At 41.3% G+C, this 288,358-nt stretch overlaps 2 protein-coding genes across 4 annotated transcripts; one reads left to right on the top strand and one right to left on the bottom strand.

Annotated features, from left to right (window-relative positions):
* Nucleotides 1–135,177: 135,177 nt before the first annotated feature.
* dock4b (dedicator of cytokinesis 4b) lies at nt 135,178–232,497 on the bottom strand. 3 transcript variants are annotated; one of them, XM_028433130.1, is made up of 52 exons: nt 232,255–232,497; nt 203,334–203,417; nt 200,881–200,921; nt 199,773–199,828; nt 199,592–199,688; nt 198,933–199,081; nt 197,170–197,254; nt 191,825–191,976; nt 187,438–187,519; nt 187,220–187,280; nt 186,969–187,101; nt 186,288–186,376; nt 181,801–181,926; nt 178,904–179,028; nt 178,379–178,541; nt 176,880–176,986; nt 175,039–175,192; nt 174,038–174,135; nt 173,872–173,955; nt 173,179–173,279; nt 172,313–172,394; nt 171,248–171,418; nt 169,428–169,620; nt 168,868–169,004; nt 167,123–167,257; nt 166,559–166,657; nt 165,253–165,347; nt 164,653–164,728; nt 164,086–164,186; nt 163,909–163,967; nt 163,150–163,298; nt 162,896–162,981; nt 161,419–161,514; nt 161,273–161,333; nt 160,053–160,146; nt 159,790–159,938; nt 158,707–158,793; nt 158,518–158,622; nt 158,111–158,252; nt 156,989–157,155; nt 154,997–155,083; nt 153,727–153,903; nt 151,332–151,415; nt 151,024–151,143; nt 150,670–150,791; nt 149,728–149,839; nt 148,506–148,587; nt 147,227–147,336; nt 145,075–145,147; nt 139,947–140,063; nt 139,173–139,237; nt 135,178–136,982 (listed from the first exon to the last, which is right to left on the bottom strand). In XM_028433130.1, the coding sequence occupies exons 1-52, from the start codon at nt 232,289–232,291 to the stop codon at nt 136,524–136,526; spliced, it is 5,916 nt and encodes a 1,971-aa protein (XP_028288931.1). In that variant the 5' UTR covers nt 232,292–232,497; the 3' UTR covers nt 135,178–136,523. The 3 variants fall into 3 exon arrangements, with proteins under 3 accessions (XP_028288931.1, XP_028288938.1, XP_028288946.1); XM_028433137.1 differs by having other exon boundaries at nt 139,173–139,234; nt 232,255–232,496; XM_028433145.1 differs by lacking the exon at nt 139,947–140,063.
* A 22,906-nt stretch (nt 232,498–255,403) lies between these two features.
* ifrd1 (interferon-related developmental regulator 1) lies at nt 255,404–260,727 on the top strand. Its single transcript, XM_028400446.1, has 12 exons — nt 255,404–255,630; nt 257,128–257,232; nt 257,347–257,428; nt 258,001–258,125; nt 258,228–258,385; nt 258,545–258,595; nt 258,782–258,960; nt 259,052–259,160; nt 259,270–259,404; nt 259,615–259,743; nt 259,922–260,017; nt 260,128–260,727. Exons 1-12 carry the CDS (start codon nt 255,600–255,602, stop codon nt 260,212–260,214), a joined length of 1,287 nt encoding a protein of 428 aa, XP_028256247.1. The 5' UTR covers nt 255,404–255,599; the 3' UTR covers nt 260,215–260,727.
* Nucleotides 260,728–288,358: the final 27,631 nt, after the last annotated feature.

The raw sequence follows: 288,358 nt of genomic DNA, 5'->3' as shown, positions 1-288,358 counted from the left end.
GTGCTCCTCAGGTAATGCTCAGGTCAGACCGAGGCTTAGCAAGCACAGACACAAACATCCTTGCAGAGCCCTAAAAAACACATATTTTTATATTGAAAAAAAATTGAAGGTCATTTACTGAGAATAAGAAACAGGAGAAAATAAACACACACACACACACACAAGCAACAAACCTGTCATACCCAGAGGTGTCGCAGCATTCTTAGAGAAATGCAACATGACAGCCAAAGAAGCCACTAAATGAGTTCACCAAACCAAACATGCTCTTTGAGATTAAAGCAGCTCATGGATATTAGCCATATTGTTCTTGTATTTTTTTTTCACGACTCATGATTTGATTACATACTCGAGTGAATAAGCTGAATGTTATCTGGGAACTCATCTCTCCTGCTGTCTGTCTCGATCTTGTGCATTTCCAGGATCTCTTTGTTATCTCTCCTCTAGCTGCTGACGCTCACTCCCCTCCACTGACAGGCATATGAGTTCTATTTTTTTTTTACTCTTTTTGTCTGAATTTGTACATTCAAAGCAACCTATATTGGAGGAAAGAGAAAAAGGAACAAAAAAAGAAAAACCCCTTCTGGATTTAACTTAAATCCCACATGAAAAGAACCAGTGAGCTGTCACCATTTAATCCGCAGCGAGGAAGGAAAAATTATGTTTCTCGCTGAATCTTTAAATATTTCAAATATTAAAACCACCTTGTTCCATTCAAAAAGGGGAAAAAAGCTATCTGTGCTGAGGCAGATATTACAGCATTCTCTGTGAAGGCTTATAGGTGGCTGTTTCTCCTGGTTATATATTCATATTGGTAGTGGGAGATGCAAAAAGTTCCATATTTATTTATTTATTTCATTTTTAACACAAAGAGATCATTATGTCAGGGGGCTGGCAGGTAATTTTCCCATTTTTTTATGTTATACGATGAAATAAATGCAGCATGTGGAAAAGCCTGTTTAAACTATACAGAACGATTCAAGGAAACTCTTCACTGGAGGGTACTTTGCATTTAATAGCTTGTATTTGTAATACTTATATACAGACAACAGCCAGAATAAATGTTTTTTCATCCATTTTCAAAGCTGCAAATGTTTAATTTCCCCTTTTGTTGGAGATAAGATGAAAAATAAATAAAATAAAATAAAAGTATAAGGCTGCAAGGCACAGCAGTAAGCAAACAACGTTCAAGCTGCTACAGGCACTTTTATACGTTTGAATTATCAGCTTATTAAAGTTACAAACTTCCACGGTAGGTCAGCCAGTGTAGCTAAAGGCAGCAGCGTTGCAATGAAAAGTGAAATGTCAACATGCATTTACAATCCTGCTGCTAAGGCCATATTTTAATGTCATTGCTGGCGTTTAAAGGGCCTTTATAAGCAGCAAACAAATGAATGACCTATGGATTGCAATAACAAAGCACTGATTGCAAATACTCTTGGGAAGTAGTCATGTATCGTGAGGGTGACACTTTATAAAATTATTTTTTTTTTGTCTTGCAGCCTTTATGATGTGTTTACACTGAAGCTGATTTTTTATTTATTTATTGTTATTTATTTATGTATCTTAACGTGATCTAACATTTTGCTGTTCTAACCACGTATTGCTGTGTATTTCCTGAAAAGTACATTGCAGCAGATTTGTCAAAGAGCATGCAGTCCGAAGCTGTGTGTGTTTGTGTGTTGTGTCTGGCCTCTTCCCAGTCTTCACCTCAATTACCTTCACACCCACACACTATTTTTTTTCCAGCCTCTGCATTGCTATTTTAATTACACGTCTACATACATAGATAATTAACATGCAGGCAAAGTCTTCTATAAAAAAACCTCACTTTCACATTTTACATGTTTCTCACTGTGTTTTCAGATACAATCCAAGCAAACTGAAGGTTTTTCACTTTGTTTCGCAAGCCGTCATATTGATAAATAAGCAGCCATAAGTCTTTCCGAGGCCACTGTGAAAACCTGGATTGAATGTTGGAGTGATATGACTCCACAGAGAGCTTTTTCACTAATTGGACAACCCATTCTCAAGCAGATGATTGGTTTCTTGGTCTGCTGATTGATCGCTGCCTCCTTTTTGTCTCACTGCCGTTTCCTCAATGAAGTAGGCATGAAGCCTGTGCCTGAACTGAATCAATGCAGGGACTAATGAGCTATTCCCATACATGTGCACACATTAATGATGGATTGAATAAGGGAGGGGTGCTGGTGGGTGGTGAGGAAGGGATACATGTCCCTAACAAGCAAACATGTGAGGATGCCCTTTTTTTTTAAATCATTGTACAAATCATTGTCAGCCTCGTGGCACAGGTGCACCATGACTTCCGTCAGATTCATTAGCACTGCGGAGGCCATGTCGATATTCATGCTAGCCAACATTCATTATCACTGAGCGCATTGTGTAATGGCGGAAGAGCCACCTACATAGTTATAGTCCCTGTGTTAGTAGAGCCTTTTTACAGCAGGAGTGTTTGCTGCAGAGGAAGGTTTGAAGAGTGAGGTAATAGTTTAACGGAGAAAATTAAGGTAGAGCCAGACCCATGACTTCTTCTAATTTAGGGATACAGAACTAATATTTGCAAAAGCATGCACGCACTCTCTGGTAATTATACACTGGCCAAATTGATGGAGTGCCAGCTGACATAGTTTTTCATCTAACCGGGGCAGTGTTTGAGAGAGAAGCAGATGGAAATGAAATGATGGGAAATCTATACGTGTGTATGTGCAGTTTCTGTGTTTGAATTTAGTGAAGTGACTGTCATCAAAGTACTCAGAGTTCAACGCAAAAACACATCATACATGAAATCTATTTTTTCCACACACAGTACAAAACTAAATGAAGCAAATTTTGTCACAAAGGCAATGAAACATGACAAGTGAAAGAGTCAAAGGAGGTAAAAAAAAAACTGGAATAAAAGTACAGTTTTGTTTGTAGATTGCTGGTTCTGTGCTTTTGTTGACTAGCAAGTGAGGTGTCAACACAAACTGGCAGCTCTGAATACACAAATAATTACAGACATCCAGTTAAAATCCCTACTGTGCCAAAGCATCGTCTTGATGTTGTTTTCTTTTTTTTTTCAGCCTCTCAGCTGGAATGGCTTCAGACATGGTTTGACTAATCCAAGCGAGCATGATGTTATTTGGCTAAATGTTTCTGGTAATTGTCTTCCATCTGATTTTGTTGTTTTTGGTGCAGGTAAAGCTTTGATTTGTTAATCTTGCATAGATTGTTATTATACATAGGAGCTCTTATTTTGAAAGGATATAAAAACAAACTTCTGATTGGCTGCCATTAAAACAGTGCATATATGTGGCTGTAGCCCAGTTTTAAAGTTGAGCAATTGCCTTAAATCAGCTATAATTGATCCATGACAAACTTAAAAAAAAACCCTAACCCATGAAATTTCAACTGTATTAAAATTATTTGTGTGACAAGTTAGTTTAAAATGAGATAGTTCCAACACAAATTATATTTCAATATAAATGCAATAATATGTCACATTATCTGGTACCATTTTGTCTCTTTTAATATGGAATTTTTAAATAGTCTAGACAGTTATAATATTTTAATATGTATATTTTCTGAAATATGAAAAAAAAATCAGATTTTTGATGTTTTGTCAGCAGCATGCATAGTTTCATTACTTCATTTCCTGTGGTGCAGATGAGCTGAACGGTACACTGTGATAAATTTACAAATTCATAATTATATCTTGGATGTCAATAGAATACATTTACATATTTTAACGCTTAAAAACCCATACTCCACTTTTCACTTGCTCCTGTCTCTTTAAAACCTGCCCATCCTGCTGTGATGGACCAAACATTTGGAGAATGTGTTCAGAAAACTGTGTAATAGCTACTTTGGTCTAGAGGCCCAACTGTGATCCAAAAGCTCATGAAATGTAAGACAGCTTGGTTTTTTTGTACATAGCAATTACACATTTTGATGAGAGACTAGGATGGTTGTGCCAATCTACTTCCAGCCACTTGGTGGATATTATGCAAATGTGTTAGCAAAATATCAGAGGAAATGGTTGGACTGCAAACAAACAGCTTCCTGTTAATCTGATCTGCTGAGTCTACACTACCTTTCATTCCCACCAGTAGCTTATGGCCTAAATTAAATGGCTCCTTTCATTGTAACGTGTGACCTTATTCTTTTGAAGTAATGATGTCAGTGTTGGGTGGAGATATTTAGTTTTAGATGAGGGTCAGGGCTCACAAGGACAATTCATCCAGGAACACCTGCAGAGTCTGCAACAGTGTCCAGCTGTACCAGTACTGTTCATACCTGCATGCTAAGCATCTTTATACATACTCATCAGTTTTATTCCACGTTCGGGTTTAATCAAACGAGAGGAAGGATTCGGCAGCATGTCTTCCTCGCTGTCTGTCAGGATTGTTTACACCAGTGTTTTAAGCTTGCTCCTAAAATGAACACACAAATGGCTGCAGTCTGCCATCAATCATCCTCCCAGCCCCCCCAGGTATGTGTGGATGGCAGCTCGGTGTGATTCCATACACTGCAGAGTCGCATGTGGCTCGCAGTAAGGTTATACAAAACAACCATATTCCTTCAGTTCATTACACGCTTCCCTGGAAAGTGGAATAACAATAACCAAGGCGGCGTGTTTGATCTTCATTATCTTTTTTGATAAATTCCCTTTTCTCCCTCTGTCCCGTTGTTATTTGTGTTTTTTTTATCTCTCTCTCCAGCATAGTTTCTTCTCATCTGCAGATAAGACAAATCCACCAGTTTAGATGAGATCACGGCAAAAATGAATGACCGTTTTATATTGATGATAATTGTGTTTTACATAAATTATCTATCCAGATTATTTGCAATTGAAATGAAGGGAGCAGGGTAGTTAACAGTCTGGCAATCTGCTTTCCTCCATAATGTACGCATCTACAATGATGTTTCTACTGAGTGAAAGCTGTTCATCTATGAAATAAAAGAAACGGAGTGACCTATTAAACTGTATTATGTTAATCGTGGAATTAGCAACAGACTGTAGAATAGCATAACATTCATTATTGTCCCAATAACAAATTATTCTCTCTGGAGGGCATGTTAAAACATTTTCTCTCACTGGGGAATGAAAAGCTCTCACATAGTTTTGTACCCAACAGTAAAGAGAAACTTGTCAAGAAAAAAGGCTGAAAAATAAATGAAAATGACTAAAAGCCCTCTATTTATGTACGCTCTGTGCGACGAGCGGTAGAGATGTGTGCCATTTGTAAGCCCTGTCTCAATTCTGTCAAAAGAGAAAGCTTTCCTCGGTTCTCTGAAGTGCATCCAAAAGAACATGGGTGATAACGAGGGCCTGGCTCTTCTCTCTCTGTCCTGCAGGCCATTAGCGGGAAAGGCTCTTCTTTGGATCTCGATTCTAAAAAATGACTATTTCTGTCTCTATTGGCTTTTTCGTTTGGAGCCGGGAGGCGCCACGTTTGCCGAGTCCACCCCGCTGGCTTCAAACGGAGGTTGTAAAGATTGAGCAAGTGCCATCGTTTGTGACTCCGCCGAAGGATTAGCAAGGTGAGAAAAAGTGAGATTGGTTGTTGAGCCTGATCAGAATCAAAGGGGAGCTGAGGTAATGAGGGGGATTCAATCAAAAGAATGGGGACGCTCTTAGAACAAAGAGGTCTTAAGCCCGAAGCAGTCAGATACAGATACTCTGATATAACTCAACCAAAGCCACATTAGTGTGGGATCTAGGTAGGCAGCCACTGGGTACCTTTGTTACACTAAAGACATGCATCTATAAAACAGGTGATATTTTCTTATTGGCAGCAGAGACTCGACCTATTAGCTTGTTTTTCATCATCATTACATAAATCCCAGACTCCTTATTAACTTACTCTTAATTTTACATAGGCCTATACAGGTTATTAAGAGCCTTAATTCTTAGCTACTCTAAACTATAGCTACATTTTCTGCATTGGATTGTAAGACAAAAAGTTTACAATAAAAACAATTTTTTGTATATCTATCAGACATTATCTGCTGAGTCTGATATAATCATCCGTAGCCGGAAATCCTACGCCTGTGCAGTACTCAAATGTTTGTGGTACCAGTATGTAAGCAGTAGACTTAAGTCAATGCTCCATGAACTACATGTAGGTGCTGCCTGAATGGAGAGGGATGGTTATTTTCTGCCTATTGAATAAACCAACAGTAGTGTGCTAGAAAAGGGCCAAAAGTTTCAATGCATAAACAACTGAAAAGGTCAATGGCTGATATGGAAGAAAAAAAAAAAAAACATGAACTTCACTCTTATTTTCACATGGTTAGGTTTAGGAAAAGGTCGTGGTTTAGGTTAAAGTCATTCACAACACAACACGAGGCAACCCAAGGCAATTTACTTCATGAACCTTCTTTCCAGGAAATAGGTCTGAAATCCCTATGTGTTTGTGAGGTTAGACTCAGGCCCTGTTCACACTGGAGAAAGTCAATCCAGCTAGAGTAGGGTTGAATCTGGATAGCTTTTAAGCTGGATACATTCAGACCTATTTTCAAATCTGGCTATCACGCACACATTTCCACGCTCAATTAAGCTTAACTCAGCTTGTTTATTGGCCTTCAAACTGCTAGGTGGCTCCTCATAATATACAGAGTCCGTTCAGGCTGCAGTGCATGCGTTGTGTGTTTTTTTTTTTGTCCCATGTCACTCGTTTTTTTTTTCCGGTTCAAAAAGCAGTTTATTCCTTTGTAGGCCTGTCGAAAATAAACTCGGGGCAAAGCTGTTGTAGTTCAACGGTTGTTTACATACGGCTTTTGTACACGACCCGGACACTGTCCCCGTGAACCTGTAAGTATCATGTCGCTAGCCACATTTGCGTTCAGACCTGAGCCAGATTTAATCTGGATTTGCGTTGTTCAGACTATATATATATATATATATATATATATATCTCCAGATCCCGCCCGAATCCTGCTCTAGCCGGATTTAATTCCCCAGTGTGAAGGGGTCTTAAAGATCAAGGTCATTGGACAAATGACAATTGTTAATTTTTTCATTACACAAATACTGTTGTGTGTGCTTTTGTCCAGTGTTAAAGTTGCTATCCAAACACATGACTCACTGATTTTTTTCCTGATTTATGAGAAGAACATCACAGTCCGACATACATCTGAATTGTTTTACCCCGAACCAGTGCTTTTAGTCATCACTCATACATCTGGTTGATTTCTTGTCATCTCCCGCCCCAGCTCGCACAGTGTATTTTCATAGTTCAATAGTCCAAATTGGATATTGTTTATCATGCATGATATTGAAAACAGACAGACTCCGGAGGGACCGGTGATGGTCTCGTCAACTCACTGAACAAGCTAACAAACAGATCCAAGTGATTTTTGTTGATGCTTAGAGACGTGCGGCTCCCCGAGCACAACAAAGGGACGTTCATTCTATATTTATGCCACCGCTGAAGTGTCAGAAATATTGATGACCCTGGGCAGAAATTAGTCGGCTTGTCAAAACAGCAAGAGAGCAAATGCAAGGTTTTTCTTTTCATCCCATGCAGTGCTTGCAGCCCCTCGTCGTGTAACCAGAAATTGTGACTGAACAAGCACAAAGCCCTGACACGCTGGATCATTGTCAGTCTAAATATAAACTGAGCACATCTGTCACTTTGTCTCATTGAGGCACAGAAATGCTCCAAGGTTATGGAAGTTACTTGCTTAATTGAAGTGAGACAAGTTGTTGTCTGTTATTGCCATTAGGGAATTTCAATATCAGCATGAATCTGTCAGTAAATGCAAATGTGGGAATAAGCACGACTAAATTGATGTTTTTAACCGTGATCCAGGCGCCAAACAGTTCAGGGGGCTGACACGCCCTTTTTTTGTTTATGTTTACTTTGCTAACTGTGTCAGAAAACTCTAATCCAAACTCACTTTTCACAGGCCCAGGCTTGTAAGTTACAGATGAAAGCATTGATTCTCGTCTTAGATCGATTCCTTTATTTCCTTTGACTCAAAGTTCACCATCAAACTCTTAACCACAAGCAGCCAGGCCGGGCGGAGAAAACAATCAAAAAATAACAACAAAAAACATCAGTGCACAGAAAAGACAATGGCAATTGATCAGGCATTCGGCGAGAGAGGTGGCATCTCTCCTATCAGATTCATTAGTTTTCCGGCTGCTCTGACATTTCCATTTGCACACTCCAATTGACAAAATAAAATACCCGTTCGGCTCTCATCCCTCAGCTCCTCACCGGGTAATCACTCCTTCGCTCTCTCTCTCACCCTCCTCTCCTGTTCGCTCCATCCTTCCAGTATAGGAGAATAAAACATAAACACGCCTTTTTGCAGAGCAGCCAGCGCCCCACTGAGCCTCCCCTTCAATCTGGGGTCACTCCTACAAATCTCCTCAAGCAAGGGCACACTTCAGCATTTTGTTTTCTTCCCATCACCACCTCTCTCTCTCTTCCTCCACCAGCCTTCTCCTGCTCTCCCTGCATACCTAAACAACTCCTCCGAAATGCAGCCGTCTTCTAGAATCACCGTCAGCCTCCCCCTGCCAGGTTATTGACTGGCCACACACTCACAGGGAGTCTCTCAACCATCTATTTCATTTAGACGCAACTTTTTGACTCCTCCACATTAGGGGTCAAACAGGCGCTTTTCAAAAGAGACTCGGAACAGAGGTAAATTATACAAATTGAGTGACAGGAGGAAAGGGTGCATGGCTGAGCCTCGGCAGCTCCGTGAACCCAGACGACCTCGGGTTCCCTTAATGATGTCTTTGCCAAGCCAGACAGAGACGCATTGGATGATTATGCTGCAGATCGGGCAGACATCTTTCAGTCTTATTTTCTCCACCCGATCCTTTACGCAATACATCACCCTGCTGCTCCTACCTCCTCCTCCTCCTCCTCCTCCTCTCCATCTTCTTCCATTCCCCATACATTCATCCACCTCCTCTCCATCTCTGTACATTCATCTTCCCACTCCCTTAGACTTTCTCAGAACTCCACCCATTTGGAGCAGTGGCAACATGCTGAGAGATTTTGGTCAAATCTGATGAAGCTCCCCTTCCAACAGTGGCATTTAATCAATCCAAATCTTATTTTGTGGATGAGCAGAGAGGAAGTTGTTTTTTCATGAGCTGCTCTATAATAGAATAACACAGCCAGAAGGCCAGCTCCCTCATCGCTGGGGACTCCATAGATTGAGGTGATGGAGTTGTCTGAGGATGAATTTTGAACAGTGTCTATGCCAGCTGGCAGACTCCCACTGGAACCCAACGGAAATTCAGTAATGACATATAAAAATGTCAATTAAAAATGCAGAATGGGACAAATAAAGGGCTTATATACCATTGAAGGTTCATTTGCATCAAATATATTTTGGCAAATTTGAGGGTTTGTTGATAAATAGAGGTGATCCTTCTTCTGAATTCTTGGATGGTTTTGTACATCTTGTCACAGAGCACAGCCTATTCTAAACAATTACCCAGTAAAGGACAATAAAACAGATCAGATTAAAAAAAAAAAACTACACAAGTTGCAAGACAAATTTATCTCATCTGCAACAAGCTTCTCCACCATTTTTACAGCTGCCATGGTGATGATCAATTATACCTGCATGCAGTCACACAACTACAGGTGGCTGCATGGCATTTCACGGAAAAACATGGGTTATTCAAAATAAAAGTAACAAATTGGGAAAAACAACCAAAATGAAATCTGACAGGAGATGGATTTAAAATATAAGAGAAACCTGGGAAATATGGGAGTGTTGGCAGGTGTGAATTATTTATTAGTGCATTGCAACAGTGGCTGTCTGATACGACCACTTTCTGACCTCCCTTGTTCAGGTTTGGTGCAGATTAGACTGAATTTAGTAGCAACTGTGCAAGATTATAGTTAAGAACTAATAACTATTGTCACTTCATGATTGTGATATTTTCATATGAGTAAGGAACTGCTTGCAGCACTGATTACCTATTGATATAACACAATATTGATTCAGCTTACATGCAGCTCATTAAAGCTCTGGCATTTGCTATGTTCAACATGCTGATATGGCTTGGTAGAAGATGAATAAATAATGAAAGCTGGATTAATGCTATTGTCTTCTTATACATATAGAATGAATTAATATCATTTTTATTTTATTTATTTATTCAAAATAAATCTGCTGTAGATCAGACATATCCTTTAGGATTATGTATGAATCGCTTTCTTCTGTATGTAACATTCAACATTCTTTTCATACAGCAGACAAGAAGAGGAGCTTCCAGTTTTCATTTTCACAGACTCCACTCAGACCTAAGAGAGGAGAGCAGACTGGAGCTGTAAGACTGCAGGATATGAGCTCAGCATCAGATCCGCCATCTGACAGAAGGAGCAGCCCGAGCCTGTGAAAACCCCCACAACAGATGGACCGATGAGCGGTGGTCAGGTGTCATGCACACGCGAACACAAGCCTTCCTCTCACAAGCATAGACAAGCAGGTGATGTGCTTTCACTACGCACACATGAACGGACTAATCTGTACTCTGTATACACAAACATGCACATGTACACCTGTCAAGCTAAAAAAAAAAGTTAATATGAAGGCTGCAATAAAGAATAATAGCTTAACCACAACATTTTTCACTCAAATATGTTGAGTCCTTGGATCCAGCCTAGCTTCTTTGATGCTGTGTAACCAGATAAAGAGAAATTGTGCTAAAGCTAATTCTGTGCTGTTAATGCAGATTACCCACATATATAAATGTTATGGCTATCATCACTGCATTTACATCACAACCAAGTGCTAATGTGGGCTGCCTTTTTTATTTCTAGACTAACAGCAGCTAGGATGCTACCACTGTTAGCTTAGAGTCTGCAAGTCCCAATGTTCCCAAGACAACTCAGATAACATAGATACACACACACACACAAAGGCTACCAGCTAGTTACTTACAGCTTCTTCTCTTTCTTTACTTATTTTACACTAGGTGGCATCCTGTGATACGGTGCTTTAACACCACCTACTCTGACAAAGCAAGAATCTAATACCTGTGTAGCATAGATATTCACATACATGCTAGTCCCAAAGAGGATAAAAAACAATGTTTTTTTTATATAGAAGTCAGTTCAGCTTACCATATGGCTGGTGCATTATCCTGTGTGTACTTCACAACATATCAATACTATCATTTTACAACATCAGTGCTATTCCCAGAATATTTTATTTCACAGTGAACAACAGCAAGAAGATGGAAGCAGCAGTGCAAATGCATGTAAAATACTGAGCATTAGCATTGCAGCTCAAAGCACCCAGGTGAGGGAAACACATCTCCACACTGTACTGTACTTACATCCTTCTCTATCCTTAACTAAAGGTTTTAATGGCCACATTTGGGACACACACAATGTTAGATGTAACATTTAATAACTAACACTTCTGCCATTGCCCTTGACCAAAGCACTGATCTCACAAAGAGTTGGTCCCACTGCTGCTAAACTGCAAAAAAAGGCTCCAAAAGCTGAGGGCTAGTTCTCTCACAGGAATTAACAAAGAATAACTTGACGCACACACAGTGCTATCATGCCCATGATCCATGCACAGGAAGCTTGGCCCTGCTATCAGGCACACAAACACAGAACAGATTCACAGAGAAGCCGATGCGGGTTTGACTGATGGTGATGATGATGACATGGCATTTGGCAGGTCACACACACAGATGGTGGACACCTAGCGATTTCGCTGGCTCACTGCAGTGTGTTAGATTTGGATCTGAAGCCTGACATCCGTGCTGCGTCCTCAGGAACCAAAAGTTTGGAGGGAAAGGGAGAAAAAAAATTCACAGACCCCACAGATTAACAGAACAGATGTTCTCACCTCCTCCATCACTGGCATGATGACCAAAACTGACAGCAAGGAAAAGTTTGGACTTGACTGACAGGAGCACAATAACTACAGCTAGTCTGCGATTGTGTGAATCAGACAGACCCTTTATCTAGTTCCTTTGAATTCTGGGTCTCAATTTAGCAGCACTCAGTCTCAGCAGGGGTCTTTCAGACTGCCAGAGCCCCAGCTAATAAAACACCAAGCCATTATACTGCTCTCACTGTCTCTGCATCTTTTAATGGATTAAAATAAGATCAGTAAATAGGTGTACAATATGCGACTGTGCACTCTAGTGACATGTTCTCACAGAAAAAGTGTGGGCATTTTCTTGAGACCAAGCGCATACAGTAAAAAAAGACAGAACAGAGTTGGCTATGATTGGAATAGCAATGACCTTTGTTGTATTGATTTCGGTTAGGGTTGCTCTAGGACACAGGCACAGTCTTTGTATGTGTGTCTCTGTGCGGCAGTGAAATTTGTGCTTTGGCCTTTTCTTGGAATACAAACATTCCGTCAACAGAAATAGCCATCATGCCCCAATTAGAGTGCACGCCGACACACAACAACAAGGGCCTCTCATGGAGAAAGCGTCATGTAGCAGGCAACTGTGGAGAATAACAGATGGAGACACAATGTACCCACTCAGGACTGTATATACAGCATCATCTTTAAGGACCACTTCTCCATATCCCTGTGAATTGTGTTTAGTTAACAGAATCATACAGCATTCATTCATGACGCACACGCTGCATATGTCCTTTAGTTCTTCATCCATGCAGTAAGGATTCTACCTGTCTAACCAGATTAAATAGAAAGGCAGAGTGTACTTGTCATAGAGGTCTGTAATTTAAATTAAAATGAACGTTTTTTTACATTCACTTTTGTAGGTTGTACCTTTTATGCTGACCAGAGAAAAGCATTGCCAATCAACAATCAGTATTTGGATGAATCATAGTGTTCATTGTGATGTGCGTCCAATTTGCAAGCCAGTGATTAGATATAAATAAACGAAACTAGCTTGTTAAAGAGACAGTACACCATTACACATTACACATATTTTTTGTGTTTTGGAGGTTGGGTTTATGACCTATACAGCAGACAGACAGCAGGGGGGCAATAGTCTGCCCTCTCTTTTGGTGAGCTGACATGTTGTCAATCGTTCTGAGCTACGTGTGCATAATATAAAAATTAAAAGAAATGCTACCTATTGAGCCTTATTTTGTAAGTAGTAATTAATACGAAAGGCTGCAGCCTGACTTTTAACGGGTGCCAAAAAAAGCAAGCACATCACTCCGGTTTTAGCTTCCATTCATTGGCTCCTAGTGCATTTTAGGATTGATTTTAAAATTATTTTATTTGTTTTTAAATGTCTTAATGGCCTTGCCCCACAGTATCTGTCCGACCTGCTTCAGCCATACACTGCCTCACGCTCCCTCAGGTCGGCAGATCTGTCTCTTTTGGTTATTTCAAAGACAAAGAAGAAGTCGAGAGGTGATCGTTCTTTTTCAGTCACTGCCCCTAAACTATGGAACAATCTGCCTCTGCATAATAGGCAGGCTGACTCTCTTGCAGCTTTTAAATCCACTTTGAAAACACACCTTTTTTCTTTGGCTTGTAACTCAGTCTGAGATGGTGGCTTTTATATGTTTTATATGCTTTTATATAGGTGTACAGCACTTTAGCCAACAAGGTTGATTTTGAGATTTGAAGTGCTTTATAATCAAAGTTGAGTTTAGTTGAGAGTAAGGAAGTTAAGAATATTTTAACTAATAGGAGGATAAGCACGAGTCTTTCAAATGTCATACTGGCTAAAAACCACAGAAAAGACAGACCAAATGTGGCTTGCAGACCGCATATTTAAGAGCTGTGGTCTAAACTGTTTGGGTGCAAGTTGCTACGTTTTCAAACTTAGAATAAAATAGAATATAGTGCAGTAAAAAAATAAAAGATAAAAATAAAAGATAAGAGGAATTATGTACAAACATTGCACACCAGCATAGATGGTCATGTGATATAGTGCAGTAAATGTAAAGGAATTATGCACAAGATTTGCACAGCAGCATAAATGGTAATGTGATATAGTGCAGTAAATGTAAACAAACATTGCACAGCAGCATAGATGGTACAGATGTATTATTGCACATATAAATTATTGCACGTGTGTTGTATCAGGCAGGCTGTACTCCTCCCTCATTCTCCCCCTCCTGCCAAAAGCAGTTGTAAAGTTTGATGGATCGGGGGACAAAGGAGTCTCTGAGTCTGTTGGTCCTGCTCTTGGGGAGGAGCAGCCTGTGACCCCCCCCCCCCCAGCAGACAACAGGATAAAAAAGTGTACTGGCCATCACAGACTGGTAGAACATCCACAGGAGTTTCCTGCAGATGTTGAAGGCTCCCAGTCTTCGCAGGAAGTACAGACGGCTCCTGCGAAGACTGGGAGCCTTCTGCGTTCTCTCCAGTACAATGGAACAAGATGGCACTTGGCAATGTTTTGTTTGAGCTATTTGTCCTTACCATCCTGTAATTGGTCAGCTGTCAAAAAGCTGTTTGATGTTGTGTATTTTTCTTTCTTGAGAACCACTTTTGACTGGAAGTACAAAACGTGTTGCTCGTCTCCTCCTCCCATCTGTCCATCTACACTTCTTTCTATCTTACCCATCTGTCTGTATATTCATCCTGCACATCAAAGACAACTCACTGCTGGCCATAATGACAATTTAAGGAAAATGAAAGAGCCCCACGAGGAAACCAAGAAACATTTCAGTGCAAATTAAGAGTCAATAAAGCCCATTACACTGCTGCTTCATTGTTCCATGATTGCGCTGTTAGTTTTCACGGTCAGCGATGGTGCTAAAGAACACATTACTGCTATTAGCTGGGACACTCTGTACAACATCAGTAAAGATAGAGAAGGCAGAAGTGAGGTTAAATTGGAGAATATAATGTTCAAAAGTGGAGTGTCTCATGAAATGAATTTTCTGTGAGCATGAAAGCAAGAGAGTAGAGGGAGAAGAGGAGAAGCAGGTCTTTAATGGGCTTCTCAGATGAATAACTAAAGATCCCAGGCGCTTGGCTGCTAATTAGTTTGATTCAGCAGCCATGCTTTAAGCACTGCGGTTTGTTGTTTTGCTATTATTATTTCCTGTCTTGTGTTGGCGTCCACTCTTTTAAGGCTTCGTTTAGTGTGGCATCCGAGGCCCTATGGAGAGGAAAACTACAGAGAGGTCCGCCCTCTGGTCACAAGAAAACATTGTTGTTTTCCTGTTCCTCCATGGTTTTAAAAAGGTTTCAGAAAGCAGGGTAGCTTGAAATTAACTTTACTGTAACACAAGAGAAAAAGTTAACTGTGATAAAGGGGGTAAACACAGTGCAGGATTTGCCAGCGGAGCCTTCAGAGGAACAGGATGTTGCAGTACAATCTCATCATGAGGGATACTTTCTAAGCAGAAGGCCTCAAGGTGCAGTGTGGCCACAAAAACTATTCAAAAAGTGAGAAAGAATAAAAGCTGGAAGTTTTGACATACCTGTTGTATTCATGAATTAATCTGCAGTGAGAAATAGCGGTCATTTGGCCTACAATATTGCAGCTGGTGATATATGGCACATCTATGTTACTTGACATTCAACCGTCCGACATGTTTTTTTGGTCCTGTGTCGCTCGTTCTTTGTTTTTTTTTCGGTTCAAAAAGCAGTTTATTCCTTTGTAGACCTGTGGAAAATAAACTCGGGGCAAAGCTGTCATAGTTCAATGGTTCGATGTTTACATACGGCCTTTGTACGTGACCCGGACATTGTCCCTGTGAACCCGGAAGTATGACGTCACTATGGGGATTCGGTAGCCGCATTTGTGTTCAGACCTGTGCCACATTTGAGCCAATAGATCCTAGATCCCGCTCCGAGAAATGGATTGAAATCAATCCGGATATATCCGGATTCATGTTGTTCAGACTCAGATATATCCAGATACGACCCGAATCCCGCTCTAGCCAGATTGATTTCCCCAGTGTGAATGGGGTCTAAGATGCAATAGGGGGTGGATTGATGATTAATGTAAAACTCTTTTAGCTGTTTTAGGGTTAGGGGTATATTAAAGGTCCTCTTATTCAACTCACTAATGGCCGTTCTACACTGTGCGATTTTTAGCAAACTTATAAGACCATTGCATGACGCGACATGAATCTAATAAACTTTGGTACGATCGCTAAGTGTGATGCGTGCACATTGTACGATTATCATTTACTGAATCGCAGGCGATCACAGGTTACATCATACGTCAACATGCGAGGAGGAAGACGTGGATGCGGAGTGACAGGTCATAGCAGCTGTCACACTGTGAGACAGTCATCCTAAATTCCTGACACCGCTAGAATTTTATCTCAGCTTATCTTTGGTCGCAAGATGCTGACAACGGTCGGCGGTGCGACGTATGACCACCGATTTAGAGCCACGACCAAAGACATCTCCACGATTCTCCTACGATGCTTGTCTTTCGTCTGTGACAGCCCAAAATCGCACAGTGTAAACCGGGCATAAGTTGAGGCTCTACACTGACATGTGTAGGTCTACAGCTGCCTATAAATAAACTATAACAGAACTTTCAGTTTAATTTAGTGGTTTAGGTCACTTTCTCAACTTTTACATATTTTACAAAAATGCAGTGTGTTTTGAATCAAAGCAGATGTCAGCTTTGAGCAGTGTTAATGCTGTTACACTCCACAAACCATTTTCTAAACATTTTCCTCTTCTGCTGACTTTGAAATTTCACTCCCAATAGCAACTCACTCGCAGAGAGAACTAAAAAAATGCTGGGTTAGCTTCTCAGCACCATAACAACACCCTCACCGATGTCAGCGCCTGTGTCAGACCCGAGCCCATTTTAACCAGCTGAAAAACTAAGTGGAATTCTGATGAGTTGACAATCAGATAAAAAACATGTGTAAGGGCAATGATGATGAGTGCCTGTAAAAAAGTGTATAGAACCTCGCAGGTGGTGTGGTGCATTAAGCGGCACATTCAGGGAAGAGCTGCTGCCTCTGCATATGTTTTTAGTATTCTGTATGAGTTGAGTGCGGCTAAAAAACAGATGTGCCACCTGCCTGAGAAGAGGAAGTCATAGTCTGCCAGAGAGGACCTGTGGTCCTGAGTGCACAATTGCTTGCTCCCACATGGACTCGGTGAAGCCAGCAGAGCAGCTCCATCACTTACGTAGACCCAGAATGTGGTCTAGGAGAAGTGTCAAGGATGACGAATTGTGGATGAAGAAACCGTGTTTTTCAGAGTTTTCTAGCTTGTTGTGTATGACACCAGAGCAATGCAATGCTGCAATACACAGCACAGTCATGGCAGATGCTTGCACAGATCGGCAGGTGACAGCAAACGGATGGACAGTTTTATCGTGTGATGTGACATGCAGAGCTCACAGAGAAATCTGAATGATTACAACATTTTTTTAATGTTTGAATTTGCAGCGAGGGAATTATGATTAGAAGCAAACATTTTTTACAAGTTCTAATTTAGAGGAAGATGTGCACAAGATAACAAATAAATTAGCTGTGAGGGAACGACACAACCTTTCTTTCAAGTCTCCCACCTATCCAACCTTCCCAGGCAGCCATTAATAAATTATTTTTCTCCCTTTTTTCCCTTTGCTCCCTGCCGTTTTACCTTCTCCCCTCCCCAAGACCCCTGCTCATCACTCGGCTGGAAGAGTTAAGACTCGTCTGTCTCTTGCTTATCTTCCCTTACCACTCTGCAGTCATATCCCCCTGACCTGACCATTCATCTTCTGCCATCTCTCCCACTATTGTGTGTGTGGGTGTTTGTCTTTGTGTTTGTGTTGGACCTTGAGCTGCCTGACTCTGTTGTAACTGTTTCCCCTCTAACAGGCCCTAAAAAACTCGTCTGAGATTTCTCGCTTCAAAAATGTCTGTGGTCTTGTGTAATGGAGAAACAGAGCGTCAAGTGGTCTGTCTCGCTTTCTGCTCAGTTTATTGCGGGCGATGTATCTGAAGACAACCGCTGACAGCTTTGCAGCTCTTTGAACCTTACATCAAAGGATGACAAAATGGTGGGCACTGTGTGGCAATTTCATCGGACGAAATGAGTCGCAGCCATCAGATGTGGACTATCATTGATCTGAAATCCAAAAAAAAAAAAAAAAAAAAGCGGAAAGCCTGTTTACTCATCACTATTTAGAATAAACTGTTGGCACTCAAAGTGATTGTTTAAGTCCGGTGACCTGTCCTGGTTCAAAGTTTAGGATTTTTAATACAAACTCTGGAACACATTTGCATGACGCTAAGCCGTCCCACTTATCAGTTGCTGCAGAAATTGCTGGATGTTAACTTTTAATGGTTTTAAACATGCCGCACACATGTGATAAAAATCCATTTGGGTCCCCGCTGTGAAAATGTCTGCCTAAATACTGCTGGGTAAATGAACAGGTGCCAGAGATAGGACTTTCTGGCATCTGTTAGTCGCACAGCAATCTATTTTTTGACATTTAAAAGCAGCATAGTGGAGGTTCTGCTAAGCTGTGGCTAAGCAATCATTAGTTTTAACACAGCCAGAAGTAAAAGTGATGATGGAAAAAAACACACAGTAGGTATATTATGTGGGTGCTTCACATCAAATCAAGCCAGTAGTGCTCACTTAGATGTGGACTGTAATTGGTAAATGCACTATCAGGTTTAAATTGTACACTAGCGTCGTGTTTTAAACCCCATGATGCTGTTTGTTAGAAGACTGGTACTAGTAGAGGGAATAGTAACCATGGCGGGAAAGTTGCTTTAGGTGTACAATGCAAGTACAATGCAATAGGAAGCTGTGTAAGACAGAAATAATTGAACAATTTTTGCAACCTGCTCTATCTTTGTTGTGCAAGTAGAGTAAATATGGTCCATCCTGAGTTAGGAAAACTGCTTCTTGAACCAAATACTGGATACCGGGCTCCCAGCCCATCATATAAAAACATAAGAAGCAGTCAGTTACAGATTATTCCCCATAAACACTTTTCCACCAGTGTCCTAACTACTAGTATTTCTGATTCTGCTTTCCAAATCTTCATTTGTCAAATGAGACTTTTGGGGGACTGGCGTGAAAGAATGTTTCGTTGTGCAGTTACTGTCTACGCCACCCCAAAGCACTCACAGGCGGTCAGTCTCACAGGAAGCTTCGTGCAGCTGCAGTCAGAGCAGAGAGGAGACCCACACCACTCTGCGTCCAATCGTGCGCAAAGCTGCTGCTGGTCCATTACAGGGCGGAATGTAAGTAGCATATTTTAATAGCAAATTTGAAAAAATATACGCTGTCATCAGTACCATTAGCTTAGCTTAGCGTAGTCAATGAAGTTCAGTCTATCCAACTAACATGTCATGAGCAGGAAAAAAATCATGCTAGAAATCATCCTAATGACAAAAACTGCACATCTTCGAACAGCCACTTGATTCCTCCAGAAGCAAGTCTATTGTAGCGATCTGAAGCAGCAGCTGCTTTTGTTATTAATACTAATAAACAGTGTGACTGTTCATGTCTCAATTTACAGGCTTATTGTTTACTGTTATGACTTTTGATTTCTGTGTTTTTGGATTCGTTTTAATTGTAAACAAGCTTAGCAGTTCACCATCATAAAGATTTATGTTGTTGTTAATGGCACCCACCCACTCAATAGAACCGCGTTCTCATAGTTCTGATGCTATATGGAGCACAAGAAGTGCAACCATATTTTTTCCCCTCCATTGACGAATTTTTCACACTATAACCATAGACCACAATGTTTTTTTTCTTTTTCTCTTTTTTTTTTTATACCATACAAACAATCATAAAGAAAGAAAAAAAAACGGGGGGGGGGGGGGGGTGAAAAACAAATAAACAAAAACAAATACAGAGCTGTACATGTGTATTAGTATGACAATACAGTTATGCATCCTAACCACAAGTCCCTGCCTAGATGTATACAACCAAGGTGGTAGGCACATTTAGGCTTGACTGCTGATCAGTCTCCATCATTCTGGGCAAGATGATCTAGAAAAGGCTGCCAAATCTTATAAAATGCCTTCAGCCTATTCAGCAAGCCATACCTAGGTGTAGCACACCTGTCAATTCTGACAGCCAGTCCTTAAAAGTGGGTACAGTTTCTGATTTCCACATCCTTAAGATCAATCTCTTGGCAATTATCACTTCATACATGAGAGTATTTTGTACAGAGGGGCTTTGATTCAATAAGGACAGAGAATATCCAAACAGTGCAATGTTGGGATCGGGCTTAAGTTCACTATTATATATTTCAGAAAACCATTTGAATATTTCACTTCAGAAGTTATACAGGTTTGGGCAAGTCCAAAACAGGTGGGCAAGAGAACCTTCAGCAGACTTACATCGATCACATAAGGGAGAGATGGAGGGATAAATTCTATGTTACTTAGTTTGTGAGTAGTGAAGCCTGTGTAGTACCTTGAATTGAATTAACTGGTGTCTAACATTAACAGAGCATGATCTGTTTCAGTCAGGTCGGCCCAGCAAAAGTGTATAGCACTTGTTTTCTACAGGGATGTGCTCAAAGTCAGATATATTCTGACGGACATAGTTCCTAATTTGCAGATACCTAAACAAATGTGTTGAAGGAACCGAAAACTTTGCTTTTAACTGGGGAAAAGTAGCAAACTGTTTATCAATATATAGATCCTTTATAGTGATAATGCCTTTTTGCCTCCAGATGTCAAAAGCTGCATCAAAGAGGGATGGAGGGAAGGCATGGTTACGGTGAACTGGGGCGTGTACAACAGTGTCTGGAAATGTACAGCTCTTCTTAATTTGCTGCCAGATTTTCAGGCTGTTCAGGACAATTTTGTTATGCAGCTTTGTGTTTGCAGGTAGATTAGGTGAGACCACCATGTTTAAATGACCACAGCAGAAATAGCCTGATTGAATCATTTTAAATCCATTGATCAGCAGACTCTGGGCAGCATCACAGAGTCTTCACCCATCTCTATTTACACTCCATGATGCACACATAACCATCTTCACCCTGGTAATAGAGCATGTTGCTCTATAGGTGCGAGGCTGCCATGTTAATTTCATTTTCTGGAAGTCTTTTTTTAACTGGGCAATACCTACAACTGAACACAACCTTACTGCAAAAGTAAAATGGTGACCAAAACAAAGCAACCACAGAATGTCAGGGGTTCAAAAAGACTATGAAAATGGCAGACAAAACAGTCAGACAAAATTGTGCCTTTATCTTCCAAGAGCCTGACAAAGAGAGAGAGAGAGAGAGAGAGACTGCACCTTTCCAAAACCTGCTGTATACACGAATCTAGTACATGATCACTTATATATTCATCTTGTCTTTTGTTATCTCAGAGCTCATTAATTGCATACCTTACTGTGAAAACAGCTTTAAAAGCCATTTGGTATTAAATTAATGCAAATTGTGATCTAATATTCTGCCCCACACAGCGTCTATGGAGCAAGTGAACATACTTCAACACCAGCATGCTACGTCATCTATCATTTTGTTGACGACAGATCTGATGAGCATAACAATCAGTGGTAACGCCTGCAGTGGGACAGCTGCCAGCTGCATGAATCTGTGTTTTCTTACAGTACATAGAGGTAATTAAGAGGATACAGTGTCTGAGTCTTCATAGACTCTTTGTTATTTTGTCCTGATGCTTTAAATGTGTGTGTGTGTGTGTGGTGTGTGTGTCCCAGGAGAAATGGGCTGTCTCTATCTTGTGGGTAATTATGGGTAATGTAGGATGACAGAGGAACACAGTCACATCAGCAGCAGAGAGGTTACCACACTGACTTACAGCCTCCTGTTAAAAACATACATGCTTTCACAGAGGCGAGTGCTCACAGACAAATGCAGCTTTGCAGAAGTCTCAGCAGGTAGCAGCTCACTCTGCTATAGTGTTCTATAGCATAAAGTCCCATCAGCTGTGATCAATGAGACTATTAGCTTGTGTTAGTCAACAAAAATTAGCAGGGAAGTGTGAAATTAGATACTGCACAGCATGTACATTCACCTCTGTATGTCTCTTGTGTGTGTGTGTGTGTGGGTGTGTGTGTGTGCGTGTGTTGTGTTTCTCTGCATGGTGTATCAATGCCATCTCAGTGTGACCATGTGTTTGTATTTCTATCCAGAAAAGTGAGGCAATTTAGAGCGATGCATTTATGCAACAGCAAACACACGGCGAACACAATTATGGAACAACAGAGGATGTCTTTACTCGGCTAGAAATGGATCACCAGGGCAGATTTTTTTATTCTAACAAGGTAAACAGACTGCAGTCTATCAGATGGCAGATATAACAAGCATTATATAGGATCTTTGGCTGCTTAAAGTATCACAGTGTGTCATGTTCTGACATCGAATTTTAGCTTAATGTAGCGGAGTAGTCTTTTATTACCACTTGGATGCACCAGTGCAATTAGCTCAGCTTCCCAACAAGAATAAACCAGAAGGTCAAAGCTTAAAATTAATAGTTCCAGTATGTAACTCTTGAAAAGAACACCATGTGTGTTCTGTTATAGTCCCTGTTTCCAGTTAAGCTAAACAGCTACTAGCTGTAGATTCCTACAGAAAGTCTCGATAGGCCCTGTTCACACTGGAGAAAGTCAGTCCAGCTAGAGTGGGATTTAAACCATATAGCCTTTAAACTAGATACAATCAGACCTTTTATCAAACCTGGCTATCATACACGCATGTCCACGCTCAATCCGGCTTAATCCGGCTTGTTTGTTGTCCTCCAAACCGCTAGGTGGCGCCTCGTAATATACAGAGTCCATTCAGGTAGAGTGTTGGTCTGATTGTGTGTTTGATTTTAATGGAATTGCAGCAAAATGAAACCACATGCTAACTCCAACAAGTGCTGTGGCAAGATGCAGGGCTAGCTTTGGTAATGCTACACTAGCTTGGGTGTATGATGTTTATTACCTGAGATGCATGTAGGAAAAATATATAAATGTGTTAAGCTAATAACTGGCAGAGAGGAAATCCAATTATTGTTTTCAGCTAAGCATAATGAAAAAAGAACATTTCTCAAAATATTAAACATGCATATTTAGTGCAAAAGAAACAATATTATTAATAATAATATTAATAAAGGCAGTGGTGTATAAGAAATACAAATCAGCTGAGAGGTAAAACAGAAAAAGTAATTTTACAAGAATAAATAAAAGGAAATTAAAAAAAGACCATGTTGTTTCCCAGGTGTTCATCATTCAGACTTTCAGACACAAAACAGTACATCAGACAGCAGACAGTAGCTGTGTTTCATCCTGCCACCCTATTGATATCACAGCAGTACAGCGGGGAGCCTTCCTAATAAATGATGTTTCAGATATTTGCTGTCTGACAAATCAGGTTTTTATCTGTCTGAAGAAAGACATGATTTTATTTTTTTCCTTTTTATGGACGCTTCTAAAGCTGTCCAACGTGTGGATTTTCACATGTAAAAATGTGGGGAAATGTGTCTCTAAGCTCCGTATAGGTACCACCATACAGGATGATGATAATCCTTTCACTCCCCCAGCACCTCCACACCCCCCCTTCTGCCTCTCAGGTTAAGGAATCAGCAGGCAGCCTCACTGGGAGACACAGAGCTCCCCAGGCATAAATCAAACACCCACACTACTTTCCATCCTGTTTTTTTCTCCATTCTCCTTGTTTTCCTCTCACTGTCTGTCGCCCCCACCCCCCCTTCTCTCTCTCTCTCCTTTGCTTCTCTATTCCTGTTTTCATCATGCTGCCACAACCACACTGTTATTGCTCATTCTGCCTCTACTTAAATTTCTCTATTTTTCTCAGTTTCCTTCTCCTACTGTCTCTCTCTCTCTCTCTGCCTCTCTCTCTCCCGCCTCCACTTCCAAATTTACATTACACCATTTTTGTCTCAAACTGCGAGTGGATGAGTAGCCACCTGCCGCGGACAGCATGGGTGTTAAAATTATACTGAAATTATTATTCACTGTTAATAAGGCTGGGAGGCGAAGAGGTCAAAGGGTGAGACAGAATGAAGAGAGAAAGAGGAGGGGGGAGGGGTGAATGGATAGAATGGACTATTGATTGCTCTTCATCATAAGGAAAATTGGCCACAAAGTGTGCACTTACTGTGTATTTAGAAACTGTGTGTGTGTAGGGGTGGGATGGGGGTACTTTTGTGTGCACATGTGGGCCCTTAATTCCAGCCTCCACCATCTAATTACTTAAATTGTGCTTACAGGTCTTATTGTACTGTATACTTTCCCTCGGAGAGCTATATCCTGTCTTCCTTCATGCCTGCTGCATTAGCAATAGAAATAAGCACATTAGGCAATTTTGTGCTCCATAATAAGTTCTGCACCTCAGGGATGCTTTTGAGTAAAAATGTCTGGACAGAAAGAAAAACAGCTTTCCAGCCCAACTGTGCTCTGTCCTGTTTTTACTTTCCCTCCATTTGTTCCATACTTCCCTTCTTCTTCTGTTTTTTTTCTTCTCTGGCTCGCAGCAGAGACAAAATCTCTCGCCGCTGCTTTCTCTGTGATTTTACAATTATTAGTTGAGAGGATGGTTTACCACTGTGGGAAATCGCTCCAGTCAGTGTTCTTGCCAATCAACAGGTCAGATTGTTTCATGTCACCTAAAAGTACAGCAGTCAGAAGGAATACCATGGAATTTTGGAAACCAATCCCTGTCTTTTTACCCACCTCTAGTGTGTGTGTGTGTGTGTAAACACAGACTTTAGTGTTCAAACTCAAACATCCAGTATAGAATCCACTGGAGGTGTGTTACATACTGATGTTTCTTTGGCCTTGCAGGAGCAGTTGTGCTGCACCTGAGCTCCTCCTCAACTGATCACAAGAAAGAAAAACACATGCACAAAGACACATTTGTCTCAAGCTAATAAGCCAATAAGCACATGGGGACTGTATTGCTGATTAGCAGTATCTGAAGTCATTCAGAGGAGAAATTCCTTTTGCTGATTACCTATACATTAACAAGACTTTTTTTACCCATAGATCGTAGTGTTTTAAATTACACTGTCAATAGGTATGATACACTGCTAGGCTAAATAGCAGCACAGTGAGCCTAAAAAAGCTCATATATTTTAGTATTTAGGTTACTGCTATGTTTGATTTGAAGCCAGGAATGACCATATTTGAACAACATTGGTGGAACTGAGTACACGCATGGACACATGCGACACTATTACGAGGCGCCACCTAGCGGTTTGGAGGACAACAAACAAGTCGGATTAAGCCGGATTGAGCGCCGACACGTGTGTGATAGCCAGATTTGAAAATAGGTCTGAACGTATCGAGCTTAAAGGCTATCCAGATTCAATCCCACTCTAGCTGGATTGCTAGAGTGGGGGTAAATTGGGCATATAGGTTTAGGTGTGAGTTCGACTTGTTTCTCTTTTACCCCGTTCAACCTGGGGAATTCTAGCTTAAGCTAGATCCACCTCTCGTGGGTGGATCCAGCCGGATTGGCTCAAATGTGGCTCAGGTGTGAACGCAAATGTGGCGAGCGAATCCGGCTAGCGACATGCTACTTCCGGTTAGCGACATGCTACTTCCGGTTCACGGGGCGCGACGACGCATGAGCACACGCGGTCCTACCACGGCGTGAACGGACTCTGTATATTACGAGGTGCCACCTAGTGGTTTGGAGGACAGCAAACATGCTGGATGAAGCCGGATTGAGTGCGGACACAAGTGTGTGCTAGCCAAATTTGAAAATAGGTCTGAACGCATCCAGCTTAAAGGCTGTCTGGGCTCAATCCTACTCTAGCTGGAATGACTTTCTCCAGTGTGAACGGGGCCTTAGTGTTAGCCCTGAGAGGCCTCTGCTCCTATTGACACCTCGGATACGTTCCAGCCACCCATGACCCTACTGTTACACAGGACAAAGCTGATGCTAAAAAATGTTTTAGCAACCAGTGAAGTCACCCCCTGCTGGCTACTATAAAGAAAGCAGGGGGAAGTGTTTGGCTCACATTACAGAGATAACATGCTATACATTATATGCAGAACCATTTTCAAGGGCCACATATTACTGGGGGGACTTCCACATCATTAACTCCAGTAAGGGTTGTTTGGGTGGGTTGCAGGAAAAACGATGTGCTCCACATGTGCACATCTAATGAGGTGAGACAGCAAGAGAGTGCAAGTGTGAAGAGTGTCTGTTTGCAGCATAATCACTGGTCTCTGCATAGAGGAAGAGACAAGAGGAAGCGATGAGTCGGTGCATGTGCGTTACATTTGTTTTGTGCGTTTTAAGTGGCTCACGTCCGCTCTCTCGGCGTAAGTATAGCTTCAGTGCTTGAATAGGAAAACAGAGAATATATAAGTGATTTTTGTCAAGTGTTTTATCTATCTTCAAAGCTGTTTAAAAGGAAATTTAGGGAACAATGGGAACATTAGGGCTCAAGTGGTTCAACTAACCTTCAGCTTTCATTTTCAAAGTTACAGTCTTTTAGAATAATATCATCCTACTGAATATGAAAATGTGTGCAGCAAGAGTGAAATATAGGACAAGAGGCCTCTTTCATAAAAACTGCAGTTTGTATGTGTGCTTCTGTGTGTGTGAGCGGAGTACAAAATTTGGCGTCGCCTGAATAAAATATTTCCCAGGGGCCTCTCTACTTGGCGCTTTGCTGGGGGAAAGCCTGGAGCATCTTTTCAATATCACCCCGAGAGAGAAGAAGAGCATTCATGAAGGGATTAAACGAATTGTCACCCTTCTTCCTCCCCGTCTTTGCCACCAATAAGAAGGGGCTCACGGGGACTCTCAGAGTGCGATGTGGTTGTAGAGGCTGGGGCGAAGGTTTGGATGGGATCATGTGATGTGCTCATGTGTGTGATTTGTGGTAATGCTGGTTTAGCTGAATTGGAATTCTAGCCAGAAGGCAAGATTTTACCAAACCTCTGCAGTATGAAGCCTTACACACACATCTCATTTGGAATAATAATGATAGGCACATTCTCTTGTTGTTTAAACAGTAAAACACACAGTAAATCTAATGCACATAAAAAGATTCTTCTGTTATGAATGTCATAGTTATATCTTGATTTGGATTTTACATACTTTCATAAAGAAACATCATAAAATCATACTGCATACTGCATACTCTTTTTTCCAGCACTTGAACCTTGCAATACATCAATAACAAGAGTCTAAGCAACGTACAAACATGACCATGCTATAAGCTAAATGCTAATGATAGCATGGCATGTAGTGGCCACAGAATGATAATGAGAACATGCTGACATTTACCTCTGAGTTAGCATGTTAACATAAAACCTTAATAACATACATGCAAGCACATATGCCAATGCACATATACACGCAGATGTTAGGTGACCATTATCCACATCTTCACAACAATAACTGTAACTCTGTTCATTTATGCAAACACATTCATACATTTCCATTAAAAAAAGACAATACAGTGTGTTAAAAGTAGAATAAATGAAAACAGCTGCTTCCTCATATAAGCACAGAAAATCTGCACTTAAAGTGTAAAGTATTATAAACACCATAGTTGTGATTCTAGGTTTAATGTTGCATACAGGACAACGGACTGAGCAATATGTCAACAACAAGAGTCTCAGCAATACTAGCAGCTCTGTGAAGGACATGTGCAAATATTAAGAGGTTATCAGCTAAATGCTAACGATAGCATGGCATGCAGTGCCCTCAGAATGGTAATAAGAACATGCTGACATGTAGCCCTGAGTTAGCATGTTAGTACCCTAACATCCATATTTATATTATCTGAACCCACTTTGTCCTGCAGTGCAGGGTCACGGGGGCTGGAGCCCATCCCAGCTGTCTATGGGTGAGAGGCGGGGTACACCCTGGACAGGTCACCAGTCCAGGGTGTCAGTTAGGGGGCCCTAACAATACATACCAAAGCAGGTTTTGTCACTGTGCAGTGGAAACATGTAGGGCCATACATCTAATTTACACTCAACCAGTCCACAAAGTGTTTTCCCCTGATTAAATAAGTTACACAAAACTAATTAAACTAATTGCAAGTTAGAAAGTGTGTGGAATAGAACAACAAAGTAGTTTCCCCCTCAAATTACATGTAGCTTCTGCTAAATTAAAAACAAGGGCCAGATGGTTTTGGCTCGAAGCTGGAGGCCCGCTCTTTCTAATCAGTGCTGAAAGTTGGATGCTGGGTCACTCCCTGTTGCGTGGTTAATTACCATGATACAAAAGACTGAGACCTGCTGATGACACTAGGAAAGGGAGAAGGAGGAGGGCGAGGAGGAGGGAGAGGAAGGGAGGCAGTAATAACACTAGCTGTAAAGCCATCAAAGCTCCTGTAAATGTTGACTGAGTGTCCTTGAGATCACAGTGGAAGAGAAAGGAGTGTGCCTCTGTGTGTGTGCGCTCACGACAAACTGTATGAGGTCACGTGGACATATGAAGACAACGTGAGCCGGTTTGACTTTATGCAGGGATTACGGATGGACGTGTAGGAGTAGAAGATGAGCGTGAAACGACAGACCGAAGTGGGCAAAGACACGAGCAGACAAGTTTGATTTTGCTAATGAGGCTTTTCTTCTACAAACGCACGATACTGCCACCGTGAATCAAAGGGTCGTGTACACATGAGCGGCCCAGTTATTAATGTTTTCATTGTCTTCAATTATTAAACATAAGCAGATAAATTGGAAAAATATATGCATATTTTTATATTAAATGTCATTTCTCACTTCCAGTTCAACATATTCAATTAACCCTGTGAATGAAAGACAATATCTGCAGTAAGGCTCAATACTTAGTGTTTGTATAGAAGACAATAAATTCAAATGTGAAAAAGCAGCAATTATATACGAGCATCCTTGTGCCTGCTCTTATATACACACACACTCAACCACAACAAGGGGGGGTAAATACTGTAAGCTACTAACTAATCAGGCAGATGTGCAAATGCAGATAAATGAGCATCAGTGTGGCTGATCACCACCTTGCATCCGTCCCATAGTACCCAGCAGCAGGAGTACCTACACTCTGTGTGTGTGTGTGTGTGTGTGTGTGTGTGTGTGTGTGTGTGTGCGCGCGTGTGTGGCGAAAGGAGCCTGCCACTCTGTTTATCCCATAATCCGCCCTCTAAGGATGAGTGTGCTAAACACAGATTGCTCTCTGCATGTAATCTACAAGGGCATCGTCGCCAGCATACGTGCAGGCATATGTGCAAAAACACACGCACGCACGCACGCACGCACGCGCACGCACGCACACACACACACACACACACACACACACACACACACACACACACACACACACACACACACACACACACACACACACACACACGCACACACACACACACACACAGATGTTGGGTGGCCCTTTAGCAACATCTCCACAATAATAAGTGTAACTCTCTGTTCATTTGTTCAAACAGATTCATAAATTTTGGGGGTAAAAAAGACACATAAAGTGCATTAAAGGTAGAATAAATAATAAAAAAGGAAATAGCTCACACACACACACACACACACACACACACACACACAGGGAGGCCTCAGCAGCACCTGAGTCAATCAATGCTCATCAGCCCACCGTGAACGTTCACATGTGCTCCTGACAAGAAGCGCGCACGTACACACACACTCTCTCTCTCCTTCATCCACACACACACACACACACACACACACACACACTCTCTCTCCTTCATCAACACATACACTTCACTGTGCATGCATGTGGCAAACATGGCATCCTGTGAAATAAATGAAAGGACTTAAGTCCCCCCACCGCTCACGGCATGAGCTGCATTCTCACACACAACTGAAGCTATGGTAATAAGGAAGTCTTCTTCTTGCTCATTAGAGCGTCTCTATCCTCAGGTTGTAAGGCCATAGGACAAACAAGCTCAGGGTGAAAAGAAGTCCCTTTCCATCTCTCTGCATCTTTTTAGCGTCATCTTTGCTCACTCAGTGTCTTAAAAGCAAAGCCTCACTTTTCCCATCCTTTCCTACTTCTTTCTCTCTTCGTCCGTCCTTCTGCCTCATCGCACTTCCTTGACCGCCCCTCCTCCTGTCTTGATACATTAACCCCCAGCTATGAAAACACACATACCACTACAGAAGCCCATCTTTTTGTTTCTTTGTCTGAGAGCCCTTCATCTTCCGTCTTCACCCTCGGGCCTCCGTGATCGCACAATGGCTGCAACAGTTACAGACCCCAGTGGTCCTAATTAAAATAAACAGAATGCTGAAAGAACACAAAAGGGAGTGCTTTTGCATCTACTGTCCAAAAAAGGATGCTCTACGAGCTCTTCGAATGTCACGGGCAATTTGCCCGAGGACTCTTCCCCAAAAAAGCTCCTTTCCTTTCACAGAGTGCATCATCCTGTGCTGCCAGTGAAAGGCTAATGTCGTCTATCCCTTTGAGTTTGTGTCATTAAATTCATGCAGACTTTGAAACAAGTGTCTAAGAATTGTAAAAGCATGATAACAAGTAGTTTTAATGGCTAAAAATTACACTAATAGGAACAGAATACTGAGATAAAACAGTGGTTAGACAGCTAGCAGGATTTTTTGAAAAGCAGGATGCACCACATAGGTCAATACTACATTAAACACAGACCCAAACAAACAGGATGCTTTTCCATGCTTTTGATTGGCCAGCATTGCGTTAGGATCAGCTCGGTTTGGGATGTTTTTGCTCGGGTGCTTTTGGGGTTACAGTACTTTGGCCTATAGCAACACTACAAGATATTTTCTGAAAACTTCCCTATTCTATTGTTTATGTGTAATGACAGGTTGTTTTGAAAAGAAAATCAGAAACCTTGAGCGTTCAACAACATAAATCTATCGACTTTGTTGCCCTTCCGTCGCTTTGCAAAAGAAGATTCCAAGGTCAGAGATAAAGCTCTCTGAAACATAATTTACTCTGACTGCCCGCTTACGAGCACCTGCCTCTGCATGTTGCAGATGTTTAATTGATAATGAGTCAAGCTTAGGCTGACACATGCATAACAAAGTCACTTATTTGGCACGTGTAATCACCTCATGACAACAAGTACGGCTTCACTGATCACATTAGGCTGACGACACCTGCATGGCTGCAAACTGCACCTGCTTCTTTTGTGTCAACTGCTTGTGCAATTGTTGTAGGTATGAGGTGCTGACACATAAACAAAAAGACAGGGATGAACTTTAGATAGATTTGACACAAACTCTGCCTTGCGTCTGTCCGTCGGTCTGTTTATACCGAGTCATTTACCATTAACGAGTGCGAACGCCAGCATCTAAAAGGCAGGCAAGGCAAAGTGAACTCAGTTACACCTCTATGTGGGAGGTTATACAAGAACCTTATCGCACTTCCATTTCTATTATCCGGTGGAGAATGCAAGCAAGCTGGCAGCAGCTCCCACTCTTGTTTATTTGCCTTTATAGATTTTTTTCTCCCTCTCTCCTTTTTTTTTTTCCTAATGGAACCCGGCACTGTGCCACCTGCCAAAATGTAGCAGTAGAGAATAAATACCGCCTCTGTGTGTGTGTGCGCGCGCGCGCGCAGGTGTGCTTGGGTTTGTGGCATACCGAAAGACAATGTGTGTGTGTGTGTGCGTGTGTGCATGCGTAAAAGAGGGAGAACATTGTGGACTTTCACAGCCTGTTATTTGTACGCTGCTGTCAAATGAGCTCACTGTACAAAAAAAAGGAGAGAACGAGCAATCAGCAGCAGGCCTGTGGCATCAAAAGGGCCGTCTGTCCAATCAAAACACAAACCAGAGCCGCATTGAATTGTCTTGTTGTGTCGTATCGTCCTGGCTTTGTGTCTTAAAAAGCAGCCTTTTTTAGTTAAAACGAGGCCAGGAGGGGCCATCAACAATCAATTAAGTGCTTTGGGGTCTGTTTGCTTATTTGTGAAACCAAATTGGGACCACCATGTCCTCCTCCATGATCAATAGAGGGGGGGGGGGGGGTATTTGCAGAAGAAAGAGGTGCTCAACACACCTGACATGCAGAAAATCACCAGCCTGCAAAACAAATCTCTTCAGTTTGCCTCTCCATACTGCTCTCATGGTCTGCTATTATAATGAGTGCTTCTATGGCCATCACCTTTCATAAGTGACTCACATCCTGATGACCACTGCAGGCTGGATTGCCACTTTACTGGAGTGTGGTAAATAGAGGGATGAGCTGCTTTATTTATTTATTCTTTTAACTTCAGCAGCTGCAGAATAAAAAAATAAACATAAAAAACATTGTTTTGTTGTTTTTAACCAATTTTTTATCTATTAGATGACAAATTATTGTCACTAGTTTATCACAGTTTAAAATGTTTCGATGATGCATTCAGTCATGCCTGGTGCTTTTTTTTCAAGGCCACAAAGTAATCGTATTCTTCTTAGGAATAAAATTGTTTTAACCAGAGCATTGTTAATATCAAATTACTATGAGGTTCCTCATTTCGCTGATTAACTTTTCATGTCGGCGTGGAAAGTGAGCCGTCTATTCAGAGGCATTTGCAGGAGAAAACAGTGATTGCTTTGACTGCTGAACGCTCGAATGTTGTTGAAATAATGCAGGCTCATTATAGTGCACCTGTGACAAAAGGAGATGGGAATACATAGTCATTTACATACATACATACATAGTCTCATCCATGGTCGGCTGCTAGTTATGGCTAATTAGGGCTAGCAGCTAAATTCTGTTTAGCTGTTAGCTATCCAGATAACTATTAGCTATTAGAGCATCAAGTTTTATTATTTACATTTGCTCTGTTACATTATGTTATTGTCAGTGATAAAATTAGCAAGTAAACAAGCTAAACGTAGCCAGCTAGCTGCACCAGTTTAGCCAGAGGTGTTAAAAAATAAAATAAAATAAAATAAAATAAAATAAAATAAAATAAAATAAAATAAAATAAAATAAAATAAAATAAAATAAAATAAAATAAACAGTTATAGCTAACATGCTAGTGGTTAACAAAGAGCATTACTGTCACTTCCTTTGGATTTCGGAGAAATAGCTGACCCATTGTAATGTTAAGGGAATAGCAGCTAAATTTCTTCAAAGATTTTTGCATGTCAATTTTAAGGCCTTAAGGGTTCGGGCTAAAGACAGGGGTAGGTAGTCACAAGGTGAAATAATCCAAATTCTTTAAAAACCTTAAGCTTTGCATACAGAGAAACTAAAAGCTTCAATATGCTTCAATATGTTAAACCCAGGAAGGGTTTATCTCTTTAAAGAGATTTTCTGTAATGTGTTAATTAGTGAGCTTTCAAGCTGTTTTTCAACCAGGTGTTTTCCTTAGCTTCAAGTCTTCTTGAGGCTTCTGCTCAGCTAAGCCGTGACAGACAAGAAAATAGCATCAATCCCCTCATCTAACCCTCGGCAAGAAAGACAATCAGCTTATTTCCCAAAGTTTGGAGATATGCCTCTGTACGTGATCCTGTTTGCTGTTGTCAGATACATATGGACCCGACAACCCACATGTTCGAAATGATGATCCAGCCAAGAGAAGTAGGGTGGGGGTGTTGTAAAGGGGTGGGGCATCTTCTTTACCAGCCAGACAGATGGTATCAGATTGTTTGCTTGCTTCTGGCCCTGCAGTGCTATCAGATAGCATTTGATAAGAGTGTGACAAGCTAAGGCAGCGAAGGTCAGGACGCGATGGCAGCCAGGGCAGCAGCAGTCACATTGCTGGGGAGGGAGATGGTTGGGGGGCTGGGGTCAAAGATGATCAACTCAAGGCGAATAAAAAAAAACAGTAGTATTAAATGGAAAAGATGAAAAGAATGGAAAAAAATAATTGTGCATCTGAGAGACAAAGGATTTCTGTAGCACTGGGCAGCAAGTTCTTATAATTCTTGGCTGCATTTGGCTCCTCTCCAATTGCCCTTTTCACAGAATCTTGATGTCCCATGTTGCTGCAAGGTCAAGGGAGTTGCACTTTTAAGCCAATCCAAACAGACCTCCTGTCTCTGCCAAGCCGATTCTAGCAATCCCCATTACGCACACATTGTCATGCGTCGCCGCTCAGCTCAAATGAGTTACAAAGGAAAGCAGGCAGAGGAAACATTAGCAGCAGCTGGATGGACTGGATGCATAAAAATATTAGAAAGTGATTTATGGCCCGTGTCGATCGCCTGGTTCCAGGCAAACAGCGCTGTGTAAGCAAAGGGCCCTTCTGGCATCTCCATCGACCAATCTGGTACAATGGGTGACAGGAAACGACTATGAAGCCGTAATCTTTCAGCATCAATCAACAAGAAAATGTACCTGTACGACTGCAATTGCAAACTTGGAGAGAATCCGGTTGGCTTCCTAACTCTGAGCAGGCAAAACAGATAAGCATAAGAAAATGTCCATATATATTGCGTTGCTTAGGACAAATATTTACTTCTTTTTTGTCAGATCACTGCAGTGACCCAAAGCTATTCTTCATATGTCTACGTCTATAGTATACAGCCACACATTTAAACCTCCTGTTTACATTTAAATGTGTTAAAACCGCAAGGTTTCTTTGACCTGTGATAAGAAGACAAGAACAACAGGTTTCAATTGCAACTAGAAGCCTGAGCCTCATTTATATATTTTATAATTTGAAATAGGAGCAACCTACACATTGTTCAGAAATAGCAATCAATGTATTGTTGTCAGAGGAGCTTATATACCATCTATTGGTATATAAGAAAAGAGTTTCTAGGTGTCTAGGAACTGCACTCTGCATGTACATTCTATATGTACAGTAATGCACTTTAAAATGGACTTCTTAAGAGAACTACTTTGCATCCTTTCCACCTGGGTTACACAGAACTGAGAAGTGGCAGCTGAAGCTGACTTTTCAGTACTGCCTGTGTTCAGTGTATAAATTATATATTTTGATGAGTGACATTTACTGTGCTACCACAGCACTCCGGTAGCCAGAGGTGGACTTTTTAATGTCAGCACAACTTTATTTGCACAGATTTAACATCATCTGCTGAGCCCTTAGCACTATGATAACACATGGGCAAATGACTGTATATGTATAACGACCAGGAAAAGAATCATGTTTTTTGATTTTTTCAGTGTGTGTTGACACCGTGCAACCCACCATTCTCAAGAGGAAGCTCCTGGACATGCAGGTAGAGACCCCACTGGTCACCTGGATCACTAACTATCTCACAGGTCAACCATAATTTGTGAGGCTAAGGAACACCGTCTCAGACACGAATGAAGACAGTAGTGTGCCCACACTACTGTCTTCATTCTCATTCACAATCTATACATCGGACTTCAGACACTGCTCACAGTCCTGCCACCTGCCATTGTGGGCTGTACCAGCAGAGGTCAGGAGGCGGAGTACGTGAGTGTGGTGGACAGCTTCATGGAGTGGTGTGGACAAAACCACCTGCAGCTGAATGTCACTAAGATAAAAGAGCTGGTGGTGGACGTCAGGAAGCACCAGACACTACCACACTAGGTCAGCATCAAAGGTACCAATGTGGACATCGTGGACAGCTACAAATACCTGGGTGTCCACATTGACCTTAAACTGGACTGATCCACAAATGCAGAGGCAACATACGAGAAGGGACAGAGTCGCCTGTATCTCCTAAGGAGACTCAGGTCCTTTAATGTCTGCCAGACCATGCTGCAGATGTTTACCACTCGGTGGTCTCCAGCGTCATCTTCTACGCTGTAGTGTGCTGGGGCAGCAGGATGAAGATGGCCGACACCAACAGACTCAACAAGCTCATTAGGAAGGCTGGCTCGGTACTGGGAGTGGAGCTGGAGTCTGTGGTGGAGGTGACGGAGAGGAGGATACTGAGGAAACTCCCCATTATTCTACACTCTGAGCAGTGTCTGTCCTGTGATTAGATGGCGATGGCCAGTGTATTATCATACGGTCCAGCCTACATGTAACACCATGCTGTTTCTGTGTGGATGTATTGTTGTCATGTTGGGCTGTAGCAGCATGAGTATATCAGAGGAGGTATTGTATGTGTGATGTGAACTAACAACAAACTGTAAAAATGCTTAGTTAGGGGATTTCATGTATCTACCAGTGAGTCAAAATGCTAATTTTGGGCCCTGCTGACAGGGTATGACTTCACAAAAACTATGAAGCTGCCAATGCCTCATCCCATGCAGAAATTCATAAAGATCTATATGTAAAGATATCTGTTTATAATGAATGGGAGTATAGTGGTATATTTCAACAGACAGAAAATTACAGCATCAGAAATGATATCTTTACCATAAAAAGCTGTATAAAGAGCTTTCCAGCCAATGCAAAAATGATGCATTTCATACAGTAGGTAGAAATAGCTTCCCTCTGTGAATGGGGCTATCCACACAACAGGTATTGTCTGATGGCTGTTGGCACAACACATTCCCTGAAGCACTTTGTGTTGCACCTTGGGGGTAAAAGCCAGAGGCTGGAGAAGCTCTGTCAGCGACATCAGCTTATCATAGAGGGGGTGAATGGTTTTCTGTAGGACAAATTTCAGTTTAGTTCGAGTCCTCTGCCCTGTGACTGCCTTCAGGCTGTAGCAGCCTGCCTCTATGCTTTTTTTTTTTTTTTTTTTTTTTTTTTTAAAAAGAAGTTTTATTCTGCTTTCTTCCTATATTACAGCCATGCCTATTCTGCACACCACAGCCAGGAACTGCCACTGGCTAACACTGACTCAATAGCAGAAGATGAGTTTTTTTGCTCTACTTTGGATACGTTGCTGGTATGTATGAATGGGTACTCAAGAGGCTGCACCATGTCTACCTCTTCACCTCGATGTTTTATTCTTTTTGAAGGCACAGCACCAGTGCCTTCACCTTGCTGACACTGACTTCACACGGCCCCCATCAAATGTGCATTAAGGTGCTGTTTGACAAAGTTCCCAACCAATATATCAGTATGTCCTCATTACTGGAGCTCTAAATATCTTATAACTCCTGCAAAGGTGAAGCTTCTTCATACACTTGTTAAGAGCATCCACAACATTGTACATTAGCTGTTATTTGATTCTACAGAAAACACAAACTATATATGGCTTATCACATCTTGTCATCACCTCTGCATCACTATGGCAACGCTCTGTAGTTATCCCTTACATGTAGTACTGTATTTTTTCTGTCCCTGTCTCCTGGCAGCTCCGGCGATGTAATTGTCCGTCCCCCAGCAGCCCCGGATGAATCTTGGAGAGGATTTGCTGCAGGATCACCAGCCACAGAGAACAACTGTCATTCATTTCACTCTAAAAGCCTCAGGCCTCAGAAATCACATGGCTGAACCTACATACAACGTCTAAACAAGAATAGAACTTCGATGTTCCGGGAAAGCAGCGAGTGTAGAGGAGACATTTCAGTCTCACCACAAGGTCACAGCCTGCAGGCAGCAGCAGCAGCAGTAGCAGCAATAACGGCTCTCCATCTCCCAGCCCCATTTAACTGACTGATGCTTTTTGACATGGCGGAGCAATCGAGCCAGTTAGCCTCTGGGAGGCTTCAATTAGGACCAAGACTTAATGCAGCAGAGAACTTTGGAAAGCCCTGATCTGAGGTTACAGCCACACTCAAATCAATAAGGAGAACACAGTTAGCTGGGCCACACAGCTCAGAGATGAGTGAATGTAGATTTGGAAAGGGACAGGGAGTTTTCTGCTGGTAGCAGATGCATACTTTGATTAGACTAGAATAATTCCTGGGTTGTCTTCTGAGAAAGAGTTTAAACTCTCACAGGGAAGTGTTAGTTTGAGGCAAACAGGTGTGTGCTTACTGTATATGAAACACGTGTTTAAATCTTAAAGATTCAACATGGAAATTGTTTCAGCTGCACCTGTTACCTATGAGACACACACACACATTTTGTTCCGTATGATAATGAAATAAAGAAGTGGGGTTGTGAATGACACGGCTGCTGCACTATTTCACAGCCCCTCCGACAGATCCATTTCCTTGCAGTAGGCGTGTGATTCAGCTGAGGCTCCTATATAACTGCCACTGCCACCCTGCATTGGCCCCTACGCACCTGATTTATGGGTAAGATGTGTATGGATATACACTCCCACAGGGACCAAGCCCATTTGATTTTGTCAGGGCCAATTAACCACTCAGCTATGGGCCCCACAAACCGGAATATGATGAACTATGACAACGATTTTTTATCATTTTACAGGAATCTAAATGTTGCACTTATGCTACATATTTGCATCAGCTTCTTGAATTCAAAGCAAAATATCAAATGCCGCCGTTTTCATCAAAGCAGCGGTACTCTGTGCCAGCTAAACACTGTTTGATGGAGCAGTGGAAAAACAACTTTGAGTCAGGCAGACCTTGAGGTTGGCTGTACATCATTTTTTCCCTCCCTCACAGTACGAGTGCATCATTGTCTGGGCTGTAGCAGTCAGAAATGACAACAGAGGGTGACACTGAAAGGTCCCCGAGTTCAGCTGCCTGAAAAGTCACTGAGCTAGCGCTGACAGAATGCCACAAACTGAGAAGGGGGGGAGGGGATTTGACAAATCAACAACCTTAAAGCACTACAGAGCTCTCAGACACACACACACACACATATATATATGGAAATGTACACATTCTCCTGCTCCTCCATCACACACACACACACACGCACACAGTTACTCTTTTGGTGTCATTTAATCTAAAGCACACAGACAGGAGGCTTCTGTATAATGCATACACAATTTATTGGTTATGAGAGAATGACATGCCAAAACCTTGGATAATTTATTACTGCTTTAAGTTTTTCATTCAAGCCCAGTTTTTGAAAAGGGACATTTTCTGTTCTGTATGTGAATATAATTTTTGGACATTGGCCGGTTTTGGCTAAAGTCACCTTGAGGGGGGAAATTAGGAACATTTGTCTGTGTTTCCTGGGATTTTATTGAATAAGGAGTTACCTGATTAATAAGAAGTGTATCTGAGAAATGAATCAATGTTAATACAATTTTCTACCAGGGCTGAAAAAAAATACTCCAATAACCACTTGAGGCTAAAAAATGAGTCAATGCACATAGACGCCTAAATGGCAGAAATAATCATGACTACAGTCTGGTACAAAAAGATTTGGTCTGAAATAGTCTTCTATGTTATACATTAGACATTAGAGTCCAAAGGGGATGACATCATAAGGGGCTGCAAACTTACATTTCCACCTCTGATGATGTATGCATGACATCACAGAGCTTTGTCCATCTACAGTATATACCATATATGATTGCAGCCCTAGTGCCGCCTGCCTGTTTTTTTTGTTGTCTAGATAAAGATAAGGACTTATTGTCTTAATTCAACAGTTACTTGTTGATATAATAGTTTTTTATGGTTAAGGACAGAATCTTCCAGTCCCACTGGAACCAAGGTCACTCATGTAGAAAATGAAGCGTGAATGAAATCAATCTTCACTGTCTGCATTTCACTGATAACAGTCTGCCTTTTTTACTGTTTCAAATAACAACACTTCCTGCTGTCGGTCTTTCACATTAAGAGCAGCAAAACAGAGGGTGGCTTAGGCAGTATGAATGTTGGTTTTGGAGGAGCCGTTTAGAGCCTCAGATTGTCGACATATTGGCAGTGTCACAGTCTGCCTAAACTACAAATACAGAAAAGAGGTAGAGGCCTGGAGACCCAAAGAAGTCACACCCATAATTATATGTCATTTAAGTCCTAAAAAACTCACCCCTCATTCAGGTGTTAAACAATTTTCCAGCCCCTAGAGGCTGCGGGGTGAACTACAGTTTTTAACAGTTCTACATGGGCTTTATTTCTCAGCCCCAGAGGTTGTTGCTTGCTCAGCACAGTTAGCGTAGACTGCTAATGGGTGTTTCCGTCACACACAGCACTCTGACAGGGTTTTAAACCACCCTTGCTGTTACCTTGGTAACAAGAGTGTCCCCAAATCAACCAGGATTGACACGTTATGTATTAAAACTGTAATCTGGCTGACATGACAGTCACGTATTCACACAGCCTAAATCCATACTGAAAACATCAGGATGCCAAAAAATACAAACACACTGAGGATGTCACACATTCTCTGAGTGAGAGAGCCACACATGAAGGAGAGCGTCTACAGGAAGTGTGTAAGGTGTGTATTCATCGGGGCTTTCAGTCCTTTGATATGTGACTGAGGGGAGGAGAGGGTAAAGCAGAAATGTCTCTCCTCATTAGGCCTGACTCCCCCCCCTCTCCTCTGCCACTGACAGAAACACTCATATCCTACCTCCACCAGTCAGCTTTCGCAGTATGGCATCACTCCATCCGTATAAGCAAGTCTAGCTCTTCCCTCAAGTCAAAATCAGTGCATCCACTTGATCCGATTGGCCACGCACGTCAGCATCACCTCGTGTGAACAGAGGAGATAAAAAAAGAAAGGTTCGCTGTTTGATGTCTGGCCAAGTGCTGCGCCTTCATGCTTAATGTAAAGTACATTTCCTCTGGGTGTCAACTTATTGTCTCAGCTCCTAATCTTTCCATGTTGTCACCCTTGTTTGTCTTGTCCTTGTGGTTCTTTCGCCACACAACTATGACTGCAAAAAAGCATGACGGAGATTTACCTGTAGAAGACGTATAAAATCCTATAAGGTGCTGGAAAATTCCCAAGAGATTATAGGAAAATAATAATAACAATTTTGGCCTTATTAAGTCTTTTGTTCATCATTTTAAAGCTAGTGTCTTCATCAAATGACTGCTAGGGTGTGTTTCAAAAACATGCTTTGAAGGTCTTAGACATCAGTAATTAGCTGTAGGTGATTTACCTTCACTTGTATAGGATTCATAAAGTTTCCTACAGAACAACATTTGTTTTTCTCTCAAGAAATTCATTGAAATCTTTGTCAAATTCTTCAAAAACAAACTACAATCAATAGGTTCTTTGATAGCAACACAGAGGTTTAGACACAAAAAACAACATTAAAGAGAAGCAATTTCTCTTTGAAGGCAGTGAGACATCTGCTTACATAGAAAAAAGCAAAAAAGTGAAATAGAACAATATGAGAAAAGTAAAATTGCAGGAAGGAAAAACAGAAAGCAAGTCTTGGCTTTTAAACTACAGTACAGGACTTTTCCCTATAAATGAACATCCAATACATTTAAGCTCTTGCCAAACGAGTTCACCCAATGCTAATTATCGGCTCTCTGTCAGAGTTGGAAAGGCAAGCAAAGCAGGTTCCAACTAGAACTAAAAAAGAAACTTCAGAAGATTCTAATTTAAACAAAGAAAGTAATTAGTGTTAAATATAACATAATGCTACAAGCATAAACACAAAGAAATGGTCACATTTTAAAGATACTGATCCATTAACTTCTGAAAGCTTAGTACAAATGTTTTACCAGCCAGTCCAAGAGCAGTGAGGTAACAGCTGTTGTTCTGTCACTTTTTCCACAACCATGGGATGTGGATTGGCACGTTATCAAAGTGAGGCTGACGATGCATTTTTGATGGTTGCTCATTTAGGTCTAAGCTAGGTTAGCTTTCGTTTAGCTTAGCTCCTGTGCTACGCCCTAATGAGTTGTTTACCTGTAGCCTTATATCACATAAACAAGACACTAAAACTGACTCAAGTAAAGTGAATACAGTCATCACTGTTTTTTTAATTTACTCTCACTGTACATATCGCAGTGTCTTCTTTAACAACTGTCTTTAAAAAAAGAAATGTTTTTCAATATCCATTAATGGTATATTAATTAATAAGTTTGTGTTTACAAGCATACAGGACTGATCAGATGAAACTTGTTTTACGTTTCCCTGCCTCACATTGCTCTAAAAAATTGGGTAGCAGGTGTATCAATACAGCAGTCACAGCCAAACAAACACGGTAATAGGAAAAAAAAAAAAAAAACTCTCTCTCTGATGCTGCCAGCTGCATGTGCGTAATTACATCCAAGCACATACATGTGAAAGGTTTCCCTGGTAACCAGATGCCAGAGACAGACTTGTGGTGAATGTTGGGGAGAATGTGACACTCTGATCACATACACCTCTTCTCTTTCTCTCTCTCTCTAGATAGAAATCAGCTTTTTATTTAAACTACATTCATTTGACTGCTTTAAAACACTAAATCACCAAATACTGTGAAGGGATGGCATACAAATCCAAAATATAACTCTTAAATGGCTGCTCGTTCCTAACAGCTTGGGGTAGTTTCTTTTATGGATTGCTGAGCCTGTGACGCCTGCACAGATGTTATCTTCACACTGCACGGCTAAGCAGAGGACTTTAACTGCGGCGTTTTCAGGTATCCATTTTCATAAAGATACATTATGGAGAAGTGATGAACAATCATTTGCACCCAGAAGCACTGCAGTGTTAATTGGAAGAGTCATTGTCATCCTGCAGTCATAACTCTGCAGACAGGCAAAAAAAAACAGAATGTGCCAGTTCTATTGCCTTTCAGGAACAGTATGTGATTGTGTGATAGTTGCTAAATTATTCGCTACAAGGTAGAGCATGTGTCAAAGCGAGTGAGAGTGTGTATGTGTGTGTGTGAGAGAGAGTGAGAGAGAGAGAGAGAGCAAGGTTACAGGGACTGGAAATAAGCATAGCTTGGATCCAGCTCTAGCTAATTTAAGACTATCAAGTTGGCTAATTGGTTTTAAATGAATCCCTCTCTCTCATGCATGCACGTCCCAATTAGTGGAGCGTTAACTTCAGGATAGAATCTCTTCCTGTCACTGTTTTCCAAATGCAGCAGGCGAGGAGGAGCTGTCAAATCATAAACTCTGTCAGTCTGTCTCGCTCCCGTGGTAAGGAAGAGAAAACGGCTTCCCCCTGGGACCTCATACCTTATGGTGGCTGGTAGTTTTAGAAAGCTTGGTAAAGACTAAAGGCATTTAAGTTGTAAGATCATATCCAGTTAGCGTGAACACATAAAGGCAGTTCTACCCCAGAGGTTTGCAAACTCTTTCAGAAAAATAAGTTATAAGCCTCCGCCAAACAAGTCAAGTTGCAGTTTAGATCCACATCTGTCCAGACGTTTAATTTTTGTGGTAAAAAATGTAAACAGGTACAACAAGGCCACATGAAGCTGGCATCATTATCAAGGAAGATCATGTTTAAATCCAACTGTAGAGCCAGAAACAAACATAGTTGTAGCTAAAATATGTTTTTGTTTCATTACATCCTTCCTAAAACTACAGAAGACTGTCATTAAGGTTTGGTTCATTACTTGTTGGCTGAGACCTTCAAAAGACATCATCACATAGTGCAACAACTACCACAAGCCAAATATCAGCAATGACTACCAGAGGACCGGAATTAAGACGTCTACACAAAAACATATGATCAGCAGATACAACAAATGACGTTTACTGTAACTGTTTACATTAACAGAACAGCTGCAAAAGTCCAAGTGTAACCTGTGGATCTCTGCGTTGTGTTTATGATTATGACGTGACACGGACAGTCGTGGGGAGACTCATTTAATCTCACAGCACAAAGGATAACAATACATTAGTTAGGGGCCCACTCCAGCTCCTAAACACACAGAAGCGGGAAGACAGAGATTAGCTCAACTCGCCGCGACATTGGAGCTAGCAGCTAACGTCACCCAAAACATTATGTCAAAGTCCCGATTTGTAACAGTTGTGTGATTGCATAGATATGAAGAACTTAATCAATAACTAAACATTGGTAAATTAAGAGTAGCATTTATAACACTGTATATATATGTATATATATATATATATATATATACATATATATACATTATATATATATATATATATATATATATATATATATATACATGTATATACAGTATATATATATATATATATATACAGTATATATATATATACAGTATATATATATATATATATATACAGTATATATATATATACAGTATATATATATATATATATATATATATATATATATATATATATATATATATATACCAGGAAATAAGGCACCCACCTCTCCCACATTGAAACTGTACAAAAGAGGAGAGGCGGAAGGATCGACATTATTTTATAGGGCGCACCACATAAGAAGAAAGGTGGGGTGGAGTCCCCAAACTTAAAGCGGAGCACAGGAAACTATACATTTGCAACGAAACAGATTTTGTGTAATTATAACAGTTGGACCTGGTTACACAGCTGCAAAGGTCCAAGTATGGAGGTAGGATGGGTGTGGAACACAGCAGACTTTCACTTAGGAGTCAGAGATTCAGGTCCTTCTGAGAGCTGATTTGTTCTCACAGAGGAATTGTGTAAAATGTCTAAACATATATTTGTGAGATGTTAAGTTCAAAGAATGTTTACATGTTTTGTACATCATTGTGGAATCCCTCACATGCCACAAAAAGCATAGAAAAAAATCTCTGAGCTACAAAGCACAGTTTGAATTAGCATCACAAATCTCATGAAAAAGCATGCTTGTGCATGCAAGATTTCCCCTGTGCCTTCTCATACTGTAGCTCATAACCGATGCTCTTTTATGTGGATAACCTTCACATAAAAAATGGGACATTCTATCACTTTCTAAACAGCGGTTTTCACATCATCAAACAACACGGCTTCATGTTGGCATTTACATGCTTTCATCAAAGGGCACATAAACAACTACTGAGGATGTGTTTCTTTTTTCCACCATGAAAATGTGATTGCATCATTTCTTTTGAAGTTATTTTGATGCTGACAGTAAAAAAAAAAAAAAATACAGCCGATCCTGTAGGAGAATCATGGACAGATTATTTTCCCATAACCCCCCAGACCAGAGCAGGATAAACATTATGTATATATGTTGCACCCTTTGAGGTTGGACTGATAATGTCATGCTACAGTATGAAGATGTTGAAGAAGAGGTGAGCTTATCTGCTGTATCTTAAAGATTAGAGGACCATGTAAGGCGGGGGAAAACAGGCACTTCTTCACTGAAAAAAAAGCGTTGAGGAGGAGCTTTTGACAGTGCCATGCTAAGAGATGCAGCCTACCTCTCTTTGGGATGAATGTCTTGATCAGAGAGAGGGGAGGAACAGGAGGCTGGGAAAACAGCTTGTACAAGCCGGTATAATCAGCCACACGCTTTGGCAGAGACTGGCAGCACTTTATTACGTGTCTAAGTAAATGTATAATTGAGCGAGTCACTTCATCCGTTGGCGCACACAACTGTATGTGCTGTTTATTTCAAACAGAGCTGACTGACGTGTGTCAGGAAGCCTCGGGATCCTTAAAGACAAGCTGTGTTTGTCTGGGGGTTGGGGGGGTGTGCAAAGCATTTTCCTGACAGATTTAAGATGTATTTAAAAAAAAAACTTGGAAATGGTGGAAAAATATCGCACTTGGCTTCCCTGAGGATGGTATTAAATGAAAACACTGAGATCAAACATCCTCTGCACTTTCAATTAGATGCCATTCCACTTGAGCCCACTTGATCTCTTATGTAAAAAGCCATGTGTTGCAATTAGTTCTGATTTAGTTTGTTTTTTTTATTAAAACATAGCCCGGAGGTTGTAAAGAAAATTCAGCACATTGATGTTCATCCTGGCATTCTGTCTGAAAGTCAAATGTTAAAATCGTTACACTGAAAGCCTGAGTTTCAATTTGACATTTGAGAAACCACATCCACCTCATTACTGCTCAATATAAAAATTAAAATGTGGACAGTATTTACACTGGAGTAACAAGAAACCAGAGCCTATACAAGAAGATATCTTCCCCTTGACAGAGACGTAATCTTCATTATACCTCAATATTATGGAAACAGGAACAGAAGGGGTTTAATTTCCACAGCGCTTTCCACATCATTAACAATGGCTTTGATTAATGGTTTACATCCACCCATAGCCCCACCTGTGAGAATTGTAATAAAGATGATCGTTTGATCCACAATTCGATTCCTACACCCACAAAAAAACTGGTGAGTAAAGGTGTAGGGGGTTCATTTTTACCCTCACACCTGGACTAAAGACGGCAGCGGTGTAAATATTGTGACTTTCTAATCAGCAATTCTGTTGCCAGTTGCAGGAAAGGGCACACAGTGGGTGTGTTCGATAGGGGAAAATAGCCTTGCATCAATTCTCCTGTTTTTTTCCTGCCGACCTCTTTGTAGTTTGCAACCCACCCATGTAATCCATCATGGAGACATTAATTATGTACTAAGCTCTTCCAGGACAAAGACTCTAATGAAGGGCCTGTCAACACAGGCCTTCCCTGAAAACAGTACAGTCACCAAGGAGGAAGGGATGGTCATGCTGAGCCCACCGCTTGGATCTTATCTTGAGGAGGAAAGAAAAAAAAACAGTTGGAGTGCATTTTCAGCACCTGCATTGTGATTGTGCTTGCTCAGTGCACACCTGGAAATTGAAGCTCTAATAGATGTACATTGGCCACTGGGGTAAAGCTAACTTGCTAGCAATGCTACAAGACATGATTCATGATTAGAAGCAAGGGGGTGGTTGTCTTTGTGGTTTTGTAACAAATTAGTCACAGCATTATGTTTAACAATAAGGGTTTAGTAAATGCTCTTCTGTCCTCATTTGTAATTTTTAGCATTAGTAGCAGTTTGCATTTTTCATTCTGACAATGTAAACTGTTGATTTAATAGTTCCTACTTTTATAGAGCCACCATTATTGCTACCTTCCATGACTGATGGACACAAAATTTTGTGTATCAGCAACTGCAGTTCCCCCCGCTACCTCTAGCTTAAAAACCACCTTAAAAAGGGAGTCTGTTCACATAGTCATCATTGTTAGCAGAAATAAGTGTTAACGGTCTAGTCTTTATTAATAAATTGCCTCTTTTTGACAACTGTAGGGGGCGATCATAATTATAGATGAACCTCCCACAGGGCTCCTTAGAAAACTATGGGTACCATCAATGGATACCTTGTCCAAAAACAAATTAAATGTGCTTCTAAAGGCCTAGTGTGTTTTTAGAATCTTTTATCGGCACATTTATTATTATAGTCAAATAACAGAAGCAGGATACACACACTCTAACACTGTCTTGGCAAGAGTTAGATGAGAAGATCAATACTATTTCACATATGTAAAGATTAGGCTCAAGCCAACAGACAATTACCTTAGCTTTGCAGAAAGATTGTAAGCAACCAGATAACCAGTCTGGCTCTGCCTCAAGTTAATTAAAAAAAAACATCTGCACAGGTCACTAATTATTAATACTTAGTTTTCTCAGTATAGGAGGTGAAAATAGCAACTTATTTCTTAAGACACAAGAATTTCCAGCTTTTGAAACGATGGCATTTGTTTAGTTGTTTCACCTGTGAAGGGGTTCCCTGGTGGGATCTGTGACCATGTGCCCCCAGACAGACATGACAAGTCAGCCAGACAAAGTACCTCCCTGCCAGCAAGCCAGACTGATATAAAAGTGTGTAGGCGGTGTGATGAATCTGAGGCAGAGCCAGGTTGGGGCTGCTGCTGCTACTCTCTCACTCACATTTCAGCTGGACACCTCGCAGCGGCAACAGCCCTCGCTGAGCTCTGTGCCTCGGAGGCACGTAGAGATGGCTCAAGGTGTGAAACCAAAGCCATAACTGAGCCGAGTGGGCTTTTGTTTCATGGCTAATTACCGCTGACTCCTGGCTTTAAGCCCCCCCCCCTCCTCACACCCTCCCCTGCTCCTTACCCACACACCCACCTCCACCCCCTTTACTTTCTCTTCCCTCCATCACCCCTTCTGCTCTGCACTGTCTTGCTGTTCACCAGTGGAAAAGGTATTACTAATGACAGAAGAAGGTTACCCAATTTATCTTCGGGCAAAACCTTTCAGAGCTCGCTCTCCTCGTGTCCCTGCAGAGCACACATTGCCAAAGGAAAAATAAAGAAACACACACACACACAAACAAAACAGTAATAGCATCATTCAGAGACTTGATCCTGATCTGACTTTAGTTGCAAATTATTCAGGTTTGAGTATTTCAAATCGTGCAGTTTTCTGTATATAGTAGATAGTAAAAGAAGTTAGTGAACACATAGACGGATGCTGTTTTGCTTGGTGCAGATGGAGTGAATGGATGAGAAGAAAGTCTTGAGGCTTAATAAGAGATTTGATTGAATTGCCACTGTGACGCAGTTTGATTAGAGAAAGGCCTTTTGGCATTGTGACTCATCAGCAGATGGACAGCCAGAAAAATCCTTGGTCTGACTTTAACAGACCAAAGGTTAAGCTTGGTTGAAGAAAAGCTTGACTGGTCACTGACACAGATGACTAGTTGGCACATTATCAGTGGTGGAGAAGAAAGAAACTATAAGGAAAGAAAGCACTTTCAGAACTGCAAATATTCAAAGTGCAGACTTCACATGCCTGAGTTCAGATCGGTGTGACATTATGACTTGAAAAATCAGTTCTCCACTCATCCAGTGCCATCTTTTTGGATATATACTTGAGTTTCAGTGATTGCTTGGAGAAAAATAATTCCCCTTAGATATCCACTGAGGAAATATGAGACCAAAGAAGAAGACGACTTGGTAAATCTGTCAGATATCAGGCTTATAAAATACAAAAAAAAGAGATCATGGATGTGGAAAAAGTATGAAAAACAAAGGGGTTGTAAAGTGACGCACAAGAAGAGGGTGACCGAGATGCCAATGCTGAATAAATTAGGATCTGGATGTCCGCAGCTGTTAACAACTAGACCCTGATTAAACAGTTATTAATCAGCGAGGGCCACAGGAGTCACTCCGAGACTCATCAGCCTTTATCTGTTTTGCAAAGGCCAAATATGAGCAGAACACAGAAATGGTTAGCAGAGATCATTGTAGCAGACATGTCAAAGGTCTTAAAGGTGAAGTCAAGCCAGTATTTTCATTACACGGGCGATATCAGGTATGTCAGCTGAGGGAGATTTTCCAGGCTGATGTCTTCCTCTGCCGTCATCATCTCCTCCATCATCCCCGAGGTGTCCTGCTTCATGTCTGTCACCTCAAAGTCCTGATTATAGAGATGCCAAACTATTCAGTAACGCAATTCATCATGACACTCTCTGCATTGTGCAAGACGACGGCGGCTCCTCTGTCACCGCAGCGGGGCGAGCTGTCACAGTAAAAACCCACCTCATGATATTCATTCCATTAATATTTATTTTCAGCTTTTTGGCATCTGAAAGGACACTAAAGCTGCATGGATGCATGAAGAGTTAAATACCTATATGGATCTGAAATTAATGTATGTAAATAACGGGTAAGGATTAGGGTCCCTTGTGACATGCCATTTCCTCATTATTATTATTATTTATTTATTTTTCTTACGTAATTGGTAGCTCTAAATCTATGAATATAATCAAATAAAAAGTGCTTGACATTTGTGGAAGTCCACTTCCTGTGCAATGGTGAGAGGATAAAGGTGAAAAAAATTAAATCTAATTTTAATCTGTTGGGGATGGGGTGGGGAAAGCAGGCAAAGACTAGCCCAAGTGCAGGAAATGTACAGAAAATTACAGGTTGAAGTGTATGAGCATATGAAACTGAAGGAGCGGTTAATTAGAGGCTTTTCTATTGATTAAGCTGGGCAGAGGTGGGTTTTTCATGAGCTGCCTGGGCTTTTGTGGAGCAATTTATTTTCCAGACGGAGGCAGAGAAAGAGTCATTCCTGCAGAGAAATGAAGCTGCTGGATGAAGAAATTTAAGATAAGACAGAAGGAGACGGGGAGGAGACAGATGGAGTGGAGACAGATGGATACAGTGGATGGATTTTCATTGGAATTGGAGTTCATTCTAATTTCGACACCTCATTGAAGGGTTAAAACATGAACGAAAACACTGTGGTGTTAAGGAGTAGAGCAAGAAGAAGCTTTAGAAGAACGCATGTTGTAAGAGATCATTGCAGCAGACTGTGGTGCTGGTGTTGGTGGTGCTGGTGGTGGGGGCAGTATGATCATCATGGCAGTGCTGTCTCAACAGCTGTAGCAGCAGAAACAGCAGGAGCGGTGGCGGCTGCAACATCTGTCTCTGCTGCTGTGCACGTTGGTGAGCTGAAGATTCGCAAACCCTCCACCTCAAGTGTCCCTCTGATAAGCTGGAATCTGAGCTGTGGTCTAGAGATGTTTCCAGAGATGGGGCATCACTCCGGGGTATTCATTGTCCCTCCTGTAGACACTGGCCAAAAAAGTGGATAATTTCTCACCTCGTTGTGTCCTCAGGAGGTCTAAAAAGTGGCATTTGAGCTAAATTCTCCTTGATTCTTTTCAGAATGTACAATGCACATGTACAATCTTTGTGTCAGTTGACATTTGACTGAGCTATTTCAGGAGGTTCCAGTAAAATCCCCACATCGATCACAGATCTTGCATTAGTGACAAAAGCATTCAATCCTCCCATTAGCTACTCAAGTATAGAAACCAGTGATCAGGACAACATGAACCAGTAGAAGTGAATCTTGGTATTATAAACATCTTTGCAGCAGCCAAGTACAGCAGTTATTACATGACTAATTACATATATGCACCTTCAATCTCAATGATAGCTACAGCCATGTTCACAGGTCAAGATTCATACAGTTATGTAATGATTCGATCAACAACACACTGCCTTAGCTGTGCAAACACTTTCTGTCTGAACACGCCAGGCCATTAGGAAACTATGGAAACACTATAGAATGAGTAAGTTTAGTGGCTCTTATTGGAAGTCAAGAAGTAGGCAGTGCACATCTGACCAAGCAGATGGAGCCAGTAAGTGTCTGGAAAGCTGTGGGAGGGTTTTATCAGGTAGCCTCCAAAGCTCGGAAGCAGTACACTGATCTTAGCAATACAAGAAGAAGCCACCAAGCCTTCGTTTACAAGCCGCTCAAACATCTGAGAAACAACTGCCGACAGAGGTAAAGAAGGTGGATCAGAGAACATCTGAAGACACAAATGTACACTGATGAAATAAAATCCAACAGTGAATGCAATGTGACAGTGTTAAGCAGACAGATTTTGTGTGAAAGCAGAGCAAGGAAAATGTATAACCCTTTGCATAGATGGATATCACAATATAACAAAGGATGAGTGAAAATTAATGCGCACACACTGCCAGGCTGATGTAACACATTACACATTGCTGTCACATTACCAACGCAGCTCTTGACAAGGTCACACCTGCTTGTCAATCTCCTGGATTATTAACCGTCTCACATATTACATTAATAAAATGTGTGTGTGTGTTTTAACATTTCATCAAAAAGAATAAGGAACCAGTCATTGTGTTCGATGTCTTCTCACTGGTCCTTATTGGCCTTGGCCCTGCTTCATCAATTTGCATAAATATGAGGAGTTTAAAATGCCAGTGTGAAATGAAGCCACCTGATGAACTCATCCCAGGTTAGCAACGAGTCCATTAAGTTTATTAGGCTGGCAGCGAGCACGAGGCTGAACACATACAGCTCACACAGATGCTATTTGGATCAGCCTGCACACACCACACACAGAGGTTCGCAATTTAACAAATGCGTAAGCTGGTTTGCAACACAAATACTTGCACAAATATTAATGAACAAACTGGTTTGTCTAATTAGTAAATAGTAAATAGAAGTGAATGTTTGTTAAAGACCCTCAATTAGCACATCTGGCAAAATGGTTTATCTGTGTACTTATGGGTGCTCACAGCTAACAACTGTGTTTGTTTGAGAAGAGAACATGGCACATGAAAGTAAGATGCAACTAACAGACAAAGACTATATCCACTCAGTAGAAGAATATTCCTTTCTTTGTCCTTTTTTTTGCCCTGTCTCTATTGTCTCTATAAGTGGAGGTGTAAATGGGTCAGGCCTCACCCCAAAGGGGTTCAGGCTGGGAAAATTTGTGCAGGAACAGAGCACAGTTAAGGGACTAGCTCAGTAAAGGGATTTGAACCTCTCAGACAGTGCTTACCCACAGGTTAGGATTATGGCCATTGTTGGGGCTTTTGGGTCCAGCAGTCTTAGTGGGAGGCCATGAGGAAATGCTGCCTGCAAGGCTGAGCTGTTGTCTGATAAAAAAGTGTCCTTTACAGAAGTTTCACCTTCAGTAATAGAAAGGCTGTGTTAGCACCCTTGGAAAGAAGTGTGACTTAATTTATGCTATCTAGGAAAAAAAAAAACGTGTGTGTGTCAAGCGGCAACATTCGGGGCTCAGACTTGAAGCCCATCCGGAAGTGTCAAAACTTGTAGTTCACGCCGCAACCACTGGGGGCGAGTAATTTCCTATAGACTCCCATGTTAAAATGCCCAACTTCACAGCAGAAATGAACATGTTTACAGCCTGGTGCAAAAAAACACTGGTCTGAAATGATAGGTTCTCTTCTAGTGTCAATTGTAGGGGGGGGGTGATTTTCTTTTTACAACTGACTTGTTTTAATTATATTTGGACTTTATATTATTTTTTTTTTTTTAGATACTGTATTAATCCCAGAGGGAAATTCGTTATGGCTGCTGCACAAGCAGTGTCATACAATGACTAGCAAGGCATTACACATAATTATGGGCGTTGTCGCTTGAGCGACAGACCGTTGCCATATCAAAGCGTGAGTTTCCCACTTCCACGATCGCTAAACTCTGCTTGTGCTACCCCTCTTTGTCCGTATTTGGAGTTTTGGCCGACGTGACGCTGCCAACATGGCGGCGATCAGAGCTTCCCGGAGCCTCCCATTAAGCCTCAAAACGGCTCTTCAGAAACAAACGGGTGACTTCATGGAAGCTCTGTCCATAGATTTTACTGTCAATGGTGTGTGTGTGTGTCTACTTTTCAGCTATAGCTTCCTGGATGTGAGTCACATGGGTTCTATCATTGCCCTACCCCTTTAGGAGACTAAAGACAGGTCTTGAATCTGCATATTTATAACACAAAAAAAATGCTTTTCTAACATATAGCTAATGCTCAAGCTGTTTGATTTACTCTCTAAATAGACTATTAAAGTATACATAATGTGTCTGAAGCAATTTTTGCAGCCGGCACAGATTTAAAGCCTTTCTCTGCCAAAACATACTGTTTTATCTTAACACAAAAAACAGACACATTCACTGACATTTCTAACTTTCAAACCTACTCCACAAAAAAATGCCTCAGTGACTCCAGCTGGAACCAGGTCCATGGTGCGATCAGGATCACAAGATCAGTGTGACACTTCTCATACAGACAGGCTACCGGCAAGTGTAACTTCCCTTACAGCAGTTCCAGTTTCGGCAGTGAACTCACCACCATGACAGACAGCTGTGCTTCAGACACAATCAAATCGAAACTCTTGACATGGATGAAGGGTAGTATTTCTTCAAGAGTGAGTAAAACATATTTCAAAACTTGCTCTATGTGCTTCACACAGGAGGCTTCCAACCACCCACTGATCCACAGGCACAGACACCGACACCATCAGTAGGGTTTGATGTGTGTGATGCAGCGCTCGAGGTAGTGTTGGAGTGAGTAAACATCATTGCTATGAAGCCTCAAAACACATCAAGAGGGATGCAGCAGTCTGGTCATCGAAGCCGAGGCACTGAGGAGACAGTGGAAGCTTTTGTGACACAGTGAGAGTGCGGAGTGTTCGGGGAGGCTTGTTGTAGCAACCAAAAGCAAAACGTAGTCAAAAAGAAAAAAAACATCAAGAGAAGCAGAAAGAAAGAGCAGAAAAGCAGGAAAAGAAAGTTAGAAATGCTTGGCTGGTTTACGGCACCAGCTACCCGCTCCAAGGGACGGCCGAGGTGTTTGATCTCACAAGGAACATCACACAGGAAAGATAACTCCACAACACATCTCAGTAGGGCTCTTCACTCCTCAACCTCCTTCTCCCCTCTTAGATGAGAGCAGGAGAGACACTGATACCAACAAGGAGGAGGGAGACGAAGAAATGGTGAAGTATGATTTATGGATGCTTTCTTTGCTGCTGTTTTTCCGACCGCCCCACCTCCCTGTTGGGGGGGTAAACAATGCTGACTCCGCTGAGAGAATGCATGTATAGTCTTTCTTTTATTCAGCCTATCTCTCTCATGCACAAAAACACTGTGGGAGAAGGGGGCCCTCTTCCTCTCGCTGTCTTTTAACCCAGAGATCTATTTGTGCTGACTTCTAACAAGGCGTACAGAGTGTCACTGGGACTGACTCAGTGGGTTTAATTGTGTTTAACATAGTAGAAGCAGATCTGTGAATAGAAACTGAGTTTTTTCAAATTTGATTAAATTACTCATTGCAACACACCTTCCTTTATTTCTTCTCTTTAAGTTTATTGTGTTTTTTTCTTTGTGGTTTTCCTTAACAAATGCTACGGTAACTCAGATCCGTCTTTGCTGATTTCACAGCAAGGAGTAAATTATTCTTCAAGTGCAGAGTGCGATTGTATGCAGAGCAGCAGACGCCCCCTCACAGGAGTCTTGTTTAGTGCTTTTCAAAATGGAAATCAATGTGCTTGATGGTTATTAACTGTATTTGATGATCATATAATTTGGTCTCTATAGCTACTCAAATCTAATCAAGTCTCCAACAGAGGCTCTTTGCTTTAATAGTTCCAATATCAAACATACAGCTTATGGCAGTGGTCCCGGATGGCCCGGTTTATCTATCAGCTATTTACACCGTATTGAAAGGTTGTGGGTCGAATGTATTTCTCTGCTACACTCTTCCTGACGTGGCATAAGCTGCTCCATTACCTTTACCACCTTCTACTGACTGTTGTTGATGACTTTGTAGCAGAAATGTATAACTCTCAATTTCTAAAATAACTTTGGATTTATACCAACAATTGGGGACGATCTTTATTGAAAGAAGATCTAATGTTGTACGTGGTTAAATGCCATGCCAAAAATAAATAAATTAATACATTTTATATATATACATACTGTTCATTTGTCTCTGTAAGTTGTTTACATCACATGTTATGCCACTTTCTATATCATTTTTACATTTTTCCAGTTTGGGTTTGGTGCAGTAAAGGGTTAAATGAAGTGATTGGGACATTATTTCAGCTTGGTACTTAGCAGATTCTGAAAATAGACACTTTAAGGTTTAAAAAAAGCCGGGGGGTGCGCGTGAATCCTTATTTCCATGTAGACTATAATATCTACTCTGCCCACTAGCTGTCACCACTGAGTCTCCTAGCTCAGCTCATCCCCGCCCTCCCCAGCCCTCATGAGCCATTTACCCTCAGTTGAAATAGAGGACAGATGTTTTGATGACCACCTGCCTCCCCCACAGGTCCCCCTCCTCGTCTGGCTACTTTCTCATTTGCAACTGCAATAACGTTTTCTGACCTACAGACACAGTTTTCACCTCACCTGCTTGACCTTTTGCTTTTGGGTACTGCACTTCCTCATCCTGTCTGCCTCCCCCCCTCTTGTGTGACCTTTCAAGCAGTGAGCTTTGGCAGTCTCCACCTTGGTGGGTGCTATGCTTCCTCGTGAGGATGATAATGACTGTTATCATGAATGTGTAGAGGCAGAGGCAGATGGCGGGGCATGTATTATAAAGTGACACGAATGAGGGGAAGGAAGGGGAGACGATAACAGCACAAATGCAGGTAAACAGAAAAAGGAGTGTGGGCTAAATATAACTGTCAACATGTGGTATTTTAAAAGCCTCCAAGCGCAGAGTCCTGCTTTACCGGTTATTGACAGAGAGAGTTCTTCATACAATGGCTAACAGTGTGTGACAGGAAAAGGTTTTACCCAATATCCAGGATTAAATGGAACTGTCCTCTGTGCTTTCAAAGTATGACAAGAGCTATAAAAAAGTTTTCATTCACACCATCAAGATAAAAAGCAGAAGAAAAGTACATGTGTAAACGAGGCTGTATGTCACACAGCCCATTATTTCATTTAGTGTATTCTGAACATTCTCCTATAGTTTGAATGTCCAATCAATTCATTACTCTTAGATCATTTAGGTGTACCCGCAAGCTCATGTGACTGACAGTGTTCTAAGCATAATTATAACAGCGAATTACAGCTCACTCAACCTTGAATCAATACCCTTCCCATTCGAAACACATTCATCTCTGTAAAAAGCAATTAAACACTGACAAATCAAGGAGTACATTCTATGATACACCCTGCCTGCGTAGCCTGCAGTGAGAGGGTCAAACACTGAGCGACATGAAAGATTAAATGTATCAATAATACATTTAGGCAGAATGATTCAGTAGGGGCGCCTAAATGAGGCGTCACTGCCTTGTCACATTGGGGAACAGGTGTGCCGCCGCAGAAGCTCCTGCTACCGCTGCACAAGGTGTGTATATTTGGCATGTCAAATGAACAGGTGTTGTGTATAATTCATCTTTGTTACATATTTCATGTACAGGAGAGAGAGAGAGAGAAGTGATGTTGGAGTCTGCTGGAGTAGGAGGCCTGAGGAGGTCTCTCAGTGAAACCAGGTCTAGTGGAAGCAGGAAGTGTGTGTGTGTGTGTGTGTGTGTGTGTGTGTGTGTGTACAAGCTATGTGAATACCTGTTGTATGTGTATTTTGTATAACATATACAAATCATTCACCGACGGTCAAGCAATAATCTGAACATGTTTTTTTTTGCCTCTATGATCTGCACCTCAAGAATAAAAGGTACTTATTATTAATCAAATCTTGAATGTATTTTTCATCCTTTCGCAAAGGACTTGCAAAAGCCAAAAACATGAACATGAAGCAGAATACCAGATTAACCCACAGAGACAAATTACGTGAGCTTACTGTACGTGAGTTTACTGTCAAACCAAGTTTCCAATTTGCTCTTGAAAACATTTTGCACTCTCAAAAAAAAGAATAATGTGAGATAAAAGCTTCTGTACATTTGAATTATCCTACATTCTATCACAACTTCAGCAAAAAGTGATTCTACAGCACCACTTTAGGGGAAAACGTTCAGAATCCCCCCCTTCTTGTAATGGGCAATGTCTCCTTTTAGCTGAAGTGAAGTGACTCGATCTGTCACTCTGATGCCTTGAAGGAATTCGGCACCATAAGTTTCGACTTAGGCTGTAATTCTTGAAGTGTACAGTTAACACTGGGTTCTAGGTTGCAGTCTGGCTTTGCAGCAGACAGAATTCAGTAATGAAACAGCGGTCAAATGTATTTTTCATTCGGGTGTCAGAGGAGAGCTAAAGCAGGGCTTTGATCTTAAGTATAGTGTGCTGGAATGGAACAGGACAGTGGATGACATAAAAATTTGAGGGGATTAAAATGAAAAGAGTCATTTTGTAACTTAAGTAAGTTTGAGGAGCATGACTTTTCTAAGCATTGGCTTGGTTTGTATTGACTATACTGGAGTTAGCATAATAGGCTTGCAAAGTAACATGAACGTTGGGTTTGTTCAGAGCACCATCATGTGGGATTGGGTATAGCCGCTTGACTTACTTACCAGCTCTCTGAGACCAGGTCTTCTGAAGATGTTTAGCAGGACAGGGATGATCTAGGAGCCATGGGAAGGATTATATCTTCTAGGTCACCCCAGAGCAGTTGGAGGTCATCCAGGAGGAGTAGAAGAATAGAAGAAGAAGACTGGGGAGGCCATGTGTGTCTGTCTCTCCCTATGTTGCCATGACAACCCTGAAAGACAAAGTGGTTTGGAAAATGAAAACATGAACAGACACATGTAAAAAAACAAGCTACCAACACCAATCATATTTGATCATTACAACTCTAAATGTAGGCTTTTAATGTGAAAAACCAGCAGAAAGTGTTCACATAATAACATAATAATCACATAAATAATACTTTTGTGTTGTTACAACATACAAAATTAACATATCATAACAATAAACATTCCCGTAAATGTAATGGTGTAGATAAACAATAAAGTGGAGCTGAGGCTGGCAGGTATTCTCAGGTTAGCCCGCCCCTAGAGGCTGCAGGATGAACTGCAGTTTTAAACACTCACCCACATAGGCTTTATTTCTGAGCTCTGGAGGTTGCCACTTTATGATATAAATGTACATTTTCATGTTATAACATGATAAACACAATTTTGTTATAACAACTTGTAACAATAAGTTTATATGTAGTAGCAACAGGAAAATATCTTATTACAACATAAAACCATCTTGTTATGACAAGACACTTCACTTTATTATGTGATACTGATTCATGTGTTTTTGCTGATTCAGCTCTGTTTTAGGATCTTTCAGCTCGCTGTTTTGGTTTTACTTCCAACAACTCTACAACAACAACTGTTTCAAGCTGCAGGCAATAAGCTCTGATGAGACCAGCCTGCAGACAGACACACACAGAGCTGGCACATGAATGCACCAGTGAAGCATTTTGGAGCTAACGAGCTGCAGTTGGTAGAAATATTGGATTTACATTGCTCAGGTGGTGAGAAACGTCCTCGATCTGACAGATTTTAGTATAATTCTGTCATTTACACACAAAAAACAGATAACGGTGATCTCTCAATATGAGATTTTTGTAATGAGATGATTTTATAATAAATTGGTTGCAGAAGGGCCGAGGATATATATATATATATAAAAATGGCCATTGGCTGCAGTAATTGGCTGAAATACTTAAATTTCATATTTCATGCATATGTGTATATTTCGACAATAACCCATCATCTAGTTGGTAATGGGGTACGGTGGAACAAACTGATCATTTATTAAATACTTGACAGGGGTAACCAGCATAATCTTGAAAATGGAATTGCACTGGTAGAGTTCTGCTGATTGGCATCATTATCCACATTACATTGTCTAAAAACCGCTCACCATTATGGGCTGCAGGAGTTCACGCAAGCTGCACAAGGGTTTTGTGGTGATAGTTTCTGAGGGTGTGTATTTGCTCTGTTGAACTTTCTGCCAGCTCTGAGTTTATAATGATTATGTCTTAATTGCTTTGTTAACTCTATTCTTACAGAAACTTCCAATTCCATTTTAGAGAGGATAAACTGTAAGATCCTTTATTATGCCACTTGTACGCCTTTATGTTGTGCAGATCCCCGCAGTGTGATTTAAATGGGATCAGACAGTTACACAAACAACAATTAAAAGCTTGGTTAAGTTTGTTCTTCCTGATTACCAGTGATGTTGTATCCTGCATACAAAGCAGCACCTCCACAACAAATGTCTGTTCAATTGTATTTGTGATGATCAAGGCCTCATACTAAAAATCTGCCTCTGTCCTCCTCCCACAACACAACACATTCTCTTCCAAGGCCTTTATGAATAAGGCCAGTCGCTTTACAAAGACAGATGATAATAGTCGAGTCAGTCCTGGACTCAGAGAGCTGTGTGTTTGTTGCTCAGCCATAACAATATAAGATGAGATGCATTTTGATTGGAAAACATAAGGAACATCAAAGGCCTGCCAGAGATGCAAAACACCATCTGTGCAGGAAGGCAAACAAGGAGCAAAGCTATCCTTCATGCTTTTGGCTGAGATGGGGCACTCTGATTGCCCTGCAAGGCGGTGCTGATGAAGACAAATGGAAAGCCACTATATATTGAGCGTTAGCATGAAGCGACAGTAGCAATGGCCACTGTTGAGGGTTACTTCTAAATTGTGTTTCAATACAAAGTAAGTTTTATTGGTTACAGATTTGTAAAAATTGTTAGCTTAGCAAGCTAGCTGCAATACCCAGAAATGTTGACTGGCTGATCTGCAGCCAGCTAACTGCCTGCAAATGTTCAATTTATCTCCAGATATCTGCTAAGTAGAATTTGAGACATAAGCTTATTTGCTAAGACTTAGATGAGAAGATCAACTCATTATACCTTCGGGTGTGCATTAGGAATTAGCATGATGCATTCTGTTAGCTTAATCAGAACACAAACATGCTGCTCCCTATAACTCCCTCTAAGTCTAAATATACATTTACGGTCTGTACATGTGTGCATGGGTGTAAATAAACAAGGTGCAGGATGTTAATTAGGAAGATTTACAGGTGTTGGCAGGTGTATTTGCAGGACTAAGCTAGGCTAATCATCTTCCAGCAACCAAGAAGATTATTATTTCTTAAATAGTACATTAAATTCATTATATTAACATCCAGAATGTATGAAGATTCGGACAATTTTAACCTTAAAATATTCCTTATTCCTTATACCCTCATCCCGATCTATCCACTTCCAGGAAAGTTGCAGTTTTTTATGATGTAGGTGTATGTCTGTAAGTGATTTTTTACTCTGGCTCCTGTTAACGTTTCCTGGAACTCCTACCTGCTCACTGGTTTTAGCCAAGAAAGGATAAAAATGTCAGCTTAATGTCTAAAATGTAAATACATAGTAGGAGGGAAAATGGTGCAATAATCTCATAAGGAAGGAGAAGGAGAAGAAATGGTTGTCATATCAACCTACACGCTACTTTTGTAAGATCAAATTTTAGCTGTGAAGAGGTTTGTCATTTTATTTAAGTATGAGCACTAAAATTTGTTCCAAACAGGGAGGTGTAGCCTGATGGTGTTTCCTGTAAACTGTTCATTAGCTCAGGCAGTGACCTTGTTTGTGTGTGTGAGTCATCTGTCTGAAATTCCCACGCTGCACCACAGGAAAGAAAATTACAAAAACTTGTGAATCTGCTAATAAATGCTTAATTTCCAAGATTTACGGCCTTTTCAGATATTGCTCCGAATGTGCATTATTCTGCTGTTATGTGGAAATATTGCTGACATATCAATGGAAGGCTTAGAATGCTATATTAAACAAACAATGCTATTCAATTTCTCAAAAATGGTACACTTGTGCGTAGCCAGAATTGAATTTTTTTCTGAAATGTGATATTTGAACTGACTAAACCTCAGCGTAGGGAGAGTGAAGGAAGGAGAAACGCTCATAAATCATTCCTTGACATTGCTGCTTCATTACCCCAAACTCACTTTCTCCTAGCCTCTCTCTGTCTCTCATCAAAAGTCCATAATCCTTGTCAAAGCTGTTTGGATAGCAGGTTAAAAAGTGAGTCACAAACATGGAAACAGAGAATGAGAGAGGATGGAGGTAGGATAGAGGGAGGGATGGAGAAGGGTATAATCTCCTCTGCATGGTGCTCTGTTCCATACACTCTTATGATAATTACCTCGTGGTAGCTTTCACTGGCTCTATATCTTTTTTATAGGTTCTGGGAGGTTGCAAATGGAACTGGCTTGTAATTATAATGTTCCAAGTGCAGAGAATCATCCCCCCTCTGTGAGCACATGATCATTCGATTTTAGAGGCTGCCATCAGCCCCTGTTTTCACCAGCCATGTCAGCTTGATGGATTTAAGTCAAGGTCAGATTTGAAAGCTCTGATTAAAAACTGAGTGGTGTTATGGATCAAACGTTGGAAGAGCAAAAGCAAAACAGAGGGCACACAGCAGAGGAGAGTTATAGTTTCAGTGCCAATAAAACCACGTTTGGAAAAAAAAATGGCTTTTGGTCAGCAGTAAATGGTGTCAAGCACAGGATTTTGGATCATTTGGGAGGAGGACAGAAGCAGATATCATCGAAAAAATGATCAATCCGCAGTTTACTACAAAAATATCAAGCTAAGCAGGAGAGAACTGTAATTCAGCACCACATACTCAAACACAGCTTTTTCAGTGGCTCCCCTCTGAGCAGAGTTTACACTGTCCAGTACTGATAGCAGGAGGTCAACCTTTCTCCCAGTGGCTTTCTCCCAGTACATGCCTTTAACATGTAGTATGTTTATTTTATTGTTGCAAGATTTAACCTCCTAATATGCTTATTATTAATGCTTACAAAAAAGTATGACAAAAAAAATAAGAAAAAACTATATTTTACATGGTACCAAAGAGCTTGGCTGGTATTGTAATGGAAGGACTAGTCGGCAATTAACAATCTGAGTAGGTTCAAATTTTAGTATGTGTTAACCACAGATTTAACATTTTGACTGGAAAGACACAATGGTATATGTGACCTGACATAATTTCACCGGGAGACATCATATATAAATAAGTGAAATGGTATTAAACCTGTGAAAGACTTCTACCCAAGAGTCAGGGGTTCATGTCCCCATGGCTTTATTTTTAGTGTTTCATGAACACCATGAACTTCATTCAGCCTATCCTCACCAGGAACACATACCATGAGGTTAGCAATGGTAGCTAAAAAGTGTGTTTAATGTTATGAATTTATGAGTTTTAGGGTGAACAACCTAACCTTAACCCGTTTTTTAAATCTCTAACCTTGGGTTTAAACAAAATTGAACAGTGAGTAAAAACACAACAGCTTGTGGTGTCAGGGGGACCTGAACTTGACTCCTTGAGTTAAATTGTGGCTTTACTGGTCCCATTATCGGACAGTGTCAGGCAATGCAATCATATGTTCTGTTAGCATAAACGTAACACACCATTGTATGTTGGGTAATATGTCCTTATGATCCTTTAGAGTAAACATGACCAACAGGTGGATTTTTATCAAACAATTTTTCCTACCATGGTGACACAATGCCCACAACCACACATGCAATTTCCAAGGACTGTTTTTATCACGCTGCATACGCTGTTAAGTTTAATGATTCGAAGTGACAGGGAGTTTGGAGTTAGCTCTAAAGCACTATATTCAGTGAAAGTGCTGAGTATGTTATATAAATTCAAATCTATTAACAGAACTAAAAAATAAATCACACAAAAGTGCTTTCGGTTCATTTTGCACATCAATAGTTTTAAGGCTCATTAACTGAAAATGTAAGTAAAAAACAGCAAAAAAAAAAGGAATGCACCAGCCTGGAACAGGGTTACTTGTGCAGCCATTCTTATTACAGCGCCATTTCAAACCAGCTTTAAGTGATTCATCATGAAGACACAAGCAAACAAATGCTGCCTGGAGAGACGTCTGATGGAAGCTGTCCATGGTGCTGAATTTACCCTTGGCTGCTTTCTCTCTCTCTCTGTCAGCCTGTGTCCATCTGCCCTCAGCCTGTGTGTAAGCACACATTGCCAATGTCACTCATGTCTGTCAAGCGAGGCTGCCGCAACCAAATCTGCCACGCAGCGACTATAACGTCTCAGTCAGGTGAAATATTGGCAATCGCTGTGTGCACTGTGTCAGCGGCTGCAGTCAATATGTCCTTTTTACTGTTTCAATACAAGCATTTAAAGTCTGCTGGCAGAAGACATACAACAACACAGCCATGACCCGTTCAGATAGGTGTCAACTCCTTTCACGCCAACACTAGGCCGTGCCTATAAAAGATATACATTAAGACTTCAACAGAAGCTGATGTGATGAGATGTGTGGGAAGTGGGATTTAGTGCAAGTTATTCAGAAACGCACACAAATTCACACACACACAAAAACACAGTTGTATAACCGCTGAACTGAACATAAACAGTTTGATCCTGTTTTCTCTGTGGAATGAAGGCATAAAGACAAAGATATGTTGAAAACCTCCACCCTGCTATGTTTGTGTTTTTTTTTCTCTATAACTAAAATTGAATTTTACTTACTGTGCGAGTACACATGCACTGCTGATTTTATCCATTCTAATTCATTAACTCGTCAAAGGCTTTACTCTTTTATCTGAGGCAAAAGAGGTCCTTTGTTATTTCCCAGGAAATAATCCTTTTGTATTCATAGCATGGATGAACAATCAGAACTAATGAACTATTACTTCACACCAAAGAAAAGAGAGATGATTTTAATTTAGAATGTGTCAACAGTTTTTGAGAAGCATGTCAAAATGCTGCGGCAGTTTAACGAATTAACAGCAAGATGGCTTCTTATGGAAAGCTAACTTCTTTTTTTTTATTTTAACTCTAGCCGTCATGTTACTATTAAAGACCTCTGCTCTGTGTTCTGCTGCATATTCACACATGTCATGAATAACATGGATCTCTGGTGTCTCTTCAAATCTATTACTGTTTCAACTCTTCAATTTCATATTGCTCTAATAGGGATATTTTATGCCTTTATATAATATTCATTTCACACATTTAAGAGAGGCCCAAGGCTCACAACTGTGTGGCTGATTCTTACAGTGGGTTTCACAGTTTGGAGTAGTTTCAGCAGTTTCAGTAGACTCATTTAGTCTAAATGCCCCTCTGGTATATTGACATCAATTAAAGATGGCTGAAATTCAAGCACTGTGCACCAGATTCTATGTAACCTATGCAGTTTTCAGCCAGTTCAAATGGGGTAAACAAACCGAGTAGTGTGGTGGGTTTGGTCCACTGGCTATATAGGAAGCTCATCAATGTAATGCATTTGTTTGTGTGTCCCTTAAACTCATCCTCATGACTCCGCCAGACACAGTCCAAAAACAACAAATTAAAAAAAAACAAGGCATCCAAACCACCGTTAGGCCTTATCACCAGGTATATGGTGCATTGCAAGTTGGGGTGGGCAAACTGGTTCCATGGACTGGAAAGTACCAGTTGTTTCAAGTCAGGTCTAAATTCCAACCCTGCGTAGAGACCTAAGAATGCACATCAGGATGCCTCCTGGGTGCCTTGCCGTGAAGGTTTCACCAGGTGTTCCTAACAGAACAGATTCCCGGGCAGACCCATAATTCATTTCACAGATTTGCAATTTCAACCAAGCCTCAGAGGGGACTTGGAGAATGTAGCAAGGGAGAGAAACATCTGGAAAACCCTATTTAGCCCGCTGCAACCGCAACCCATCATCGGATAAGTGAACAAAAATAGATGGATGTTTTGATGCTTTGGTATCTATAGGAACAGACTCCAAAAGCTAAGAAGATCAGATGATCTCTTCAGGACATTTTCTCCTCCGGGATAGTGAGGAAATGGGCAGGAGAAAAATCATCCTCCCAGCTCCTCCACTCTGAAAGGGCTCTGCAGGTCACTGAGCACCAAAACAACCAGACTTAGGAACAGTTTTTCCTCCAGGCTGCCAGCATTATGAACAAATAAAAGAAATATATTGTTACAAAAAATAGAAATGGTGATAAAATCCACAGGCAGTAAATCCAATACTTTACTGTGACCAGAAAAACATCAATGGTCATTTGCAGAATAGGGTTGAGAAAGGGTTGTAAGACACAAATGACAACCTACCAATACCTGTAAACAATTTCGTTTTCAGCAGCTTTGATTTTAAAGACATAGTAAGGAGCTCACATAAAAACAACACCTACAGACTGAAGCTTTAATTTGAGTGTTGTAATATTGCCTATTTTCTTACACATTCTCTCCAGATAAATTAGTACACCTAAATACTTGCATTGTGACAGGAATTCATAGCGGGAGCCTGAAATTCATGAACCTGTTCCAAGCAACAGATCTCTCACAAACAATAAGCTCCAAGTGCCATTCTCTGCCTCTCACTGCTTTTCTCTCCTACCTCTCTATGCTTTGCATATGACTTTCATATTCCCTTTCATGAATAGCCTTTGCAATAAATTGAAAAAAAAAGGTCTTAGTCTGAGAATGCTTTTCCTCCCCAAGTCCCTTTAGGTAACATGAGGAATCAGCACAAAGAATGAGCTCAATTCAATTATCTTCCCATGTACTCAGGGGTGCCAAAGAGCCTTTAACAAATTGAAGATGGCTAGAGTTGATTCAGGTAAATGGCCTGAATCCCACTCAAGTATTTAGAGGGGGCGGGTGGGGGTAGTTGTAGTGGGAACATCGTATCTTGCTGTTGAGAAGATGAAGATATTATTTACCATTGAACAGGATAAATCTTGAGAGGCCTCAACAGAACAACAGCCCTCCTATCAGGTAAAGAGGACTGAACCTAGTGTTGCATTTGTTCCACTCACAGGGATTTATCTGCTTTGTTCTCAATGCAAGATGACAGCTTTAATATCTTCTTCCAGTATACTACCTCTGTAGAACCAATGTCTTTGTCATAGTGAACCACAAACATTTTGTAAAGGGTTGGCTTCCATGCCCAAAAGTGTTTCCTCTGAAGCGAAAGCAAAGGAGCAAGTGATTTTTCATGCAAAACCCAGAAGAGTAACCCCCCACCTCCCCAACTGCACATACTGGATAGGCTTTATCATTTAGCATGTGTCTGGGACTCCGTTTGTTCTAGTCAGCATAGTGACCTCATTAAAATGAGTGGGCGCTGTGAGCTGCAGGATGTTTTGAGGGTGACGATATATCTTTTTGTTTAGCATGCCAGTTTTTGCATCTATTTTCGCTTTAAGGTTGCATGCAGGTGGACTTTGTATAGACCAGTGCATGGATGAATGGACGGACATGTATGGAAAGAAAAGAAACAGATCAATAGATGTAATTAATGTGTTATATAGAGATAGAATAGATACATACAAAGAACAGAGAGGCAGCAGTGCAGAAAACACTCTATATCATGTCGGAACCAGTTTGTTGTCAGTGCCCTGTTCCTGTGGGGAGCAATTTGGTTGTTTTCCTCCAGGCTCCAGCAGCAGTGGCAACACGGACGTCTTCTCCACCCCCAAAATGAAGAGGACTCTGCTGGGAAAATCACCTCTCAGTTTGGCCTCTCTACTCCTAGATTCCTCATCTCCTGTGCCGTAACCTCTGAAAGCACCTGCCGTGCGGCCATTACCCAGGCACTAGGGCTCTAAGCAGGGGAAGATGGATCTAGGCACTGTCCCCAGCCAAAGCTACACACATTCCTCCTCTGAATTCTACACCATTGCTTGCCTTCCCTTTCTTGCTTGCTGCATTTTTTTTGTTATCCACTACAGTACACGGCTGCAAAAAGATATAAATATCTGGAGGCGTGAGCCACATCCAATAAAGAAAACTGATGTGAAGAGCTGTGACAGGCGATCACACTGTTTGAGGAGTGTGACGGCGATTTATTCGCTCGGTTAAGATTGGTAAGGCCTTAAAGCAGTCCACTGCAACCAGAAGACAAATGGACAAGAGCTTGGTAAACCACTAGAGCTAAAGGTTACAATGGTTCCACATTTATTGTAGCATTTATAGAGCACCCCTTTAATGGACCCTTAAATTCAGAAAAAAAAGAAAAACCAATAACAATCAAATGGTTTATGGTTTATGGTAAAAAATGTAATTTTACCCATTTCTATCTATCTGACCATATTACCAGTTTTATGATGATGTCACTCTGTTTCTAAATACATGATTTGACCACCAAACTAATTTGTAAAATTATCTTTTAAATAGTCAGACATCCAAAGACCTTCATTCATATTCTGTCATAATTCAGATTTCACAAAAGGAGCCTGACCGGCACTCTAGACAGACTGTCTCTTGACCATTCACTCTTATATTTCTGAACACTCACCGAGAGTTTCCAAAAGTTAGTCTTCCAAAAGTCTAGGCTGCTCATTCTGCCGAATTCTGATTTATAGGGAATAAGTACAGTTTTGGGCTCCATGGGAACCCATTAATTCGGGATAATACTAGAAATAATGTCTTGCTTGGCCTCTCAAGAACACGACCGTCCTACCAAGTACACAAGTGTAAAACAAATACACAACTGCCTCGTACAAAATGACTTCTTCTAATGCCTAAAGTCAGTTAGCTGCTAATACATCAGATGGAATCCTTGTGCATAAATAAACCACTAATTGTATGAAACCTCAGCAAAACAAAGCATTTGTGATGCGGTTTGATCTGCCATGTGGGGCTTTGTTTGGAGAACCCAGCAGGTGGCTGCAAAACAAGCCTGAAAGGGAATCGCTGCCCTGCCTCCCTATCACACATTCAAAACTCTGTCTTTTATCTCCTGGCCCCCACAAAACAGCCACTCTCTGTTTGTGCTCAAAGTGCGACACATCAAAACATGCGTTTAAAGGCGGACTCTGCTGCACGCTGTGATGGTGTTTTTTCCTATTTTATTTGAGTCAGTACACACACTAAAAAGCTGCAAGTCAGGGATAACAATACAGAGGATGCTGATAACATAGTTTGACAACATTAAGAGTTATTTGTTTAAAGGTGAATACATAGTTTTACGAACTAGAAAAATTGATTTTGGAAGAAATTAATGATGTGTAAATGTGTGTGTATGTGCATAAATGTACACACTCGCAAGTGAAATAATCTGACAAAACAAACAGTAGGTATCCTTTTGAATGAGTAAGGGGGTCTACATGGCATATGGAAGTGTATACTATCATTTATCGTGGTCTAGCAGAAGACATTTGTTGCACTGTATGCTTCAAACTCCCAGTCTTATTAAATAGGGAGAAAGCCGCATAAAATGAAATTTAGGATATACACATGTCTATAGATAGACTTCAAACAGCTGATTGTAGGTGTGTGGACATTTACAGAACCCACATGGACAATACATGCTGTCATGCAGACCAACCTGGACCCTTAAAGAGACACTTAATACTAATCAAAATTCTAAGGAAGGCCAAGAGAATCTCTCCAGCATGTCCTGGGTATGCCCCAGGGCCTCCTTGCAGATGAATTTTTGGACATCTGGGGGACTACTGAACCTGGTGCCTAAACTACCGCAACTAGCTCACCTTAATGCAGAAGAGCAGTGGCTACTCTAGCCGCTCCCAGATGACCAGTCTCCTAACTGTGTCTCCTGTAAGGGAGAGTCCAGCCACCCTGCAGAGGAAACTCATTTCTCCAGTGGGAGCTGGAGGTCACGGCTCGATAACAGGATCACATCATCTGCAAAAAAGCAGAGATGGCATCCTGAGGCCACCAAAACAAACCCCCTCTGCTCATTGGTACAGTTCACATAGTTTAGACATAGAATATTGACAAAGGGCAGTCCAGACAGAGTCCAACTTGTACTGGGACTTAATGGTTAAAGCCAGGGGACACGGTCAAATGCCTTCTCCAAGTCCACAAAGCACATGCCCAATTGACAACCCAGACAAGGATAAAGAGCTGGTCCAGTTTTCCATTGCTCATTTGGAGAAAATGACATGTATTAATCATATTTAAAACTTGATTAGCTAGTGGGTTTCTTACCACCAGTAACCTTGTATCCTTGCAGAGTGGACTTGTAATGAAAGGAAATTTTAAATGAAGTTTGTGTAGGTCATGGTAGTCACAGACAAGGAAAGATAAATACCTGCACCAATTTATAGGAAAAAGTCAAAGGTAAACCTGCTGGTGATGCTCACCCATTTTTTTAGGATTCATTAACACAATCCAATTCACATTCAGAGTGAAATTTTCACCAAAGGATTATGAAAGTCCAAGAACAGACCATGAATGTGTGACATTCAATGTAATGATTCTCAGTAAAGTTCATAAAAAGCCTAAACCTCGCTTAGACTCCAATGTCAGTCAAAAGGGATTCATTTTCTGGGTTCCCTGAATGGCACATAAATTTAAGAAAGCTGTGACCTCCTCTCAGCTGGGTGACTAATCCACAGTACTTTCATAAGCCGTGGTTCCCACTCTCAAAGTAAAGGTGAACGGGTTCGGTTATAACTGTAAACGCAGAAGAACTGAACAGCCTCAGACAAAAACACTAATGAAGGAAGTCAGGTGGAAAATGTAAGCACAGTGGCGCTAATTGACCTGACAGACACCTCTAGTGTGTCTCACTGGAGGAAACTGGTAGCATGGCAGCAAGCTGAACAGTGTGTGCATGTAGCAGTCCTCTTTGTCATTTTGCTTTTTGACTGTCTGAAGTCACACACCTCTTCCTCTCTTTTCATCCCTTCTCTTTGTTTCTAAATATTTCTTCCCCCTTTGTGTCCTTTACTTGTCCATTCATCTGTCATTCAGTGCAGCCCCACTTTCTTTTTTAAACATACTCTCAGCAATGTGCAGACACACACACACACACACACACACACACACACACACACATATATATATATATATATATATACAGCACAGAGACTGATACATTGTTCCATTTCAGAGGTTACCACTCCCAGTAGTGCTGTCCCCAAAAAGCCTCCTCCATCAGTGTAACATGTAAGTGCTGCAGCGGATATCAGTATGTTGCTTGACCCTCTAAAGTGACAAAAAGTGCAGCAGCAGCAGCACTCGGGGCCACACTGGTGTGACTCCTGGTAAAAAACATTAAACAAGTCCAGCTATAAGAAAAAATAGAAAACAACTGATTTTGGGGTAACAGTGCAATGCAGTAACACTGAGGAATTGTGCCTTTGCATCACACGCCACTCAGGGCATGTGTGTTGGGGTGGGGGTGATGAGCATGCAGTAATTGGGTTTGATTTAAAGCAGTAATGTACCCAACACAGCTGTCGTGCTAAACAAGCTTGTGCATACAAGTGCCATCTATTTACCTCTGGCATGAATGTGTTATAAATGTGCAGCCCCCTATTTTTTAATTAAAAGCTGCAGAGTGAGTTGTTAATTTGATTTAATTCCACATTATTAACTCCCAATATATTCACAACTCTATGATATGATAAGTGCATGAAAGCGGTGGATGAACAGGATGTCCAAGAGTTTAAATCGATGCAACTGGACTCAAGGATTTTTTTAAAAGACGTTTCGCCACTCCCCCAAATGGCTTATTCAGTTCTGCTGAAGCATATCACTGGGTATGACGGGGGGGAAATAGAACCTCTCATTTTTTATTAAAGCTTTCAAAATGTACTCATACACTGTTTTGTTCAAGTCTCTACTAAGTTTCATAGGGAAACACATTTGGGATTTCTGCACACTTTCTCTCTTTAAAATCTAGGCCAACCCTATGTTAATTGTTTAATTAATCATCAACATGAAAATTCAAATTTTTATGAAAAGGAGCACACAGGAGGTGTTTGGTCACAGCAGATATGGAGAAGCTTGTCTACTAGAATAACATCATCCCTGGTCATCCAGAGCCATTAGGAAGTCAAAAGCCATCTGCGGTACTCCCGAGTGAGCTGCCATGTTAAAGAATACATGTCTCTAACACAGAGCATGCATGTCAAGACAGATGCTAGCATCAGATGGAGAAATGGAGTTAAGCGTAAGTACACAGCTGCACTAATGCACAAACTTGGTATCTTTAGCTAGCTGTGAACACACACGCATGAAAAAAAAATAATAATGCATAGTGTGTGTTTGTATGATGACAGGACCCTAACAGGAAAGGCCCAGCACAAGTAGAAAACACACACAAACATACTACATTTATCAAGCTACCTTTCAGCCAGGTAAGCTTAATGCCTACTCAACCTTGTAAATCAATTCATGAACAGACTTTCATTTTCATATTTCACAGTTCGATCGGTCAGGTGCCCCAAAGCACAAACAGTTCCCATCTAACTCACAAAACAGGTGCATAAATCATGTGGTGACCTTTTTGGTTTGGAACAAGCAAAGGACATGGAGTAGCTTTAGTTGTCCCAAGGCGTAACTTCTCACTGCATGTGTGTGTGTGTGTTTGCCTCCTGTGTGTTAACAGGTCAATAGACTATAATTTCAACCTTTACATTTGACTATATATATATATATATATATATATATATATATATATATATATATTTTACATTTCAGGTCCTAATATCTAAATGAAAACAATGCGCATGCAACTCAAGTGCAGCTATGCCTCAACAACAATTTTTTTGAATGTAGTTAATGTTTGCATGTTTTCCCACTCCAGATCAGTTTCCCACTGACGCACATTCACAACTCTCTTCATCATCTATCCAATCACTTCATTAAAGCCTTTGAAAAATCAAGGGTTGAACCCAATGCAACACAATGAAAGTGACGAGCTGATGTAAGAGGACAGTCACCATTCACAGACATCAATGCAGTGGAAATAGTTAATTCCCCATTATGTAAATACCACTAGATCCCAATCTCCAAACACTATTAATCATGTTCGTATGGTTTGACTCTGTGTTATTTCAATTTCCTTGTGAAGGGCTCATTTGAGAAGCAAAGCTAATCAATCGTGTCTCATTATCGTGGCATAGATCTATGTCTGTGACACTGTATGCTGAGCACATATTGACAAAAGACTGATACTTTAACAATTCAGTGCTATGGGAAGAACATCAACTGTCCAGAATACCGCTGAGCTAATTTTACTTCATGTGTAAATGGCATTGATATTTATGGTTTTATCAAGCAAGAGCTAATTAGTGATTTAAATCAAGGCTCGAGAGCTTGGAAGATGAAATCCATCCTCTGATCACATCACAGACAATATCCATGACATGATCTTGGTTAATCAGGTTAGTGTTGGTTCCCAAAAACCATGGATGAATCTATCAACCAGAGAAAAATGGCAGAAACATCTAGAGTCTGAAGCTCCAAAGGAAGACAGATGATTGAAGCAACCTGACGACCTTCGTTTTTCCTGGATATAAAGGGAATGATGCTGATGGAGTACCTGAAAAAAGGTCATGCTATTACCGTGGTGTACCGCACTTATCCCTCGAGACAGCTACATGGGAAGAAATCAAAAAGATTCTGTGTGGGGGGTTGACGAGAGGAGTTCTCTTCCACCTGGACAACACTCAGTACACAGTGCTGAAGGTCAGTATTGGGCACACTTTTATTGACACAGGAGTATACTAGTGAAGGGGTTGCCCTATTTATTATTGTTCGTCCAAGGTTACAAATACATGGGCAAGCAACACAATCCTGGCTTTTGCATTGTTTCTTATAGATTTGTGTTATTAATAAAGGAAGAGCATGTAGACTTCCCTTGTGTATTACAGGATTATCATCTCTTGACACTTTTATTGACCTTGATGTTAGCTGCTAATATTTCAATGTAAAGACGTCTATTTTTTCTCTCTTAAACACTCCACCTCGAGCACATATGTGTGTTTATGTGTGCGCCACATAAATCATCACAGCATTGGCAAGAACCGGCACATTTAAATTAGTCAAGGAAATAAACAGTGCATGGCACCAATACTAATGAGACTTTCACCTCTCACTTGTGCTGGTATTTTAATTATAAATTGTTGTGGAACATGCTTTTAATGACTCAGTTTTAATAGAAAGCGCAAATTAATTGTGTACATCGTGCTGCCATGCCATGTTGAAATAGTCCCGGGAATTGGAATAATGAAGAATCAATGGAGCAACATATTGGATGTAGATGTTCACCAATATGGTTGCTTGTGAATTCATGTCACGAACAAGAAGATGGGGGCTAAATGTGTGCACAACACGTGTGTGTCCCAAAAGTGTGTGTGACCTTTTTTTTTTTTTTTCAAATTCATCACATCTTCAATCAGAGTAATTTTTATCTCTCTAATGCATAATAAATGACACCCCTCATAATAAAGTTAGTGACCCTGTGGAAAAAAGCTTTTCAGTAGAAGATATTATTGAAATGTATAGTCTAGCTTCAAAGTCAAGAAGAGAGCAGTGTCTAGACTCTGGCTAAGTGAGACTCAAATTATTTGCATTTTTCTGTCACTTGCCCCTACAGGAGACACATTTGGGTCTTGTCTGCCAGACATGTCTACCCCCTGGTTCCTGGGCTCCAATTGCTTTCTGTCCACTATCTCCTGTGAGGGACAGCAAGCACATATTTGAATTAACATGCAATCCACTTTGGCTTGCCTTCTATGAAAATAACATGAGAGGCATAGATGGGGAGACAGACTAATTTAAAAGCAGGCTGGGAGAAACCACCACCCCCTCCCTAAAAAACGATTGGTGACACATAGAGGAAACAGGAGCTGAAGTGAAGGGAGGAGAAGAGAAGAAAGAAGAAGGGGGTTCTTTGAAAAACATGTGGCTGGTGGGAGGAGATATGTCTTTGTAGTGTGTATCCATATTTAAAATCATGTATAAACAAGCGAAGGCTCCTACGCTCATCAAGGTGAGCTATCCCCTGTTCCATATTTCTAACCTCTAACAGACTGTGACAGATCATATTAGCAGGTGTCTGCTGCCTCTCATTTCACACTACAACCTGTGCAGCAATTGGATTTTGTGCAATTTAGAGTCAGGCAGCGGTCAGACTGTGAGACAGTAGGGAAGTATCAAACAGCATCGATGGGTGCTGTTTGCATAAGAGACCTGACAGGTGTGTGCTTGTGTTTCTGCATGTGAGGAGAGTTGCGTGTGTTCAGAAGGCAGCCGTGTGTGCTCTAAACTCACGACTCACGCTCCTGCTGGTGACAAGGTGTTTGTTGCCCACAGCTACAGCTGCAGGGGCATGTGGCATGATGGGAGCTGGATGACAAATGGTGGGTAACCAAGTGTCAGGAGAGAAAATGCAGCAGCCCGGTCATATCAGCATGCATGCATAAGGCAAGGTCCAATTGGATTCCTTTAAGCAGGGAAGAAACGCTTTTTTTCCCAGCCCCCCTCTGAAAGCTGTCGGGGATGTTCCGGGTACAGTAGAGCTCAGGTCTAAATGTTTGAGCTGTCAGTCATGCTGAAGAGCAATTTTCACACATGTGACAAGCTCTCTTTGAATTGCTTTGCAGGTTCGGCTGCTGCAGTGATAAGATGGCATGTGACTTCCTCGTGAGAAAATGATGCGATTTATTGGTACCACCAGGAAAATAGGTGACACCACACAAATTACAGGGTGTAAAAATGCTACACCTAGGAGTAGGTGTGAATGCCGCTTTTATTATTAAGAAAATCTGCAGTATATTTGTTCTCAGTACATTCTTACTCCATTCTCACTCCAAACTTATACTTATACTACATATGGAAACTTAGTCAGGTTCCTCTCAGCTTCATTATGCAGGTATTTTATCAGTATCATTTCCTGCAGGTACTCGTTTACCATCAGTTTAGTTCAGTCTTCCTCCAAATACCCGCTTGGTACCAGTTCTTTGCTGGTTCTCCTTTAGAGTCCATTTGTCTACAGGTACCCCCTTTAGCACGCATTTTATCACTATACTTCAGCACCCCCTTTTCAGGATATTATTGTCATGTTAGCTTTTTTGAGAGTACCACTTTAGCCGCAGTTTTATTGTCAGTACCACTATAACATCAGGTTTCCCGCAAGTACCCATTTAGCTTCAGTTTTACTGTCAGTACCCCTTTAGCACCAGTTTTCTGGGGGTACTTTGATAGCACCAGCATCAGCTATAACATCAGTTATCTAGCAAATAATCATTTAGCACTAGCTTTCCAAAGATTCCTTGTTAGCATCACATATTCCGAGCAACGTTACCCCTTTAGCGTCCATTTTGCTATCAGTACCAATTTGGCATCAGTTGTCTGGATGTACTTAGTTAGCATGTTCCTGCAGGTATCCATTCAGTAAGTACCATCAGAAAATAGTGATAGTGGGAGTAGCAGCACAGTTTTTGCTCAGGTCTTATAGCATCTATTCCACATGTTTAAAAACTGGTTTGATCTGGTTGACATTAGCCCAAATGCTAAATTAAATCAACTCCTACATGTTTCTGGAAGTCTTTCCATACAGTTCAAGATAATAGGCATGGCTGTTACAATGTGAATGGGGTACCTGACCAAGCAAGTGAAGAGCTTCATCAAGTGAAATGAAATACACATAAAAGGTTAAACTCAGAAAACATATTTTTGACAAGAAGTTGTTACGGAAAAAAAGGGTTGTGGTTTGCATGTTTGCTGATGTGCTTGTAATCCTGTTTCATGCTCTCCTAGAGAGGAGTCGCACCATCATCCCCGGGCATGACAATCCCACCTACAGGAGTATATCAGCATCCTCCGCAACACCACTATGACTGATGTGTTTATGCATTCTTTTATCATATTTGCCCCTCAGTATCCTCACTGCAGACTACTCAACATTTACAGGCAATGATTCACAAACCATCAAGAACAGTGGTGCATCATCTGAAGTGTGGAGGCAGCTCGGGTGCTGCTGCAACATTTTTCTTCATATAGCAGCATAATGACTATAAACCTCCATCCAGGATGTGAGGAAATAACAATAATCTAGTTTGAGGAATGTGTGGTACAGTTTTGGACAGTTCTCCCATAGTGGAACTGAAAAGCTCCAGAGGAAGGAAGAGGGGGAGAATTCAATCACACCTACACACTCCCATCGTGCTGAAATCGAGAAATAAATGGCAGTCTGGTAGTCATCCCTTACCTCATGATAAGTGTGACTTTCAGTGCCACTTGATAGCCCCAAAATGTACAGCGGTGAGGTCAGCCTTCAGAAGAAGACACTGTGATTTAGGAGATGTGACATCGAGGTGATGTCCGTGCTGTTACTAAGGAAGAGAGTGGGGAAAGATAGAAAGCAAGGGTGATGGAGGTAGGAGGAGACAAAGAAGTGGGGGAGAATAGTATCTATTGATACTGCTGCAAATTGTCCCCTGGCCAGCTCTGACAAAAATTGATGATTTTTATTAAGAGCCTTGGCTTTGTATCTTCCATCTCATATATCTCTCCTAACAGAGAAAGGCCATCTTTGTACCGGTCATAGAAAGGGAGTGTCGCATGGCTCTTATATTGGGGGGAGGGAGGTGGGTGGACTTGGTAAAACGATGGTAAAAACCTATTTGTTCAGTTTGAAAGATAAAATAGTCAGAATTTTGCTCCTTAAGGTGTTTAGTTAGAGGGAACTGTATCTTAAAAGCCCACTGAAATTTAAATATTTCCATTACATGGAAATAATACTCATAATGATACTTGCTACTTTCAATTTTTCAAAGGAGGGTAAAACTCTTGCAGTAGGCGTTCACTGATCACTGTGGCTGTGACTGAATGGTGATTTAGAGCTGGAATTGGAAACCCAGTGAACTTGGGTCCCCATGACATGGTGACAGTGCACATCTCATAAATGCCAATACGTTCTACTCTTTAATAAACCACTAGCAATCGAACTTGTTTTTGTTTGACTTGGAAGGCAAAAAATAGTTGCCTTAACTTGCGGAAGTGTAATATACATTTATACGAAATAGGGTTAGGGTACGTCCGTGTTAGGAGGCATATTAGGAAAGGTGGGAGATGCAACTTTTACCCAGAAGTCCCCCTGAAACCATAAGCTGTTTTGTTTTCACTCACACTTAACTTTCATTTCTCTCTGCAGTTATGTGTCGTCCCCAGGGCAAATAGTGTTAGCATTTGCTAAGAATAGAACAGTTAATAGTTCTGTAACCCAAAAATTATCTACATAGTGACACAAAGCAATGAGCTCACAACATAGCTAGCGGTTAATTACATATACAGCTAGGCTGTTCTGGCTCTATAAGAGGAGATCCCCAAGACTGTAGTCTTGACACCTAATTTACTCACAGTACCAATGTGGAAGTGTACAAACATATAATTGAATGTTTGAAGATCAAAGAGGTATGTGCCACGGCCAAAAGCCTCCTTCCTCTCCGGGAAGTGTCTTTCTCAGCTCTCCTCCTTTGTGCAACATACTCCTCCCCATCCCAGTGACAGGCCCCATAAACCACCTTCCAACAAGATAGCCCACCGCTCTGCTCAGTGGAAGGCCTGGGGGATTGCCATCGGAGAGCGAACAGTGGGACAAGTTGGAATTTGTGTTGATCAATAAGGTACTCTCTGCGACATCACATCTGTCACTTCCATTTCTGAGAAAACAACAGAATAAACAGCAGTGCCTGGATTTGTTGCTTCCAATGATGGATAATGGGTGATAACGTCGCCTTGGCAACTGTTCTGCAGTGTACACAGACCATAAGGGTCTTGAGAACAAGCAATTCTTACTCTAAGCCTGAATGTCTATTCCTATATTGGCAGACTGTCACTGTAAACATCCTCCTATAGCTCACACTGACAATAGAGCAAATGAATGGCACAATAAAAGCCCTGTCTTGTATATTCCTCAAGCTGCTACTGTCAATACAAGCTTATCAGCAAATAGAAGGAACTAAATTAATATCTGAGGATTTGACTGGATAAATATGAGCCATATGAAGCAACCTGACCCTCTGTCCACCATCTGCTAAACAGGTGTGTACACTGTAATAAATATTTAATGTGCTTTTAGAAAGCAGCAGGCATCTGAGACCTTGATTTATACACAAACCACACATCTATATTATAAAAGTTTAAAATTATTTAGGCTATAGAGCATTCCCAGGCAGTGTTATCCAAAAAGAGAAAACCTTATGCTTCAAAAATAATCTCCTAGTTATATCCTGCACCACTGATGCTGTCCTGGCATCGTCTGCTCTTGAGCGGTATTTACTGATTGCACACAACTGCAGCAAACTACGTGAATACAAAGATAGCACATCCAAAAGACAAAATGTCAAACAGCCATACATCTAGAGCAAATCAAAACGGACGAGCCAAAGCAGAACATTTAGCCTCCTGTGGCTCTGCCTGCCTCAGAGAAATCAGTCACGGCCAACTACGGTAATGCTTGAGGGACTGCCTGCTGTCAGACTGAGATGAGCACTCAGGGAGTTTCTACCACAGGTTCCATGTGTTCTGACTTGCTATACCCAAAATGAGCTTTTAGCTGCCTGCCTCTGTCGGACAGAGAAGAGGACCAGAACAACCTGTTTAGAAAAAGAAAGAAAAAGAGGCCTGCTGAGTAGGAGAGTGCTGAAATAGAAATCTGGACAGTAATGACCTTGATACAGATGAATCCTTCAAAGGTATTGGAAAGCCATTACATTTCTTGCACTGGCAAAAACGCTCTATAAATCTTTCAGGTTTTTAATCATAAAATATGAACCTATTTCTTTGTATAGCAGGGTTTGGTTAGTACCAACAGAATGTGAATTTTCTCCTCTGCCGCATCTGTGCCTATCATCAAATACAACAAACTTTTCTTGGTAAGAAAGGATTGTGCTCAGCAATCAAAGAAAGCGTTTAGTCTAAAGGACATCTGTGTTCTGATGCCTTTGTTGTTCATTCCACAACATCTGGCTTGTCAGTATTGCTGCATTGTAACAGTATCATGGTGAAGATAAGCTTACATAGAGCTGCTGTCACAACCACTATAGAACAACTCCAAGGCAAAACAAACAGTGAAAATCATGAGCAGGAACTATTGATACTACATGACAGTATATATTCAGCCTCTTACATTCTGTCTTATATGACATTTACCAAATGCAAAAACTGAACAACATGGTGTAACGAGTTCAGTGTTGTCCAAGAATTTGTTTAAACCTCAGTGTTTTTAAAAAAAAACTTTTTTTTTTTAATGAAGATAACATTAAAGTAATCAGACATACAGTCTAGATATTATAATGTGGTAAATGACTACTCTAGTTAGAAAATTTTAATGCAATATATACAAAGGTATACAGAGGCTCTTTTCCAGCAACACTCTTATGTTCTAATGGTACATTGTGTTAGCTAGTCGTGTTAAAAGGCTAATTGATGATTAGAAAACCCTTGTGCAATTATGTTAGCACAGCTGAAACTGTTATGCTGATCAGAGAAGCTGTAGAACTGGCCTGGGTGACCCCAAACTGTATTGTATATATTCATGCTAAATGTGGTTTTAAAGGGGAAAACAACATTTAGATCCTGGTTTAACATCATGGGTCAGGGGAAAACATGTAGCAGAATTGAAAATAAATTTGACTTAATTCTATTACTATCTAAATCTATAAACAAAAATGCGAAGATGGGTCCGAATTTTTTTTGGCTGGCCTGTTTGTGTGTGATAAAGTTAGAGCAAAGGTAAGACATTCTCATCCTATCTGGTGGTATTTAATTGATTAAACTGTTGCTGAAGATAACATCTGTGATGTTGTTGGTTTACCATTTGACAAGAGTAGACATGTACTGAACCCTACTAACAACAACATGACAGTGTAACAGCAATAACCAACAGATTCTATACGTTTTCCAATCCTAAAGAGGACTTTATGACACTAAACTCCACACACTGTGGAACAAGACATTTCAGGGTAACTCATTAAAAGTATTTAGTTATTATTCCTCATATATACTGTTCAAACATCTGCACTGAATTTTTATAAGCTTAAGACAATGTCTTCTATTATTATATTCGGGGACCTTTTCAATTTAATTAACAAAGATTAAAAACAATGAGGACAGAAGCTCAGACTGGAGCCCCTGTTGTTTTTAATAAAAGCCGAGTTTTACAGAATTCATTCTAATGAAGGCAAAGGAACAAGCGTCTGTTCTCTTTGTGATGTGCATGGAAAATAGCTCGCATACTTCTACTGACAAAAGTCTGGCTCATAATTAATGACAAAATATGTACTCCCCGTCTCCTCCTGCTTTTTCATGACAGTTGAAACGGTTAACAGAAGTGTTGGTAATGAGCACTAAATAGCCAATGAGGGCATTCGGTGTTGAAAGCAGGGGGGGGGGGGTCACTCACATGGCCAGTCAACGTCGCCAGGTATAAGCCCCCAGGACCAATTACTGAGCTTGTCACCTCACAGCAACACACACACACACACAAAGGGAGACAGTAACACGTATGACTATGAGAACACCCCGCGAGTAGCTTAGGGGGCCTTAAGGTGTTTTTGTGCTGCTGTGTGGCCAAAGTGCCAGAAGCACAGTATCTGCAGGCTATAGTGCACTGATCTGGTTTTAACAGGATTATAGAGCCAAATAGCCACCCACAATATTCTCAAAACTCCAAACAATAGTGGATGATAAGGGTTTCAGAGTAGAGAGAATATCAGAATCAGAAATACTTTATTAATCCCAGGGGGAAATTGCTTAAATTAAAGGTAAAAGGTAAGGTAAAATACAAGTGAATAAAACAAAATGGTACAAAGAATGGTAGTAATATATAACTGGAATACCACAAGCAAGTAAACTATAACAGCATTAAATAACATCCAATATGGATATAATTAATAAGACAATGTGTTAGATCAGACTGATCAGTCAGTCTGATCTTGAAAGGAGGAGTTTGATGGCCACAGGAAGGAATGACCTCCTGTGGCGCTCAGTGCTGCATTATGGAGGGATCAGTCTAGCACTGAAAGTCCTCCTGCACTTCAGAAGCACGTTGTGGAGAGGATGGAAGCTGTTCTCCAGGATCCCCCGCAGCTTAGACAGCATCCTTCTGTCTGACACTGCTGTCAAGGAGTCCAGCTCCACCCCCACAACATTACTGGGTCTGCTCACACCACGTGACAAAAGCTGTCCACCACAGTCCTGTACTCAGATTTGTCATCCTTGCTAATACATCCAACTATGGCAGAGTCCCTTTTCCTCCTCCTTAGAGATTCTTTCCCTCTGCAACCGTAGTGTGTCCTCTTACAAAGTTCAGTCAAAATCCCTTGCCAGCTTCAGCACGAGCTTCAGCACAATCAGCTGAGCCCCGGTGTAAACAAAGAGGTGTTGCTGAGCGACGATCACATGGCAGAGCAAGAAGAGCAATTCTGCCGTGAAAAAGCAGACAATGACACTGCAAACCAACATGTTAAATGGAGATGCTGAAATACTAAAGCAAATACATGAAAAAATTAGAAGAAAGAACAAAAAATAGGAAAAAATAGGAGAATAGCGCAGGACAACTAAAACAGGCCGCACACGACTTGGCGCATGCACACCACTGCACTGATGCTTTATAATTGGGCTGTAGTGAAATCGCATTTTGTCAACAGCATGTAATTTGTCCCTGCATTATGGTTTATACAGTGTTGTGCTAACAACTTTCTCTTAATGGTGCACTCCTTCTAAAGCTTATGTGACCCCAGTTTCTCCTGTTCAAGGACAGAGGGGAATAAGATAAAACGTGGCACAATAAAAAAAAAAGGAACTGAAACAATGATGGCATGAAAACCAAAGGGTAGAAGGGGGCTCCGAGGAAGAAATGAAAAATGTAGGGAGTTAATAGAGGTTGAGAGGAGGGATTAGAAAAGAACAGAGGAGAACAAATGAATTCCACACTGTCCATTATACCAGCCGCAATGTGGTGTAGTGCCACAAGCCAAATGCCCTATTTATTCCAGGCATAATTACACGGCAATGAGGCCCTGCAGATGCCCAATGCGAGGTTAAGTCGATAGGTGACCCAGATTTAAAGCAGCCGTGTCCTGTAATGGCATCTACAGTCAAAGAGCCTTGCCTGGATTCCAATAACCCATCTCATCTGTCATAATAAAAATTTAGCTTGCAATTTGTGCTGCCCACTCTGCCCCTCACTCCCCGCCTCTTATGTTCCCTTTCTTCACCCTCTCTCTCTCTGACTCTCACTTTGTCCCATACACACTTACGTGGACGCAGCGTTTTGGTGGTAATACTTCATGTCACCGGGCTCATATCGATTCCAGAACAGTATCCACCAATTTCATTACCCATGCTGCATATAAAATACCCCACCAACCAATCATTATGCTCTGAGCAACATGAGCCAGTGAGGCTTGAGGTATCTTGCCTAACAATCCTGTTAAAGTATAAAGCTTTTAGTGCTTTTGACCACACTCCAGAACGACCAAATCCTTGACCCTGTGGTCTTTTTTCTCTGCTTGCAGAAACATTTTGCCTCATAAGCCACAACACACTTTAAAAACAAGTTTCTCTTTCCCACTCTCAATTATTGAGTTTTTAAAAGGAATAAATGGAAACTGTAAAGGGGCACTCCCCGTTTTATACACATGAAAATGGTTACTTTTCATAATGACATGTCTGGTGATGTCATCTGAAGCTTAAGTAAGACATGTGCATTGACAAAATAGAGAGTTCTGGTGGCATTGCGTTGCATTATAGGAAATATATAATACATGACAGCTTACTAATTAACTTAAAGAAACTTTGTATGAAAGTAATGTACAGTAAGAAGTAAAAGGATTTGCAAGGATCCACTAGGATCAATATGATGTACATTTTGTCATCAGATTATATATGGGAAGATCTGCTCGGATGTCTGGGATCGTCCATGTATCCAACAATTAGTTAGATAGAATATAGGTGTTTGTAGATGCTGATCAGAATGCATTTTACTAGTGGCCATGCCCTTTAGCATGTTAACACCTTTAAAACAAACATTCTTTCCAGTGTAAAGCTGGATTTGAGACTGACTAACTTTTGGAGCCAGTCTCCGGCGACCATAGGGGAGGGGGACTGCAGTTTTTTACACTTCCACACAACCTTCTTTTGTTGCTTGGGGTTGATCTTTCATGGGCTGAGACATAGGTGACTATTGAAAGAAACAAACAAAATAGCAAAAAGAAGCTGGAGACCATATGGATAGCACACCAAGTGGACTAAGTAGATCATGTTACAAATAGCACTGATTATCAATAACCTAGTCCAACAGATTCCAGTTCCACACATTTCCAATTATGTGTCTATATAAAACAGGTGAATTCTGAAAGTGACAAAGTTTTAAGTCTATTTTTAGAATCTGTTTTAGGACGTTATAACATCGAATCATGTCTTGGTCGAGCTTTTTCTCTGCTGTCACTGCCTGTTTTTAAGCTAAAAAAACCTCTAAAAGCCAAGGATGGAACTTTGAGTGAACAGCAGCAGTAAGTTATGTAAAAAGGGGAGACATGGCAAAACTATTAATGATTTTTTGTGAGAAAGCATAATAAACATTACCTGAATTGCAAGAAATAGCTCATAGCATTTGTACTTGTACATTTCCCTGACATTGGCTGCCTCCCTGAGGTGATGGCTATGCAGTCTGTCAGCATGCTTCACATAAGAGACAAAGGAAAGTGACATTTGTGCTGGTGATTTTCATTTCTCTGTAATGAGTTGACCCCACAGTTTCCATTTGAATATTAGGTGAAGCTGTCTCTCCAGGGCCAGAGAAAGTGAATGTAAGCAAAGTGCAATAAAAAGTAGTTTTGGCAGGTTGGACCTGGTCTTTTTTTCTGTGAAATTAAACTCAGTATTATCAGGATCTCTACATGTGGTAATTGAAATATTGCAGCACTGTACCTCACAATAGTGACTGTATTATTATCATGCAGATTGATCATTTAAGTATACACAAATTAGGTCTGGAAGGGCTGAGATTCATTTTACAGACTTTCCACCTGAATCACCTAATAAGAAACAATTATATTCCCTGAGATCTTATGATCATATTCTGTAATTGAACTGCTCAAGCTACTGTGACAAATGACACTGAAAATAATCACTCGGTTTTTCTTTTGATACCAATTTTTGGTTCAAATATCTATGATATTTTCCAGATGTTCATTATCCAGTGTTGTGAAGAAAACTGCTGGAATTGTACCACCAGTTTTGATTAATCGTGGACTCAATCCCTACAAAATGGAGATGCTACGACTCCACACGGAGCTTCTAAATCACCGTTTTGAAAACATGGATAATCTCATGGAGAGTTTGTCCCTGAGAGATCAGATCAGAGCTAAAAGGAGACCAAAAATGTCTCTTTCAGTCATTGGGCAGGCAGTAATATGACTCAAAATGAATGCTAATGTTGCTCCATTGTGCGCTGATGGCAACTGTTTGCTCGTAAGTGTCAACACACTGTTGCCACAGCTTGTTCCCACTGCCCTCAAGTGGCTAAAATTTCAGTTAATGTCTGTTTAATTCTGCATTTAAATGATGGCCATAAATGCATATTATTTTGAACTGAGCAGTGCTGCACCTGGCAGGGGAAGCTGCTGTGGAGTACTTTATGAGTGTAAGTGGAATTGCTGATTGTTGTCAATCTGTCCTGTCCTGGAGCACTTAGCTTCAGAGGCCCATTTATTATCATCTGACATCTGATGCCCTTCTTCATCTCAGTCAAGCTTAGATGCAAAGTCATCCCTGACTAATGATGCAAACACTGCAAGCCCATTATAACTGAGGAATGTAGACAGTGAGTCTATTGCAGAGTAAGCCAAACTGTGTTTGTAAGTCCCACCACATCTATCTCTCCTAAAAATGTTGTGATTGCAGCAATGAAAGAGAGAGACACAGAGAGAGTGAGAGAAAGAGAGAGAGAGAGAGAGAACATGAGCAATTAAAACAAAAGAGGTCTGGGATTTTGTTCAATTAACATTTAACCTGATGAACCAGAGGTGGAGACAGGGAGGGGGAATGTGAAGTGGATTGTCCTCATTCTGGTGGATAGCCTTCTGAGGCTGGTATTTATATCAAGGATGCCTACTTAATAAAGCTTTTAGAGAGAAAGTGTTGATGCCAAGGATTCCAAGAGACAACACGTGGGACTCTTTTGGAGTCCCATATGTGTACAGATGCATATACATTTTTTTTTTCTATAACTGTAGTTCTAGGTGTGAAGATAAAAAGCAGATTCAAAATCAGCCCCTTTCAGAGTGGATGTCAACAGCATGGGGAGACATGAACCTGACAGTCAAAAGTGAGGATAATTTATCTTCTCCTGACTCTCAGATGTAAGCCTGCTCTGTCAGTACCCGCACGCTGCACCAAAGTCGTTGTTTGTGCCCATTAGAAAAGTTCAGGCCCTCACTAAAGGAGTCAGGCAAACAGGGCTTCTCAGGCTTGACAGCAAATCTTTACTAAAAGCATATAAAAGGAAAGTTTTTTTTCCTCCCTTGCACAAATGCCAACATTACGCTGCACGCATGAGTAATGGAGGCAGGTTGCAGGGCCTGTGCCACTTTGTGCTTTGATCAAATAAATATTAAAAAACTGTTGCCAAAGTAACAGAATGCTTAATTGCTGCATATTGAATGATAAACAGTGCAGCTTGTTCTCTTAAAAACGCAGGTTAATTGGGCTGCCAGATTTAAATTTGCACCAAAGCAAGGATTCTGCTTACTAATGCCAGTCAGAAACATTAAGGTTTGTTCACAATTAAACTACAATAATCCAAAAAGTCTACTGCATGGCTATCATTCATTGAAACAAACAAAATGTCAGGTGCTTCTTGACAAAGGAAGACACCTCACCCTGCACATTCTTCTCTGCCTATTCAGCAAGCAAGGAGGGGGGACGACAATAAATCAAATTCCCCATTCCTGCTGTAGTGCTCCACAGGTCCAGGAGGACAGTGTCCACTTCCTTACATTAATCTTTTAATGGACTCTCCTCCCTTCTCTTTGGCAGCTGCACTTCCCCCGACAGGTCAGCAGCGATTGCCGGGGTCATTAGTCCTCTGATAGGCTGAATGATAAGATCAGCAACAATGGGGACAAGGTGTGGAAGAGACAGCGCTGAGCTAGCTACACCACTCTGGGTTAAAGAGGAGAGTCATCTCTGCAAGGTCGTTTGAAGAGAGGCAGTCGATTTAACAGTGAAGAGAAGCGTCTGCTGCAGTGCTGATACCCAGGCATGCTCTGTGAATGATGTATTCACATAATAATAGCAGCCGCGGTTACAAAAATTAGCTTGTGCTTCATCCTGTGGTTCAGAGAAGTGACCTTTGCTCTGTATAAATATTAAAGTTTGGATTGGTTTCCCAGCATTAGGGAGAAGATTTTGGACGAACTTCCCATATGTGTTTTATGCAGAGCTGGCCTGCAGATCAAGGTTGACTTTGAATGGTGTGACTGAGTCCTCTGGTTCAGATCACAGCAGATAGAGCTGGAAAAAAAGACAGAATCTCTCTTAATGAGCCCAGAGGAGGGATTTCATAAAACAAAAAAGGACAAGATAAGAGAAGAGGATGTTTCTTCTCTATGGAAAAAAAGGCTTTTTGGCCGTTCTTCTGAAGCCACTTTCACAGTGTGCAGCATACAGACAAAAAAAAAACAGTGCATCCATATAGGGGAACAAATGGGCTGGAGCTGATGGGTTGATAGTGGGTAAATGTATTTCTTAATCTACACTAAGGTGTAAGGGTAACTGGGTAAATGTGGCCCACTACTCACAACAAGTCCCATGAGAGATTATACCAATTGCCATTTCAGAAATGAATTCAGTGACCTACAGTAATATGAAATTCATTTGCACACTATTTGCCGCCAGACAATTGTGTGTGCATGCATTTCTTTCTTTTGCTACAAAAGCAATGGAAATAAAAGTAGGAAAAACACATGACAAAGGGACACATGACAGAAAAAGAGAATGTCAGCATGATATTTGACTCTGAGACAAGGGACCATCTCCAAAGTGCATGATAAATGGCCGAGGGAGCTCTTCAGATTTTCATCAAAAATGTTTCATGCTAGATGTTTCAGACCAGCTTTTCCAGCATTGGACTGTGGTGAGTAAAACTATTCAAGAGTACTGTGTAATTATATGATATTGTGCCATTTCTTCTGCTTATCAGGGCGCTCTTTAAAAGAAATGTACTGCTCCACATTTTCAGGTCTTGATTGCAAAGTTCATGGCCTAAACAGAGCCAAGGACATGAATTATCCAGCTCTTCCTGCATGTGAAGTGCTTTTGTTGTATTTCTGTAAACTGCACTGCAAAATGGATAACATCAGCCTTGGCAGACAAGAGGAGTGGTCTCCTATCAGGACAATGCACCAAAATGGTGACGTCTGCCACTCAGGAATGGAGATGTGAACTGGGAGGGTGATGTTTATGTACGGACAATCCCTATCTATAAAAAACTGGGCAGCTGATGGCTGATATATATAGACCCTTTTTTTCAATAAGTTTGACTGGTTTACCTTTACCTTCCATCTGACAACATACTGTATGACAGCCTAATAATCACAACTGATACACAGATTTGCTCAACTAAACTCTGGGTTGAACTACACTTATGATATGTCTCTCTAATCTGCATTTTGTTTGCACTGCAGTGTCTATATATGTTAATAAAAATAATTGTTAATAATAATAATTAATAAAATAAAATAATTGTGCTCAGACAATGTCAATTAAATGATGTCATATTTCCTGTAGATTCAAGATGATAAATTCTAGAAAGAAGCGTCTGTATGCTCCACAACCATGGGGCTAAATATGTAACTGTATGATGGTGATAGATTTTTTAACCATTTTCTGATTATTCCTTGTTTTTGATAGTCAAAGTTACTACTTATCATATCTGTACTCGTACTGCGTACGAAGTTCTGATTAAAAACCCTCAACCAATTTCCTTGCCTCCATTTGCTGACTGTAACAAATCAGGAAGGTGAGGAATTTAAGCTATTACTTGCTTCCAGATTGGGGGTGAGGTGATATGCAACCTAATCAATCCATGTCTTTTTGCACAAGATAACATTTATGAAGATGGATCATCAGAGGAATCCTACGATGTGCCTTCTTTTACTTAGTAATTATATTCAAACCACGAATCAAATTAGGCTACGGTTTGCATAACAGCAAGCCCGCAAACATGCACAGACACACACACACACAAAATAAAACACAAAAGTCAAATTAAGTAAGCAGCGTGGGCTGTTGAACCCTCACTTAGCGCAACAGCCTTCTCTCATGTTATTATTTTAGAAGACACAAAAACACTTGGACTGATTAGTTCTGGGAATAAATGATCTCTAATTAGGCTAAGTGCTTCAGAGGGAATATTTTAGAAGAAGAGGAGCCCTGAATGGCTACACACAAAAACAAGAGCTAAAACATAGAAGTGTGTTCTGTTTCCTCTGATAGTGAGAAGCAGAGAGAAAGAGAGAGAGTGTGCGGGTGAGGCGGAGGGAGGCACACCAGCAGGGCTGCTTCCTCCTCCTGTAGCTGAATTAATAAACTATGAACTGTTACACTTAAAATGCAAAAAAAAGGTCTATGTTCAGAATTCTACAAAATCATCTGAGGTCATCCAGCTTGGGTGTAACATAAGGAGAAGAGACAAATAAAATCCCACATGACACACGTATCATATGGGGCAAATATATATATATATATATATATATATATATATATATATATATATGTGTATATGTGTATATATATGTGTGTGTGTGTCATGTGGGACATATTCCAGTCACAGGTTCATTTTTTAACTTGAAATAATCACTGATGTGACTTTTCTGAACTTATTTGTCCTGTTTAATTTTAATGTTGACATGCACTGCATTGTGACCTTAAGGTTAAGAACATTTGAAGGACAAAGCTAGCTTTGTTTAATAAAGGAACAAGGTGTAGACCTGTTTTATAGGAAAGGTTTTCTTAAATGGCTTCTGTTATGATCTGGTGCTATATAGAAATTAAAAAAAATGTTATTGACTTGACTTGATATAATGATGGGAAACACTGAACTGATTCTTAAATATGGTGAATGTTGGATATATATATATATATATTCTCATGACGAGGCACTGATCACCGTAATCGATAAGTGGCAAATATTAATCGATGACAGTTTTTCTGACGATTAATTGCACACGATACGATTTTGCACAAGCCTAACACAGACACATGCGCAGACACACAAACAACGACACGTGTGCGCACATACTCCCACCGTCGGACAGAGAATGACATGCTAGTTGGATGACTAGGCTAAGCTATGCAATGCTAATGGTGCTGATGTCCGTGGTTTTATTTTTATTTTTGCCATTGAAATATATTATTTACATCCCGCTCTGTAAGCATTGACGAGACCTTCGGCAGCTTTGTGCACAATTGGACACAGAGTGCTGTGGGTCTCTCTGCTCTGCCTGCAGCTGAACCTGCTGCATGAAGCTACAGAGACTGACCGGCTGTGAGTGCGTTGAGGCGGGGGAGGAGCTCGCGGTCGCTGTTTGTCGAGGAGAGTAGCCTGACTGCTGAATGATACGTGCTTTCTCGTCAGTTTCCAAACATCACCAGAGAGAGTCACTAGTTGCTTTTGACAAAAAAAGTTTGGAAAGCCGCGAAATGTAGCGAGAGAGACCCCAAGTTGGCAACACTCGTCTCTATGCTGTGGTAAAAATGCCTCCCTGCATTACTTGATGTGCATGTCCAGAACCGAACAGAACACGTGCCCCGAACCAAAACACGTGTACCGAACGGTTCTGATTTTTTTCCTGAACTGTCCCACCCCTAATATATACACAGTATATGCTAAAGCCATAAAAGTCATGTGATTATTATAACATAATCATGATGCACAGTGTTTCTTTGTTGGCCATGTGTGTTGTGTCATGTTTAGTCACTGTGGGCTCATTTCTTACTATAAAACTGAAACAGGTAGAGGTGCATTCGAGGACCATAGGGAAAGTACAAGCTGTTTACAGTTCCCTACAATAATGAAAAGAGTTAATAACAATTAAAAATGCTGCATTTCAAATACTTGTGGAAATGGAATAAAAGGAATCCACAACTACACATCTTCTCATGTTACTCTCAGCAGCCCATGTGTGCAGTTTTCCAGCAAACAAATCTGCTGTACACAACCTGGATCACACCAAACGGCAGACAAAGTTAGCATATAGATAACAAGATTACGAATCTACAGCCAGCTCTGGGAGGCTGTGTTCAGGCACAGTGGGGCCTCAAGGAAAATACTTGGTGGTGTTGATGGTTATTTGGGCTATGACACAGTGACTAATATTCCAGTAAGTAGGATGAGATTAATTTATGATGAACAGATGCAGATTGTAACCTTTCCCTCACTGAGACAAAAGTAAGATGAAGGTAAGATGAAGCAACTCCAAATGTAAATTAATTCTTTCTTTGCATTAGGTGCCAATATAAACACATGCATTTGTGTAACTGTCTTGTCTGTTGGTGTCAGGGCTTTTTCCCTCAAAATCTACCTGTATTATCAGACATCTAATGATTTCACTGATAGGTCTTGAACACCAGGAAAGATGGTTCCTTATGTAACTGTTTCATCATACAGCTCATCGTGCGGATGCTACAAAAAACGCAACAGTGTCACACCTAAATGACACCAAGCGTCTTACGAAACAGCTTTTATTTGGAGTGTAATGACTGCCTCTCCCAAGGACAACTGCAAACAGCAAAGGACATAGTGGAATATCAAAGAAGTGAATAAATCATGTAAGCATATAGTAGGCTACCATATAATCACTGAAATTCTTTCACAGAAAAACATTTGTAGCTCAATGAGCAAGAAACTTGCTCACACTGGTTGCTGTCAGAATCTTTAACACCAGGGCCTTCAGTAGGAATGTTGCTCCCTTAATTACAACCACAGCATGCTGCAATATAATGCCATAGTTAGACAAATGTTGCTTGAATGCTGCAAGAGACACTACAGTAAATAATGTGGACTCTACTGTTTTTTCTCCCCCCACATGGCAAAACCTGAAACTCCAATACTCTAATACTGCAGAATATCTACTGTGACTCCTTATACTCTATGGATACTATTACATCCCACTTTGCTGGAAGCGGCACTAAAAGCTTTTCCTGCTCAGCACCTATAGAATGTGGTGTAAATAGCTGTCAGCCTGTGATTTTCAAGGAAGCTTCCATTACAAATCAAAGCAGGAGGGTGGTTTATTTATCTTGTAAACACATGCGCATTACTAATTACGCCGCATATCACCTTAAAAGAATTCCACCTCCATCAAAGTCACGACTGTTCGATAGAGAACGTTTTCCCCCCCTTTTCTTTTATTCTCTCGCCAGGACAGGATTAAAAGCTGGTTATCGTTCAATTCCTTTAATGTCGCCTCTCTCTCCCCGCTGCCGTTTCAAGCTAATTAAATTTCTTCCGGGGCGATGCTGTATTGGCTGGCTGACAGGTAACATTATAAAAGCGTGACCTTCCTTGTGTTATTATACTTCTGACAGCTCAGAAATCCTGCTAGTGGGGAATCGAAGGCAGGACAGTCCCCAACTTTTCAACCCACAGATACACTTGTCAAGTTGCCTCAAGTTAAACTTTATTTGTTACGCAAATTTTGTATTTAAATATTGTGCTCTATATAAAATTGACAAAAAGCTAAACAAGTGTTCCTGATTTTGTATGCATCCTGCCTGCATAAATATCATATAAAAACACTAATATGGGGTAGAAAATCCCATCAGCAATGAGGTATTTCTAGACTGGTTAACAATGACAGAAAGCTGAGGTTGACTCATCTTTTTGAGTGGGAGGAGAGAGGAGCTGCTGTAGCCGCTTCCGCTAACAGACAGGTGTGGTTTTGTGTGCACATTGTTGGTCCATGATGCGTTTTAAGTAGGGTACACAAAATCATGGATGCAATAAAGGCAAATATGCTTTTATTGCTTTGAATACACTTATCCAGAAAAGAGAAAAGCTCTCATACTGTCTTTGTAGCGATTTGTCATATTCCTGCCTAGTCCTTAACTGTTTTCTCTTTTACTTGCTAGTTTGTGTGAGTGTGTGTGTGAGGAGAGAGAGGGAGAGAGAGAGAGAGAGAGAGCAATGTGCGAGGACAAGCAAGTACTGTGTTCAATTGTCCATTCATTGAGCTTAGCAGGGTGTGAGGGCCCTCTGGTCAGTCAGCCCAACACACTGACTGGCAGTCAGGCTTCATTTCAGATCTTCAAATAATGTCTCCTTGCACTGCTGTGGCTACAATGGACCATCATTTTAACCGTCACATTCAACAATTTATGTGCAAACTGTGAGGACGAATACAAACAAAAGAAAACAAAGGCGGGCAACTGCCATGAAAACATGTATGTACAATGTTATGGCTAAATAGGATAGAGGATATAGGGTCTGTGACATGCATTTCATCAGCAGATCTTATTTTTAAGGTTGCTCACAGGTTGCGCACAGTGCTGGCATATAATATGTTCCTGTACACACTGTGTAAACCTATGATGGAAAAACTACATGAAAGACCCCTTTCAGCATTCAGATTTCATGTCCTGTTTAATGAAGGTATTCATACAGTGCCAGCTGTGTGTAAAAAGTGGCCACAATTATGGTGAGCTGAGCGTGACCTGAGTGGGCAGAAAAACAAGTGAATGTAATTCACAGTAAACGTTGCTGTCCTGAGATAAATCTGACAGTTAAACACACACAAAGAAGGCCACAGTTATTTTGAAGTTTCCGAAGAGTGGGTGGTGTACATGCTTCCACAGTGTGGTGCTTTTATTTTGTAATTTTTCCTGTATGGTGCCCCAAGCTTTTGGATGTACCGTCAAAGGTCCAGGGTTTGTTTTAAAAATAACTGCAGGAAGTTGGCTGGTTTTATTTGGTGGTCAGGGCGGTATCTGACCCCCACATTCTAAAGATATGTTTTGTGTTTTAAATGTTTTAAAATTTACATTGCTGCATTTTGGATTAGACAGTATTTTGAAGTTATTTTGAATGTGTGGCTGATTGGAGGTATGCCGCACAGCAAGAGGCCACCTGATTGTCAGAAGTTATTTGGCACACTGCTGATGACCTGTTTTAATTAAAAGTCTATAGGTTATATCGCTGATGGGGACGTGACTCCCCTGAGTGAATGGAAAAAATGCAGCACAAACTGAAACAAGTTCAAGGTTTTTTACTGCGCAGAAGTTTCAAGCACTACAGACACTTCCACCCTTAGTCACTGATTTGTGGTAAATCTGTTCTGCAGCATGACAGCAAGCTCAAACATACTGCCATGATACAGAGACATAAAACTATCTTTAGTGACCAGGAGAACAAGCAGTCCTGCAGCAGATGGCATGTCCCCCACAGAGCCCTAAACTCAACATCACTGAGTCAGTCGGGGGTTACATCAACAGACAGAAGGTAGGGAGGTAAATTTGCAGGAATTTTATACAAGGCTTCAGATCGCCTGCACAATAACTTGAAAAATGTGCACAAAAAGCCTAAGAGAAGGTGATATACTTATGGTATAAATAAAGTGGAAAAACCACAGTAACTCTACAACAAGTGGAGTGGAGGAACCTCACCAACCCACCAAGATGGCTGCTCTGCACATCAACAGTACAGCGAAAGCTAGAAATAGACCTTTTATTAACACTTCTGTTATGTATCGTCTTGGAATGCAGTCAGGTGGATTGATTATTAATGATTATTGAATCATTCAGCAGACAAACAGAAAGGCACACTGATCATTCACACTCGTTTTGCTATGTGATAAACCGAAGAAAACCACAGTAGTTACTATGAGCAGAAATGCGTACCATAGGTGAACCAAGAATTTCGTCACACTTGTTTGTTTGACTAATCTGAAAAATGCAATTTCACAAAATACAACAGCAAAGTTTCAAAACAGTTTCAAAGTGAATTGTTCTTTTGTACATTGCCTTTTTGAAATATTGTTTGAGGAGTTGCAGTGGAATTACCACCCAAAAGAAATGGGACGAGATTTGTGCTGCCCTCAAAAACCTTCCTGCTGAAGGTTTGAACCAACTCTAACAGGCTCCACCGAAGGATTGCTGTTTGTAGACTGTGCAGTCCACAGTGGAGAAATGTACAAAAAAAGGAGGCATGCGAAAGGGAGCAAACATGAACCAAGAAATAGTGGAAAACAGAAAGAATGAAGCTGATAAACATTGTGACTCATAAAATTGCCAGAATTGTTTTCCCACTAACCATTTGTGCCTGTGAACTCATTAGAAACAGAATGCGCCAAAGACTTTTGAGCCAACCTCTCTAGACTGGCAGAGAAAAACATAGCTGGAAGTATGAAATTGTCTTCATGGTAACTTGCACATGGTTTCTCAAACCTCACAGCTCATACTGCCTTTGAGAATGACGTCCTCAAGGCAGAGACGGGCATATTTTTCATCTTTTCTCAGCTGTTCTGAGTTCATATCGGAAGACTTTTTGGACCATAATAAGATTTAGAAAAGATTATACCTGTTCATTCAAAATGATCAACAGACCAAAATTAAAATAAATCACATTTCCATAGAAGAGGACGCAACTTAGGCCCTTTGGGTGTGACACAGTAGCAGAGCAGATAATGACTTTTAGTGACATTCACCTCATCTCATGCACTTCATTTAAACAGGAAAGGCTCCAAATACATTATTTTGTTCAGTTTTTATGAGTGATGGTGAAAGAGCGTGCGTCCTCCAGCAGCCAATAAAGCACTCAAGCGATTTATGGGATCATTCTCCGTGACCTCTAAAGGCAAAATACAAAACACGGATTAACTGACCTTGATGGTGACCTTTTTGAGCTAGTGATTTTTAGATGTAGCCGTAACATTTCAGTGCTACACACCGGCGGTGTTATGTTATTGGCTTCTGTCAAAGATTCTCTGGCCAACTCTACTTAATCAAAAACTGAAATCGTTTGACCTTGGCCAGCAGCAAAACACATTTCTTTAGATGTGCTGTAGAAAATTAACAACCCATGTGTCAGTAATGGGTAAATCTTAGTGCACCAATCATTTTTATATTAAATGATACATGTATCAATGAATATGTCAGCGGTAGTGACAATACAAGAATGACAACATCTGTTATCTGCAATTCCACTCAACTGTATAACAGGAGATATACTGTTTTAGGTTCTTCAAGTTCATTGTTTTGGCTCAGTTTGGCTGTTTTCATCCGCCTTATAAGCACCTCTTTTCAGCACTCTACTTAATCTTCTCTACACTAAATGCCAAAGTGTATAAGTAGCTGAAATAGAAATGCTAATTCTGCTACTCCTGGCCTAAGGGTTCCTCCTGCAACAGTGCTAACCTATGACATCATAGGTCTATACTTATCTGTGAGCTCCATAGTCTAGGTTGTTAATAATGTATTAGCTAACTCATAGGCGCGTTTGCTGTAGCTAGTCAAGGAGTCGTATTGGCAAACTAATATGTTCTTCATTATACACAGTGGGTACACTTGTTGGTTTTTGTCATTTTGCAGCACTTGCATGTTACTTTACTCATCAAACAGCAAATGTGATGGAAGAGCCATGCACAGCTGCTTTAAACAGAAACAGCATGGTGTTATATGAGACTAAACCGGGAATGCTCGTCTTTGTAGTTTAAAACATTGAGTGGAAAACTCTTTTAAATCTCATTCGTCATAGTTGTGTTTTCTTGAAGCATGTTATGACTACTTGGCTAAATATCAGCATGGGTGGGAAGAACATATTGTAATGCCGTGTACTCACAGCTCACCCACTCTGGAGAGTTTCGCATTTAAAACGAGGAGTGGGGACGAGGCTGTGTTTTTGTTGTTGTTTTTGATCTTGCCCACTGTGATGCCTGGTACCCCCAACAGACTTGGCTTTCACTTGTAGTTCCCTGTAAACTTCTCAACTTGGCATGATGTTTTTTAATTAAGCAGATAAGCAGCACTGGCTTGAAAACTGATGCGAAAAGGAGTCCTCAGCACAGGAGTGCCCCCTGATGCTCATTGCATTCGGTCCTCTAAGGGAGTAAAAACAGTTAAGTATTCTGTACCATAAAAAAACAGTGTGTAAAGGGGTGTGTGTGTGACAGTGAGATATGGCTTATAGGAGCCATATCTTGAAGGTTTGGGGATGTAGTATGTGCTGCTCCTTTGAAATCAAGGACCAAATTAGATTTTCAATAGCATTCAGAGCCCCACCAGCAAACACATTCTGCACTACATGGCTTATATGTATCTACAAAAATAATTCCACACAGTGCATGCCTGTCTTCTCTTTTGAAAGTCATGTATAAGCACTTCATCTGACCTCACACACACCAAAAACTCTCTGTTTTTGCACATAAAACCCCATATAAAATCATGACCTTAGGGGTCTTACTATTTATAGTTGACTCCCTAACCCTTTGCTATCCTGTAATACATTGCTTTGGCTGCTGCTCTCCTCTCTCCTCTCGTTCCCTCTCTCCTCTCCTCTCCCTCTATCTGCATGATGGAAACATATTTCTGGCAGTGAGCTCCTGAAACACAATTCCTCCCCTGTCGATATCCTGCTGCCTCCCTCACACCTCGATCCATCTGTCTCTCTCTCCTTCCTAGTGTCCATCTCCCTGCCTGCATCTTTTTACCCATCTCCCTGTGCTGCCTCTCGTATCCTGTCCAACAGCCATCCCTCCTGGCTGACTATTCAGTGGCCAAGACATTGTGTAGAGTGTACTCCTCCCCGCCTTTCCTGTTAGTGCCGCCGTCACCACTTTACCCTTATGGTCCATCTTCATTCTGGGCAATTTCCTTCACTCTCTGCTGGGAGTGTCTCTAATGCTGTTTGTGGTGTGAATTGTTCTCACCTCGCACTGCTTCCCGCCCTGTCCTGGTTACCCTTGTCACTGTATAACTGTCCGCTCTTCCTGTGCGCCTCTTTTCTCGTTTTTTTACACCGTCAGACAGGGACAATGCCTTCAAATCTCTTACAATAATGCTGTTTTCATTAGGTGTTAACATGGAAGTCTAACCACACTCTTACACATACACACACAGACACCATACACTCTTGGGTGACGCCACACAACATGCGCCCAAAAGCTATTGACTGGTGACAATAGCAATAATCACCTACACTAATCCATTTAGAGCCTTTGTCATTGGTGCTAGCATGGAAGGGGGGATTGAGTGGGATTGTGCTGGCTCTCTTCAATGTGATACATTTTCTGCAGAGCAAGGGAGATGTGTCAAAGTCAGCCTCAGAAACCTTGTTAAACAAAGCTAATCTGGCTACGGATTGATCTGAAGCGAGGCAACACAAACCGATAAATACCAACTCCCTCAAAAGAACGAGCATGAAGTGACCTTTTACTGCTGTTAAGATGTCAGGTACGACCTTCAAGATTTAAAAAAGATATGCTTTGTGCCTGTGATACCAAAACATCAAACACCCTGCTCTGAAAAAGGCTTTGAATTACATAAACAAAATGTGAATTACCAACACGTGTGACACACTGCTTTAAAATATTTAAACATACTGTGATTGATGGACCACTTCTCACAACAAGACATCATTTCAGGTTCAAGGCAAAAGAATCAGCCAAAAGCTTACATCAAAGGAATAGTCCAACAGTTTGTGAAATATGTAAATTTAATGCTTGTTTAAAGTTAAATGATTAGGTCAATACCACATCATAAAATAGGAACTAGTTCTCTCTAGTGATTGTGCACAAGTGCATGTTAAATTTGCTCGTCAGTACATTAGCTAGGAAAATAACATTCCCAATTTCCAAGTGTTTCTAGTCTATATGCTAAGCGAAATGTTTACTGAACTAAGTGGCATACATGTATTCTTACCAAGACAATAGCGAACATGCGTCCATTTAAAAATGTGAAACTCTTCCTTTAAAGTCATGATTTATTTTCAGTGTCAAGAAAACTGCCTTCCGCAAACTCAACAACAAATATCGTCTGACCTCTCATTTTAACAATACATTTGAAAAAGCCCTCAAGGCTGCTTTACCATTTCTACCAACTCTGAACACAACGAAAAGCAACATTTTAAAAGCATTAAATATACCCCTTATATAGCCTTTGCAGCTAGCAACAATAGGCAATCTCAGTGGATTGCTGTTTTCTTTCATTTGAAGATAGCACTTGAAATAAGTTTTATGGTTTTCTTCAATTGTTACAGGTACAAGGTACAATAATGTTGAAAAATAGTTTCTTCCAGATGATAAAAAAAATAATAATTAAATGTAAATTATTTTTCCTCATCCCTAAAACCTTATTTATGTTAAACATGTACTGCCACACAGGGAGAGACCAGGCTTGTGATATATTGGTCTGCAATTTTGGATTAAAAGATTAATCCCTGCTCTTCATTTTGCCCCATCTCTTCTCAATGCCGCCTCTGAAACCTTGATCAATAGACTGCCACCGGCTTTGTATTCATCAACAAATAACTATGCAAAAAAAAATCAATGGTCCAACTACAGAAAATCACTGGCTCACCAATTAAAGCCTATCATGGCCAACAGGCATTTTTGGAAAGGTGTCATAGACTACAATAAATAGGGTGACAAGTCCTGCAGTACTAGGAAATGATACGTTTAGTCATGTTGTTTTTCTTGTGAATTTAAAACACTGTTATGGTTTTAAGAGATCACGTATGTAGGGCATGTTTACAGGAATCAGAGGAAAGGAAGGTACATGACTGCGGTTGATAGTCCTTAACTGGTTTTAGGAAGCCCTTATCTGTCAGCATGATCATTATCCTTATAATCCAAACACACTCAGTCATCGAGCATCTCATTCAATTGGTTTACTGTTTGAACAAATTATACTGCCTGTGCCCTTTCAAGAGGTTTTGAGCCATTGGGAAACCCTCAAATAATCATGCTGTTACAGCTGTGCAGGCAAGCAGTGGACAGCACACACACAAATATACAAGCACATCCTGATTCAACCTGTTACCTTAGCAACCACATAAAAAATGGCCACCAATGCCTTTCATACAAAGCCCTGTGAAAGGTATTATGACTGAGAGACTGCAGCGATGAACAGTTTCTCAGATCTGCAGAGGAATCCCCACAGATAGCATATATAAGCTCAAACTGAGGCTGAATGCATGTTTTATTTCAAATATGTCTGTGTTTAAGTCTATATATAATGCCTGTGCTAAATGATTCAAGTGACAAAATTAGGTAAATGGAGCACTGAACAAACTTTCCAAATTCAAAAATCCTGTGATGCTTTTATCACCACTGAAAATATGCCAGAGATGTGACACCATGCGAGGTGGATTCCCATAATTCAAAACACTCTTGCTGTGACATGCAGCAGATTACTGCAACACAGATGTAAAAACAGCAATAAAAAGGACACTAAAATAGCAGTGCTTCCTGTCAAGTTGAGCCCCACATCGAGGTGGAGATATGAGATTGGTCTCAGAGATGAGCCAGCAGCAGGTCTCCACCTCCCTTATGCATTAATCACTGTAAAGATCATGTCAGATAGGAGGGCCTGCAGGTCGTGGCTAGGGACTGGGGGCGGAGGCTGAAGGTGATGGCTCGGAGGCCAGTGTAATGGAAGCTATGGGGGATGGATAACGTTTGGAGACGGAGGTGGGCTTTTCCAGAGAAATAAATAAATAAATGGTAGGGGGAAAGGTGATGAGAGCAGGGTGGTTGAGACGGTTAGGGGCCATGTTGCTCGGAGCATGCTGGGAGGGCATGGACACAAAAACGATGGAACAGAATATAGATTTCCTCAATTAACTATTATAAATCACAAAGAAAGTGACAAGAAAATGTATCTGCAGCTTATAGAAAAAAAATCATCAGCACCAGAAAGAAAGGGGGGGAAAAAACAGCTTAGCACTCGATGCTTGCTCTAAAGTAGTGTCAGACTTAAATGTGACACAGCCCATTATTAACTGTGACCAATTAAATGTTAACTTAAAGTGGCAATCTTACAGATTTTCATTAAATAAATGCCACTGTCTTCCTGCAAATGAGGTTAGCTTGTAGCCCCCTGATGAAATTACATTAAAATCCATGTAAATGTACAACAAGCTTGGATACTAAAGACACGTGTTCCCCCACCCGGCAGTAACACCAATCGCCACTTCCACTTCTTTTGATTTTCTGCCTGACAGTGACAACATCAACGTAATTTACCTCCACTCCTAGGCTTAGGGACCTCTGTTGAAGCTTTTCATCTTACATCATCTTGAGGAAAGGGATAAGGCTGGTTTGACTTGTTACATCATGTACTATCTAGCGAGATGTTGCTAACCACAAGATCATAAAGAAATGATGATGGACTTCCATTTATACAGGGGTCAGGAGCATTGCCAGCAAACTCATTATAATCTATTTTTTGATCATAATATGACATGTTTAGGATAAATGCAAGAGCAACGTATTACAGTGAGCAAAGAATGATGTGGAAGACGCTTCAGGGACAAATATGATGAACAAAATCAGAGATACAGTCAGTGGTCACATAGAGAGACTGAAGCCTTGAGGTACGTATATTTATCTGAATAAAAAATATGTTGTTTCATTTACTCCAGTGTTGATCTGATGCATTGGCCCTGTAAGCAAAATACACACACACACACCATGGGCCGGGTCATATTTCATAGCATTAATGAATAGCTGCGGCCACTAGTGACAATCCCCCAACCCACTGCAGGGAGAAAATAATAAGCTCTGCATAATAACTGTCCCTCATCAGTGTTCACTCATCATAGCACTGTATGGCACACTCACTCCCTTCACACTTCTGTGAGGAAGGAGGAAGAGGAGGAGGAGGAGGAGGGTGGGGTTAGTAAAGCAGAACGAGGCAAGCGCAACGAGGCTCCCACGGGACCTCGCTACATGGTAGAGCCATTATGGGGAAATAGGCTCGTGCATTTTAGGGGCCAAAAGGGGGCATGTTTAAGTAAAGAATCCCCACTATTCATAGCCGAGGTGCATTCATGAAGCGCTATGAAGTCCTAAACAATGACTCAAGCACACTCAGAGATAAAAAAAAAAACAAACACACAGCAGATCTACTGGAATTCACTCCCAGGTTCACACACCAATATGAGCTGGACAAAACAGGCCTGATATGCACAGCCAGTTGTTTATGAGCTGCTAGCTAGCTTCATTCACATTTAAATTACCGTCAGGTTTACTACTGCCGCTGCACATTCCCTCCTGTTTAAGGAATGAATGGATTTGTCAGCTGAAAGCATTTTCATCACTCAATGCGGTTGCAGATGCTGAAAAAGCTCCTGCGAGAACATTATAATGGCATCACTACCCCATTCTTGCTCTCAAACCGCATCACTCGCAAGACCTACTGCAAACATGGATGGTTTGTTGTATTTCAAAATGAGGATTAAGATTGAATAATTTATACAAATGCTTCAACAGCTCTTTACAACGCCACAGACCCATATGCAGCTCGGTTTAACACAGTCCCCCTGCTTCACTGGTTGCAATCTCTGACACAAAATGAACCAAATTAATGCTACTTTACACTTCACTATGTTATATTGGAAGCACATATATCACACATTTACTGTGACGTGATAGGCAATAATAAAGTCATGATCTCCTGGGAGTAATGAACCGCTTTGAGTGCAGCCACAGTCTGCCGTGTTCATTACTAAATAAGATGATGCTACATTATAGTTAAAAACATGAGGTGTATTTACTGTATCCAGCTACTGTTTGGTGGCTGTGATCATGTGATGGGTGGTGTTCTAAACGGAAATCAGTATTGACAAAATCCAACTGGAAACAGTCTCATACTGGTTGTTTGTCAATTCAGACACATAGATAGCTTGAACTATGAAGAAAACCAAGTTCTAGTGACCCTTTCACCCTTGTGATGAAATATCAATGCTTCAAAGATGTACCACTATTTACACCATATTATAAAGGTGGATTTGGCAGTATTGGCAGAAGAGGAAGAGCCTTTGTATGTGAACATGTGAAAGAAAGCCTCCGATGATGTGAGTCTGATCAGTTTGTTTTTAGACCTCTGCTTTTTTGGCATGTTGCTTTTGACTTCCCCTGCCCTAGATTGTAGCTGCAATGTCCAATGCTTCATAAAAAAATGAATTAATGTCAGGCCAAGAAATCCAAACAAAAACCGCACTAGAAAGAACAAAACAGGAGTGACCCCCTCTAGAGAAAGGTGGCTGGCTTTTGCTTTGAAAAAAAATCATTCATTTAATAAAGTACTGAAGTAAACAGAACCAAATACTACAAATAAAATAATCGTAGTGGGGTCTAGGGAAAAAATGAGATCAGGTGTTTTTTTTCAAAATGAAATGCAGTGGTTTAAAAAGAAGAAGCAGAGAAATAAAGAGTCAAGGACACAGTTTTTAGTCTTAAAGTTTTCCCACCGCATCTATACCAACAGTGCCTGGAGGGAAGACTTTTCAGTGGAGGTTCATTTGAACCCAGGACATTTTTCCTTGTCAGAAGAAAAGAGGCCTATTTTTATCTTCCGTTCTTGTTCGATGAACCCACAGGGAGTTTAGCAGTTCTTCCTTGATCCAGGCAGCATGGTGGGTTTAAAGGGATTCCTGTTCTTTTCCATAGGAGCCTAATGCCAACTTCAGTGTAATGCTGTCGTTGTGCTCCATCTGTTCTTTAAATACTGGCCTTTCAGATGCTTCTGCCTCTGTTTCTATTAGCATCTCTACTTTCCAAACCACAAAACAGCAAACTATGATTGTTATTGATAAGGACCAAACCACAAAACAGCAAACTATGATTGTTATTGATAAGGACCATAGCGTCCAGATACGCCAGCAGAAAAAAAAAAACAAAAAACCTACTGATGCAATTCATCATCAATGGAATAAAAAAGGGCTTTTGTACAAGTAGCACTGTAGCAAAATACTTCTTCTGGGCCAAAAAGCCCATCCACTGAACCTTAATATGCCATCTCATAACACCGTATTCTGCATTCACAAAGGATTCAGTTCACTTTCTCAACTCCCCTCAGTAGTTCTCTATTCCCATTTCTCTCATCCCCCATCTCTATATATCTCTTTCAGTTCTCCCTAAGCTCCAGGGTGCATTGTTCTTTGAGACTGGAATCATACTGGAGATTTAGAACTTTGTGGATTAGAGGAGGCAGTGTTGTCCCTAGTGGCTATTCCTTTTTGTAGAGCAGACCCAAAAATAAAGGTCCAAAACCACTCGAGGATAAAGGAAACAATCCATCATACAGGTTGAAAAACTCCACTTGCGGTCAGTTAAAATGATGGTGTATCAGAGAGTACTGTGTCGATGTTTGAGCGTGAAAGCATACAACCGTGGTCTCCACTGATAATACAACTCTTGGCTTTTTTGGCAATATAAAATTCTATATGCATCTCTGAGGACTTAGTGTAACACACTCCTGAATCCCAAAAGAAGCAGCGTGAAATTCTGCCTTATAAATAAATACGATTCACACTGCTAGGATTATGCTAACAAAAACTATTTTTTCTCTTGCTATGATTTCCACTCATTCAGCCGTAGAAGTTTTTTATTTTAGGAAAGTGAGTTAAAGAGTCACAAAAGTCACATTTAACAATTATTGTTACACAAAAGGATCATGTGTATACATTTGTGTACACTAAGAGGAAAAAAAACGAATATACAGAATAACAGGGCCTATAAGGGTAACTTCAAGAAATGTGCCTGTCTATTTAGCCATCATCACTTTTAAAATACTATAAAAAAAATAATAATTTCTTTAAGCAGGTGTTGGTAAGCTTAAACCCTACAAACTCATTTTCAGTTAGACGAAACAAAACTTTAAACCACTGACACAAAGGAAAGAAATTCACTGACAGTCATAAAAAGGAGGTATCTTCTGTCTGAAAGTCAGCCTCAGACTTCATAAAGACGTTTCAGTCAGACAAAAAGTCATGGTCACAAACTGCAAACCTTTGCAGACACAGGAATATTTTATGCAACTCAGTTTTGAAGTGTATGTCAAGGATACTCAGTGTTCAGACACTTTCTTTCTTTTTTTTAAAAAAAAAATATATACACACACACATACAGCAGCATCCTAATTAATAAAATTTGGTAATATACCATCTCCAAACTATATTTTTGTTTTAAATAACCAAAAAGCATTGATAAATGCCCCAGTTTTTTTCCACTTAATTCCACTGCAAGATTTAAAGAGTTACACACATCACATCTAACAGCTTCTTGGAGAAACCAGTCATCTCCTGTCTCCTGCTACTAAGCAGCTTTTCTGAGGCAGTCAGGGATTAAGCACCTTGCTTAAGGCCATTTCGACATATGATTTCTATGGTTATTACTCAGTGAGCATAGAGCGCATTAGTCATTTATTTTACTGACTGGTCTAAAAATTTGAACCGGCAACCCTCCAGAATCCTGCTAATTTCTCCAGGCTGTTGCCACCCAGCAGTGTGCATGCACTGGACAATCAGAAATGGTGAAAACTCAACTTTTGCCATATCAAACAGTTAGAGAATCAGACGGGCTAAACTAAGTTTTCTTTTTTCCAAGTCTATTTGAAGACTCTGGTTGGATTCCCAGGATTTTATAGCCATGAAACAGCAAGCTGATGGTCGGCTGACAGCCAGTAGGGCCCTTGGTGAGCGACCGTGGCCCTAGTTTTTGCAGTGTGCCACTAGCTGGGCGCCTGGCAGGATTTTTGGCCACAATAACAGACACAAGTAACAAAACCAGGGAAACAACACAGTCACACAATTTTTTCTGGAATTGAGAAACTGAAGAACAACAAATCTACAGTCCAATTTGTTGTGACTGTTTATAAATGACAAATGCAAACTACTGCCGCCTGTTGGTGTGCATTGTATGTATGTATACACATGCAGCAGTTTTTTGCAGTGTAATTAAGAATACTTTTTTGCCTTAGACACAGGCAATGCAAGGAGACACCACAGTTGGAATTTGTTGCTACTAATTTTTGATTTTGGTATGGTTAGTCTGGGGAGACTGGGACTAAGGAGGTATTTCAAGAGTGCAATGTGTCTGGTATCCTACAGACTTCAGAGATCCTCTGGTACCAGCCATTTTTTATTTCTTTTTTTTTTTAATGGTATTATAAAAAAGGTATAAAACTGGACATTCATGGTGCCAAGAGGATGAACCTTCATAACAGATTAGCACTGAAATAAGCATTTCAACCTCTGAGAGTGACTCACTCACACTTGTGCTTGGAATAATTACTTTTTTGACAAAGAAACATGTGTTTCTGTTTGTATGTTTAGTTTTGCTGAGCAGTAAAGCCAGCTTGGGCCCATTTCTTCTGAAGGCAATTTTCCCCCCAAACCACACATAAACAGACGCTCACAGACATCATCACATGCTGTTAGGCGTACACAAATATGCAAACAAACACAGGCGAGACCAACTCGAGGTGGCAGACAGTGCACCGCAGGAAACTGCAAGCACTGTACGCAGGGGACAGCGTCATTCAAAATGGCATGAGGGAGAGCACGAATTCAAAGAGAACAAAGTTGTGCCTCTGAAGATGCACACGACTCTGCAGACATCACCACACCCATGCTTCCTGCTGGTGCACCCCCCCCCCCAACACAGCAGACAAGAAGAAGAAAAAAACCAAAGGAAAGCAGCTGAAAATTTGGTTTGTAGCAGCATGGGAGTGAGTAATGCATGTTGAAGGCTGTCTTTGGAAGCCCTTGGAAGGATGGATGTGTGGCAGCTTGAGGCCTGGTGATCTGTCTTCCACTGTCGAGATTTATAAATACCTGACAGCGAGGACAGCTCCTGGATACAGACAATGCCCATGTACGACATGTGAGCTTAACACAAAAAAAAGAACACACCTGTGCTTGCATGCAAAAGCACATCAGGGGAGTAAATACATACAAAAACAAAACACAAAAAACACACCTGTGCACAAAGCTGCAGAGGCACACAGCTCACAGGCTATATTTATTTTAAGACCACATGCTTTGAGACAATTTTTCAGGAGGAGATACGGTTCAGTCACTGCAAACTGACTGATCAATCTTCATAACTGCCCCTGCTAGAAAAGCACATGTTTTCCCTCTCCTCCATAGGGCAGCTGTTAAAATGAGTTCATCTCCAGCTGCATTCAAAAATGATATCCGGCCTCATTTGTTCTTTTATTTTTTTATATATACAAGGTTTAGGTCAGAACAGTCAAAGTCAATCATTTCTAACGATGCTAATGTAAAATTATCAGCTGATCCAAACTAATGATGTGGCACAAATTAAGAGAAATAATTACGCATCTCCCCACCACCACCACCACTCTTGCTCTCAATGTGTCAAAGCAGTGGCCTAGTTGTCGCATCAGTGTCATTGCCAATGTCAGTGTGATGGAGGTTGTCCTTAAGAGTTTAAGTGAGCAAGTGTAAGCTGGAGAGGGAGAAAGTGTGCTAGAATAAGCCTAAAAAAAAAAAAAAAAATCACTGAGCAAAACTGCCGTTCCAGACATTCAGCATACCATTAAGCTGCTTCAGCCATGCGGGAGGTGATCCGCATTATTGGCAGCAACGTATGGGGGGATTGACAGGCTGAGTGGCTGAAAGAATGGTTTTGAAAGCAGGTGAAAAATGCTGTGACATTTCTTTTTAACTCAAATAACCCTTGATCTTCAGTCGTTTAACAAGTAGGGGCAATAAAATTTGTGATGAAATGTGCTAGGATTTGCAGCAGTGGACACCACAGAAGGCAAACTTAACACACCTGTCAGAAAGAGTCAGTGCTGTTTTAAATCTTTACAGTGACTGAAACAACTGCTGGTCATGTAGCTATGCTGCTCGGGATCTGAGGATAACTACGGTACATGAAAAACTGTCACCATTTCTTGGTAGCAAGAAAAATGGAAGAAAAGGTTGATTTTCATGTTGTGACATGTTGTCTGTAATGGTGCCTAAACCTAACAAAATACTTTTGCTGCATGCAGTTTATACACTGCTAAATGAAACCACCTATTACATGCTTTGGATTTAGGTTTTAGTCTTGTGCTTCTGTTTGTGCAGTCAGTAACATTCCTACTACAAGCTAATTAAATACACACTAAACAGTGTTCTGTGCGTGATTCTTTAAGATTAGGGCACTAGAAATCAGGAATTTGTTTGCACATATGTATCCTAAAGGGAATAATTACCTTAAAATCAATACAGAGAGCACATCATTGGATAGGACATAGACTACCAGCACTGCTTTTAATTGTATACAGTGTGCAATTTGCAAAACCTGGCAATACAAAGAACCAAATTGTTTTCTTTTTTTGTAAGCATATGCTTTGAACCTGAGGAACTATACTATTGATAGTAAAAATGTCTTTTGTCTGCACCATCCTGCGGGAAGTCTACTCTTACAGCAAACATACAGTGGCCTTAAGGGAGGAAGAGATGTGAGAAGTGCCATCAGAGGGTGTGTATATGTGGGTAGGTGGGGTGTCATTAGGGCAGCTTACTGAGCTGTACAGTGAGTAGATGGCCTGCAGCTCCTGTGTCAAACCTGTTTAAAAACACTTTGGCTTATTCACCCTGTCCTTTCTACCATTTTACGGGCCTGCTTACAGCCAAGTGATCTTTCTCCTCCTACTCTCTGCATCTCTGCGTATCGCACTGTCCCCTGCAGTTTATTTTCAATTGCAGCTCGGTGTGTGTTCTTTCTGTCCATTATCATTTTCTCAGCTGTTTTTGTTTGTTTGTTTGTTTTTGTGGACAGACATGGCGTCCGATGTCATGTCAAGGGTGCAAAAAAAATACTCTTTGTTTATTCAGAAGGTTTAGTTGGGTTATTTACCCACGCTAGTTTTAATCCATAACCGTTGTAATTGTTCAGATAAAGGAGCTGTGACGATCCATGTTAGGGATTCTTTCAGGAAACTTTTCATCTCCATAAAGTGAAGAACAATAGTTTAACAAATAATAAGCTCATGGCCAAAAAATATGGACATGCCAGCAAAGGGACCAACAACATCACCAAGAGTAGCCAACATTTCAAGCTGAACAAAGCTTTTCATAACACAGCCAATACTGCAAAAACAACCTGATTTCCAAAAAGAAGAAAGATGATGCATTTCTGGAGAAGAACAGTACTTTTTAAACGTCCTTTTTTCTTAAAAGTATTTACCTGGCCGCAGCCTGACTTCTACCTTTCCCGTTACCTGTCATTTCTTAATTCCATTGTTAACTGAGGAAATGGCTACCTGAAAACACTTTGCTACCATCTTCTTCTTCTGCGTGGCCATTATTGCAATTTTCAGCTGCTGCTGAAGTTTGAAATGTTTTTGTAAATCTTTGATCACTTGGATGTTAATGTGGACAGGTCCACTCACTGACTGTTAAAGATGCCAAAAAAAATATAGTTTTACCTGCTTCTAAATACCACAAATGTCTTAAATGATGCATTGGGGTAGTGGTGATAATAATAGTATGAAATGACTGTAATTTTCTAAATCTGAGGGCGTTTAAGTTGTTTTGAGTGCTTCGGATTTCTCGACTGCTCTTAATTATCTGAGTTTTCACTCTGCCAGCCTTGATTCTGTGCATCCTCCAGTTTTCTATCTGGATTTTTTCTGCATTTTACTCAGCTGTCACATCATCAATTTGCTAACAAACAAATCATACGTAGTCTCTAACCTTATCTGTGGCACACATGATATATCTACCTCAGATTTTTGCAGCAGCGCCATAGTTAACCTTTTTAAATTTTAGAACTCAGAGCCTTCTAACCAGATTGCAGTGCAACGCATCCGCAACAGCACTCTAATTAAACTTGGCTACTAAATTGCTTACCGACTCCCCAGCCATGTGTTCTTGTTACCACTTCAATACTCTCCAATTTCTAATATGAGGCTTTTGGTTCCTCCTAAAGTGTCACAAGCAGGCTCTTGATGAATGAATGCCCTTTTATTTATATGCTCTCTGTAAGCACGTCTCCATGAATATACTGTACTTAGCACTTTCATCAGTTTAAACTCTAAGCTCTTAACTGTTGCTTAGGGAGTTGTTTCAGTCTCTTGGTTTGTTGGTTGGTTGGTATTAAAACCTTCCTATAAATACTTTGTGTATAAACAGTTAATAAATAGTTCTATGTGTTTTGTATTTCCACACTGCACAGGTTCACCTCATCAGTATCCATAACCCACACACTAGCACCTCCAGGCATGTTTATTCACATGTTGACAACCGCGTCAAATCTCAGATGAACCTTGAGATGTGAACCTGTAATATCCAAGCCCAATCACAGAAATAGCATACAGACAGATCCTTACCTTCTAGAATCTGAATCAGTCAAGACACACACACAGACACAATTCATGCTTTGTTTCAGGCAGAGATTAAATCTGCAATCTGCGCACACAGGCCTCATACTAAATATTTCATTGACAATAAACATTGGTGCGATTGATGTGAGGCTGAGTCAGTCAGAAAGGAAGAGGCCAAATGAGGGAAAAGAAGAAGGATAAAGAGAGAGGTTGAGGAATAGAAAAAGACAGATATAAACTGAACACCATGTGCTGGACTGTGCTCATCATTTTGCAATAATAATAGAGGACAAGAGGGCAATGTATTTTTACAGTGAAAACCTATCTTATAATTTTAGACATTAGGCCCTGGCCTTGCTTGTAATGAAGTCCCATGACTCTTAGTTCTTGCTGTGGTGAAGAGAAGGGCAGATGTTATAGTGCAAAAAAATGAAGGCCAAGCTCTCTCTCCTCCACTATGCAATTTAATTACTGCAATCAGATCAGGAATTACTGAAAGTCCCTCTCGATACATTAAGAAACATGGTTTTGCAAATCTCTGAAGAGCTCCTTTCCCTAATGATCACCTTATTAAAGCTTTTTCCCCTCTCTCTCCTTCACTTGCTCTAAACGGGCCAAAGGATGGCAGCTCCATAGAGATAAAATGGCTCTGAGATCTGGGTTTTATCCCTTCCCTGTCGTCATGGTCATTCTCAAACGGAGGCTGAAATCCCCGCTCTCGCTCAGCAGTACAGTAGAACTCATGAATAAAATATAATGGACCAACAGGAATAATAACACAGGAGCCACAATGTATTAATAGAACCTTTGCATTTATCTGTGACTCAGAGCCATCCTCCAAAGGCTGGCCACAATTAAAGTTTAAATAAATTCTGTCAGGAATAAGCACTTTTGTAGCAGCCTGGGGGGGAATGAAGAAAGAAAAACTGGCAGAAACATGCAGCATGAAGAATTTATGTTTACTGTGTGTCAAAGGACCCTGCTCTAAATGGTTAGAGGGGGAAAAAACACTCATTAAGATGTGTAAAACTGACTATTTGTTAACCCCTGAAGCAAAGTGGCTTGAACGTTAAGGTTTCACTTTTGATATGGGAGTTTTACCAGCCGCAGTTAGTAGCTAATGCCAAAACACTAAGCTGACTTTTGATGCATCTGCCTGATTATTTTTTTGCAAAAAATACCAAAAATTAGCACATGCACATTTGTCTAGTAAATTTAGTGCAGGACACAGAAACATGTTGCTCTAAACTGTGACATGCAAGCATATTGGATTTCATAAAGGATTTCATAAAGTCTATGGAACAAAAATCTCGGTCTTGCCTCTGTGTTAAAATACATCATGTGTTATTAGTACAACATTTCTTCCTTCTATTATTGTTCCTCTTCTGCAGCTCAGCACATACTGTAAATACAGTTTGGGGAAATGTCAATTTTGCACTTAAAAGGTTGTAACTTTAAAAGTTATCCACTTGATCTGATTAGTTCAGTCTGCTGAAGCCTCATTAACTTCAGATCGAGTACTGTAATTTTTTTTCCCTTCATCACATTAAGAGAGGATCTTTTAACAGCCCGTATGAACAGGTTTTAATTCAGACTTGAAAAATGTGTGAACCTTTCGTTTAAGCATTCAACATTGACAGCTTTTCCAAAGCTTTACCACACAATCATAATATTATGTTAGTTACCATCTCCATCTGTGTTCAAGGTTAGCATGCTGCGTTAGCAGATCAAACATCCATTTAACCTTTTATTGAGCTAGCACAGCATGGAAATGGACAAGTACGCCCGCTAGATTCAGTATATCGGCTGCTCACTGGTCCCTAATGACAGAGTGGAATATACAGATCATTTCCTTAAAGAGTGAGGCCTTAAGACGTTAAACGAGCAGAGAACATATTAAATACTACCACTGCATAATATATATTAGAGCAGCCATTGCATTAATAATTTATTTTCTGCTCCAGCACAAATAAACAGATAAAACAGAAGAGGATTTAAGATGGCATTAGTTATTCATAAACTCATTTTGTCCAGTTAAATCAAGTCCTTCGTAAACAAGAAGCTATACCTGATTTTTATGAGGGCTGGTGTGCAGATTTCCTTATTGCTATTCCTGGATGAGCGTTAAACCATCAATAAACAGCGATGTTTAGATGTGCACTGTACAAAATAAAGTGGCAAGAGGCATCACGGAAGGTTAGCTTTGAACATCCTAATAGCTGATCCTGTGTACCATCATCTATCTCCATCTGGAGCAAAATGACAAGAATAGTATGAGAGTAAAATTGAATGTGGCGATGCACTGGACATACACAGATACTGTACAACACCTTCAGCACCACCTTACAATACGTGCAGGCAATCTTGATCCACTGTTGTGTGTATGTGTTTCCAATGTGCGGCAAGCACACCTGACAGATGAGAGAGGGCTCGGGGACCCACCGGGGACCAATTTCCCCAGTCTGTTTCGAAGGCCTGTTCATTACTGCGAGCATGAGGGGAACAATACTCCACAGCCCGCCAACTTCATTTGCTGCCATTTTCTCTCATTCTCCTCTGCTCTCCCCCCCTGAAACACAGTGCGCCACCCTGACTTCCCACAGTGCACCGCCGCACGCCTGTGAAGCCGAGATTGGTTGCAGTGGGCTCTCTCAAAGGTTTCAAAGCTGTCGTTGCTGCCTAGAATGTTTTCTCTCTGTCTCTATTTTTTTTTATCTGTCATTTTTCTGAGAGTGAAAATAAACCAGACATCTTGGTTTTATTTTTTTTTCCTTAGTGTTGCATGTGGGCTCTGAGTTGGCACTGAAGAGGAGAGAGGGAGTCAGACAGCAGACAAAAGAGATACAGCCTGCATTTGAAGGATGCTAATACACTAAGATAGCAGAAAATAGGACTTGAATGATGTATCTTTCCTTGGACTGTTTTTTTCTTAAGTTTGTTTGCCTAGTTCTCATTCGCTCATGCATAAATAGCTCCATATACAGTACAACGCAATGAATATTTCATTTCAAATGACAACACTAAACAAATAACAAAATATGTCTGTGTTTGGAGGCGAGATATCATGCAGTGAAGCTGAAGATGCAATTTCGAATTTCAGCAGAGAGACATAGCTAAAATTAGACGCCTGATGTACAATAACGACACTCTATCATGCCAACACATGTAGCACATGATGGATCCATGCGGAAAATGAGATCTCATTTCACATTTCTTGCAACACTTCTTGCAACAGACAAATAAAACCATCAGATGGAAATTGATCTTTTGCATGAATCAGTTATACAGGCAGCTCACAGATGGGCGTGTTCACAGCGGCGTGCAGAATAAATCAGGTTTGTAATAGCCACTACTGAAGGCATGACAAAAAGTCTAAGAGAGGTGGCTGAATCCCGTCTGGGCTTTACACGGAGCGACCCTGATGATGGGGTGTTTTCTGAGTCAGATGCCGCCTCTTCAAATGAAGGGTAGTCTGTAAGTAAGACATTTCTCTGTGGACCTCAGATGTTTCCTTGAACTATTTGCTTTCAAGGGTGAATTTCAATGATGTGTGGGAATTCGACTCTGCACTAGAAACAAACATGTTTGAAATTAAAATGCTGAATAAGACACTTGCCGGCATAGAAACTGAAGAAAAAGAAGAAAAAAAAAAGTTTCTCTTGTCACAAAAATTGTGTGTCTGTTTTTGTGACACAAAATACCCCCCCCCCCCCCCGGATCTCCTAATGCTCATTGAAAAACATGCTGTGTATTCATATTACCAACTGTTTAACCTTGCTTTAAATAACCCACAGACCGACATGTAAATATCCATAACAAAAGCTTTCTAGTGCCTCTATGTGTCTTCAGATTTTGAGCTAAATATCCGCTCCTTTGCTGACTGAATGGCTGCAATTGGGTCTAGTTCTATTTTCACCTCTCTGCCAAATTACTGTCATTGTGTTGAATGGCAGATATGGGGAGCTAATACACATCAGGCGAATTAGTATGCCCCTGAAGCGCTCAGTGCACTTTGTCAGGAGGGAAGGTGATGTAAGAGGGGATAAATATTGCAGTTTCCCCCCTGACCTGGGGCTCAACTCCCCCCCCACACACACAACAGCAACACACTGCCCCCTCTGGGCTGCTAATGGAGATTATACACTTTCAACAGTTTAAATAGCATTCTTCAAAGTGATTTATATGGATTGAAATGACATAGCAGTGTCAAAGCTTCTCCTGTTCTTCAATGAAGAGGAAATTTAGCAAGATAAATGCACCTATATCAACAATCTTCTGTCCAAAGACTGCTGCTTTATTGCCAACTTGCAATTTTTTTTCTTTTTTTTCTGAACACTTTCTATGGTAGAAAAAAACTTTGTGTCATCCAACAACACCCAGATTTCACAAGGTTATGGAAGAAGAAACTGGAAGAGGAATGCTGGGGAGATTTGTACTACTGGACTCTTGCCACAGCCTTATGTATGAAAGGGGTAACAGAAAGACAAAAGGTTAGCGCAGTTATAAAACTCAAAATGCGTGTTAACTAAAGTGAAATTTATTCATGAAGTGCTCTCAGGACATGAGGTTTTAAGTGCTTCACAAAGAACGCAGTTCATGAATAAAGATGAAAAGTTTCTGAAAATAAGACAGAACAAATGTTGTCATACGACCCAAAGATTGTGTGTGTGTGTTGCTGCAGTTTGTTAACTTAACCAAATGTTAATGTGTTACTTAAATGCCCTGGAAATTTGTAAAATATGATTTGATAAAAGGTGACATTAGGGTCAAAGTGGAGTCTACAGACCTTCAGCTAACAGCTTAATACAACTGAGCATTCAAAACAGTTTCAAAAGAAATTGTCCACGCTTTCTGACACATGTTTATATCGAATAAACAAGTACGCACACAGCAAGGTAGCAGGAAGTTGTCGATAAAATGTGAAAAATAACATTATGTTATTAAGGCATAAGAAGACTTTTTGGAAAAGCAGTGCTGCTGTCAGAGTGGGCAGTAGGATTTCACATTCAGTAGAGAGAGGAAATCTCAATCTACCAACCTTTCAGTAACATGTATGTCAAGTGATTGGTGTGTCTACAACGTGAGTGTAAACTTTACAAACAGCTGATGAACCAACCTTTCAGTATGATAGCATCACTTAAATGGTTAGGTATAATTGAGTTAGGCTTCTTCTTTAAACAGTGAAGATTTTCTTACTTTTTGCAGAAATACTGAGACTTTGTATAAATACAACAGGCACATGTGCATTATTTTATGGCACATAAACATTCATACAACAGGTTGTAATAAAATGTGACTAAATGTGGTCTTCTCAAAAATTAAATAAAAATGCAGGGTAGTGTACATCTGATGATTTTGCATAATATCAGAGACAACATAGTGTTGGCAGAGACAACCTAGAAATCCAAGTGCTCAATCTGTCTCACTCAGTGCAGCTGAGAGTCTGGTTGTTTATTTCCGAGCAGACAATCATCATGGTGTGCTCACTGTTATTTTGGTGAAATTATCTTCTGACATCATCATCAATAATCTTCCAGCCTGCATGGCCAGTGTAGTGTTTTCAAGTCTGATCTTTTATGACACGAAGAAACTTTCCTGGTTCATGCAAGTACACTCACTTTCCAGGAGTTTTTCCCAAGCTTTTTGAGACTGATATTCTGTTTGAAGCTTAATAACATCCACTAGTTTTGGAGTTAAGATTTGAAAATGTTGCAGCAGGTAAGATGAAGCAGCTAGTTTTTGGTTTCTGCAGCTCAGAGGTGAAGCATGTCTGTGAGACGGAGCATAAATAGGGTGAAAGCCCCCCCCCTCCCCTAATTCCCCCAGAAAAGCCAAACATCACTTGCCCCAGTCACTGATGCACGATATGGTTTGGACAGTTTGATTGAGAATGCTGAAGGAAACTCAATACTTGCTTGCTGGCATCATGGTGTGTTAGAAGTGTTATGAGATGTGTCCTACATGTGCTTATCCTGAGTTAACCTCATCTAGAAATGTGGGAATTCAGAGGGCTGTGTGGACATTTTTCAGCTTGGAAGAGGAAAAAAGGGGGAATGGGATCTCTGTTGGGAACAGATTAAACCAATTGGAAATCATTCATTTGAAGTGGGAAGAAAGGAAAACCAATGGCGTTTTACTTGTTTGGATAATGATGACAGAGGTTTGTTGGATACCTGGACATATCTGATATCAACAGCTTTGATTTAACACTTAGATCTAGTTGTGTGTCAAAGTGTATGTGAGCAAACTATAGATCCATTCGGCCCTCTGCGTGCTCTGTCGCTGTGTTTATTGGCTCAATCTTCGTTCATCCCCAGCTGAATTAGTCCTGGCTCTGTGCATGCATGTCAGCCTGAGGGGTTTGTTTGTGGATATGTATGTTACCGCGCATGCGTGAATTGTGTGTGTTTGTCCTACCTGGCACACAGTGCATGCACAATCCCAGAGGACCCTCGTGTGTGCATGCGTGTGTGTTTGCATCACTCCAGCTGTCTCCTCACATCCATCCCCTCTCTGATGACTGAACTTCACTGATTTTTTTTTCTGAGCTGCTACCTTTAGGGCTCCACCCAAGCACACAAGCATTTCAAACAATTCTTACATGGAACTAAAGCGTCAGTGTGAGCAACTCGCTGAGGATGCCATCATATTTGACACAGACCACCACTGGATGGAAACTCTTTTTCTACTATGATGTACACAGGAGAAACAGCCAGCAGTGTCTGCTGTTCTTATATATAATGAATGCAAGGCAAATTGTTCATCCACACACATCTGATTTTATATGCACTACAGTGTTTTTTTGCTTTACTACAAGTGGTCATCAAGAGCACCATATTCACTAATAGTACAGACTCTAGATATAGACTTATATTTTATTTAGACACACCGCTCCCTCTCAGAAGAGCTCTGTGGTCATTCTTCACAACAACACACAACCCATGCTAGATAAATGTGCTTTTCTTTATTTTTTCCAATCTCCATCCTACAAAACTTAGAAATAAAAACATTAAGGCATTATTTTAATGCCTTAAACAGATGGAGGAATTATTACTTCAATCCTCTAAAAAAACAGACGGATTGTTCTTTTTTTGGTACTTTCAAAGACAGTATTGCAGCTAGATGAGCTGCTAGCATATTGCCATTGGTGAGTCTCCAAGTCATGAACCATGTAAACAAAAAAATGCAGTTTCACAAATAGCCACTTGAGGCTGCTTTCAAAAGCCAGGTGAGTGACGCACATTCCTGCATTTTAAAAATATAATGTCATCAATGACTTTTTTTTTAGCCATCCATTCTCTTCTACTTATCTGCAGGAAGGTCACGAGGGCAGCAGCCTAAGCAGGAAAGCCCAGACCTCCTTCTCTCCTGTAACCTCCCCCAGCTCATCCAGTGAAATATCCAGATCGCTCCAGCTGAGAGATATAATCCCTCCAGCATGTCCTGGATCTGCCCCAAGGCTTCCTCTCAGTTGACATCCTCAAACACCTCACTGGGGAGGCACCCAGGGGGCATCTCAACCTGACCATCCTAGCCTGATGCCCGAACCTTTTCAACTTGCTTGTAGAGTCTAAGCCGTAGATGAGGCTTAGTTATATGATTATAAATAATCCTCAACAAAGCAATTAGAATCTATTGTGTAGAGACAAATCTTCAACTTGGACAGATGAGCTAAACCCAAGAATCAAATAATATAAATGAGTAGTATTCTGTAGTCAAAACTAGATGCCCAGATTTAAATGTATGAACTTGATATAGCAGACAAATTCAGGAGGAATTACTTCTCCCCAGCGCCTCATCTTGTAGCTGTACTGTGCAGTGCTTCTTTCTTTCACTCACACATCCACACAAGTGCATACAAATATACAACTGCTCACACATGTACACAGAAGTGTGAACTTGCAACATCCCAGACCACTTAGATTATTCCTGTAAAGGAGGTGTTGACAGGGAACTACAAGTGTGCGATCAGCAGCCAGTTAATTAACAGCCACGTTCCCAGCACCACAAAGGGAAACAACACCTGCAGGGGGGAGATGGGGTGTGTGAATTGCACCTAACTTTAAAAAAAAAAGAAGTCTCACTCATAAGACAGCAGTGGACAACAACATCAAGCTCACTCGGGACACCAGGGACAGCAATCTGGCCTTTTTGGACTGCACAGTCCACACAGAGGACACACAGGAGCCTCAATGTGGAGGTGTACAGGGAAACCTGTTTGATTCCTACCACCCACTGAAACATAAGCTGGGAGTCATCATAACCCTGCAACAGAGAGCACAAACCTACCAGCTCAGAGGGGAAGAAAGGGGGGCAACATCACATCAGGAAGGCCTTGCTAACTTGTGGCTAATCCCAACTGGGCACTTGTCAAAGCCACAAAAACAAGCAGTCCAGTGTAGTGAGAAATGCTCTGATCTGTACATTGGAGAAACTAAACAACCAATCCACAGAAGAATGGCACAACACAGGAGAGCCACCTCCACAGGACAAGACTCAGCTGTTCACCTTCACCTCAAAGAGAAAGGACACTCCTTTGAGGACAACAATGTTCACATTTTAGACAGAGAGGGCAGGTGGTTTGAAAGAAGGGTCAGGAAGTCATCTATTAAGCTGGAAAACCTTCCCTTAACAGAGGTGGTGGACTTAGACATCATCTTTCTACCACATACAATGTAGTGATTCCATCCATTCCCAGGAAGATTCACTCCAAGTCACATGTGCTGTCCACCAGTCCCCCTCATGTAGTCGCATAGTTGTTAGCCAGTCGTTAGACACACCAGACACAGACAGCCAGACCAACACAGGTAAGTATTGAGACATTTAGTGCTATTGTTTGTAAGTGTCACACAGACCCACCCACTGAGGTCCTCCACCACATATAAACCATGTTTCCTCACCAAACACACTGACAAATCTGCTAAAATGAGCAAAACGTCTCGAGAAAACTCTACAAGTCTAGATGCCTTGCTTCAACCTTCTGAATGAAAATGACCTGGATGACTGAGAATCTTCAAGACCTCACTCATAATGAACATGTGTCAAAGTACCATGCAGTGTGAAAAACACTACTTCTCTATATGAAGTCCATGAACCTCCTTTTAAAAAAGTATGTTTTTCTTTTTTGATCTACTTTGTGGACATTATTTTCAACTAATTTAATCTCTGGCCTCCAGTCCTTGCCACTGGTTTACATTGCTCTGTTATTAAAGGATGTGTATGGTACTCAGTGTCTCTAATTAGAATAAACAAGCTGTTTCTGTGATGGGGTCAGTGTGCTGTGACCCTGCTATCATCATTTCTTAGCCAGGAAAAAAACAAGTCTCCAGATCTCTGCCAGGAAGGACCATTACCATTTAATATAATTGCACTGATCCTGCAACACTCAAGTCATTAAACGTACTATATAACTGTGACTTCTGACCATGATGTGTTTACTCTCACTGTGATACCCTAAAGCCATTAAGTTCATCAGTGTTTAGTTAGTGTTCTTTTTAAAATGTGAGATTGTGTGATTTGACAAATGTGGATTTACTAACATAAACCCTCATTTATTTGGAGATAAATAATTCTCTTTAGTGCACAGATTAAATGTCTTACAGTTGAAGGGTCAATTCCTAATGGGTTTGTAACCAAGTGACACATTGTATAGACATAATTATATGGTGTTTTGCTTTCGTGTCCAGGCAATTAAACATGTGTAAAGTCTGACAAAGGGTGATGAGGCCAGGCATTGGCTAGTACTGAGGTCATGGCAGGAATGTTCTTCTTCCACACCAAACTAGAAGATTATTTCTCTAATGTTTGAACAGGAAGCTGACAAACATCATCTACATTCTCATTACAGGCTCTAAAGCTGCCACAACTGAAACTGGGACATTATCTACTGGTTTGTCCATCGAATGTCATTGCAAACAATCAGCAGCAGCAGATCTAGTAGCCTACAATTTTACAACTGACTCTTAGGACTAAACACAGACCAAGCGTTTACTTAAGTTCAACCATGCCATTTCATACATATAATGACATTTCTTGTTCAGTGACATTTTAAGCTATCAGAGTGTTATTTTAATGGTGTATCATGTGCACTGATGCACATTTTAAGCCTTATTAATGCTGTTTCGGATCAAAATTAGATATTGGTGAACTACTAGCCAACATCACCTGACATATGACCCAATTATGGAATGAAAAAAACAAACAAATTCCATGTAAGGAGGTATGCTGATGATGTTGGTGTTCGTACAACACTGGGATTTGCGAACTCCTTGACACTGTTGCTTTAAATGTCGCTAACGGTCAAATTTTCTCTTTAAGTTAGGTCATGTTTTCATTTGCAGTAGGGTTTAGGAATGAAAATGGTCAAGGCTTTAAGAAAAAAAAAAAGGGGTAGGAGCTCGGTATTATTAAACACACTTTTAAAGTAAACTAAACTCAACTAAAGCAAACTCTTCTGCACTGATGCAAAAGACTGGAAACAAATGGTGTGAAATGCTACAGATGTGGAGAATTAACACATAAATCCATGTTATTTATGTGCCTTTTGCTAATACCAGGCTGTATAATTGCATTGTCCCATTTACTTTTGGTCACATAGTGAACACCTTCAAGTGTATTGTACTGGATTAATACAGACCAAAATTCAAATGTTACTGCCAACGTACTTTAACCAGTGTTAGCCTGATCTTTTTTCATGTGCAGATGACAGTGGAAGATGAGGGTCAATAATTCTTTCATGTTTGCAAAGAAAGAAAATCTTGACACAAATCAAACAAGATGGAAATAATCATACAGCCCTTTAAGCTTTTAGTTAGGGCATTTAGGACCCAATTACAGCGAAGATCAATTTGACTGTGATTTTGCACAGTGAATTGAACATTGTACAAAGGCGAGACTCATACTTGGGTTTTACTGCGAGGAATATTGTTTATCTGTCCCTTTTGCAAACAAAGACAAACATTTACAGGACGTTGCAGTCAAAGCAATCAGACGTCTTTTGATGGTGCCACCATACTGATTAAGTTTCATTCTTAAAAGATTTCTTTTAGATTGGAGTTGGACAATTTAGATTCTCTATATGTCCAGCACATGGCAGTTTTGACAAAAAAAAGCTGACTTTGACTCTAACATTAAGATCGAAAAAGACAGAAGAGTATTTTTTTTTCTACAATTTCTTTGCCATTCAAATCAAATAGAACAAAAAAAGGTATCACAATTTATCCCAGACAGGTGGTGTTTAAGTGCTGCATACTCGCAACTGTGCAGTTATAAGGAACTACACTGAACACAGTGAAATCACCGCACAACCCGGATCCAAATTCCATCTGATATTACTTCTGCACTGGAGCTCACATGTCTTTAAGAAAAAAGGAAATGAGACAGACTGTGACTAAAAGAGGGGAAATATTCATTTCTGCTCCCCATGCAGGCTGTGGTATGATATGGCTTTTATTTCTCTGCTGCAATCAAATTTGAGAGTGGAAATGGCAACAAGCATCGAAAGGCCTGCTGGTAGCAGCGTGGCTCACAGACAAAGGCGCCGCTGGTGCCCTGCAAACGGCGTGCTGCTTTTCAGCAGTATCATGATGCCGTCACCGAGTAACTGGCATAATAAATCAACTGCTGGAAGAGAGATGGAGAGACAAAGTGTTGGGGGAGGGCAATGATGGAAGCTTTCTGAGCAAGATGGAAGTGGGATTGGTGGAGGTGTAGGAAAAGGCCTTAAAGGGATAGTTCACCCCAAATCAAACATTTATATTTTTCCTGTGGCCTGTAGTGCTGTTAATGTAGAATGATTTAGTGAGAGTACAGAGAGAACTAGATGACACAAATATATAAAGAAAGAACAAGAACCAAATATCTCTGTACAGAAAATCCATAGAAACTATTTTCCACAAAACCACATTTTACAACTGTATCACTGAGCAGAAGACAGGCTGCATCCATCCATGTTTAAGGCCTGTCATCATGGCTAGATGCGCAGTGTGAAACAGTTTCTGTAATTAAGTAGAAAATAAAATTCCAACATGGCATTGCGCATATTTGGGCAGTTTATTCAGTAACCAGGTCATGTCTTTGCTATTGAATTCAGTTTTTGGTGATTTATTTGTGCACTACAAGACGAGTGTCATCTAGTTCTGAAATTTCAAAAACTAGATGAATAACCGTATTTTCCGCACTATAAGTCTCACTTTTTTTCATCCTTTGGCTGGGTATGCGACTTATACTTAGGTGCGACTTATATATTAAAACATACAATTAGTTAGCCTTGTGTCATGACGTCCCATTACAAATATAATGGCTGTTCTGTCCCTCTCCTGATGGTTCTCTTCCACCTCCAGCTTCCACACTTTGCATTCCCAGCATAGGTGACGTGCACGTTGCCAGGTGAGGTCTGAGCCTCAGACCTCACCTGGCAACAAGTAATTTACACTGGCCCGCTGGTGCGACTAATATGATTTTTCTTCTTCGTTACGCATTTTTTGGCTGGTGCGACTTATACTGGTGCAACCTATAGTCTGGAAAATACCTTAACATGTGTGCCACATGATAAAATATGAATATTTGATTTTGGGCTGAGCTGTCCCTTTAAAAGCCTCCCTGACATCATCCTCGCATTTTTTCCGTTTGCTTTTTTCATGCTGTTCACACTACACAGCTCTTTCTGGACAGCTTTCAGCTCAGAAAATGTGCATAAAATATCGGTGTTAGAATCCTGTGGGAAGCTGTCTTTAATGTCATCACTATGCAATATAAATTAGCCTTGTTCTCTCTGAGTGAGCACGGACAGGAAGCACAGCTATATTTAGGAGGCGGGTTCTCTCCCATGATTACACACAGAGCACAACAATTAACATTTTAAAGGTTAGCGCCTCCGCTGAGAAACATGCATGTTGTCCTAAGCACAGCACATATGGCACAGTGTCTCTTCTACTCTGTCTGATGCCAACGTTGTTTACTGCATATCTTAAGAGTTTGACACAGTTTGGATGGAACACAAGCTTAAGGTTCAGGCATAATCCCTCGGAGAGAGCGAGAAAAAAAAAAAGAAAAAGTATGATTATGAGAAAATGATGAAAAACTGAGTAACATGCTGCAGGAATACAGTGTTTCTACTGTGTTTCAACATAGGTAAGGTGGAAAAAACAGACTTCAATCAAGAGCTGAGTGGGTTCTATTATGAAAAAAGACATCTGTGCAGAGCCTGATCCAACTCTGATTGCCCTCAAACGACTAAAAAAAAAAAAAAAAAAAAAAAAAAAAAAAACCCTACCCCCCCCCCCCCCCCCCCCCCCAAAAAAGAGTAAAAACAGACAAATGTAGGCCCATGCAAATTCTTTGTCTGACTAGATCCAATGTAATTACCCTCTGCTGCTCACTGCTTCAGAGTACTACAGCCCGAGAGAAACAGAGGTGGACTGATGAGAAGCCGGTGTGCCATCTCATATCTCATGTGTGAGAATGAGACCTGAGGTAGGATCGGTCTTTTGTTCCCTTCTAGGCAGCGAGCCGACTACTCCCACATGACACCACCTCTCTTCGGCTGTACATATTGCAGAACCTGCTCAGATGGTTGCAGAGCCCACTATTCCCTCTGCGGATTCGCTTTGATTCACATCCAAGTCTGTATCGACACCATGCACGCACACACAAAAAAGAGGACTATTAAATATGTCCAACAGTCAGAATAAATCACACATAAATGGGCCCTTTAGTAAGCCATGCATATATTTACAAGACTTGTCACTTGCACTAGATTAAGGTTGATGTGTATGAAACATAAACAGAGAGTTAGATATGAAATACCACAGGAGCCTCGTGGGCACCATAAAGTGGCAGTTAGTTCGCACACACATACATAGTTGTACTCTCACATTTCCATTTGCTAGAGGTGAACGTACACACACACACACACACAAATCATTACACTAAAGCTTCAATCACATCACACCACATAGGCAGACCTGGGCTCCCAGTCGGCCCAGCTCCCAGGATCACACTGCTTCACTAAAACACCAGCACTGCTGGAGATGGTGGGCAGGACATTTTCTTTTATGGGCCTGCCAAGAGATGTCATTGTACTATCAGTATCAATTGGACCTCTGATGTTGTCACACATCGCGGTTTATTGTAGCATGACTGCCAACGCTTCAGTGCATTACCCTCATTCCTCGCTGTTGAAAACATCGAGACCAGAGCGGCACATGAAAGAACGCCAGCAGGTATATCTCATTTTTCCTGCAGCACCACCTGCATACACGTACCAGCTCCATCTTTGTCATGAATAGTTTATTAAGTGAAAACATCATGTGTGCGGTTGCACACTGTGGCATATTCATGTACCATTTGACTCCTCTGTGCATGGTCAATAAATGATGCCTACTGTTGGTCCTGTTCTATTGTATTATAGAGAAAACGCATGTAAACTAAGCAAAGATCTGAATTTTTACAACACATGAGACATAAACTTGGTGTTTTTTCACATTTCTTTATATGCAAAATTGCTAAATTATTCCTGTTTTTGATGCATCAATACTGTTCAATTGAAGAAAATAAATATTTTGTTCAATTTTCTTGTTGGTTTTGATCCAGTAAATCAAAACCGATGCACTGGGCCTATAGTTTGTGTTTCTGACTAACATAGCTGCATTGATAGAACCGAACAAGGCGAGCTGTGGTTAGGTGGAGAATAAAATCAGGTTTAGATCAGTACCACCCTAATCCTATTGCCATTTAGACCAAAATTGATTTCCATAGGAAGCACCAATGACTTTAGTGCTTCCCCAGTCTCATCGTTCAGAGTCTGTGGCCTTATTCAATAGGAGCTAAAGGCCAGGCTGGTGTTTATAAGGGAGCTAATTAGCTTAGAGTCTGGCCACGCTAAGTAGCAGCCGCTTTTAATCAATCCAGTCACTGTGACCCCTTCAAAAGGGTCACCTGCCTTTGCTGCGGAAACAGGCACAGGAGATGGCAGGTGTTTTGTTTTGTGTGTAATTTGTGGGCAAAAAGTTTCTTTCTTAATAAGGGAGCAATTATTTCCACTTTAATTAAATTTATTTGGCATTAAATTAGTGGACATTAAGATACAAGTTATCTTAAGAAACCTATACCTATATAACGTAATGACTACTTCAAAGGAAGAAAAAAGCAGTATTAGAGCCTCTCTGGTATGCCCTGAAGCCATAGCAACAGAGACAATGGTTTGAGTGACAACTGAAAATACAATTATTTTATATTTGTACACGTTTCTGGACTTTGGCTTCCGTTGTTACAACAGGCAAACAGAGCAGAGAGTCTTCTTTTACAATCTAAGTAAACAAAAATGATCAAATTGAACCCAACAAGCACATCTCATCCATCACAACCTGTCAGAAAATCCTTTTCTGAAAACCCAGCAGCAATCTGATGTTCACAGCTTTTATGTAGTCCTGTTAACCTCTATACATAAAAATGGATTCATAAAAAGCCCCATAAAGCACAGGCTGCTCAGAATCAAACAGAACAGAACAAAACCACAAAAGGAAAAATAAAAATCCAGACACTAAGAACTGAGAGGTCCTCCAGTGTTACTGGGCAGCTTGCTGTACTGTAAATATGTCCCACTTGGTGGGAATCAGTGTAAAAGGCAGCTAGCAGCTGGTGCTTAGCGGGGTCCTGCTGGCCCAAACCCACAGCCGCCCTGACTCACTGATGAAGACAGATGGATTGGGCCACAGCCCCGACGCAGGAAACACACCCCCGAGTCGACAGATTAGAGCCAAGCTTCCGATGGAGCCCTGACAGCACGCTGAGGGAGAGACAGCAGACTGGGCAGGGAACTAACGCTCAGTACGCAGGCGCCTTTTTCAAGTGAACTTTTGAACCAAGATATGATATGGAATAAGGTCAGCTGAATGTTAATGTTTGAGAGAAATGATGCAAAGATGTAAGGCAGGTGGGCAGGTACCGTAAACAAAGAACAACACATAAGACTAAAAAATGCAAAGAGAACAATATGGCCTATAGATAGAATTATATAGATAGATTAGAAAATAACACTTTTGTGCTATGGTTACACCAATATGGTAAAAAACCTTGGCCATGCCCAGGGTGTAAGGTATCCAAACTGTTGTTATTGTTGTGATACAAAATGGAATTTTGGCTGCTTAAAAGAGGATAAAAGAGGCATTTATTTTATCTTTTGCAGAAAACTGGTGTAAACACACACTAACAGAGTAGGAAGTTGTAAGAAAAAAAGTTTCCAGCATGCAGTGCTAAGTTTAGCGAAATGCAATTTGTTGATGCTCACCTTACAGAAACAACCTTATGTTAATCTGTGTTAAAGTTCTCGATATGTGTAACTTAAATTGCTGGAACAGGCAGCCCACGCAGCTCATTGTTTCCATATCTACTACCACTGCTCTGTCAAGTGTCAACAACACTTTGCACTCCCAGATGATAATATGTAGTGCTACTGCTGTCAATCTATGCAAAAATATCTGCAAATATAATAAATAAACAAAATTTAAAAAACCCTCAACACAACACACTATGCGCCACTCCTTATGCATCAAGTGAGCAGTCAGCTCTGAATCACTGAACATGAAACCAGCAGAGTGTAACACAGCTATACTGAGTGGAATGAACAGTTTGAAAATGGGGTATTAACACTATGGAACTGCACAGTACTTAACTCACACACACAAGCACATCTTTTAAAGCACCACTAGCAAAAACATGGCAACATTCCCAACCTTTGTGCTGAGTGAGAAGGCCTGAGGTGGTGAGAGCTACAGTAGTCCTGTGAGGATAGTTTATTGATTGGTAAAGGCCCTGCTAGGTGTTTTACAGTTGGCTCAGGCGCACCTCCGATTGACTTAGTGTGATGAGGGCATAATTAAGACTGCAGCACATTAACAGATGGCTGCAGTATCTCACTGAGACTGAGTGAGGGATTATATGCGAGGCGTGCATATTATGGGATGGTGGACTTCGCTATCAAAGCACACAGCAACTACAGATGCTCACTGAAGTTGGTAGACACACAAGAGACTGTGTGTCTGGAACTTGCTTGTTATAAATAGATTTTTAAAAGTCAGGATGTACACCATGCTGTCTAGCATCCCATTAGTGGAGGGTTGGAAATGAAAATGGTTCCTAAAATCCTCATAAATAGTATAACCTCTGGCCTTTAAGTGACCTGCAGTCATGGTCCTGCTGCATCCCATGCATTAATATGATCAATTCTACAGTTGTTTACCCATCTAGATGCATCTTAGGTCCACCTAACTGCATCAGCTGTTGGCTTAATTTGTACTTTAAGATTAGCTGATGCAGCATGTAGCAAACTGGGTTACCAGACAAGGTTAAAAAACATAGATGTTATCATTCAGTTTTACATGGGGTAGCTAGGTTAGCAATTTCTGAGCAAAGCACTGACATACAAATCTATTAATGCATTCAGGTTCTAAAACATGGACCCTTTTAAGGGTTGAGCACCATGTTTTCATGCCAAGGTCACTGGTCCAGCTCTCAGGGCTTTGTAATGAATTACTGTAGCATAAAAACATTTAAAGTATTATTGTTTAACGATTTAAGGGTCAAAATGCATGCATATAAACTTATTACTTATTTCTAAATTTCTCTTTTTATAATAAAACAATTAAGGTTCATCTATAGCATGCTAAAACAATATATAACAGTACCACAAGTAGAGAAGAGCTACCAGACAATGGCACTTGTTACATTGTTTTATCTATATATATATATATTTAGCTGATAAAACCTATATAGTATGTAAAACTAAGTGTGCTAAATGAAGCTTTTCATGATTTGGCAGATGTTCTGTGGCCCTTTTGATCCAGTTGGTATCGGGACCAGCACCTCCAGTTTGTGTCCATGGTTCTTTCATTGGAAAGGATAGCACAACCCACAAAGTAAGGGCAGAGATTCTATCCTGGGGTGGGGTTTAGGTATCTCTGGGTCTTATTTATGAGTGAGTGGAGAAGGGATTATGAAAGTGGCTTTAGGCTGGGAGTAGGGAGCCAGCCTACATCCCAGGCCTCACCTGTAGTCATGAACTCTAGGTAAAGACTGAAAGAGTAAGACTGCACTGAGAGGAGCTGCTTGAGGGCACCTTGTAAATATCCTATTGGATGTCTACCAGGCACAGCTGGATTGGAAGAGACTCTGAATCAAACCAGGATTATATCTCCCAGTTGGCCCGCTACACAGACAGAACTGCATCTACATCAAAGTGCTGTCATGAAATGTGCTGTAGCCTGATGTTTACAACAGTGAAAACAAGAACTGAGTGAGGATTAACTTCATCAAATTTCTTGCAACTTCATTTAACAAGTGGATCGCTCAGCAGGTCTGCTCATTGGGCTGGCTTCTGTTTTTCACTCTCACTCTGCCTGCCTTTTGTTTAGTTTTGCTCCATCCAAATAGGATAAAAAGTTAATAGAGGAAAGGAACCTCAGGGAGCAGATGAGAAAACAGTAGTCACGATTCAAGCCACATACAATTTGATGACATGACCAGAAAAATCAATAGGAATTCATTGTGAGAAACCCCCTCAGAGCTTCACTGCCAGAACAAAAGAACAATTCAGTGCTGTCGAGCTGAAGCGGTAATAGCCCAGTAAAGTCATTCTCCTGGAGGAATCAAACCATGCGTGCTCAAGCAGTGCATTATCTTTCCCATGGCTTACCCCCCACTGCCAGCCGCCTTCATCACAGACCAAGGCACCAAATTCTGACAGTGCTGTCTTTTCAAACTCCATTTACAATTTGAGGGCATTTGAAAACAAGCAACACAATGAAAAGTTTGCAGAAAGGCACAGAAACAAAAAAAGTGTCTGTTTGGCAGCCAGTCAGCTGCTGTTGTTGTTGTTGAACTCTGCGGAGAAGTCATAGCCGCTTTGTAAATTTCACAGAGATGCAGGCAGCTGCTGTTGCTAGCTCTCAGGCAGCCGTTAGCTGTGATGCCAAGTTCTGATTTTCGTTGTTGATGGATGCAACTGTATGTAAATCCTGAATGCATAAATGGATCAACATACTGCATTTTAAACTCTTGGCAGCAAAACACAATTTTGCTGCAAGATTCTGTGCTCTGAAATCTGACCCCTAATTGACTGTGATGCCACCCAACCTATTTCTTCAGCAACTTCCAGAATGACTCTGTATTCCCCGTGGTGCTGCTGCTGTCTCTACTCTGTCTGAATGCTGCTCATCTATTTTTTTCACCCTCTTTACTGTCCTGGATGGATTCCACTTCCTGCAACACAGTTATTTTACACTGTTTTTCTTTGCTTTGTTTCCAAATAAGACAGAGTGTGACCCAGTTTAGCTGGGATGGATGCAATGCAAACCCATAATTGCATTTTTTTACAATTAGATGCCCTAACAAAAGGTTCTGTTTTTCCACTCCTTGAAAAAGATGACTTTCAGGGCTTCCTGTTGTGTGACTGTCACAGCCAGCCCTGAGATTTGGTTTTACAAGGGACAAGAACACTAGGACAGGGTAAAAGTTCAAGGCAGGTCTCTTTCTGCTGTTGTAAGCCAGGCATTTTAATATGAAGGTGTTTGGTGACTGACCTGCTTTTGGAGTTAACCTCAAGTGGCCACTTTAGGAACTGCAGATCATCTGCACTGGTTTCATGAGGATTGCATACAGGTAAACCCCAACAGATGACCTAATGTAAAAATAACGAGGCCTACTTAAATATTAAGGGTGTGGCTACATTAACTGATGGGTAGATGACCTTTGACATCAGACCACCTCATTTCAGCTCCATTCATACACCACTGCATTGCCACAAAATTGATTAATAGGGAGTTACACGGGCTCTGCACTGCAAGCTGCCACCTCCCTTACTCACGTTAAAATAAATGTATTTAGAAAAGCTATGTGTGTATGTCACACACTCGTCCATGTTTATAATCAGTGGCCAATCCCAATGGACCCTGATGCGGACATGTAAAAGCCTACTTAAAGCAAAGCTTTTTTGAGTTTAGGCGGATGCATAAAGACCACTTCATATCAACCCCACTCGCACGAGCCATATGCTTTACCAGTATATGGATTAACCGGAACAATGAAAGACAATAATAGGTTTGTGTGGGGCATATAGTGCCTGTTTAATAACCTCCAAGGTTGTATAAGGAACCATCGCAACATTGCTGTGCAAACCGTGTCCCCAAAAGACTGAGACTTCATTCTCACTGTCCTTCCTGTTCCAACCTCCCTGACCTTATGTTAACCACTGAGATGATTTTTAACTCACAGCTAACCCTTGCGAGGACGCTTCAGAATCTCACCTGACCTTATGTTTTATTCATGTGTGACTGAGAAACAAGAAAGGCCTCTTCCCAGCTGAACTAGCCAGGCAGAACTAAGCAGATCACCCGGGAGAAGGGAGTGAGCCTAACATTTAATTTAATATACACACCCCACGGAGAATGAGAGCGGGTGACGGCGAGAGGTTACGTCAGGGCAAAAAGAGTACCTTTTAACATCGTTGGCCTGATGCAAGTCTTGATGCAGCTGCACTCTGGTCCTGCTGTGCAGGCTGCTGAACCACCAGGGCCGGAGTGGAGGCAAAGATCGAGAACTCTTGGAGGGCACAGAAGCTCAGTAAACAGGGTCGCCATTTACTTTGACCTTTGGAGGATGAGTCTCTGGAAAGAAAGGGGGCATATGATAATGAGAGGAGAGGAAGTCGGGAAGAATAAAAGAAGAGTGTATAGCACTACTTAAAAATGCATGGCTTAGCTTTACTTTTATAGTATAAAGTCTATAGTGAGAAAACACAAGGTACTTTCAGGCATGCTGAATGTTACACACTTCACACCAGATCCAAACAGTGTTGAGCATAAGACTTCTTCAAATTATACATTTGAAGAAGGGTAGGATGCAGAAACTACAGTTTGGACAGTTTTACTAATTTACTAGTATTAAAAAACATTTAGCAAACAGGAAATGTGTTGACTAAAGAATATCCACCTCACTAGTTTGCCGTTATATCAAAAACACACCAGTACGCCCTCACAATACCCTGATTTGTCATAAGCACCTAAGGTAACCATGGAGTCTCACTTTTGTAGCGCCTTCAAGTGTTTTTCTAACTTACATGCATGGTGCGGACATTTGCTACATCACATCATCAACCAGATGGCTATAAACGTTACTATTGATGGAGTGAAACAAAAACAGAACAAACTAAATAAATGTGTGTTCTCCAGAGAGCTCTCCAGTTTCGTTCTTACCCTCGGAGAGCCCCTTGGTCAAAAAGTGCCTCAGGTTATTTGGAATCTTCTAAATGTTTTATATCAGAAGTATGACTCTTTCTGTGTTCTGTGTAGAGGTGCATCGCAAATTAGGAAAAATATGTAACATTTTGTTTTATTTAATAACTTTTTGCAATATGTATTGATGTATGTCTCGACCAATGTTCCATCGTGTGCCTCTAGGGATTATGTTGTCAAATCTAATTGTTTATTTACCACCATGAAGATTGTTGTTGGAGGAAAACATTTACTTCACTCAAGCTAACTCTGACACAAAGTGTGTTTTCCCCCCTATATTGTTCACACAAAGGTTGAACTCTGCACCACACCTTGGTGCAGTGCTGATATATACAGTTTATCTCTACCTACCTATAATATATACACACACACCTACATTTCCCTGATCTCTTTTTGTCTTGTACTCCTCTCCAGCATTCAAAGCATTTGAAACTAGCAGTCAACTCCCCATTCAGCTGAGGCAACACTCGTCCTGTGAGGACAGCGCAAGTCAAAAAATTAAACTTCACTCATCTTGCCATTAAAAACAACCTGGAGTATTTGAAGCCGTCAGGTGAAAATCCCCCCATAAGCTGCTGAACACAACAGAGCAGATATAGGGAGTGGAGCAGAAAGATAAAACACGCCATCTATTCTTGCAAGCTTCCCTTTGAAAGTTCCCTTCAGTGCGCCTCAGAGATGGAGGTTCTTTGCTCCCTGCAGAGCTACTCCAGCTACTCCCCTCCCTCCTTCTCTCTCCCTGGAGAGATTTGCAGAGCGAGACAAACACCTTGGGTTTCTCTGCGGCTGTGTGTTCTCCAAAATTCGCTTGAGGCAACTTTAAATTAATACCTAGCACTGCCTCTCCCCTGATAATTATGTATCATCACCCATGAATGCTATAAATGGAGGATGTTTAGTGCTTGTATAATAGGGCTAAACTGCTACAAAAAAACACTCCTGCTGAATATAATGAACGCTGCATCTTTTAGAAAGGTGCTGAGCATCTTTACAATCACAGGGAGCTCTGCAGGTTCATAATATTTACATGCTATTATGCCTCAGTGCCTTCCAGCTTTGCTTCCTTTTGTTGTAAGGAAGCTATCTGTAGCCATGAAAAATGTCTGTCTGGGATCAGCAGAAATTTGTTGCCTATTTAACTCTCTCCTGTCTGTTAACCAGGACTGCCTTTTGTTCGCTAGTACACTACAACCACAAAGCATCCCGTCTCTCAATAAATGGGCAGATTGACAAGCCCGTGGAGGTTTGTAACCGACAACAATCCTCTCAGGCTAGCTGAATGGCGGAGACATGTCCTCCCTGTCGCGGTAGCACGTGCCCTTTGTTGCAAGGAGACTCTGCGATTAGCTGAAAATTCATTCCTGACATAATAATTGCTGTCAAATTAGAGCCAACCACCAACAATTATGATGAGTGCTGACAGGTGAAGTGTGTTCATCCCCCAATCACAGCAAAGCACACACACAGTATGTTTATAGGCTACAGATAGAGAGAGAAAGAGATGGGGATTTCTAATTGTTCAAGGTCCCTCGGTCAAGCAGCACAGTTCCATCAACACATAACAACTGTTGTGCTGATTACAGAGCGAGAGCCATCTTCAGCTCAGCTATGATTGTGGCTTAATGAGATGCTTTGTGATGAACTTGTTCCCCTGTGTCTTCTGCACACACCAGTAACTCCTGTACTGACTGACTCTCAGCCACGGGCACCACAGCTTCTTTTGACATCTTTTAGTGTAATATATCAGTCCGATTGGCACCATTTAGAAGCTTAAACACTAAACATCAAGGATTCTTTCAAGTCAAGGCTCAAAATGGCAGAACCAACCCTTCTGCATGAGCTCTGGTAGTGAAGAGAGAGCCACATGCCTAAATAAATATGATATTGATATTTTTCAGGTCATTGTGAGGTCAAAAACCTGTGTATCCGTGCTAGGGTTGGGCGATATTGGCAAAAAAATTAATCACGATTAATTGTGGCATTTAGCCGATAACGATTAATTTGACGATTAATTGATGACAGTTGCACTTACATGTTTTTGACTCTAAATTGGCACAGTGTTCTAGCATGATACCGACAAATCATCAGTCAAGTTAACTACTTCATTCACAACAGGCTAAGCTGGTGAGTAGGCACCAACCAGCCATGGAAATATGTATTGATAATATTGAGGCACAAACTGCTTCAAAATAATAATGAAGCAAACATTTAAAGTAACTTTGTCCTTCAAATGTTTTTATCTTAAGGTCACAAAGCATGTCAACATTAAAATTAAACAGACAAATAGACAAACAAAGTTCAGAAAAGTCACATCAGTGATTATTTCAAGTTAAAAAATGTGTCTGCGCAAATGAACCTGTGACTGGAATATGTCCCACACTAGTGCATGTTTTCACTCAGACTGTAGAACAGCAGCAGAAAAAACAAACAAACAAACAAACCGGACAATTTCACATTTAAATGTGTGTCTGTGCAAATCAACCTACGTTACGTTCTTCCAGCGCTTCGTTTGGTCGTAAGGAGCACAATGACTAAACGTATCGCGGATTCTCGGCTGAGTGGAATTCTTTCCAATATCTGCTGGAGGAGACTTCGCTGTTGTAATGTTTCCTATGTTGCTGTGGAGTCCGTAAATAAAGATCGGAGTTTATTCATTTGATACGAGCAAAAATTCAGTTACTATAGCAACAACCAACGCTACACGCGTCACCTAATGCATGTCGCGGCACTATATACAGCTGTAGTGTAGTGTTGTGTCCTCGTTGCGCTTTCTTCGTGCTCGGGCTTATGGTGACAGACGTTGAACTTATGTTAGAAACGTGCTGCTCCGCATTATTTAACTGAACACCACTGTCTTTTTATTGTTATTGTGGGCTCACATGTGCGCGGGTGATGGTGAGACTACGCCGCACACAAAAATGCGTCATCATGACGAGGCACTAATCGCCGTAATCGATAAGTGGCAAATATTAATCGATTACAGTTTTTCTGACGATTAATTGCACACGATACGATTTTGCACAAGCCTAATCCGTGCCATGCATGCGTTTTATTTTTGTGCCTAATGAATGTGTGATCAGGGGTGAATTGGATTGATAATGGTAAGCAAAAATAGCTATGTTAGTCATTAGCTAACTCTTTCATTTGAGTGACAAGAAACACCCCACACAAGCATGAGCAGGTACAGCAGCTAGCAACTAAGCATAACACGTATACCACAGAGTATACCACAGACATCAAATGTGTGTGCTAAAAACACAAACTACAAACCAAACACCATGGTCTTTAGCCTGGTTCTGTGCTGTGATAACGGGCAGACCCGCACTAAAGAGGGTAATCTAAAAGTTAGCATGAGTAAAAGTTAAGCGAACAAGCTCCACAAGTAAATAAGCAGTAGTAATGGGACATTTGAAGGCGAGGCTTCCATGTGTGCACCAATGACAAATCGATGGGACACGTGATTGGTTTATTTCCGTCAGTTTTCAAAATAAAAGTGGAAACAAGTGTTGAGCTTCCTGGTTTGTTGCAGATAGAAACTGTGGAATAAAGTCGTTTTTTTTAAATAGAAATATTAACCTTCAAGAAAAAAAAACATGTAACATACTATTCTATACTGTGTCCCCGCACAAGCACCGCACTCCCAACACACAATAACACCAACTATTTTGAATAAATAATGAGACCATGACATGTTACTGGAAGTTTCCAGTAATTAACCTTTGAGCAAAACAGTGGGCTGGAATGCCTCATTGCTTCAGGAAACTTCACTCGGCCGTCACTACCAAACAGGTATTTTCACAACAGCAGCAAGCCATTAAGCTATTCTTAGTTGTATGTTTTTAGTAGTAGTATTTTTTTCTCTCCCAGTAGAAAGGCAAACATGCCAATTAGCTAACTGGCTAACCAATTACATTCATAAAAGCTGTCTTTTCAAATTCCCAACGTTGTATAACCACATTTCAGAGAAAATAACTGAACTTACATGATGAGTTGGGCCGTCTTTTTCCCGTAGTTCCATAGAAAGGCAAATAATTTGTATAAATAAACAAACAAGCTAACGCACTAACAAGCTAACGAGCTTAGCCTTCTAAATCACTTCCTGCTTCCTGTCAGGTGACCAGGTGAGTGAAGCAGTTCAATCTGCATTTAGAAACACCTGTTCTGACATTTTCACATGAAATGATTGCTTTATATTGTGTTTATCAATTGTTATCCACATTATATACATTTTTATATTATTTTCACAGTTATTTTATTAGTCTCAATGTATATTAGCCAAATTCAAATTAAGAATGGATTTCCATGCTATCATTCCTCTCTTGTTTACTGTAATACAGTTAATAAAAAATATAAACACAGACTATAACCTAACATATAACCTGTGATCATCAAAGTCAGCTCTTTGCTAAAGAAATAAAGTCCATTTGTATTACATAGGGCAGTTTATTGAACTTGTAAATGAGTTAGGAGTCATTATGCATGACTTTAGTTTTTCTACACTCACAAAACCATAAAAGTTTGAACATTTATAATAATAATAATAATAATAATTTGCTGCTTCAACATTACATTCAAAGCTGTAAATTGTTATAGCTACATTTTGTTAAAAACACAATATTTACATTAATTGTAATACACAAATTTTTATATTTGGCATACTTACATTAATCTCATCATATAATTTACAAGTTCTCAAGTACTGATTAATGTGAATATTTAATCTCAGAAAAATTCACAACAAATCAAAAAGTAAATTAATCATACAAAAAATGAAACATACAAACAATACTAAAGCTACCCCCCCACCCCGACCCCACCCTTCCTCCCAAGAATTCAATGGATGTATATTTTTATGCCTCCTCTATTACAAAACAGTGTGAAACGTGCCAGTCCATCACAGCACATTGACTCCACTGCAGCAACGCAAAGTGACGTGGTTTGAGCCAAGCAACTTTCATATTACATCGCATTCAACTCACATCCGTCTTTTTAATCAAACAGAAAAAGTAAATCTCAACTGTACAAATATTTGACAATGATTAGTTTGTAAATATTTCTCCAACAGAACGTCAGTCCTGGTGTCTTTTAAGGTCACTGCTGATGAGTGAAACTCTCCTCCAGTTACTGTTTAATCAAAGTTCATCATAACAGTACTGCTCATAATGCAGGTCTCATGTGTGCTCGTCTGATCAGTACATTAGAGAATAATTTGGACCCCCCCCCCCCCCCCCAGCTTCTTTTTGATTCCAGGTCCCACTATTTAAAAAAAAAAAAGTTGAGTTTCCTTTGGCACATTACTTATTAACCCCTCCCCCCTTTACAAGTAAAGATTTGTTGTCATGTACATCATGCAGGAGGAAGAGGGTGTGTTCACACAACCCGCAATGGCAAATCAGATGTTTTATACACATAACTGCACCTACTCTCACCCCTGTTTGGTCCAGACTCATGATTTCATTTTTGGTACATGGCAGAGTTGAACATTTTTGAGAAATAAAGGCAGTAGAGCAGCCAGGCCTCACAACACAAATGCACAAATCACTCAGCCTAGAACAGATAAGATTGTTTTTGTTTTAATTTCCACTACAACTAGTCAGACCAGTGAAAAGTGAAGCAGCCATCTTTGTTATTTTGCCTTAATGATGTAGAATTATCACATCCTATAATAGATGAATGGCTGAGTGTGTATGAAAGGTTTCCAGGCTTTAATTCGACAGGTTTAAAGGAACGGTTCACATCAAAATCAAATATTCTGGTATTCCTGTGGTCTGCAGTGCTGTTTATCCATCCAGACTGAGTTATAGAGTTTTGAATGTATTCAAAAAAGGGGTGAACTGTCCCTTTAAGGTGGCAATTTAGCCGCAAGAACCTCTATACCCTTTCTTATTTACATCTTATTAGAATGTCGACTTTAATATACCCCATATACCGCCATTTTTGAGCAGATGATTTTTTAAATTAGCCATCACTGTGGTCAGAAATGAGATTTCACATTTCACATATCTGCGTTCAAATATTGACTTTGGGTGCCATTGCTTGTGTTTATGGGAACTATGGGAACACACCCCTTGTCTACTACACTTCACTGAAATGCATACTCGAGGCCTCTAGCACCTTTTTTTTTTTTTTTTAGTCATACAGTATACAGTATAAGTATACTGAGTTGTTTTACAAAAAGAAAAGAAAACAAAAAAACGTGCAAGACTCACAGATAAAAGACTCTGTTTCCAATACTTAAGGCAAAAACAACTCTCATATATACCAATATACATATATTTGAGATTATTACATCTATCAAAACTGTGTTTTTCTAGAGTATTCTGGTAAACATTATGTTACGACTGACTGACCATGGTGAGCTATTGTATGTACTAGAGCTAAAAGTGCGGAATGACCAAGTCAAAGTCAATGCAATGCCCTCTAGTAAATACAAAAAGAAACCTTCTTCATCTGACAGTTCATCTGTAGGCCTGTGTCTTTCACTGGAGTGTAGGTCAGGAATGCTAAACTGAGGATCACAAAAAAAAATGAGTGCCGAGTAGAAAAGTGCAAAATACGCCAGTGTGTGTGTTCTTTCTTCCCCCCCTTCCAGAAGCACCTATAGCTGGGACACCTTCCTGGGCAGAGGCCTCGGTCTGGGGACTCGAGGGTCGGCGGTTCCGTCCAGCTTCATGCTGCCTGTGCGGAGCTGGTGAGGCTTGGGTGGCAGGGCTGGGGGGTCCGTCTGTGGGGGGATGGAGAGGCTGTGGGGCAGTGGCACAGGCCTGCGAGGGTTGTTTCTCTCATACACGCTGTACGGAGGCGGAGTCTTGTTCTCTCGGCGGATTGGCTCATCCGAGCTGCTGGACACGGAGTTGGGCAAAGTGGTGGGCGGAGGCAGGGGGTGGGGCTGGGGGTGGTCGCCCGTGGGCAGCTCGGTGCCCGACGCTTCCGACACGCTACAGCGACTCAGGGAGGAGATGCCGCTGCTGTAGCTGCCGGACAGGACAGGGGAGTTGGAGACCAGGCTGGCAGATTGGCACTCAGTGGGTGAAGGGGTGAAAGGTGGCACTGTGGTCTGTGGAGGCAGAAAGAGACACAGTAAGAAGCAATGGTTCACAACCTTTTCAGCTCAAAAAAATAACTAACCTTCAGACCTAAAGAGCTCCAGGAAAATATCCAGAGGCTTTTTTTATTAAAGGTGTATTAGTATAGAAAGACATGTGCCCAAGCAAGCAGGAGTGACACCAAAATCAAGGTCTGAACTCATCCCTAACTGGGATGAGAACCTCCACAATAAAGCCAAAAATTTAGCGTCATCAAGAACTGTGTGGCAACCAGCAGCGATGGAAGGGCCCCTCGGCTGTTTACAGTGAAATCTACAGTATAAGCCCAAGGAGAAAGTGGGTGACAGGCCAGGTATTGGCACCATATATGAACAGACAAACTAAACACTGGCCCTGGCACAGACCTTTCATATTAATCTTTACTGGGAAAAGGGTGCAAACTGCAATCTCACCACTAGATGCCACTAAATCCCACAAACTGGGTCTTTAAACGACAACAATGTATCTGATAACAAATGTTATGGATCACCTCTCTAGATTTGCGGTCTGCAGCGTGTGATCTCCACAGACAGTAAGGCTCAACGACCATCATGTTAGCTCATTTTGTTACATAGATTGCAACTTAACAGGCACTTAAAGCTACTTTAATATGTCTCTTGATAAAATGACCATGAAATAACTTTATTGTTCAGGGAGTAAATTAACAAAAGTGCGTAACTCCAGAAGGAATTACCTTTAGTGTCTGAAATAACATGAAGCAATTATGCATGTAACCATATGCATCCTCCGCTCTGCTGACACAGCCGTACGGCGACAATAAATAACTTATAAAAAAAAGTAGTCAGTGAGCAGATTGAGAGGGCCAGGTTTTTCCAAACCATCAATCGGCCCTGTGCAGCGAGATGAAAAAACACAATATGTCGCGCCACACACACGCACACAAAATCCGATCACTCACCAAAATGTTTTTCTAAGCAATTACACCATGGTGCCATTATATCTGCACACGATTAATTAGATGCGGTGGAGTATAGAAGTTGATCAGTAAGGTTGTTTTGTTCATGCTACAGGGCACATGCACAAAGAGAGGCATGATGAAAATTTGATACAGTGCTGACCCAGTTGTCATAAAATGATATTTTCCACCTCTGGAGATGAGTAAATGCACCCACGTCAAACTACACCATGTGTTTTCTGCGGGTTCACTACTGTCCTGGGGTTTGTGGTCTGGTAATGGGCCCCTGGCTGCACTGACTGATGTGTGTAAGTGTGTGTGTTTATGTGCCGGATAATGGGGGGCCTGCTGGAGGTCCGTGGAGGATCTGTCTCTGGCTGTGCAGTGATGGGCAGCTTGGTACTTCGCTCCAGGCCTCTTCTATTGCCACAGCACAAACACACACACACACACACAAACAACATGCACACACCAATCTGATTGACAGAGCATGCTGAGTGCCAAACTGTCACTCACACATTGTAGCCCTTCTCGCTCTCTCTCTTGCTCAGACCACACACACACAAAAACAACAACGTTCTTGGTAGTTGTCACGGGTAAGAAGACATCACACCCGCTCCACAGCCGGTAGCTGAGCCCTGTTGCTTGTGACGAGCCCACAAAAGGAAACAGTAGAAGAGAAGAGTTTCAAAACCATTTTTTTTACCTTCATTAAAAGCTCACTGAGCACTTAGTTAACCTTTCCAGCTTCTGCTAGTGGTATTAACTACTAATAGACTCATTAACAATATATCAGAGCTCAGAGACAAAGTGAGAGTAATCAGTTTATCCGCAGATAAACAGCAGAACTCTCTGAGGTCAGAGACATCAGAACTTGTTTTAACACGTGTCAGCTGCAGCACAGCACAGAGTTTTGAGTAACGAAGGGGAGAAAAAGAACAAACCGGGTTCAATCTTTGAACTTAAAAGTCACTGACAGAAATGTGTAGTGAAGCTGACTAACTTCATCTAGATTGGAATAGACACAGTTGGCATCCACCGTTTAGCTAATACAATGAATGCCCTCTAGGCAGCCCTTTTTTTTGGTCCTCTTTGTGACATTAAAACTACAAAAATCAACAGTTAACAGCTTCACTGAGCACTTGTGCAGAGCTTCTGTGTCATCTGGTTGATGGATAAAAATGACTATGATGTTAAACATCCTGATGCCGGTCAGTAAGAGAAAGTGGTCAGAAACAGGACTAACCTTTTGCGGTGATCTGGAGGTGGGCACCGGGGACTGCGACCTCATGTTTTTAGCCATGGAGCCTGCTGACAGCCAGATGAGACAGAGAGAAGAGGGGGGGGGGCAAATTCAAATTAGAGAAAGTGTTTTCTTCCACTCGCCAGGATGACACAGTATGAGTCATGCAAACATACACACACACACACACACATGGAGTTGAGAGGGCCAGTAGCTTAAAGCATCAATGAATCAAATAAGCGCTGATGTTCTGCAGGTCCTTTAGGCTGCCTTAAGCTGTTTCTACATCCAACAGCTGTTACTGCTCAGTGCAATAAGGGCAGAGAAAGTGGGAGAGAGAGAGAAAAAAAACACTCCATCTGCTTATTATGCTGCTGGGCAGTGCAATACATCTGAGACACTGGGGAATAAGTCAAGACTGTTGCATCTGTAAATAAGTAAATGACTAAAACACAGTTTGAGTTGATGGTAGAGATGTGGGGGGGGGGGGGGGGGGGACATGAATCTGGGAACTGATTTGAAGTTCAGTTGAGATTAACTTTCTCTAAAAGCCACAGAGGTTTTCAGACGTGTTATGAGCTGAACTAACACATCCACAAAAAGGAAACAGCAGAAGCACTCCTGCTGCGAAAGACATGAAAGCTGAAAGCAGCTGGCTCAGATGTGAAAACGTCTTTAGCAGTAGGAATAGGCGGTGAGAGCACCAGGTGTCAAAAGTCTGGAAGATTAGTAGCATTCGGTCGCTGGAGGAGGATTTGTTCTGATCGGCCGGTTTACCTGAGTACGGTGGCCTAGGAGGTACGGGAGGGTAAAGCAATTTCCCGACAGAGTCAGAGAAGGATGGCGCGCCCTCTTTGACGCTGTCTAGGCTCCAGCTACTTGGGGTGGGTCTCACTTTACAGCACACACAAAGACATCACAGGTCACATGACAGGAAATGACATGACAACACAGTGGAAATCAAAATGGATGGTTTAATGACTGACAATATGTTGACTGCGGCAAATAAAATATGAGAAAGACAAACAGTCTTAAACTTAATTTTCTTGCAGTGAGTGATGGGATGCAACACAAACCCTTTCTGCCAAAACACTTCAGGTTATTACACATGACAGATCTCTACTTTCCTCTTTTTTTTTACATTTAATCAGTGCTGTTTTGAAGTGGGTGCAACTGAGTTGAAATAATGTGATGTCACATACTTCAGGATTTAGCAAATCACATTTGCTGGGTTGTTTGCTTACTGCCAATCAAATTGGATCAAAACACACCCAAACAGTCCTGAGGCTGATTTTTAAAGTGTTCTAAAATTACACAAAAAAAGATGTTTTTAACTCTGATTCTTGTAGAAATATGATACAATTAAGGGTGCAGAGAACAACAGAAGCATCCTCTGTTATATTCCTTATTATGTTATCCATTATACTCCTCCAGGAGTTTTTGGTTTGTTTTTTTACTTAACGGTGTGTGTTCCTATCAGCTTATCTGTTGTCATTTTGACTTTGGAGGACAAAGTGTAGCAGGATTTAGGTTGTGTATGCCACTTCATTTCTTCAATTCAGCTTTAACCTTATTATTTGATAGTAATAATGCAGCTGTGATGAAGGATATCCTTCATCACAGCTGCATTATTACTATGATGATACCACCACTATGATGATGGGTGTGGACAAATACGATTACTAATATTAGTAATCGTATTTGTCCACATCCATCATCATCAATAATCAGTTTCCTGTCTAAAACAAAGAAAACTGCACACCATCCTCAATCAGCTAACCCTTTAGCCTCCTCCATTTTAGTCTTTATATTTTATATGGCACGCCACAGCCAATCACACATCAAAGCTCTCGAATAGCTACTTTGAGTGCAGCCGTTGCTGTAAAAATAAAATGTAATCATACACTATAATTGAAGGGGATTGGTCAAGTCACAAAGTGGTGGTAGCCTCCATTTTCAGCTTGAAAAGGCGGTTTCCCTTTTTTTTTACTATATTGTCAGTTTTATAGAGTGTTATATTTTTATTTATATATTTATTCAGAACTTTTGGACTACAGCTCTCTTCTCCTCTGCGCGGATCCCACCAACTCCAGCCGGCAGACCGCACCACCACAAGGCCCGAGTAAACAAAGGGACCGGCGAACAGCGAGACGGAAACGGGGCAAGAGAGGAGGGCTACATGCTAGGCTAAAGGCTAGAGGCACACGACCACCACTACCCAGCCTTCTGTTAGCTAACGTCCGCTCTCTGGAAAATAAAATGGATGAGCTACGAACAAGGACAACATCTCAACGTGAGATCAGAGAGTGCTGTGCTCTTATCTTCACGGAAACATGGACTACTGCAAGTACACCGGACTCAGCCATTCAGCTTCAGACCCACACAGTGCACCGCGGAGACCGCACATCAGCCGCAGGTAAAAACAAAGGCGGCGGTGTGTGTGTCTACGTTAACAACAGATGGTGCACAGACGCTCAGGTGGTGGAGAAACACTGCTGTGCGGACATCGAAGTGTTGATGGTGAAGTGCAGACCTTTTTATTTGCCAAGGGAGTTCAGTGCTGTGTTTCTGCTGGCTGTTTACATCCAACCGCGGGCCGATCAGACCACAGCGTTAGGACTACTGCATGACATCATTGGCAAATACGAGACTGCACACCCGGATGCTGTGTTTGTTGTTGCCGGGGATTTTAACCACTGCAACCTCAGGTCTGTGCTCCCAAAATTTCACCAATATGTGACTTTTCCTACAAGGAACAACAACACTCTGGACCAGGTCTACAGCAACGTGAAGGGCGCATACAAGGCAGCGCCCCGCCCCCACTTTGGACAATCTGACCATATCTCTGTGTTCCTCTACCCAGCCTACAGACAGCTCCTCAAACAAGCCCCCCCGGTAAGCAAAACCATCAAAGTTTGGAATGAAGAGACTGACATGGTGCTTCAGGACTGCTTTAATGCTACAAACTGGGACGTGTTTAAAACTGCTGCTTGGAGAGAGGAGCACTGTTCTGTGGACTTAGAGGAATATGCTTCAGCCGTCACCAGCTACATCAGCACCTGTGTTGATAACATTGTCTCCACCAAGTGCTGCAAAATATTTCCCAATCAGAAACCCTGGATGAACTGTGAGGTACGCTCCATGCTGCATGCACGCTTCACTGCATTCAACTCTGGTGATGCTGAAGCCTACAAAAAGGCCAGATATGATCTACGTAGATCCATCAGGGAAGCCAAGAGGCAGTACAGACTGAAGCTGGAGGGATACTACAACAACTCAGACTCCCGGAGCATGTGGCAGGGCCTACGTCACATCACAGACTTCCAGCAGAGGAGCAGTACGGTCACAGACAGCCACAGAACACTACCAGATGAGCTGAATGAGTTCTACGCTCGCTTCGACACCCTCAACACCAAACAGCACAGAGGGATTCTACCAGCAGAGGCAGCACAGAGCTCTTCACTCACTGTGACTTCAACTGAGGTGCGCAGGGCTCTGAAGAGGACAAACCCCCGAAAAGCAGCTGGCCCTGACAACATCCCCGGCCGTGCTTTGAGGGCCTGCTCTTCAGAGCTGGCTGAGGTTTTCACAGACATTTTCAATCTGTCCCTCTCTCAGTCATCTGTGCCCACATGCTTCAAGACCACCACCATAGTGCCCCTCCCCAAGAAAAACAAAATAACCTGTTTGAATGACTATCGCCCCATTGCCCTCACTTCCATTGTAATGAAGTGTTTTGAGAGGATAGTCATGTCCCACATCAAAGACACCATCCCAGACACCTTAGACCCCCTGCAGTTTGCATATCATCAGAACCGTTCCACTGACGATGCCGTTAATGCAGCCATCCACACAGCTCTGTCACACCTCGAACACAAAGACACCTATGTTAGAATGCTGTTTATAGATTACAGCTCAGCATTTAACACTGTCATTCCCAGCACACTGGCTGAAAAGCTCCTCACTCTTGGACTGACATCCCCCCTCTGCCGCTGGGTCCAGGACTTCCTCACAGACAGACCCCAGACTGTCAGAGTTGGTGCCAGAATATCAGCCACAAAGACTGTGAGCATAGGAACCCCCCAAGGCTGCGTGCTCAGTCCACTGCTGTACACCCTCTTCACCTACGACTGCGTCCCCTCCCAGAGTAACACGTCCATCATCAAGTTCGCTGACGACACAACAGTCATCGGGCTGATCACTGGAGGAGATGAGGCAGCCTACAGGCAAGAGGTGGCTCAGCTGGTGTCCTGGTGCCAGGAAAATAATCTCTCCTTAAACTCTGAGAAGACTAAGGAGATGATTATTGACCCAAGGAAGAGGAGAGACCAGCACGCCCCACTCTTCATCAACAAGGCCCAGGTAGAGAGGGTGAAAACCTTCAAACTCCTCGGCACCCACATCAGTGAGGATCTCACCTGGGCTCACAACACACAGCAGATCATCAAGAAGGCTCAACAGAGACTCTTCTTTCTCAGGAAGCTGAGGAAATTTGGATTACCCTCCAAACTCCTCAGCAACTTTTACAGATGTACAGTGGAGAGCGTCCTGACAAACTCCATCACAGTCTGGTATGGGAACTGCACCGTTCAGGACAGGAAGGCTCTCCAGCGTGTCATTAAAACGGCTCAGTTCATCTGTGGAGCAGCCTTCCCACCTCTACAGGACATCTATAATGCCCGGGTCACAAAGAGGGCCCACAATATCATCAAAGACCGCACTCACCCACAGCACTCACTGTTCACACTCCTGCCGTCAGGCAGACGCTTCAGGAGCGTGAAAGCAAGGACAACCAGACTAAAAAACAGTTTCTATCCACAGGCCATCAGGCTACTGAACCACTGACATTTTTCTTTATCTTTCCACAATGCAAAAATTGCACATATTTGTTTTTGCATGTACAATCTCTTAAAATATTTGCACATTCTAAACGTCCTACCTCTGTACATAGAACTGCACATTCTGTACATAGAACTGCACATTTTGCTTACTCTATTTTATTTTTTTTTTTTTTCCTATTGTTTATTCGTATTTTTATTTATTCTTATGCCTAAGTCTACTGTTTATTTTTTTTTTTTTTTTATCTTAATTTAGTTGTGTATAAAGTCATATGAAGGGAACTCGCAAAGTAAGAATTTCATTGCTCAGTGTAACTGTAAAGTGCTGTGCATTTGACAATAAACTTCTTGAATCTTGAATCTTGAATTTTTACAACACTATCTGGAGTTATAATTAAAGGGCCCAAAAGTGACGCAGGTTTGGTGTAAATTCTAGCACCTTTTTTGTCATGTCACCATATTGTGGCAGTTTGTGCACGTCTCACTGCATTATTTACAGATCACACTTGATTCACACAGAAAGGTGTGTGTTTGTGTGAGAGTCACAGGGAAGCTATCACTCCACACACTTCACTCTTTATTTGGAGGTGTCTCATCCTCCCTGATTATTCTGTAGGTAGTTTGTTGTGTTGCAAAAAAAACTAACATGATAACAGAATAAGAAAATCATAAGTATAATAGTTTACACATTAGGTCTACGTTGTATTATTCAAAGCAGACATTTGTTGTATTGTTTCACTATTTCTTGTTAGCCACAAACAACACCATTGGAGCCTATACAAAAGTTTGTGTCATGGAAGCAGGTGCAGTGATAGGCACATTCACATCTACTGAGATAGCATTTTGCTAAGATTAGCAAGCAATGGTGTAGATTTTACAACACCAAATGTGTGTGAAATAATAGCCTTCCATTAGCCATGAGTGACGCAGACTAGGGACTTCTAAAGCAGAATGAGGATAATTAAACAGGCTTAAACAATAAATATAACCTTTAATGCATTGTGTCGGTATTATTTTACGGGAATCCCCTGAAAGATGAGAGTGTGTTTCTATGATTGTGTTTTTACCTTTATCTGGTGCTGAGAGGTTGGGGTCACTCCTTGGTAAAGTGGTATCACCTATCTGATGAGCAGGGGCTCTCTGCACAAGAAAAGAAATACAGTCAAACAGATACACCATGGGACTGTGTAAATACCAGCTAGAAACAGAGAAAAGACTGTTCAAACATAAAACAGACAGAAGTGCATAATAATGAAAGTCATGTAATGATTATTTGTGGACGATCAAAGGAGTGAATCCTTCCTGTAGTACAAGATGGCCGACGTGTTTTTTTATGTATGTATTTTAGGTGCACATCTATAGTAGGTGTTACGGTATAGATGCTCAGGAAAGCTGAAAAGTGCAAAGAAAGGTCAATGAAATGAAGAGATATTATTATTATATATAACTTTGTATTAGTTTTTAGTATTATAAATCTCAGATGTCAGGTTTTAGTGTACTATTCATTATATATATTTAAACTGTGTGTGCCTGAAACCCCTCAGAGATGACAGGAATATTTCAGTGGTTACTTATTTATTTTTGCATATTTCATCGTAGCAAGTTCACCATTTTGGACCTCAGTACAAACCCTGGCTGCAGCCATGTGTGTAGTGTAGTGAAAGTGATCACATTCTGTTAGCCTCCTGCTCTAATTACAATAAGTGATGCAAGAGATCAATGGTGCTAATAATCAATACATCATTAGCAGGTCTGTTTGCAACTGCTGTCAGGTTAGAAATAATTGTTCCAGCATCAATCCCTCTGCACAAAGAGGGAGAGAAAACTCAGGTGAACTGTGCCAAAAACTCCCCTGTAAGAGACGAATGGCCTCGAACAGCAAACAGGTTATTTTTTCGGCTACTGTAGCTTTGTCACTGCGGATGCGGAGTGTGTGTGATTGTGTTACATACTGTCCTTCAGCAGTGAAAAAAGGGAACTGCAATATCATGTTGTTCTTGTCAGCTCTTGTTATTATGGCAACATTAGCTTGCAGCGCAGGATTTTATTTCCTTTGTTTCCTTTTTTTTTCTTTTTGAGGCTGTCCAACTTTAATAAAACATCAGTAACATCAGCTGCACTTGAAAAAAAACTGCTTTTCTCAGCTACAAAAAGGGGCCATACAGCATGTGCCCTCATCCGGGAGGCACTTCTGCCCCCACGCTACACACACATTGAGATGTATGGTACATTACAAAGGTGACCTTGTTTTGGTCGACTGCTGCGCTGAACAAATATAGACCCGTTTCTTATTTTGTCTTTCAGTTTGAATCACAAGACCACACGTTTGGACGACAGGTGGAGTAGAGAGCGTGACCGAAGGTTTACACAACCATCTGTAAGAGCAGCAAATGAGAGATAAACGACTGCTCACCCTCCTAAGAAAAGTCTTTACCCTTCTTAGGAAAAAAACTGCACACCCAGGTCACATAAATCCATCTTTTTACAGTGTATGTGGAAATATAGCTGCGTCCAAACAGAAGCACTGAGTCCTGTTGCCGAAGTTACGAGGAATGGCTGAACAAATAAACAAAAGGATCCCTCGGAAGTGAGGTTCAAAAACACACCTGCAAACAGTTCTTCTTGACACAGATGAAACCAAAGGAAACAGATAAATATGCGATTGCCTCTTCTCCAGGGAAGCAACTTTTGTCCATGTTCATTTTGACGTTTAATATTTGCACTACTTATGACTTAACCTTGAAAGTTTTCCTGCACATTGGAGCAGTGGAAATATTCCAAACTCACATTATCTGCAATATATTTATGGGACCTACTTATCTAAGAGTTATTTAATTAGCTTCCCTGTAACTACTGTTAGACATTAATAATGCAGAATGCTGCACACCTGAAATAATAATTTTTTTCATGGTTAAGTCGTCCATAAATCTACTCATATGAGAGCGAGGAGTGCTGTAAAGTGTCTGCAGAGCTGCAGGTTGGTGTGGCTTCTATCACTGAAAGGTCAAAGACACCCACCCACCTCTCCTTTGTGTTTAAATATGCATTTGGTTTAATGTAACAGCGACGGCCTGAGCTGCCTTGTTAACATTTTTCTGGACATTTACTGTAACAAGACAGGTCGACTCCACTCTAACACATGGTATGATGAAATATGCACCACTGTGCCATCTGTACAGGTTCCCTTCTGAGTGCATGTGGATGAATATGCGTGCTAACCTGTGCAGGGTCGAGTGGGTTGGGGAAGATGGCGCTGACCGGCCTCTCTCGTGGAGAAAGACAGGGGTTTTCTCTTGAATGTTTGTGTTTCTCTGCCATTTGAGGTGAACCTGGAATAGATGATATGAGTTATTAAGGGGGTAACACACACACACACAGACACACACAGACACACACAGACACACACAGACACACACACACAGAGAAGCAAAACGGACCAAAACGGGAGCAAGGTGTTAGGCTATTACCCACAAATACAAGCAATCAGGAGAGGCCAATCTCTCTTTCTCCCTCCAAGCCTCTCCACCATTCTTTCAGCCTCACTAGCTCCACAACATGATAAATGGCCTGACTCCTCCTACACACACTCCTTCCACACTCCCTCACCTCCTCTGCTACGCTGGACAATCACAACAGAGACGTGTGCTGCAGCTCGACATGGTAACATATGTAGTGCACTCACAGAGATAAACACAAGCCCACACACACACACACACTCACACACAAAGCACTTCTCAGCTGCTCCTCCACTATTATATAGATTTTGATCCATTAGTGAATGTGATAGCACTTGTAAGGCTATCACATGAGCGTGAGATACTCATCGCTGGATCTCATTCAGATAATACCACAGCAGCAATAATTCTCCACATGCTTTATGGGTAGACAGAGGGCATTTTTATAAGGGCGGCGCCCGCTGTCACAGGATTGCCAAAGGGGAGTGTATCCGTTTCCATAAATGTCTTCGTATATTCTTACCTTTTATGATGGGGATCAGACAGAAATATGTTTACAAACATCCAGATAAGAGGCCAGCCAGAGAAGGCATCAGACAGTCACAGGCCACTGTAAAAGAGGCTTGGATGCCCAAGCCTACTGGAGGTCAGAGAGGGAAACTCTGCGCAGCTGTAATCATCTCTTACTCTCTCTTGCTCTGTCTTCCATTTTCGCCGGATCTATGTTTTTTTCAGCAGCATTTGTCTGAACCCGTTTCATTTTTTATCAAGGTTCATTTTATATTCTCTCTATTTTCCAGCCTTTCCATTCAATTGTCCAGGCTCCTCTGAGCTGTCATCTTGTAACCTCGCTAACCTCACCAGGCAGGATGCTGCGGTGGTTTGAGACAACATGGTGTCACCGATGGGGTCAAAAGGTGAGTCTGTCCGCCTGGACCTCAGAGTCTGCCTCAGAGCGTGAATTACTCTACGAGCTAAAAAGCCAACAAAGCATGTGTAACATTGTAAAAAGAAAACATGTTGTTGCAGAGTGCCGCTCTCACCTCTGGCGCTGGATGGGGCTGAGCTGGTGACGTTGGGCGAGGCAGAATGGTTGGAGCTGAGGCTCGAGGTAGACGGACTGGGCTAAAACAGCAGCGACAACGTTGTTTAACAGAGAATATAAGGTATCATGTATCAACAACAAATCATTTTACATCCACACCAGTACTTTATGTGATATCATACTGCTGGTGCATGGTGGGATGCGGTCTAATTTCAGGAGTGATTGGCACAGCCGGTGCATATGCAAAATGGATGAGCTGAAAGCACAAGTCTGCACGAGTATATAATGCAGAACTACACAGAACTTGAGCAGGGAGTTATGAAAAATAAGAGCTAAGCAAAAAATTGACTGATGTGTACTGTTGTAACAAATGAGTCTTAGCACAATGACTGGCTATACAGAAGCAGATCCCACTAGATCCTTGGCTGTACTGAGATCCCCGGGTTCTTAAGACAGTAAGCATGAAAGACGGTGGAGAGGATGAAGACAGGCAGCAACACTACAGTGCTGCTGTTATAAAACACTCACTGTTTTCCTGCGTCTGATGCATCAAGCAAATGGCAGCTGTATGATGCTTGAGTATTTTCAGTCTTTGTTGTTAAAGCTTTTGTTTTTTTTTTATACTTAACTTTAAGAAACTGCTAGTTTTTACAATGACAAGCACCAGAGGGAACGTATTTTAAAAGGTTGTTTTATGGATATAGCCCTCACTGAGCTGCACAGTACTTGATCTGCAGAGTAAGACCTTTAATGTCGAAAACTAATCCTGTAATAGGTTCAGTCAGATCCCCGACAACAAGCCTTTTCCCTCTCGTGTTTTCCTCTCCTCCCTGTTATTCCAAGCCTGCCAGGTGCGGCACAACGCTTGCCAGGAGTTGTCGGCAGCTTTCTGAATTGGGCAAATCTAGTTTAGATTAGACTCCAGCAAGCTCCCTGGAAGGAGCACAGAAAGCATTGTGTCCTTATTTGATATAATCATGACAATTTGCTTGCCTGGACAACGCTTCGAACAAGCGGGAGAGGGAAGATATAGAGAGGAAGGTCAGGAGGAGAAGAGAAATGAGGGTGGATTAAAAAGTATTGCAAGGGGAAATCTGCAGAGAGCAGGAGGGCAAATGTTAGGATGTGGACTCAATCTACTACTTAAAGAGCCTTGGCGTGGGTGTGTGGGAAGGCGTAGGAAGTAGCAGGTGTGCATGTATCACAGAGAGAAGGGCTACCTGCATGTTGAAGACTTCATCCGAGCTCTCCGATTGCCCTGTGATGTTGCTGACTTCGTTAGAGGCCTGAGACGACAGAGAGGACGAGGAGTAACGGTTCACTGCGGGGTAGCTGAGGAGGCTGAGGGCGAAAGAAAGACAGAGAGAGATGGTTATGGTGCTTTTCAATAAAGGTAACGAAGTTATGTTGTGGTGTTTCATTAGCTTTGTGAGGTTTCACTTACCGAAAATTCAGCGGGAACAGCATCAGCAGCAGCAAAGGCAGACAGGTGGGGAAAAGGAGACACAAAATGTCAGATTGGAAGAAATAACTGATGCACCAGTCACAGCTTTTCATCAAGCTGCCAAAATTGTAAAAGAAAGGTTAGAGAACAAACATAATAAGCTTTTTAAATGAAGTTTATATCAGATATCTAGCCCCCCAAAACAGAGGTAAGCTGGTAGTGCTAAAGGAAAAAAAAATCAAATTCAACAAGCAAAATCGCAAAATGTCACAGGGAGATTGAGGTGATGTGTGTGTCCCCATCTCTCTGTGTGGCTGTGCCCCCTGGGAGCAGATTGCGGAGGCAGAATGTCGCAGGTAGACAGAGTGGCAGGGTCAGTGAGCACATCAAAACACATACAGGCACACACACACACTTAATGCACACAGTCTGCCTGCTGGCCCGACAGCAGCCACACAGAAATATCCCTGTGGGTGCCAGCCGGCCGCCTCCACCTATTGAGTGCTCACACCGAGCCAGACTGGTGAGGGAGGCTGGCGAAGGAGGAAGACAGAGAAGGAGGCACAGAGTGTGGCGTTTGAGGAGAGGGGGGTGACACATAAAGTCAAAGAAGAAAAACGTAAGCTGGGTTTCAACACAATGCAACAGAACATTCGAAGCAAGTTATTTAATCTTAAGTAAAGCACAGCGGTTTAACAAGAAAACACAACATCGTCACCTTCTCCTTGCAACCCCTCTGCCGCCGTCTGGGCTGATGATGCTGGGCACGGAGTTCCTGCATGTACGCGGGCTTCCATTGGTGAAGTGCACTGGACTGGCACGTACATAAGCCGGAAACTCCTGGGGTTTTAAATGGAGGAAAGGAAGCGCACATCATTAAATGCTTCTTTGTGCCAGCAGGAGGCATGTAAATAAAATACAGAGTATGCAGATGAAAGTTTGTCTAATGAGGGATAGCTTTCCTCTTTACAAGACTACAGGGGTCATTTACTTGTAGGCTATCACATGCAGTGTGTGCTTCTTTAAATGTTTTCTTTAAGACACATATACACAAAAGGAGATGGTGGCTCACCTGTATGCCCAGACTGGATTTCATGAGATGAAACTGGTCCACTAACTTCTTGTGGAGAGGTCTCATGTCCTGTGGAACGAATTTCTCGTGCACGGCAAGGCCATACTCCAATATATGTGCCTGTATGACAAAAGTCAACAACTTTAGTGAGGCCTGAAAGGCAGTGTACAACCTTTATTTTACTGTTATATTAGGCAACTCTTTAAAATAAAGTCTGCTCCTCTCCCTGCTAATTTTGGGTGGATCCTGTTAAGGCCAGTGCAGAGCTCGGTTAGCAGTTTTCAACAAAATATGAGCACATCTCTAACCTGTTCGAACATGAGTTCTCTCAGTCGCCCGATCTTCTCGCCATCTTCAGGGTGATTCATAATGTAGTCCTTCACGAAAAAGGCCTGCACGGAGACAAAATGTTGAACATCTGTTATGCATACACTGAAGGCTGAAGCAGTGGGCCTGTCTGCACTGCAGTGTTACCTCAATCCCAGCTGGCCTGACACAGTGAATTAGTATCCACACATGTATATGTGGAGTCCTTGAAAACATTCAGGAAAAACTGAGCAAATGCGCTCAGAGTAAACTCAGAGGGTGCGGTCCTCCTGTCTGGGCTGATGTGTTGTGTGTTGTGTGTGCTGATTGATATCAGGTTCAGGGACCAGAATAAAAGTGCACATTGGATAAAAATAGAAAAACACAAATGGTTGTATTACACTTTGATATAGGAGCCAATGTGATATTAGTAGCTCTTTTCATATCACTTTCACTCATGCCAGTGTTTCGTGGTCTCCTTAGAAACATCATACTTCCTGATTATGGCTTACAGATTTTGCTTTCTTTTCACTTTCCCAGACATTTCCCTTCAAAGAGGTGATTCAAAGGGGAATCAGATAAAGATGAAAAAAAAAGAAAGCCCCGATCTGCTTTGAATGACGACAGCTGCTTTTGTCACATCCATACATTAAATGCCAGGTCCCTGCTGTTCACAATGCCGTCAACATTTGTGATGTGTCTACAGATTATAGTAAATCCTTTTCAATCTGCATCGGAGTACACAAAGAGGGGAGACGATGAACCGATGAAAAGCCCAGCTCACAATCTGCTTTCTAATCTACCCCAGAAGGAAACACACACACATGAAAACACACATAAAGGTAAAGGGAGAGTGCACAAAAAATGATCAGCATGCTTCTACTCTCAAGGACATTGGTGTCTATCTCCAGAGAAAAGATGCTGCTCATAGAGCCCTATCAAAGAATGCATGGCTTACAAACCTCTGTAAAACAAGGAATATAACTGGTCCAAACGTCATCAGATCAGGCAGTCTTTACCAGGGTAGCACACATTAGAATCCACAGTGTGCTCACACATGGATAAGAATTATAAATATTTAATTGCATAAATATTATGATGCTCTTTACAGTTAAAGGTTGTAATATTAAAAAAGGTATAAGAGGAAACTTAATCCAAAAAAAACTATAATTGTCTAGGAATGATGGAAAATTTTCGACGGGCTGCGGGGAGTGAGACCTCGCCATGGAGTGGCTCAGTTAATCATTAGAAAAGTCTAATTAGAGATGGAACGTTGAGGGGAGGAGGGTGGGGGGGGTGGGGGGAAATAAATCAGATAGCATTCCCCCTCAAGGGTTTCAACTCAAACTGAAGCAATAAATCTGAATATTAATAATGACAATTTCTCCTTCATTTGTAGCCGAGCAAAACTCCACAGCTGTCAATCGGCATTAACGCGGGAAAATTAATAGATTTACAGGCGCGGCCCATGGGGTTGCTGCATGATATATTCTGCAAAAAGAAATATGAATGTTGATAGAGGTGGCAATATACTTTGCTGCAGGGATGAAGCCCCATCTGTGTCCGGCTCGGAATACGTGTCACTTTTCATCGTGTGTGATATGAAAATTACAAATGATTGGAAGCGGTTAGTCACTTCTTACTGAGAAAAAACAACATTTACATGCATAAAAATGTGATGAAAATTCCGACAACCTCTATTTGCTGTTATTGTTTTAACACAATAATGGCAGAAAGGATGGAAAACACTTCAGTGGCCCTTATCATTGTGGCTTCATCAGGACCCAACGAACCTTAATAAGCTACTTCTACACAGAGGCATGCACCACACACACACACGGTGGTTGCTATGTGACACAGCGCAAACCCACTCAGGTTTGTGGAGTGCAAACAACACTTTTTCTATTGTGCTCCTTATCATTGACAAATTGAACTGCATTGTTATCCTGCAATGTAGTAGATGCAACAACACTTCAGTGTATAATACAGCAGCTGCATAAACACTCCCATCTCATTTAGTTTTCTCTTATTAGCCATCCATCTCTACAGTGTCTGCCATGTTTTGGACCTGACCTCTCGTTTTTCCCCACATCCATCCTTCTCCATCCATTGACTGGAAATCTGCTCGTGTTATCCACCCATTTCTGAGTCACCCATCCATCTCTTTTTTTTTCCCCCCACCGCTTCCACCTCCCACTCATCTATTCAGCCGGTCAAACCTTCACCCAGCTATTCATGCATCCATCCATCTGTTCATCTGCTTTTCCCTCCCACAATACTGCTTTCTGTCAGTACATACATCTAAACCCACCTTCATGCATCATTAGGTAATCCATATGTCATTGCTTCTTGGTCTCTAAAACCCTCCAACCTAACCCTCCATCAAGTTATCCATACCTCTTGGTAGCGGGCCAGCCCTCCGTTGACAGCGGCGTCGATGACCCCATTGAGGCACATGGTGAGGGGGTTGATGTTCTGCATCTGCCTGCTCTGACACTGGGTGATCAATGTGCGCAGTTGTAGATTCTTGTTCTCAATCACCTCGATGGCGTTCTCCAGCGGGCTTACCTCCACCTGCAAACAGGCAGATTATAGAAAGACTGTATGGATTTTCTTGTAGAAGATTTGTAAAGCCTGGAAGACTTGACGATTTTTTTTAAGATGTAAGAAACATCATCAAATCAGTTTCAAGCATAGCAGCTATTTATCGCAAATGACACTGACTATTTTTACAATAATGTAGTCAAGATGCAATGCTAAACTGCTACTATATACATGACTGATTCTTAGAGATTCCTGGAATAAAATGTGACAAATTTGTCAATGCATCTCTAGAAAAAAATATTTACACAATTCCACCTTAAATACATCAAATTGTGCTTTTATTTTATTTTATTTTCCAGATTTTAAAGATAAAAGAATTCAGATGTGTGGTCAAATGGTGGCACACAGAAAAAGTACATGCTAAAATGCTCCTTTGGGTAACTGCAAGTTACCATTATCTTTGGATTTATGTGCAATAAAAGTAATTAGCAATGCATGCTTGTAAGTATAAACTACTACTATTTGACACACTTAATTACTATATGGTCACACAGAAACTGCTCTCTCTTTCATCTTACATTTCTTTTTCTCTCGCTAATCCTTCAGCTAGCAGAGCGTCTTTCCTGTTTTTTTATTGCTAGTGTGCTGTGCAGCCATTATAGTCTAACACTGGGTTTACACTCCACAATTTCACACCACACTCACAGCTGTGAACTAAAGAATATGTGCTAAGACCATTTGTTTTGCATACGCTGGACAAAACAACATTTAAAAATCCTCCCACTCTTCAGAGATTGTAAGACAAAAAAAAAGCTTTCTTAGAGGAAACAAATCAAGAATGACAGTGATTCCGGGCCAAAAAGAAACAGGAAAAAAAATGTTGGCAATCAAAGCAAAGCAATTTGATATTTAGCACAACATCCAATCTATCCAGTGGAGGAAATTAAACGCACTCAATAGCCTCAAACCTATGACCTCGGTCATTATTGTTGTTCAATGCAATGCCTTGGATCAATACTTATGTATTGGCTGGCAGTACTCTAAATTGCAACCGCAAAATAAAAGTACATTACAGTGTCCCCGGTGTGTTAAAAGTGTGTGTGTAGTTATGTCACACACTCACCAGCTCTCTCTTCTCCACTTCGAACCAGCGGGAGATGCCTGGAAGACTCTGCACCAGAGTCAGGGTTGTCCGCTCCACCCACAGGCTCTGCGTAAACACACAGCACATACTCAAGAATTAGCTGATTGCTTTAAAAAAATCCATAACTACTTATGCCTGATGCATAACAGTACACACTCCATTGCTGGCACGCAATTTAATTACCGATACATACATTGATATGAGAAAAAAAAAAACACGATAAGCACACTTACTGCCAAACACCCACTTTTAGGCGTAGGTCAGCTGTTGTGTCATATATCTTGTATCATCATTCGTGCTCCAGCGCTTACCCAGTCAGCCAGCATGCTTGTCAATATGCCAACATTTCACAAGGTCACTGACAGCATGTAAACTATGGAAACTCACTAGTATTCACTGCAGGCTATTAACATAATAGCCTCACACTGTAGTGGAGCACCAACAATATTGTTTAGACTGTGCTGTAAACATGTCAGAAAATTACAATTTGTTAAATATTCTATTTCTAATATAATGAAATGAAATAAAAATAATTTCATTTAAATACAACTAAAAATGACACACATTACTGTTAAAGCTAAATGCTAATAGTGTCATGCTAACACACTTTGTATCCTACGTTTATTGCTAAACTGTTGCACATCTCCTTTTAATTTTATTTTTTTTTTATTACCGCACTGTAAATACAGCTCCATTCATTCTAAGCTTCTAAGTTTAGAAGCCAGTGTCTTGCTCAAGGACACTATGACAGAGTAGATGAGCACTGACATGCAATATTGATCCTGTGTCCTCAGGTTGAAGAAAGGTCTTCCAACTCACTACACAACCCCTCTGCCCATTATCGATTTTATGCTTTTTAAGGCCATGAAACCCACCTGGTCACCACTTAGAAAAAAAACATGTATTACAGTTTGAGATCAGGAAGTTGAAAGCAGAATCTGATATAAAAATGTTTTGACCTTCCCATAAAGGAGTTTTTCCTGCAGATAGATACTTCATGTTTGGGGAAAAAGGCTTTATTATCACAGATCATACTATCATCCCGCCTGCTGTATTCCCTCGTCACCATGGAAAAGTTTATCATTCATATTATTTCCACCTTAGGGCCAGAGATATCCAGCCATGATGTAAATGCAATATCATGATTAAATTTGGCCAAATAGCTTTGATGGAAGTGAGATGAGAAGATAGCACAACGGGTATGTGCATGTGTGTGTGTGTGTACTAAAACTGAATATTTATGAGGGCCTATGTGTTCTGTGTGTGTGTGGAACTGAATCAGGGAGTAAAGACTTCATTTGCGCTAAGCTGCACTCGTGACTCGTATCCAAGTTTCTGTGTATAATTACTGATACCGGAGTCATAATGAATAAAACATGCGCTGCACACGGACTAATACCTGTGCTCTGGTTCAAACTATCAGTACCTGCACACCCTGTGATGGATGAACAGGGCAGAAAAGGAAGAAAATGCAGCTGTTGCACATCAGTCTGCAGTGAGTGAATTTTAAAGGTGCCGTATTACGCTCATTTACAGGGCCATACATACATGCTTTAACGTGTTTTTTTATATAAACACTGGTCCCACATGTGTTTTTACTGTCCGTCTGAAAGGCTCCTTTAAAGCCTGTTAAGTTTTGATTGGTCAGCTGACTGACAGCCAGTGTTTTCTCAACTTATCAAGTGGATCGCAATATGCTGTGATGTGATGCATTATATTTTTAAATTAAACTACCTATTTTGAGATTATGACACCATTCTAGTACAGGCCAACACTTTGCTAGCTATTGTTTTGCTAATCAGTTAACACAAGCTTAGGCTGCCGTGCAATCAACAGATTAGAGCTATGTGAGAATTAAAAGATTTTTTTACGTGCACAAAAAAGTGATGTGTTTTGAAAAACATTTCAGAGCACAGGCCCGTCATAAGGTTAACATGAAGAGCTTTGTGTGTGATGTTCATCTGCCTGTACCTTGAACTCATTCTCCTTGTCTTTGGTGCCCTTGTGAAAGGGCCGGTCATATCTGAACCTCCAGATGTGATTAAACTTGTAGAAGCTTTTGATGTTGTCGGGCACTCCGTCTCTCTGCAGGACATCCTGACTCTCCGGGATGGGAGTTACGGCATAGATCTGCAGGTCTGAAAGCCCCCGGAAGTCAAGGAAAGCGCATGGGAGAGAGACAGGGAACAGCAAGGAAAGTTTGTTCTGTGAAGTGGCTAAAGCTGAAAGTGCATGTCTGGGGTTTACAGGATGCTTTGATGTAAACACATTACACCTCCCCTATAACATACTTTACACTCAGATCATGGATCATCATGAGACGTGCAACCTGATCGGAAGCAGCTAACACATCCTTCAAAATAGGATATACAGATGGGTGGGCAATCAAACTATTGATTGAGGTTATGTCAGAATATCACAGCAGCGTGCACATGATCGTGCATTCATTAAAAAACTGGAAATCTATCCTAGCATTTAGTGCTTTTTTCCCTCCAGTCTTTGTGCCACTATGTCACTGTCATTTCCCTTCCCTCTTGTACTCTATGTAGGCCAACAGTTGTCCCATACATTGGTGTGAATAATTAAAAAGGCCCACATATTGTATTCTCTGCATGGAAATGAAGCAAGCTTCCTGATGGGAGAGGATGATTTATGTACAATAAGGATTCAGATTTGGTTTTCTGAATATAAATACATTCAAAGTATGAGAACACGGAGTTATTATATAGTCACATGTATGACAGCCTATTAGTCATATTTAGTAATAAAGTGTAAATAGCTTTCTAACCAGCATCTTATGCAGAAGAGTGCACACACCACCACAATGTGCCTGGTGTGTGTGTGTGTGTACAGCATGCACAGTGCAGCATAAGATGCTTGTATGCCTTTGTGTGAGTGTGTCAAATATAATCATAAGTGATATGGTACTACGTGTGATAGCATTTACCTTAACAAAGGCAAGCGGTTTGTTTGTATGCAAGTGCACTGTCAGTTCTTATGCATTTCCACACGTCTGACTGCGTCTGCTCAGCATGGACTTCCACGCTTGTGTGAATGAATTTTGCATGTGCTTCCATCTATAACCAAGGATACACTGCGCGTCTGCCTGGTATATGGTCTGGTCAGGCTGGTTGACGTGCTGCATGGCGATGGCGTGAGGGAACTCGTTGAGCATCCGCTGCTGGAAAGCCTCCAGCCTCTCGTAGTCATGGCCGCGGCACACAAACTCTTTATTCTGCAGTGTGCAAAAGAGGAGGAGGAGGAGTGAGAGGAGGAGGAGGAGGAGGAGGGGAGAACAGCATAGGGTTAGCTTGACATCTAGTGGTGGCAGACTGCAACTGCAGCTCCACCAAGGACAGGGCCTGTTACATCACTAAATGGCAGTGAACAAGAGTTGCTGAATGTCACCTTACACTGGAGGAGTCTTACATAAGGGAAGTTAATTCTTTCTGCAGGTTTGTGTTACTATTGAACTTACATAAGGAGAAATATTTCATTACCCGTAAGAAGAAAGGGAACTTCTTTCCATAGAAACCCACTCTGAAGAATTCAGGTTCCAGTCTTTGCTGATCCATGATCTTGTCATACAAAGAGGCTTCCATCATCTAGGAAGGAACATGAAGGATAATCAACCAATACTGCTTGCAAAAGAGAGGATGATCACATGACCAACTTCAAGGACCCCTTACCCTCATTTTACTCAAGTTCCTGTAGTCATAGTAAGACTCATACTGGTCTGCCAGCTCTCTGCAAAGGATGATGCCGTTCTCCCAACACTGAGAACACACAAACACACTTATTATTCCCTATTATCTTCACTGAGTCCTCGCTCTGCAGTGGTGGTACTGCTACACCACTCTTTCTCCACTGGATGGCACTGGTCAGTCACAAATCTCACAACTCAAAATGCAACCGCTTCACACAGGTACACATGCAGCAGTCGCTAATTAAACGAAAAGCTTTCCTTTCCTGCTGCCTCCTAATCCCCATGCCGCAGCACTGGCAGATGGTGCGGCTCGTGAACGCGAGGGAAAATTGGACCATGAGTAACGAGGTGAGCCGTTTTAATGTTTCCGCAGAGCTGTGTTGTTCTATCAGAGACGGTGAAGCTTTTATTGTGGGGTATATAATGCCCATTTTTTCCCACATGAGACTGCGGGACAATGGCAAGATAAATGCGCTGATTCAGCTGTTTTAAATTCTTAGCTGTCAGTCTGACTTATCATCATATCTCACAATGTTTCTGTGGAACATTAAGGACTGGTATAGATCCCTGTTTTAATTACAGCCTCCAGCACTTCATCTGATTAAACTGAGGAGGTGTTGATGCCTCGAGCTGCTGTCACAGTTCATGACAGGTAGAAATTAGCAGCTTACAGCACTTTCCTGTTCAAATAAATAATGTCACACCTCTGATAAACGAGCAGGTGACTCCATCTCATCCTAGTTTGTCCTCATTTTATGAAACCATTTGTGCTTATTACGTTGAAATGTTTGTATTTATGCGTAACACACATTTATTTTTAAATGCACCATTAATAATAACAGGCAGGTACATAATAGAATATGCATGAGAAGCCAACAGGCCGCTGGGCGTTAGCGCTCTCAATAAAACCGAAGATGTTGCTGCTTCATACTGTTAAGAAGCAGCATGTCCTGCTGGTATTAAGGCTCATTTGATTCAAAAAAAAGAAATATTCATGACTCCATTAAGTCAACAAGAAAATGCAAATGCACTGAAGGGTATAAAACAGCAGTGTGTTCCAGTTCACCTTCCCCCTGTCAAAGTTCTGGATGATGGTTTGATGCAAATACTCCTTTCTTTGCCACTCGCTCTGCATGGGGTAGTTGAGGAACTCTCTGAGCGGCCTGTCCGACCACTCCAGCAGCTCGTCGTACAGCAGCAGGGTGTATGACGCCTCTGCGGCACACACACGGACAAACAGCAGTCTCAGTAACTTCTTTGATTTTCTGGGTGGATGCACACATGCAATAAAATGACGACACATAGAGGAGTGCATGTTTGGGGTCATACCTGTGTAGTTCTGTGCTTTCAAGTGCAGGTCATATAGTTTGTGAATGTAACGGATGTACATTTCCTCTTTGTTCAACTCTGTTTTGTAGAAGTTCTAAAAAAATAATAAGTTAAAAAGATGTAAAACAGTGACATATTGATCTGATATATTTCATCCAATGATTTGCAGGGACTTTTTGATCCGTCTGCCTACACACACAGGTGCTGCCGCAGATGGCTACAGTTACATAAGTGACGCCTCTACAGCACAAATTCATATTTTGATACTGTTGGCCAGAAAAAATGATGAAATATCCAATAAAATGTAGTCAGTCAGTCATAACTGTCTTCCAGAAACTCTCTTTTTCACCCTTTCACTACTGTCTTCTTGCAAACATGAAGAAGCACAACATTGATCAGGGTGTCCCTGCTGTGTGGACCTCTAGGATGTTGAATTTGATTTTTTATATACCTCCATAAATGCCTATATCTACACCATAGTAAATCATGTCTTTCTTTAGTTTTTCATGTTTGTATTTGGCAGTGTACTGATGCCAGAAATAATAAATAGCTCTGGTGTTGAAATGATAAATGATGTTGACTATAAATACATTTTATACTTTTGTGCATTTGTTGCTGTTATTAGCACGCTATGAAAGGGCTACAAGTAGATCGATTATAATAAATGGTGTAATCTGCCTTACATTAAGATGAAGCGTTTGAAAAATGATCTGTGCACTTTAAGGCTGATATGTTTGCTTGAATACAGGAGCACTTACACAAAGTCATTATTCAAAAAGCAAATATTACAAAAACAGTGAGACATTTTAGAGGAATACATTTGTTTCTTATGTTGCCGAGAGCAAGACCAGAAGCTCTATATGACACTTAAATATGCAGCTACAATTATCGTTTAGTTTCGCTTAGCTTAGCTTAGCATAACGGTTGGGAAAGTTTCATATGCTTTATTAAATATGACAAATATGAATTTTAGTAATATTTCAACATGTTTTTTAGGCTTGGACAGATTTTCTTTATGCTAAGCTAACTGTTTCCTATCTCTAGCCTCATTTTTAGTAGATTTATAATGGTAGCATCAATGGTATCAATCATCTCGCCGGAGTCAGACAATTCTTTCTATGCTATTATTTTTACATTTCAATCAACTATACATTTCTAATGAGCAGATTTAATGTAAAATAATATTCTGGGGTAACAATTATGTGGAGGAGCTGACTCACCAGTAAACTGACAGTACAGCCGATCTTTTTGCCATCCACTTCTCCCAGCTTCATACAATCCCTGTGGCAAAAACATAAAACATGAAATATATACAAATATACGTCAAAGCTCAAAGGCATGAAGCAGAATGTGCCTACTATCTCACCTGTAGTCCAACAGCCTCTCCATTAATCGAGTGACGGTGGCAATGAGAGAGATCCCGCTCTCCCTCCAGGTCTCTCTCTCGATCTTCTTCAGCAGACTGTTGGACAAATGAAGAGAGACAGAACAAGACAGAGAGATGTAAGGACCAGAAGAGACAAGGAGGTAAAACAGGAGAAAATGGGAAAAGGAACAGCAAATGGTGGAAATAACCGATAAAAAGAAAAGGAGGCGAAGCAAAGAGGAAATCAATCTCAGCCACACCAGTGTCACCTATGCTTGTTGGCCTGCCTGTGGGAGTACAAGTACAATACCCAAGGTGGCTACACAGACAAAAACTACAATCACAGATTTTTTTGCCATCTTAACTGTGTGCTTATTTTGTTGTTTTTTTTTAACTGTTCCCGGTTTCCCCTCACACAGACGACACTGAGAGAACAAAGAGGAGAGCAGCTTACCTAGGGTACGGACCAAACAGAGGAATTCTACTCCAGGCGGGAAGCATAGGCGGAATAAATTAATATTAATATGATTAATATCAGCACACACTCACACAGGTTAGTAAAAGGGGTTAGTAGGAGGGAACCCAATTATATCAAAACAATAAATTATAATAAAGCAAATTAAAATGCAATTTAAACATAAAAATAGTGTCTACATCGATTATTCTTACATTATATTGCACAACAGTATATATTTAGAGCTGTTATATTCACATAAAAAGAGGGAAAAGAATGATCGACTATGAAAAGATACTATGATTCACATTGATGTGAGACTTAGAGCATGTATGTGAATCAGAAAAATGACTTCCTGTAATGTGATCATGTGTGGGTTTTTTTTTTTTTTGGACATACATATTCAAATTTTATTAGTAGCCCGGAGTGAGGGGCGACAAAACTATGGTGAGGAACAGGCGCAAAGCACAAATGAAGCAGGAAACACACACACAGACAAACATAATAGTGAAGCACGCAGGAACACAAAGCTGCAAACACAAGGACAGAATGAACAGAAATGAGGATGAAAAGTGACTACTTACCTCCTATCAATCTACTTGATACAATCAATTTCAAGTAGAATCATTTTAAAACAAAAAAACAAAATTTGATGCTATCAGTTTCAACAGCCACTTTACTTATTAGCTCCCTGCCCTAAAACCAACCTCCCTGGTTTTCATTGAGGCCATAATGCTGTTATCTGCGCTCTGTGGTTTGCAGGGTGAAAAGTTAAATACTTAGACACAACCACTCGCAGACAAAGCAGCCATTTAGCGAGGCAAACGACCTGCAGCCCACGCAGGCATTTACCTGACGAGGCCCTGCGTGGGTCTCATCGTTTAAGTCATTAGACTCAATAAACAGCTTTTTCTGTCCTGTTTACATAATTTCACGAAGGTGATTTTACTTTACTGGTGACCTTTTCATCCAGGCTACATGCCTCTCACCTCCCTGTTTCCTTGACTCTGACATTAAACTCACATGCTGTTGAAGAGCTCTCTGTACGTCTCATCTCCTTTGCCCTCTGACATCAGGCTGTCCAGCTTGTCAATCAGCTTGGCCTCCACCTGTAAGTTGAAACAAAGAATTTAATGTTTGTTATTGTACTTCCATAATTAACAACTAAAAGTTAGTGCTAGTGCAGACATGTAACACTCAGGCGCCATTGATTTGTGATTTGTGCCTGTGCCTTTTCTGAATCATGTGAGTGAGTCTCTTTCTAAAGGAGAGCATACCTGTTTGAAATTACCACTGCGTCTCTGCTCCCAATCCATCATGTCATGGAAGATAGGGATCATGACATTCCTCAGATCAGGCTGAGGTACCAGCGTCACCTCCAGGAATGGCCCAATCATCGCCGGGATGAAGTTCAACTTATGTTCCCCTGGAGGGGAAACACAGGTAGACCACGGAGATCATTTTTTTGGGGGGAGGAATTCACAATAAAAGCTCAGAGTGCTCCACACAAAGTTCTCTTAATTTAGCTAAAGTGCAGTGCAATTAGAGTAACATGAAATAAATATTCACAGAATGCCTATTTGAATCCATTACTGTATGTTAGATGTCACTATTCATCTTAACATCAAATGAAACACAATGACTTTAAAGTACACTTCAAATTGTGCGTGAACACACCTGAACACAGTGGGCATTGTTATTAAATCACACAGATCCATCATGACGGAGAACAAAGGCATTCATATAAAACACACTGTGGCATTCATCTGGTTGCCATGGTGACAAGTACATTTTTAGTAAGAAGAAAAAGGTTTTTTTTTTTTCGATCCATCAGCTGAGTTACAAAGAAATGCTAGAGGTTATTTGTCTTCACTTTCTCTGACGGATCAGACCAACTTCAGGAACTTTTACATCTTAACAGCAGTACACACAATCTACATTAAAAGTCATATTTTGTAGAAATTGTGGAGGATTGTGAGGATTACTGTGAGGTATAAGGAGTACCGAAACAGTCTGGATGAAGCTCGTCATCTTACCTAAATTCTGCCACATGCTGAAGATCTCACACCCCATCATCACCCTCATGTCTCCGTACCTGCATGACAAAAATGGTCAGAGATACTAGAGATACAGACACTGTGAACACTGCACAGAACCGCGTGTTGAGATGTCATTCAGAGTGTACACTATGCTTGTTGACCACCACTGCTTACTTTTCTAGTATCTTCTTCCTCTTGGAGGGGGAGAAGGACTCCAGCTGAAGGCATGGCTGGTTGATAAATATTACAGACAGATAGAAATACGAGTCCCACACCTGAAAAATCACAGAAAAAACAAAACAAGGAGTGACAAAGCTGCACAAAAAACATCATTTTTCATCTTTTGCATACGTTTTGTTCTATGAATAATATCAGCTGATTGGCACTCTTTAAACATTTGCGTAGGAACACATTTAAGGAGTTAATATTGAAACAAAGAACAGGAAAAGTGGATATTTAAAGCAGAAAAGCCTCATTTAAATTGAGTTAATCTGCATTTTTATTGCTGTTCTATAGCTCTCAGCTCATTTTATAGTCTGCCTCAGGGTTTTTATTACTCTTTTTAATGTCTGTGTCCATACGCTGGCTTTTATTTTGAAAAGTCTGCAGTAGAAAAATAAATAAATTAACATTTAAATGTGCATTTTTGCCTTCATGTCAGCGGTGAACTAATGCTGCACCCTTTTGGGCTGTTTTGAACCACTTTGAAGAGCCGCAGCGCCGCTCAGATCGTCAACCTACCTTGTAGTCGAACTTGTCATTGAGGAAGTTTTTCCGCAGAGCGTCAGAAAGGTAGAGGACAGTTGTGATGATGACACTGAAAGGAACAAAGAAAAGAGGCAGAAAGGAAAGAAGGTTACTGTGTCACCTTGGAGCATCACCGTGCATTACCTAGAGTCAATTCTGTAGATACATTTGCAATCACACTGCATATTAGTGGAGGACAAATAAGACAATATGCAAAAGTGTTAACTTGGAATGACCTGAGGTTTTAGGTTTTATGAATTCAAAACAGACACAGATGTTTTTTTATGTTTCACTTTAAATACATGAATGTGGATAAAAGCATCACTTTATCTATCATCATCTGATAGTGACCTTCACAGAGGCACTTTATCAGTCTTGGATTCATGTTTTAATGAGATCACTACACAGAAACCCCTTATCCTTTTAGACATTATGATATGAATTTTACATGGCCTTTTCCTCCACTTTTCTCCAGTTAACGCTGCTACAAGCAATAAAAAAATGTCAAAGCTGATATCTATATTTACATGTGTGGACTTAATGCACAATATTTGCATATTATTTATCTAGGCAAGGACCTCTGGGTGTTCTTACTTGTTTGTGACCAATCGCATGACGGTCCAGTCTTTAGGAAACATTTCTGGTCGGATGAGGATCCTGAAGACGGTAAAGATATGAAGAAGAAAGTCCTGCAATAAAAAACAACATGTTATCAGTGGAAACAGAGGCATAACAGAGGTATATATGTATAGTTAGGTGAGGCATTGATGGCTCATTTGTGATGTTAAACTATTAAAATGCTCACTGTGTGAAGACCAGACAGGAAGATAATGTAAGAGAGTTTTACACTGACAGGAAGTTAAGAAGGCAACATTTCAAACATGTTAGTTGTGTAAACAGAACAAGCCTTTAAGTGCACTTGAAAGTTCGTTTGAAAGACACTTTTTGGCAGATAGGTGTGTGGTGGATGGATGGACGGATGGATGGATACATAGGTAGAAATTGATTACAGTGATGGAGACACATAACACATACAGATGCCACACATCTGTAGTAAATCCTGACAAATACTACCTACAAAAAATTCTGATGTTATGGCCTTATGGCCAGCAGCTGTATTTCTTCTTGTGCTGCCTCTCCTCCCTCCTCTTCTGCTCTTTCTCTCGCTGCCCCAGTACACCTATGGAGTGTGGCTCATTTGCGCCAATCTGTGAGCGCCACAGGATGAGGCTGCTGGACCTTGGGTGATGGCTAAATGTTGGTGCCGTCCATCTGGTTGTCAGTCTAGTCTCGCTTCTTGCCCTGTTAAGCTTGTGCAGGCAGTTCGAGTCCGACGAGGGCTTCATTTTTTTTGTTTTGTTTTGGCGAGTGCTAATTGTAGAGTTTGGCCTTGTATTTTGTTAATTTAATTTTGTTTTGTTTTGTAACCTGTCAGAAAGCTGAGGAGCTGTGCTGGTTAAGGTGCTCCTATTCTTGTCTGCGTTTATTCCCTTTCTGCACCGGTGTTAATTTTGGCCCAGTAGTTTTCCTTTGTTCTTTACAATCCAGGACAGCATGCTCAGTATTTGTTCATTTTTATTTCTTTTCATTCATTGATTAAATAACTCACTCTAACCTATTTCCATCTGTTTGTGTTACTTCCCTTTTCCCTAGCTGAGCCAGGTCTTAACATATGGTACAAGAAGAAAAATTGTATTTAGGTCTATGAAAAATATATCAGTCAGTCTGTGGTCTCACATATTCTATATAAACTGCCAGGACGCATTACATATACAATATGAAATGATGTGTACGTTTACATCAGATATGTCTACATTGACGTGATGCAAACTAAACAGCTGTTGTGAACACAGACAAACAGATATGAAGAGAGACAGGGAGACGGATGCGCCGGACTTACCCTCAGGTCGTCTTTGCTGCTGAACGCCTGCAGCAGCTGCTGGTAGTGTCTGTCACTCATCTGTCGCAGGAGTGCCAACAAACATGCCACAAACTCTCCCTGATGGGACAGCATATAACCAGACAGGAAGAAAGAGAGAGTAGTTCAGGGGTGCACTATCATCAGAGGAAATGCTGGGTAGGCACTGTTTATTAAATCTACAGCATGCTGCCCTTTATTAACCTTTAATAAGACGTGCAGGAACATTAGCAGAACTCTGTTTACAAGTGCCAAAACCTTTCACTGCACCCCTCCTTTAGCCTCCATCATCACACAATAATGACGATGATCTCGTTATTATCCACCTCTCCGTTCCCCTTTGTGCTGCATTGCATTATAAATCTTAATTATTGCCTTTAATATTAATAACGTTGGCAGAATTATAGACACCACGGCACTGAGTCAATTTAAAAAATTCTAATTACTCTTGTACATTTAGTTAAGTCCCAAAACAATTTGCAGTGGTAGGCACACACACACACACACACACACACACACACACACACACACAGGCTGTCAACATACAGTGACATCCTGGAACTGTAGTCTCATGGCAGGTCCAGCAGGCTGGGGCCGGTTGCTGATTTCCAGGATGGTTCTCAGTAAAACTCCCAGCAGACTTTCCACAATTAGCTCCACTTCCTCAGACACCACAGGCTCCTACAGGAGGAAGAAAACACACAAAATGAACTGCAGGTGACAGAAACGCCTCACTTTCAGAGTTTAAAGGCACAATTACTCAGCTAAAAATGTCCTTAAAAATATAAACGCTTACATATTAAAGTTACAGGAAAGATCTTTCCTGACTAATTTACATAGTTTTTTTGCTAACCCCACCTTGAACCATTGACGTCATTCTGCCTCAGAGCCAAAGTCTGCATCCGCTACCTTGTAATTTTATGTTCATCACAGTTTTAATGAGTCCTGAACCGCTAACTAAAGGGACTTCTTTAATAAGAAGTTTCAAGGCTGTGTGGAACATTTTAAAACTATAAAAGTTCACACAAAAAGAAGAGAGTGGAAAAAATAAAAGAATACAAAGGAGACAGTTTAAAGTTTTAAAGCAACTGAAAGCGAAAGGCAAATAAACCGTGTGTGTGTGTGTGTGTGTGCATCTCCCTGCAGACCCTGACAAGACAGACAGGTCTTGGACAGAGTGATAATGAGAAGGATCCTCACTGGCACATTGGCTGCAACTGCTGTCACTTCCCTTTAGATATGGTGCCAGTCTGTGTGTGTGTCCTACTGGGCGCCTTTACCTCTATCTGCCCCTCTGGCGCTAAACACTTGAAGCCAAGCAGCCTGAGCTGCTACACACACACACACACGCACACGCACACCGGCACACACCTCAAAGTAACTGCCACCTCTACAATGCCCATTTCTAAATTGATGGGTCTCATTACTGAACTGCACAGCAGCCAATGTCCTTGTTACCAAGACTAATTGACCATATACACACAACAAAGCAATCTGCTCTCGCAATGTATTGGCTTGAAAACTGCTGTAAGACTAATTCCAGTAGCTTTGACTTGCTTGAAGTTTTCCCTGTTATAATGGTGGTAATCCTCATGCACAGTCTTACAAATGAGAGCAGGGGATTTATTGCAATTGCACAGGATGCTTTGGTAAAAATCATTTTTTAAATATAAAGTACTTTTGTGTAACAATATTCCTGATTTTGAGATATACTCCTTTTACCACTGCACTGACATGTATAGTTTGGCATTTTGAGCACCAGTTGTGTTTGTTTTTTTGTGTAAAAAAAAGAAAAATAATCCAAGTTTTGCATCTCTATTTTATACAATAAGAAGCTGCTGAGTCTTCAGAAACATGTTCAGACACTTATTTGATATCTTCCGCTGATGTTTGTTGTTTATGAGCTGCTTTCTGACCCACACGTTTCATCTTCTTGAATGGTTTTTGTTTAGATTGCCTGAAATGATGCCTTACAACATGTTTATGCATTTCTCATGACACAAAATATGTCAGTAAGTACATTCTTTTCAGCTTTTAAATGAGGCAAAATCACATCCTGCTGAGAAGGTTACATTACAAGGAAAGAGTTTTGTAGATGAGGTAAGTCTGCTCTATGTGAGTGATACCATGGTGATGCTTACATCTGGGTTGACAAGAAATACCTGTTGGGTTGTTGTTTATAGTCTGGCTCTCCAATAAAATAAAACGTCTGTACAAAAATATGTCTGTTTCTCTTGCTTAATTATGCAAATAAACCCAAACAGTTTGGAAAATGTGGCTCTGTCACTCACCGTGGTGCCATTTTCCTCCTTCGTAATGAGGGACAGCATGCTGGTAAGGATGCGAGCACACATCACCAGGTCTCTCTGCTCCTGCATGTGGGCCTGGAGGACTCGCAGGACCACCGGCAGCAGGATGCAGCGTGATTCTGCAACATGTCACAGACAGCAGCAAACAGCAGAAAAAGAAACAATAGGTGTTATAAAAATGACAACAAGAGGAGGAAAAAACTCATTATTGTTGTGTGGGATTGTCCCAAATTGTTGTGTATCATTAATGTGATTTGCATGAGTGGCGTTTTTATTGCTACATGTAGCCTTTGGGAGTATGCTGCAAAGAAAACACTGAGACAGTAATTTGCTTCAGTGAAAAGCCTTTATTGAGGACAATTTGATGACATGGATGGGTTCAGTGTGGGGTAACAATTAGCCAAGGTGTGTCCTCAAAAGGCTGCAGCACAGGGGCGCACAGCTGATCAGTATAAGAGCTAATAGGCAAACATGCCGATCATTTTCTGTTTGGTTCCCTCTGTGTTTGTTTGTTGCGTCTGTTTGTATGAACAGATCTTTACCTGGGTTAATGTACAGCTGGCTCTCCACAGTCTTGGCGATGCACTGCAGTTTGACGGCCTCCAGGGGGCACTCGGCGTGGACTGTGGTGGGCAGGCTGCTCAGCGTCTCCCTGATGAACCCGGCCACCTCACGGACCGTGAAGATCTTCAACAACTCGCCATAAACGGCGGGAAATGCTCGCAGAAACACCGCCTGTGCAGGAAGGAGGAGATGTTCCATCACATGGGGGGAAATCAAAAAGTCACCGTTCATCATTACTACATTCAAAGCTGCACATTAAGACTGTAAAGAGCATTTGAGGAAGTGAATATGCATGAATATTTTATATTGTAAATGGTGTTTACTCTCTACATTCAATACAATTCTTACAGAATATGAGCTCCATACTGATGCCTGTAAAGTGAAATGGGGAAAGCACAAGAGACAGCACCTCTGTTGTGTAACCATAACACTCCTCATACATCCGCCTTCATGGCGAGCTCTGCTGTTGAGAAAACATCAACGATGCGTCCTCCTGTATTACCACCCTAAACTGGATTTGGCTGACAGACAGGGATTATGTAGATTAAACTGATTTTTTTGCTTGTATGTAAGCTTGCTGTCAGCTGCTCTTTCTTCAAGAATCTGAAAAGATGAAGATTAAATCTCTTCTTTTCCAGGAAATCCTGGAAGAAAATCGAAGCTTTCTGTCAGTTTCTCCTAAGAAACAACCTGTGTAGATGATGCAACAAAGAGTTAAACAAGGATGATTACTTAAGAAATTTTGGTAATAAATGCTTATTGAGAAATTCTCCTTATTTGAATACTTACACCATGCATCAGGCCTGGGTTATTTAATCTATATTAATGCTTAAATTAACACATGACAAAGAAGTGGCTGCTTTGATTGACAGGTTGGTGCTGTCACAAGTCTCTAACTGTCTGCCTCAGCTCTGTACTTGTGGCTTAGCCCAGATGACAACATGTATCTCTGACTTTAAAATATCGAATCTTATTTTTTGAATTTATTGCAAAACTTTCCCATCTCCCGCAGGGCAGAGTGGATACTACTTTACTGGAGGGTACAGTCCAAATATTGTTCATCCACACAGAAATTCCTGCCTGTCCTGTTTACTGTGCGTCAAGTGTGTGTGTGCCACATATTACAGATTAACTGGGATTAGCCGTAGCCTGACCTGCTTCCTCAGCTATTGTTGTGTGTCGAGAATACAGATTAGTCCAGATCAGAAGTCAGCAGAGGGAGGAAACAGCTGTTCAGGCTGCACAGACAGGACACACCTGGAATATCCACTGTTAGCTGCCTCAAAGTGAGAAGATTTAGCAAAACGATTGCTGGCTTTGATCAATGTAATTGCTCTAATTGTTGAAATTAGCTGTAAAACACTGAAAAAGTGAGCACAACACAAAAAGCTCTCACACACACACACACACACACAGGGAGAAGTGCAGGTATTTACCGACAACCACACACGCATCTGTTTGTGGTGTGTAATTGAGATTATCTTTGGCATCTTTAGCTTGTTTGTTTTGGTTTGATCTGAAATCAGTGAAGGCGGCTGCCCTGCTGTGCAGACCTCCCACCGGAGAAGAAAAGGAAGAGCTGCCACAGAAAATTCCTATTCCGACTCCAGACCCTCTGGCAGTGTGAAATTCAATTACAGCCCATTTCTCACCTATCACAGCTGCATTAACAGAAGTCCTCCAGACAGAAAACAAGACGTGGTGCACAAGAACGGACAGGCGTGAATATAGAAATATATGAACACAGTTACGATTTTAAGATGTGTTCATGCATGTAATACCACACACACACACACACCTGTGTTTGTGCGACGGGACTGGGGGCTTTGTTTTCCAGGGAGAGGAAGAAGCGGATGGACATGAACAGCTCGTGGATGCAGACTCGGAACTCCTCCTCGTTCTGGCCTCCGGTGGCCAAAGAGAAGAGCCGGCGGGATTGGATGATGTACTTGAAGATGTACTCGCTGGCCTGGAGGACACAAGGAACAATGGTGTGTCATTTGTCGGGTAATGAAAAAGCAAGTCTGGCTTCCCCTCCAGTGGTGCAATGAACAATGTAATATTTGCCCTGGTGCATTTTTGGGAAAGGTTGTGGGACTGATTAAATTACAACACTTAATCAGGAAAAGGCAAAACATTGGCATGTTCTTGTTTCTGAAATGTGATCATTTGCAGCTGTTTATTCGATAATTTCGTGAACAGAATACTGTTGAGAGAAGGGATCTGAAGAAGAAGAGCGACTGAGCCTCTCTGAGATGATGTTTTTTATTATGTTACAGACAATATAAATCAAAAAATGTGAAATTATAGCTCAGCTCAAAGGATCACTCAGGGTTTTTGTGGTTTCTGTCATCAAAAGTTTTAAATATTTGATTGTCTATAACTCACAGGCAGCGCTTTGTGTTACCTTTTTACAACAAAGAGAGCTATCCTCACATTTCATTTACAATTAAATCTGAAAAGGACCCCTGCAGACATATTTATTATTTACAGCATGACAGGCTTAACATTTACTTGTGGCGCAGAAGCGATCTGTGAAAAGCCACAGTTCAAAAGCAGCAATGTGCCTCTCTGACAGTACATCTGCATGAGTCATTAGAATAATGTGATGAGGATTCCCGACACCAGGGGCACTGTGTCTCTGCTGATTAAAACTGCATGCAGCGTAATAGACAGAGGAGGAGAGTAACGAATGGTGGCACCCTGTATCCACTGCTGATGGGGATATAAATTAGCGGTTTGTTTGTTTATATATCCACATCCTGTGTGTGTGTTTGTGTGTGTGTGTGTGTAGTGACAGCTGCACGCAGGAATATAGAGTGTGAACACATTACTCTGGCTGCCTTTCTACATGGCGCCTCACCTTCAGCACCTGCTGTATGTGATCCTGATGCTCTGCATCAACAATGCGGTCCACGTACCACTTCAGGACTTTGATCAGGTCCCTGGAGATGACACACACACACACACACACACACACACACACACACAGACAGTCAGTATCACCATTTACCTTTAGCTACATTGCTGCTCTCGCTGGATTTGGAAAAATAGATGAGGCAATTCTGTCTTTTAATATGCAACACTCCATCTCACAATGATTAAACCCATTCGAAATAACATTATTTCAGCAATACAGCTGATTTTAATCCTATTTTTGTCATTCTAATTCCAATACAGACTCAATTCTGGATTTCAAAAGAATTCATCTTCATTCAACAGCACAGACACTGAGAGGATTTTATCCTAATTAGGATGGGATGACACCTTAAGAACTTAAGATAGTTATTTAAAAAAAGAATCATATGCACACTCAGTTCATTAACTAAGATGTGACACTCCTAATGAAAAAATATCATAGGTAAAAGAGTGTAAGGCAGGTCGATGTAGCAGCTGTGTGCACGTGAAGGCAGCTCCAGTATCTTAGCATGTACAGAGAGTGTGAAGAAGAAGGCCGCCGGTGAGAACAGCAGGATGCGAATATGTGTGTCTGTGTGCACGCTGATAGGAGGAGAAGCTAGAAGGCAAAATAAAGCCCAGTTTCATGATTCACTTTTCATCAGCCAGGGGGCACCATAAGCATTTTATTCACCCGTCCTACTCACAGCACAGGGCTGCTTCTCATCCTGCCTGAACATGTGACGTGTAATTAAAATACAATGTGGCTGCAGTGTTGTGTGCTCAAGGCGCTGCTGTGGACTAAGAAGTGATGGTGGACACGTCATATACCTGTAGGACAGGGCTCCGGCAAAGTGGCTCTCAATGTAGGTGTCCATGACGGGTTTGAAATGCTGGAATTTGCTGTCCTGGAGGAGGTTGATGATGTGGACCTAGAAAAAAAAACAGGAAGAACATTTTCCATGTGCACTTTAATTAGAGACTTTTGTGGCATTACCACATATAATTAAAATGAAGGCAATGCTTTGTTCTAACCTGAACTATAAAAGGTACATGAATGGAAGTGATTTATCTAAAAATAGTCAAAAATAAAGCAAAAAACAAGCTAAAACCACAGAGACAGTGGTGTCCTATATTACTTCAAGTTTCCCATGTGGACCACTTGTTGTACAATAAATCAAATCTGTCCAAAAAACAGAAGATAAGTCCACTCTTGATCTCCAAACCACAAAAAGCAAACTTGATGACTGCAGCAGCTCACTAGACCTTTTCATCATTGATAACACCACACTGAGAGGAAAAACTGTCTTCATGTATCAGTGAGAGACTGATGTAGGGAGAGAGATCGATCTCTGGCCTCACCCTATCAGCTCAGTGCTGCATGACCGGGATGAGATTGGTTTAGCAGTCTCTGAAGCGTTACATCACTAGATCTTTCTCCAGCAGTCTGTGTTTCTGTTTGATTCAAACACTATCTAGATGTTACCTCACATTCGATTGGACCATTCCAAAAAATAAACTTACCAGTGAATCAAACACCTTGAGCCCATATCTCTGCGAGCTTTCGTCCAAAATCCCAAATAGAGTGTCCAGGGTGTCCTGTAGAAACTGGTGCAGAAGAGCCAAATAAACAATACAAACAGAAACACTCTGAATGTGTAAATAAAAGAGGATGTGAACGCAGGCTTACTTTGACGATCTCCGAGCCGTCGATCTCCTTCAGCTTAGAGAGGCTGTCGTTGATCCTTTCGGGGTGGGCTCGCCACTTCAACAGGTCCAGCATGTCACCTGGGTAAAAGACAAAAAGAGAGGGAGAGCAGACAGCCATAGTGAAATAAAGTGACAAGTAGAAGCGATAGAGACGCATCTCTTACTTGTTTGTGAACAAGTATAAGAGCAATATGCACCTCGGATCACAAAGCATCATCACACCCTTCAATTACAGCCTCCACTGGATCCAAACAAATGATGACATTTTCAAGTGCAGCAGGGATAAAGGAGATAAAAAGTCATTTTCCTGAGCCGGGGGGTCCCCAGACATACGCATGAATAAAACATAAGCCTCCAGAAGAAATTCTTTTAGTGGTCTCTCTGGATTGTGTTTAAGCTAACGTGCGTTTTTCTGCAACATTATGAGTGAATTTGTGTCATATATATATATATATATATATATTTTTTTTTTTTCTTCCATCAGTGGGCAATATTTCTACAATTGAAGAACAAATGAGAAAAAAAATAAATAAAAATTCACAGAGTAAGCTCTGATTTGATTCAATTCTCACCATTTGTTCACACTAGTATGACTATTTCACTTGCACTTAACTAGTCTCCGGCTCAGAGTTATTACCTCAACCATATGGTGATTTATTTTATGATTTTCTTTTGCCTGGTTACAAACTTTGGGCAATGTGTGCTACTTACTGAACTGTGAAGGCACATAGGCCTAGACAGAGAAGGACTGGAGTCCAATTAAAAATGTTTACAAGTGCAGCAGCCAAAACTATGGAAGCCGACTGAGGCCAAAAATGTGTGAAGTTTGACTTTTTTTTCAAACTGTTGAGAGTAGACAGAATGTTTTCTTTAAGATAATATTGAGTTAGAAGTTGGAATTCTGAATTAAAAAGGAAAAAAAACAAACCACCTCACTGGGCATGTGGCCCCAAAAATGTCAAAATGTGCAGCCTACTTTACCGTTTTGTGTGAGCTTGGTGGAGCAGAGGAAACTGGTGATCCAGAAAGACTCCTTGGTGCCTTTCAGCGTCTGATTGTTGGACGGCAGGTTGGCCTTGGAGAATGGCAGCTTCAGGTATCGCGAGCAGTCGGCCAAGCTGGTGTTTTCCTCACACTGAGACAAAAACAAAGGCACATTTTGTAAACTGGCACAGTGTCTGTGTGTTTTTTCAGTTTAAATGCCATTTTGTCAAAGCATTTCATAGCATCAGTATGACCGAATAGAAAAAGAAAATATACATGCATCTACATAATCAAGACTTTGTTTATTAATATCCTTGGACAAATATACATCCTGATGGCATGATCAGACTGATGATTAGATTGTATGTCGGGGATTTAATGTGCAGCTTTAATACACAGCTGAGGCTGTTTGAGCTCCAAAGCTACCACACAGTTTGGACTGATTCTTCTGTGTCTATTTTGGGTCCGACGAGAAAACTAGGCCATGACAGTTTCATTGAGCTTTTCAGCAACTTCCATCTGGCCGTAGAATGGGCCTTTACCCCCTCAACGGTGGGAACACAGAGGGCTAAGAAAGTAGGCCTTCAGCAGGAATAAATGAAACCTGATGACGCAACTAGCTGTTATATTGTTTTTTAGACTGCTGACATAACCACAAAATAAATATTCAGTTTTCTGGTCAGTGACAATTAAATATATATGAATGCACTCCATGCTCTTGCACAGAGTTGGAGGTTTACTGTATGAACACACCCCTCCCCGCCTGCAGCTGAGTAAAAGCATGAACTCTGCAATTATTCTGAATTACACCCAAGAGAGCCTGGCAGTAGCTTTTAACTAAGGATACTGGTCATTCTATTTGCTTTTTAGTCTTTTGATGTGTCAAACCCTAAATGTGTGCAAAGACTGAACCGAGCCTTTTAAAGTGTGCAAAACTGATGCAAAGCTAAATAAAGAGACACAACAGCATGCACAAGCAAGCAGACATACATTAACACTCACTCTTTGGTTAAATTCAATCTCACAGCTCAGCGGTGTTACATAAGTGGACATTACTCAGGCCGTAATGTGAGCTGTTTGTCACTTTAGTGGCACTAAACAGTATGATAAAATAATGACTGGAAAGGAATGATTCACGTAATCATATACAGGGAGTAATCCCAACCAAAGCAGCCTCTGTGACACCTGTGGGTTCAGCAAGGAGTCAATCTCGCAAGCATAAATTTGAATTAGGAATACAGTGTGAACAACATAAACAGGTTTTCATAATGTTCTCCTGTTCTTGTTGCCACTCAAAATACTGTCCATTAATGCAGAAGACATTAGCGGAGGCTCAGATAGACAGTATTAGCCTTGCAAGACGATGCAACCAGCAGTGACCATCTCAATAAAACAAAGCTGCAACTCAAACTGCAGTATGATGCCAACAAAAACTGTCATAAGATTCATTCTGGGTTGCTTTTGTTTGATGCTAATGCTGACAACAGTGTTAAGAAACAGTGTGTGCTGCAGAAATTCTTAAAGATTCCAAACGTAGCAGGAACAGCAGGGTTTTTGTGTTACCCTCCTCTTTGGGTGATGACAAATGATTGGACAGCCATATAAAGGTGATTAATGTCTGAGCTGCTGTTTTTTTCATTGAACAGAATGAACTTGGAACATTTGTTTGCTTTCTCCTCAGACTTTATCTTGGATGGAATAACGCATCAAGTTGAATATTTCCGCAGCACCACGTCATAACACAGCGCATGTGCCCGAGCCAAAACATATCCTGCCAAGGACGCCATTTCCATGTTGTTCTGTCAGTGTTGCTGCACCGAGGGTATGCAGGTCCTTACCTTATGGATAATGAGCTCGTGGTTGCCATCTGGCAGAGTCCTGCCATCCTCCTGCATCAGAGGGACAAAGGAGTAGCCGAACAGTTTCTTCTCTCCCTTGTCTTTAGCTGTCAAACAACACCAAGGACATCATATTTAGGCCAAAATAGATATAAAAAAAGCATCTCTTCTTTTTTTACATGTCATGTTACCCTTTATTCTATTCAGACATCTTTAACTACACCACTCTAATGTCAGTTTGAAGAGCAAAAACTCAAAAGGCAGGGTAATAACAGGATTTTTAGGTGCTGTTAAGATACTCTTCGAGGGCATGACTAATGTGGGCTGCTGTTTTTTTAGGAAGTTTTTTTTTTCTGAGAGCTTTGGGCATAATTTGCATTATGAGCACATGTAATCTGATTTATCTGCCGTTTTAGCAGCAAAGTGCTAATGTGGGCACAGCGGAAAGTAAAAAGCATAGTGTGAGAAAACGTTTCTATTTCCTTTCATTGCAACAACAGAGATTCATTTAGGCAGCGTCTACCAGTCTTTGCGTGTGTGTGTGTGTGTGTGTGTGTTGACTCTCTAAGGAGAAGCTTACTGTATTAAACTTTGGAGCTGGACCATCTACTAATTTATTTCTGGCTTCCTTTGAGTGTTTGTTTGTTTTTCTTTTTCTTTTTTTGCTTACACAACTGTGTGTGGATCTGTTCGGACAGGTTTTCTAAAAATCTATAAATCCTCCCTGCTGCAGGCACAAAGAGATTAGGACAGATTAAGTGGTACTGTGTGAAACGTGGGCTTAGCTCAGCCTCAAAACCACTCTACCAATTACAACTTTCTATTATATAGAATATGCTATAATAGCTTACATCCTTACATCCTTCTCCTTCAAATTGTTTTAATTGCTACAAACTCCATCAACCAACAATCTGGCAGCCTTTCAGAACACCATTCAGAAACAACACTAATTCAGAACTTGAACTTGAAACAGCATTTAAAAGCATAAAAAAAGATCTCCTTTTTTCCTTAATTGAAAATGAGATCATGTTCATACAGGCAGGTTGTCTCTGGGTTCAGTGATGTTTGTGTTATATGGGCTCCTCAGTTTTGGTGTCACCACAGGCCTAAATTGGGATCCTAATAGGCAGCCCTTGGGTGGCAATACTAGCACTGCCAGCAGTAATAAGGCTGCTATATCTACTGCACACAGCCTCCCAGCTTGGCATAATAATATCAGGTTGTTATGAGAGAGGGTGCTCAGCCTGCTCCCCTTTGGCCCACAAAGATGGGTGAGAGCAATATTTTGGTCATAATTAAAGTTTTGTCTCATTAGAAAAGGAGGAGTTGGACAAGCTAGTCTCATTACAGTCATACTAAAACATGGTGTATTTGGAGCAGTAGTTACCTAGAGCAGTTGTAAATTTAGAAAGAAAATGTACGTCAGAGCAGGATGGCGGCTCTTTATCTTCAGCTGTGAAGCGTGCAGCGGGATTTCGCACAACCTCATTCTCACTTACTGGAGCAATGTCGAAACTCAAAGCGGACGTGCGACCCCCGAAACATGTCGACCGGGATGGGCAGCTTGATCTGCTCCGACCAGCGGGGACTGTTGTTGTGGTACAGCACCAGGGAGTGGTACTCATCCCCACCGGGCTCACCCGAACCAGCAGAGACGTGACCCTGAAGAGAGAGGACGCATACAAATGCATCATAAACCGTCCACACCCAACAAAAATGGCAATAAAGCGTGAAAGACAAGGTTCACACGTGTGTTTATGTGTGTTTGAGAGCAGAGTTATATTTGACTCTATTTTCTATCCAAGGCTGAGGCTGTGCAGGAAACCACAGAGGCAGACTGTCACGGCGCTGCACCAGAAATGGGCAAAACACTGGAGAGGCTTTGCTCTCATCTGGGTCAGCAAATGTTTAAATGAAGAGACTTGAAAAAAAACAAACAAACTAAGAACTTAAATAATGGATTTTCTCCCATCAATCACCATGTTTACATCTATTTTTCCACTATCAGCAAAGTATGTGTTTACCTTAAGGATTTGTCCATCAATATCCAGCACATAGACGGTGATTTCTACATTCCTCGCTACGCTCTTCCCGCCTTTCTCAAACTCTCCTTTCTCCAGTGTGATGTAGAGGTCATTTCTCATCTCTCCTGCAGAAAACAACCAGGCAAAAGAAGGCAACAAGGCATTGATTATGCATATGAGCTGACTTTATTAATGACCACTCAGCAGTTTTTTTTTGAGTAATTCTTCATGGCAGGGGTGGACAGCGTTTATATTATAGTGGCATTTGATGATATATTTCCTGCTGATGTGAAACTTTAAACGCCTGATATTTGACTGCCACAATGTGAAAGATATTCAAAATCTGCTGCAGGCAGATTTCTCAAGTCAATGTCACTTTCAATAAAAAAAAATAACATTTGCACATTTGCACAACTGCCAGTTAAGGTTATTAAACTATGACAAGGTCAAAACAGGCCACAGGGAGAGGGAGGAAAAAAATAAATGCTGAATGCAGATCCGGTGGTATGCACGCACAGACAAAAAAAGGTAACATTCTTTCATATTTTTATGGTATAATTTGTCTGCCTTACTTTAAGAGGTCTGGAAAGGTGAATGTTAGGTAATTACTTATGTGGAAATGGGCAATAATTCAATACAAATTTGTTTAACGGTTGATATTTTAACTTTTCCGGGGCTCATAATTTTAATAAAAAAATCTAATTTTACCAATAGCTGCTTTAATCTTTCTTGCAAGATTCTCATGAGATCACATGACAACCCTTTAACAATGCAACTGCGGCCCAACATGGCAAAGACAGGATGAAACACATATGGGTTCAAGCCAGCCACTGATAGACAGATGTTTATCCAGCTGTTGGATAGTTTAGTTGCAAAGTTTGTCTTGTACCCAGCAGATAGTCAGGAACTTTAAAGTCCCTGGACGTTTCTTTTTTGCTTGTTGTCGAGATACACTCCATTCCTGCACATAAGCCTTGTATGTAAAGTCAGGACACTCATTGTCCAAGTAAAAGTCTCCTGTAACACAAAATCTTTTGCTGTGGTCTGCAAAGACACTTAAGAGAAACAATCCCAGGAAGTAATATTTCACAATCTTTTTTCCTTATAATTGCAGCTGAAAATACAATGACTGTGCCATGCCTACATGTATTCCCTTATGGGAAATAAAACTGTTGCAAAGGATGCTGGGTAACAAAGAGGAGAGGTTTGTTCAGCCAAGCTGTGGTCTGACACGTTATAAAATTGGTTGCCTATATATCCTCTGTACAGTGTGAGTGTGTGCGCTCATCATATCTTCATCGCTGGGGTCAACATTGATTTTTCTGCTCCTAACGATAGCAACCATGGCAACCAGTGAGATTATACATACATATAACGTACACTTGTAAAGCAAGGCTGACACACATACACACACCGGGGGAGGTTTTATTTTTTTGTGAATGTACAATAGGAAAATGGGAAGTGGAGAGGGTGGGGGTTGGAGCAGCTGGACAGAGAGAGAGAGTGTGTGTGTGTGTGTGTGTGTGTGTGTGTGTGTATGTGTATAGAAGAAAATGAGGAGAAAAATATAAATCCAAAAGAAAGGGCAGAGTTACACGAGCAGAAAGGGTGACAGCACTCAGCGTTAAGGGTTCGTAGCCAGACAAAGACAAAGAAAGAGACGATGAAAATAAATCTGTGTTAGTTAGTGAGGTGCTGTGGGGCCCTGCAGTCTGTACTTCCTTTTTATCTGTGTGTCCAGACAGTGTACATCACAAATTTAAGCGATCGGTACTTCTGTAGTAAAAAAAAGTAGTAGCCCCATTAAGTCCAGGCTAATTCAGACTGAATTCAAACATGCACTGTACATCCTTACTCACATGTTTCATCTCACATTCAAGTGGTTGTGCATTTGTTACCAAGGTAACAAGACCCCCTAAAGCCCGAGGGTCTCTGCAGGGGTTCTGTCAGCTATCTCGGTGATGCCTATCTACCTGAAACAACCTGAATATTTCATTTTTCTGATGGCACCCTTAGGCGGAATTCAAATACTCGTGAAATAGCTGGTGACGTCAGCCGTTACCATGACGACATAGGTAATTATTTTAAAGCAACAAAGGAAATTACTAAGATGATAGCCTTGCAATGTGTCATCTAAAATGTTATAAATAAATGCTGATGTAAGTGTTTTGTTGAGTCTCCTGATTGATGGTCTGATTGACCATTTTGTACCACCTGTGTCCACACCATTCCTCACCAGCTGATACATAAAAAAAGTCAACCTGTGGCAGCAGTTTATGTGGAATAAATAAGAAAAGGAGAAGGTACAGACACTGCAGTGGCTCAGTGGTGAGGAGCCTCGCTTTGAAATAGCCAGCTGTGGCCCTTTCTTATAGATGGTCTCATGTCTTCCTACAGTCAGAGGACATCTATGGACTGGTCACACTGCAGATGTGAATGTGATTCTGATTCGTGCAACCTGTTAGTTCAGATCTGCCTTGACTGATTACCTGAAGTTTGTAGCAGACTACTTGGCAAACCTCACTTTGAATTTCACTCTTCTGGATGTTATACAGGAAAGGAGAGGCTACTGATTAGCATATAGATTGGGTTATGGCCCAAAATATAATGTTTTATGAGAAATCCTGTACATGGTGCAAAAACACTACAGTTTTGTAATTACTGTTGGTGACAGCAAAGAAAAAGATGAATGGACAGCTGACTGGTAAATCAGCTGAAAGGAGATTGTATTGATTGTTTTAGTAAGGTCGGTTTAGTGCTTGCCAGTCGTAATTAAAGATGACACAAATCTACATTTTTTTAAATATTGTATGTAGAATATGAAGATAAATCACTTCAGTCTTGCAGAAGCTAATTACCTGCACATCCAGGGATGAAGTGATAAAGGTGAGTCCTACCTGGCATGATGACATCAGAGAATCCCAGCTTCCTGGTGATGGATACTCCCCGTGTGAATAGGACCATATACTCCCGTCTCAGCTGCTCTATGTCCCCGTGAAGGAGCTGCAGAGCCACAGCTAGACCTACAAAATGAGACAATAACAACATTCAAAACCTGAAATCGTATTTTCTATTCCACACTGAGGCTATGATTTCTCCTTCCCTATCCATTTATCCCCTCAATAAAAAGCACAAATATATATAACACTATCCCCAACCTTGTATCAGTAAACTCAGAAAAGTATTAACAAGAGTTTTATTACAGCCGCATGGATTTGCAAACCAGACAACTACAGTTGTACCTGCCCACAATGGCAACACTGTCTGTATGGAAAGCAAAGACACCCACACACATATAAACCAAAAAACGCAAACAGCCTGCACATCATCTTCAGCTCGTTTTCTTAGGAGGAAATCCCACATGAAGGCAATATCCTTATGCAATATTGCCATCTGATTTAAATAAAGCAGCAGAGATCGAAATGCATCCTCATGATATGTGTGCGTGTGTGTCCTGTACATGCCTGTGTCAGATACATAAGCAGCTAAACAGCACAAGGGAATGTGTAAGAGATGATGAGAGATGATGATGATGATCATCGTCACTGTTGTGGATGTTTTTAGGAAAGTTGGGAGGCAGTGGTGAAATGGATCATTAGCTGTGAGAGGTTTCACCGAGAGTCAACAAAGAGACGCGACTTGCTTGTAAAGTAGAACACAACGCACATCTATAGCTCGACTACACAGAGCCTTAAACATGCACGTCAGCGGATCAGATACAACGATAAATAAAAAAAGTAACATTCAACGTTTCGCTTTGTGTCAGGTCACAGCTTGTGAAAAATCATAACATAAATTAAGACCACTGGACTAACTATGTGAACGTAGAATGAGACAAAAGGTGCATAAACTCATCAGTCACCCTTTGAGTGCTGTCAATATTAAAACAGTGAGGACCACTGATTATGATGATGATGATTACTTAACATACTATTTATTTAATCTTATTATAAATTATTTATTTGTCTAAAGAGGCATTGTTTATTAAGGTATCCATGGAAACAATGACTAATGCAGCCACAAAGTCTTTTTTCTAAGCTGCGTAACACAAATGTTTAAATTAAATTTTTTTACTTACACTGATGATTATTATTTGGTCTTAACTTTATTTTGAGCAAATCACATTATTTCGCCTTCTTCATGACCCCAGAATGGAAACATCACTACACTCTGTTCTAAATAATTCAAAAATTACACTCCATTTGTTTATTGTGGCTGAAATGCTTGCTGGGAACTAAAAGGAGATTCCTATTAAGAGTCTTTTTTGTAATCTGCCTGCCCCTTAATGTGGATCCTGCTTTTGACATTTATATGAACACACACACAGCCGGGCTCTAAAAGCTGTTGCAGGGCCACAATTAGGCAAACCAGCTTCATTACTATTCTGCCTGGTAGATGTAAGCTGACGCTGACAAAAACACCCTGGACCTTTGCTGCCCCTCAGCCCACCCAGCCTGCCTCTTCACAAACTCAAAAAACTCAAAAACAAAACAGTGGAGTTGTCGCAGCCTCTCCTGTCACTGCCTACGCTTACATGTGGAGGAGGGAAGCTGAATTATCTACCTGACCTGACTCACACAGATTCTTATGAAACCCCATTTTTCATGGATATACTGGGTACGTGTAAACAAAAAGCAACACCTCCTCTCATCTTTACCCAAAAAGCACATAGCACACACACTCATTACGCTCCACACACAGTGTTCTTTATATTTTAAGGTCAATGCATTCATCTCTCTCTTGCTAATTGGCTGCTAATAGGAGACTCTTGGTACACTGCCAGGTCTAAACCGCAAAATGGCAAAGCTGCAAAAGCACACACTATCTCTCATATACATTCAATTAGTATAGCACTTTTTACAATCAGAATTATCTCAAAGCGCTTCACAGAAAACCAGAGCCTGAATCGTCTTAGGAGCAACAGTTTCAGGAAAAACTCCCTTTTAACAGGAAGAAACCTTGAGCAGCACCTGGCTCATAAGCTTCCTGCTGATAGCCAGTGAGGTAGAGGAGGAAAGGAAGAGGTAGACAGGACAGAGAGGATGAAGGAGAGAGAGAGAGAGGAGCACATTACAGATAACAAGCATGGCGGTTGTTGATGTTGTCAGGAAAGCCGAAACCATCGTGTTTCTGTACATATTATATACATATAAACATTATCTCACTGATGCACACTCGCTATAATTACCCTCCTGACACTAAGTGCAACAAATTGCAGTTCTTAAATTATGCACAGTGTTCCATAACTCCAGCATGGATGTTTGAATTATTTACACACTGACCTGCTTGATAAAGAGTAAATGCAATTTGCCTGTTTTCTTTCTTAAACTGTTGCAGTACGACTTGAAGTGTTTCTGTTCTGTAATGTTGCTCTGCAGCCTTTTGAGAAGAATCAATTTTTAAGATGAGGATGTTGCTGGTAAGAATGTGCTGCTAGTGCAGGATTTATCCTGCACACAGCTTCACTATAAACTGGGGATATTGGTTTCTTTCGACATGTTCCTGCACATGTGGAAACAGTCTTAGTGTATTTTGCTACTAAATATGAGAGTAAGAGCAGGTGTGTGTGTGTAGACAGACATGTAATTAGAAGTTAAGAAGACAGTAAAACTGTCAAAGCTAATAAAAGTATAATTAATTCACCAAGTCCTGGCAGATAAAACGAGCTCACAGTACATAACTGAACCGTAATATCCAGAGCTCATTATCTAAATTATCACCTCTACCTTGTGATTTGTGATTAATCTTTCATTTCCAAAAGATCAATGTCAAATTTAGTTAAGTGGCTTAAATGCAATTTGGAGACAAACTCACTTGAATAATAGCTTCTAGCATATTGTGACAAAAGCCCCGCGGCTGTGCTCTAATGCACTTTAAAAGAAACAGAGTCAAATCGGGCATCAAGCTGGATCGATGTCTTTAGCTGACAGCTACTCAATAACTAACATCCACAAGTGTTAGTGATAAATTTGCACATTGCAGCCAAAGAAGGGAGTAAACTCTTTCCAATAATTCACACTTCCATTTGTTTATTATGTGTGTGTGTCTGTGAGAACAAAACAGACATAGGAAATACTAAGGCAGCATGCCATGTCCTGCCAGCTATGCTGTTCTTACCACTCTGCAGCTTTCTCTGCAGTATCTGCAGTGTCATCTGCCAGGGGTTATAAGGGAAGATGGGCAACAACAATACACAGCACTATCTGCATGCATGATCTGTTATTAAATCCGATCACATGTGCACAGCTGTGTGTGATCTATGATAATGTGGCCAGTCAAAAAAAGGGCTGGGATAGGTTTGCAGAAGCCTTCCATAAAATAGTCCACTGCATTGAGCTCAGACTTCACCGTTGCTCTGCTTTACATGTTCTAGAATTTAATTGACACGCTCGTCATGTTCTAAAAACTGCTTTACATCTCCTCTCACTCTATAATAATTCAGTTATTTCAGTTTTAAGCCACATGCTGCACTTTTGTTATAAACCAGCCTGGTGTGTAAAAGGCTCAGATAACGCAGATTGTGTCATTTAATTTAATCTGCGACTGCTTCCTCCGAGATTATTCATGATGATTTAACATCCCAGCTTGGTACTGTGCGTCTTCTCCTCGGGTAATTATTGGTCTTCTGAGGGCAGGTAGAAAAAAAGATGCTGACTCAGCAGATGAGTCTCACAGATTCACGGCTCGTTTTGTGTGCTGGTTTTTCTAGGAATGCATATGCAAGTGTATGAAAACAGTAGACTTGGTTAAATGAGTATTCTCATTAAGAAAACATTAGCCTGAAGCAAGCTTCACACTTCACTTTGAAATCAGCTTTCAAACTTGTGATGAACTGTTTCTGATTGTCGCTTGTACTATTGCCCTCTGATGCTGCAACGTCATGAGTCTCCTGTTTTACAATTTCCACTGTAACATTTTTTTTCCAGCCTCATCCATGTCCGTCTATAAGCCACAGAAATATGGATGTAATTGCATAACAAGCCTCTTTATTCGATATATGATTATTCTTGTGAAGAACTGAATGTTCTCCACCAACCTGTTGCTATGGGAAACTGCTGATGCTGTTCTTTAGTGTGATGCAGATGCAGCTATTTATACAAACCATCTGAGCGTATATGTGACGGCATGTTTCCTGCGAACCGAGCATGTGGGGACCGATCTGCTCCCTTAAAGAGGAACTTCTTTCTGTCGTAAGCGCTTCTCAGACTGACCGGAAACTGACTATGGCATGGCGAGACACTTATAACGCAAGAGCTAGGTGAAGCAAACATTTCACAATACCTATGAAATATAGGCTTTTAAATATGTTCCCTGAACAAAACCAAAGAAAGAAATCTGTCATTTGTCATTTGTACAGTGTGTAGATGTAGCAGGCAGTTCTTACCAGTGTTGGATCCAGACAGGTTGTACCTAGAGTTGGCCTTTTTGATGATGTTCTCATGAATTTGGTACCATTCACTTTCAGTGTTACACCTGGAACAGAAAGAAAAGATGAGCTGTCCAGATTGACATAAACACTTTAAAGAACAGATCAATAGAACTGGTATTGATTCCATATTCCACTGTTTTCAACTAAGGCACAACAGGTAAATAGGCTTAAAGGTAAAAAAAAAAACATGGCTGTGAGCTAAGTCTTTTTAAGTTGGTCTGAGCTGACTATGATTTAGGTCAAACCACTGTGCCGGCGGTGACCTTTTCTACCTCTCAGGCAAACATGTTATTCCACAAAATACGCTTGAAGCCAGAGGTAAAGTGTTGAGGCTCTTAAGAGAAGGTAAATAACTATATTATTTTAGTAAATAAGATGATATATTTTTAACCACTTTAAATGGGAACATGTGTAATCTGCATCCTTTTCTTGCTCACTCAGTAACATCAATTTAACACAAAGCTAAAGTGACAGATTGGGTTGCAGCACAGTGGGTAGACATAGCGAAGGATTTCTTGGAATGATTTCTAGCCAGGAGTTTAAAGCCAATGTGCACTCATTTAAAGAAGTGCATGTGTTTCAGTTTTCAGAGGAGAGGACTCTGCAGTGAGATAACGGTTTTTTACAGTGACTTACGCATAAACCTTGAGCAGGTGGTCATCCTTTGAGTCAGCAGTGAGAAGATCAGCGATGCTGACAACAGCACAGCCGAAAGGCCGCCTGTACTGCACGCTGCACAGGTTCTTCTTCTCTCCCGCTCCCATCCTCCCTGCACACACACACAGTATCCACAGTATGAAGAGTAGTATTACGTAAGCCCAGGAGATTTAAAAAAAGAATAACACGCAATGCTTGGGAGATGAAAGCATCAACAGTGTAGCTCCCACCTATTCTTATAATGTGCACAACGATGTAGACGTCTTTCCGTAGATCACTGCTTCCCAAATCCTGCCAAACAAAACAGGTAAACATGCTTCAGCATCAGATGCACTGACTGTGAACAAGCAGAGGAGCTTTTAGCTTACAGCATAATGGGACATGAGCTCTGCCAGCTTTACATAGCTTTAAATTGCTCACAGTGAATCACAAAGTCATGTTCACTCACCACAAATAGTGTGCATTGTCTCTCTGTCTTCTCTGGCGACTTGGGCAACCCGCTCTTATTCAGCCTGACAAAGAACCTTTCACTGCACCAGAGGAGAAGGAACACACACACACAGATGAATGAGGTCAGGAGTGATGGCTGAGTGTCATGGTAAACAACTGCATCCAAGTCACTGCTAACAGGAACAGAATAAAGATTAGAAAAAATGTCAAAAATGTCAAGCACCGAATGGTGGGCACTGGAGAAATCACTTCAAAGTTCAAACTTCACACTAAAGCTGTCTGAAAGCTTGAAACGGAAGATGAGGCGGGAGGAAGACAAGCGCAGACTTAGGGATATGAAAAAAAAAAGATATACAAAGCTTGAATTTCTGAACCAAATCCCCAGCACAAAGTGTCTGTACGATATCTGACAACAAGTAGAGTCACCAGTGGCTCTTCTGCGGGTGAATAAAAGTGCATTGTTGCATTTTTTCCTTTCTTTTGTTTTAGTTTTTTTTTTTTTTTTCAAAAATAGCCACACCAAAAACAGACAACATCAATCTTAACGCTGCCAGGCTCATGGTCATAAATCTTTCAGTTATGACAGAACTGCACAGGAGTGATATGGGAAAAAAAATTTAAAAAAACATTTACAGCAATTAGATGATGCACATAGAGTCTAATGGCTTGTTTTTTCAGTTAGTTAGCTTACAGTAAATGCCGGCAAAACAATGCACCATGTATGATCAGACCATACACCAATCAATAGCTGTGAAGCTGCAGTTCAACAAAATGTGGAAATGTGCTATCATGCTCACAATATCCATGTGAAATGCTAATATTTAGTAGGCACATTATAATGTTAGCATGCAAGCTTTTAATCCAATGGAAGGTAGGCAAGTAGGTGGCTCTATATATGAGGGCAATTCATACATGATGTCAAGTATAGTCAGGTATAGGCCAATTACTGCCTCATGCTTGTATGCCTCCGCCAACCAGTTAAGTTGCAGTTTAAATGCATGTCTGCCCAGACTTGTTTAAAATATGCAGTGAAGTCTGCATCTATAGAAAATATATGAGGTGAAAGTGAGAGGCGGTGAAGACATTTGCATGAACTCTGTCATAATTATGATGTGAATTTTTGTGTGTTTGTCACACTGACTGTTGACAACTACATTCTGGTGGATTTATTCATGAGTGCCGGTGAATGTTTGTGCCAGATTTGAGGACTTCCTGACACACAGCAGTCACAAGCATGTAACAGATGGACGTCCATAATAAATCCAAGCAGCTATTCTGAGAGAATAAGTAAATTGTGTCGTCGTGCTTTAGACGTTGGGAAATTTTAACAACAAAAATCCTGCTTTATAAACTCTGACAAACTGTCTCAAAGCTCCGACCTCAAATGCCCCCCGCCCCCATGCAAAAACTAGAAAAGGACAGACACTGCCTGGCTTTACATTGTCTTTGTAATTTGTCCTCTCTCTATCTCACACACACTGCTCTAAAAGAGGCAGTGGAGGCATCCTGCTGGGCCTCTCTCATCCTGGCTGGCGAGCTGAGGGCTAATCCAGTTAGGTGACTTTCACAGTCCACCGATAAGCAGAGAGAAAACCTTGTAATGCACCAGCGCCTGACAATGTGCCAAGTCTCTGGCACGGCTAGCAGCGCGAGCTACAGCATACCCCATTCACACGAGAGTGGGATATACCACGACAAGACCCCATATAACTCTGCTTCATGCTGCATACAGACACAATGGATCATGATGTTTTATAATTGTCAGAGCTTTTAAAAGCTTTTATTATGAGCTCAAAAGTTGTCAGCCCTCTACAGTGATATAAATAAGAAGCAGCTTTCTGCAGTGTGGTTGTGTATATGTAGGGCAGTGGGTGCCCATGTTTGAATTAATTAGGCTCCTAATTATTAATTATAAAAGTGCTCATAATTTTTCATACATGTATTCCTTCAGTAAAGTTTTACTTTTATCATGCGTATTGAGATGAATCCGTTGAGGGCCAGTGTGATATAGAGTAGGGTTGTTCCTCATTAGCTCCTCTCAGTAACTTCCCAGGCCATTTATCCAGCCATATGGACACAGATTCCTATGCATTAGACACCAGACTTTGCACACACTTTCCCGAACCCTAATTAGTGCTGTATTGTTGAAACCCCAACTACCAATTAACAGCCACTCCTGCAAACACAGACACACAAGTCTCTCCTCCTTTCTACACACCCTCTCCCTGCTGCCTTGCCAACATCTCTGCCTCGCAGCCACAGCGTGTTGATCGCCCAAGCCCAAAGAGGACCAAAGTCCCCCAGCGGGACCTTATCTCTCTCTATCACCGCTCGCATTAACATAACATGAATGGCCGATTTCCCTCCCCTCCGGGCCCTCGTGGAGCTTGCTATTCCCTCTCCTGAAATCGATGATTGCATTAGGAACCGTGCACTCACCCAATGAGAGGAGGAGGAGGGGGAGGGTGTTAGGATGGCGAACAACTGACGTGTAAATGCTGGTTAAATTAACTGCCACTGCTCACTCCCACCCTGATCCCCTGTCAGAAAAAAGTGAAAACCTACCACTACAGGCCACACGGAGAGACAAGAAAAGGACTCTACAACTGAGCATAAGAGGAAGCCTTAAACAAAAGTAGTGGACAGGTAACACCGACAGCTAAAGAAACACATGGGCAGCCTCTGCCTCTGTCAAAAATACAATTTGCACACAGAAAAAAAAACATTTACAAGTCAAGTCAGCCAGGGAGTCCTTGTAAGAGCTACACAGAAGGAGGCATACGTATATATGGATGTGTAAAAGTTGAGCTTTTGTACAGGAATAGCATCCAAACCTACAGCAGGATGAGTGTGTGCATGGTACAAAGTGCCACTGTCTGTCTGTGTGTGTGTGTGTGTGTGTGTGTCCTGCAAAAAAGCCTGACAAGGAGTCTGTATTGAACACAAAGAAGCTGCCATGGTGCACAGGGGGTTGCTGGTGTTGGCATGGTACTGAGACAACGGGTCAAACCCCCATCTGGTCACACACAAACACACACACCGAAACACACATCCACATGAACCACCAGCGCGGGGGGGGGGCGAAGCAGCACAGTGGCATTCTGCCAGGCGGATTGTGTAAATGTGTGTGTGTGTTTATGTATGTGACTAGACAGTGAGAGACAACGCTGGCAAGCTGCCATTGTAGGGTTCTCCTAAAAGACAACTGATGCACACAGAAATCAGTTAAAAGATTTACAGAAATCCATAATTAGCTGATTTAGGCATCAAGATAAGCGAATAAATTAGGATAAATCCCTATTTCTAATATAAGATGAATTCCTGAGTCTAATACTAAGGTAATCAGGAGAAAGAGAGATAATGACAGTAATGGAGATGACAGAGAAAGACTTTTCTAATTAAAGTGCTTCTGTTCCATTAAAGCACACTGGTTGTGGATTGTGCGCACACAAACACACAGATCTATTTGTTCATGTATCCCTCATATAAACCAAACCATGAAACAGAAACAGAACAGCATCATTCTTGTAAAAATAGAACCTTGTTTCATGTGCAGCATTATTCACACAGCAGTGGTGAAAACCGCAGCTATATTCTCCGCAAGAGGTTTAAAGAAACTTGCCAGTAATGTTGATGAATAAGAAATTGGATCTGGATCGAAACAGAACTGCAGCTGCAGTATTCTGCACAGAGTAATAAAACAATGAGTCCCATCGCCGCCTTCCCTTTATTCCTCTGATGTGACCCTGCGGGGCGGTGAGCCTCGTCACACACAAGACATGACTTATCAAAAGAAGTTTCAGCTTTGCCGTGTTTTTCAACCCACTCATCTTTCTTTTTGCCTGCCGAATCCACTTGTTTGTGACATGAAATGGAATTTCTCCACTTTGAACTATGAAACCGGGGAGTATAAACACAGTCTTCTGACACGCCATCAGGAGTGTGTGAGCGTGCATGCATGTAACGTCCCCAGGTGACAGGCCTTTATAATGTGTGATATGGAAAAAAAAAATAACACAGCGTGGCCCACTTTCATGTGTCCAAGTGCACTTTAACAACCTGCTTCTCTTAATAAATCTTCATGAATATAATTAGAGGAGCCCCCTTGGCATCAGAAGGGGAGCCATTACAGACACTTCCCACAATTTGAATTTCTGTGGATGATATGATATTAGCAAACACAACAGCTGTGCAACATACAAAAAAAGGAAAAAAAACCCTGACCAAGCAAACAACACACAAGCTGGTGACCATGTTGATCCAAAACCATTACATTATGATGATGAAGATGACTCTCCAAATCCTCACTACCTTCCTCCTTCAGCTACTCATCAGATATCTTACTGACAACATTATATAACAGGAAACAGTACTAAGACCTCTACCTGAGTGGCCGGTTCTCCCGCCCATCATAAATGTGAAAGAACACTTCCAGCTCCTCCCCGAGATTGGCGCTCATCAGACTCTTAACATGGACGAACAAGTGATGGGTGCTAGCAGGCGCGGGGGTCTCCTTCTTACGATGTCGATGTTCCATCTGCAGGGGGAGAGGAGAAAATAGATTTTTATTTATTGGCCTTCTGAAGAAATCTTTATAGATTAAAACTAGAGCTACAAATATTCAAATAGAAACAAACACAGTAGCCTTCTAATGCAGGTTTAAAGAGGGGGATGTGGGTAAAAAAAACAGCAAAATCTATAAGCTCTAAATCCCTAAAGACCCTCAAATGCAGGATCAAAGCTCATCAACTACAGTTAATACCGGAGGGACAAAAACAACATGAGGTTACATTTCTTTAAATACCAGCCAATCACAGTGAAGGGTGCTTAGAATAAAATAATAAATAATATCCTTCTGAGACATCTCACTATGGGAGGAGCTATGCTGCACATTTGCATATATATTTGAAGACAGATATAGATTTTCTTGATATAGATCAAGCTAATATAGCGTGTAATATTGCAGACTGCCAGCAGCACAGGAGAGTTTAAGCTTTTATTGTCTCGCTGGTTCTTTGTGGTGCGGTGGACTTGGTGCCAAGGAAAAAAGCGCTGGGTGTACAAGGACCTTTTGATTTATTTCTGTGCTTAACATACAAGGGCTTTTACTTACATTTATTATTGGAAAAACATTCTTACATCAAATCAAACTGGGAAAAAGCTGCAACTTCTCAAGCATTTATCTTTAGAGACTCATTATTTTCTTGCCACACAGAAATAATGGTGTTTTGATTTGTGAAGAGTCACACTGAATACAAATGGAGGCAAAGCGACAGTCAAATAATGCAGCACGGCGTCACGTCTCAGCCGTATTACTGATACTGATAACCTATATGAAAAAAAGATCAATAAGGTCTGTCGCATCATGAAGTGGCATTGTAACACACACAGCTCTCTTTACAGGAGGTTTGTCCTAATCTACTGTCAACATCCAAAAATACATAAAACACACACACACGCACGACACACCAGATGGCCAGGAGAGCCGCTGCCAAATGTGCACATTTACTTTTGTAGAAAGACGAAAAATGAGAAGCGCAAAGGAGGGTACAGAAAATGATGGGGGACTACACGACTAATCACCATGTTCAAACCCTATTGTTTGCAAATGTAAAGGAACAGTTCAAGATTTTTTTGGTTCACTTTTTTCCCAGGAGTTTTCCACCTCTTGTTTTTGTGCATTTTGTTTATTAGCATAGCATAGCATAGCATAGCATAGCATAGCATAGCATAGCATAGCATAGCATAGCAATTCAATTCAATTCAATTCAATTCAATTCAATTCAATTCAATTCAATTCAATTCAATTTTATTTATATAGCACATTTTAAAATCAGAAGTTGTCTCAAAGCGCTTCACAGAAACCCAGAGTGTGAGACCCAGAGCCTGAACCCCCTTAAGAGCACTGTGGCAAGGAAAAACTCCCTTTAAGAGGAAGAAACCTTGAGCAGGACCTGTCTCTTAAGGAAGAAACTTCCTGCTGCCAGTCGGCCGGGTAGAGGAGGAGAAGAAGAGGGAGACAGGACAAAGAGGATGAATGAGAGAGAGGAGCAAACATGCCTCAAACATGACACATTACAGAGAGCAAACATGACAAGCAAGATAAAATAGCAACAGAATAAAACTCTATATTGAGAGCCATATGGCAGCACTCAAAAATTGAAACACCTATTTTTAATGAGACCCCACAAAAGCCCATGTTCTATTACCCAAACAGAGCCAAGGAGCATGTTTTTTAGTTTCCCATTATGTGCTGGGTAACAGTGGGACTCTAGGAACAAAGACACAACCTCAGCTCTTGTAACCAATATTTGCTTTTACATTTCATGTCATCGCATCCTGGACGGAAAAAGAGGAATCCTGGAAGACTGGAAAAATATGGTTCCTCCTTACTTAAGACTGTAATTATGCTGTCTAGAAGCACACAGTCCTACCAAACAGTGACAATATTGCTTGAAAAATACAAATATGACTCGGCAGTATCTCAGAGAGGATCTGAAAGTCGATTTACATGCTGTTGTAAAATGTCAGATAAGCACAAACAATGTGTTATAAATTTAAATATATGAAAAACCACAATCTTGATCTGAAATTGGCTCAGAAAATATGCCATGAATCCTTTTTACAATTGTAAATCTGTCAAAGTGATGAATGTTTTGTCCCGAGTCTACAGTGTCTCTGGAGAAAACGTGCCTGGAGAGTCTAACAACAACTGCTTTTTAACCAGATCTCTATACACAACAGGGCTGAGGTCCTGGTTTTTTGATGCAAAATGAGTAGGTCTGGGGAAGGCCTAATTTATGCTGTGGGATTTTATTACGAGGTTATTTTCAGCGTGTCATTTAAGATGCCCGCCGGGAACAGCGTGTGGTTATATGACAGCTACAGCATGACTAGACACAAAGGATAGACATGACAGCCTGGCAGCACATAGCGCTGTGGGCAACGAGGGGAGGCGGAGAGATCGCTGAACAGAGAGAGAACATGGCCGTGTGTGTGTCTGCGCCACTGTCTTATTATTGTTAGCTCAGTAATCTTTTCCTAAACAGCATGTAGAGCACCAAGAAGAGTGACTGTCAACCAACGTCTAAAAGGAGGAATGGGTCAAACTGAGGCCACAGGGAAACTTCTACTCTGCCTGCATCCTTCTATCGCTCACTTACTTAAGCCTCTTTTCATTAGTCTTTTAAGCTTGTGGGAGGAAGACCTGTGCGGAAAGCAAAGGATGCCTGTGCAGGCTTCAAAGAGTGTGTGTATTTCTTTAGTGATAAGTGAAGCCACAGAGGAAATTTTACTATCACATGTCCAGGGCTATCACTGTTGTCTGATCTGCCACCGTTAATGAATTCATCGCTGGGGGATCTAAACTCTTGCCCGCTCTGTACTGAACTCCAGTCTCCAAGGGAAAAACGAGAAGTTTGTAGCAGACTTTGCTTCACAGACAGCAATCCCAACTGAACAGGCTTAGCATGAGGCCAAGCAGCCAATTAGGGATTTGATAAAAGATTTTTTTTCTTCACTTTAAGCCAAATAAACCACCTCCACAAGTGTCTGTTGTTAGGACTTATATCTAATGAGCCTGGTTAAAATCTGGACTTTAATGTTCATCTTTAACTACAATACAAAAGAAGTCATATGTAGAGCTGCAGCGTTTGATTAATCACACACAAAACTTCTTTGATAATCTGGAATGTGAGGGATCTATTCCTCAGACAGTTCATCTTTAGCACCTCTTACTCCTCGATCATCTCACGTGCCTTCTCCCTCATGTTTCTGCCCTCCTCTGCTCTTTTTTAACCACCACTATGTCTGGTTGGTTCCAGCTGCTTGTTGAGCCCGGAACCTGAAGTCAAACAGGATCTTTGTTGTGAACCACTTTCAGTGGTGTGTGCCCCACTGGGACTTGGAGACTTCTAACCCACACTCGGCACAGATGTTTCTGCATGCCATCCAAGCCACATGGTTATGCCTCTTTGTGTGTGTACTGTCACAACATCCTGCTACCATGTGCTGGACTCTGGTAGACCCTCCTAGTATTCCACTTGGATTTCTGTTCCTCCTCATCACCCTGTGTGTCCTGCTGCCTGAGGTGCTCTCTTAGCTGCTCACCCTGGGTTTCAAGGGGCTGCACTTCCTATAAATTGGGACATTCTTGTTCCAGCTGGGTATCAAATGACTGTAGGATTCCCTAAATATCTGTCATCCTGACCACTTTCTCCCTGCTGTCAGGACGGCTGATGGTTACTTCAGATGTTGGCCAAACAGCAGCAACCTCTCTATATAATGTGCTTAATGGTGGCAGCTTGTAGGCCAATATGAAAATCTCCTATTAATCAGTTCTTAATCTTTCTTTCATCCTCCTCAGTATCCTCTTTATTCTCAAAGGCCAGATATCACAAATTCCTCGACACACAATGCAGCACACAGGCTACATTTTCCCACAGTTTCACCCCCCCCCCCCCCCCCCCCACACACACACACACAGGGTAATCCTCATCTCAATTTTAATTAAGCCACACCACAGCAGCACCGCACAAGACAGAAACAAAGACGCTGTTCTCATAACCAAAGATCTTACAGAAAAATATGGATGTGTCTCCATGTGAATGTCAGCAGTGAATGCCTGCCCCTTCATGCTGTCCCAGTGTAGGCAAATTGCAGTTATTTGCTCATTTTCTACGCCATTTAATAGAGGTGCATTAGGCTTTCTTCCTGCTATGCCTGCTTTTGTTTTGACTGACAAAAAAAGAAACAGATGGATTAAGAGCTGCAATTACCCCTGTGAAGGGAAAGCCGACAGTGTGCATGTGTGTGTGTGATACAATTCTCCCCACGCTGTATCAGGGCAGAGAAGTGGTTGCCACGGTAACAACGGCTAGGGGGCTTGGAGAAAGCGGGAAGGAGAACCAGGGAGCAAACAGTAGGGAAAGGAAGGAGAGGAATATGGAGACAGATGGAAGAGGGCAAACACTCAGTCCATCAAAGAGGAAAAACACGGATGTCAGTGACGTTTTGAGCAGATGACACCAAATTTGTTTTGCCAACTGCTGAGGTCAAGAATAGCCCTTCAATCTCCTTCAAGTCTAAGCCAGCATGGAGACGCTTAGAGTGCAGACAGTGGTGTGATAAAAATTTAAAGAGAAAAACACTGATAAAAACTTAAATACATTTGTGAGGCTCTTTACTTTGCTCAGTTTCTCTCCACTGTGCCTGCACAGGTTAAATGTGGCATGGTTTGATGTGGTGTGCTAGTTCATACAACTACCTCTGCTACCTGTCAGCACAAAGCGAGAACCTTTCAAAGACTGCTGTCAAAGATGGACAGCTATTCACATCACCTTAGAGGTTAGCTGGATCAGACCTAGTACAAAGCGCTTACTGGTAAAACATCTTTTAACCGCATGGAGTCAGGTGATGTGAAGCTGTAAGTCTATGACTGACCCTACATCCCACATGCAACTATACATTTTTCCTGCTTAAACTGGCAATATAAGAATGCCATATTCAACACCCATCTAATATTTCAAATAAATGTGTCCAGTATGTTTTATAGGGCTCAAAATCGCCACTCATTCTGATCCAATTTGCAAGATAGTCACTTGACTATCTTATCAGAGGAGCAGATATCCCCTGAACAAAGGAGTAAATTCAGGTGGTACCAGGTCCTCTTATCACCTTTGCCCAAAATGATTTGTTTGGTAATGGAGCATGCTGAAGAACTGAAACTCACCAGTCTGTAAAGCTCTGTGACGCTGATTTCATCTGGATCCACCATGCTGAACTCTCGCCGGGGAACCAGATCAAGGCCAAGTTGTCTGAAACACAGATACACAGATTACAAGGACCGTTAATTCAAATCCGTGGCATGACTGAGCATCAACAGCAGACCAAAACATATACAGACTAGGCCTGTCACCTCAACTCTGTCAGTCGTTTAAATAAAACTGACAGACCGGCCGCTTCTCTGAGGAACAGACGAAAGAAAAAACTCTCCCTTTAGCCCTTTGCTATGTCCTCTTTTTACCCTTCTCTCTCCAACTTTCTCTCTCTCCTTTCATTGTTTCCTCCCCTTCAACATCCCCACTTCCTTCTCCCCCTAGGTTAGCTATCTCACTGGACCAAAACGACACAGTACTAGTCTCCTTTTCAATAAAAGAGACAGGCCTGGTCAACCATACAACTGCCCACAGCGAGGGACTCTCCAACCACTTCCTCGCTAAGGAGGGATGTATGTGTGTGTGGAGAGAAGAGCCCACAGCAGGGGAATGAAGGAGAGTGAAGGACAGAGTGACACAAGTTTTTTTTTTTTTTTTTTTAATATTTCACCCCATGGCATACAGACGAAATAGAGAAGAAAGCGACAGGGAGGATGGAGAGAGTGCTGTCTGTGTAAGAGGGAGAGAGAGAGAGAGAGAGAGAGAGAGAGGTGATTGAATGAGGAGTCTGCCTGCAGGGAGGTGAGGTGACAACAAAAGACGAAGAGAAGAAAGAGTCAGACTCTGAGAAAAAGTCTGAGGAAGAGTTAAGAGAGCTGCCTGAAGCTCTAGGAAAGAAACAAAGAATGCAGTTTTGTGCTTGATGTTGAGAACCATACTGGTGAATTTACAGGTTGCTCAAAACATGCCTTATATTACTGAGAATAATTTCTCAAATCACAATTATTCCACCTCCCTGAGAAACAGATGAAACTCTCTGCAGGTTATCACTCCAGCGGACATAAGGTGTGATTTATTTTCTTCATTACTTTTGTGCTGAGATGCACCGTCAGGCTGTAATGTGGTTATGCAACTGTGAGCAGGGACTAGTAAAGTTATATTTAAGGTTTTAGACACAGCACATCTACAAAACCTGAGACTGACTTCTTAAAAGAAGAGAGACATCAGTAAGCTCCATGTATAATGGTGTGGTAAAAACATATGCGTTGCAAAAGTTAGAAAGATTTTGCAAAATTTTATAATTATGTCCACAGATGACCATGATGACATAGCAAAGAGCTTGGAACTAATTATGGTATACAAATTCTGAGGACTTGTTGTTTCCAGGAACCTAAGTGTCCTCTCATCCGTCCAGTTAAAACACAGATAAGGCTTCAGAACTTGATATAAGCTGGAAAACGACAATAAACAAACATTGAACAATGAATGTTGCGGTGCAGTAACTCCTCTACAGCAAGTCTCTAATATTAGATTTGTTGTGTCTGCACCAAAAAGGTCTCCACAGGTTCGCAACATGCACTAACCTTTACAAGAAAAAAAATCAGCTGTAATAAGTGTTCTTTGTGATGGATTGTTCTCAACAATGACTCTGGTCACAGCAATGTGATTTTGACACAACACAGAGGGTTGGAAATCGATCCAAAAATGCGTAGTATATATATATTATATATATATATATTTGATATATATATATATGAGTGGTCATCGGTAAAACTGCGATGAATAGAAAAACCAACATCAGTATGGTAAAGTGTGTGTTCTGTGGGATTTTACTCACTCGTTGCCCCAGTCCAATCTTGCTGTGATGTGCTGCTTGACGTCCCTCATGCGGTCATGAGTGAGGTGGCCCACCAGCACCTGCCTCCTCAGGTCCAAGATTTCATTCATCACGTGCCAAAGCCGGTGGAACAAATCCCCCTCATTCTTCTGTAGGAGTAGAAATGCAATGCATGAAAGGGTTACTGACATGGAATGGAGATAATACAGACAATACAGAGTCGCACTGACACTACGTCCAAAAGACATAAGTGAAAACATGCCACAGTAGAGAGCCATTGAGAAGGAAGAGGGCGGCCCAGAGAGAGAAGCAAACAGCGGGGCTTAAAATGGATTTGAGCAAATTAGCTTCAGTGTCCTGCTGCTTTTTGCTGCATATTTATGCACTTTGATCAGCAAGTATTCATCAGTTCAATTTAATCAACACCCCAGATAGCTTAATATGCCACAAACATAATCTATCCAACTAATGAATGCGTATGAAAAGGCCTTGACTGTTTGTGCAGTTTTAAATTAGTCAGGGTCAAATAAACTCCCTGCGTGAGAAACCTAAAAAGGCGGCTTCGCTTAAGCAGAAGTGATATTTAAATCAATGCAAAGTGTGTGTGTGTGTGTGTGTGTGTGTGTGTGTGTGTGTGTGTGTGTGTGTTTGCTTCTTACCACATAGAGTTGCTTCCACATGGCACCCCAGTCTCGCAGGGTTGACGTCATCTCTGTGATGACTGAGTCTTCGACAGGGATGACTGTCTCAAATTGCCTATTAACACAGTCGCATCAAAGCTGATGAAACAACAACCTGTGCACACAGAGGAACGAAAGCACAGGAACACACATTACTTACCCTTTGTTCTTGACATGGGCATTCTTCAAGTGGATGTAGCTGGATGGAAAGATCCCCTTTGTGAAGAAGATAAACAGGTTAATGAGAATGCTCCTTGAGTCATCCATTTCCATTCCCATTAGCATTTAACTACTAGTGAAAATAATGCGCATGTGGTAATCAATACAGAGCTAAGTGTGTTTGTGGGTTAGAAAGAGATTGTAGGGTGAGGGGAACAGATGAAGACAAAAGCAAGTAGCAATGGGATTTGGTAGACAGAAAAAAGTGTGTGTGTGTGTGTGTGAACCCTTTGACGCTAATAAACTGCTCCCAGTTGGCTTGGAGAGATCAAAGCAGAATTTACGTTGACGCGTCTGAGGATACCGAACACTCTATGCCTCACCTAGCTTATATTATTCTAATTCTCCTGCACAATATGCTTTTAAAAGCCACACAGGTTCTCCTCAGCTCAAGCCATTTCTATGTTTTTTACAGTGTGTTTTTTGTATGAGAGTTTTTAATTAGCAGTGATGATTTAGTTTAATTGGTTTGTTTTGGATCAAGGACAGGGTGTTTATTTGCACATTATAATCAGATAAAGACTTATTGGAGTCAAATGGTGTTAGATTAAGTTGACTTTTTGCTTCTTTTTCATTTCACTAACCTCAGAATGAAATGTTAATAACATACATTTGTAGCTCTCTGCTGCTCCATGCACTAATTGCAATTGAAAGCTATAGTGATATGTCATGTATCATTATCAGCTGCGCTATTGCTAACAAGCATCTTGGTACATGTGACCCATCAGCCTTACAGACAGAGACTGTATTATAATCATAAGGCCAGCATAACTTTTTTTCAGTGCAGACATTTTGATGTGTCATTGCAGGAAAAGCGCAGGTGTGACTGATAACATGTGTCACTGGCAATTGTCATGTCAGCTGGTGAAATTGCTAGTCTTGGCTAACAATGACAGGCCTGGGGAGTCTTTGAGATCTGTGCTCTGTCAGCTAACACACCATTCGATGGAAAAGTAAGAGTCATTTTAGAGGGCTCCAGGGTTAAATGAAGGGCCATTTGAGTTATAAAAGCAGCAATCTACACTCAACAAATCTAGAGGTTTGTTTACCTTGACGTTTGGATTCTTCAGGATGAATCCTCGGTACCATCCTGCAGAGACAAAGCATACGCACAATATGAATGTTACGCTTTTTTTAGTGTCAAACTGAAGTGGTAGAAAAATAGAATAGTGCATACTTAATAACAGCAGATGGCAAGTGTGTGAGTTCACTCTCCTGACAACTACATGCTCAAAGAGTTTTACAACAAGGCCACCAGACATTTGTGTTGTGTTCCAACTTAAAGTCATTTGACTTAAACATTACTGGATGGTTAACTTCTGTCGCCATATTACTGCCAACTGAATTACCACCAATAAAAATGTCATTTTAAATCACATTTTATATGTCAAAGCAGCACGGCTGCAGAAGCACTGAAGTACATAGCTGTGTTATTTTTAACAACCTGTGTTTGCAGTGACCACAAGCTAATGCACAGCGGCACGGAAAGCCACTGAAAAAAAAACCCTACACGCATATCACAAAGGCTATGTCCTAGCAAGGTGTGAAAAAAGCAGAGGTCAGATGTGGCTGTGGCTTACACTTGCTTACACTCTTCACACACTATACATCTTCTAGTCTGGATTAAAGCCAAACTTATATAAATATAAAAGCTTGATGCTTTTACAAATCTCGGCACTGATAGAAACAATCAAACACATTTACATCTGCAGAGAGAGTTCTCAGAGGTTTTGAGCTGACAATTTAAGCTCATCCCACTGTTGCAGCCATTGTAAGTCCTGCCAGATAAGAGCATTAGCTAAAATAGCTCAAATGTAAATGTATTAGATTATTCTAATCACTGTTGGGTTTTGCCAGAGCATCTGCGATTTAGGTAGTATTTTCTCCCTGATTTGCTCCAGGCATGCATGGTCAGAACTGTTTGAGTAATTTGTCTGGGTTGGCACTGTGGAAAATAAGTTCAGTATTTCCAAGATGAGTCATTTTTTTCAGTAGAAGAGGTCAAACCCTGTGACAGTCAAGGCAATACGTCTACAGCTGCATGACTAGTATTTTTAAATTTGTGATTCCAAGCCACATGTGTTTCATTCATTTTTTATGAATTTGTAAATAAAAGTTAGAAAACAATTACAACAGTAAATAAGGTAAGGTAAGGTAAGGTAAGGTAAGGTAAGGTAAGGTAAGATAAGATAAATCCCGAAGGAAATACTTCTTTGTACTCAAAAATATAAAGAAAGGTATTGGCCCAAAAAATATATAAGTCTAAACAGAAGAAAATGGGTGACTAAATGCAAAAGATAAACCTCTAAAATAGCTACGGGCGTGGTGAATCAGTGAAAAAAAATGGATACAATGTTAGTGGAGTAATTAATAACTAGTGAAAACTGTGAAGTCAGCCATTTGTGGAACCACTATTTTAAATCATGTATACTGTACGCTCAGCCTGATGTGCTCGCTGCTGACAGGGACTTAACAAAAAGAGCCAGTAAAGAGCCAAGTCAAAAATCAATTACTGATGCTGTGCATTTTTTATACAGAAGCCACATGTCTGTACGAGGACGCGTTCACTCTGTGAGCTCCTGTGTTTTGAAGTGTCAACAGTATCAACATGAGGCAGAGCCATTAGTCTGTCTCCTCTGCTGTCAGCGGCCTGTCTCTCAGCTTCTTTTTGCTGCTGGCAGGATTTTGATTTAGTTCCTCCCTTCTGGGGCCGAGCATTCCACTGGCTGAGCTATTGTCTACTTCCTTTGGGGGGGTCTTATACCACAATATCACATCCCAATGGCTGGCTAGCTGCAAGACCCACTGGCTGTCTTTCTCTCAAGCTGGTGTGTGCGTTTTGGTCTCCCAACAGGAAGTGTGTGAGACAGAGTGTGTCAAAAGCTCCGGAAGAGGGAGGTGTTTATGCATTTTGTGCATGGTTGCTTATTTGTGTTAAGGTGTGCACCAATGTGTATCCTTTCTGTGAAATGCTTTTACATCATCCTGGAAATGAAATCAGATCTTGGACAGAAATAAAATACGGCGAGAGAGAAAGAGACCAAAAAACTGTTATTAAGATACACGGGGAGAGATAGACAGGAAAAGAGAGAGTTTAAGAGAAAACATGCAGAGGAGAAAAACAGACTCAGTGTGGGCAGGAGGGCGGGAGAACGGCAGGAAATAGTAGCAAACGTGAATTTCCACAAGCCGTCTTCACAAGCGAGACGCTGCTCATTTTAAGTGTGTGATGTGCAAATCATGTGAATGTTCTGTGTGACAAACACACAACAGAATATCTCACGTTTGCTTAATTATTTATTTTTGATGCATTACTTGGGAAGAATGACAGCACAGCACATGGATTCGTCTTCTTTATAAAAAGTGGAAGTGCAACTAATGTTTTTGCACGTATTCACTTCACTACTCAAGTGAAAACCAATTGATTTCCTTACTTCTACTATGTGTTTGATTTCTTTTTTCACTGTAAACTGTAAGGTTGTGTACGAGCGTGTAACCTTACCTTCACATTTCTCTAGGATCTGCACCGTGTCTCCGATTTCCAGCGGGAGGCCATGCTGGACGGTCCCACGGAAACTGGCCAGCACTGCAAGAGAAAGAAGCCCAAACACCCACATGAGTTGAGTTTTTTCTGTTAGACCTCCACTCCTAAGACATAAGGAGTGATACAAAACATACACTTTTGTAAAAATCGGAATAAAAGGGAGAGAGAGAAGCGATCAATAATGTGTGTAGGTGAAATCAAATAAAAGCTCTATTTCTGCAACTCAACACAAACTTACATAAATGCATTCTGTAAAACCTACTAACAATTATCTTATAACCACAACACAAAGACAGTTTGTAAGGACAGAGCAACAGAAATGCTCTTGCAGATCTGCACCACCATGCTGAACACAGAGGGGTCATACATTACTTTGCATGATGCAAGACCGCTGTGTACTTGTGCTAGTCCAAGCTCTTTACTTTAGCCAGACAGCTAAAATGATGAAATCCTAGATATAGTTTGCCAAAAGGTACTGGCTATTCTTCAGGGTTAAAACACACAGAACTGTAAAGATTTTAACTATGGTAGCTGCTGGAAATTATATTCAAATGTGATCTTGAAGCCGATCTTTTAACCTGGCCATTGCATGAGAATGCTTTTTAACATGCTCTGCGTCATTCTATCTCATTCTCTCTTTCATCTTCTCCTGCTTGATTACCAGTCAGTTCCTGCCTCATTGCTCATGCAGCCAATCACATCCTAACCGGCAACCTTAAAGCTTTGCTCTAGCTCCTGTCAGCTGTCATTTCAGACTCCCTTTTCCACCCCAGGCGCTGCCAGTCTCAAGTCTTCAATGCCAGTCCAATCCAGTAACAAGCCCCTTTACTTTACCACCACCACCACTACCAAGAGGTTACACTCTTCCCATTCGACCTCTTCTCCTCTTGACCTGTCTCTTCTGATTGAATTATCTTAATATAATTTACACAATTGTTTCTACTAATTGTATTTTCTTTCTATTATCACACCTATTACTCGATGCACCTTTCTTGACATCACGTTTATCTATACTTTTTATTTGTTATTATTTATATTTATGTTACTGAAGATCTACACAAATTCTCACCTGCAGTTTAAAGTCTTCTTGTCTTGTATTAATCAGTTACAAAGGCAAAAGAAGCACCCATGTCAGCATAAATTGGCCTTCATATTTAACAGATGGCCCTGTTTAGAAAGCAACAAGGTTGTGTAGATTTAGAGAAAATGTTGTGAGGGACAGAGTGATGCTGATGGTCCATTAGCACTGAGCGCTGCTTTAAGCTATGAGAGTGTAACAGCCATCAGCACAGAGTGTCTGTTGACAGCTCTTCAACCGGCACTTTAGAGCAGTGCTGACTAAAGCTCCCTGCAACCTGACGCGCAAAATGAATTAACCCACACTCTTAAAACGTACATGCACTGTACGCACAAACATGTCACCCACTGGACACTGATGTTAATGCAAACAGAGACGGTGACGCTAATTCGTCAAGCTGCAGAAATGTCTACAAATTCTCTTACAGCAACGACACGGGCAGCAAAATCCGCACAAGCAGCCTATTCAAACTGAAAGCGCACATGGACACACACACACAGATAACCCATTCACGCATGGACACACACGTGCAAAAGAACCAGGCTTTGGAGTGGAAACATATAACAAGAGTCCACACTGAGCAGAAGGGATACAGTGTTTTAGACAGAATCTAATTTCTTCTTCTGAAGGGCTCATCCAGTGTACCTGAACGCACCATCCAAACAGCACAGGGAGAATTTCCTCTTGCTGCAAAGGGATTATGTTTAGTCCAGGGCAATTTTAAAGAAACATTCAGATGTACCCAGAGACCCACCCAAGTACAAAAACACAGTGGTTATGTTTCATTGATGCTGCACGTGAGGGCCAATTCAACACTGATGCATTTTCCTTCTAAGCTTTCTTTTACAGAAGCATTTTCAAAAGGTTGCAACAGGAGCTCATTTGCTCATCTGCTGGCGGCAGGAAGCACAATGAGTTTCTGATACCTGGGGAATATTTTTTGATGAAAATTGGCAAGCAAAAACAATAACCAACGCTATTAGATTGAATGCACTCAAAGAGAAATATCAGCTGCAAATTAGAGGACGATTACCAGAGGTGTTTTTTTTCTGTTTGGTCTTCTGTGAGAGACGTCCACGACACAACCGAGGATTCCGCAAAATTACATGTCCACTCATGTTGACATTGAGATCGGGTCTGCTAATGAAATCAACACTGTGCTGTGCACATCTGCATCCTTTTGCATTTTATGTTGAAGCTTTGCCAACTCCTTGTTATTCCTCGAGCTGCAGAATCGCTATCTTTACAAGGGATTTGTCACATCTGACTTTGTAATTCATTCAAAGACCAACCGCATGCACACACACAAACATGCAGAGAACCCCAGCGATTGCCTACTTTCTGTAATTCATTCAAAACCCAATCACTCAAATACACAAAGAGACCAATCACAGCCAACACACTTCGACTTACAAAGTGTGCCCAATGCATGAATTATCCAAGTGACTTTCCCAGCTGCATTGGGCTAAATTATTTATTTTCAAGTCGTCATTTTTTTTTTAAAGCTGTGAAATGAAAGCTTCCCGCCTTATGATCCACGAGCCAGCTGCTGGCTGTCCGTCTGTGTCTCACTGCCCGTCATCAGTCTGGCTCTGAGTCTCAGTCTGTCAACTGTCTGGGGTTGGCTGACCGCCAAATGATGCACCGAGGAGACGGGAAAGGTGTTCACCGTCAAGGGAACTGATTTGCTGCTTTGTCCTGTTTTCCTGGAATTGTAGGATGTGTACTAATATTCCAGAGACACAGAACAGTGAGTGCAAATGGGAAAGAGAAAGATGCCATTCATGGCCGTTGGACAGCACAGCTGCCACAGAGAACAAAAGCAGGCATGAACTGACCAACATACAAACACAAACATAGCACGTCTATGTGGATGCCACTGGTGCATGAATATCCAAGTGCATAAACTGAACAAACACAGCCCTGCTGGTGCTCAGATGTGACATGAACACACACGCGTTGTCTGTCTTTTGAACTTGTTAGACCCAGTTTCCAGATGGCCTGCACTGACCACCAGCATTTCAGCCACCAAAAGGCAAACTGATGCTTTCTGACACATACACACAGTCAGTCTGATTCTGTGTGACACCCGTCCACTGGGTCATGGCAGGGACGCTGCTATTCTTGACCAGAAGTTTTTTTTATCCCCAGACTAGACATTACACAAAAATGGCAGCCTGGCAGAGCCATGTGCACATGGCTAAACAAACACAACAGCAAAGTAGGCAAGTTGTCAAAGTCCAGGTGAGGAAATCAGAACTGACAAACATGGGAAAAGAGAGCCAATGTACAAACTGAAATAATCTCTCTGGTGGCAGTTTTGACAGTGATGCAGTGTGTCACCTCCATCACAACAACTGAGAGCACAAGCCTGAAATTCATGATACATATAAGATTCATTGCAATACTTAAAAATTCACGTATGACTCATGTATGACTATGTATAACATTATGGACAGTTATACTGATTACACTTTTTGCATCTGTTCATCATCAGAGTATGGCAAATATTCCTCTAAAACAGCAAATGTATAATTCACTCCTGTTTTGAAACATATACAGTCATGGCCAAAGGTTTTGGCTAACTATAAAATAAAGAGAATCCTCAAAGTTATAACCCTTTTGTAGTAACAATGGTTACCTCCAAAGAAACTCGTGCAGCCATCATTGCTTTTTATCAGTGGCCACATGCAAGGAAATTGCTGCTAAGAATATTGCACCTGAAAGAACCATTTACCGGATCGTCAAAAACTTCAAGGAGAGAGGTTCAACTGCTGTGAGGAAGGCTTCAGGACGTCCAAGATTGTCCAGCAAGCACCGGGACTGCTTTCTTCTGAGGACTACAGAATCGTGTAGCCACCAGTAAAGAGCTTGCTCAGGAGTGGCAACAAGCACGTGTGAGTGTAAGACTTTTTGACAATGGTCTGGTGTCAAGGAGGGCAGCAAAGAAGCCACTTCTGTCCAAAAAAAAATCAAGAACAGACTGAGATTTTGAAGAATGTAGAAGGATTGCACAGCAGAGGACTGGTCCAAAGTTATTTGGACTAAATATGTAACTAAAAAAACACTTAAAGTAAAGGTCAGCTTGAGCCCAGACCTAAATTAGGACTACACTATGAGTCTGACACAGTCTACTACAAAGACTAAAGTCTACTACTAAACAGGGTCTAAGCTCCAATCCTGGTAACTTTAATAACTTTCCATTGGTTAAAAAATGTGTGTAGTTTCATGCAACCTCATTTAATATTTAATTGTTAACAAGTACTGCATATCAGGTATAACATTTGTGGAGTCATGTTTATACATTAGATATTGACTGTATTATTGATTGAGCTTCATGAAAATAATCATGAGGCACCCAGATAGTGGACCAAACCAAGTTCCACTGAAAGCAAATAATCTATTCAGTAAGTGACTTCGACTCTGACTCGTGGAACTGTGAAGTCAGATGTTGCATTTCGATCTCTTTAATGTGCTTTCACCTCGCCTTCATCCATCAGGACTAAATATCTGTTTGCTAGTTTGCAAGTGCGTTCTGCTGAGTAAGTCGCGATCCCTGGAAAGCCTACTGGCTCGGATTAGGCTTACATGTGTTTTAGGCTGCCACTTGGACTCGAGGCCTGTCAAAGCATGTTACATTTGGTTCGCTCGTTGTTGCGTCTAAGCTCCTTAGAAGAACAAACGCTGCCACAGGCTCTGAGCGAAAGGAGCTCTCCTTCAAAACAGCCCGAGCTTGCATCATAAAAAACACAACCTAATAGAAAGTATACAATCAAGACAAAAAAGGGAAAAACATAAAAACAAGCAAAAAGAGGCAACTGATTCCTGTCTCAGAGCCCACAGCCTTTACCAGCTTTTTGCACTAAATAACACAGCAAATTTCATTCAAAGCACTCCTTAATGGGCTTTTTAACCTAATTAGCCTAACCCTTTCTTCTCTCTGACTGATCTGACAATGATTCACACGCATAATCCACTCCCACAAGTTCATTATACAGCATTTATATCATTAATATGCTAATTCGACAGCACAGAAACCAGTGGCCTCCATTGCTGCCAAATGTAAGGATCATGAATATTTAATTAGAGTGTGGAATATTATGTGTCATGTGCAGTAACACACACGCAAACACATAATTTTGAAGACTGTGATAAAAAAAATCAGGTTAATGGACTGATTATGAAGAAGGGAACATCCCAAAAGGTGAAGCAATGCTTGTTTTTATCATGTTTTTTATGCATTTACAACAGAACACAGAACACAGAACTAAAAGTTAACTACATCATAATAAACCTCTTCACTTCCTCAAGCAGCACATTCTGTAGAAGTCAGGATGACATTTGCCAAACCAGTGTAGTGTTCTTTATTCCAGCAATGTGACTAAAACATTCCAATTCAGACCAAAACTAGCTCAGCTATGTTTTTTCTTAGCCAAGACAAAATGCTTTAGCCATTTATCTTTCGATGTGGTCAAGTAAAAAGGGGCTGCCAATGCCAAAATATTGGCCGCTGCCTCGTGGATTAAAGGTAGTAAGAGTTTGAGTGTGGTCAACAACACACAAAGACTCACAAGAGGAAAATGCAACCCGCAAAGATGTGTTTATATGAGGCGCAGACACACTCACATCAATATGACAGAGCAGAAGAGGTACCTGACAGCTTTAGTGTAGAGTTGAAGACAGATTAAGTCAGTGTGTGTGTGTGTGATTTCTCCGTTCGAGCTAGGAATGCTGGGAAGTGGCATTTTAAAAGAAGGAGGCACGAGGAGAAGAAAGAGCAGGCAGACGTCTGAAAGTAGCAGAGCAGAGAAGGCCTTGAACAGGACTCAACTTGGCAGCTGTGTGCAGAGAAACAGACACACATGCACACGTGCACAGACGCAGAGGTCTGATAGGCAGTGCAGACAAAAACCAGGGCAGCCGAATCACCCAGGAGGAACGGCTTTTCATTTAGCCTTCTCCATTGCCGGCCGCCAGTTTCCTTTCGCTGCCATTGTGTGCTGGGAGATAGCAACCTAACCGCCATCACAAAACCGCTCAGTAGCAACAATAACCCTTCGCTCAAATCACGCTGCTGGAGCAGAAGCTTTCAAAGCAGAGCAGTGTGAGGAGGAATGTTATTACTTTTTTCTGAAATGGCTGAATGACAAATAGCGCAGCTCGGGGCTCGATAACATTTCAGCTTTGCTTTGGCGTCAGCCAGAAAATGTGAAATCTTATGCCTGAAGTATCTAACGCATGAAAGAACTCACAAATAAATACAGGCTGTGCAGGTGAGACATGCAGCCATTTATTAAGAACAGAGGGTGTCTATAAACTTGTATGAACTCCTGCTGCATTCCCTCCACATCGCCTCTAGCATGATTAGCACAGATGACGCTCCTGTAAGCACATCCTCACAGAGATACACACACTTTTAAATACAACCATTTGATATGGAAAAGAAAAATATTAGCTTTTGTATTAGCAAGATTACAAGTCACCAGCTTCTGACAGTGCAGGAACTAAAACCACGTGCATTCTGTCCTACTGGCCCGAGCAGCAGAAATCATAAATGACTCAGATTAAATAGAAATATAGGTCAGTGCGCTAAAACCTCACCTCATTCCCAGGCATTAATCTGTGTGTGTGTGTATATGTGTGAATCAAAGCTAGCTAAGTGTATGCATTAGATAGCCCACTGATGCCAAAGTTGCGATGAGATGATTATAATAATCCTCTTGGGAGGTTTTATCTCACCTGCATAAATTTGTAATTTTGTCTGTACTATTTATTATCATTGGATTATGACATCACTAGTCATTGTGATGCCTAAATAGTAATTCTTTATTCCGAAAAAAGACATCTTCACGCTAATCCAATCCAACTTTCCTGTGGATGAGAAGCACAATAGCATAAGGGCTGCTTCCTGTGACAGGAATAAATGATGTACCATGCCAAAAACAAACCAGGCTGGATTTCACTGGGAGGCGATCTCCATGCCAGCCCTCTGTGGAGGACAAGAAGACCCCCTGTGGTGCTGCTACCAGATTTCATCGCCAGTAAATAAACAGCACAAACCAAGTCAAGTGTGAAAGTAAATTCATCGTCAGGTGCATTACAAACTAACTAACAATTAAAGGGGGAATGCAACAGATTTGATGTATTTTACTGATCTTTAAGATATGCAGCAGATCACCTTTGCTGTTTGAGACGACACAATATGCCAAGACCTCTGTTGTGTGGCAAGTGAACACTTCAAATTGAGCGATGACAAGACAAAGGCGGCGTGCCAGATATGCAGTTTGAAACTGGCTTACCACGACGGCACATGAAAGCTTGCTTCCATGCTATAAACAGTGGGCAGCTGTACTGCGTATGAATATTCTATGCCATCTTTTAGTTGTCTTTTTCCTTTTACTACACCAACTGCTGTGTGCTACAGGCAGATGGTGCACAGTAGGTTAGCTTTCCTTTACAACAACTGCCTGGAAAAGAGAATAAGCTGAGCATTGACAGCAAACCACAACACAATGCTCTGAAAGGTGGTAAGCTTGAAGCATTAAATAAAATAAATTCTGATCTCTGTTCCAATCCTCAACATTACACTGTAGTCACTTTTTGACAATGAATAAAAGCATCTATCCTGTCTCTTCTTCTCTTAACACCCCACACGCTGCAGCTTAACAGAGCGTTGATTTCCAGCAGCAGCTGAAGCTACACCAACACCAGTGCCTACACATCCTCCCACCCTGCAAAGACAAAGATGAAGTGGAAGAAATAAGGCTAAATTTTGCTGAGGGAGAGCTGGGAAATTAAGGTATGGCTGATGAGAAAGTAATAGAAGATTCAGAAAGACAAAGATAGTGTGGAGAACAGCAGAGCGAGGGTTCATCAGGGACAGGTGGGTCTTCTGCAGCTCCAACTTTCTAACTGAAATAAGCTGAAGAGAGAAACATCTGCCTCTCTTCCTTCAGGTGTAACCGTTAAAAGTGGGAGTGCCAAATGAAACCTAGCGCATCAATCTATATTTCTCTCTTTCTGACTCAACTGCAACCTCTCCACTTCCTTTCTAGCTATCTTTTTTACCATCGCTTCACCACCCTCTTTCAGAGAGTAGATGAGAAGGTGTGGCTCACCTATAGTCAGGCGCTCTTCAGTCAAACTGTTGGTTCAAACACAAGCTTACAGGAAATCACTAACATAGGATACATGACAGCGTGTGACCTATGTGAACCTACAGATTTTCAGCCTGCAGGGATTGAACGTGATGAATTTGGCAAGTTTGTAAATTACACTATCAAACGGTTTCTGACATCACTTCTGACTGACATGGCATCAGCAAAAGACCCTCGCCCACCACAGGGGGGGACTAAACACACATTCTCATTTTTATTGCTCCAGGCTACAGAACCCCAAATAGCAATAGAGGTCCACATTGGGAATGATGAAACTATGATGAAAAAGCGATGAAACACAATCCGCAGTGCCATCCTGGTTGGACTTAAATCATAACCTGAAGGCGTGGCATTTATAAAAGCGCAAAAAGGGCTTCCCCCCAAAGGGAGGCTAAATCAGTTGGATTTCATAAGTAGGTGGTGGTACAACCACTACAATGGCTTAGCTCTGAGTTTTATTTGTGTTATGCGTCTGTCAAGAGATTTGACAGTGCAGTGTTGCCTACAGCCACAGCCTGAAGCCTGTTGATGTACAGACACTGGTGGGATTAGTGCTGACTGGAGAGGAAAAGGGAGGAAGCCGGGGTGAAGACAGGCAGAAAGAGAGACAGGTGAAGGAATGATAAAGACAGTCAGAACAGTGAGACTGACAAACAAAGCGCCAGAGAGAGACAATAGAAAGAAGACACTGGAGGAGAGGAAGAAGCAGAAAGAGTAAGGGAGAGTGAATCAAAGAGAGAGGCAGGAGAGATAAGTAGCTGTCAGCTTTTGTGTATCTCACTTCACTTTGTTTGCCCTGTGCTGTATGTCAGCTTGAGGGGAAAAGAGATGCTCCCTGTCGGCTCTCAGAAGCGTAACCGCTGACCGTAGGGTCCGTGGAAAGAGGGTGGGGATGAAAGCAAGGTCACATCAATCATGGAGAACAAAGAGAAGGAGACAAAGTTGCCTGGCACTGAGATAAAAAAAGTTACTCTTTTAAAGGTGAGAATGTGTTGTTTGTTTTGAAGTGAAATGTAAGTATTAGTGCCATCTTTTTGTTTTAACCTAAAATGAACAAAAACACAGGAATGAAGGATAAATTCAACTGATGAGCTCAGATGTGGTTTGACGAGAATGAAGACTATGTGGAGTTTTAACACTGACATTTTTCCTGAATACTCTCCAACAACTATGAAAACATCATCGAATGGGCCAATATCTTTTGGAAAAATGATGTTTGTCCTTCAAATAGACTTCCAGAGACACAGAGATATGCCAAGGAAAGCTTGTGCTGGCCCGGCAAAAGAACTACACTCTTAGATGATGCATTTGCATGACCGAGCTGCAGCGTGGTGCTGCAGCTCGGTCATGCAAATGCATCATCTAAGAGTGTAGTTCTTTTGGAGATATGGAAGGAAATGAGATCCTATGATCCTATGGTCAGTTATAAAACTGTGGCGATTGATTGATTATAGGGTAAAAAACAGAGTAAAACTTGCTCTGCATACTTCACCTTTGAAGGAAGTTGTGACGACTAAACAGTAAAGAAAGGCACTTGGATGGAGGATGTAACTGCTGCTTTGTATGGGTAAGATTTATAAATTTTCCATATCAGGCATACATTTTCTGTAAATAAATTGGACTTGGACCTTGAAAATAAATGCATGATCCATGCAGCTCACTTTAACTAATGGATCTAATTTGCACAGTCAGTGTGTGGTAGCATGCTAATGTGCTGGTAGCATACCATTTGATTCAGTGGTGCCATACTGGACAGCTGGTGCTTATCACCTCATTAGAAAATATTTCCCTGGTATACTCTAATGAAGAGAATGTTGCCTTGCACATATGCAGAATCTCAACATGCACACATACACAAGAGTGCTCAACTAAGATTGAAGAGGCACACAATACCATACACCCACGTGTATGTTGTTTTGTGTGGTGAGTGGGGGTAGCCAGTACACTCTGCACTGCATCTGTACTGAGCCATGAAGCACCATATGGTGGTTTTCTTCTTAGTTAAACTAGATTGTTGCAGCAAAATAGTAGTCCGGGAACAAGTTAGACTTTTTTTTATTATTACATGCAGATGCAGCCTGTTTTGTTGTTAAGGCAACATGCCGCCACAACATCACCACCAGCGCTCTAAATTGCAGGGTGTGAGCTATGTCACAGAAGCTCACAGACGACGAATGAACTTCCAGCAGCTCGACAGGGCACACAAACACCTCCTCTGAGCTATATTTAAAACTATTGTTCAGCAGTCCTTGCAGCAGAATGAGACCTACACATATTTCCAGTAACTATACAGACAGTATATGCACTAAAAGGATAATTAAGGGTACTGAAAGGGCAGTAATGCTCTCTAGCTTTGTGTAAGTGACAGGACAGAAGGCAGCGAGGAACTGAAACAGATTTCAGGGCATCATTTCTGTGAAAAACCCACAGCCTGACCTTTTAACCACTTTTACCTTGGCAGCTGCAGGTTCAAATGTATTTGCGCCTAGGTGTTGAAGTGCATATCACGCCAGCAGTATCAAAACAAGCCTAAACAATAGGCTGTGTTAACATTCTCCCTGTGGGCAGTAGGGCTTCATCTGATTAGCAACCCTCCAGCTCAAGAGCTGCACACACAGGGAATTCAAACGTGGGGAGAAGTGTTAGACTGAGATCAATGGAAGTGGGATCCTGAAGATAAATGTCAGCAGTAGAGCGTGGGGTTAATATTGACTTCAACCTCTGCAGCCATTTTCACCTTATTACCACGCCGATCATCAAGTCTTCCATTAGTGATGCGGCTGACCGTACAATTGTTTTTGAAGCACAATATCAATGAGATAGAACAGAAATATAAGAGTCCTCAATAAACAGATGAGACTCCACTGGACAAGCTTCCCAAGTGTTGTGTAGTCATTATTCTATACGTTCACTTCACATCCTGGCCCAACAGCCTTCATTCAGCACGCTTCCCAAGGAGATAAAACAAAGAGTTCAGTGACAAGAGAGACTGTATAAGAGAGAGGACTGAAGCATCATTCGAGTCAGTGGGAAGTGTATGAAGGGCTGAATGAAAAGACCACAGTGTGGTCATTGGCGCTGAGATAAATTAGCTGCTGGGCACAGGTTTGGGTGTTTGATGTGTTCTCAATTTCACTGCATGAGGTTGAGACATGGGAAGAAGTGCTGACTGTATCTTGCACGGTCACACAACAAGCACTAACACACACACTGACAGACGGTCATAGCCTCTGAGCACAGCAAGGGCAATTGAAAACACTTAACAGGAAGTGGGAGCTTGGAGTAACTCTGAAACACACACACGTACACTTAAGAACACACAGATGGCAGGTGCTACACAAATACAAGCCGCTGGAGCATACCTTATTATCAGCTAAGCCAGCCAGTCAGCTATCTAGTCACAGCTCTTCAATAGGATCCATTCTTTAGCCCTGAGTGTGTTGGTTACCCTTAATGTAGGGGAAGGGGCAGCTAAGCTATCAAATTAAAGGGAATCTTGCAAAGAGGGGCATCCTGCAAATCAAGGGAAACAGAAGTGATTTCCTACTGGAGTGACATAGTTTAACAATAAGTGCACAACAAGTACAAGCAAAGGTCAATACACAGTTCCACACTGGTGCCTGTGTGTAGTTTTTTATGCAGAGAGAAGCATTATGTGATTTTAATCAATGCTGCTGCTACAGAGAGCCACTTGCATGAAGTCCTACAAAAAGTCAGTGTGTTGATGCTCTGCATGTTGATTGGCATGAACCAGAATGGGGACAACAACCTCAGTCGAGTTTACCACAAAGATGTAAAAACAAACAAAAGCTGTACATTATTTATTACACAGCTTTGTTGACTCCTCCATTCTCGTTGGTCTACCGTTGCTATGTATAACAGACCGTTGCTATGGAGGCACATCTGCAAACAGAAGTGTCAAATTAGGGATGTCTCTGGTAAGTTCCCTGTCAGTGTTAAATCACCTGATTGCTGCATATTCCTTCCCACAAGACACGTTCATGCCCTGGCAGGGGCAAAGCAAAAGGGCAAACACAAGCTTGAATAAACTGAATTTCTGTCTATTCCACATATTTCTGATGCTGCCAGGTGACAGCTACAATAGGTAGGTAGATGTCTGCATGGCTCTGCATAACACCAGTACTGTGCCAATGCCATACCACGTTGGACACTTTCCTAGAAATTATAATACACTCCACAGTTGGTGTTTATGGCCAGCTTTTCTCTGTGTGTGTGTGTCATTAAAAATGGAACATTCTTGGGGTTTGGATTTTGAGTCGGACAAAACAAACATTTTAAAGACAAATTGTGAGGATAAACTAGGTCAATTGTTGTTGACCTAGAATGACCAAGAATGTGTCACAACACACTAAAGCAGGTTATCAAAATATACACAACACAAAGTCTTTGTTGCTGTGGTTCTTTCTAAATATTACATGAATAAAATACGGTATTGTGCAATATTGCTCCCTAGTTTACAGAGAGATTTTGAGCTGTTTCCAGTGCAGCTCACAATCCTGAAGGCCTCTAAACAAAGAGGCATTCAACAGTGGCATTTGTTTGTAAGTACAGTGTGTGCAACCCTGGGTATCAGGCAATTCCTGATACCCAAAGTAGCAGCAAAAGACCCTGCAAGCTCAGAGGAGTACAAGGAGCAGAGGCGCTCATTTCGGGTGGAGGCCTACAATAATAGCTGCACTAACAATGACAAGATAGTGACAGCGGTGAGGGGCGAGTGAACCAAGAAATATGATAAGTACGGAATCTGTCATCTAGCCCAAGCCTCAGAATAAAAATAAAATGTTTTCATGTGATATGCATTCTGCTTTCCATGAGCCACAAGATATGGAGAATGAATGACTGTGTCCATTTCTATATTGGCACTGGTTGTCATTCTTTCCTACAAAGAGAGTCCCGCACTAAAAACTGAAAAATGAGGGTTGGATTCCGTGGCTTGCTGGCATGCCAGTCCTTCTGACATCTGCTATAACTTAAACAGATCAATAATGGATGCCACACATGTAAATAGAGTTACAGACAATAGAAGTATGGAGGAAAGTAATAGCTGTCATGGCTGTGGAAAAACTATATAAGGGAAATCATTTTGTGCTACAATGTCAAATGGCTTTTTGTAGGAAATGAGCTTCCTTCCTCTTCTGTGCTTTAGTCAACTCGCATGGCACTTGCTTTCAGGAAATGTAGGCCTCATGAAAAACAAACCCAGGCAGCAACTGGGTCCCCAAATTTTCTTTCATGTGCATGTGTTTAATGATTCAAAACAAATAAGAGAAAAATTTGCTATAAAGGCTGGATGGCTGGTTGATTCCTGAGGAGCGATCTCTAGAATGAGCCGCTCTGTTCTGCTCTGCACTATGGTGCACTGTGTTTGTGAATGTATGGCCTGTACGTGCACGTGGTCAAACATTCCTGTGGGACTAAGAGGTTCAGCTGTCGTCAGGGACTATTTTCCTGTGCGCTGCATGCCATTTGTGGATCATGGAGGATTATTCCTGGGGTCGGAGAACTTTGGGGATAAGGAGGTAAGAAAAAAAAACAGTAAGAAAAGGGACAGAGCCACTGTGGTTTTGGAGCAGTTTCTTCTTCAGGAATCCAACTCCGGCAAAAGGGACTGTGGAACGGAGCTGTGTTTGTCAAAGCAAACCACGTAGGAAATCACACAGCCAAGAGCTACACTGATTGAGAGACACAGAGGGAGAGAGTTAAAGAGGGAGACTCACCACTCAAGCCATCTCGTACCGTAAAAATAATTAACCAATACTCAACTGTCACACAAGAAAATCCCTTGTGCCTGCTTTGAATTTTTTGCTTCAACTCGAGGAGCTGCTCCACACTTTGCCTTAATCTTGTCCATTACTGCAGCTACATCAGCGTGAACAAAGAGGCGGCACTCCAATCTGTTTTATAAAGGCTCTTGTCCTGTCAGGGACCCCGACTGGATGAGATTCCCCAATTCCCTGATACATTCTTCCAGGGTAAATTGGAAGTAGAGGGAACTGTGGCCATGCAGCCTGACAGGCAGACAGACCGGCTAATTCAGACACAGCAGCAGCAAGAGCGACAGACCCACAGAGGGTATCAAACTGATGGCCGTGCTCAGCTAATTTGCCTGTGCTCCAGTCCACCACAGACAAAATCAATAGAGTAGAGTAAGAAAGTTAGAGAGAGGGGGGGCTATGGGAAAAAAAAATGTCCCAGTTTCCTGATTTAGGTCAACAGCCGTCGTGTGCACCCTCCGAAGCTGTCTGTAATTAAATAAAACTAGTTAAAAAGTCGGCAGGAGCTCAGAAATTGAAGGGAGAAGAGGGATGGGAGAAAATGGGGAGGGATGAGACTACAGTGATTAATTTCATCTTTGTTTTTCCCCTCCCACAGTTGTGGGTGAACACCATTATACAAAGTAGAAAGGTAGCCTCATTTGCGTGCCCACTCGACGCCTGGTGCTCCCTGGAGGCAAAGAACGTATAAAGATTCTAATGAGCTACAGAGAGAGATCCTGAAACACAAAGGGGCAGATATAGACACACTGGGACGGTGCTCTGCCAGGCTTGGCAGCTCGGCTCTGAGGAGGAACTCCATGTGGACTGTCAATTGACAGCCCATCACATTCTGTGTATCTGTCTGATTTTCTCCGCCTCACTATCTCCAGCTCATCCATATCTGCTGCTCTTTTCCTTCCCGCCTCTCTCCTCCCTTCACCTTTGGTGAAGCCATGTGCACAGGCAGTTTACAGGCTCAAATCAAAACTTTTACAGCATTATTTCTGCATCAGTCATATTTTAGACTTATTTTCTGCCTGACCAAACAATGTAAACTGAGCATGAAATTGACAACGCAAAGGAAATTACAACATTTCTATCTGGATATCACTTTTCTGAAATGTATTAAAATGGTGTGCAGATATGTGAATGTGTTTGTGACTTTTGTAAATGCAAATAGGTTGGTGGTCACCTCTGGATTGCAGTTCAGCCCGCCTCTAGGGGATGACTAGTCAATCCCCATACACTCTAATGTTAAAATGGACAACTTTACAGTAGAAATATGTTTGCAGCCTGGTACAAAGATGACTGCTGACTCACAGCTGCCTACCCGCCACAGATCCACTCATCTCTTTGCCTGTATTTGGAGTTTGGGTGGGCTTCGATGCTGCCAACATGGCAACAGACGGAGCCTCCCACAGAAACTCAAAACGGCCGCTCTAGAACTGTTAAAATGTGAAGCCAAACCAATGTAATCAATTAGCTAGATCAGTGATAGCAAATTCATCAGTAACTTCCCCAGTTACAACTTCGTAATTGTGAGGTTTTTGTGTAAGGATGCCACTTTTCTTTTTGCTGTTATGCAATTTTGTAGGTTTTGGACCAAAGAAGGCTTGTGAACAAACTTGGGTGTGAGATTTGTTTTTACAATCATGACTAGCAGCCCTATAACTAATTAAAAGTGCACATAGCATTTATTGTAACAGATCTCTTGGAGTCCACTACAGAGAAAACAGATTTTCCCAAACATAATGCAAAAAAAATGTATTACTAAATTGAGAGGTAAGATAAGGTCTGCCGGTCACACACAAGGCTTTCTCAGAGCACCTTTGCAACCTTTCCTCCTATTGTTTCTAATGGTGAGAATCAAATATCTGACTCTAGCAGAACAATAGTACAGTATGATTAGATCGTCCAAATGCAGTTCTACTATACACAATAATATTAAACTGTTGCCCAGCTGTAGCTTAAAGCAAAATATAATGTTCTACAACCTTTGACAGCCACTACAGTATAAGCTTTGTCACATCCTAAAGAAGCACCACCAAATCAAGTGATTGTGTTTAGGTTTAATTTACAGATGATTATGGGTGAGGTTAAAAGGGGGATGGAGGAAGGATTTGTGAAGAGGATGACAGGATCAAAACAAGGACACGGGGGCAAGTTGTTTTTCTACCTCACATTCATGTCTTTGTCTGGCTTATCGGAATAAATTCCTAGAATATCCATGCATGTCTACATGTTTGGTGTGTTTACTATCACAGCAATAATGCCAGACAAGCAGATTCACGGCCAGCCACTGTTCTCCCTGTCTGTATTGCTAGGTGGTTAAGGTAAGGTTTCTGGTGCATCAGGACAGCCTGTGCATAGAGGATTATGGCTGCAGTCCAGATGATGGTACAGAGAGGGGGAGGGTGGAGGGGGGGTGGTGCTTAAGGGTGACGCATCACCACTGATGATGCGCCTGGAAACATTCCCCTACAAATCAATGGCCTGTCCTAGGACCATTTAATCACTACCATTACCACACAAACCTTTGAACTCAATACATGCTGGAGGAGAGGCGGCTGTAGTGTGTTAAATTGGATGCCTTCCCGCACCTGTAGGTGTTGTAATGTATACACTGGATCTGAATCATAAAAGTGCCGTCAGCTCATTAAATGTCTGCTCAATTGATCGGCATCACAAGCCTATAACGTTCAGCAGCAGCAGCCATATTACAACTTATGCCATAAAAGAGTGCAGCGCAACATGCTCTATTTGTGCATCAGTATTTTTAGCATTCTCACACTCATTATGTCAGCGAGGCACAGGAGAAGGCCCCGGCTGGTCAGAGCGAAGTGAGAGAGCGAGACAGGAAGAAAGACTTCGCTCGGCTCTGCTTAAATCTGCTGCTCACATGCACCCTGCCTGTGAAGAATGTGTTTTGTGCTTCACTTCTCCAATTAAGTTTATTTTTTGAGGGTGATGGAAAACCAACACGCTCTTGAGGTGCTGAGTAAAGAAAGTGGAGAGGATAGGCTTCATGTTTCAAAGACAAGAGACATAACTCACTGATATCCTTCTCACGACTCAAGTTATAATGAAACAACATGAAAGCATCTTTCTTCAAAGTGCTTGAAAACTGGAAGACGATACTGGTGCTTTCAGATGACCATCAAGGTCAAAATGGAACCAGTGGCAGGTCATTAAGCAGGAGATTAATAGGAAAGGTGATACATGATCCAAAATAGATTTCCATTATTGATCCATTAACAGCAGACACTATAGGAAAATACATCTGTGTTGCTATTTTGAAATTCAGATGCCTTCAGAAAGAAAAACAAACCACCACATCCTGCACAACCATCTATTTAAAAAGTAAATATGTCAATTTTTTTAACTGACACCAAAGCGTCTGTCCTATTTGTTTATTTAATCTGAGGCCGGCTCTCAGCACGAACTGCTTGTTAGCAAGAATAGCCAGAGGCCCCACAAGGTATGGAAACCATCCACAGGGAGGGAAGTGGCTATAGGTTCAGCGTACTCATGTTGTGTACATTTCCAGTATACATACAAATAATAACTCTTTTCTCCTGTCATCTGCTCGGCTGTACCGAAGCAGCTGCCCAAGGTGTCCATCCGCCGTCATCACCCATACCAAGTTGCTCATGCTCCCCACACAAAGGCCCCCTCAGCGGTGGTTTTCCTTTGCATTTCCCCCCCTCTCGCACCCACACAAAGGGGATCCATTTCAACCGTTTTTAGCAGCGCCACTTTCCACTTTTAGCTCTTCACACTCTTTCCCCTGAGGCCATGACTGGTGGAAGGAGGGAAATAAAAGACACCAGGTGGATGCTTGAAGAGAGGTTAGGCTTGTGGCAAACAGGGGCCCTTCAAGCCAATCCTACCATGGTCGTGGTGGATGTCTTTTTTGGTAAAGATCGACTGAGGGAAAAGAAACTTATACCAGTGCACAGACTGACCCTGATGCCTGGTTTAGAGTGGCGATGTGAAGGGATCAAACCCCCAGCAACATAGGGCAAATTTTACTGTAGGTTGAAATTCAGCATCATTATCACAGTGATCAAATATCTATTTAAGATATATAAGGGTATAAGGGTATGATGAAAAAATATTAAAGGCATGCTATAGATGTGTTAGGTCACCATCCTTGACCAATCATTTTCCAAAACTGGCAGGCAAGTGGTACGCATAATAATAAATAAGGGTGACCCCATAATTGGTGGTAAAGTGCATCTAAGAAGAAGTAGCCTGGCCAGCCACACCAATTCACATTCAAATTCCCTCCATTTCCACTTGGTACAAACCATTTCAAACCCAAGTGTAACTGCTTATGTCAGTCAGACAGACACACATATGCATTTTTTGTATAGAAAAGAATTAGGAAGGCTGGCCAGAGGTTCTAAGATGCAGTTCATTGAGACAAATATTACAAATCCACACAGTAATAAGTAATGGAAAGCAAACACTTATGAAAATAGGAAATCCAAGCTTTTCTTTTTTGATTAAAAGTCATCAAAGTTAATCACGTATTCAAAAACCATAATGAGTGAAAGCAGGCGAAACATCAAACAAGCCAATCAGCAATCACATTTATTTCTCATATGATGCACATCTAGCTTTACCTTTATGTGTTTACAGATGTCTCAACTTCTATAGGTGAGTCAACAAGAAAGTTAGTGAGCATATTTTCAAAAACTATTACTTAAACATGCAAACACATTCCTTCTCCACCAATGGGAGCAGAAGAAAAACCCCAGCCTTCGGAACCAACAGAAGGAATCCTCTGTGCAGCTTCCAGAAAAGGAACACAAACAAAGCAAATCAAGGCTACAATGCCAACCTTTGGTGCTGCTGGAGGAATACTGAAAAGGCCCCATTCAATCAATGATGAGAGGCAGGAAGAAGGAAGACTGTTGGTCTTCTCCCCTCAGAGAAACAAAACTTCTGATGATATAGTGGCTCAGATGTTTGTGTGTGCTCTTAATTGAAGACAAGCGTTTAAGTAAAAAAGAAAAAAAAATCAGTTTGTGTCTCTGCATGGTTTGAAGGCTTTCCTCTTAGCTGGATAAACATTCCAAACAGTAGCAGTCCCAGAAGAGGGTTAAAAAGAGGAGAAGCACCAAGTGAACTAGGTCGCAGTTGGAGGTTTAGTCAACCTGATGAATTAAACAGACTCTCTGAGGCAATAACACTCTACAACACCCACAATTAATTTAGGAATTTATAAGAATTATTCAACTCTGGAGAAGCAGTAAGTTTGGAAGTTAAGTCTCATTTTTAGAAGTTCTCTGTTCTTTTACCATATAAATTGAAATGAACAAAAACCACCATGAGTAAATGCACAATACTATGTCCTATACCTTCTCCTTCTATAGAATACCACTATTTCAATCAGCAGCGCAGTGCTGGGTTCAAAAAAAAAATCAATTGCAATCAGCCTGAACACTCGAGTCATTTCAAACTGACTGGAAGAAAAAAGTTGTGATGAAAGCCGGCAAGTGAGCGGCCATGTGCTGTGATGAAAAGCCCTTTAGAAAGTTCACCTGACATTAAACTCTATTTCTGTGTGTGGGCAGAGAGAGGGAGAGAGAGAGAGAGAGAGGAAGTAAGGGGAGCTGACGGTGAAGAAGTGAAGAGGACAGGCAGCAAGCCAGCATGTCACATGCAGCAGGTTGACATGCAGAGGAGAGCCAGACCATCGTCTCAACGGCACAGCGAGGGCAGGAAACGGAGCGCTTGTACATGCATGAACCTCAAAGGGGGCAAAGAGCAAATGCAGAGTCTGTATTCACTGACTCAACCACAGTTAGAGGTGTGTGTACACACACACACAGGCACACACATTGAACAGGTAATAAGACAGCTAACAGCAGCCAAGGTCGGAGAGGCTGCTGCCCAGAAATCGGCCAGGCGGAAGCTGATCCTCCCAGTGTGATCTTTACAGAGAGTGATGGAGATGGGAAAACAGTTCAATCTCACAGAAGACTGAGAGAGATCTAAACCGATCAATGTCACTGCCACAGCTCCTGAGCCCACAGTCAATATACACTACTAATATGATATACCTGTAGTGTGGATGAGCAAGTAACTCTATTTGCTGTAGAGATTTTCAGGCCGATTCCGAAACTAAATCATGCTCTGATTTAATTATATGTTTACTGGATGTAAGCAGGACACAAACAGGATGATGAATAGAAACCACATCTCATTGCTTTTGATTGAGACAGAAGTAATCAACAACAGAGCATAAATGACATGACAAAGAAAACAAACTTGATGGGACAGAAAATAAACCCTGGGAAACATGAACACACCATCTGTCAACCTGCTTCTATACATCTATATACTAAAGACACATGCCAGTAAAAAGAGAGTGATTCTCCTGCAAATGGGCATCAGTGCATCACTTCTGTCAGCCGAAGTAACAACTTACACCAACAGATCTTATCAGCTAAATACATTATGCTAAAAACTGAAGCTAATTCAACATGTAATGAACTGATGAAGCTGCTCGGATAAGCAGCAAAACATCTTTAAGAAAACTGTACAAGTCCAGACGCCTTGCTTCAATCTTCTCTACGAATTATCACTTGGATGACTGAGAATCTTCATCAAAATGTCAACATGTAATTCTGTAGTAAACTGCTAGGAGGCTTTGCTCAGAAAAAACATACTTTGCAGCCGAGGTTACATTTTCTGCTTACTTGTGTTTACAAGAGAGGAGATTTGACACTGAGGACAAACTCCGCCATTAGGCAATATGGGACACTATTTCTAGCGACATGTTCTGTTGTAGCCGCTGGAGTGTCAAGTTGCTCTTTCTATAGACTCCAAAGTAGCAGACACATTGTGATCCCCAGTTGTGTACACACAATGTCTTTTCTTGAACTGGAAGGTTGGGATTTCTATGGATGTAACATTAGTTAATTCTGACAATGCTTCTTGATTCTAAGAGGTGGCAGCAATATTAGTATGTGGTAGAAATTCCTTCATCTGCTCAAGTCTGCATGGACATCTCAACAAATGTAGCCAAAACATCTTTAAATGTGCAAGGTGTGAACAATGCAAGCATGCACAATTTAATCACTGCTTCACTTTCTTTTAGAAACAGATGCATTCATCTTCTATAGACTGCATGCATGTCAGTGCTCTTGCCTTTTCAGGCTATAAAAAGAAAGACTGTAGATGCGAAAAAATGCAAAGACTCAGATACATCATGCCTTTGCAAAGCTATGACTGGATTTAACAGTCAGGTATTAAAGTTCTAAGATGCAGCAGTGTTTTTACATCTAATTTTATAATGAAATGTTTCCATAAATAGGAAATTAGGAAGGGTTTTCGCATAACAACAACAAAAGAGGGATAGCATCTACTGTTTAGCAGCTACAGCTCCACTCTAAAGCCTGTGGGGCGTCTGTGGTGCTTTATCATCCTCAGACTTCCAGTCCACTGAGGCTGCTGCAAACACACATGCATGCAATGTACAAAACACACGGGCGTGCAAATCCGCATATGAAACACTAGACACTGACGGAAAAGGCTTTGCCACAAATATGCATGTATCCTTGAACGAACAACACACACACAGACAGTATCTGGGGGATATCTGGAGCAGGTGAGTATGGATTCAGAAAAGGGGAAAAGGGGGTGGGGATGTGGAAGAGAGATAAAGGTGAAACAGACTGCAGCACAGACAGAGGGAACTAGGCTATTGGAAGAAAGAAATTAAAAAAAGGCAGACAGGAAAGGAATGAGTGAGCAATGGATGTGAAAAAACAGGCAGAAAACGAGATAAGGGTCATCACTGTGTGATCTGCTGTCTCTGGAAACAGCTCACTCTACAGGAATGAGCAGAACAGATGAGGTGGAGAAAGAAATGGATATAAGGAAGGAGAAACAAGAAGCAGAAAGAAACCAATCCAACACACCAGAGACACAAAAGCATTTCCACGTATTAAAGCACTCTAAGGCAAAAGGAGAGAAGAGAAGGAACAGATAAAGCCAGCAAGGTGTGGGCACCACACTGAGAGTGAACGCCCGGTCAAGGTCGGGCAGTGGCATTCACCAGCATTCAGTATGAGGACCTTTCACCTCCCTTCCTATGTCTATGTCTCTCTGGCCGACACTAATCCAGACGGTCAGTCTGCTGATAAACTGCTAATAGTGTCCTCGCTGACCTGAAGTGGACAGTGATGCTTTTAAGAGGAAGTAAGCTGCACTTTCAGGCACAATCTTGTGAGTATTTCACAACTGACAGAAATTTAGGCCATGTCAAAATCCAACTTTACAGCAGGTTTACACTGAGTTGTAAATTCCTACAGCCAGAAATCACTGCAAAGTACTAGCACTTCCTCTATGATGACACATTGATGTTGCTCTCTCATAAGATCTGTCCACTGCTTTGATCTAGCATGTAAGATGAAAATCTAAGTTTTACACAGTTAAGTAAGGAATTAAATAGCTAACATTGTAGAAGGTTGTGATTTTTTTCCTTACTTGACCTAAAAAAGGATTTCTATTTTATCCAAGCAGTGGCTGGAACTGACAGAAGAGAGCAGCTCAAATTCAAAGTAAACATCCACCATCTACTCCTTGTGGACCATTGTGGGTTTTAACCTGCTGGTGTGCAGTCAAAAATATTATAGTTATAGACTTTATTGCCAAAATGTGTAACCAGGGTAGCTATTAAACATTTAGATTTAATCCTGGGTTGCGTAATCAGTAGCCCAAGTCTGATCTAAGTGCAATTATGTCGCTAAATTGTGTTGGTAATGATTCAGAATGTTGTTTGCCAATTGGCATTAAAGTGAAAGAGCAGATGTGATCATTTTCCTATGCAGATAAACAGATAAATGCAGATCCCCTGTTAGTGTGTGTGTACATATTCTTGGTGTTGGTATAAAGAAGCAAAGGAAAAGCATGAAGGAAGAATGCTCAGTGGAAAACAGCTTACACAATAATTATAATACAAAGAAGAAACAAAGAGCTGAACTAAAGCGATTCCCCACTGTCCATTCTATTTTCTGTTCAAGAATTAAAAGGGTAATTGCAGACAGGGATCACCGCGACTGTTAGCTTTTCACATTCTTGAATTATGCATAGGTCCTTTAAGCAATCCTTGACACTTTATTAACCATCAATAATACATTAATGATATAAGATGTAACCTAATCAAAACCTAACTACTTCTCTCTACTAGCATGTTATTAATGAAATGGATTCAGTAACAGAGGTTGCTGACACTAAGAGTCAGATTTACAGGGAAATGGATGCTTTGAGGTCGTTACGATGCAGTGGGTCAAACACGCACACAAGCGCTCGCACAAATCAATGTACACTTCCTTTATGGTCAATACACGCAAGCTTGGATCACAGCCACAGGACACAGATAACTACTGCCGGTTGAGTCCGGGCAATCATTTTCACTGCTTTAAATGAGCATAAAAAACAAGTGTCTCTTGATGCATAAACAGCTCTTCTCACCTGCCAATCATAGTGATTGTCACCGGCAGACGCCCTTCATTTATGAAAATGGCATGCCAGTCATTTTTTTTCACCCTCCTCAGCCCACACAGACGACAACAAATGCACACAGTTGCCTCCACCACTGCAGGAGCGCTACTGATCAGTTAAGCTTCTGAATTCTAATAGGACACATCCCATTAACCTCTCTCACAGGGATCATGGACTAATATTGTGAAAACACACTCCACATGAGAGTATTTTCTAATAGTGATGCTAGTCAAAGAGTTTTTTTTTAATCTTCAAGAACCACAAGAACCACCTCATTACTAAAAACTTCAATCATTTTACAATATCTGAATCTGTAATATTATGAAGCTTCAAGCCCTCAGAGTGCCAATATGTCTGCTGGTTTCTCCTACAATTTTAAATTACATTGCTGGGTTGGATAATACTTTCCTTACCCACCCACTGATCAGATAAGCAATGAACTGACCACAGGTCAATCTACAATGTGTACAAAAACTATAGAGAGGAAATTACCAGACAGACATGCAGATGAGACCAATATTTCATGTCAATCCAGTGTGAAATAATGGTCATTATAATAACCATATGCATTCTTGTAAACTGGAAATTACTGGGCCATCTCAGAGAGGAGGCATCATCTCCCTACAGCAGCTATGCTCGGCTGCCACCGGAGTGGAAATTAGAGGAACGCTTCCCCCCACTACCCAACAGCATGCCTGTCTCAACATTACACATGAATGTGGACAGACAATTACAGTATATTGGTTTGTTTGTGTCACCTACTCCAATGGGATTTACAGGACTATTTCCCCAGTGTGTGTCTGTGTGTGTGAGGCATAGACAAGCTGAAAAAAGGGTAAAATATTTTCGGTTCCACAAACTGGGCTGTCTGTATTTGTGTATGTAGCGTTGTTGAATAGAAACAAACAGACAATGTTTGTGTTTTCTGTCAGAATTGAGGACTCCATAATAAATAGAGCATGATTTAATTGAATAATACAAACGAACCAGCGGTGGCATTTTTCCAACTGTGTCCATGTTTGTGCTACAATGGCTATTATAGTGAGGGTGAATCAGCGATGAATAAAACGCTCACTGATCCCGTCATATGTCACATGTCTATGTAGATTTATTTAACCCTTATATGACGCATGCCACGAGGGAACAGCTTGTGTATAGTAGTGGGCTGGATGGTTAACTCTCTTGCTTTTTTTATTCTGTGCATCTGTTCAAATCACTGGGGAGCCTCTTACAGTCTCCTTCTGCGAATGTGAATGATTATCTTGGACTGTGTGCACTCACACAAGGAAGAGAAGGGGCACTGTCTCTGCAGATGGATGCAGCGAGCAATTACAAGCTGGTAGGCTTCACCTTGCCACGCCCCCCCCCTCCCCCCCTTCTCCGCCATCTCCCATACATCGCCCCTGGGGCTTGCTGCATTAAGAAATCATGGGTATAATGGTGGAATGGGCCTCAGGACCTCCCTCCAAAACAACCTGCTAATCCCCCGTGGAGTGTGTGTGTGAGGATGGGGAGGGTGGAAATTTAAGGGGTAACAGGGTCCCAACAATGAGTCCACCCTTGACACGCGCCAGCACCCTCAACCACCCACTGCCCCCCTTCAACCACAGCGACATCCTCCCAAGGGAGAAACCAGAAGCAATGTCAGCCACAGTATAGCAGGAAAGCCCAAGGCTCGAGGTTAACCCTCCATCCCAGCCAGGCCTTAAGCAGGACCGTTCAGTCAGACCACTGCACCATTCTGTCTGTATCTCATTGCTGCTTTTTCAAAGAAAGAAACAAGGATGCATACTCTAATAAACCACTGGTGGAGGATTCGACTCGAACAGAGCATACACAGCTCGTTAAAATTGTTTAATTATGAGTCTAAATTATGATGAGCAATGACATGCTTGATTGGTTGTATCAAAGGGCCTTAATGAGGAGAAAGGCCTCACTCTCTGTCTTTCTAAGCATGACACAATGTTGCCTCAAGTGTTTTCAGCAGTCAGACGCTGAGTCAAAGAGTGTTTGTCTTCTGTGACATTTGTGACAGTTCACTCCTCGTCTGCTTATGGAGAATTGGACAGACATCCTTGGATATGTCTATCATGAGAGACTGAGCCCAAATCAGCACCGCAGCTTTATGCCTTGTCTTATCCTTTTTTATCCTATCTTTACAGTGAGACACATTACTTTGATATATAAAATATTCGCCCTCCTGGTTCTGTCTAATGTCTCCATATCCCAAATGCAGCATATCCATTTAGGAATCAGATATTAACATCATCTCATCAATCTTCCAGCCTTCTTGCTTCAGGTTAAAAACCAGTAATCATCCCACTGGTGGGCTAATGGGCGCCTTAACATCAACTCGCCCAGAGTCCATTCATATTTCATGAATGGCGGTGGCCCCCCCGTCCCCTCCGGGCCTCGCCTCACCAGTAAGGCGAATCGACATCAAACACTGAAACCTTCCAATTAGACAGTAAGATGTTCTGATCTCATCTCGATTTTGCCCGAGATCAAATGTTCCTGCAAGGATCCATGGAATTCCAAGGCCTTTTAGTTAGCCAGCCTCCCTGTCAAAAGGGGATAAAATCTTCACTGAAAGCACCTGAAGGAGATCACATTTAAAATGGCTAACGCAGGGACTGTCTAATACCAATATTTAGATTTCACAGCACATCTGTGGCAAAGCATATTCATGAAAGAACAAACAGGACTGTGGAAAGTGAAAACAGATGATGAGGTGCTTTTCAGGTAGCTATACCCTGCAGAGACTTGTGGAAAGGGACCAGCGATTGCACATGAATAATTTAGCATGAGAATCCAGGTGGGGATCAATGGTCACAACTGGTGTGGACTCCTTTTTTTCCACAGGGATAAATATGTGGTTATCGTCTTCACCTGTGCAGTAGGTCAACAAGGTTGAGGGCAGTAGGGTATGATTTTTGCATTGTAGCAATAACCGTGTTAAACCACACACATTTAGCAACATTTAAGTGAAGCCTTTTTCAGGGGCTGCATTTCACTGCATTGCACTTTTTTATCCAAGTTTCACTGCAGATTTGTGACAGCTGGCAGAAGGTAGTTTTTTGCCAACTAAAACACACTGAGTTGCTTGGCGGCATGAGTGGCCTTTGTGACAAAGAGAAAATCCTCCAAAGTCTAGACTGGTCTTTAAAGGCCGTATTTTTACGTGCCCCTGAATTGAGACACAGTTTCAAACTAATGACTAGTAATTTTATTCAGACTTAAAATTATGCATGATGACAGAAATGACCTTTTTGAGTGACAGGTTAGTGCTGACTCACAACACCCAGCTTTCTGCTTCCATGACAGCCTGTCTGCCTACAGGCTCTTGTGCTCCACCTTGATGCTTAATTGTATTAGGGGGTTATTAGAGTTTAGACCGACTATACTAACATGGCAATGACCTGGGCCTCCCGAAACATCTCTTCAGAAACCAGTGAGTGGTGATGTTACAGATGTTTTGTCCATAGTATTATACACATTGTACAAACCTCTTTCTTTACATCACAGCCTTTACCCTTATGCTACTCCTTAAAGCCCACAATATTGTCTCTAAAGTCTGCAGGGATCCACTCAACTCATGAGAATGAATGGCATTTTCTCCAGACACTGACAGACTGACAAAAAAAACACATCAACCAGGCTGACTCCAGCCATTTAACCAGCTGACACATTACAGTTCCTGTTATCACATCTAGAACTGACCTCCAAACAGCTTCTCACCACATCCATGTGTGTGAATCATGTAACCTAAATTTCACAACAGGAAAACACTCTTGTTCCTTCCTCAACCAAAAAAAGGGGGGATCAGGCCATAAAGAAGCTGCCAAAACACGTCTTAAAAAATAAATCACAGCCAATTAAAAGAGTCTTATTGCTGTTATTGAGTGGAGAAAGGGATAAAAACCTTAATCCAATTAACATGGCGCCCTCTAGCAGCTCGGGCACAATGGCGAGTATTTAGCTTACAAAATAAGTGTCCTCTTTTTATCCAGCCAAGTGAACTTTGACAGCAGGGGATAAGGTTTAAGTAGCTAAATGGAATAAATCTATTCTGTCTTATCAAAACATGGAAGCTCTGGGGTACAGGATTAAATATAATGTAACTACAAAGTGACTAAGGTCAAATATTTAGCACTTAATGTAGACAAGAAAGGGAAACAAGTCTGTGCCAGGGGAAAATTTAGCACAAGCAGTCAAGTGACAGGACTGCACAGTGTGACAGAGAGAGGCCAAAGGCTGCTTTATGGTTCACTGTGCTTCAGCGAGTTCAGGTCATTGTAGCAAGGTAGCAGCTACTGGATTTTTTTCTTTTTGGGAGATGTTATGTAACATTTAGAGGTATAATAAGGACAAAAATGAAGTGATTTAATGCTTATCAAAGAGGTTTTTACAAGCCACTTTTTCCTGGCAGAGGTGCAAAAATGACAAAATGATGATTGGCTCGAGAATGCTGGCTCATGTAGGGACCACAGCATCACACACACACATACACACACACAGAGACACACACAGAGGGAGAGACCAGTATCTCTAGGGAATATTATTATGAGACATTTAAACCGCCTCTCAGCAGCCTGCATCTCAAAGAAACCCCCCCCCCCCCCCTCCCCTTTATCTGAAGATAGGCAAAGAAGCTGCAACACACCAACAGGACAAAGTCTGTGTGTTTTCATTTTGTGCCACATTTGGCTTCGGTTGCGTTGTTGTCGCTTGTTTGTCTCACTTCAGTGTTTGATCCAGAGCCCCCCTCGACAGACTGGAACAATGCACTGTAGGATGCACACACACACACACACACATTTCTAGGACCTCTCAGCGTCCTGGACAATCTCAGTCTCAGTCTCAGATACAGCAAGAATTTACACATTCTCCTTTACTTTTTTCTTCTGATTTACTCTCATAATTTTTGAACAATTTGGAACATTAGACAGCGACTGGCTGCTGTGGCGAGCAGCTATTTTTCCCCCATTCAAACACACACAACGGATACACAGTCAAAACAGGCAATACTTTAAACCCTGATAACGCATATCGGAAATAGGGCAAAGCGCAAGCAAAGAGGGGGAAATCAAAATGTGTCTCTTCATTTGGTGAATCAGAGGGGGTCACAGCGACAACCCTGTGCTTTGCAATGTGGCAGTCAGATGAAGCTCTCATCAGGAGGCTGTTTGAAAGAGAGCTGATGCTGCTGCCTTTTCCACAAAATCACACTGGAACAACACTGGAAACCATCACCAACAGAGCCAGCTCACCTCCACACATTCACACATGCCCTACAAACTGAAGAGGAGTGGAGGCAGATTTAAAAAATATGAAGGCAATAAACTTACCGACGCCGTATTTTTCATGCTCTGTAGGGATCCACATGTTTTTTTACGGAGTGAATGGTCGGAACAGCAGCGAAATGCAGTGTTTGGGGTCTGTGTAGCTCATTCTACTGCCGTGCTTTCCTCCAGTCCGTAGTAGGAGTCATTGTTTAGGTTACAGAAGGAGAAAGCAGCGCCGCCGCCGCTGCCGCCGCTGCTGCTGCTGCTGCTACCACCACAAGCGCCGCCGCCGCCGCCGCCGCTGCTGCCGCTGATCGTAGTGCTACGGAGACGTGCTGCTGCCTTCGCGGTCTGTGGGAAACGCGAGAGATATCGCACTCCGGGGAATTTGTGAAATTAAAGTTTTCACTCTTTCCCTAATCTTCTGACATTAGAAGGCAGAGCGAATGAAAGATGTACAATTATCTGATGTGTTTCTGCATTTTGTTTATCACTAAAGTCAAACAGCTTGGTCCAAAATCTCACAGGTTCACAGGCTAGTTTTCCTTCTAGCTAACGTTTAGTTGTGACATTTTATAACATCAGTTTGCAATTTCAAACTATCTGTAGAAACAACAATAAAATTTCACAAAATGTTACAAGCTAACTTTCATAAATAGCTATTAGCATTAGCCAGTTTTGACAGAAAAAGACGGTGGTACGTTTTCAAAAAGGTAGTAATACTGCATTTCTCTCTCAAACCCCTCAAAAATATGTTACAGAAAATATAGATGAATAATAGTTTTTTTCCAGCTGACACATTCTAATGAACATCTAGCAGGTAGATGCTTGCTTCAGTAGCCTAGCCTCTATCCTGTGGGTAATTTAAAATAAAAACAAACAAACAAAAAAGATTCCTTACTCCATATTGCCGAAATTTATAAAAGCCCAGTTTATGTTTCATTATTTTTAGGCTATCATAACAACTTGAATGTCGTGAAGTATAAATTTCCGAGGTGCGTTTGAAAGCAGCGGTATAGCCAGTGCAGCGAGAAAATAGAGCACTGCATTCTGGGTGTTGTAGTGACGACAGCAAAGGTCGCTTTATTCACAGCATCTAAGTCACATAAGGGTATTGTTCTGTTAGGGGCTTTCTGTTGAACAGTATGTGACAACCTCTTTATTTTTGTGTTGGTTTTTAGGGAGCAATAAATACATGTAAGCACTGACATTCAGCCACATTATGGACCCATAATATCAGAGTATTTTGGTTTAGAACATGACCTTGTAACAGTGGACACACATGGCATCTACTGGGACAACTAGTGCATGAAAAATACATGAGACTCTTAGAGGAGGGAGCAGAAAACTGGAACCAAAATGAAGAGTTCAACACACAGAGAGTGTGCCAGTGTCTGTATGTGGGGAGTGCATGTGCAGCCAATGTCACATATTTTTTATGAGCCGGCTGCTCACCGTCTAATGCATGTATACGCTGTTTTTCTTTCATTTAGGACTAACTTCATCATCTGCCTGAGAGTAGCTGGTGTTGTGTTGGAGTACAAAGGGGCCGTTCTAATGCATGTTCATTTCTCATGCTGCAAATGGTGCATTCAAATGCTTTGATGTGTCAGATATGCCTCGCTGTCTCATCACTACTTCACATGTCCACATACCTATCCACCTTTGTTGCTTATATTGTAAATTATGAATGGATGTGCCATGGAAAAAAAAGGCAGGTTAAAGTACCACATACCCGAGGCGCCACTGGTTGTGTGTTTATTCTTATCTACCTTGTTTTTTATACATGTGTAGCATAAATGTCAAAGAATGCATTCAATTAAAAAGCAGATTAAAGCTGGATTAATTTTTTACTGTGTTGCACTGCTCCATCCTTTCGATATTCCTGATTGGAGAGGTGGGGGGTTGTGGGTTTAGGGCAGGGTGTGGTGTGGTGGAATTCTCTACATATGAATAAATCATAACCCGGCTCACAAAGTAAGATAGAAACCCCATGGATTCATCCCTTAGTGGACAGGAGACGGGAGACAGTGTGTTTGAAGTGCAACAGACTGATAAAATGGACAGATTAATAAATAGTATATAGCACTGATGTGATGTGCTAAAAGTCTTTTTTTTCAGTGCCATTGTCAACATTTGTTTAATATTGTCACATGTGCTCTTTTAGCTTAGCATTACATCTTATATTTATGTGCGTTAGCCAACCAGCAACCCTCCAGGGCTGAGACATGAAGCCCATGTGGAATTGCAGTTCACCTCACAGCCTCTAGGGGGTGGCTCCAAAAGTTTACAGTAAAAATACCTTTCAGTGACAACTGTGTGTTATATCTCATTTGTTTTGATTATATTAAGACTTAATATGATGCATCATTATGTCAGTGCCAACTCACAACATAAGCTTCCTGCTTCCATGACTGTATGACTGCCTCAGCTCCATTTGCACCTATTTGTTTGTATGGCAGGTTTAGGCAGACTGTGACACAGCCAACATGGCGACAGTTGCTGCCTCCCACAGGGACCCATTCATTTTAAACTCTAAACTCAATGTTTTGCTTTAATGGAGTGATTCATTAAGTAAAATAATCTGAATTCTTCCACCATGACCGCATTTACACAAAGCAGGAAATAACCCTTGAACACACCCAGTGTGACAGACTGGCAAAGAGCGATGAAGAGACAGCTGAGGGGTTGAAGATGGAAAAACAGTGGTAGAGGGATCAAAGGTGGCATACCTGTTTACTGACCACACTGTGAAAGGATTATCCTGGTGGACTGAGGACAGGTCAGGGCACTCTCCTGTCTACTTTCACTTGCTACAGTGTCCTTACAATCCTCCATATTTGCACCATCAGAGAGCCTTATATGTCCCCTGCTGGGCAACACAAATGGAAATATATGGCTGATGGAGAGAGGATGGAGCTGACCAATGCCACACAGACAGTTCCACTATAGCCCACATGGGCTCCAAAGATTGCTCAGCATTTCCGTCACTCCACCACTGGTCCTCTTTTTTCCATCTCTGGCCCACAGCCATAAATAAACATAACATCTGTGACGCATAAATCAAAGAGAGAAGACGAGATTTGTACTCTGTTTGAGCATCAGACTTCACTGCTTTTTGAACATAAACAAGTCATAGCAAACTATAGATTAAAGTTGACACAGCCAGTGAGGCGTTTAAAAGCTGGTCTATCCCTGGTTTTTCCTCATTTTTTTGTGTGTTCTCTCATAACTTGCTTGTATTGTCAAAAAAAGCGGCACGACACAGGGTTGATTTACTTTTGTTGGCCGGGTGGAGCAAAAATGACACTGGCTTATCTCAAGAGACCTCTGGCTATCAGCTCTTCTCAGCACTTCTCAGCTTTGATTTAATTCACACCAGGAAGTGTAGGTCAGATGGGGGGAAAACATATGCCTCCCTCAGCTCACACACAGCAGGCAATATCCTCACCTCCAGTAGAAACACGCCTCTAAATATAGCCAGAAAAAAATAGGCTGTGTCTTACAAGAAAAACACCCCTGGTTGTACATTGTACCATATGAAGACTAAATTTCACAACCCAGTACCTCCAATGAAGGATTTTACTTTGCTTTTGCACATTTTACTGTATTGGCACGCTTACAGTAGCTTAGAAAGGGATTACTCATTTTCTTATGTGAGTAATGACTTCTAAGGATATAATCTGCCCATAAAAGCCCATTCATATTCATATGAGCATGTGAATCTAGGCACGTGCACACACTGAGAGTGTATTGCTAGAAATTCACACTTACTGTGTGAAAGAAGGGACTTGTGTGTGGATCTGATAACAGCCAGCAATATAGGACACAAAAACAAGGAGTGTGATGGTGGGAAAGATGGAGATGGATCTGGAAAAAAAAGCAAATGGATGTGAATACGAATAGATTGTATTATATTGTATTATATATTGTCTACACTACAGGAAGGGCCAGAGTCGCCTCTATTTTCTGAGGTCCTTCAACATTTGCAGGATGATGCTGAGGATGTTCTATGAGTCTGTGGTGGCCAGTGCCATCATGTATCCTGTTGTCTGCTGGGGCAGCAGTCTGAGGGTGAGGGACATTAACAGACTCAACAGAATCATCAGGAAGGCCGGCCATGTTGTGGGAGAGGACCTGGACTCTCTGATAGAGGTGTGTCAGAGGAGGACGTTGTCCAAAAATAAAGACTATACTGGACTGTCCCTCTCACCCTCTCCACACTGTGCTGACCAGCTACAGGAGCTTGTTCAGCAACAGACTCTGACACCCACGATGCACCACTGAGAGACACTGGAAGTGATTCCTGCCTGTCGCCATCAAACTACTAAACTTCTAATGATAACAGTCAGACACTTCTGATTCTGATTAACAGTCAAAGCACGCAGGTGGTTGTGGGACAGTGGACGGTCTGTCTGTGTAAAACCAGTATTCTATCCAAGAGTTTCGGTACTGCTGCTAAAGTCCTTTAAAACCAATAAAAAGCTTTGTATTGTCAGATGTCTGACATTATTCTTGATAGTCCCTGTCTGAGCAACATGAAGGATAAAGCAGCATCTGTAGATCCCAAACAGTTTGGATGATGGCAGCACATCAGCTCAGCTTCTTCTCCCTCCTCTCCACTGGGCCTTAACTTCAAACCACGTTTAGCTGGATGTAAAAATAGACCTACTTCGTCTTTCTCCTCAGCATCAATGCTGAATGCACCATGGATGATTTTTCACTGGTTTGATATGCAAAACCGCACTCACAGGCGATGAAACATGATCTGCTCTGCAGGAATGGATCCTGTCACCTGCGAGTGTTCGCTGTGGGAATCAAAAGACGAGAAAAAGTACAGTGTTTCCACCCCGTGTTATCTCTTATCAACTTTAACTGCTTCTCTGATACACCCAAAACATTTAACTATCAAAAAGTACTCCAGACGAGCAAGGTCCAATTATTTTTTAATGCTCGTTTCCAGCTGTTTCTACAAAAAAGAGATCTCTCTGTAACAAAGTGTTTCACTTCTGATCTGATCTTGTTTCAAAAAAAAAAAGTGGAGTTAAAAGCACCAACTGTTACTGTTAGATTTCCACACCAACCAGCCCAGTGACCATCTTCACTATAGGACAAGATGGTGCTATACAAAACTGAATAAACCTGTGGTTGTTGTTAAGCTGCCTCACTGACAGATGGACAACACATATTTTAAGTTATGCTAACTACAGTCAGGGTTTCTTTACCTCTTTAAAGAGGTCCCGTGCATGGTTTCTGCATAGAGACAGCTGGACATCCTGAACACTGTGGGGATGAAAGGGACAGACATCATTATAGAATAGATGTTTGGTACAGTTAATCTGAGAGTCTTTATTGGGATATTGGGAAATTATCTTGGATCTGAACATTGAATTTGATGAACAGCATACTAAGCTGTAACCCTAAAAGCCAGACATCTCCTCAGGTTACAGTTTTTGGTTCATGGTAACAGCAGTCAGTGTGTTTTTATGACTAACATGCTCTGCTGGGCTCCCACATCCCCCATGCTGTTGCACACTGTGGGCGCAATATTACAGTATACAGCCACCTGGACCCCAACACCCACCAGCAAAAACATAAATGTGCCTGAGTCTACACACACACACACATTTATACCGGACAGATGGCTGTCATAAATGGCTGTATCTGTTAGCAAGTTGAAAGCAATCCTTGGCAATGTGTCTCCTTCCCACACCCACCCACCGACCCACATACATCATACATCACATTTCAGCTCGTCAACTGACAGCACACACACACACACACACACACACACCAAGTCCATATCTCTACATGTAAACCTAAATCTATCTGAATAAAGAATATAACCAACTAGTGATTTTTTAAAAACATTTATGTGTCTTAAAAATGGATAATGGAACTACTGGCCTTGCTAACAAAACCTAGCAAGTGGCAAAACACTACTACTAGGAACATGGTTGTGCTATCTACCAACTTGGCTTAGAAAATACATGTCAGCCCCTTCAAGATTGTCTTAAAAGACCAGACTTTTCCTCAAAAAATGAACTGCTTTACAGGAAGTGAAAATATTTCTGGCTCTAAAAATGGTTTATTAGAAATATAGAAGCAGAACTGAACAACACACTTCCACATAGAGAACCAAAACTATATATGATGACAGAAACGGCACACCATCTTTTATTTCTATGCTTAGTCATCTGTCTTACTCATACATCTTCAAAAACCACAGGCTGGCATTGGCTTGATCAGCTCTGGCCTAAGTGCTGTTTGCTCTTTTCTGGTTGGTGTTAAGCTGCTCTAACAGCCGGTTGGTCTGTGGGTGTTGGTGTGAGGAGCAGTCTGTGCTGTTCCGAGCGTAACCACAAACACCTACATTCCCATAATCCGCATAAAGAGGTGGTGTATGACATTCACTATAGCGGGTGAGCTGATAATTTCTGCTTCTCTGATGCATGCAGCCCTTACAGTGCATGAAAATGTCACAGAGGAGAGGTGTGATTACCAGGGGCTGCATGTTTACACACACTAACATAAAAGCATGTTGACATGTTTGTCTGTAGCCACCGGCACCTGCAGCAATATTCGGCGCTATCACCCTGATAGGTTGGAATAACATATTGTAACTGCTAATGCTAAGTCCAAATTGAAATTCAGCAGTGAGGTTATCACTGTTGCAGCAGGAAGCATGAGACTGTATCCAGAAATGAACGGATTTACATATCACTCTGCTTACATTAAGGAGATTATTCTGCCATATGAGATCATAGTAAATGTGTACACTACAAGTAGTGTTTTATAAGCAGGGGGAAACCTGTGTGTTTGTTTTGTTAAGCCAGAAAATAAAAATATGAATTGTGATTAGCATAAACACAGAAATTCTGGCCCTCTCACATCATACATAGTCTCACTCTCTCAAAGAAATACTCATTTTAACAAGAATATGTGAAAGTAAAAATAAAGTGGGTATATATATATATATATATATATATATATATATATATATATATATATGTGTGTGTGTGTGTGTGTGTGTGTGTGTGTGTGTGTGTGTGTGTGTTGATAATAAACATAAAAAAATGTATAATCTAGCTTTTATTGATTTTATTCAACTAACATTTGGTGGTGAGACAATCCAAAGTCAGCAGACCAGCTAATTACATTTTCATGCCAATTAAGATCTGATATTTCCATCCTGATATCATTATGGTGAGCTCATAATACTAGTTGGAAGAGACAGGCTGTTAAATTTAGAAAATAAAATCTTAAAGATAAAGAAATATTATGAAAGCTATATCCCTACAATTTGACAACAGTTTGAGTCTGTTTTGCTTTATTAGAATCTGAGCATCAGATTTTCTTGAAAGACAGTCTAAAAATAAACCAGATAATTATCGTGTGTGTGTGTGTGTGTGTGTGTGTGTGTGTGTGTCTCTGTGGTTAAATACATAGAGCGGCTTTGGCTTGTCAGCAAAACCAGAAGCAGGAAGACAGTCTGGACAGATAAGTCAACAGAATTACAAATCACAGCAGGATATGAAACAGCAAAGATTTGCTGGCTCGGGAAACACTGACATATCGTCTGATCATATACAGATCTTTGTGGCCCACATGGAAAATTCTGATCTGAACACAGCATAAAGTGTGTGTTCTCAGAGTACAGTGATTTCATTGTGAATGTAGTCCTGCAGTGGTGGATGGTAATGGTTTAAAATGATTAATTATTACACCATAAGCTTGGAAACGATTGAATAAAGGGTTTTCATGTGATGTCAGGAGATGCGGAAGTCATTGAAAAGCAAAAATAGTTGTGTCAGATCATCTGCTGAAGGAGTTTTTAAGATGCAGCAAGCCAACACTGTCATTTGGAGTTTGATGGGGATCTACGCGATGGTGCGAGAATGGTAAATGGGCTTCAAAGAGGTGTCTTTTTGTGTTAGTTTAAACAGATATAGCCTATAATGTCTGTGCCACCTTTTCTGGTAAATCCCAACAAAGCTTTACCGCCTCTGTCACTGCTCAAACAACACTTGAATCAATACTCATCAATTCTATATACTTGTCACTGAAAAGTCAACATTTACTCAAACTGGGAAGATGTGTATTCTTAGCAACATTTGAGGATACAAGCGGGAGAAAATGGGAGTGTAAAATTAACGTGACACAGTTGAAAACCCTGGCGTGTGTGTCAGGTTTCAGTGCTGCATTAAGGCACAGATGAAAGCCGATGGAGGGCAGGCCTGTGCCTCCTGGCTCAGTGGGAGACACACCGGGCTCTACTCTGATAACAGTCTGACAGTGAGGTGAGGAGGTCTGTGAACTCGCCGCAGACAGCAGTGCATTTCAGAGATATCCACTCGGACACAACACACACACACACACACACTGTCTATTTTGAGCATGCAGTAGCATAACACAGAAAAACTGCAGTAAAACTATGACACTGAAAGACGGTGAGACAGTGAGAAAGACAGCAAACAAACACAGCTCCATTCTGCCTTCTGCATCAAACAGCCTCCAAATGTCAGGGCAGCTGGGTATCTGCGCCTGTGCTTCATGTTTTCAATATGGCTGAGGCTATAGGAGGAGAGGATGATTCTGGGAATATTGGTGGTATCAGAGAGGATGTGGGTGAAAGAAGGACTGGAGATTTGGCAGCTGGGGAAATATTCAGTGGGAAAGATGTGGCAACTGTGTTTCCATGATTATGATATATTATCTCCCCTAGTGTACATTAAATCCATGTTTAATCTCACCATTGCATGAAGTAAAAATATTGTGTCCAACATGTTTGATTAATGTGCATCAATATATTTCATATATTTCTGTGCAGCTTCAGCAAATGTGGATGGCAGAAGAAACAAATCAAAGACCTTTTATTTTCACCTTTAAAACACTTTATAGTTTCACAATTGCCTCTCTTTCTCTATGCCTCTCTATCTGCCTCCCTCATCTGTGGCCTCACAGACAGAGCAGAGTCCCAGCGGACGCTCTTTTCTCCTCCAACTGTCACAAACGATGACATAACCTTTAAAAGCCCTTTGGCTCGGCTTCTTACATCAGTCTGCTCTATTTCTGAACATCAACCCCTTCCATAATGGAGACAATTTGTCATTGTGTGTTCAGACTGCTCCATTATTAACCAAACATGACATAAATATAAGGATCGAATCAATAAAAGATGGTGCAACACAGGTATAAACTGAAAACACTGAGTTTTATTTTTGCACTTGTGTGGTTAAGCCACACACACACACACACACATCTTTCACAGTTGGTAAGTAATATACTGTACTGAAATTATAGTTAAAGTATATGATATAATAACTTCAGGGTACATACAGAGCCATGCAAGACTTACTTAGATCTTTCAGAGAACGTCCCACAAGACTACAGGCAACTTTTATATTTGTACGTATTGCATTTACCTGTGCAAGGTTTAAACTGTACCCTCCCAGGAGGTTGTTTTCTGTTGTGTCATATTTAATAATGAAATAACAAGAAATAGGTAAACAAAATCTCTTTAGCAGTCTTACCCTGATCAAAAAGTGAAAGTGTGAAAACACAACAGCTGGTGGTGTCAGGGGTGATGTGTCGGTCGTGAATGTTTTGTTCAATATGAACTCATCTTTTATATGACTCGGGAGTAATAAGTCATGTCAGTGAGTTATTTGTTCTCTCGCCACACGGCAGGCAGCCGCATAAGCTCAGTTGGCAGGAAAGGAAACAGAAATGATTAGTTCATGACCAGTTCGTTCTTGGGTCCTCTTTCTTTCCTCACATGACAGCCAGGCCGCTCAGTCTGTGTAAGAAGCACATCCACCTGCTGTAACGAAATGACTCACAAAAAGATTCGTTCAATTTAGTTTTCGAGAGATCTGAGTCAGTAAAAAGAGGCGAACTTCCCAACACCACAGGGGGGGCGAAAACGTAGGACGTAATCCCCAGCCTGCCTCCTCATTCGGATGTATCGACCCCATGACTGCATGACGTCAAGCAATGCAGTCACGTTACATTGCGTTTGCATGTGGTATCTGGGGGATGTACACTTACAGATCAGCTTTGACTGGAGTAGATTACAGATTCTAGTGCTGCCTGTTTTAGTGTTTTAGTAAATCCATACATGTGTTAATTTCAGGGTATACAGAGTGACAGCATGAAGCAATATATTCCACCTATTTTTAGCCCCCAGGTACGTAGTGCTGTGTTAGCAGAGTTGTATTTATTTAAGGTCAGTTGTTACAAACTGACAGAGCTTAGAGGCTTCCCGTTCGGTGATTCACCTTTATGCTGGAGCCGTATAATGTGACCGCAGATGAAGGCGGCACACTCTGCACAGGCATCTGACATCTAGACCTGTATTCCTTGCCCTCTCGCCTCGGGCCTGTAGTCGTAGTAGTGCCTTTGAAGCTATACGCATACATGCCTGTTAGCAACACACATAACGTGTACGAATACACACACACACATGCCAAAAATATGATCGGTGTGTATCTTTGATCTCTGTGCTGGCTGGCTGGCTGGCTGCATACATAACCAGGGTGGAATCGTGGTAAAAGCACCTTGGAGGAGGAGGAGAAAGCTGGAAAATTATGAATTCTCTGGCAATTCTCTGGAGAGTGTTAAGGCTTTATTATACATGAGGCAGGATGGGGGTGGATTGGTAGAGAGTCGTTGTCATTTTACTTTGGCAGCGAAGACAAAATGTTAACATGAAATGTCAATTATTAGAGTCAAATCTAAGAGATAGTTTATATTTTAAATTCAATCTGTGTCTTATACAAAAAGGAGTATTCCACTACTGTTTCTTAACTCACACAGGTGGTCTTTCTATTGCCTAGACAGGCAGAGTACAGGCAGAGAAAGGGGGTGGGGGGGCATGTAGGGTAAAACACATGCAGGCAAACAAACACCCAGCTGCCTCAGCAGGGAAGTAACACTCCCTCTAACACGGTTAGTGCTGAAATCTGAATCAATAGTGAAGGAAGTAAAACACACCGGGGAGAATCAGATACCGCTAGAGTGAGACAGAGAGGCTACACTATGGATTCAAGCACACAGATAAAGGCAGAAATACATTGCACATGTAGACACAAGGAGGAAACTATTTGTGTGTGTGTGTGTGTGTGTGTGTGTGTAGGGTAGCCATTGCTGACTCGCTGCCAGGCCTGTTTTTATGGAGTTTTCCTTTTAGCTGATAGCAGCCAGACAGCCAACAAAGTATCCAGGTGGGAACAAGACAAAGCTTCCTCAGCCAGCTGTTTACTCCCCAACAAAAATAAAGAGCTTCCATTATTCAGGCTAAACACATGAGTAAGAGAGGAGCCTGCAGACCAAACAAAACAAGAGCTGACGGTTGTTTTTATGGCACAACAATCTGACAGGAGAAGCTGGAAATTTATAGCATTGCGTGTAGTTAGTTCACAGTAACTGTGCCTCAGTTTAAAGTACAGTAGTGCAGTTTTATATGGGAGCAATCATTATAGACTAAATAGCCGAAGAACTACTGGTGATAGATGGCCGACTGTGCCATTGTGCCAAAAAGTTGTACCACAACTTTTAGTCACAAAGGTGACTAAAAAATATTGTGTACATTTAGGGCTTAAGAAATAAATACCTCCACACCAGCAGGTGGCAGTAGTCAACAGGAAGCACTAGGACACTACTCACCATATAGGACCCTATATATTGGCTGTGTTCGAAATCACTCCCTACTCCCTACTCCCCATATATCGAGTTCAAAGTAGGGCACCATATAGTGAACTTAATGATGCCATTGCTGTCGCAAATTAAACGAGCCGATCTCTGCAGGCTAAACAAATTACATTGTCAGCAGTTATAATTTGTGCCGTTACAGCCCAATAAACGTTTTATGGCAATATCACTAATTGTAGTGACCATCGGATGAACACTACTTTTCATGATGCATTGTGGAATACATTGAGGGCCCTATATGGGATCTATAATTTCTCATTAAGAATTCAGTATAAAAGTACTATAAAAAGGCCAGGCACTATATAGGGCCATATATACTGATTAGGGAGTGATTTCCATGTAATAAAAAGGTTATTTAAATTATGCTTTAATGGCAAAACTATAATCGCTGGCAACGTAGTTTGCTTAGCCGGCAAAGAGTGGCATGTTATATTTATGCGACAGCAATGACATAACAGTGCCAGAGGTGATGGAGGTTTTCATAAGGACTTCACTATATAGTGCCCTACATTGAACCGCCCATACAGGAACTAGGGAATAAGTGTGTGAATTCGGAAACAGCCGAGGTAAAGCAATGTAGATGAAAAAGCCATCTCCTCTTCTGGCTTCACCCCTGGTCCAACATCATAGAATCAGCTGAAAGGTAAAGGGGGGGAGCAAACACTGGCACCACAGACCTTCAGCTTTTGGCTATTATTAAAATTTCCAGCTTGAAAATGTTTAAACTGAGACAGTAACAGCTCTGCATATAACGGTGGGGCCTCAATCAAAGTGAAAGTAAAAAGCAGAGCACACAGTAAACATACCAAAGAAGCATAGATATGCATGCTGTGTATGTGTGGTGTGTGTTTGTGGCTGAGGGCAGCAGCACTGGTGATGATTATGGGACTCAGGGACCGAGTGCCCTGCTTCTGCCCACGGCCTTACTGAGATCTAAACTCTTTTTCCCCATACGTGTTCACACATACACACACACAGGAGAGACCCTCTGTGTGTTAGGAAGCCAGAAAGAAAATAGTGAAAAACAATGCTGTAAAATGACAAGGATGGAGAATAATAATACTGTTTATTTGTTTCTGTTTAATGCTATTGTTGGTTCACTGCTCTTACATCTGTACTCTTAGTCAGTTGAGTGACTGGGTTCACAAATTCATTACCATTAATATGTAATTGAACATGTTGCACTACCTTTCAGGCTTCTCTGGCCTCCCTTCTTTGTTTCTGTCTTTCTGAATTACACAGTGCCCACTGGCTTCACAGCCCCACTGAGCACACAGTGGTAATAATTCACAGTCAATCTGTGCACTGGAGCGCCACACAGGCTCATTTAAATACTGCCCACAGCCATTACTATACTTCTCTGTCTCTATCATTATCCCTATCTCTTCTTATGCTTTACTCCCTTGACCTCACAATCATTCCTCCCGTGTCCCGTGTTTTGGCTCTGTCTCTCATTTGTGTATTCAATCCCAATTTCTTTCATTTCTCCTACACTTCTGACAGACCTTTTTTGTAATGTTATTCGTTCAACCCATCCTCAGAGCTCAGGGGTGGGCTGCAGGGATGCCAGGATGCTCTGATTTACTTATCTCCGTTTGTGGCCCCTCTGGCAGTGAGGTTAGAGCTCAGAGAGAGAGCATACAGTAGCTAAGGTCAATGTAAATTAGTAGCTGTGCTGTCATGATTCTTGGATGTACACACAGACTGAATACTGAATGTACCGAGTGCAGAGTGACATGTATAATACATACTGTGTCCTTTGTATGCTTTGCACTCCTTCTGTGCACTGTTGCTCTACAATTCTGCTGATTTCATTCCATCAGTATAGCAACAGTGCTAATCTGCAAGCTACACATACTTGATATGTTCACAGTTGCCTGGTATGTTTACTAAATTTGCATTGCAAGCTAGCAACTATGCTAACAATACTGATGGGCTTATCTGTAGTAAGCTAGCAATTAAAGGTAGGGTAGGAGATTTCATTCTAATGCACTTTTTGTTAAATTAGTGTAATTTCTCTTTACAATCCAATAGCAACCAATAGTTAGGCAGTTTCGCTTTAAAACGAAGAATATTAATCATCTGTGGAAGCTATAAAATGCTAAAAACATCAGCCAGTCCTACGAGGCGCACCTGCACGGAGTATTGGCTGGTTGTCACTCTGTTCCTGCTCTGCGCGCACCAGAGAGGTACACAACTCACATTTCCGTCTATAATACATTATTTTTTGCTTAAATGTTTGCTTTGTTTGTGAGTTAGACCTGCTTAGCAAGCTACAGTGCTATCAATATCAATCTAGGCTGATTTGCAGTAAGCTAACAGACTAGCAACTAACAGTTTTTTCATTCTAAATACATATTTAAGTTTTGTTTACAGACTGTCTGACATGGAAATTTTAACCTATTTTTGGCATTTCAGTGCAACAACATGGCCAACAATGCCAAACAGGCACAGACCAGAAGTAACACAAGCATTCATCTAGAGTCATGTTTGTGTCCTCTGGATGAATGTATTCTCTTTTTTTCTCTGTATTACTCTAGCTGCTTGCTTATTTGATTAGAGGTCAACTTTTTTTAAAGCTTCCCGTTGGCAGTAAAACTTGTGTAAACAATCAAAGTTGAGCAAATAGGCATAGAAATACATCCAGCTAGAACATGAACAATAAAATGTCCCGCAGCTTAACAACATTGTTATGCTATACTGAGGCTAAAAGAAAAATTTGTTATGCAGCCCTTTTTGTTGCATTTGTTATTTAGCTGCACAGTTTAATTTTTGCAGGGATGACACAAAACTTACGCATGTTTAAATTAATATTTTCTTCTGAAAAAAGCAGAGCCAGAGGACATTATCAGTTGGCGTTCATATCATTCCCTCACTCTCTGGCTTGATGATTCATTAATATGTTAGACATTTTAATGGAAAGTGGAGTATGGAGCATTTGCTGGGGTTAAGAAATGTAGCAGGTGAGTGAGGGAATTGGAGCATAGTGAGGGATGCAACCTGGGAGCCGTAATCATCTCCAGCTGCTGCCCACCGTCTTACCCCCCATTTCTCCTTTGCTGTCTCCTTTTTTCCTCACAATTCCCTGCTCTCTCCCCCCCCCCCCCCCCCCCCCCCCCCCCCCCCCCCTGCTTTCTACCACAGTGTTATAATCTCTCACACAGCTGCTGGAGAATCTTGCTACCCAGGGGCTGTGTTTATTCCTGGTTTCAGGCTCCTCAGGAAGGCAGATCTAGGAGAGAAGAATCTCTCCCACCCCACCGCAGGTTCACCGGAGGTTCTCATGGCTTCACCGTGCGCCACCCCGCCATGCACAGCTGGCGCTGACCTACAGGATCGAAAACATCGCCGAGGATGAAGCAGAGGGAGGCTATATAGGATTGTATAGAGTTTCTTTAAGTTTTGTTTTCCCACAATAAAGAGCAGAAGTTGTGGGAAAGAATCATTTCATTCTTTCCTCTCAAACTCATCTTTGTGGTTATATAACACGTCATAACCAGCAAACCCCTTCATCTTTGTGGTAAAAGAGGGTTGCCTGGCAACTCCAAGAACATCTGCCTGTCTGCATCCCTGTGACCTTTTGTGGCTCACACACACTCACACAGTCACACAAGCCACTCCTTTTAATCACTGCTTCTCCTGTGTGAGTGTCTGCCTCGGAGGTAGACGAGGTTACTCTGCTCTGTTATCTGTGTTTACCCTCTGTGATGCCAAAAAGAGAAGTCTGAAAAGCAGAACAGAAACTTCACTGGACACCAGATGACAGCAGAGCTGGAGTTTCCCAACTTAACTTCCTGGATACTGGACTGCCGAAGAACATTTTATGCAAAATTCCACTGCAATTAAAAAGTTAGGCAACAAACAAAACTTGTCTTATGGCTGGGGTTAAAACACAACAGGTTAAAGTTAAAAACAAGGTAATTTTGCATTCATTTAAGATTTGTGCCTGCTGTCCAGTTTCCTCCTATTAGCCTTGCCTCATATCATTCTGTGTAATGCATGTCCATTTGTAACTACAGTACTATGAATGACTGTGTGCTTTATACCGTAGTTTCAATCACTGTCCCCCTTTTCAAATACATTATTATGGGCCGGAAAACTGATTCATGCATGGACTCACATGACACACACTGTCTTCTTTTAAAACATGTGATGACCAGAGGGCTATGGGGAGAGCGATGTGTGAAGATGTTTTTATAGTCAGAAGTATAATTTGACAAAACATGGGTCCTGAGTCCTAATTCGTAAAGTAAAAAAAATCACAAATCTAAAACATGAATGGCAAACAGAGAAGAGGTATTATACACATGAAAATGAAAAACTTCAAACAACTAGGTCAGTTACTGCCTTCAGGTGGCTGCAGTCAACCTTTATAAAGGATGTCTGAACTTATTTCAAGCACTAACCTTTTCCATAATCTGTCTCCCACAGTGGAGGAAGGGAGAAATTAGAGGAAACACCAATAATAGGAAGGGGCTTTTCTGAGGAAATGGAATTGAACAAGATGTCTGCTAGCTCAGCGCTCCATTGATTCATTGACGGGTAAAAATGACCTCTCTTTGTTTATTCCTGGTCTAAACATGTAGTAACAGGTGTAAACTCAGATACATAACTTACAGACCAAAAGAAAATAAGCCTAATTTAGTTTATAGGTTTGGGTTTGCTACAGGTTAAAAGAACACTAAGTGGAAAATGGCGGCCTCCTCCAGAGGTGGCAGCAGGTAATGAGGACAGATCAAAGTGTGTGAGGGTGCCGTTTACCTCCCACGCAAAGCCGCCAGCTTCTAAATGTGTTTTTAATCTACTTAATCAGATGGCCAGATGACAATGGCATTACCTTATCAGCTCAATGTGTGTGTGTACTTGTGCACCTTAATGGATTTTTCTCAGGACTTAGATACGCCATATGTGCAGTGCAAAATGCTTTCATTGCAGATTCTTTTTAAGATTCTAAAGCGTATTGATGATATCGCCTTCTCGGCAAGAAACAAGGTAAAGCTAAACTTTAATAGAATTTACCAAAGTAAACAGAGACGATTCAAGTCTCAAATCACATACAGTATGCACGCAATTACACACACCGCTTTCATTGATTTGTAAACAAATTGCAAATTTCTGCTGAAAGAGAAACCCCCCCCCCCCCCAAAAAAAAACCTGCTCTTTATTCTGCTTTACTTTCTTTGATCAATTAAAATCCATGTTAGGGGTGAGGCACACCACAGCTTCAGAACAAAGGCTCCTCACTCTCTCTCTCCATCTCTCTAGAGCCCTCTTAAAAAAAGGTTAATAGATTGAGACTGAAGCTGCAAAATATGAGTTAGTAAGTGTTCAAGGATGGAGAGGCTAATTACGATGACAGATGCATAGCCTTGCTGTCATAGTAAACTGCCTGATTAAGTACTAAATCCTTTCAAAACAAGAAAATAAGGGGGGAAATATGGGCTTCAGCCAATGACTAACAGTCTGTAATTAGCAGTCGGATGTTCTATTTTGAGTGTCCTACCTCTCTCTCTACAAACCAGCTGTTTTTGTTGTTAAAAGAAGCAGGATATTTGATAAATACTACAATTATGAATAATAGTAGGTAGCGTAATAATGTATGATTTCACACATGCAAAGATTCCTAGTGTGTTATTCACACCAACAACATACAGTAAAATTGACACAGGGTGGTAATTAAGCACTAAGTACTCAAAACTGAATAAATTAAAAAGTGAACATTTGGTGTAATGGGGAAAATTACAGATGCCATTTGCACTTGGGCGTCAGTGGCCAACAAAGCTATTTGTTATTATCTAATATGACTTTTTACAATTTATTTACAACATAGACATCCATCCAGGTGTTTGCTGCTAACAATGCTATTTGCATGCTATCGTGGTGTCTGGTGTTTAGTATGAGACAGTTACCAAGGTGTCAATAACAAACAGCTCCATTTGCACTTGGAGGTATAGCATAAGAGAGACAAACATACAGATGTGCACAAGCGCCTGAGTCTTTATAGCCAACAATGCTACTTACACCTGGGTCTATAGCAAGACAAAGACAAGCACCCAGGTGTCTGCGGCCAACAACGCTATTTACATCTAACTGTATAGCATGACAGATATGTCTGTAGCCACAAATGCTATGCTATTTACACCTGGTTGTATAGTATGACAGAGACAAACATACAGGTGCTCGTAGCCAACAATGCTATTTACACCTGGTTGCATAACATGACAGACAAGCACCTGAGTCTTCATAGCCAACAATGCTATTTTTAATAATAAAAACTAATAATAGTGAACAAGTCTCACCTGAGTAAAAAAAATGACAACAAACAAATCAAAGACACTGATTGAAATATCTACTTGCTGAGAAGATTAGATAAAAGAACTGTCCTGTGTGCTAAGTGTAAAACAATTACCAAATGCTAATAAGTTACTTCCTGTCAGAAACTCAGGAAATAAACCCTGAAGTGAGAGGTATTTAATGACAATGACATACTTTTGGTACCCTACAATGTTTTAAATAAATGACCAATAAACAGGAAGAGAATCGTGCATCGCCTACATTTCACAGGAAACTGCTCGGGGTTTTTGAAAGCCTCTCTGTGAAAGCCTGTGAAAGACCTTATGTTTCCATCAGGGCCGAGATCATTTCCTAACTCACCTCTCTCACCAACAGGCTTAACCCATGCAGGCTCACCACATTGCTCCAGGCCTTGTCATTTATGAATTATTTAAAAACTGTAGCATTGCACAAGAAATTAATATTCAGACATTTTCTATTATCTGCTGTCAGCTCTTTCTCACATGCTTACACACTCTGTGCTATCTGTTTTGGTAATGATTTGTATTCCTGTGGCATTAGGCTGGTCAGGGCTTGTGCCCATGGATGCAGCATGCCAGGCATGCTGAGTGAGCTTGGACTGGGCTCCTCTGTTTTTTTTTTGTGCCTTCCTTACTCCTACACTGGTTTTTCTGGCAGGTGATTTCTCTCTCTCTCTCTCTCCTCCCTCATCTTTGCCTTGTCTAAACCTTATCCAAATACCTTCATAACAAATAACATCTGCTTTATTCATTACTCAACAGAACACTATATGTGAGATACCACTTTGTTTTTCAGCATCACCGGTCATTTAATATTTGCATTTTACACCAATAAACGATTAAAGCACAACACAGCTCAGTAAGCACCATTCACTGACTCAATAAATTATGCATCCAAAAAAAATCTCTGGGAATTTCACTTGCTGTATTGCAGAGAATATTAAACAGTATGGCTCCCCCTAGTGTCTGGATCTGGAAGTTAGGTCAAAATCAAGCAGAGGTTTATAATTACAGGAAATCTTTTCACTTTAGCTGGTTAATTTTTCACATTATTAATGAAAAAGGAGGAATTACTTAGTCTGTCCAATCTAACTTGATGGACAGTGCTCTCTGTGTTCACTTAGTACACCAAGGCTTCACACATGATGAATTATTCAGGCCTGATGATGCAAACAGAACAGCAGTTCAGTCTGTGCACTGTGGCCTGACGGCTACATACACCCTCTCCTAGAAATGAGTGCAGCTTTGGTGGGCCGTGCTGAGAGGTGAAAAGCCTTCGTCACGTCAAAATATGAAGACATAGGAAGACTTCATCCCATTTCATAAAGATGCAACCTGTTACTGTACTCGTATGCTCACTATACTCAGATCTTGTATGGAGTTTGTAATTTATAATCACATTTTCAGTGTTCTCTTTCAGTCGGCTCTACTTTCCATCCAGCCTGGTGCCTTCTGTACTCCAACTCTGTAGTATTACTTCACTATATTCCAAAATGCTCTCTCTAAACTCTTATCTTCCTTCAACACCTCAGATTTTTTTTTAATAAACGTTAAAACACACATCTATCATTGCAAGAACCTGTGTTGCTGTCAGACACTTACAGTCATGTGAAAAAATTAGGACACCCTTTGAAAGCATGTGGTTTTTTGTAACATTTTTAATAAATGGTTATTTAATCTCCGTTTCAACAATACAGAGAGATTAAAGTAATCAAACTAAACAATGAAAACTGAAGAAAAGTCTTTTCAAGATCTTCTGTAAATGTCATTCTACAAAAATGCCTATTCTAACTGAGGAAAAAGATAGGACACCCTCACATGTATTCCCTCTTAAATTGGCTCAGATCTCACACAGGTATATCACACCAGGTGCACATAATTAGTAGATCGTTACTCTGCATGTTGAATGAGGCTTGCCCTATTTAAACCTCAGACATTTAGTTTGGTGTGCTCCTGACTGTTGAAGTGAGAGTGAGCACCATGGTGAGAGCAAAAGAGCTGTCAGAGGACTTCAGAAAAAAGATTGTAGCAGCCTATGAGTCTGGGAAGGGATTTAAAAAGATCTCAAAAGATTTTGAAATCAGCCATTCCACTGTCCGGAAGATAGTCTACAAGTGGAGGGCTTTCAAAACAACTGCCAACATGCCCAGGACTGGTCGCCCCAGCAAGTTCACCCCAAGAGCAGACCGCAAGATGCTAAAAGAGGTCTCCAAAAACCCTAAAGTGTCATCTCGAGAACTACAGCAGGCTCTGGCTACTGTTGATGTAGAAGTACATGCCTCTACAATCAGAAAGAGACTGTACAACTTTAACTTGCATGGGAGGTGTGCAAGGAGGAAACCTTTGCTTTCCAAGAGAAACATCAAGGCCAGACTGACATTTGCCAGAGATAAAGTTGACAAAGACCAGGACTTCTGGAATAATGTGCTTTGGACAGATGAGTGCAAAATGGAATTATTTGGACACAACAGCAGAGGACATGTTTGGCGTAAACCAAATACAGCATTCCAAGAAAAGAACCTCATACCAACTGTGAAGCATGGAGGTGGAAGTGTCATGGTTTGGGGCTGCTTTGCTGCAGCAGGACCTGGTCAGCTCACCATCATAGAATCCACCATGAATTCTACTGTGTATCAGAAGGTGCTTGAAGAACATGTGAGACCATCAGTTAGAAAATTAAAGCTGAAGCGGAACTGGACCATGCAACATGACAATGACCCAAAACATACTAGTCAATCAACCAAAGATTGGCTGAAAAAGAAGAAATGGAGAGTCCTGGAATGGCCAAGTCAAAGTCCAGATTTGAATCCCATTGAGATGCTGTGGGGTGACTTGAAAAGGGCTGTACGTGCAAGAAACCCCTCAAACATCTCACAGCTGAAAAAGTTCTGCATTGAGGAGTGGGGTAAAATTTCCTCAGACCGATGTCGGAGACTGGTAGATGGCTACAAGAACCGTCTCACTGCAGTTATTTCAGCCAAAGGAGGTAACACTCGCTATTAGGGGCAAGGGTGTCCTATCTTTTTCCTCAGTTAGAATAGGCATTTTTGTAGAATGACATTTACAGAAGATCTTGAAAAGACTTTTCTTCAGTTTTCATTGTTTAGTTTGATTACTTTAATCTCTCTGTATTGTTGAAACGGAGATTAAATAACCATTTATTACAAATGTTACAAAAAACCACATGCTTTCAAAGGGTGTCCTAATTTTTTCACATGACTGTATAACAATCTGAGCCTGCCAGTGTGGTAAACAAGAAGACTGCTTCTGGCTACCAGTTCATGATACCATGCTGCTTGTCAGGATCTTTTATATGTCTCTGTCTTTGCAGGGCGTGCAGCAAAACACTTTGGATAAGATTTTACTGATCATGAAACGTATTCCTGCGAACACCCACTCTATCTAAACTGACGAGATGAGGAACAGTCAGCTTCATTAATTAATCTAAAAGCAGGAACAAAAAATATGAGGATCAGAATCAGCGTGTAGGAGGGAAATGTGTTTGGAAAGCAGCTCTGGCAGTGGAACATGAGGCGCATGAAAAATGAAAGCAAGCTTTGAATCCTGTACAGTGTATTCTGATGTTTGTCAGGTCTGTGCTGGAAAGAACACTGTTGACAGCTGGACCGTGGGAACAGCAACAAGGAGGCTGCATCTGTGAGATTTTTCCACTTGTGTAATAAAGACCTATTTCTGTTCTGTCAAGAAAAACGCAGTGACTAGAATATTAATAAAATGCTGGAAAAGATAATTAACTGCATTTGTTACTGGTTTGACCTAAGATATCACATTAGATCCAATTTCTCAGAGGCTGTCACATTTTTTAATTGGCTGTATTGAATCAGTATAAAGTATTTTAGTTTTGCTGATCAAAAATATCAAATTTAGGAGAAGTTATAGGATCTATTTCTTACTGCTACTAGACCCTGTGTCTGTGTGAACCGAGCTGGAATTGATTCTCTTTTGTGGTGTTAATCTGGGAGAAATCCATTTTTACTTATGTAAACAAACCATCAAGACTGGAAGGGGTGCTCGGTTTGTTTTACTCAATTAAATAGTGGAACTGATGCTAATGTTTGCAGAAAAAGTGTAAAGCAAACTTTATAACATCAATGATCTCCCTCTGGGCAGAACAGAACAGAAGGAGCTCACATCCATCTTATTTGGGTCTATTTACACATAGCTTAGCACTGTGTCCATCCACAACCCCTAATATCTCCATTTACATACAGTAAATCTCTGTTAAGTATAGATTTATGGCTGAATGAGGCTAATATTAAAATCCATCCTTTGACCTTATGGACATTTTAATTTAAAATCCCAAACTGTGCAACAGACAGTAGGCAGAGCTAACATTAAACTGACAATGTCACAAAAGCACAACTGTTCGAACCACTTTATTGCTAATTAATACACTGACGATCAACGACATCGCTTCCCCCTGAACTTTATTGGGGCTTGGTGGAAGAAAATGGCAAAACATTACATGAAAAAGGGAGTAAAACATGCTTTAAGTGCCATCTCATCTCACATTTTTGCATGGAGTTTGTGTTATTCTGCCTATAAAACTGAAGGCAATGCACATGACTGAGCACATATTCTGCATGGTAAGTGAAGTCATTGCACATAATTGTAATCACAGTATAGGCTTAATTGGTTTCTAATGCAAATTAGTGCATCAGAAGACAATATTTTGCCTCACAAACCTCTAATCTGAATTTACACTGCAGCACAGAAGCATAAAAATGAGCTGCACAGAGCCATATAATTATAATCACTACACCTGCATCTCATTTAAGGCTGTACAAAGTGGCGTGTAAGCATTGTGGCATGATACAGGAAGGCATCAGAGAGTCACGTGTGTAGATCAGGTAAAACCCCTCCTCACACTATGCCTTTAAAAAGTTATGTAAAGGTTTGTGTGTGGATTGTTTATTTGCTGGTCTGGATCTTATTAATAATGAGCGTGTTTTTATTTCGAAGCACACATGTAACAAGTATAAACTCATTAAGCCCAATCACAGTTATCATATTTCACCCAAATAACCACAGACGCAGAATGGCCATGTTTCTGCTCACTGCGTCACGTCACGCGCGAACACATGCGACGTCTGTTCCCTTTTTCGGGATTGGCCAGATATGCCGGGAAACCTCCTCGTGACATGTCTGCCGGTATAAATACCGAGCCGCTCTATTCTTACGCAGCCCTGGTTTATGAGGGAAAATGTATCGTCGCGGCCAACTGTCTATCTTCAAGATCGCTCTCAATTTCTTTTTATCCACTGTGCCACGGGAATATTTTCATCTTACGAGACAATACAGTAAAAACTGGTCGTGTATTGGGTGATTTTTGATCAGTTTTGGTACTAATCTGCACGAAAAATGCCGAGGACCAAGAAGAAGAATACCAAGGGTGAGCAGACGAGCGGCCGCAGTGTTATGGCCTTGCTTCTGTGACGTATTTCTTCTGATGGGAGTTGTAGTTCTTCTAGGCTTATCGGTCCATTGAGTTTAGTTGTAGATGTTTACAGTACTGACTACAAACGTCAGAGGCAGGCCTCTGTCAAAACATAGCTTGCTAGCGGTAGCCAACACAAAGCAGTGCTGTTACTGTCAAAACATAGCAACATTCGGCAGTGTGTTAATGTGTTTATTTGTTAATACATTTGTGTTGTTGTCATAAAGTAATCAAACCTCATAGAAGTCAGTAATAGCCGTCGTGCTATACAAGCTAACGTCGGCAAGCTTGATGTTCACTCCCTGCTAGCAAGAAAAGAACATGTGGTTGGTAGAATTATATTGTCTTTAATGATTACAGCAAGCACTATATCGTTTGGTATAGTTTTTTCCGTTAATGTTACTAGGGTTCTAGGGTAAGTCTGAGTTTAGTTCGCATTGCCTTCAAATCGACCTCATTATTTGGACTGGAATCAGAATACTGCCAACTAAGCGGTATGAAGGGTAAGTTTGTGTATATGAGCGTTTATTGGAGCTTTATTTTGTAACACAAGGCGGACATTTTGGACTTAGGGGAGCGGGGTGGAAAAGAGGCGGCGCCCGGTTCTCAGAAATCAGCTGTCGTCCACGTCAACACATGCTCTTAAACGTTAGGTAGATAAAAATGGGCTTCTTCCTTTAATCATTCGACAAAGTAGGGTGACTCGGCCTCATATTGTAGCTTGAAATATTGAAATAACTCTACTCTTGTCTGTGACACGTGTTCTTTCAGCTTACTGAAAGTCTAAACTCCCAGAGGTGAACCCAGGTCACTGTATTTACTGCCTGTCCTGTCTGTTTAGAGCTGGGCCTTTGTTTTGCATGTTCAACTAAAGTTTCTCATGACTTCTTAAAACCAGAATTCAATGTTTTGGCATCTTTTTAGCTGTGAATCTTCACAACTCTCCCACATATCAAATGCTTGTGTTCTGGGTGTTTTCAACAAGAACAATGCATTGTATGACTCCTTGTGGACTCTTGTTGGAAACATGATCTGCTTCCCTCTTTGTCCTCCATGTTGATGTGGTTGCTTGCTGACTGCTGTATTTTTGGACTGTACAAAAACTGTACATAGCTATTCTATATACTGGCTCTGAGGCTGTAATTGCTGTGACAGATAGTGTCTGCTGCGTTGTGTCAGCTACTTTCTCCCCTTTTTTCCCTGATCCGTGTCCCTCCAACCTGAACATCGTGTTGTGTTTACACAGGCGACAAAAGCGTGAGTTTCCCTTGACCCTGCAACATTTTCCAGTAAGATAATGACAGTACCACCATGCTAGGACTAACTGATTAGATAACTGTGAGCTACAGTACCTGAATCTGGGTTACATAACGCACTCACACAGACCTGCTGTATTGTATTTAATTTTGAATCACAATTCTTGTGCTTATGTGGCTATCTTTTACTTTTCAGGGGGGCAGCATGGAACTGTGCAGCCTTTCAGTGATGAGGATGCCTCCATTGAGACCCTCAGTCATTGCAGCAGCTTCAGTGACACCACCAGCGTAGCGGACGATGGTAGGTTTATGTCTGTACCCTGTGTGCTTTTGTCTTTGTGTACACCTGCCAGTGCACATGCTGCCTGCATTCAGCCAGTGTTTACCACATCGTATTATGTTTTTGTTTTTCTAGGTGGAGAGGCCAGTGAGGACGCAGCCCAGGAGGATTTCCAGTATAAGCTGAAGGGGTTCATAGACAGCACTGTGGACAAGAGGTGAAAGTCCCATCTGATTGCAACAGTGTACTTGTGCATGTAATCTGAACTTGGTGTGCAGACCAACATGTCGTTGCAGAGCTCCAGTTTTACAAAAGATATGTAGCGATTTTGATCACAGCTGAAAAATGATGTAGCCACACACAATATGAGTAAGGTGGAGCCTCTGAAGAGATACATTCAAATGCATGTGTTGGCAATGTTTTTGTAATATCACTGTTTGCCAGAGGGGGAGACAATTTTTTGTGTAGTAGCTTTAAAACATTAAAAATGTCAAGTAACACAACATACGTGCAGTTTTAAAGCTAAACTTTTAGGTTGTGACTAGTAAGAGCTTAAAATGCTCTTAGCTTCAGTTGAGTGCCACTTTCAGCCTCTGGAGTAAAGTATCATGGTGGTTGGCTGACCAGTCAACTTAAAAATAGACTTCATCCCCAAAAAGGCCAGTCAGTGTAAGTCTGCTGAATGTGATGATATTAAAGTAGGGACGCACTGTATATACATTTCACTGTGTGAGTAATAAATATAGCACATCATCAGTCTGCATGATTGTTGTCTTATATCTGCTTCAGTGCTAAGACCAGACAGGGTGCGCTGGATGGGCTTAAGGCGGCAATGGCCACGCGGATCCTGTATGAGTTCATTTCAGAGAGAAGGATGACCATCACAGACAGCATCGAACGCTGCCTTAAGAAAGGTACCAGCGTGGGTTCTTGTCTTAATGTCTGCCTCTTTTTGTTCACAACTTTGTGTTGAAAAGTTCTCACGGCAACGTTATTCCCAATCCTATCACTGTCAGGCAAAGGCGAGGAGCAGCGGGCAGCAGCGTCTTTGGCCTGCCTGCTGTGCATCCAGCTGGGCTCAGGAATTGAGAGTGAGGAGGTGTTGAAGACCCTGAAACCTATCTTTAAAAACATCCTGGCAGATGGATCAGCCAACATACAAGCCAGACAGGCGGTGAGTATCTGATATTTTGTCGTGATTATCTCTGCGGATACAAGAGAGGAATGCACTGTATTGTTGTCCAACCTTTGGTGTGGATTTTTCCACAAGGCGTTGACTGAAAGAAGTCTTTTTTTTTTCTTTTTTTTTCTTTCTTTCTTCCTCTTGTAATAGGTGGCAACCAGCCTGGGCCTTTGTACACTGGTTGCAGAAGATGACATCTTGGTAAGTTCTTGATCACTTTTATTGTAGTATTTGATTTTGACACGTCATTTGTCACATTCATACTTCTTATCAGTTGATTTATCCTGTCTCTAACATGCCACAATTACTCATGAAGTCATAAACAGGTTATTGGTGTTGCCTTTGTTTTTCACATATTTATATGATCCATGCTGCATTGTCATCTAGGATGTTTATGCCACCATGGAGTGTTTCGAGAACCTGTTCACCCGGTCCTATGCGAAGGCGGATGGTACCTGTCCTACAATAAGTCCCCAGACAAGCCAGCTCCATGTCAATGCCCTGCTCTCCTGGGCTCTGCTGCTCACCATCTGTACGGCCAGCCAACTAAAAGACATCCTGCACAAGTAAGCTTCACTTCTTATAGATCTTTATTTTATATAAAAGCGCATGAAGAATTAATATTTATTTTTAAAAAAATGTATGTTTTGTTTGCAGACACCTGGCCAAACTGCAGCGGTTGCTTGAGAGTGATGATGTCAATATGAGAATTGCTGCTGGGGAGACTATTGCCCTGCTGTTTGAGTTGGCAAGAGATATCGACTCGGTACGTCATCAGCTATGCTGTTAAAATTAATGGCATTACAGTGAGAGATTTTTAGACTAGAAAATCGGTCCAAGAGTAAAGATTGCTTTGTTTCAACTTGTCTCGTCAGGAGTTTGCGTTTGATGACTGGGATCAACTGTGTGATAAACTCACTGCGTTGGCTACAGACTGCAACAAGCACAGAGCCAAGACTGATAAGAGGAAGCAGCGGTCAGTGTTCAGGGACGTCCTCAAGGCTGTTGAGGTGAGTGCTCGGTGTCAGATGACGGCACACTCCTTTGCAAGCCAGGTTTTAAATGACATTTTTTAGGTAATTTCCTTTATTCAGGCTGGCTTAAGAGTGCATGCTGGAGGATAGAGCTGAAGACAAATTAAGAGGGAACTTCTTTGTTGCAAGGATTTTAAGGGTTCCCTAACCTCCTTGTCTAATATTTTTTTGTTTCTTTTGTCCCAGGAGGGAGACTTCCAATCTGAGACCATTCGCTTCGGGACGGAGCGTATGACCATTGACAGTTGGGTCAGAAAGAGGACGTATGATGCCTTCAGGGAGTTTGTGGGCTCCGGGATGAACTACCACCTACAGGTATGCTTCTTTTCTGCACCATATTAAGATGATTATGTTGTAGCTGGTTAGGAAATCTGCAGTTAGCCCAAATAGTGTTGAAAGTTACTACATTTCACAAGTAAAATGAGTCAATGGAACTTTTTTAAGCACATAACATAAAAATAAGCAAGGACCTGATGTTTTTTGCTTCAACCAGGCAAATGAGTTCATCAGAGACGTGTTTGAACTGGGACCACCCATGCTGGTTGATTCAGCCACAATGAAGGCCATGAAAATCTCTCGCTTTGAAAGGGTAGGTGTGCACAAAATGGATTTTTCAAACACTTTTTTTTTATGCAGTTATTTATATATATATATATATATATATATTTCGGCTGAATATGTATTCTGTGTCTGCTCCAGCATCTCCATAATGCGGCCGCATTCAAAGCCCGGACCAAGGCCAGAAGCAAGTTCAGAGACAAGAGGGTGGATGTGGGAGAATTTTAATTTTAATGAACTTTTTTTTTGTTAACTCTAACAGTGTATTTATCGGGCTTCACTGCATTTTAGATGATTCCTCTACACATTTGTGTTCACATGATTGTCCCTGGAATCTATATTGTATCAAACATTCACCTTCTATGGATCTTACTGTGTGTTAAATACCAGCTTTGTTATGTTAAAAAAGACACTTTTTATAGCAGGAAGTAAGTGTTTGATAATCAATAGATTCTAGGTGTCGTTAAACTTGAATACTGTAATCCACAATAACCAGTGGTTTTGTACATATAGTGTATATTAGTTATTCTCCACATGGTAATATTCGTTATGAGGCCTTGTTTTTGAACATTGTGGTTATATTTTGCCAGCATTTGTCTGTAGTTCTGTTTTAGTAATTTCAAGACACATGTTGTGACCTTACTGACCCTTTATTTATGTAGGAATATAGTGAATATTGTGTTTACTATTGGTATGTAATCCACAGGGCAAATATGGAGAAATAAACACTGAAAAGCTGTATCAAATGTCATATTTTTTTTCTCTTGTTGAGATATTGATCAACTATTCAACTGCTAAATATGAAATATCATGTAAACAACATGATACTGGTACTTAATTTCTCAGTGAACAGGATTAAAATGGCAGCCAGGCATACATTGTGTACATCATACCATATTTACTCCCTGCGGACCTACTCAAAGGCTGCTGCTGCTTTTTATAGAGCAGTAAACCGGTCTATAATGGCAGTGAATGTGGCGCGATAAACGTCACAAAGCTACAAATAGTCCCATCAATAATGTTTGCCTGGGAACCAAAACGGGCATCCTTTCAACCAATCAGCAGCCTCGAACCTGAGCTGAAACAGTATTACCCTTGGGGAAAAACAAACATGGAGCTGATGCAGTTTTCATGTCTTGTTGGTGACTCCTGTGGGAGCATCTTGTTTAAATAAAGAGAGTGAGTCTTACTCTAAAGAATGTTCTTAAAGTGACTGGAAAAATGTCTTGATTGTCATCTGACTGCAACTTAAAGGCTTTGCCTTTATGGCCCGTTTTGTCTAACACTGGATTTAGATATATTTTAGTATTTGCAGCATATTTTCATTTATTCACAGCTTCATTACAGGAAGCTCAATATGAAGCGTATCCACTGTCTACTGCTGAAAAATTATGTTGGAAACTTTTTAACTTTATGCAGCTTGTAAGGTTTTAGAGGAGGATTATAACTAAGTTCAAAGCTTTATATCTATATTATCATATTATGCAAAAATCCACCAATAACTCTTTCTGATGTCATAAAGAGATTGAAGGTTAGGGCATACTCCTACAGTGTTTTTGTCATGGTATCAATGATACATGCAGCTAAACATGGTCCTTTTTGTAGAAAGTGTGTGGTCAACAGGACATTACATTTAAAGTGCCAGACACATTGTCCATGTAAGAATTACATTACTGTATTGGTTAAACATGTGATATTTAAAATCTAACTATTCATACATCACAGTATTCTGTATCACCTCCGCCACCTTTCCATCTTTACTAAACAGAGAAATTTAAAAGAATATATCTGTGTTAGAGGGGACTGAGCCAGATGAAAAAGCTGTAAAATCCTCCTACTGTCTCTTCTAGTGAAATAGGAAGTTGGGGTCAACAAAAAAGTCTGCAGCACCCTGACACTGATGGTTTCCTTCACAAGTTCGGCCCGGACCCTGTGCACAGGAGTGCGGATCAGCGGGCGGTCAGAGACAAAAAATGACGTCATTTTGTGGGCGTAACGTCTGCAGGGGGGAAAAATGTCTTTGTCTCGCGGAGTATGGATCCAGCTTAAAAATGAAGCTGTCCATGTTTCTATATATTTTATGGCCTAGGAGATATATACAGTGTCAGTGCTGTCTTGTCAACAAAATCAAGCAGAGCTGGTAGCAGGCAGTGAGCAACAACAGCATCCATTTAGCATCCATAATGCATGTTCAATATCCATTCTAATTATTTTCTCTGGGTTCATACCAGCAGCTGAGTTCAACATTTTTGCAGCAGCAGTTTTAAATCTGATTACTACTAACACAAATGATCAAACATTGTTTCAGTGTTGGGTTTTGGGACTGAAAGAAAACAAACTTCTCTCTGCAGATAAACATTATCATTTGATTAGATCGTCTCTATCTCACTAGCAAAAGAAGCAGGTAGAAAGAATGTTAATGGACCATTGTTATTATTCACATCCCATCACAGTTGTGTGCAATAGGATAAATAAAAAAGACAATGCAATTAGGAAGCATAAATGAGGATCAAATGAATAAGAGATAAGCTATCTTCAGTGTAATCAATAATTAGTTTCATTTGTGCGCTCAGGAGTTTCACGTTGTTTTGTTGCTGAGAAAAAACTGAGGTCGTCTTTGTGAACACAATTAGAGCGTAAGAACTACCAAAACAATAAGCTCAAAGGCTGTAAATAGGAAGAAGAAACTGCTCTCTGGTTTTAAATTGAGCACCTGTTGCCACCATTGACTGTTGCCACAGAAAAGTCCACCCTCTTTCAGCCAATCAGCACTTCAAGGCAATTGATTTTAACTGGGTTGCAATTTTACACAATTAACTGCAACACCGTGATGTGTGTCTGATTAACACACACAAACACACAGGCATGGTTGGTTAGGCATCCTGTGTAAGTTAAGGTTTCCATTCATCGTGCCACATATTGGCAGCAGAAAGGGCCCAGAGCCAAAACCATAGAGCATGTGTGGCAGTTACACACACACACAGAGGCAGAGATGGGAATATTTACACATGCATCCTCCAGATGGATGCTTTTCAATAGTTAACCAGGTTAATGTATTCATTCCACTTGCGTGCCTCTGGTGTATCAGCAGCTGTTACTGAGTCACCGACTATAGAGCAGCCTATTTCTTTGAGGCTGACAATAGTGTGCCACCCACATACATATACATCCCTCCTCCTCCTCCCCCCCCTCCTCCTTCATCCTAACCCTGTGTATACATTAGTTATCATGATGAAAAATGGATGGAGAGATTAGCAGCACTTTGTCACTGAATGGATGTGCTGTGTTCTCCATCCCAAGATGCCAAAGGGCTTGTTATTGTGACTGATAAAATGGCTGCTGCCTCTGATGACTGCATAGACATGCACTGTATCAAGAGAACAATCTACCCCTATCATCCTCCGGGGGGCTTTGATGTGCCATATAGCACTCTGGAGATTCTTCACAATGATTTGTACCTTAAATTTAGAGAGAGAAAAGTCGTTTGTTCTGTTTGTGTGTTTTTCTAACTGCATGTAAGATGACTTGACGTAAACTCAATTCAGCATCCCTTGCTCTGATGATGCTCGTCTTCTTGGTCTCTAGGGTGAATATCATCCTGTATCAGCTGTGGAATAATTAGGTAGTTGTGGAGGTGGAGATGCAGCGCATTGCTGTCACAGCAGCAACCTAAAAACCCTGCAGACAACCAGTGTGTGTGTTTATATCGACTGTCTAGATGTGTTTTATTTAACCCCCTGCCTACATGTCGAGCTGCAGCATCACCATGGCGACTGATTTGTGTTGTTGCACAATCAGAATGACTATCAATTATATAAAAAAATCTAAATAGTATGAAAGTAAAAGCAGCTGTTTGGAGGTAGACAAAAGTAAAAGGACACTATGTGTGCTGCAGCTGATGACTATCTGCATTATTGATGATTAATCAATCAGTGTACGTGGGCATTTTGTGCACAAAGCACTTAAAAATGTCCTGATAATATTCCCATTTCCAGATTAGTAATTCAAAACTCCCATTAACTAACTAACTGACTAACCGCTGCAGCTCTAGTGTATATAGTAAGTATTTACTTTGTGGGCTCAGTTTGCCTGTAAACACATGGTAGCGGGGTGTCATATACATGCACATACTTTTGTCTACATGGTGCGTCTTTAGACATATCCTCATTCCAAAAAATAAATGTCATCTTAGCAATTAAAAATCTAATTTTTGTTTAATCTAAAAAAGAATGTCAGACAAATAAAAGTGGCATTAAAGTGGCATTATCTCCATTTGATGAGACGAGATGCTCCCCAGAAAATCCCAAACTGTGTTTAGTAATGAAAAACTAGATGTAATTACCAGTTGATAGCATGATTTAGTCGGCGTCTTTTGGGTCTCTGTGCATGCTAGATGCTAGATGCTTCGAATCTCCTTGAAAGCAGAGCCTGCACTAAAACACATGAACAGAAAGCTCACATTATGATGTTTTACTAAAGAAAGACTTGAGGTTAATTATATTTTTATTATTGCAGCTGGAATTAAATGCGCTTTATTTATATTGCATCTTTTAAAGAGCAATGCATCATTTCAGTGTTAATGCTATTATGCTGTTTGTTAATTTTGTTGTCTTTAATGATTGAAGATGGGTGTAATCCCAAACTCCACCAGGTGGTGGCAGCTGTTCACCATTAACCCAACATTTGAACTGACAATAATCACCTCTGCACTTGCCGCTGAGCAAAACTGATGATGTGAATTCTGAGTGTCAACACAAAGGCGTTCATTGAATCACACAGGGATTATTAACATGAGCCCATTTTTTTCCATTTATGCCCACTTGAATGTGATGTTTGATTTCTGCTCTAATAAAACGATGCCCTCCCCTTTTCCTCTGACTTGCGTGAGCTGAGTCATTCAAACTACCACTCACACTTATCTGAACAGACTCACAGGTCACACACTACCTTAAAAAAAATACAGTGACTGAGAGTTTCTCATTCATCTCTCAGCAAAACACACACACACCAACACACACAGGCCCTATATCATACTGTGCAAAGCTGACACCATATGGAATGTGGTTGTAGACTTGAAATAGAGTCAAGCGGTACACATTTGTCGTGCTGGGCGCAGATGCATTGTAGCCCCCACACTGTGTGACTCATAGCTACTGTACGCTCACACACATACATGTAAGAGTGCACGTGCACAGACAAACACCATCCCTCCTCCTCCTCCCTCTCGACAATCCTACCTCTCCCTCTCTCTCTCTCCCTCTCTCTCTCTCTAGTGACGAACGCAGACCCCCATCAGGGCTGACAACTGTTCGCCGGATGATGCCACAGAGAGGAGGCAAGAGGCCATCGTTAAGAGGGCGACACCTGTCTTTATGTGCTGCAGCATCAGTCCCACACACAGACCAATTTTTAACCGCAACCCGTGACCTCCTTTTCTAATCATTGTACTATTACACACCCCACACACACACAACAAACCGACTTGAATTTGGCATAAGTTTGTGCATGTGGGAGGTTTTATCTCCCCTTTTTAAAGGCATTGACTCACAACCTGATTTGCACGCAGTACCTTGTTGACAGGAGGGAAGAGATAGCAGAACCCGCCACCCCTTCCCGCCATCTCCCACTATCAGCTGCTTTACAATGAGTGTGTGGTGGACAGCGCTGCACAATAAAATAAAAATGCAATTAAACAAAGGGGCGCTAGGGAATTTTTTTTTGTCAACATCATCTTACCCTCAATGGCCACCATCTTGAATTTTTAAACATTTGTAAATAACAACAAACTGTTCCCTAGGTATTGTTAATCAAATGGTAACAATAGCACAAACACACAACACAGCTGTTTCCCAACTTAAGGCGTGCATCTTCCAAAGGATGTGGTCTACGGAGGTCTGTGCCTTGACCTCAGGTGTAGCTCTTGAAAGGTTGTTTAATTGGATGGTCTAGACTGTGGAGGGCTTCCTGTTCACCATGATGCTGTTGCATAGCAACCTGTAGTTTTACATTAACATTTTGTTTTCTGGCTGTTATAGTTGAGTTAATAATCGAAAAAGAATCAAACTGGCGTGCAATGAATTGTGGGATATGTTGGGCCACCTGATCTTTTATTGGCAGCTAGCATTAACTTGGCTGGTCATGTTGCTATCCTGTTGTCATCTATGATAAAATAACACAACATTGTTGACATTGTAGCTCATGGAATTGTTGTGCTAGGAATAACTGGAATTAAATATCTTGCCATATGGTGCAAAATTTAGGAGATGTTAGCTTAGCTGTCGGTGGTTTTAATGCGAAGCTAACAAATTTACAACTAACCACTTTACAAATTTTGTCAAAGCACAACACATTAGTGTACTTTAATGTTTTTTTTAAATTATTGCTAAGCTAGGCTAAGCTAACCATACCCTAACATTTAATATTTCTCAATTAGAGCTTCAAAAAAACAGTATTGTCTGTGTGTACTTTGCATAAGTGCAAATGAGAAAGTGAGTAATATCAAATTGGAGGACAAAAAAGCTGCAGGCAAATTATTCCATTGAGAAACAGTGGATTAAAAAAACATTGATCGTATTTCGTGGAAAAGTTCTGGATTTATATTGGCTTGCCAAAGGGGGACCTCTCTATCTGTTCATCAGCTGTTCTACAATCAATTCCTGCCTGATCCAACCTGGGCGAATGTTGCACTTGATTCTGCAGGCACACACCTTTGTGTGTGCCTGCATAAATGTGTGTTGTGTGTGTTGGGTCGGGTGTCTCGTTTGTTTATGGGTGATCGTAATAATGAATTCATGAGGTCATCAATTAATCTGTCAGTCATAGGATGAAACCAGCTCAGCCTTAGTGTTCAGTATACACAGTGGATCTGAACAGAGTGTGTGAGACATGCCAGGCCGCACACAAGACCTGAATGTAGAGGAGACGGATTATATAGAAGACGTTCTAAGCCGCACACAATACACACATCTTAGTCACACAGATGTTAAGACCCCACCCCACACACTCACACACATCACACTTGCTGGGGAGGTTGTTGCCAAGGCTCAAAATGAGCGACCTGATTGGTCGCCTTTTCTCATCACTGTAGGAACTCAGCAGTTGGATTGGCTCGTTCCATAAAGGAAGCTTTTCAAGATGTTTTCTCATCTTCTTTACCAACCACTGGATCTCTCATTAACACAACACACTGCTCATCCAATTTAATTCACTGAGCCTCACAGTTTTTTTTCTAGTTTTTTAATAGAAGCCCTATTGGAACCCTTAGAGTTTTTTTAACCCCCCCAAATGATCGGACTTTTGAAGGTTTGAACATGCTCAAAAATTTGTAGGCATATTTGTTTGCCTGAAAAATTTTGTGATGACTTTGGAAATTAATATGGAAAAACGCTCCATAGCGCCCCTAACGCACAGCCCCCGGTTTGAGGTAGGATCATAAAAATTGGTACACATGTGGGTTACCCCAAGATGCACAAAAGAGTCTCTTCCTCCTCACATCACTTAAAACCTTAATACAAAGTTGAAAATTATGTGGGAAATGTATGTCCCAGTTTTCATGATCTGCAACAAATGCATCTTGCATTTGCTTTTAGTACATTTTAGGATGGTTAATATAGAATTGCATAATACTGGCTCTTTTGAACTTTTTAAAATGAATTTAAAATTGTAAATTTTTAATAAAAATGTGTCAAGAGTCAAGAATTATAGCAATGATAATTCTGCTTGTAATGATAAATGGATTTTCACAGAAGGTGCAACACGTTCACTCTCTAAAGACAGACACTGTCTGAACAGAAAGTGTGTTCGACAGCAATTTCAATCAGGAGAGGCCAAGTAACAGAACATACAAATTTATTTGATTATGTACAATTGAATGTGCTTTGGCGGATAGACCCCGATGAGACATCAACCAAGAAGGGGGAAGAAAGGGAGGTAAAGTGACGAAGATACATTCCTCTTCGGGGTCTAGACCTGGTGGTGGAGAGGAGCTGAACGAAGGGAAGCATCAGAAGCTGACCTGGCCTGGGCTCCTGACTGGCAGTGCCTGGGAATTGCAAAGACATGGTCACATTGCAAAGACATGGTCACTGATAGGATATTGATTTTTACTACAACCATGTTGCTGTTGTTAACAAATACACAAGTTTAATGGGTAAGTGTGAGGGATGCGTAAAGAAGAAAGGTTTTACTATAAAGTTTGGATACATTATTGCAAGTTTAATGGAACTGAACACAAATTCAGGCAGAGAGGGGACCGCAAGTTGGGTGGTTTGTTGTTGCTGCAGGCAAGGTGGTGTAAAGAAGGAAGAAGAAGGATGGGTTATTTTCCATGAACGTAATCATATGAATCATGGTACTTCCAGGAAATTATCAGAGCAATGTATTGATTTCCAGTTACAGAGGAGTGAAAAATGTAGAATGCAGTACTGCGTGTAGCACAAAGACAAAATTATGGACCAGGATAAGAATCCTCTGTAGACTGGCAGCAACACACAGACACTTCTCTTTATTCCTGTGGTGTATATCTGTTGATAAGCACCAATGACAAAATACGCCTTCGGCCTCAGGGTGAGCGCGCTCGTGTGCATGTGTGTGCGTGCCTCAGGCCTCTCGGTTGTCCGTGCATGAGAGAACGCCGCAATGCATGTGCTGAATTAAACAAGGTCGCTCAGTGCAAGGCTGACTGCTCCGGCAGCCCACTACACACACACACACAGAGCCATCTCCATGTACAGTGATGATGGTATAGTTGTTTACATCCTGGCCTTGAACACAAAGGGATAAAAGGACACATCCTACTGCCAAGTGCCTGCACATAAAGTAGATGATCGTATAGCAGTGGTTTCCAGCTCTTACTGTAGTTCAGCATTTTTGCTGACTTCAAAAAGGGTTATGATAAATTAATTATAAGAGGCTGCATCCATTAAGAGAGTACAGTTTTTCATGCATATAATGGCGACACGCGGCTTAAAAAAATGTAGAAAATCTGAAGGGTTCTGTTTTTATTCGTGCTTTTTTGTTAAGTGCAGGATGAGTCATCAACATTTAAATAAATATCCAGATGATGACAAAACACCACTAACATTAACTTAAAAATGTTTTGTCATTGCCCAAGAAGCCCTGTGTACTCTGAGTGGTCAGCTCCAATGGCTTTAGCGGAAACAGCCCAATGTGCCACGCTAGTTTGTTTTTATTGTTTTTTTCATCAAGCCTCATCTAAATTTGAACTGAATAGAAATAAGGCTAAGGAAGAAAAACAACTATTCTGCTGGTGAATGAGTGAGAAAATTCAAAGAAGCCTGTTAGTGGATGTATGAGGATACACCATTGAGCGCAGGATGAGTCTTTGTAGTGAAAGGGTTAAGTAATTATTGTTGGCTAAAAAAAAGAAGGAAATACCATTGTAGTTGGTAGAGGGGTTGCAAAGTGATGATGCAGCTTCACCTCTCAAGTCTCTACTATGCAGATGGTGTCTTTTTCAAACATGGCAGCAACCGTACTGGGTGGAGGCAGGTCACTGTGTCCATAGTCTATGTAAGCTATTTTTCTTTAACCTGCAAAACACTGAATCCTCCTTAACTACCTATAAGTGGAGTGCAGCTGTGTGATGCACCCACTGACCATCACCATCACCCCCCACCCCTCCCCACCCCCCACCCACATCCAACCTCCACTTCGACCAGTTAGAGGGAAGCACTAGGTAAGAAGAAGCCAATTATTGTCAGTTAGCTGTACACCGTATATCTGTCACTCCTTTTACTAGGCGTTCAGGGTTCAAATGTATTCTATCATCATTTTTTACAGGGCCTGGTGAATGCGCTGATGTTATTTATAGGCAGCTGTTTTCCTTTCCATCAGTGCTGTCACCACGGCGTGCGTTTGCTGCACCTCTTCGTTCACCTCTCCAGTGACAGGAAGCTGGGTTTAATAATAGGAAACACTCCACTTCTCACTTTAAGTACCTGTATTGTCAGTGTCTGTATCTATGTCAGAGGTGGAGCTGTGCAGAAAGAACTATACATTTTAAATGTGTGTTGTGTAGGAAAGTAAAAATTTAACATGCAGGGTTTTAAAAATATAATGCGCCTATAAATTCCTCTCATATAAATAAAACAGAGGCAAGCTGTCATTTGTCACACCTGTCATACAGTCAATGAATTACAATCTGAGAGGTGCAACATATTAAACTAATTGTGTAGCTGATTTATAAGCCTTTTTCTGAAAGTGTATATATGAATAGAGGTTATTGGAAAAGATATAGCAACATTTTTGCTATGAGCATGTTTTGAGAGCATATCCTCAATGAACCCAGTAATAATCTGCCACAGTTTGTCACATATTAGTCTGTTCTCTCCGGTTTAAAGTGGTAATGACTTGTTGGAAAAATGTGATGCCACACACTTATTAGCACCAGTCAGGATTTAGCAACATTTTTTTAAGGTAGCAATTGGGTGAGTGTTTCTGGTAGTTCAATAATAATAATAATAATAAAAAACATTAGCATAGCTCTTAATAGTTTGAAGCTACTACTTCCTCATGTGGACTTTTTGAGGCTCTATCCTTCTGTGATTGGGTGATGTGTTGGGTGACATCAACCATGTTTTGTTTTGTCCAGAAACAACATGAAGTAACTAGGGGTGGGACGGTTCAGGAAAAAAATCTGAACCGTTCGGTGCACATGTTTCGGTTCGGGGCGCGTGTTCTGTTCAGTTCTGGACATGCGCATCAAGTAATACAGGGAGGCATTTTTACCACAGCATAAAGACGAGTGTTGCCAACTTGGCGTCTCTCACGCTACATTTGGTGACTTTCCAAACTATCAAAAGCAACTAGTGACTCTCTCTGGTGACTTTTGGAGACTGACGTGAAATCATTCTGCAGTCAGGCTACTCTCCTCGACAAGCAGCGGCCGTGAGCTCCTCCCCCGCCTCAACGCATTTACAAGTGGTCAGTCTCTGTAGCTTCACGCAGCAGGTTCGGCTGCAGGCAGAGCAGAGAGACCCACAGCACTCTGCGTTAAATCATGCGCAAAGCTGCCACTGGTCCCGTCATGGCTTACAGAACGGGATGTAAATAGCATATTTCAATGGCAAAAATAAAATAAAAACCACAGACATCAGTACTGTTAGCATTGCATAGCTTAGCCTAGTCATATACACTCAACAAAAATATAAACGCAACACTTTTGTTTTTGCTCCCATGTTTCATGAGATGGACTTGAAGATCTAAACTTCATTCCAGATACACAATATTACCATTCCTCTCAAACATTGTTCACAAATCTGTCTAAATGTGTGATAGTGAGCACTTCTGCTTTGCTGAGATAATCCATCCCACCTCACAGGTGTGCCACATCAAGATGCTGATCTGACATCATGATTAGTGCACAGGTGTACCTTAAACTGCCCACAATAAAAGGCCACCCTGAAATGTGCATTTTGTTTCTGCTTTATTGGCGGTCTGGGGACTCAGAACCAGTCAGTATCTGGTGTGACCACCATTTGCCTCATGCAGTGCAACACATCTTCTTCGCATAGAGTTTATCAGATTGTCTATTGTGGCCTGTGGAATGTTGGTCCACTCCTCTTCAATGGCTGTGCGAAGTTGCTGGATATTAGTGGGAACTGGTGCGCGCTGTCGTATACGCCGGTCAAGCACATCCCAAACATGTTCAATGGGTGACATGTCCGGTGAGTATGCTGGCCATGCAAGAACTGGGACATTTTCAGCTTCCAAGAATTGTGTACAGATCCTTGCAACATGGGGCCGTGCATTATCTTGCTGAAACATGAGGTGATGTTCATGGATGTATGGCACAACAATGGGCCTCAGGATCTCATCACGGTATCTCTGTGCATTCAAAATGCCATCAATAAAATGCACCTGTGTTCTTCGTCCATAACAGATGCCTGCCCATACCATGACCCCACCACCACCATGGGCCACTCGATCCACAACATTGACATCAGCAAAGCGCTCACCCACACGACGCCACACATGCTGTCTGCCATCTGCCCTGAACAATGTAAACCGAGATTCATCCGTGAAGAGAACACCTCTCCAACGTGCTAGACGCCATCGAATGTGAGCATTTGCCCACTCAAGTCTGTTACGGCGACGATCTGGAGTCAGGTTAAGACCCCGATGAGGACGACGAGCATGCAGTTGAGCTTCCCTGAGACGGTTTCTGACAGTTTGTGCAGAAATTGTTTGGTTATGCAAACCAATTGTTTCAGCAGCTGTCTGAGTGGCTGGTCTCAGACGATCTCGGAGGTGAACCTGCTGGATGTGGAGGTCCTGGGCTGGTGTGGTTACTCGTGGTCTGCGGTTGTGAGGCCGGTTGGATGTACTGCCATATTCTCTGAAACGCCTTTGGAGACGGCTTATGGTGGAGAAATGAACATTCAATGCACGAGCAACAGATCTGGTTGACATTCCTGCTGTCAGCATGCCAATTGCACGCTCCCTCAATGCTTGTGGCATCTGTGGCATTTTGCTGTGAGACAAAACTGCACATTTCAGGGTGGCCTTTTATTGTGGGCAGTTTGAGGTACACCTGTGCACTAATCATGATGTCAGATCAGCATCTTGATGTGGCACACCTGTGAGGTGGGATGGATTATCTCAGCAAAGCAGAAGTGCTCACTGTCACACATTTAGACAGATTTGTGAACAATGTTTGAGAGGAATGGTAATATTGTGTATCTGGAATGAAGTTTAGATCTTCAAGTCCATCTCATGAAACATGGGAGCAAAAACAAAAGTGTTGCGTTTATATTTTTGTTGAGTGTAGTTAAATAACACATGAGTACTTTGCAATGTGAGTTAATGTACCTGAAATTGTTTCAAATTAACATATGGATAGCTAAAAGTGCATAGTTATTGTTTGTAGGGATGCACGATAACTGTTTTTTACAACTGATAACAATAACCGATAACTTCCTGCTTCTTGTAGCCGATACCGATGACAAACAACAACAGTTCCAATTCTTCAAATGAACTTTTATTGTTATTTCAAGTTAGCAAAACTCTGTTTACAATAAAATAAAGGGTTCTACAGAACCAAAAGCCTATGGCTGCTTTAAATGCACAATAGACCAAGGATTTTCAGTTACTTCACATCATAGAACATAAAACCTGTCAGAGCAACATTTTCTATAAGAATCTGAAATCAAAATAAATTAAATGTGTGACTGTCAAATCAGTGTCAACGTTAACCCAGTCATATTAACAAGTGCATTATATAATACAAAAATAAAGCTTTCAGACATAAATGTAATGCACTTAAATCAAACATGTAATTGACACATTTACAAAAAAAATGTACAAAAAGTGCAATCAATGCCTTTTAAAGAACAGAAAGCATAATGGCAGCTTCTGCCTAAGGTTTTCCTTGTAAAAAATTACATTTTTCATCAAGACAACAGGCTAATCTTCAAGTCTGAATAGGCCATCAATTCAGAACAGAGGAACAAAGTGCTTTCTTTGGTCTTGCACTGATATACAACGGAGAGTGAAAATGTGCATTGTCATACATTTCACTTTCTTAAGTGTGGGTGGATCAGGGGGAGATTTTTATTTATGAAAAGTAACATCTCTGGTTGTTTTCACATCTGATTCGGTTTCTTTCATCAATCACATGTGCAGCAGCAGAAAAGAAGAGCTAGCTAGTGCAAGGGTTGGAAAACGGGACTTGTTGCTTCTCCAGTCTGAGCTCATGGGAAGCGTGGGCCCAGCGGTCTTGTCTCTAGTCAGCTGTTCACACAGATCGACTAGTGTCCATTGGTTTGTGCTCAGAATTGCAGGTAGCTGATAATCTACTCCATAAACTGCAAGCGCTTGCTTCTGCTGCAACAGGCTCCTCAGCATGTAAAAGGTGCTGTTCCATAGTGTGGATATGTCGTGATGAAGCCGTGCTGTTTTCACTCCTAGTCGTGTCTGTAACTGTAAGATGGTAGCGACTTGGGAGAGTTTGAAATGTCCTACGTTTTTTCGCCCAATTGACACACACTCAGATATACTCCTTTGGCTCAGCAAAGCCTCGTTTACAGCCAGCTGCAAACTTCCGCAGAACACTTATCGCAAATTGCAAATGCATCGTCTCTCTCTGAAATAGTGAAAAAGTCCCACACTAATGACGGCGGCGCCATGTTTTTCAACAAACCGCTATAAAAACAAAGAAGAAGAAGAGGCCGAGGTTAGGAGGGCAACAGCCAATGGCAACAGCCCTCTTCTTCTTCTTCTTTGTTTTTATGGTGGTTGGCAAGGCAACAGCAGCATGTATCGTGTACTGTAATATGTGCGCAATCAAAACCATTTAGGTTTACTATTATGGGTTCTATTTTATAGGGGGAAATTGTAATTATCGGAATTATCTGAATGACGTCATTTTTTTCCAATATCGGACCGATAATTATCGGTGGCGATAGTTATTGTGCATCCCTAATTGTATGTGAACTGTCATCTAAATTCACAAGGTATTTATATGCTATGGCATGATATCACCGTGGCTTGACAGAGCAGGGAAGTGTGGCCGCTACCTGAGCAAAAGAGTCAACAAGAACACCACATCCAACTCTTCTGAACTGGTAAAACAAACACACAGAATGACTGACAGTCCAGCTAACTGGAAGGTTTGGGCCTTCTCACTGAGCATGATGAAACCAACAATCTAGCTGTTACAGTGGAAGTGTCTTGACAAAGAATGGTTTAACAGCTCTGGACAGTGATGTTTTCAGCCGTGTTGCAAGACCAAACACAACTGTTGACTCTTGCTATCAGATGTAGTTTAAGGGGTTTCAGAGAGAGGCAGAGAGGTCATCGACAGTCCCCATGTCTCTGTCTGACGCCTTTCATTTTTGGCACACAACATGTCTCTTGGCTGTCTCAGTGTTACTGTGTGCAGGAGGTCACTCTCTCTGTGCATAAAGTACATAATTTCCTCACTAGAACAACAGAGGTGCGCTCCCTCCAATCAAATCTTTGTCCATGATTGAAGTGGTTAGTGATTAATTGAATCAGCCAGAATGTCTGTCCTTAGCCTTTCACTTCAGGTTTTTGTTCCCAAGAGGCAAAGTTGATGAAAATAAATTTGGTTGCTCATTGCCAAAAGCACAAACTGTCCAAAAAAACAAAATATGGCACACATCCTACGGTCATGTGACTTTTAGTGGGATGTGATGAGTTCACATCAGGACCAGTAGATGCTCCTCCAGCATGACTATGTAACAGCGTAAACAAGAATATCCTTTGAGACAACTACTGACAGCCGTTTTTACACCTCTGTGGAAATGAATGGATGCTATTCCAATGTAACTCCACTCCTTAATGTTTTCTGACTGATTTGTTATTGCACACCACAACAAGCCAAATGCACATGCCATTGTACTTGATATACACTTTCCTTTTCTTTCTTTGGCACTACAAGCTCTCAGATACTTTCTCCCTTTGACAGAGTACCCATGTTCTCTGTAGGAGTATTAAAAGGTTGGTTAAGTGACGTGCAAAATGTCCAGACTGGAGTGATCTCAGTTAAATGTGTGTCATCAGCTTCATGTCATCAATGTGACACCATAAGGATCCAAGAATGGCATGTTTGTTATAAATTAAAAATAATCTGATAAATATGAAGCCCTATCTTGATTTGTATCGACACAGTTTGTTCTTGATGGATTTCTGTTGTCGACCATGTCATCTTTGGCTTGCTGTTTTTTTTTTTTTTTGTCAACCTCACGCAACGCATCAAGTAAAATGACGAAGTCCACTTATTTATTTCACAGTCGAATTCCTCCTCATTGTTCTTCCACTGACACTCTACTGCAAAGAACAGCAGGGGGAAAAAGGACACAGCAAGATAGAATAGCTTGAAGAAGACTGTCAGAATGATTTCAGATCTGTTTCACTGGAGGAGATACAGTTGTGCACCGAGGCAAAAACCTACCCACGATGTCACTGCATTGATTCATCTGCACTGGAGAGACCCAAGGCCTGACCATGTCAAAAGGTAAGGTTCAGGGAATATTTTAACCCAGAGGATACTTTTTACTGAAAAATACATGCTGACAGATGCATAGGTAGGTAGGTATATCTAACTGTATGTTATCTGTATAAACAGATTTCTGAGGCATCAGAATCTGACAGGAGTAAATAAGGATGGAAGACGTAGCTCCACCTTTGCTCATTCTGCAAGTGAGGCCAATACACACTCAACAAAAATATAAACGCAACACTTTTGTTTTTGCTCCCATGTTTCATGAGATGGACTTGAAGATCTAAACTTCATTCCAGATACACAATATTACCATTCCTCTCAAACATTGTTCACAAATCTGTCTAAATGTGTGATAGTGAGCACTTCTGCTTTGCTGAGATAATCCATCCCACCTCACAGGTGTGCCACATCAAGATGCTGATCTGACATCATGATTAGTGCACAGGTGTACCTTAAACTGCCCACAATAAAAGGCCACCCTGAAATGTGCATTTTGTTTCTGCTTTATTGGCGGTCTGGGGACTCAGAACCAGTCAGTATCTGGTGTGACCACCATTTGCCTCATGCAGTGCAACACATCTTCTTCGCATAGAGTTTATCAGATTGTCTATTGTGGCCTGTGGAATGTTGGTCCACTCCTCTTCAATGGCTGTGCGAAGTTGCTGGATATTAGTGGGAACTGGTGCACGCTGTCGTATACGCCGGTCAAGCACATCCCAAACATGTTCAATGGGTGACATGTCCGGTGAGTATGCTGGCCATGCAAGAACTGGGACATTTTCAGCTTCCAAGAATTGTGTACAGATCCTTGCAACATGGGGCCGTGCATTATCTTGCTGAAACATGAGGTGATGTTCATGGATGTATGGCACAACAATGGGCCTCAGGATCTCATCACGGTATCTCTGTGCATTCAAAATGCCATCAATAAAATGCACCTGTGTTCTTCGTCCATAACAGATGCCTGCCCATACCATGACCCCACCACCACCATGGGCCACTCGATCCACAACATTGACATCAGCAAAGCGCTCACCCACACGACGCCACACACGCTGTCTGCCATCTGCCCTGAACAATGTAAACCGAGATTCATCCGTGAAGAGAACACCTCTCCAACGTGCTAGACGCCATCGAATGTGAGCATTTGCCCACTCAAGTCTGTTACGGCGACGATCTGGAGTCAGGTTAAGACCCCGATGAGGACGACGAGCATGCAGTTGAGCTTCCCTGAGACGGTTTCTGACAGTTTGTGCAGAAATTGTTTGGTTATGCAAACCAATTGTTTCAGCAGCTGTCTGAGTGGCTGGTCTCAGACGATCTCGGAGGTGAACCTGCTGGATGTGGAGGTCCTGGGCTGGTGTGGTTACTCGTGGTCTGCGGTTGTGAGGCCGGTTGGATGTACTGCCATATTCTCTGAAACGCCTTTGGAGACGGCTTATGGTGGAGAAATGAACATTCAATGCACGAGCAACAGATCTGGTTGACATTCCTGCTGTCAGCATGCCAATTGCACGCTCCCTCAATGCTTGTGGCATCTGTGGCATTTTGCTGTGAGACAAAACTGCACATTTCAGGGTGGCCTTTTATTGTGGGCAGTTTGAGGTACACCTGTGCACCAATCATGATGTCAGATCAGCATCTTGATGTGGCACACCTGTGAGGTGGGATGGATTATCTCAGCAAAGCAGAAGTGCTCACTATCACACATTTAGACAGATTTGTGAACAATGTTTGAGAGGAATGGTAATATTGTGTATCTGGAATGAAGTTTAGATCTTCAAGTCCATCTCATGAAACATGGGAGCAAAAACAAAAGTGTTGCGTTTATATTTTTGTTGAGTGTATATCACTTATTTTGGAACCAGAGTTTGGGCAGTATGTAAATACACACCCTTCCATTAACTTTGTGCATAACAACCAAAAATATAAATGCATCAACACATTTTTGAGTACATGTTCCATCCACTAACATGGAGGATACTGATGTCTCGATCAAGATGTTTTGGCCTAACAGCTCTTGGGGAGCCGTCATGTCATCCATCTTTATATACAGTCTATGGTCTAAACAAGCTAACACGTTACATTTGTCACAGAAATACCTTTAATTAAGTCATTAGTAATTCTAAACTATTAACTGTCATGTCCATTCTTACACAAAAAACACAGAATAGAGAGGAAGCAGTAGCTCTATACCTGGTAACTACTTTTTAAATTGTATGCTAGTTTAATTTACGTAGACCACAACTTTGACACAATAAGGGGCCATAACACTGTGTCAGTCTTTAAGATGCAAAGTAATGAAATTCTCAAATATAATCCCTGGTGCATTTACACAGCAAAAACAAAACAAAACAAAAAATCTTAGCAAGTCATCTGCTTTAATTTGGTGCAGTTTGTTCCCAGTGAAAAAAACAACAACATAAAAACAACAGAAAATACACATTTCATAGGCAGCCTGGAGGTAAAATAAAGGATGCTAATAGACAGCAGCTCACATCTGCTGTAAAAAAATAACAAAATGGTCATTATCACCGCTCGTTAGACGATGATGCAGAGGAAGTTTATAGGACAATTTGTATGATGCTAATAAACGGTGGCATCAATGTCACTTGAGCACAGTGACTACATCTATAAAATCATAGATGCTAATTAATACAGAACAGGGTGCTTTATATTTTCTGCAATCACTATAGTATCTGTTGCACATGCTGTATATATGTGTTATTGTTTTCACACTGCGAATACTGTTTATTCAATATTAGCATAATACTATACATCCCTAACTGTAAACATATGCTAATAGAAAGTGTAGTGTAGGCTTTAGGTGTATTTGCATGTGCTATCACACTGTTTTTATATGCATTGAGCCTTCTCAGCCTCCGTAGTTCCAAGTTGTTAAAAAATGTTCATGCAAGCAGCCAAGTTGATGACATATAGGCAGAAAAATGGTAACTGCAAAGACTTATAACCACAGTATTTTGTCCAAAAGTACAATACAAACTTGCTTAAGTTTTCGTGAAGGTGAAGTCAGTGTCGCAGCATGCTCAACAGTTTAAAATGTTCAAAGAAGTTTAAAAAAAACATGTCAGCTATTGCTTCAGCCCAGGAGCAGAGTAACCATGGTGATGAGTCCTTCTCCTGACGAGCTGTGTAAAGTCTAATAAAGTATAGCATAAAAAAAGGTCAGACTTTCACAGAATACTGACTGTTATTATTACCACTCTCCCTGCCTTTAGATGCACCTCTGAGTTTGTGTTAATGTACTTTCACGTGTGACGTTCAGCCTGTGAAACTGAACCTGGAGAGTGAAGAAAGAGGTCAGAAACAACTTTTTGGCATCGTAGCAACACACTGATTTATCTTTATCTCTCATTATGGATGATGTTACTGCTAAACTATTCTGAGCCATCATACAGAGAGGGGGAAAAACAAGAGTTTACTCCATTGTGCATTTCCCAGACTGAGAAGTGTATCTTTGTATCTTATGCATTAATCAACAAAGATAATCACATTATGAAAATCAGGCTGACGTGGGCCCCGCTCAGCTGCAGACCCAGGAGAATGTGCAGCAGCTAGGAAAAAAAAATTTGATGATAACAAAAGTGGTATTTTAGGTTGCAGAATACACCGATCATAAGTATGTGCCGTCGCACTGCCTTCTTTGCTCAGTCCTGAAATGTTAACCTGCGTCCAATGAGAGCAGGCGCTTCTCTCAATGAGTCGCTATGACAACAGCTCTTGACAAGGGGAGATCTGGTTTGATGTCTTAGGGAAAAAAAAAAGCTCTTGGCATCAAAAGGAGGAAACCAAGCCCCTCCTGGAGGAGACGCCTGTAAAGATGATGGAGCTTATAAATATAATTCACATCATCTGTTTTCATTTTGTCAAAGAGAAAAAAGAGCTCATTGCACATGCAGAGACAACGAGCATCAGTGTCAATGGGATGTCACTGAGACGAGCATCTCTTCATCTATTAACCTCTGGACGGGTGGCCATGAACCAGAGACCCCCACAACTCATTATTGATGCTTTCTAATTAGTCTTTTGCTTCTCTTTGATCCCATATCTTGTTATGCACCTCTGTGGCACCTTGTGCCCTTTGGAAATAGTGAAATCATTTCTTCTCATTTTGTGATTTACAGTTATTACATACGGAGACCAGGCTAGGTAATTTGGAGATGAAAATGAGCAGGGACAGGAGGAGAGTTCAAGTCTGTAACTCATTCCCACCTTCACTTCCTCCTCCTCCTTCCTCCCACGCATATGAAAGTAATAACTCATGCCTCCGTGTCCTCAGCTGACTAGCATCACACCACATCATATCAGGCATGCTCCACTCAAGGTTGTCCTCGCTCAAGATCTGCACACATCTCAGTCAAAAAGACAGATGGTCTTTGGATAACGGTTAAAAGCTTGCAAGGATGCCAAGAGGACATATTTACACATCAAAACAAAAAGCAAAGTTGGCAAACATTTCTGCTCAGGTGAAGTTGAATTCTGGATAGTCTTGTGGAAGCACCTTTTTAAAAAATAGAAGAAAAAAATACACTTAAAGTAACCTCATGTCTCTTTTCCTGTACACTATGACTTCTCCTCTGCCCCTGTAATGATCCCACTAAATCTCTCCACAGCTACCTCCCTGAAGTGGACATCAGCCTCCGGACCTGTAAGTAAAGCCTTAGACCTGGCACGGTGGGGCCAGTAAACATGGATAATTTGCTCCCAAACACCTTGAAACCACCTCACCTCATCCCTGGGGCTAAAAGTAGATGTGTGTGTGTGTGAGGAAGAGAGAGAGCAAATTGAGAGAGAAAGGACGAGCAGAGTTGGAGATTTTTAACAATCACACATAAGGGGATGTTCAGAATAGATGAAGATGGATGTATCCGTGCTTTGTGTGGCAGAGAGAGACCGAGTGGTACTAGTTCTGATTTAGCCTGTGTGTTTACTTGTGGTTTGATTTTTTTCCACTAGTGAAGTGGTCCTAATCAAAAGGAAAAAGGAGCAAACACCTGATCCTCTGTAATTCTATGACTCTATGACAAACTACCACAAACACCAGAATATACACTCAGTCCTGCAACGGCCCAGCTGCCCACAAACAAATTTACACATTTATTGTATGACTCTTGATTGATCACATTTATAGACAACATGGCCTCATAAGACACTAGCTTGGGGTGCATCTGTGAGCTCATTTTATTTGCACAAGGAAGATTCATGAGGACGTGGAGCTAACACTAGAGGAGAGTGTTACAGCATGGCGAAGACTGCTGAATGTAAATGTGGCAGAGACAGCCTGGGAGATGACCGTCATTCCTGGATGCCATCCAGGAATGTGGATTTTGAGCTTAGTGGCTGCCATTTTGACAGTAATGATGATGTCATTGCTGCTGTGGACAATATTCTGGTGGTCAAAGACACAAACCTCTAAGCAACTAAAGGCCTCTATCATCATTGCTAATGTCAAAGCTCATAAAGCCACCTTGCAACTACTGAAACACTGACCTCATGAAATGCTTTCCATGTCTTAGTCTTGGAAGTGTTTCTGTATTTCTTACAGCCATATGTCATATATATATATCACTGTGTTCATCTTTGCCTAACCCTGCCTAACTCTAACTATGAGACAAACAAGAACTCCTATTGTGTGTCATAGTCCATTATATTACCATGACCATGAAATTTCCCAGCTTGGGATGAATAAAGTATTTCTATTCTATTCTATTCTATTCTATTCTATTCTATTCTATGACAGATCACATCAGATCATGGGGCTGATGTGCCCTGTCATGGTCACATCAGTCCCATGATCTGATGACCTCAGTGCATTCATCCTTATGTTCCATGCTTAGCCATCCAGCATTAACGTATCTATGCATCATATCTTAACTGAATGTGGCATTTTTATTGTGAAGATGTGTTAAAACAGCCACACTGTGTATTGCAGTGCTACAAAGGAAAAGTCACTAGTCCCCAAAAAGACCACTGCTGCCCAGCTACAGTTTGATAAAGATTTTGTGGATGAGCCACTACTACTGAGAAAATGTTTTATGGAAGGATAAGATTAAAACAAGAAAAAAAATCTAGAGGTTATCCAATCTGTGAAGCATGGTGGGGGTAGTATCAAGGTTTGGTCCCATTTTGCTGGAAGTCCCCCCTAAGAGTTTCGAGCCTACACCTGATCCTAAGGAATTTCTGCACCTTCAACCATGGCGACTAAAATAATTGGGTGCTGTGATTGTTAATTTTCATTAAGAGGTCCTAGGATAATTTGCATATTTATCTGTCAACACAACATGGTAATAAATATCTGAAACGTACAACACGCAGAATCAAGACATATCATTTGCTAATAATCAAACTGGATCCATAGTAATTTCCTTGTAAAAATCCATCTACAGTTGATCACAGACTTTAACGAACCTCACGCGTGTGTGTATTGGAGCAGCCTGCCAATACAGCCATCGATATCTATTCATCTAATAAATGCACAATCCTGCGAAATAAAATTGAGTTTCATTCACAGTCGCTAGCAGGGCCTTATTGAAACCTATTGATTGCCTGCACGCTCGCCTGCAGCCCGCAGCCATGGACCCATTGGATCTAGGATGAGATGTGATCAGCGCAGCTGCCAAATGAGTGCAGTTACAGAGGCGACATGGGGGCACAACTCAGCAGAGTTTTCGGGCAGCAGCTTACACGCCGCCACTTCACCTTGAAGCCAACCTCACTCTGAACAATGCCCTTGGGAGGAAAGTGCGAGGGGGGGAGGAGAGGAGGTGGAAGGTAGGACAAGAGGAGGTGTGGTAAAAAGGGACGCAAGGTGAGAGAGAGAGAGAGAGAGAGAGACTGGCAGGGTGTGCATTTAAAGATCTGCAGAGACTCTGCTGGGAAGGTTGTGCAGGAGGAGGGAGAGGGGAGCCAGGGCTCCTCAGACATTAGCACCTCGTCAGTTTTCTGGATTCACATAAAATGTTATCATTTAAATAGGGTCATCATACACAATAAGAATATATATATATATATATATATATATATATATATATATATATATATATATATATATATATATATATATATATATATATATATATATATATATATATATATATATATATATATATATATATATATATATATATACATATATATATATATATATATATATATATATATATATATATATATATATATATATATATTCTGTCTGTTTCCCACGTCTAGAGCCACTTTGTCAAAAAAAAAAATCCAATAATTGTTCCCAAAAAGTTTGGAGACTTGTAGCTTCCTCCAGGGGCCCTGCGTCCACTCCCCCTACCCGCCTCTGCGACTGCCAAACCACTGATGCAACAAATAGGCAATCCACTCCCCATGGTCCAGGACAGCTTTAAGACTGCAGCGAAGGCCTTTCCACTGCTGGCAGAAACCTTCCTTTTGTCTACAGCATCTTGATATAGTTGTAAACCTACATCGTTGTATTTATTCTGTCTACATATACTGACATAAAACACACATTTCTTAGGGTTAGTTTTCTCCCCAGTTTCCTTTGTGGTGTCATTTTCTTATACAAAAATGGAAAATACTCTCAGACACACCAAGACACACACTTTCCATCTGACAAAAGCCTCAATTAACACCAATATAATTCATAACTGAGATGTTCTCAACCTTCCTCCAGCTCGGGGAATATCTGTGTGTGTGTGTGTGTGTGTGTGTGTGTGTGCTGGAGCTGATGAGTAATGAGGAGCAGGTGTGCAGCATGTGACACATCAGGAGATGAGAACAGTTGGTGGGCAGGTGAGGAATAGCAAAGTCTGGAGCCACAGGAAATGTTACACAGGGATGGAGGATGAATCAGATGAGACTATGACAAAGCTTCTTTTTTGTGTGTTACAACAGAAAGCACACCTTTTCCTGCAGAAAGTAACTCTTTGTTTTCCCCTCAACATTGCATTCATCATTCTGCTCAGTAACACCTTCACATGTATATATAAGCTGTGTTCCAATTCAGGGTCTGCATCCTTCGGAGGACGCAGCCTACGCGGTCTAAGGAGGCTGCGTCCTCCGGAGGATCCACAACCATTGGTAAATGGGACGGTCTAGCCCTCAAAGCACTTCCTGATTGTGGCGTGACGTCATAACTTTTGACACCCAATCCCGGGAAAAACAAAAGCAGCGACAGCGACACAACACGGACTATACAACAAACGAGACAACAGACAAACGGGACAACAGTGTGGATTTAGAAATTTGGATTTTTTTTAATATATTTATTTGTTGTTGGAGGAAGAGGAGAGTGGTGCTCCCTGGCAGGATCAGCTGTCTGTCCTGGAGGAGGTGTACTGACCATCATTACCTTTGGAGGGTGAGTATACATATTTTATAGCTTTTCATATTTTAAGCTGTTTTGGAAACCGCTCTGTTGAAGTTGTTATTATTTTTCCCTTTTTAAAAACATCTTTAGTAACATGGCAGCCGCTGATCGTCAGCTCTGCAAACCCTGATGGACGATGTTGTGGACAGTGGAGACAGGCACCCCCCTCCCCCAGATGATGTCCCACTCACAGCCAGAGGACTCCAAGGTCTTCACCGTGGCATCACCACCAAGGACTCCTGCTCAGCCAAACATTTATATATATATATATATGTTGTTTGTAAATAGTATTTTCTGCTGATCTTTTATAAATAATGTATTGTACATTTTCATAATGCCCACTGGTAAATAGTTAGAAATGTTCAAACTGTATCTTTGTAAATATTGTACATAACAGAACAATAAATTATTTACTGTTGTCACTGAGAAGTTGTTTAAAAGTTTACTTAAATTATAAATAGGTAATGAAACACATAATGTAACAAGGTTAGAAGAGTTTAAGAACACAAAGACAATAACAATTTAATAAGTAACCATTTATCACAGAACATCAAAAAAAATCACTGCTGTCCACCATCCTCTCCAATGAGCTGAAGTCTGTCCATTCAAGTTCACTCGGGAGGACACCAAGGACAACAATCTGGCCTTCTTGGACTGCACAGTACATATTGAGGAGGACAGGAGCCTCAATGTGGAAGTGTACAGGAAACCCACACACACGGACCAGTACCTGTTGTTTGATTCACACCACCCACTGGAACACAAACTGGTCATCAGGACCCTGCAGCACAGAGCACAAACTGTACTCACCAGCTCAGAGGGGAAGAAGAAGGAGCAACACCACATCAGGAAGGCCCTGCAAACATGTGGCTACCCGAAGTGGGCACTCATCAAAGCCACAAAAACAAGACCCCCCAACAAAAAGAAGGACAACAACCGGCGGAGAAAGAACATCTCCATTCCATATGTGTCAGGAGTATCAGAGAAACTCTGCAGGATCTTCAACAACCATGACATACCGGTCCATTTCAAACCTATGACAACACTGAGACAGAGACTGGTTCACCCGAAGGATAAGATTCCCAGGGAGAAACACAGCAATGTGATATATGCAGTTCAGTGCAGTGAGGAATGCTCTGATCTGTACATTGGAGAAACTAAACAACCACTCCACAGAAGAATGGCTCAGCACAGGAGAGCCACCTCCTCAGGACAAGACTCAGCTGTTCACCTCCACCTCAAAGACAAAGGACACTCCTTTGAGGACAACAACGTTCACATTTTAGACAGGGAGGAAAGGTGGTATGAAAGAGGAGTCAAGGAAGCCATCTATGTTAAGCTGGAAAAACCTTCCCTTAACAGAGGTGGTGGCCTCAGACATCATCTTTCTACCACATACAATGCAGTGATTCCATCCATTCCCAGGAAGTTTGCACATACTCACAGTAAGAACAAAGGGCTGTCAACCAGTCCCCCTCCGGCAGTTTCATAGTCGTTAGCCAGTCGTTAGACACACCTGGCCCAGTCAGCCATAACATCACAGGTAAGTATGGAAACATTTAGTGCTATTGTTTGTAAGTTTTTTAAGTTTTACCCAGACCCACCCACATAGGTCTGTAACCACATATAAACCATGTTTCCCCACCAAACAGTTAGAACTGATGAAGCTGTTTGGATGAGCAGCGAAACGTCTTCTAGAAAACTCTACAAGTCCAGACGCCTTGTTTCAATCTTCTCTACGTACTGCCCTTTACTTATATTTAAATGTGAATTCGGTACCACTGCTGGTGCCGCTCGCTTGGTCCGTCATTTCACTGTTGAAAAAAATGGGCCCACAAAGCATCTTGGGATATGTAAGGCCACAAAGGATGGTAGCGATGCATCCTCCGAATTCAGGTAAAAGGAGGACGCATTTTAAGGACCCTTCGAATTTTGGCAAATTGGGACAGCTGTGGAGAAAACACAACAAACATGGACTGTATGGATAAGTTTATTTTCATTGTTAGGAACCTATTTATTCACTTATTCAAACATTGTGTGTACTGATGTGTACGGAAAATGGGAATTTCATCTCTTTTGTTGTGGGGGAAAAAAAAAATACCACTAGCAGGTCTGTTAGGGGTTCAGTTTATTTATACTGCAGATTAACATCCAATGTGCTTTTTGTACTTTTATGTTTGACTCAAATCTGATTCTACTGGTCTGTATGGACACACAAATCCAATCATCAATACTGATTTTTGAATCATATTTGAGTCACTTCAGTATGCGATCCTAATTTGGATATAAGGCCATGCAACATGGGAGTTCAGAACTGAACAATGTGGCTTGTGATGTGAACACAGCCTAACAACAGGCACTAATTACTAAATTGGTAGAGAGCCAGCTGTGACAAAACAACAACAAAAAACACTATATACGCGTGTGTGTGTGAGTAAGAGCTTCCATCAGTGGGCTCTATTTGGCAAATCGATGCAGTTGTGCCTCGAGTGTGGACTCAGAGGGAGGCTAGCCATTTCATTTCTTTTATGCTAAGCTAAATTAGCTTTCTGTGTGAGTGATATCAATCTCCAAGCTATAATCATCCACCCTCCTGTGATCATGTCAATAAAAGCATTTAAGATCTCCTAGTCTTGATCCTGGTCCTGATCCTTTTTGTTACAGGGTTTGTTTTAAGCCGTTTTCTGAACCTAACCAAGTTGTTTTGGTGTCTTTATCTCACTAAACAGCCACTATAACCAGAAGATAATTCCTCTCCATCCATCCAATCTTAATGCTAAGCTAAGCTATCTGCCTCCTAGTTGCAGCACACAGACATCGAGTGATGTGTGGCTCTTGGCAGGAAATCAAATCCCAAAGTGTATTGTCCACAATGTGGAACCATTTTTACCGTTTGGTGTGTGAGTTTTGTCCCGTGCTCTTTTTTGCCAATTTCAGTGTGAAAAAGACGAGTAAAGTGCAGAGTCAGGGCAGTTTAGTGGTAATGATAAAATAGATGTTGATGACAATGCTGTTAAAGGAGCTGATACAGCGTATTGCCTCTCAATACATATTTCAAAAAGGGAGAGGACAATCAGCTTCTGCTTAATCACCCATTTTACCACTCGCCCTTAGCTGTGACAAAAAGTACTATATATATATATATATATATATATATATATATATATATATATATATGTTTTGAAAAATCAATACTGTCATGCCTTGAGTGGACTCAGAGAGACAATATTTCAAAGTTTCAATAATTGGGATTTTGCCGATCCAAATACGGTCTTAGGCCTTTCCAAGAGCTCTTTGCATAACTAGCCATGATTTGTTGTGATTTCTCAAGCAGAACCTTGAACGTCTGACAACCTGGTGGGGCATCGTCGAAAAATGTCAAGGCAGGTCAGTCAGTGTGCTGTCAAATGAAAGCTACCAATTACCTTGCAAAACCAATCAGACGCAGCGCAGGTTCGCATGCAGATTAGAGTGGATTTCATTCGGAATGCTGTCATTTGTCTCACTTTTCTCACAGGGATCCAAAAATATGTGAACAAAACATGACAAATCACTTCACAGCCTTACTAAAGTCCATCCTGCCATCGTTAACCCTCTATTTACGAGGACTGCCCGCTTTTTCTTGAACATATAAATCACTACACTATAACATGACCGTAGCATGGTGGCTGACCGCACAACCACACACACACAAACAAAACACTTACACAGAAACAAGACCAACCCCCCTCCACTCGTCCCTCATCCAGCAGTCCAGTTCTACTGACCCGAGAGGCGGAAAGCAATTTCAGCCCAGAGTACAAGCATTATTACAGGTCTTGATGGAAATGAATGGTGGGGGTGGAGAGCACGACAGGGTAATGCCTCACATTCCTTGTTCTGCTTTCTGGGTCAGGCGTTTCCTAAGATTTCCTGCTACATGTTCACACACACACACACACACAGACACACACACACACAGATGCACCTTTATTTTGTATTCCAAGAGTGAGGTCATTTGTTTG

This window comes from Parambassis ranga, chromosome 2, assembly GCF_900634625.1.
Source record: "Parambassis ranga chromosome 2, fParRan2.1, whole genome shotgun sequence".
Lineage (NCBI taxonomy): Eukaryota > Metazoa > Chordata > Actinopteri > Ambassidae > Parambassis > Parambassis ranga.
Note: the sequence above shows the minus strand (reverse complement) of the source record. Positions and strands in the feature narration are given on the sequence as shown.

Excerpts from the sequence above, each read along its gene's own strand:
- dock4b (XM_028433130.1), bottom strand. The coding sequence starts at position 232,291 with ATGTGGATCCCTACAGAGCATGAAAAATACGGCGTCG. Across the intron at positions 203,418-232,254 it reads GCATGAAAAATACGGCGTCG|TGCTGGCCAGTTTCCGTGGG; the intron begins GTAAGTTTATTG and ends TTTCTCTTGCAG. Across the intron at positions 158,253-158,517 it reads AGTTCCCTTTCTTCTTACGG|AATAAAGAGTTTGTGTGCCG; the intron begins GTAATGAAATAT and ends TGCACACTGCAG.
- ifrd1 (XM_028400446.1), top strand. The coding sequence starts at position 255,600 with ATGCCGAGGACCAAGAAGAAGAATACCAAGG. Across the intron at positions 257,233-257,346 it reads CACCAGCGTAGCGGACGATG|GTGGAGAGGCCAGTGAGGAC; the intron begins GTAGGTTTATGT and ends TTGTTTTTCTAG. Across the intron at positions 260,018-260,127 it reads AAATCTCTCGCTTTGAAAGG|CATCTCCATAATGCGGCCGC; the intron begins GTAGGTGTGCAC and ends TGTCTGCTCCAG.